Source organism: Athene noctua, chromosome 6 (genome assembly GCF_965140245.1).
Source record: "Athene noctua chromosome 6, bAthNoc1.hap1.1, whole genome shotgun sequence".
NCBI lineage: Eukaryota > Metazoa > Chordata > Aves > Strigiformes > Strigidae > Athene > Athene noctua.
The window spans coordinates 50,360,198-50,645,786 of record NC_134042.1 but is presented as its reverse complement, the minus strand read 5'-3'; the positions used below and the strand labels follow the sequence as shown (position 1 = coordinate 50,645,786).

The 285,589-nt window shown below is 45.6% G+C and overlaps 8 protein-coding genes and 1 long non-coding RNA gene across 14 annotated transcripts; 4 read left to right on the top strand and 5 right to left on the bottom strand.

The window, feature by feature from the left end:
- Positions 1-148,709: 148,709 nt before the first annotated feature.
- On the bottom strand, positions 148,710-149,291 carry RPS29 (ribosomal protein S29). The gene is made up of 3 exons (XM_074909382.1): positions 149,148-149,291; positions 148,915-149,014; positions 148,710-148,830 (listed from the first exon to the last, which is right to left on the bottom strand). Exons 1-3 carry the CDS (start codon positions 149,207-149,209, stop codon positions 148,822-148,824), a joined length of 171 nt encoding a protein of 56 aa, XP_074765483.1. The 5' UTR covers positions 149,210-149,291; the 3' UTR covers positions 148,710-148,821.
- A 4,285-nt stretch (positions 149,292-153,576) lies between these two features.
- LRR1 (leucine rich repeat protein 1) lies at positions 153,577-161,985 on the top strand. Of its 2 annotated transcripts, XM_074909380.1 has the most exons (4): positions 153,577-153,773; positions 153,888-153,986; positions 157,833-158,560; positions 160,983-161,985. In XM_074909380.1, the coding sequence occupies exons 1-4, from the start codon at positions 153,594-153,596 to the stop codon at positions 161,233-161,235; spliced, it is 1,260 nt and encodes a 419-aa protein (XP_074765481.1). In that variant the 5' UTR covers positions 153,577-153,593; the 3' UTR covers positions 161,236-161,985. The 2 variants fall into 2 exon arrangements, with proteins under 2 accessions (XP_074765481.1, XP_074765482.1); XM_074909381.1 differs by lacking the exon at positions 153,888-153,986.
- Positions 161,986-162,590: 605 nt separating this feature from the next.
- Positions 162,591-166,229, bottom strand: LOC141961752 (uncharacterized). Its single transcript, XR_012633831.1, has 3 exons — positions 164,764-166,229; positions 163,995-164,666; positions 162,591-163,877 (listed from the first exon to the last, which is right to left on the bottom strand). It is a non-coding gene; the product is annotated as an uncharacterized LOC141961752 (long non-coding RNA).
- Positions 166,230-166,377: 148 nt separating this feature from the next.
- Positions 166,378-168,208, top strand: MGAT2 (alpha-1,6-mannosyl-glycoprotein 2-beta-N-acetylglucosaminyltransferase). Its single transcript, XM_074909378.1, has one exon. It carries the CDS (start codon positions 166,436-166,438, stop codon positions 167,768-167,770), a length of 1,335 nt encoding a protein of 444 aa, XP_074765479.1. The 5' UTR covers positions 166,378-166,435; the 3' UTR covers positions 167,771-168,208.
- Positions 168,209-169,548: 1,340 nt separating this feature from the next.
- On the bottom strand, positions 169,549-185,408 carry DNAAF2 (dynein axonemal assembly factor 2). The gene is made up of 3 exons (XM_074909034.1): positions 183,319-185,408; positions 172,898-173,044; positions 169,549-170,945 (listed from the first exon to the last, which is right to left on the bottom strand). Exons 1-3 carry the CDS (start codon positions 185,062-185,064, stop codon positions 170,403-170,405), a joined length of 2,436 nt encoding a protein of 811 aa, XP_074765135.1. The 5' UTR covers positions 185,065-185,408; the 3' UTR covers positions 169,549-170,402.
- A 28-nt stretch (positions 185,409-185,436) lies between these two features.
- On the bottom strand, positions 185,437-211,591 carry POLE2 (DNA polymerase epsilon 2, accessory subunit). 2 transcript variants are annotated; one of them, XM_074909037.1, is made up of 20 exons: positions 211,212-211,591; positions 210,971-211,138; positions 205,106-205,206; positions 202,794-202,869; positions 201,304-201,381; positions 200,002-200,095; positions 197,541-197,615; positions 196,240-196,323; positions 195,630-195,685; positions 195,173-195,222; positions 194,116-194,188; positions 193,338-193,510; positions 191,219-191,308; positions 190,968-191,022; positions 189,751-189,810; positions 189,576-189,653; positions 189,061-189,169; positions 187,076-187,252; positions 186,886-186,953; positions 185,437-186,038 (listed from the first exon to the last, which is right to left on the bottom strand). In XM_074909037.1, the coding sequence occupies exons 4-20, from the start codon at positions 202,856-202,858 to the stop codon at positions 186,020-186,022; spliced, it is 1,404 nt and encodes a 467-aa protein (XP_074765138.1). In that variant the 5' UTR covers positions 202,859-202,869; positions 205,106-205,206; positions 210,971-211,138; positions 211,212-211,591; the 3' UTR covers positions 185,437-186,019. The 2 variants fall into 2 exon arrangements, with proteins under 2 accessions (XP_074765138.1, XP_074765136.1); XM_074909035.1 differs by lacking the exons at positions 210,971-211,138; positions 211,212-211,591 and adding an exon at positions 207,656-207,757 and having other exon boundaries at positions 195,173-195,221; positions 195,629-195,685.
- Positions 211,592-211,707: 116 nt separating this feature from the next.
- Positions 211,708-242,112, top strand: KLHDC1 (kelch domain containing 1). The gene is made up of 13 exons (XM_074909038.1): positions 211,708-211,935; positions 215,775-215,845; positions 218,271-218,388; positions 219,339-219,457; positions 221,238-221,316; positions 222,230-222,313; positions 224,265-224,348; positions 230,519-230,577; positions 235,306-235,418; positions 236,153-236,225; positions 240,343-240,427; positions 240,767-240,819; positions 241,132-242,112. The coding sequence occupies exons 1-13, from the start codon at positions 211,834-211,836 to the stop codon at positions 241,304-241,306; spliced, it is 1,215 nt and encodes a 404-aa protein (XP_074765139.1). The 5' UTR covers positions 211,708-211,833; the 3' UTR covers positions 241,307-242,112.
- Positions 242,113-242,372: 260 nt separating this feature from the next.
- Positions 242,373-255,835, top strand: KLHDC2 (kelch domain containing 2). 2 transcript variants are annotated; one of them, XM_074909032.1, is made up of 14 exons: positions 242,373-242,526; positions 243,631-243,798; positions 244,653-244,732; positions 245,736-245,853; positions 247,216-247,331; positions 249,566-249,647; positions 249,736-249,819; positions 251,574-251,654; positions 251,731-251,789; positions 252,111-252,220; positions 252,696-252,768; positions 253,765-253,852; positions 254,532-254,584; positions 254,909-255,835. In XM_074909032.1, exons 2-14 carry the CDS (start codon positions 243,643-243,645, stop codon positions 255,030-255,032), a joined length of 1,224 nt encoding a protein of 407 aa, XP_074765133.1. In that variant the 5' UTR covers positions 242,373-242,526; positions 243,631-243,642; the 3' UTR covers positions 255,033-255,835. The 2 variants fall into 2 exon arrangements, with proteins under 2 accessions (XP_074765133.1, XP_074765134.1); XM_074909033.1 differs by having other exon boundaries at positions 242,507-242,620.
- Positions 255,836-255,979: 144 nt separating this feature from the next.
- NEMF (nuclear export mediator factor) lies at positions 255,980-280,862 on the bottom strand. 3 transcript variants are annotated; one of them, XM_074909029.1, is made up of 33 exons: positions 280,751-280,862; positions 279,586-279,654; positions 278,832-278,934; positions 277,849-277,974; positions 277,614-277,762; positions 277,328-277,395; positions 273,059-273,145; positions 272,056-272,132; positions 271,464-271,534; positions 271,298-271,373; positions 270,198-270,260; positions 269,784-269,861; positions 269,176-269,384; positions 267,571-267,756; positions 267,032-267,095; positions 266,488-266,576; positions 265,772-265,875; positions 265,281-265,343; positions 264,497-264,609; positions 263,334-263,391; positions 262,931-262,989; positions 262,329-262,449; positions 261,963-262,236; positions 261,166-261,208; positions 261,032-261,081; positions 260,543-260,690; positions 259,640-259,717; positions 259,380-259,568; positions 258,718-258,750; positions 257,879-257,985; positions 257,716-257,759; positions 257,539-257,618; positions 255,980-256,537 (listed from the first exon to the last, which is right to left on the bottom strand). In XM_074909029.1, exons 1-33 carry the CDS (start codon positions 280,807-280,809, stop codon positions 256,460-256,462), a joined length of 3,216 nt encoding a protein of 1,071 aa, XP_074765130.1. In that variant the 5' UTR covers positions 280,810-280,862; the 3' UTR covers positions 255,980-256,459. The 3 variants fall into 3 exon arrangements, with proteins under 3 accessions (XP_074765130.1, XP_074765131.1, XP_074765132.1); XM_074909030.1 differs by having other exon boundaries at positions 258,724-258,750; XM_074909031.1 differs by lacking the exon at positions 265,281-265,343 and having other exon boundaries at positions 258,724-258,750.
- Positions 280,863-285,589: the final 4,727 nt, after the last annotated feature.

Sequence of the window (285,589 nt, the reverse complement as noted above, 5' to 3'; positions counted from 1 at the left end):
TTTACTAAATCCATTTCAGATGCCAAGTGTTATCCATTATCACAATAATTGTACCTCTGATTTATTCCTTTTTGGACATGCGGCATTGCCAAGAAGATAGCTTATGACTTAATGATGTGAAGGGGCCAGGGCTTTGCAACGCTTTCCTGCAATTCAAAAGCCATATTAAATAACAGTTTCCACAAGTGGTAACTATTCTTGGGCATTCTGATTTTTTTGTGAGGGTCTCCGCAGCTCGCCAGTTCTCACCCCTCCTTTCAGCAGCTCAAAAAAATCACAGGTTGTCAGCTCTCCTTCCTTTGGAGAAGACACAAAATCAATGTTCTCCCCTTGCTGACAACATTAACCCCTGCAAGCTGTGTAGCGGCACTCCCTTTGATATTAGCTGTGGGACTCCCCAAACCCCAAACCCTGCAACTGCATTGCTCAGATTCATTTACCCCTCAGGACTGAAATGAGGGAACAGGCGTGCAACCATTTCAGCATGGACTGCCAAAGCCAATGAAAAAATTATCAGGGTTTTGCACCAGCTGATGGCACAGGCATTTCTTCCTTCCCCTATTCCTTCACAGGGAACATTTGGAAAACAGAAAACAGGAGGGTAATTCAGCTTTAAACAAACAAAACAAAAAAAAAAAAAGCCAGATTTCTCTTCCAGCATGTGGCAAGCCTTCCAAAACCCTTGCTAATTTGCACTGAGACAGCGATCCTGTGTGAGCAAGTGCTGCTCAGTGTCATCATGGTTGTACCCCGGCTGCTGCCAACACGTCACTTGCAGAGACCGGACCTAACTTCACATTTGGCCCAAAACCCCTAGGAGAAACTGAGCTCCATGCTCACCACTCGTGGGACCTGCCCAAGCCAAGCAGAGCTAGCTCGTGAACATCTGCAGGAGCTTCAGGTCCAGCTTTGCCGTGGGCATAGGCAGCACACCAGGCTTTACGGATCATGGAGGGCAGCGTCTCCAGCGCCTGATATGCAAAACCCTGCTTAATGTTCACAAGCAGTGCACGGAAATTCAGGTTGGAGATGAGACCATCCCTGATGCAGCTCTTCTCCAACTTCTCCCCTCCGTGCATCCCAGATCACACATATCCAACATTTCCCACTGCCACCTGGAACCTCCACACAGCATCAGCCAATAGAGAAATCAAACGTCCACGGGTAATACACACCACAAACAGCCATGCCTTTCCCAATATAAAGCTGGTGCAGTTTACATAATTATTTCCAGTCCTTGACAAGAATTAGCTGCAGACGTAAGCAGTGTATGCCCACCGTCAGCCATTTTCTAGCTGCGCCACAGATGCTCAGACCATATTGTTGTCAGCACAGTTCCCCATCCTGATATTGTATCCTAATGAAGCATATAATGTGCCAATTTACAGTGTGGATGGGCTGACATCTTCATACGGAGCAACGCCACACACCACCGTGTCTGAAACACCAGCCTCTGTGCTGACTCGCTGCTCAAATTGGGGTTTCTTTTCCATTTTCTCACTCAAAGAGATGGAACAACCCCCAGGAAGCCCTTGGGACTGTGCGTGCCACATCCCCAGGGTGTTTGCCACACACCTTCCAGTCAACCCCAGCAGCACATGGCAGATTGTCTGCCACGTTTACTCTTCAAAGGTGTCTTTTAATGGCCATCTTCAACAAACCATCCCAGTTATGGACAGACTTTGCTGACGTTTCTATTTTCTTCAGCTGAAGGTCACTTGACTACATGTAGTCAGAAGAAATGGGGCTACAGGTTTAACATCAAGAACAGAGGTCAGGACTCCTGGATTTCTATTTCCAGCTCTTGCAGAAATTCAGGGTATGCCCTAAACAAGTCATTTGGACCTGAATGTCTGAGAACCCACGCAGGGCCCAAGAGGCTTGTTGTGACTCAGTGCTCCTGAAAATCATAACCTTGCTTTGTGCCTCTGTTTAACCGGGACAAACAAGGACGTTGAGCTGTATAAAGCTCCAAGATTATCTCTGAAAAAAACCCATGGCATAAAATTGCAAAGCACTGCTAAGAGCACAGTCACACTTGCACACTACGCAACCCCCGTGGGTAGCTTTTTCACACTCTTTCACCCTTGGTTTTGGTCTCTGACAACAACCACAAAGCCAAAACACAGTAGCCACAATCACAAAACACTAATGGCAACTTTTTTTTTTTTTCTTGCAAAGCTGGAAAAGTGCTTTTTAATTTGTGAACAAATATTCATGTCAAATATGGAGGAGTGTCTGGAATTTGTAGATATAATTTTTACCTAAGATGACAAAGACAACCCCGTGATGCTGATTCATTTTGACACAACTGTAAGTGCACTGCCGGCAGTGCCCAAGTTTGGCTTTTGCTAACATGGAAATGATTCATCTTTTTGACGTCACTATCAGATAGAGGGATATAAACTTATGCCGTAGGAGAATAAATACTCGTCCTTTATTCTTTTTTTACAGACATTTGTTCAGTGCTCTTAACCTAATTCACAGAATCATAGAACAGTTTGGGTTGAAAGGGACCCCAGAGATCATCTAGTTCCAATCTTTTCCAGTCAGGAGGAACTTGACCTGACTGCCACGACTCCTCAAATGTGATGAACAGTGGCTTAGCCACTTCATCTGACAGTTGCCTCAGGACCTGCAGATGCATCTCGCCAGGTCCCATGGACTTGTGCACCTTCAGCTTCCTTAGATGGTCTTGAACCTGATCTTCTCCTACAGTGAGTGGTTCTCCCAGTCCCCACCTTTGCCTTCTGCATCTTGAGTGATGCGGTTGGAGCACTTGCTGGTGAAGACTGAGGCAAAGGAGTCGCTGAGTACCTCAGCCTTCTCCAAATCCCACGTAACTGAGTCTCCTGTTCCCTTCCAGAGAGGGCCCACATTTTCCCTAGACTGCTTTTAATCACCAACATACTTATAGAAGCTTTTCTTGTTGCTCTTGATGTCCCTGGTCAGATTTGATTGTATCAGGGCTTTGGCCTTCCTAACCTGATCCCTGGCAGCTCAGACACTTTCTCTGTATTCCTCCCAGGCTACCTGTCCTTGCTGCCACCCTCTGTAGGCTTCCTTTTTGTGTTTGAACATGTCCAGCAGCTTGTTCATCCATACAGGCCTGTATTTATACGAATAATATTCAGAAGGACAGAATTATGTTCTCTGAAGACTCACACTCTGCCTGCAACTCCTCCCATGATGAACTGGAGAGAACACAAGCATGAAACCTCTGGGCAGGACAGCATCTTCTCCTCAGATTTTGTACTTTCATCAGTTTATGTACATCTAATGATTTCATATTGCTTAATACTCAAAATCAAAATATAATTAAGATACTCAAAATCTGTGACATTTATTCTATACGCCATCACACAACGTGAAAACCACTATATGGAAATATCCAACAAAGCTCTTTTGTGGCTGTTATAACTATATAAAGGCTCCTAAAAACTTAGGATTTTCCACAGTGGGAGTTTTTCAGATAATGACTCGATTAGGAGACTGTTGATGGGGAGGTATAGGTGTACAGCTGATGCACAGACCTGCCCTGCTCCACTTTATAGCAGTGTAGTTATGCTGTGCACTTCAGAATAAAGTCTCAGCTCAATGGCCACTGTAATGGACACCCTCAGAAACCCCCTTCTGTGCATGTCCTGATGCTCAGACACCTCTGCTTCAAAAAACAACCAAAAAGCCCCCCAAAAAAAACCACAGTAACCAATCCCTTGCAAATATGTGCAGAGGTGCTGGAAGCATAATCACGAGGAGTGAATCAAGGCAAATACAAACTAGCTAAATGACTCCTTTAGAAACTTTTTCTCCAGTCCTAAATTTTCACAACCCAGTGAACAGGAACTCATGCCAGCAGTTCCATTACAAGAGAAATCATAAACAAATTTTTGTTTGAGAAAGGTTTTCTTTTTTTTTTTTTCCCCCTTCTATTTCACTATGATCACTATTCATAGCCCACTTCCCACCTTCAAAGCACATTAATTCCCTGAATATTCTTGTGATGTAAGCGATTATTAGTGTCCTTTTATGGACGAAGAAAATGAGGCAGAGAGGTTAATTGACTTGCCCATAGGCCCAGCTCTATAGATACATAAAGAAAGATATAGGGAGATGTTTTACATTTATTAGTTTTAATACCCCCTCAGCCCTGCAGAGCTGGAGTTGTGGTAATTAAGGCAACTGGCTTTAACAGACAGTGATGTGTAAGGTAGAGAAACCAAGGCAGTTCTTTAAAGCCACTATAAAAGATTTCTAAAATAATGTTCTTGTGCTGTACAGACGTGCAGTGTGGGAAGCTTTTTATCCCCACTCATTTTGGATCGTGGATATGACCTGCCTAGTGCTTGGGTGCTCAGGACCAGCCTCTGAAAGGCTTTCCCCAGCGGGCATGGGACAGCACTGCTCCATCCTGGGAGCCCCACAGGGAGACATCTCCTGCACTTCTCAAATGCAAAGAAACAATCCCCAAAGCAACACTTTTCTGCAGCACTTAGAGATATCTCACCTTATAATTCAGTTAATTAATGTTGTCCCTTCCTGAACTGTATTGTGTCAGCTAAGCCTTGCGATATGAAAAAAAAAAAGAAAAAAAAAATCAGAATTTTCTGCATAATCTAGTGAGTGAGAGAGAGTATGTGTGTGTGCACATGTGTGAGCACCTACGAAAAGCACCTTGAGAGCTTCTTAACTTCAGATTCTTAAGAAACAATTTCTGGTTTAATGTAGAAATTCTCAGAAGGGCAATTGAACAGAGAGAACTTGTCAAAAAAATCAAAATAATAAGCTAAAATAAAGTTGTCTTTATGGCTAATTTTCTCCAACTACAACCACTGCATGAGAAATATCACAGAAAGGGACTTTGGTTGTTAAAACAACCCATAAACCTCTAACAGCGTCTTTCAGACCCTTGTAATCTTTGGTAAGTGTCTCAGTGAGTATCACTACAGCATGATGCTAGACCCGCATAAGAAACCAGGTAGGACACTCAGACCTCTGCAAATGGATCCGTGGGTTCTGCTTTACCTTCCTGGGAGACAATTTTTGGATTGTTTCGGAAGTGGCATCCCCTCCTGAGCAGGGGAGCTTTGTGCACAGCACTGTGTGAATCGTGCTGCACATATTCCCAGAGGCACCAGCTGTCCCTTGGTGAACCAAAACTACGTCAACCCTTCACTCCTTTCAGGCGAGATAAAAAGAAAAAAACCACCGCTAAAGAGATGACTTAGTTATTAAACACCAACACATAAACCTTGAGTTAGGAAATGCCTGAGAAAAAAATTCCTGGAGCCTGGGAATAGTATTTTGAGGACACATCTCTACCTGCTTGCCTTACTCTCTTGTTCCCTGGGCTCTGTTTTTGATCACTGCTGAAAACAAGACACATGGAAAGATCATGATTTTTCTAATCAGGTGTGGCTGATTTACTGCTTCTATGCTATATATTATAAAGTCAGTGTGCAAACACAGAATCCCAGAATCATCGAGGTTGGAAAAGCCCTTGCAGCTCCTCCAGCCCAGCCATGAGCCTCCCCCTGACCGTTCCCAACTCCCCCAGATCCCTCAGCGCTGGCTCAGCCCGACTCTTCAACCCCTCCAGGGATCCCGGGGACTCCCCCCTGCCCTGGGCAGCCCATTCCAACGCCCAACAGCCCCTTCTGCACAGAAATCCTTCCTCAGAGCCAGCCTGACCCTGCCCTGGGCAGCTTGAGGCCATTCCCTCGGGGCCTGGCGCTGGGGCCTTGGCTCCAGAGACTCATCCCCCCTCTCTGCCCCCTCCTGGCAGGGAGTTGCAGAGGGCCAGGAGGTCTCCCCTCAGCAACAGAAAGAGTAAGACACAGAAGTGGGCAGCCAATGCATTTGCTACCCATGCTGTATGGTCCAAGAAAGCTATTGCTAGCAAAACCTTTGTTTAGAAAGGAAGAGCCGAAAGTGGCATTCAAACAGAAAAAAATGTAAACTTCCTGAACAAAACGACCAAAAACCATAGGAACAACTGTTCTGGGATAGCACATAACCCATTTCACCTCGTCTTGTGAGCTGCCTGCAACTTGTCTTGCCTGAATAAGACAACGAGCCTAGAGAAACTTGTAGCCTGCCTCCTGTCTTTATATTCAGAAACAGAAGAAAAATACATGGTCCTTTGCCTCTTCTTAAGCATAGAAATGAAATACAGCCCTCACATACAGATAATAAGCTACTTGAACTCGGCAACAGCCTCCTGCTGCTCCCCAGACCTCTAAAGGCATTCACTCAGCAAAAGCCTGACTGTACGCTGGTGCTAAACAAGTATTTCTGTTAAATATCTCTATTCAAGCCCATCAAAGGCAAAGTGCCTCTAATTGGACTGCATGATGGAGTTTTAAACATACAGTCCCACTAAGATCTGAAGTTATCCAAGTAGGAGGAGAACATCTTCCTCAGGGAGGTTTTGTAGGGAAGGATCTTGCACCAGACTGGGTGGCTCAACACAACCAGAGACAGGATATCTCACAAGAGTGGCATTTTTTTGCAAATGGTCTTGTAAGCCAAACTTTTATAGTTATGGGTTTTCTAATATACTGCCATCTGATTTCTCAATGCAAGCTCTGGAATAAGTTAATTACACAGAGCCTGACCCACAGCCTCTGGTCTAATCACCCCAATGTCAGTGCTCCCTTGTATTTTGAAGATGTAGTTGCCGTTTGATAAGGATCCTGCTCCCCACTAATTGTCTCTTGTAACGAGCTTTCATGAAATTTAATTTCTTTAATGCATTTCTCTGATCTGACTGATTTGGACAGTCCAGCGCTTGGCTTTGTGTCAGCATTTACTAGAAGGCCTGCTCTGCTCAGTTGTTTCCCTTTTAAAAATAAAAGCAGTAGTAACACTCACACGTGTACACAATGTCAATGGAAACAGTCTGGAGCAAGTCTGTGAGAGACTGACAAATCGGAGTGGGATCGGTTTGGACAAAACAAAGCCCTTCACCACTGCAGAAGCACCTTTTACTGTACATTCCCACATCTTACCCCATCTAGCCCGACAGATTTAGTTGCTGTAGATGCAGCTATTGCATTCATTAGCAAATAAGTGTATTAATTAAGCAGGTTTCTCCATCTACCTGACCACACTGAACACCTCCACTGCATCTCCTGTGATGCCCTGACCCCTGCATCAGCCATTCCCTTCACGCCCTTCATCCCATCAGCAGCATTTCATTCACTAGACAAATTAAGGAGGTGAATGCGGAGTCCTAGCACTAGATTTGGGTTTACACGTTAACTGGAGCTCAAGGCATGGGGCTGCCAGGTTTCTTCTGAAGCACAAGGGCCCCATGGCTGCCGAGTGGGAGCAGCAGCCCGCCTGCCAGAATACATGACTTCGAAAGACTGTATGCACTTGAGTCTTAAACTATTAATCCATTCTCTTCAGGTTTGCTATCAAATCATCTCGACTGTTTTGCAGTTTATTAAAAATGTCCTGCACATCTGGTCTAATCAGCCAGAGAAGAATTGCCCAATTTGATTGTCAATAGCAATCCCAGGATATCAACCTGGTAATCACGGCATTTTCCAGCTCACCAGCTCCTGGGAAGGGTATTTTAATCACCACTGATGCAGAAAGGATTCTTAAGTGCTATAGGCACAGTCCAAGCCGTTGTACTGCTCTCCATAGCACCAAAGCCAGCCTTTTGGGGTGGAAAACATGACACAGCAGATAGAGTAGCCATCACAATCATCAGCAGTGCCCATATAAAAGTCCACGCACATCTGTCATCACAGACCGACCCTGGGTACTCTTATGAACCATGGGGCATCAGAAAATGCAGCTGTCCTACACACACCACAAAAACCCTCCAAGTCTGGCATTTCATGTGGTAACATCTGAGGTCAGACAATCCTGCACAGACAGCAACCCAGGACAGCACGTGCCAAGGATGTGCCATCCAAAGGACACTTCTCCTGCCCCTTTCCACACCTTAAATATGTGTTAGCACATGAGAAGTATGAAAAGGTTATAGCAACACAGAAAAGGTTTGACACCCTCTGTTCCCTCCATCTGACAGCCTGAGCTGACAGGAGAGATTTAATGTGCAGCAAAGAACCTGTTCTCTATGCACTGTCTCTGTAGTTATATATATATATATATATATGTTTACATGGGCACATTATCCTTGACACTGAGGAGTACATAAGAAGTTTGAGAATAATCACCCATACAATCTGCAGCTATTCACAGGAAAGAGGAAAAATAACAGGTTAAAGATATCAGCAGGAAGATTTACTTGTTGCCATTAAAAGTGCCTACCAGTAAAATGTATGGGTAAGGTCAGAGCCTCACCAACGACAGCAGAGAATTTATCAGCACATTCCTGAACCTGTCATTGCTCTGAGCACGAGTCATTCAGAGGATGGAGACACCCCGTCAATAAACATCCCCAAACAGGTCATAGCCTATATGTATCTCTTCTTGTCATCTGGGACAACCTGAACTTTTGTTACATCTTCTCAACCAGTTTCCATATTTAAGAAAAGCTTCCTTAATGCTTTGAAGACTTCATTTGTGTTAAATGCAGGTATAAGGAGTTTTCCCTAGGGAAAATATAGGGAAACATGATATTCCTGCTTGAGGCGGTGGTGTAGAAACCAAAACACATTACAGTACACAACCCACTTCCTCGGTGGAGCTACAAGGGCACTGCCTCTGCCACGCAGTATAGAAAAAGAACTTGTTAATGTTTTTCAGAGGCAATGAGTTATCTAAGGGATTTGAAGCCTTAATGCAGAAATTATAAAAGACATTTGCTTTCTAGTGAACGCACGTGGCCGACCATGAGCAAGCCATCTGCCCTTACTGCAGAGGGGAGCCGTACCCTCAGCTGCTCTAGACAAAGCGTTGCCAGCAGATCAAGGGGGTTGATCCTTCCCCTTTCTGCTCTGGTGAGGCCATAGCTGGAGTGTTTCTCCAGTTCTGGGCTCCTCGGTGCAAGAGAGACATGGACTTACTGGAGGGAGTCCAATGGAGGCCCACAGGGATGATTAAGGGTCTGGAACATCTCTCCTATGAGGAAAGGCTGAGAGAGCTGGGACTGTTTAGCCCAGAGAAGAGAAGGTTCAGGGAGGTCTTATCAATGTGTATAAATACCTCACTGGAGGGTGCAGAGGAGGGAGCCAGGCTCTTCTCAGCAGTGCCCAGTGGTGGGACCAGAGCCAACGGGCAAGAATTGAAACACGGGACGTTCCCTCTGAACATCAAGAACTTTTTTGCTGTGAGAGTGAGCGAGCAATGGAACAGGTTGCCCAGGGAGTCTGTGGAGTCTCCAACCTTGCAGATATTCAGAAACCATCTAGACAGTCCTGGGTAACTGGCTGTAGGTGGCTTTACTTGAGCAGAAGGGTTGGACCAGATGATCTCCAGAGGTCCCTTCCAGCCTCAGCCAGCCTGTGATTCCACATATGGTTTTGTTGTTTAACATATGCACAGCAGTTATTCTGCAATAGAGTTAACATCAGACAGCTGCACAGGACAGACAAATGAAGCATAGCCAGCACAAAACAAAAGCAGTGAGCTTAGAGAAAGCACAGGCAGGAGCTGCTCACACCCTGTGCTGATGAAGGGCTACCAGCATCACAAGCAGCCAATAAGTATGTACAAGTCAGAAACAGGTCATAATTTTCAATGAACAATTTAATTCACTAAACACAGCATTTCCCTTTCTGTCACTGAATGCTGTGCGATTGGAGGATGATGCTTTTAAGCACAAATGCCATTTACAATTGCTCAGAAAGCCTGTTGCTCCTGCACTCCACATTTGTCATTATTCTCCCCATGCGAGAGTCACTTACTGGGAAGGGTTATTTTTCCCAAGCTGCATGGTTTGATTTGTAAAGTGCCAAAGACTGTAAATTATCACAAAACAGTTTGGGTTGGAAGGGACCTTCAAGATCATCTAGTTCCAACCCCCTGCCCCGGGCAGGGCCACCTTCCACCAGCCCAGGTTGCCCAAAGCCCCGTCCAACCTGGCCTTGAACCCTCCCAGGGAGGGGGCAGCCACAGCTTCTCTGGGCAGCCTGTGCCAGGGCCTCACCCCCCTCGCAGGGAGGAATTTCTTCCTTAGATCTCGTCTAAATCCCCCCTCTGTCAGTTTAAACCCGTCACCCCTCATCCTATCTCTCCCCCTGATGACGAGTCCCTCCCCCCTTTCCCGCAGCCCCTTTCAGCCCTGGGGGCCACTCTAAGGTCTCCCCGGAGCCTTCTCTCCTCCAGCTGAACCCCCCAACTCTCCCAGCCTGTCCTCACAGGGGGGCTCCAGCCCCCCCAGCATCTTCGTGGCCTCCTCTGGCTCCGCTCGAGCAGGTCCATGTCCTTCTGCTGTTGGTGCCCCCAGAGCTGGACACAGTGGACACTCACAAGAGAGGGGGAGAATCCCCTTCCTTGACCTGCTGGCCACACTTCTTTTAATTATGAGCAATTGTAAGGATCTGCTCTAGATCTAAGGTATAATAAAAGCTGCAAAAATGGCCATAAAAACATAATCAAAGTGACATCTCTTGTGTTATTAAAAGGGCTTTTCTGCAGCAGAAAACCTCCCCAACCTGAGGTGCATTTTTTGAGGTCATTGTGCTCATAGCGCAGCACAGGGCGAGGCAGCCTAGAGACTAAGGATGGAGATGACAGAAAGGGCTTGAAGATGTGGCTGAAGAGCTGATGTAATGCTTAGTGAGCTTAAGCTGCGGATGGACATCCATGAGATGATACCCGAGAGAGAGGACTTGATGGGAACAGAGAGACAAGGCTCGACTACAGGGACAGATCAGTGAAACATCAGGATTAAGAGATCTAACGTGCACTGGAGAATCACAATTCATAAACTCACAACTGGAGATAAGCAACAGAACTCTCTGAAGATCCAGAAGGAGAAAGATGAGATGTTGTACATACTGAGGTATTTGTGAAGCAGAAAGGAAACTGGGAGAGAACAGTGTCTCAAAAGTAAGGAAAATATTTTAAGAATGACAGTGCCCATGCCCTGTGATCTATCAGGGTCTCAGTGCTGGGTACTGCAAGGGCTGTCAAACCTAAAAGCTCTTTCCTCAGAGTCCCAGATCCAGGTCTCACCTAATCCATAGAGGATTTCTGTTGAGCTGGGCCAACGGGCAAACTGAGCACTGCTGAAAGCACCCTGTAAAAGCAGTCCAAGATCACTCCAAAGAAAAAAAAGAAGGCTCTGACATTTATTGGGTGATTTTTATTTGTTTTTTAAATCTCACTGTTTTCAAAGCAAAGTAGGGACTCAAGCCTGAGTAGCTCTCAAATTAAAATTTCAGCAGGAATTGAATTTAAAAAAATCTAATTAATCAGTGGGGTCATTCTGTATTTCTTTAACTTCTTTGGCTTTGGCCTGAGGAGAACATACGCTTATACAAAGTACTCAAATTGAAGGTTGCAATTACAAAATACCTCTGTCCTCAGCGTGTCACCTGTGTCAGGGACAGACAGGCTGGTGACAGAGACCAGACCCTACCCACTCCAGTCCTTTTGAGGGATTACTCTTTGCAAATTATATCAGATATCCGAGGGGATTTTATGATGAGTAGCCTAAGTAGCCTACCTTAGCAGGGTACAGGGCTCTGCCTCAGGAGGTCATTTTCATGACTTTATCTTTTACATTAAGCCAATTAATCATCCATTAAGACCTGCCATTGCATGCGAGTTGAATGCACATAGCAAACACTATGGGTAATACGGTCTTTAAAAGAGCACAGGGAGAGCTGAGTTTTTCAGTGCTGCATGCAGGCCCTGAAGAGCAGTGTCTTTTTTTTTTTTTTTGATGAGTAGTGTCAAACACTGCACTTGCAGTTTGGGGGATTTGGGGTTGGGGAGCAACAGGACAGGATAATCCTGCCTGTGCTCTTTGCAGGGTAGAATCTAGTTCATCCCTCCATGCCCAGAGAAGCAAACAAGCTCAGACACATAAGCAAGAGATAATTATCACTTTAGAGACTTTGCAGATTCCAGTCCTTGGACAAGACCAAAAGGAAAAGTTTCCTAGCTCATTTTCAATTAAGGGTGAGGAGACAAGTTGCACGCTGGGAAGAGTCAAGCCCTACACTATATTTCTACATAATCATTTTTCATTACCATTTTGTATCAGTCACCTTGCAAAACAAAACCATTATCCCATCCAAGCACATAAATGTTCCAGTAACAAAGCTAAAACTGAGACCCTTAATCTGTTTCTTCCCCTTCTCACCACCGCCCATCCCATCCCAACCAGGGCTGAAAGTCTGCAGCAGCAGAGGCAGCGGCGTGTTTCGTGGCAGTCTGTCACTTCCCGCTAATCTTCCGACGCTGAAAATCATTTTAAATCCATTCCTGTCTTTTTGCATTTGCATAACTGTCTAGAAAGAAAACTCGAAAAAGGCAGAGCCTGATTTAGTGTGAATGAACATGTCATAAAGCATTTCCAACTCTGCAGCACCTGTGTAAATCTTTCATGATTTAAAAGTCGCCAAGTTACCAATACCGTGAGGATTATAAAGTACTGGGCTTCACGCTCAGTGTACACACAAAAGAACATTTCAAGTTAGGCTTCCCTTCTCAGGAGCTAAGTCTCCTTCTGAAAGCAAAGATGTTTTACACTGAAATGATTTCTCTTCAGTGCCAAAACAGACTTCGGGAAGGTCAAACATTTGCTGACAGTTTTGGCAAAGAGCAAGAATGTTCAAAGCATTCTTCTGTTTGGATAGGAATTAAGGTTAAAGAAAAAATCTGGGTTTTTTGGTGCATTTAGATCATCTTTAAAATATGTCTATGTTTTCCTCTCCTCAGCACCCACATGGGCCTTCTGGGCTGGTCTAACCCACATGGGCTGCCCAGCCTAAGGATGTGTTCACAGCCAGCTGCTGCCCGTCACGAGAAGGACCCAAAGCTCTACTCAACAATAGCTGTCAAAACCAAAATTCAACTACAAACTAACATGCATCACCCATGAACCCCAGCTTGGCTTCCCCTATTTACCAGGGTTAAGACCCTGACAACATGCTGCAAGCAAACTTTGACAAATTTATGTCACCAGAAGATCCCCTGCCTGCGTCTGCGGATCCTAAACCCTGAGCAACCCTCACCCGGCAGCAAACAGGACTGGTGCTAATTAATTGCCTAAATACTGGCACAGAAGGCTATAAATAGAGCCAAATGCAACTGAGGATCCATGAGGACCATTCCGGGGTGCTGCACGCATCGAGGAAGAGGATCTGCTTCACACCACCCCCAAAAGCAAACCCATCCCCACCCCTGAAAACTTGTAAAAGCACGTTGACAAAGGAGCTCCCTCCCCACCTGGAGGCCAAGAGTAGCCTATTGCCTGGCACAAGAGCCTTAATCTTTCTCCCCATAAACAGAGTCACTCAATAGTCTTTATTTCCTATCCCTCTCTGCACTACACAGCGCTGCTTTAATTTTTCCAAGTCTTTTTCCCCAGTGTTCCTCGGATTCAGATACCTGCTGCAGGATTTTTTTTTTCATCAGAACTATTCTTTTCCCTCAAACTGGCAGGACACCTCTGGCATAAAAGCTGAGAAATCTCAGAAACTGATTTTTCAATGAGATTTTCCAAAGCAAGAAACATCTCTGCTCCTGAATAAGAGATGATCACAGTCCCAAAGTTTCTCTCAGCACTTGCAGCGTGAGTGATAATAACATTTTTGCTTCATATGCCAGCACAGTAATATCAGGAAAATCACCGTAGTCCTCTCCAAGAGAAAAAATGTAAACTGCCAGCACTATTTGTTTCCATTAGCTTGTGAACGTTACCATCGTAGGTCCATCAAACCCCATCACCAGTTACTAAACGAAGCAGAGTTACAGTCTCAAGATCCGCGCTCCTCGCCCAACACACATTAAGGTGTGCAGAGTATCTGCTTTATACCTCTAAAGATTTATTGGACAGACAAGGTTTTCAGAAAGAAGCAGTATCTTGGATTTAATAACTGGATGCAGCTGAAAGTATAATGAACACACTCCTAGGCACAGGAGCTTCTTTTCAAGTGAGACACACAAGCTGAAAACCTCAAGCTAAGCACAGATTAAGAACAATTGCTCCAGGTTTAAGTTAATTATATTAACTAATTAGACAATCTGAGGGGAAATGCACCTGTAGAGCACAGAAATGATGATCAGCCTTTTTTTGGTACAGAAAGACCAGAAGTTTGCATAAGTGAGGGGTAGCAAAAAGCATGCAGTGGGGAAAAAAAGGACTATGTCTTGAAGCCAACATCTCACTTGAATTTAGGAATGTTCATATTCAGAGCTATAAATTTTTACATCTCTGGCTACCATTAGGAGGTTTTATAGGTCTTCTTTGAAGAATGAGTTGCAAGTCTTAGTGTTTGTCTTTCTATTATAGATATTCAGGCTAGACTGGGATCATCAGGGGATTTAGTTTAGGTTTTATCATACTGTATTCCAGTACTGTAACTGAGGGGAGTCTCTAAATGGTGATTCTCTAAGCCTGCTCTTAAGCAAGGTCCTTACGGGAGTGATGGGAACCCAGCTGACCGGGCCATGGCAGAGGAGGATGGACCAGAGGACTCCGTGCCCCTTCGAGCGCTTCCCGTTGGCGGGTTTAAGCACTCAGCTGGGAACAGCCATGCATTTGTTTACTACACAGGCCCCAAATCAGTGCGGTTTAAATATAACCTATAATGCTTTTTTTTCTTTCCCACCTGTTGCCAACCTAATAAAGTTCTGAGAAATTCTCCAGAGATTTCTCTTATTATAAGTTTATTGACTTTATGCCAGAAGCGTCAGTGAAAACAGAGAGCAGGGTCTGTTTAAGTGAGACAGATTTTGCAGCAGAGCTGCTAAAAATAAAACCCAGAATATGAAACCAAGGTGTTCTTAGCAGAAAGGAGTAGGCTTGTCGTAAGTATTTTTGAAGAAGGGTCCTCTTCACAGCCTGCACTTTTCCTGCTTCCCGGGAGAGCAAATGCAGCACGGACTGTGGTTCGGTCCTGCGAGGGACCTCTCCCCACGAGCACAGCACTCCATGAAACCTGGTTAGCAGCAGTGGCTGCTGCATTTACCCTGATGGTACCTACTCCCTGAACAGGCTATGGATACCCTAACCCCAGAGAGCAGGTCTCCTTCTAAGACATCTTTTGGTTTTAGACAGTAGGGCATTATTGACTTTTAAAAGACTCTAATGCAACAACATAGGCAAATACTTCAGCATGCATAGACAGGACTTCATTTCCCCCAGCACACCCATCGAGGGCTACATTAAATTGTGTCCTGCTGGTCAATAAAATTGGAGTTTAACAAATTGGGGATCTGCTAGGATGTTGCAAAGCCAGCCTCAGGCATGTGCCAGCTGTGTCCTCAGTATACGTGTATTTTTATGTGCAGACATGTCCTTTTAGCGCTCTCTGTGTGCTCTCCTGGTCCCATCACACAAAAATCGAGGCAGACTAAGCCCATCCTGGCTGCAGGCAGATGCAATGCTACAGACCATGCTGCTGCCCTGAGGAGGTGCCAGCAATCCTTCTCCATGGCCAGTTTCTTGTGATGGGTTGGAGAACGCTGGGGTTTCAACACTGGCCGCTCCATATTTCCCCCTCTCCTTTCCAACAAATTGGTGCACCACCTCTGATGCAATGCAAAAAAAAAAAAAAAAAAGATTCAATAGAACTAGGAAAGGACAGATTCTAACATACAACCCTGATTTTCTTTCTCAGTAGTGGCTTAAAGACAGCAGAGCATCACATTGAGTTGTATCCACAGCAGTCTTCCTCTCTCTGAGGGGCCCAGTGGCAAAGCTGAGCAGCTGCTGGTCCTTCAAACCTCCACAGGTACTTTTCCAGGTTTTCCATCCACTCTCATTTTCCCCAGACTCTGGCTGCTGCCCACATCTCTCCGTTCAGCCATTCCCTTGCTGCTGGCCCTTCCCTTTGCTCCCCCAGAAACACCTTGCAGTTACCCAGATAACCACAGACCCTTTCCAGTTCTTAAACCTCCCAAGGACCACCCTCATTTCCAGCTCATAAACTGTTCTGCCACCAACATAGATTTAATTCTGCTGCCCAAAAGTACTTAAGTGGGCAAAGTGGGATTTCCTGATGTTGAGAAGAAACCTCGAGGTGACTCAATGTACTACCTGATACTATCAGATTCCCAAGACCTGGGTTTTAGATACACTCACACAACACAAGTTAATACGGTACTATTACATGTTGCATTAACAATGATGTAGTTATAAACATAAAATTTAGCAAAGGTTTGTGTTAGCTTCCCTGATTAAGAACTGCAAAGAAAAAAAAAGAAAAACAAAAAGCAGCAATTTTTCCAGACAAATGGCAATAACCAGTGCCTGCACTTTCAGAATAAGCCTGTTTCTTTTTATATTACATTACTATAGCTGCATGCTGAGACATGTCACATTATATTAAAAACAACAAAACCTGCAATCTGTTTCCAGATCAGACATCAATAAAAACAACCATAACAATCAGCACTCCGGGCACCTGTGAGAAAATTGATAATTTAATACCTCCAAGAATTCTTTCCATTACACAGACACTGGTGAAAACAAAAACAAACAGCATCTCTGAACGTACGCACCTCTGAAAGCCTTTCACAGTAAACTGGGATGAGATCAACTGAATGGGACTGGAAAGGTGGGTGCCAGGCACTGTCCCCACAAAAACCATGACAACCGGTAAATAAGAAAGCTGGAAAGATGCTGGTACATTCTTCCAAGTCCTTTCTGAGGGTAGCAGCAGGGAGGCTTTCAGTGAGCCAGCCTACAAACCTGAGCACGGCTTCCAATCCCACCACCATCCAGAGCCTGTTGGCCTCACAAGTACAAAATGGGCTCATGGAAGATGTGCCCCATCGTGGCCAATACGGGGAACTAGAACAGGCCAGGTGAACTGGGTCTACAGCAATAAAGGCAACTAGATAGCCAGCTGAGATTCAGAATAATATTGTCCATGCCTAAAGGCAAGTGAAGATGGCCTCTACTCTTCCTCTTGGAAGATGGCCTCTATTCTTCCTATCTAAGAAGTATTTTCCTGATCAGACTCACTCTTTTTGGCCCTTCTGCTGCTTAGCTCACTGGAGAGATCTGTGGTGGGGCTACCTGGGATGCCAGTTCTCCTCTAGCGGAGCTGTAACAGATCAACACGGCCACACTGGCACAGACACAATATGGGTTTAGTGCTCTGGGAAAAAAAAAAAAAGTGACCTATTCCCAGCTGGCCTTCCCCTCCTAAAACCTAACCTTTCTTCTCTCAAATCCACGTGACTCAAAACACTGGGCTTTTCCACAGTGTTAGTATGCTCCAGGAGGTTCCTTCCCCAGTCTTTGATGTGTGGCAGTGATAAAAATCCAGCATCTAGTTGAAAAGTGTTTTGGCAGGGCAGCCTAACCATGCCACCATACTCTTATTCTCTTTGCCTTACATCCTGGTTGGAGAGCGGAAACCTGGACCACGGATAAGAAGTTATCCCAAATAAGAGTGGGATGTTTTACCCTCCAGGAACTCTGCAGGAAAACCATCTTTTCTTCTCCAAGCATATACTGTCCTCCAAACTTTTGGGCTAGAGGCTAATGAACTCAGACATTTGAAGGGCTAGCACATGAGCTACCCATAGTAAATACCAGGACAGGCAAAAACTGACTCACTTCAACCTGGAGCAGGTGCCTGTGGTCAGGAAGAGCTGCTTCACCACCACCCCTTTGGCTAACGGCTCACCGAGTCCTGTTTTAGCAGCTAATTCAAGGCCACATTTGTGCTAGCAGCCCTAACACCAGACACAGGTTTAATTTGTTTAACATTAAATTTAGGGCTTCAGGGGCCTCTATAATGAATTTCATTAAACAGAAAAATTCTATAATGTAGTATTTTATGATTAATTAACTGTGCATAAAAATGGTAATTATAATTATGCTCATAATTCCACTCTTGTGTCATTATCATAATAATTGATCAAAATGTTTTACCCCACAAGCATTTTAAAAACTGCAGTGCAAGAGAAAAAAAAAAAAAACACTCTTAAGCCCACACCAAACACAGCTTTTTCAGGCAGTCCCCAGATATCGTCTCTCCATCCCAGGATTTCTGATGCAGAAACCTTTTGAACAGCCAACGCAACTTTACCAAAAAAGCTGTTTGTTATGAGGGGTAGGAAAAAGGAAAAAAAAAAAAAGATAAAAGTCCATTTGTAGATGGGAAAAGCCTATTTCTGATCAGAACACAGCCAAGGAACAGACTGCAGCTTCGCTTTGAAAATGGCCAGCTGCCCTACTTTCCTGCTTTCTGCGCGTGGCTTCTGATCACAGGCTGCATCAAAAACACCCATCGCCTGTTTTTGAAGATAATGGAGATTAGACTAGTGAGATCAAACAGATTAGACAGGCAGCTGAATAATTATCCCCCTACCTTTATACCTGCATCATATCACAGCCAAGGATTGGAAAGTGCTTTGAAAAGGTGGCAGAGTATTACTGACCTAAACTGCCAGTAGCTCCAGCTCTGGAATAGAGGGATTAGGCAACTGCCTATGGCAGCCAAAACCTAAATCTCCTCATTTCAGCTCTCTGCTCCAAGCCGCAGAAGAGGTAACGCTCTTGAACAGCTCTGCTGCTTCTCTTTTGGGTCTGGCTGTCCTCAACAATATTCCTTGACAAGTTTTGATCACGTCATGCTTTCCTTGTGTCCCTCCGTACATCTGCTGGTACCTCTGCTGCCTCTCTGGATGATTTTACTTGGAAATCCATGATGCCCCCCAGCATCCTTCCCATGGCTGCAGTGGCACAGGGCAGCTGTCCCACAATTCCCACCAGAGCTCTGGTCACAGAGGTGAGGACACCATACTCACTGGCTTAAGTAATCCAAAACAGGCAGCAGCCCACTGGAAAATCCAAAAGATGGGCATTCACTTTGGATGACCACAAATATACCAGAAAATAGGCCATTTATTTGCCAGACAACCACAGCTTGTTAGGAGCACGTAGCATTTCAAATGCATTGTTTTGCAGTCAGTATGATCGCAGACTCCAGCAAACCCCACGCTACAGGGATGGGAAAGCAAGTTTTGCAAAGCCCACGAGCACCAGCAAAAGCTGAGAATCCTCCAAAACAGACATTAGTGACATAAGGTCACACTGTGGTAGTGAGCGGTGTCACAGGAGACCTGTGCCTGCCAAAGGCTTTGAGAGCAATCAGAGGAGGCAGGAGGAGCTGACCTAAGGAATCCACACTCTGAGTGTGTCTCAAAAGCTTTACAGCTTGGCCAGGCATGCCAGGAAGATGTTACTCATGAGCCACTGAAACTGGAGCAAACACCACACAGAGTGACACACAACAGGACTTCTTTTATCTTCCTTATTTTGCCCTTCTACTCTTCTCCCTTCAGGTTTTCCCTCTGACCAGGTCTTTGTATCTCCATCCATCCCAACAACCAGCTGTGTCAGCCTTGCATTTTCTCCCCCATTTGCTGGATCTTTCCTCCCTTGCTCCTAAGCACTCTTTTAGGATCACCCAAATGCATTTTCAGAGCACAGCATGAAAGGGCTGCACTCCAAGTTGGTCACCCTTCCAACTCCTCTCCAAATCATGTACACTGCTCCCTCTCCCACTGGCTTCCAGCGAGCTCTCAGATAACTCCACGATGTCGTGGCTCATCCCAAAGCTCTGCCGCCCATCCCGCACCAAGGAGCAACAAAATTGGGTGGGATGAACTTCCTTACTGTCTCCGACACATGGCATAGATTTGAGATGGGTTCAGTTGTCAGGATCCTCATTCTGAGCTCATTGGTAAAACCAAAATCTGCAGGCACAGCTCAGAAAAGGCTTTTTCACCTCCACCATTAGTCACGGTCGTCAACCTCTCTCATCCCCAGCTAATGCCAAGGCACAGGGTGCATTTATATCACTTCTCAGCACGGAGCACAGCTGCCTGCTCAGGAAGGGAGCAAGTCCGCTTCCCAGTGCTAACGTGATTGATGAAGCCTCTCTACAGGCTCCAGCTATGCGTGGATAGGACCAATTTATATTTTACCTTTGGTTCAGCTTGGGCAGGGAAATATTAACTGCATCAGTGGGACAGAGAGGCTCAGACACACACCGTTGCCCATGCTCAGCGTGACATGGTGCAACCAGTGCTTTTATGAAGTGCCGTTCAAGGAGTGAGTGAGTTCAGTCCTGGATATTAAACTAAAAGAAGGGCTTGAATTCCAGCAAAAGGACAGAATATCACAAGCCCCCACCAACTACTGATTTAACAGTTTTCTCGAATCAGCCTTCTCCTGTACTTCTGAATTTATCTCTCTCTTGATGCAGAGTCCACTCTTTCAAAAATCGCTCCTAGACACTTATGTCTAGTTACATCCCAGCTAATTTAAGTTCCACTATAGGATCATGTCTCCTTCCATCCACATGCTGAAGTTGATGCAATTGCTGAGCACTCTGGGGGGAAAAAAAAAAAAAAAATAAAAAAAAAAATCAACCTTCCCCAGCAAGGAGACCATTGGTGAACAGAGGGGAACAACTCAGTCTTCTACCAGCAATGTTCTCAATCATAATCTTCGAAGATCAAGCAATGGGATGTGCCTGGGGAATTGCAGGGCCCTGTAGGCACTACTGAGATCTGCAATTCCTAGCAGGGTCAGTTCAGTGCTAAGGGGGCCATTTCATCTGATAGAACTCCACTGGCCCAGCTGCCTCTTGAGGAACTCCAAGAGGAGGTAGATTAGCCAGCAAACCTCGCTGCCTCAAGCACACCGATTTTTCCCAGAATTAAAATATCTTCAAATGCACAGGGATTGCAGCAGAACATCAATGCACCTATCTAGCCCTTGACTTTCTTACCCTTACAAAGCAGTAATCTGCCTTGTACTGGCAGTTTTCTCAGAGATTGAAGTGGGGTAACTGGCCATAAAACAACAGCAAGTTTGACGATTCAGATCTCTGCTCACACTTTAGGTCCAACCCTTCTGGCATGTAAGGTTACAGTCCACATGGTTAAAGTACAAAATTCAGGCTTCGGTTTTCCCAGATCTCCCTTCCAGACACATTGTTCCCATCATCCCCAGTGGTTACACCATCACCTCAGTCTGGAGGAGCACCTGCACCAGGCTGGGTCAGGCTGCTCATGGGGAGCAGGCTGGGAGTTCCTTCCACACCACTGGGGCCCATTTGCACCAACATAGCACCTAATCCTTGGCATCACAGCTCACAAAATATCAGATCAAATTTTAAAAAGTCTCTACAGAGTTTCAAACTAATTGTCAGCACCTAGATGGAATCAGCAGCAAGAGTTCCTCCTGAGGCTATGCCTAGGGCAGCATCACTAGGTTATAGTCATCCACGCTCCAGCAGTCCAAGGCTCAGGAACGGCTTCAGAGGCAACAACTCCACATTCAGGCTTCCAGTTACTTTCAATTAAAAGTTTGGTGATGCAGGTGCACGGGAGATCAGAGGAATACCTGACTGCTGATAGCGGTCCACTGGTCCAGCACGTTTGGCGGCTACGACCATAAAGCCTTCAAATGTTTGGATGCGTTATGAAGCAGCTGGACAGCCAGAGCTGTCCCCTGAATTGCCAGGACAGTAACACTTTCCTCCTTCTCACAGCAGACCCAAACACTTCCCCACAGTGTTCTACTGCTACTTCGGACTCCCAGAACAATCCTTTTAAGATGTCCAAGATCTTGTTGTACCTATGAAACTGCCTCAAACACACACCTGTGGTCAGCTGCACGCAACAAAATATTAAACACTCAACAGGAATAACCAGAATATCTATCAAGCGGGTTGCAAAGGAGTACGACTTGCCGGGATGATCCATCAGTAACGAGCAGCTCCTGTAGCTGTGCTCTGCGAGTGCGTCCAGCTACTGCAACCCTCCAGGAGCTGTCAGGTTTTGAAAACTACACCGCAAACTGATCCCAGCCACCATTCAAGAATATTCAGCAATTTGTTAATATTTCACAGGGCAAAGCTCCCTGCTCTGCATGTTCACTGTGAGTTCTGAGGTGTGACATACTGTTTAAAAAAGACAGTTAATACAGAAATATAGAAAGCCGGGTGGGTTTAATAAGACTGAAGAACAAGCCAGTGCCATGCTGAAGGCAGCAGTTTTGCTCCAGTAAATGTGCTAGGAAAGCTCTCTGCTTGCATAACAGGAAAGAAGTCCAAAATGCAGATCTTCATAATCCTCATACAGCCACTACAAAACCAGAGAAGAGCAAAGACTTTCTATTAACACAAGTTTTCAACCATGAAGTCCTCTTGGTTCCTGAAGATTTGCTGTGGCCATGTCCATGACTACCATGACTTTGGCAATACTGAGCGGTTCAGCACATTCCTGAGCAATGCACAACTGGGGAGGAAGCTGCAGCATCTCCTCCCTCTCCTTCTAGACACGATTGCTGCTCTTGTTTAGCTCAGAGTCCGATCTCTCTCAGGGATCTTGTCAAAATGGGTTCATTTTCCAAGGAAACCACGATTTCCTCATCACTCCATACGCATCCTATGTGCAAGGTATTCCAGGACTTTTGGAGCTGCTGAACCCTTCCTGCTTTGCCTAATTAACCAGGAAGCCTTACACTGAGGGTCTGGCCCGGGGATTTAGGCAATGATTTGGGCAGGAGGAGACCCCCACTGTTGTTTCTATACCAGTTAACAACAAAGGAAATAACACTGGGGTAAGTTTAAGCAGCTCCTTGCACAGTGTGTATGTCAGTGCCTCATTCAAGGCACTGAATTCCTTGGGATGATGAGTCTGATAAAGAGGAGCATCTCCTGCCCCCCAGGTCCCTGCCTACAAAGGGCAAACCTGTCCTTTACCTGTGCAGCGTGCCCAGACGTTCATCAAGGATGGGAAGGCACTCGGACAACCCATAGGATCTCTGGCAGAAAAATGTTAATCCAAGTCAGAGTCCTGGCAAGGCTCAGCTTGCCTGCAGTTGACAGGTCTAATTTCTGTTAATGTCTCACAACTATAGCTCTGGAGGGTATTTAAATATCCACAGCCCTAAACTCGCCCCTCCTCCAACACAAAGCTAATTTTAGATGCAAGAAACCAGAGCAAGGTGCCCAGCACAGATGGAAGATGCCCCAAAAGCTCAGTGGGGCACCAGATGGGTGGGAGGAGACAGATGCTGAACATTGAGACTAATGCTCATGGTGTCTTCGGTGGGCTTTGATCAGGTGTTTGTAAGAGAGACAACACACTGCTCTTCTGTGTAGCATACTTATTCAACACCATCATGGGCACATCGAATCCCTCTGACAATAATCCAACACGACAACTGTGCTTAAAGCCAGAAAATCCTCATGCCCAGCAAAGCCACTGCCAGCACAAACGGGAAGTCAGACGGCAGGTGACAGCCACAAGTATGTCGGGAAGAAAACATGAGTTGCAACCTTGAAGTCTTGAGAAAAAAAAATGTTTGCCCTTCAAAATCAGAAAGCTGCTCACCTCTGAGACAGTCTGTTCCAAATAAGCAGCAACGTGCGTGCACGCTGTGGGGGAAAGTGTGGTGAAAGACGCAGAGAAAGGCTGCCCTGTCTGGGAAGCTTCACATCCAGCAAAGAGCTTGCAGCACTGACTGCACACGGCCTGAAGCAGACACTTTAGGAAAAGTGGGGTTTACATTGTTAGACATCTTCTAGGGCCTCCTCATTCCAATAAAATATTTGTCTTTTACCTTTTCTTTGTAAAGGTACCCTCAAAGGGTAAATTGACATTCATCCATTTACAGAACAAAACACAGGGGAGGGCACCTTCCAAAATACCTCCTCTGCCCTCCTCACCCCTATAGGCACATGACAAGGAGAAAAAAATATGCATATAGGTTGTTGAAGGGTTTTGTTGGCTAACCCAACCCAACTACAGAGAAGGGGCCATGGTGGAGTTGTACAATTGACTGCACGGTTTGACTCTGGGCTGTAGACACCCTTCTGCGTGGAAAGGTACAACCGTTTGCTATCAGGATACAGAGAAACCCTACAGACATCTGACCTCAGACTCACTCCTTCCATCTTTAACTTTATACCAGGCCTTTTTGGACATTTAGGATATGGTTATGTGACCTGAGGGGGAGGAAAAAAAAAAAGTCCCTCCTTGTTCACAAAAGTGCTACGACTATTTATTATAACCTCCTTGGAACGAGCATCCCCACTTGGACGACGTTGAGACTGGCCTGCCTTCCTGCTGAAGCTGCTGGTGGTAGACAAGGAAAGGTCTGAAGGTCTGTCCTATGCGGTGCCTTGATGTACCAGGGTAAAAGGGGAGCAAAAAAAGCCAGCATGCTTTGTAGTCTGCCCATGGAGATGTGAAACAGGTCATATTTTAGATCCTACAACTGAAGACACCATAAGCACCTCTAAGTGACCACAGAAAAATTACTGTTCCGAAACCATAAACTTTAGTACATGTGAGTAAATACACTATTTGACTTGTTCCACAGGCTACTTTCATGAGCAAAGTCAAGTCCAAAATTGAAATCTTGAAAGAGTAAAGATTTATACACTTTTTTTTTCCCCCCCTCTCCATTAGCCTTAGCAACTGTCAAAGCAAGTGACTATTTTAGTGTGGTGCAGTATTTGAAACCTGGATGAGCAATAAAAGCCACCAAAGCACTAACACAGCCATTGCGGTCTGAAAGCCACCCTGGACTACAGCTGCAGATTCTCTGGGACTTTTTATCCCTTGATGAGCTGAAATAAGAACAAAAGAAACCTCCTAAACTTGTCACTTTGGGTTACTCTAACAGCACCCATGCAGGAACGTCCTGCTTCAGGTCAGGTCCTATGTACCACGTCCCCGCTCATCACTGCTGCTGCATTCATTCAGCTGTCAGCTTTTCAAGCCACGAGGAAGCTGACAAGTCTCACAGTCCCATCTTGATCACATTAGAGGTTAATTGGTTCATTTTGGTTTACTTTTGGTTTGTAGACTGGGAGAGCTTCTCTATTTAGGGCAGGCGCCAACGCCAGATGCTGGAGCTCCCAGGGGACGCATGGGAGCGGACGCCTAGGTCTGTAATCACTGCAAGTCTGATGGTTTGAAAGGGATTTATATCCTATAGTCAATGTATTTCCCGAAACAGGCAGAGGCTTGGTAACTGGATAACAGCATTGTCTCTGCCAGCAACTCAGATCAAACACGAGACACTTTGTTTGAGAAGTGCTTGAATTTTTAAGAAACCTCCAGAAGGTTTTGGCAGCTTCATTAAGCAACAGGACATTGCCTCTGCTTCTGCCTCGTGTGCAGGAGGGAGCTGGCCAGGAGAGACCATTAGAGAGGGGCTCAGCAACTCAAGTGTACGTGTCTCAGATCAAAACAAGTGCTATGTTTTAGTTGAATATCTGATTCTGTGCCTAACGAGGTATTATTTATTGAGATGCCACAAAGCCTCATCTCCACCTCATTTTAACTATAAACCACCAACAACGTTTCTACTGCTTTTTGTTATAAAACAGACAGTCTCAACAACTTCAAGACATCACTAACGGGGAAAAAATGTATATTTAAAGTATAGAGCGATTCTGGCATAAAAACAAATGGTACAAATTTGACCGTGAATAGAGCTAGGGTGGAAATTTTAAAAGAGTTTCTAACCATTAAAGTAGCGAAAATCCGGAACAGCCTTTCTATGAAGAGTAGTAGAGTCTTAAACTACGGAGCTTGATATTTTTCTGAAAATGATTATGTGACGCAGTCTCCTTGGCAGAGATATTGGAGGCAGTGATCCAGAAGGGAATGATGTTCCCATGACTTCCCTCTGAGTCCCTCCACAAGCAAACGTCAGGTTCATGATAACCATAGGACAAGGAGCTGTGCTAAGGTTGCCCATCGCTCTACTCACTTATTATAATATTAATGTAATATTGTATTTGCACTGTATATCTAGCCAGAGACCTGATATTACTCTCCACATTTCCACTGTCTAAAGGGGGTTATGTCAGTAGCACCTACTTTTTCCTTCTACATACCAACGGGAACTCTGGATTTCCAGCACATACGTGCTCTCTAAACTATAATCCTCTACAGCCAAGGAGTCCTCTACTAGTACTGAAAAGCTTCAGGGGCATTTCTGTGCTTCCTGAGGGGTTTGCAAGACACAATCCTGCAAGTGCCCAATTCAATTAATCATTTCCATGGGAAGTGCAGAAAGCCTGGGGCAAGTATTATAACTTTGGATCCATGAGTAATTTAAGTGAATAGGGTTGTGCATTAATTTTTTTAAGTAGCTTACAAAGGGGAACCCTCCTTTCAAAATTCACTTAGTGTTATCGGTTCTTCCCTTCCAAGTGTCTTTAAGATGAGCTTAAGAAGTTACTTGAACACTCCCTAAAAATCACAAAGGCTGTACAGAAGGGCCCCAGCAGGCATCTATTTGAAATTAATTATGTTTCTACAATATTCTGATTTCTCACCAAGCTGTCAAAGGGAGCAAAAGCACAGACTACGAGACTCAAGTGCATGGAAAAGCATCACCCACAACTTCACTGATGTTTGGTCTGGCCACACATGGCCAATGACTCCATACTCCTTGAGGGTCCTTGAAGGAAAATGTACGTTAAACACAATCGAGCTGGTCAAGAGCTTCCATTTGACCTGGAATTACAAACTGGTTGGAAAAGCTTATTCCATTTCCTTGAGGACAGCCGTTATCATAGCTGGTGGTCATGCTATGGAAATACTGTTTTTCCAAAAAGGAAATGTATTTTAAAGAATGTATTATTTAAAACAGGCAACTAAAAGCTTCCTGGCTCCTTTCCTTTCTGCAAATGTTCCAGATATTCTCGCACATTAGGGTAAGGGAGCATGTATTTAATGAAGTGACAGATCTGGGAGGCAAAGACCCCTTGGTACACCCTTAAGGCTCTCTTACCTGCAATATGCAGGCTGGAGGAGCAGCAGACCACAGACCTTCCCCCCCGTATGGCAGTAAATGAACAGGACTTTCTCCACTTTCCCTCCCAAGAAAATAGAGGTCAGAGACACTTCCCCCCTTCAGAGCCTGCCTTAGCTGGCGATATTATGGCTTTGACATGTTATTATCCACTGTAGAGGCACAGCACGGTGAATATGCCTGAAAACCGAGCTGTCTAGACAGTCTAGTCTGAGCAACAATGATTCTAAAGGGAAAGGCCATAAACATTCTCATCCTAGAAGAAGCCATTACTGCAGAAATAAACCCATTCCATATAAATTGGGCCCAATTCTAAACCAGCTTGTGCTCCAAACTGCAGAACTCTTCAGCCCAAGCAATATCATCCCTGTTCAGGAAGCACTGAAACAAAGAACTCTAAACAAAACCACTTTGGTGGCTCTGCTGCGGAAAAGCTGTTTTCCGCTTATTCCCTGGTGGGACCCTCCTCTCTGCGGAGAGGCTTTGTACATTAAGCTGAGCTGCAGGAAGCACTCTCAGCACACAAACCCACAAGCAAAAGGCTGGAAGTGGCTTATTCCAGCTGCTAACAGCAAATCCGTTGTGCAAGAGCGATGCATTAAATCCCCCGGCTGCTGCAGATCAATGCTGTGCATCCAAGGCCATTTGCACCCAACCTGGCCCACTTCATCCATGCAAGGGTGTCCTCAGCATTAGCAAGAGCTGTCCCCATGTGTCCCCAAGTTTTTCCTCCAGAATCTGCAGTCAAAAAGCAGGAAAGCACTTATTCTATACTACTGAGTATTTACTGCTCGTAAATGATTGGGCAAATCTGACTGCATCCTACTTTTCAATGTGCAAATCTGGTGCATCGATAGACTCCATTTTACTAGCGTGCCGTCTGGATTTTAATGAGCCAAATCTCAGGCATTGGCTTTGGGAAATGTATATGATGTCATTATGTATATGGATTTTTATATGGAGGCATAGAAGCCATCCAGCCACAATAAAGCAAATTGCTGTCCACACAGTTTGACCTCCAGCAGAAGTAAGATGGACACGCGTGACCATTGGGAAGAGGGTCCTGTTCTTAGTCACTTGGGCTTCACAGGGCTGAGGCCACACCGCTTCAGGAGAGGGCCTCACACCCTTCAAGAGTTGGTCAGTGATCACGTTGGAGAAGCCTTCTCCTACACTGGAACTGTTCTGTGACCCGCCACCTAATACCACCAGGTTCAGTTTTCTCTACCGGTATTTCCTGTCTCTAGCTCTTATCTTCTGCTTAGTGAAAGTCCATGCTGGCTTCTTTTCCTTCCCTTAGTCTTCTCCTCCAGGGGGGAGAATGTTCTCTACTGGATAGAGAACTGAACGGCAAGCCACAAGTCTTGGATTTTACCCCCGACTAAGCTATTAACCTTGGACAAGTCTGACTCCTCCCAACCTTTTGTCTCTTTCTGTCCATGTGGACTATCCATTAACATATAAAAACTTTGGGTGGTCATCTTAAACCACTCCTTGAAACTCCTTTGGGGACAGAAAGATAATTCCATAAGATAACTCATGTACCTTTAAGATAAGAATTGCTCTCTGTATGTTCTTCTGTCTCTTGGTTATAAAAGGAAATTAATGTTTAGCTTGCATTAAAACCTAAACTAAAGGTGGGTGAGATGCGTAACATCATTCTTGGGCATTTCTATGGTACCTGCCCTAATGGGAGTTCTCATTTCAGTTGAAACTTCTGGCTGCTACAGGAGCACAATAATGAATGCAAAATTCTGGGTATTCAGCTCCACCTTCCTGCAACCTGTGGAAGCTGTTCTACACAGTAAGGCCTTCTCCCTGCCTCCAAATAATTTCTTCCGTGATTTCACTAAATATGCTACTGAGGTACACATGCACTAACGCTCTTTTGTATTAGAAGTACTTTAAAATGCATATTTCTGTTTCCTCTCTCCCAAGCCATGGGAAAGCCTCAGCATCCAAAGGTTCTGGAAACCAGTTCCCGACTCCAGAAAAAGTTAAAAAATTTGCTGATGCCAGCCCCAGAAGCATGGCTGAAAGTCACGAATCAGGAAATGTGGTGCTCATGGAGACCAGCTCACCAAGAGCAAAGGCTGGTTGCTCATGGAGATGGCTAGGCTGGCTGCTCTGCTGTTGCTGCTCAGCTGCTTCCCAGAGCCATCTCAGCCCTTCAGGTTTTTAATTTAAATCTCAGCTTTTTAAAGATGATGTTTGGGCACCTGCTACTCCATGTTGCACAGAGCCATTCACATTGGAAACAACATCCAAACCTGCCATGTGAAGGTGTATTTCACAGCCTTTATTACACTTTTCCTTTTCATCACCAAGATTCAGTTATCTGATGCCTTCTTATGGATACCAAAAGCGGAAGGGAGTTGAAAGAAGAGTTGAGAGACAAGCAACTACTGGATTAGCTGGGAAACAAGGACATTGCAGAAGAAAATATGAGGCCTGTGGCAGAAAGACAAATACGTGTGGGAAACCAGTGGAGAGAATAAGAGTATCTAGTGCATCAGCTTAAGACAGAGAAGGGAGAGGGGAGGAAGGCTTTGAAGTTACTTGAAAGTAAAGACAGGATGTTAAGAAGTGTGATAGAAGGGGGCAGCAGAAGACATTAATATTGTCACTGAGAAGCAACAAAGGCATCACAAGAAGTGGGTCAGGTAGGAGAGGAACACAGAGCAACCATGCCATGGAAATGTAGTGGGACTGCAGTGAAAAGGAGAGGAGGAACTGTGGTACACATGATGGGAGGAGACCAGAACTGGATCCTCCTGCAGTCAGCAGGGGAAAGCGAGAATGACATTTGATGTCAAAAAAAGAGGAAAATGTATAATCAGATATAATCAGGCAAGGAGTGTTTAGGAAGAAACATTTGGCCTAGCTCAGTACACCCTTTGGTGGCATTTCCAGACAAGTCTTGAGATTTGCTGTAGGAAAAGACAGTTCACTAAGGAAATGCAAGTAAACAAGTGTTTGTTTGGCACAAGAATTTAGCAACGTGAAAGGATAAGATGTTCCCCCCAGGACAGGGTTAGAAAGAAAACGTTGGGCAAAAAGCATTATATGCATATATATTATATTTATATACCTATAGATGTGTATGTGTATGAGAAACTTTAAATATGTAAAATCTGAATAATATATGGTATATAATAATTTTTAATATATTGGATATTTAAAATACTGAAGCCAGTAGATCTGGGAGGAATTTTATAATCAAGTCAGCAAGGTCAGGATTTTCCTCACCTGGATACCACACTGGATTGTTCCTTTCTCCAGGGCACCTCCAAGAGACCTAACCTACCTCAGAATGACCCGTGGGATAACATTTCTTTGAAAGTTAACAGCCGCTGAGATCTTTCACCATCACGTTTCAAGGGACAGCCCTCCAGTGAGCACACGCAGCCTTTCCGAGCAGCTTTCCTTTCCCCCTCTGCTCGCCCTTCAGCTCAGAGTCTTTGGTCCGTGGCAGATTTGCTGCATCACATGGACATATTGGTTCTGCCTACTCCACTCACCCCCAGGCCAGCAGGGTCACGACAGGCTGTGGTCACATCCCCTTCCCTTAGCCCTCCAAGGAACATACTCCTAAAGTACTGATGCCAGATAAACACCAAGTAGTCCATTTTCAAGTATCCATCACCCAAAAGATTGTGGCAGCTTGATTACTACTCTTACGCACTTTGTTTCATATCCTTTGACAGATCTGCACTTAAAGTAGCTCAACAGTCCCGTTTAGACCTCTGCTGTAAAATGCAGATTAATATAAAAAAATCTCTCAAATATTGCACAGTAATTCAGACCAAGTATGAAGACCAGGGCAACAAAGCAACCTGATCTTTCCTTACAGTCAGCATCCTCTGCCCAGCAGAGGAGGGCAAGAGAGGCCATCTCCACACATAGAGAGCCTTAGCAATGGGAATTCCTTCTCATTAGAAAGGAAGAGAGGTTTATCTTTTTTTTTTTTTTGAGAATCTACCTACGGAAATCACATTTTTTTTAGCATCTCCAGAGGGATAAGCTTACTATGCTGATAATGACTTCTGAGAATAGGTAGTGAATGCCTACCAACATTAAGGGATTAAAAAAAAAAATGTTGTTCTCAGGTTAAATTTGCATCCTTCACCGCCCTTTTGGTGTTAGTGTGAAAAGTTTCTGCTTTTCTTCTGTACAGGGATGAGGGGGCCAGGTGGGCACCACTCCAAGGTTTCTAGTGTAACATAACGCCATGCAGGCCTGCTTGGTGAACTGATATTCTTAAAAAGAAGTTTCATTTGTCATCGTTGAATAAAAATGAAATCTCCAGAGGCCACAGAACTTAATAGGCATTATTTAGAAATTGAGGTCGAAAATTAAGGCTGTCTCATGGAAATTATTTCCGTGTGGCTTTAACATATTTCTTCATGAAATTTAATGTCACCTATAAGGGCATTCACCGACTAGATTTTGTTATTATTTACAGCCCATCATCTAAAGTACAATACACATAATAGCTCCATACAGAATATGAGCATTTAACAGTAGTCGATGAATAAAACTGTCAGCTCACCGTACCTTCCTGGCATTGGTGTCTTTGCAAAATAATGGGACGTCACGGGGTACAAAAACATTGAGCTTCATTATCCGAGAGGAGAACGCTTTGAACTCTGCAAACCATAAAGCGAGAAGTATGATGGTATAAATAACCCTGCTTAATAGTACCATCATAAAACACCACCCTAATTAGCACCACTGCCAGCCCTGCCTGAGCTATGCTACATGCTGGGGGTGAGCTCCCAGGTTTGAGCAAGGCCAGTGGTGAGCAAGATTTGCTTCGTGTACAGTGCATTGGCTCTTGGTATCATTATGCTTTTAGCCATCACATCCTTTTGAACATTTATTACTTACCCTTGGTTGATACCACCTAGTTTCTTTGTCCCCTTCCCTTGTTGCATCCTGCAACCTGGTCCTTTTCTAACCTGTTATTACTGGTAGAGAGTCTCTACATTTCCCATTTCACAGATAGCTGTATATGCACACACAGGCTCCTCCACCTAACCTCTTTCACATCTTGCCCTCTGTGCAGATTATGTCTTCACCAGTCTTCCCTGTAAAGCTCTGGTGTCCAAAAAAACCAAGAACACAAAGCACAGAACAGGGAGGGTAACCCATGACAAACCTGAGCCTGAGCCCAACCAGCCCAAAGGGAAGCTTTCCAGCAGTAGCACAGAATAAGACTTTCTCCCTTCTCAGATGTTCTGGCTGTTCCATACTCAAACTCCTAGGATTGCCCTCTGCTTGCAAAACGATGGAAACTCCTCGGAAGAAAGCAGCACAGCTCCATGTCTGCACGTGGCTGAAGCTGAGCAGGATGCACAGCCCTGTCTACAAGAGGGAATTCACTTTCACTCCGTCTACATTTTTATCAAACTTACTAAAGCTCCTACAGACAGGCAGAAAGACATCTTGACAGAATAAAAGTGATGACAAATAGAAATTCACAGCACTAGCTCCACAGCTGAATTTGGACACTTCAAGAGCGAAAAAAAGTCACATACATAGGAAGGTGTCAACATGTCTTTCCTTCCATGTTTCCACCAAATAACATGAATATTTAAGTTTAGGTGGAAGCCAGCTTTTTTCCCCTACACACACAGAGCTGCAACTTCAATATCTAACTGTGTTTTCCATCACAGCTTTTTTTTTCCCCCCTCTCTCATGACATTTTCCAGGGGTTCCCTTGAAGGGTTCATGTAGGCTGCTGTTCTCAATGATCTCCATTTAAGTAAGAATGGAAGAAACCCTTCTTAAACATAATTTTTCATTCTTGTGTGGTGGTAGATATATTAAAATTGGCTACTGCATTGCCCTACAGTCTAAACTAAGAAGGGTTTGAGTACATTTGTCCTCTCCTGTCCTACCTAGGAAACAAAGTGAGCTGTTCTTGAATCTAGGATTTTCCTTAGAAATTACATCCCCCACCATTTTATTGAAAAATCCAAAATTCCTCAGTGAGACCCTGCTACCAACCATTATTCCATCCAATCACACTAATCCTGGCAAACAGGGAAACTGAGAGAATTTTTTTTTTTTTAGCTATTGTGGTCTAGTATATGTCTGTCTAAGAATATATAAATAAAAACATCCTCAAAAAAAGAAATCTGAACTTCTTTTTGAGCAGCCAACACTTCAACCCATGGAACCCCAAACACAAGACTCAAACGTGAATCCACTGTGCTTCCAAAATGCAGACGAGACAGACTGGGCTGCTTATGGGAAATCTTATGAAAATTTCATGCACTTGCACTTCTTTCCTCATCTTCTCAGGGGGCACAGATCAACATCTTCCTTCAGACAGGAAACCGAGGTGAAAAGCTCGACTGGTGCGCCTTCCCTCTTTTGTTTTAAATCATGTGATTTATTCATCAGGGAGCGAAAGGGCTTCAATCCATAGGTGTGTAATTATTTTGCTTGCACATACTCTTATTTTGCAATTTCTAGATCCATTCAAGCATTCCCACTCTGTCTTACCAAGGATTTGCATTCAATGCGAGAAAAAAAGTTCTCACAGCACTGAATAGCTTAGATTAATCAGATCATGATTTCTTTATGCTTACTGATTCTTTGAAATTAAATTACTTGCTCAGTCACTAACTAAAAGTAGGAAAATTGTTTCTGGAGAACAGAATATTTGCCAAAAGACGCAGTTGGAAATTATGAAAGAATTGAACTTGAATTTACTAAAGCACTTCAGTAAAAATTTACTAAACACTTTCAGACCAAAAAACAGGAAAAGAGGAAGAACTCAACTCCTACCGACATGAAGGTGATGACAACAGGCACCCTAAACTCTTAGATGCTCAAATTTGGTCATTGAACTACTTCCTCCAGATTAAGGAAACAAAGTCCGATTCCAGTCTGTTTGTGGCAATTTTTTTTTCCTGTTTTACATTTTCTCCTGTCCAGGGCACTTTCCTCCTCCCTTGGTTACAGGAGCTCAGGGTGTAGGTGCAGGTGTTGCCCATTTCCACCCTACCTGCAGGAAGCTTCCCCATCCCAGGATGCAGGGGCTCAGCTCGGCACAGGCAGCAGAGCTGCTTGAATGAGCATCTGCAACATCTGGCTGAATGGCTGCTCAAACACCATGGGTGAGGATTTATCCTTTGACCACTTGCTAACTTTAGCATTCTTGATCCTTTATTAATACTTTTAATCTGCCCAAAACAAAGCACTTTGTCTGCTGTATGGAAGCAGCATGTGAAATCAATGCTTTGGGGTTTTTTTCCTCCAAGTAATTTAAAGGAAAAAAAGATGATCTAAATTAGTTTGGTCCTAAAACTGATCTTGATGCATTCCATCTTTTTTGAGATTAAAAGCTACACATGAGCAGCAAACTCCGATCCCTGTGCTCACTGGTGTGTATTACAATCAACAGTGCTGCACATGTACACAAGACACTGCTCATAATCCCAGACCTTATTTCAAAAAAAAAAAAAAAAAAAAACCAGCCCTATCCAGGAAGTTATCAAGTGAATTCCATCCTATCACCCTTTACTGATTTTGTGCTTAAGGTCCTGATCTTGCCAAAAACCCAAACAACATACACGTATGCGCACGCACACCCCACTATTTTAAATGCAGATACTTGATACGAGCATCTGCATTAAGCAGCCCTAGATCCAAAGCCTAAACACAGGGAACAAAAACAGCAAACCCAGGGGGAGCAAAATAGAGCACAGAAGGTAAAAAAAATAAAAGATGCGAGTACCTGGTCCATGAAGATGCCCAATGAAGTGAAGAAGATGCTACAAATTAAAAGAAGTCTTAGGCAACTCTTAACACAAGACCAGATATTTCTGTCCTGCTAATTTGACAGACTCAGAGCCCCTGGGAAACTTCAGGCTGAACTCTGTATCAGCATTTTCTTGCTCTAACTTGTTTATAACCAAAAGCAATGCATGATTGGTGTGCGTAATTAGTCATGGCCACAGTAAAATAGTCCCATAGATACATTGAGATTGAGAACATGTGTGTGAATTGATTAAAAACAGCCACTGTAATACCTCCACCTTAGGCTGCATGTAACCAATTATCTTTTTTGTAAATATGACTGTTTTAAGCTGTATTTTGTTTCCCCTAATTGTTTTCACTTTGCTGTGTATTTGCCAAGCCATAAGTGATAAAAATGTAATGGTAACTGCTCATTAATCTTGAGGAATGGGACGTACATCATACAGTCTGGCATCACTTAAAGCACTAATTAAGTGAAAGACTGTTTTGAATATACCATGTGCTTTTCGTCTGGCACCTTCCCGAAAAATTATTCTGTTACATTCCCCCAACCTACCCAATGCTCATGTTGAACTTTTCATAGTCACTGAGCCAGACCCTCTGTCAACGCAAATTGATACAGCACCCACGAAGCTCTGCCAGCACACACCAACAGAGGATGTGGCCTTTTGCTTTTCCTCTGACTGTCATCCAGGAGTTGTCACTCATTTATTGGGGCCAGAGAGGATTTTTTTTTTTTTTTTTTTTTTTTTACAACTCCAGAGAAAGGAAATTTAATGATTCACCGGAATAACCATTCCAGCTGGTAAAAGTTCACATCGCATATTTATGCCTGGAAGGGTGACAGCAAAGAAAGCTTAATGCGTGCATTTCTTATCCTCATTACACCAGCCACAGTCAGGAATAAACAGTGGCATTTACAATTTAGGACTGTTACAAGAAATTACGGTGTCCGTTAATTAGGTTCACTTTTAGATTACTACAACTCCCATCCTGATTTTATCTATATACATGGAAAGAGAGCACTAAATGCTACCAGTCAGGTAGGTGGACTCAAACCTCTTCAAAGCTACTGGTAAAGCTGTTTTTTCCACTAGGATTTCTATTAATTTCTCAATTACAACCAGTTTCTACAGGACAACTGCCTGTATGTGTCCCAGTAAAAGTGTCACATGCACTCCAGGGTTTAAAACCACTTCCATTTTGTCTATGGCATTTGATATACAATTGTTGTTCATCATTCATATCAAATCTCTTGCAGGGAGACACAAAACAATGCCCTTCCAGATACAGCTGTGTTCACGCTGCCACTACTCACATTTGAAAACCTTGATCACATTACCCTGAATGTAGCTCTCCTCAATATTAGATCCCATAAATATTTTGTAGCCAAAATCTGAATGCAGCAAGAGCTCCTCATAGCAGAGAAGGCCCTAATAAACAACTCAGGCTCCGACTGGTTTTAAACAATTGCCACGTGGAGATCCTTAGGCTGTCTCATTACCAATTCACAGGTTATTATATTCCCAAATTACGGTGGCCTTAAGTTTGCACCAAAAGCTGAATCTTAGAGATGATGATTGTACCATAAAAAGTGATCAATGAAAATTAGTATTAGACCATAAGAATTGCATCTCACAACAGCTCAAATGTTTTAAATTCTGTTTGGTTAGCAGGCAATATCACATTGCTATAGATGTATAATAGAAATGCATTTTCAATTGGACCCTTATCACTGAGGCTTTAAATCTTTGTGACGTTTACTTGACATTGAGCCTGATAAGAAGTAGGAAGATCACTGAGGTGGGTTTGGTGCTCTGCTGCACTTCATTTGAAGTCACTACCAATGACACAAGGACACGTCCAGACCCACACAAGGACACGTCCAGACCCACACAAGGACACGTCCAGACCCACACAAGGACACGTCCAGACCCACACAAGGACACGTCCAGACCCACACAAGGACACGTCCAGACCCACACAAGGACACGTCCAGACCCACACAGCTTGCTCTTCCTTCCTTCTTGCACATTTGAGTTGAACTGTGGAACCCCAAAGTTTTTCCTCAATTCACAGCTCAAACGCAATTTTCTTATCCATCAAGTTCATAATGATTAGGGAATACTGTGTATGACAGCCATTGTTTTAACCTATACTTTATTTCAAGAACGTCACAAGTAAACACACGCTTGGAAAAAAATGCAAGCAAGTGGTTTTTTAATCTCTATTAATACATAGATGTTGTGAATTGCCCCTCAAATATTAAGAATTCTTTTTCCAGTCAGAAAGCTTCTTGGAGCGTGTTGTTCTAGAAGCTGTAAAACAACATATGCTCCTACAAGGAACATTTGAATTTTCATGTTGTCTTTACTAGGAAACCTGTGATTTAACATTTAAAGACCAGAATCACCATGATGTGAATCGCTAGCATAAAGTTACACACACGCATTTCATACTCAAGTCCTGGTTTGGGGATTTTAATTAAAGCACTGGATAAGTTTTACCATACAGCAAAAACATCTAAGCATAAAAGCTAAATTGTTCCCAAGCCCTATATTCACTCACAATATATTTTTCTCCTACCCCCTACCTTTCATCTGTTTGTGTTTCCTAATGAGCTCACTAAAATAGCAGTATCTGGTGCATGTATCATTCCCAGCATAATGGATCCCTATTTTGACAGGACCCGTGCAATCTAAGTAATGGATGCATTTCATAATCATCCTCGTCACAATTAGATAAAACTGTACTCCAGGAGGCTTTCACTTAGCAGGTGCAGTACACTCTGGGAAAGCATTTCAGAGGCAATCACAACAGCTCTTGTGGTACAGATCCATTTGTCAACTTGAATTCTTGAAATTAAAAGACATCACTTTCAGGACAAGATGCCAAATCTTAACTCCTGTGTTATCCTTTCCTGTCACAGCAGGATTCCTGCCATCAAAGCGTTCAAGCAAATCAACATGCTGATTGGTTTCAGTGACATAGGTCACAGACTTCAGGTTATGCATATTCCTAGGACCCTGACTGGCACAAATATCCAAGAAACATATATATATATATATCGATGAAAAACTGGAATAGATGCTGCACGCCAGTTTACCATAGATAATTGTTACTAATTTTAAAAAATATACCTAAAATTATTTTTATCTCTGATATCTGCTTGTCAAAAAAAACACTTTTCAGGACTGTGTCTCTATAAAAAAGCAACACTCTTTTTCGCCAAACACGCTAAACACCCCTCTTACATTCATGGAGTGTCCACTAACAATAAACCCCAAGCTAATGTACCTGGAGCAGTGATAGTGCCTGTAACCTCCACATGTCCAGAACGACACTGGCTAGTTTGCTGATATAGGTATATCTTGATTGATTCACCACGTTTTTCAATTTCACACAATATTGACGTATTCTGGGTCAGAAGGCCACTGGTGCAGTTCTTTGCTCTTCAGATTCGTTATGATAGGATCGTTCTGCTGAACTGTAGGCTACCGACACGTCGTGCCAACTACCGAAATTCCCTACAGACAGCCCAAAAATGCACACAGAAAGTCTGCTTTGAGAGAGAGAGCCAACTTCTCTCTTAATTTACAATGGCACCAGCAAATACTGAGGTACCAGAGGGAGTTCAGGGAAAGGGATAATTGAGCCCTTGAGTCTTTTTACCTTTGAATGCTCCAAGGTCATTGGCTCCATCCCTTTTCTCTGCCCCATCCATCATTGCTAGTTTATAATGATTATCAGCAATTAAACCTGTCATGACATTACATTGTAATATATGCTACCACATGCTGAATATTTTCAGCTCCAAGCCTTAATTTCCTACTTAAATCTTAAAAAAAAAAGGTTAAGTGTCTGTAATTTTGGGTTTGAAGCTTGTTCAGTTTAATTTTTTTTACCTTGGTCATCACAAGGAAGCACATCTCAAACTTTCATTTCAGTTTTTATCTTACCTGGTTTTTCAACTTTGTGCATGGGCTTTGGAGAATTCAGTTCACAAGGGAAATGCTTCAGAGTCTGTTAACTGGAAATAACAAGAAACAGAGCCCCCAGTAACTGACTTTGACAGAAGCATTGACCATGCTCATCCTTCCTAGGTCATATGTGACCTACCAGCCTCAGATATTCTCCTTTCCAAACAGCTAATCTTCCACTGCCTTAAATATCTCTGAACTTGTTTTGTTGGGTGTCACCTAATCCCTCCAGAAATTCTGGGGGTGCAGGTGCATGACAGAGGTGGCTTCTGGCCACATCTGAAGTGGATTTTCCAAGTGATCCTCAGCCCTTCAGCGGGGAGCATATCCAGAGTGCCAGATGTTAACCATGCAACAGAAATCAACCCAGCTCTGGAGGTTACGATGCAGAGGGGGTTTGTAGAAAAAAAAAAAATTTGCCAGGTTTTCACTTTTCTTTAAATAATTCTATAAACTTCTGTTGGTGCAAAATGCTACAACATCCGTGACATTTATGGAATTTACACAATAGGTATGATACTATCAGTCCGACAAAATTACATGAGATGTTATAAATCTGACTTGGCTGCTCTTCCTCACCCTTGGAGTTCAAAGATAGACACATGCAAATGGCGATTCATCCAACTTCACTTAGACATCTGCCAGAAGGGATGAATCACTCTTTGAAGGCAAATGTTTCACTCCATTGGCTATAAAAAAGCCCAAGGTGACTAGCCTGCACAGAGAGGCTAAAAACTTACCTCAGGCATGGTTGGTGAATCCCACTCCATCAAAGGATTTGGCCCTATTCACGGGGAAGTTGAGTCATGAAGCCCAGGGCTGAGGTGAGGATTCTCTTGCCAACAGTCAATGGAAAGCTAATTAAGAACATTTAAAATGCATCTATCCTGCTGAGGTACCGGGATACTCACAGCAAACGTGTACATCCACGTTAACAGCATTTCATCTTGCTCCTTCCCCTGCCACCAAAACCACACAGGAGAAAAACTACTGTGCCTGTTCCCCAGGTCTGATACCAGACGTGGTTCCATCATTTCAAACTACCTCTAGCAAGAAAAAGACCTGAAATACTTATCAAGTTTGACAGTCATTTACAAAAATGTTGTCAATTTGACCTACTCTCAAAATATTGGCAATTTATTTTCTTTTTTTCCCCCCCTCAAAAATGCTTTTAACAAAAAAGTGAATGTGATTCTGTCCGTATGAGTATGATCCCAAATTGTTGCAGGAGCCATTAGACCATCAACTCCGAAGGGACCATCACAATGATTTGCAGAGGGTATTTCTGCACAGCATGGGAAATCAGGCTTGTTCTAACATAGTCCTCCAACTTCTTCATTAACTGTTTGTGCTGCTGACTTGGCAGAACTCAGCTCTTCTTTAGTTTGTGTGTACAGCCCCCACTTTGCACTCAACCAAGCCCGGACCCAAGGGAGATGTATGCTAGCAAAGGGTAATAACATCTAAAGCCTCTCTAGAAAGAGCCGCCAGAGCACATGACATGACTGCTGCTAACTGGGGCCTCAGCAGAGCCCCTGCCATGATTACCCAGGCCAGAGCACCCCAGTAAGCAGGAATGGGTTGATGCTGAGGTGTGAGGGGCTCTGTACTTCCATCAGGCTCCAGAGCCAGAGGAAGGGCCACTTCTCGCTGCAGACTTGGGAAGCAAACAAGGCTGCTCTTGGGCATGCACTCCAAGGGCGGCTCGGTGAGCACCGTAGGTACCTCCTAAGAAAAATGATACATCCTTCGTATCTACTGAAGTGACTATAGATACCATAAAATCCAAGTTTTACTTGTTCTTTGCCAAAAACAATTCCATTTCACAGGACTGAACCACAATTGACCCGAGTTTAAGTTTCCACATAAGTACTGGGTGAGGGTGGTTTTCCTCATAGTGTTGACCAATGCCACAGGAAAAATAACAGTGTTGAGCTGAATCCTCCCTGGCAGAGAATTAAGTGGTATCGTTTCGATTTTGCTGCAAAGTAGACACGCACACAGGCTGCTACTGTACCTCAGCTGATGTTTGCTAGCAGGTTACACTATGCTAACAATACTCGCCTGAGCCTTCAGTGCATTATATCTTCTACAAAACTGGTAGGAGCTTCTTTCCTGTACAGATCATCACAAAAATCAGCAATACGTCTTGCTTCTGAGAAGCCACTGGCCTGCTGAAGAAGTCACTTCAGCCCTCCTCAGGGAAAAAAAAAAGATGTCCAGTCCTGTGATCCTCCACTAAAAGCTTGGCTTGTTATAAAGCAGAGACTGTGTCAGAACATCTACCCATAGATCAGCCATGGCCCTTTACTTCCTGCAGGTCACATGCAAAAATCTGCTCAGGTCCAGAGAGAAGACATCACTTGGGTGTCTACATTTTTAGCTATCTCCCAGGCTTGTGTTTTATTGCTTTAAAATAAAATATTTTAAATAAAAATATAATAATACTTTAAATAAGAATATTTTAATTTTTAAAAAATATTTTTCTTCTACCGATAATCATCATGTGTGTTTCAAGAAGTTCACATGGGGTCACTAAGGCTGGAAGGGAACATCTGGGGATCACCTTGTCCAACCTTCTGCTCAAGGAGGGGCGGGTAAAGCAGATTCCCGAGAGGCATCTGCATGACCTCTTCATTTTTGTGTCCTCATGTGTCCCATTCCACTCCCCTCAAGTTTTTTCCAGGTCCTGCTCAGAACAGAGCAGAGAGCTCAGTGTAAAGTCGTACACAGATTCCCACCCAGGGAGATGCGAAGGATGAGAGATGAGAAGTACCTTTGCTCTCAAACAAGGTTATTTACAGCACACAACAGGAGGTGGGGGCATGAACTCTCCAGAAATGTTGAAATATAGATCTGACTCTGGGCATTGTAGTGCCTCGCCAACAGTGCACTCAATCAAAATCAAATAAGAAAGATTTCACACCGCTGCTGCTGCTGTTGCTTCTATTTTACAGCAGCATTACTCCCTGGCCTACAGCCTACAAGAAAAATCTCTGCTGTGAACTCTCAGGTAGCAAAGAGTTAAGAAGATAATCTCCAAAAAACTAAAAAGCTTTCCTGAAATGGAAAACCAGTGGGGCTTGCAAGGCCAGTAGCCATACTTTTAAAGTGGAAAGTCTGATAGCAAAAGAGCTGAATCCAGGGCAAACACTCTGTATAGCCCCTGAAGGCATTCCCATCGCTTGGCTGCCTGCACTGATGTTGGATTGTCCCCAAGACCCCTCGCTGTCCAGATGTGACACTGCTCAGCACATGCTAAGTGATGCCCTGCTCCAGCTGCAGGGCAGCTGTGGGCAACAACTGTTGGATCGAGGAGTGACCCACAGCAGAGATAAGAGACAGAGCTGAATCCGAAGGAAGGTGAAAGCTTTAGGTGATAAAGTGAAGCATCTTCCACAAACTCAGTCCTGGTAGAGCACTGGCATTACGGATTTTGTCAAAAATTACCTCTTTGCACAAACTGGTGAGTCCCTGGCAGTAACTCCTGTGCCAGGAGAGTTTCCAATTCCTCTTGGGATTAACGTTACTCTTTCTAGTATATGTAGCAGCAAGACACGCAAACCCTCATCTCCAACCCTCTAGGTCTCAGGGAGGAATTACTTAAAAAAGAATAGTCCTCTTCTTGAACTTAACAGCAGAAAATTTGTCTTTCAGCAAACTGCACTTTTCATCCAAGATACTCTTCTAGAAAGGGTACAACAGCATGAGGACGAAGGTGCTAGGACTGTATGTGATGGTATGTCCTGTGAAGTGCAGAATACATGCAGGAAAAGGGAATGAACTTCCCCAAAACCTTTGCCAGCTGAAGGAAGAATTAGGCAAAATTCTTGGAAGCTCATGTCTGGTTTGGAACGCCTTGTCCCAAGAGAGGGCACAGTGTAAAATCAAGTGGGATGTCCCACTGCTGGGCAGCACCGACATCTCCTTTCTGAGTCAAGGAAGGGTGACAGGAGGTTTCTTTGACTGCATGGGGCTGTGTTAGCCAGGGAACCAGGCACACAGACACAGGTCTGTGGCTGGTAGCCAGGAGTTTGCTTACACACAGCCAGCTCAGACCAACAAGTTCGGGTCCCTCTGCCCCACACGTCGTCAGATGCCCCTTGCCCAGGCTGCCACAACCCGTGACAAGTGAGATAATGTAAGCCATGCACTCTGGAAGTATAGCCATCCCCTATGACGCCAGGATTCTGCCAAAAACAGAAAAATAAAAATCCAATAGACTCCTTTCTGTGGAGGAAGATCTCCTACTGGTCTCTTTCCCTGCTCACCACAGAATTTCCTATTCAGCCATAAAAACCTGTGAAATCCAAAGCATCGTTCTGCAGCGGTAACTAAACCAAAACTGCCCTGTAACCAAGACTTGTCATGAAGAACCTTTGTAATCCTCCTCCAAGCAAGATGAGCACCTGGTCATGCTCCAAGCTTCCGCATACTCAGAGTTAAAGATCAGGAGGTACATTCCCTGTCCTTCCTTCCCGACAGCAGGAAACACCACCAGAACAAGACAAAGTAATTTTGAATGAAGCACTTTGCAGTACTGAACGCCTTCTACACCATCTGGCTGAAAGACCACCGAGCACAGAAATGAAATATTAACAGAATTTCGGTTGTTGTTTTCCAGGCCACAAGAAAAAACAGGTTTTAAGCTAGATATTATCCCATGTCTTATACCCAGCTCAGGCCAACACAAGCAGCATTCAATGCCCTGCACTCCAGCTGGTACAAGTCCCTAAATCACCTTGTAAACAAGCAGACTTTGGAGTAACTTTACTCACATTCGTCCTCACTTCACCAGTAAGTACACAGGAGCCAAAAAAGCCATCTCCTGCCTCCAGCTCACATTAGGAAATCCAGCTTATTTGCTTTCCACAAGACAGTTTTTCCAAACAGGGCTGGTTATGCTGTTAGGCAATATATCAACAGAAGGATGGCCTTTTGATCAGAGTTCACACAAATACATCATTAAAGCTCTAGTGATCAGCAAGCTGCTTTGCTGATGATGTATTAGTGAAACACATCACCGGGACACGATTTGGGGATGATGAATGACTGGGATATGCCATCAGAGCTCCATTGTCATAGGGATGCATTATTCTCCAGCAGGCTCTGGCAAGTCCAGAACCATAAGGATTAATGTTTTAAAATATTTTCTTTAAAAATATAAATGAGATGTGTGCCAGTGAGAGCAAGTTGCACTTAGAGTCAATAATATGCCTGAGGATCCCACATGCTTTTTGTTCCGTATTAAGCACCAGCATCTCTCAGCTCCGTTCTAATATGAGGCTGAGAAGAGATTGCAATAATTTGATCTGCTTCTGTTAATACTCAGCCTGGCCTTGCTGATGGAGCTGCTGAGCATGGACTTGGTGGCAAACCTCAAAAGGCAGCTTTGCTTTCCAACCACCACCTCTTCATAGAGCTTAGCTAATAACGAATCTCAGGGATGGCTTAGCATTTTTGCGTTATTACTCCTTTTTATTTCACTGATTAAGCCCTGCTCTCTGTGCTATGTGGCAGCAGCCCTGGGCTGTTATCCTTTAATATACCAGCACTGGGAAAGAGGACAACACCATCCCACCACCTTCTCACAGCTGCACTGCCAGATGCTGACTGGGTCTGAGACAGGAAGTGTGGAACAACAGGTAGATGCCTGATGTTATGTTTTTGGCCCAGATCTGGCAGATATCAGGAAATTTGTTCCTCCTAGGACAATGCACACTAGACTGAGCACCCACTAATCACCCAAGCTGGGGGGAGTGATCCGACGGGGCTCAGCTCTCAACTGGGCTGTCCAGAGCCCCACTGGAGCAGTGAGAAGAGTCCACCAGAGGAGATGCTGGCAGCAGGACAGAGGGATTTTTTATTGTCACAGTTGTTACTCCAGTCAGTGCCACCAACTGCTTTTCTGCAGCCATGGTGGCATTCTCCTGCCTGAGACCGAGATCAGCCACAATATCAGGTAACAAGATGTGATCACTCCCCAGGAGGCAGAGTCATCCCCACGGGGCTGACATAGGCCACCAAGAGGCCAGGGAAGACCCCGTGATCCCAGGACTCCCACAAGATGGGGAAATCAAGCAGCCTGCTCTCACATAACTGGGACCCCATATGACATGATTAGCCACAACCATGTTGTGTCAGTACCCCAAATACTACCAAGATTTAGATAAAAATCAGGGAAAATGTGAAAAGGAAGTGCTCTGATAAAATTTAAAAATTTAAAAAAATAATTTCTCTGACGTAAAGGAAAGATACCAAAACTTTGTGACAGAGAAAGCTGAGCATCTTCCTCCCCTCCCCAGTCTTGTTCCAGCTCTCCCAGCACTGAAAATGTCACTATCTGCATCCCTGAGATGCATCATACACAGAAAAGAAACCCCTGCCCAGACATTTGGTGACCAATTCTCTATTTGATGCTGCCCATCAGAAAATAAGGGACCTACAGAGATTCTCCCCACCCTCCATTTCAGTTTGATGCCCGTGTCCCATCACACTTATGGATGTAACACAAGCTGTGGAGGCCCTCAGCGTTCCAGCTTAACGTACAACCTCTCCACCACTTCATTTAACTACTATTGAAGAGAAATTAGAGTTAAACAATTTTAAAATTAAAGACTCGGATTACTCACATAGCATTTCTGTCCTAAACCCATGCCAAACTCAGCCTCGTTAATTGCTTATTTGGTCATTATTATTAGAGCTGATAATCACAATTACATATTAAATGAGTTGACAAAGAGTGCGTATCATATTATAAGCCTGCCAAGACCGAGCTTGTTTTCTGAATTTTGAGCCATCCTTGCATGCGAAACTGGAGTTAATATCTAAGTTTTAATTTTCGTAATAGGTTAACATTTATGTTGCTCACTGACTTAATACACAGGCAGAGGAGAGGGAACGTTGCCTGTACCACAAAGCAGTTTTCCTAATGAATCTCTTATTGTCATGTAGGGCGTGCTGGCACTAGCGAGCACAAACATTCACAGCTCTGTAATTAAGTTCCTTCTCCAATGGAACAAAGCAAAACACCCATTTTTACAGCTGAGTATGGCAATAATTAGAGATCATCACTACGAGACTGCGTGCAAAATACTGTCTGATGCTCTAGCTGAAGCTATGGCAAGAAGAGGAGCTGTTCCACTATACATTGCAATTACGGTGACCATGCATTGTGTAGAATTAAGAAGCCAGGAGGAACCAAGTAGAGACAATAATCCCCCCCTTGCAGAGCAGCTCACCAGAGGTGGAAGGGGCATAAGGAGCCAATTAAATGAGCAGGAGACACTTATTCTTCTCATTCAGGTCAATATATCCTCATCTTTGTTAATGGAAAGTACTTTAGTTTGAAATCCAGGAACACAGCAGTCAGCACCACTGTCCTCTTATCAAGTCAGACTAAAATTAGCAGCTTAACAGTGCGCAGCCGCTAGCGGAAGCTGACTACTATAATTTATTGCCCGCTCTTGCTCTTAGTATGCTGCTCCAGTGACAGCAGTGAAGCTCAGGCCTCTTCTCTCTAGCCGGTACCAGTTCATTTCAGTATTGAAAGACCTGAAATTGTTGACGGTATCATATAGTCAATGCCATCGACAGGGAACAGATGCACTTGGGGAGTGCTACGCCTAATTAACTTACCCCCACATGATCTACTTTGTGTTTCTTTTCAAAGCTTGCAAACTAGACTTTGCTTCTCACAAGGCTAGAGCTACCTCTACCTCCGTTGGGGTTTTACCACACACTTTCCGAGCCAACTTTTTCTCAAAACAGGAATTGAAAGCCAGAGGCACATGAGAAACTTTTTCCCAAAGCTTTTTCTGGGAAAAATTGATCCAAGGACCTGGAGCAGCTCTGAGACCAGGGTGGCTGGGCCAGGGCAGAGCAAGAGCTGTTGTCACATACCCAGGACAAAGGCAGAGCTGTCCAGCCTGGGAACAGCACCAGCCTAAAGCACATCACAGTTTCAGTGGCTGGCAAAATCGCTGGGTGCTAACACTTCTGGCTTCGTTGACATGTCCAGCTGTGGTCCAGCCAGCTCTGCCATCAGCCTCCTCCCTCAGAGAGGAATCTGACCCTTTCTGCATTGCTGAGCAGAAAGAGTTCTGCTGGAGCCTTTTTCTAGCAGAAAACACTTTTTCTGCAAAGACAGAATCAGTCCAATATTAAATCACATTTCGCTCTACAAAGGAAAAACCCAAAATATCACCTTCAAAAGAATCAATGTCCCATCTTCTGATTTCTCATTTTTAAGTGGCATGTATAAACATTGCATAAGATGTTTGAAAAATGGATCGGTGATAAGAGACATACCATAAACCAAGCATTTTTCACTGATAAACTGTCATCATATTTTCACTGTTGCTCTTCCATTACTGTAAAGACTTTTAGTTTTCCATTTTCACTTTTCTTGACAAAGCAGCCAAATTTCAAAATCACCTCTCCCCTCCAAAACCTTTTCACAGAGCTGAACCTCTGCTCTCTGCACAGCTTCAGTCTGGGACTAATAATCAAAAACTATTAACCCTCATCAATCAGCCATGTAAAACTGGTGAAAGCCCTTAGAGCCACAGATACATCTTGGGCTTGGTATGAAACACCCAAACCTCAGCTGACTCCGGTACAATCCAGGTATTTGTTTAGTGATGACTCAGTAGGTTAGATTGGGATCTACAAAGGTGGGACAGGGTGGGAGAAAGCATCTGGAAGACAGCAGGATTATCTACAAACCCAAAGCAGCCACAAAACACCAAGTTATCCCATCCTTCCTCCAAAGCATATTCAGAGAAATAGTGCCAAGGTGCAAGCAAGCTGAAGCCACGTTGCTGAGCCCAAGAGCTACTCAGCTTATTAAATCTGCAACCAACAATAAAGAAATATAGCCCCCATACATTGAATCGTAGCCAGATACAGCACACAACTATTTCAAATGAGTATCTGATAGAAGAATAAAGGGTCTGCTTTAGAAAGTGAGGAGTACCCTTGTTTCATAGGTTTGAAGAGTACTTGTGAAGAGAGCATGCTGTGAGCATAGGAGGATGTTGTGTATAATAGAGCAGCCTGCTGCTGATGGTGATCTGCTGAATGATGAGACCTTTGATCTGGGAAGAAAACAAAGAAGAAAAAGCACTTCATGTCTCCCACGAAATACTGAAGCCTTCGTAAAGAAAGCATCCATTTTATCAGCTGTGCTTCTCAAACACTGGGGTTTTGTGCAACAAGGTTGGTATTGTACACGAAATAAAAACTCACACAAATACCCATCGTGGAGTGGGAGGAGTGGAGGGAAAGTAGTTACAGCTGATCTCGAAAGAGGATTTGAGTAAGCTGCTGACTCCGGCTAGGAAATATCTCCAAGGCCAAGTGATTATAAAATCTCACACTTATAGACTCAAATCTTATCCAGCCAAACAAGAACGTAATCTCAAGGATAGGGAAAGCCACGTGATAAGGGTATTTCTGGAGCCATACCTGTCTGAAACAGGAATTAGTACAAGAGACGACTGCCACAAATCTCAGACCATGAAAAGCTGTTTTCCATCCCCTCTCCCAGGCACGCTGACCCAGACTGACATCTGCAACCAAGTTGTGCAGAAAACACCTCAAAAATAGGTTGAAATAGTCCCACAGACAGCATTTGCCCCGTCACCTGCACTGGTTTAGGGTTGTGGTGTCCAAGCTGTGCTCAGCCCTTTGCTCTGTCACAGAAGTTTTACTTGCTCGTTTGCAAACAAATACCTTCCCTACAGACCTAACTGCAGAAAGACTCATTTTCTGTAGGTTCCTATAAACTTTCCTCCAACCTTTGCTATCACCATCTCTCTAACGTGCCTTCCCCTCTATATCCCATAATATATCCAGTATTATCCCAGCAAAACAATTCAGTTGCAGTAAATGCCTCTCCCTGAATCATCAGTCCATCTCCACAATTCAGCAGCACCCAGGACTGGTCACCATCCTTCCTGGATGGCCCAGTGTTTCCCACCTGAGGGGCACACATCTGCTCATAACCACAGCAGCTGGAGTCAGTCTGACAAACAGTACCCAAAAAAAAAATCTACTCTTCAAAAGCGCAATTTGGCAAGAAATGTTACCTATTGTCATCTTTCATTCTTGCTGCTCTGTAATACGCATTTTCCACTGAAAATGAGGGCTATTTTTGAGAATATTTTACATGGGATCACATTAGACCAGAAATCAAACCCCGGTATCTTTATTCCAGCACCAAGGAAATTTTGGGGGCTGCTAATGATGTTCAAACACTCTGCATAGGTCTTCTCAACTGCAAATAGGAAAACTGGTCACAGAATCAGCCCAGGATACGATTGGCTTTCTAGGGTGGAAGAACACATTGCCGGTTCATATCTAATTTTTCATCCATCAGTACCTCTAAGTCCTTCTCTACTGGGCTGCTCTCAATCCATTCATCCCCCAGTCTGTACTGATACTGGCGACTGCCCTGACTGATGTGCAGGACCTTGCACTTGGCCTTGGTGAACTTCATGAAGTTCACGAGGCCATTTCTCAAGCCTCTCAAGGTCCCTCTGGATGGCATCCCTTCCCTCTAGCACCGACTGCACCACTCAGCTTTGTGTCATCCACAGCCTTGCTTTGTTAATAATGATATTGAACAGTACCCGTCCCAGTATGGACCCCTGGGGAACACCACTTGATACTGATCTCCATCTGAACACCAAGACTTTAACTGCAACTCTTTGGATGAGGCTATGAAGCCAATTCCTTATCCATCAGTACTCCATCCATATCTTTTAGCAAGAGCAATGTTGTGTGGGGTCATCTCAAAGCCTTACAGAGGTCAAGGTAGATGACATCAGTGGCTCTTCCTTTAACCACCAACAGCTGATTGTAGAAGGCCACCAGATTTACCATGTTACCACATAAAACCATGCTGCCTGTCTCTAATCACCTCCCTGTCATCCATATGCCTTTCTTGATGTCCTTTAGCAAGTACTTTGGGACTGGCAAGATGAAAAGAAAAAGAGGGGGACTAGGCAGGAATCATCACCAGAAAAAACCCAAAACACACAACACGTTCAGAGCTAGTCAAGGCATGGGCTCTGGTAGCCAAAGAAATGCTGAAAACAAACAGCACTTCCCAGTAAAATGGGAGCTCCTACTATATGAGGGAGTTTTGATTGTGGGCAATTCCCAAGTTCTTAAGAGATATAGCTGAAGAGGTACAGAAAGTTCTCACAGGAATTGAAAATCTAATTTTATCTTCTCCTCAGATAAACAGCAATATTGAGAAAACGCTGAGATTTGTTTGGCCAGGAAATCTATGTTCTTATTCAAGTCTGTTGCTGCAGCCCTTCATTACAAGAGGATATAAGATACATACACTAGAAAAACAGATCCTCTTGAACATGCATATCAAATCTTTTTTCACAAGATACGGCATATTCAACACAGTATCACACTTGTCCATGTTTAACCTCTATATTGGTAGCTTGTACTTGAAGCAACACTTAAAAAGAAGCTTTCAGACAACCTGCAAAAACTTGAGTTTCAGCAATTCTCAATAAAGAAGCGATTACAATATATAACCACGAGACATCATGATCCCCAGGCTAATGGGTTTAAGGAAATACTGATCTGCATCCAAAGCTCTGAATTACACAACAGCTGCAGGAGAACATGGCTTGGGACCCACAATTAAAACCTGGTTACAGACAAGGCCTTTTGTCCTTTCTGCAAGGACAGAGCAACACCCAGAGGCTTGGGTGTGCGCCGGCCCACGCAACACAGAGGTCCCACCAAGTGATGGAGGGTTTAACCCCTGCATCCCACTTGTGTCTGGACACTATCAAACACCTCTGCACAGAGCCCGCAGGCACCTACAGCGGCACTTGAGGACCACCACAACCTTGAAACAGACACCCACAACACCTCTCAGTAAGGAATCCCAAAATTAAAAGTGAGATTATCAGAATATTATGGAGGGTAAGCAACATTAAGGCAAAGAAGTACTAAGAAATTGGATCAACAACAGAAATGAAAAGGGTTTATAAGTCCATTTTCCTACCATGGTCACTGCAGGAGAGATCCTTGCTTGTAGGTTTGGGTCCCAGCATCTCTGTAGCTTCCCAAAATGCAGCAAACCCTGTGCAGACGTAATGTCTCCAGAAAGATGCATAAACTCCTCCTCCTAGTAATCTCCAGGGGCAGGTAACCCACCCCAGTGAAGACGCACCCCCAGCACCAAGTCCTCAAAGCCTTCAATAACACAAGGGACAGCTGAGAAAACCCATTCCTACAGCCACACCAAGCTCCTACCAGACAAGGAAGGCCTGAAACCAATTAATACTTTCCCAGCAGGCTGATTCAGAGCCATCATGCACCTGTGCTTTAGGCACAAAAGCCCTTTAGGATGTTTTTCTTGGTAGCACCAAATACCTGTCCGTATGGGTATATTCAGGTGGGCTATTTTATACCCTTTCCTCACAATCATCTATAGATTTCAAGAAACTGGAGTAATAGCTCTTCTGTTTCTTTTTTGGTCTTTTATCACAAGAATATATATTTCCCCTGGGTGTCCTCTGTGTGGTATGCCAGGTAAAAGAATATGAATTAATAATAAAATAAAAAAAAAAGCATATCAGCTTCTAAAACTAGCAGCCCACACTTTGGGTCTGCTTAGGATGTGACACATAACTGGTGTTTTCCACAAGCTTATTCACCATCATTTTCTCCCCTTACAGGCTGCTCTTTTCTTACTGAAGTGCTAAACATTATTTTTTGCACTCTGATGATGCACTTTTCCCTGCTTTCACGTGCTTAATTCCCTGTTATACCCAAAGAGAGTCTCAGAGAAGAGAAAATGGTGAAGAAGTATAAGTAGTCCAACCCAAAAAACATTACTCCTGGATATATTGCTTCTCAAGCAAGAAAGCTAGTAATGATACTGAAAGCTCTCTGCACCTTAGAGCCCCTTCACTCTTACCAGCCCTGCTGTCATATGTTGTTTTTCTGGGTTTATATTACACATTTCAGCACACAAGCAACTCTGGTTTTGTAAATGCATCAAGCATCAAAATACAGAAATCATCATCAGTGGCAAATTGTATCAGTCTTTCCCCATTCTTGATTTTCTTCTCTAACATTTAATAATAATAAATGAAATACAGATATTGGCCCAATGGCAACTGGCAGTATCTGAGAAGTTGCTTCCTTTAAATTTGTTAAACTACAAACCTTTTGCAGATTACTGTTCCATTTTTATTATTTTGTCATGTATTTTTCTGTCCTTTCAGTGGCATGTTTAAGAATGAGCTTTGCTATTACAGAAAAAATAGAGTGTCAACAGAATCCTAGAATGGTTTGGGTTGGAAGGGACCTTTAAAGACCATCTAGTCCAACCCCCGTGCAATGAGCAGGGACATCTTCCACTAGATAAGGTTGCTCGGAGCCCTGTTCAACCTGACCTTGAATGTTTCCAGGGATGGGGCATCTACCACCGCTCTGGGCAGCCCATTCCAGTGTTTTACTACCCTCATTGTAAAAAATTTCTTCCTTATATCTAATCTACCCTCTTTCAGTTTACAGCCATCATCCCTTGCCCTATCGCAACAGACCCTACTATAAAGTTTGTCCCTTTCTTATAAGCCCCCTTTAAGTTTTGAAAAGTCTCCCCAGAACCTTCTATTCTCCAGGCTGAACCCCAACTCTCTCCACCTGTGCCCACAGGAGGACAGCCCCCCCAGTCATCTTTGTGGCCTCCTCTGGACCCACTCAAGCAGGTCCGTGCCTTTTCTGCGGTGAGTGTCCAGAGCTGGATGCAGTACTCCAGGTGGGGTCTCACAAGAGCAGAGCAGAAGGGCAGAATCCCCTCCCTCAACCTGCTGGCCACGCTTCTCTTGATGCAGCCCAGGGTACAGTGAAGACTGAGCCAATAATGAACTCTTAACACTTACCAACTGCTTGGTGCAGATATGTCAATGCTTACCTGTCTTGAGAAGAGGGTATCATTCCAGTATCTTACATTTATGAAGTACATGTCCAGCTTTACAGAAGAAAGACAGAGTCCTCTTGATGTTCCTGACAACTGCAGGAAGATGCACAGCTAACTTAGGTATAGAAACCTGGTAGTGGATCTAGTCAAAACAAAAAGGAAACTGCATTTTTTCATTACAATCTAGATTTTATTTTTTTTCCTAGCCTTGAGAAGAACACCAACTGCAACAATCCAGCATACTTCTACTTAAAACTAGACTGACACTCAAAAGGTGTTAAAAAAAAAAGGTGTGCAAATATCTAGGAAGACTGGATTAGGGTGAAATTCAAGTAGGCCGAGTACAATTTAAAGTCATTCTCTGTGCTTTGGATGCTTTAAAACACTCAGAAGCTCAGGCTGTGTTCAGCATTTCAGACCTTGGAAACTGACTTCACCATGTGATGAAAGAGTCGCCTGGAACTGCTGTTTCATCCATCATAACATGGTGATAAATGTAGCAGGAAAGAATCAAAAACTCTGAAATCTTTCCATTTCACAAACTTCGCAAATAGATTGATTTGTTTGGGGGGAAAAAGTGTCCCTTTTTTAAGGAAAAAAGCACACAAACAACGAATCTATCGGAGAAATACAAAAAGAACAATTTCTGATGGACATTTCGATAAAAATCTTGTGAACAATTCACAAAAAAAAAATATTCCATAAATAGCAGCTTGACTGTAGTTAGAAGAGTCTGGTATTTTTTTTCAAATTTCCTCCTCGAGAGACTGAGGTTAAAAGATTCTTCTGGTTGTTAGATGAGGGAAAATGGAATCTTAGACGCGGGCTTTGACTGTAGCCCTTGTGTCTATTCTTCCATGTTGTTGCTTCACCAATAAAACCCGATAAAGGATGAATGAAGGACAGGTGGTGTAGGACAATGGGGTCATGGTCACACCATGTCATGGTGGAGGGGGGTTCCTGGGGTCCTCCCTAATGTCTTCAGAGGTGACCACAGCACTGGGTGCACAAACCAGGGAAAATCTCCCTCCAAACAGGGCTCACAAAGAGCAGTGGAGCTGCAGGTGAGGGAAGAGGAGCTCCTTGGGTGCCTGTACGCAGAAACAGGCAAAGCTTGGGGCAGCAAAACACCCTTCACCTTGCTCTCCAGTTTGCACCCACACCCAGTTAGAGAGCAGGACTGGATTCACAGGGACAGATCACTGTTCTACCCTAGACTTCTCCGGTGGGTTATTTGTGCCCAGGACCCCTTAAGTCACTTTTGATCTCCTTCGTCCCTCCAAGGAAAAGGTTTATACCTACCTCTGCCCAGCCCCTACCTCTTCACTTCCTTCCTTAGCACACCTTGGGTGTGCAGCACAACACCCTTGCCCCAGAGCAGCCCTCCAGGCACGCCAGGGCTACCATCTGTTATCTCTGGAGGTAATGAGATTTCTTCCAGGAAGAGAAAATGACTTGTCAGCTCAGACCTGACAATATCTGTTTAGCTCCAGAGTGAATATAAGTCACTTCAGTGATATCAGCAAGAATGTCATTTTCTGACAATGCACACTAAGAACAATCATTTCAATTACAGAAGGAAAGGCTGCAGCCACCTAAAACCAGATGTCAATCTACCCAAGTACAAATTGGCTTTCTTTGACACAATAATTATGACTGGCTCAATAACACATCAACACAGACTAGCAAATGGCGCGTTGAGCACAGGTCAGCGCTGCCCTGCTCGGGATCATCTGGCTTAGAAAACCTCAAGTGATTTATGTTGTCATCGCACAAAGCACTTCACTAAGGGGCAGGTTTGTGTAGCAGCTTCGAAGGTTTGAACTGCCTGTGTGGGCAGAGGAGGCACCGTGGCAGGATGGTTTGGGTTGCCTTTGTTCTGGGACTGCCCCCCTGGATCCGGAGCTGCCTCGGGCAGGGTGCTGCCAGAGGATGTTCAGATGCCAATCTACTGCTGAAGCACTTGCAGTTTAAGGATGGGATTGGTTTTATGCTGCCTTAGCTGTTTAAAGGTAGACTTTTAAGCTAAACCAGTTGTCTCAGTTTCCTCCATAGGCAACAATGTGAGATAATAGCTCAAAAGACAACTGCATCTGTCTGAGATAGGTCTGAGATACACAAGAAAATATCGGTGTGGTTGGGCTTGAGTATAACTGAATTAACACCATTTTGTGCTAAAGACTCCATTTTGCATAAATGAGATCATCTCTCTCTTATGCTCCCTTTTAATCAGCAACACAAAGAAAGGCAGATTAAATCAACCCCTTGATTACTGTGGATGGGATGCTGTAAACAAACAGGCACAAAACAATGCCAAACGCCGATGTGATCGATACACTGCCAAACAAGAGGCAAGGAGCTCAGGGTGCAGAATGTCATCAGAGGAAAGGTTAAGCACGAGTAAATATAAACCAGCTTTACTTGGATCCCTACGCAACAAAACCATTTAAATGTGGTCGGTTAGACGTTGTTGATACGGCAGTTGGGAAGCAGAAACCCAACACAGTCAGAAGCTGAGCTCACACAAGACAAACCATCCTGTACATTGCAGGAACGCCCCTTGTTTTGAAACTGGAAGCCTGGACAGGAGCTTAGGGACAAGGAGCTGCTTATGCTGTACGTGAATTTGATTTAATCCAGCAGTAAACCCCATATAACCGAGATGATTGGGGTTCCTAGTAAAATCTTCTGTGTAAGCACCTCCAGCTGTTGGTACAACAGCAAGCTGGGAGGAACCACCTTTGTACGTGTCTTTTCACCACCTCTTGTTGAAGATCCCAGGGGAGTAACACAGACGATATCAAAATATCCTTCATCCAGGTGATGATACAAACCACCCTGATGTCAATGTTTTGTTTGGCATGAATTATATCATTGCCATGTCATTACCAGACCGGTACTGGTTAAGAGTCCCAGTGATCTCATCCAGCTTTGCCTTTATTTCCAACAGAGCTGTAAAAAGCATCTTGCAAAATTATAGTTGAGAAGTCCTCTCGCACTTACTGAGCCCATGAAGGACTGACTCTGGTGTGCACACTAAGCTGTTTGTACACATCTTTGTTTCAGACTCGAACAGATATTAGTCCCCAAAATATTACCCACAAAGATGATGAACAAACTGCAAACTATCCCATGCTACGTGTAAGGGATGCTCTCATGTCTAACAAATCTACCGGCACACTGATGAATCCTAGAAAAACTCTCTCTCAGCAGGGATAAAGCATTCGTAGAGACTGTAAATGTACATTAAATTAAATTTAGCCATTTAAAAATCCCCTCTGGGAGCTACTGCTTTTCCAGATACAGGCTGAAGTGGAAAACACCTTCGAGCTATCCCAAGGCTAACTCTCAAAAACCACCATCCCAGCTGTACCCGGCCACAGCTCATCCCATTTTCCCTGTTTTTTTTTTTTCTTGGGATGTCATTTGGTAAATGACTATTGGCTGCAGGAGTACCACATTACCCCTTCTCATGCTGATCACTACTCCCAGCTAACAGTCTGCAGAATCACACCCAGCTGCCCAGGGATACCCGGTGCTGTTTCTTGTACCGGAGCCTTGGAGCCTGGGCCTGCTGCATCTTCAGGAAGAGGTGGACATGTTTTATTTGTCTGCATGGGATGCATCATTTGAATCGCAATCCACCCCTAGGCAAGTTTTGTATTCAAAGATTTGCTCACAACTGGATTTTTTTTTAAAGATCTATTATTTGAATCAAGCCAGTCTGCACTTCTTTAATGTTCCTCCATCACGGTCTGCTGCTGTATCCATTAGTTACACCAAGACAAAAATATAAATGGATGCGGTAGCAGAAATCATTTTATACAGTCAAATCTTTTTACATAAATATGTTCCCCACACCCAGGTGGATTTGCTCTGAAGATATTAGCTGGCTCCTTTTGCAGATGTTTCTGGAAGCTGGGAATTACAGGTCTCTGCAATACCCTTTGAGGAGCAGGTTCATTATTTTTAAAAAAAAAAAAAAAAATAAGCCCTGTGTGTGTCTATACGTGTGTGTCTGTGTGAAGGAACAATTTATCTGGATGACTAAAATTCCAATATGAGTTGACAAAGGATTGACTGCTTGTGTATTTAAAACCGTGACAATCCTGATATTTTTATAAGTTTTTTGCTCCAGGCATAAGATAATTTACATTACAATTTTAATATTTTGAGAAACGAAGGCCTGAGAGGTTTTCCTGCTCCATTATTTTGTTCAAAGTATCTCAGAAAAACTTGATAGGCTGTGATCATATTTCTTCTACAAAGATCAAGCTCCTGTTTTGTAAAGACAATGCAACAAACTTTGTTCTTGGCTTGTGGTGCAATTCCCCACCCTCTTAATGACTGATGGGGCTGGAATGAATATTCGTACCTTGTCTGGCCTTACAGATGCTACCTTGCTGAGAAATTCAGCTGTTCTGATTAACTACATCTTTAATGTGCCTGGAGATGAGTTTCCAGCAGAGCTTGCAGGAGCTGTAAGCTCTTCAAGGCTCAGTTTTCTCACAGGTCTGTACAGCACCAGATGCAATGAGCCCTTCGTCCCGAGGGGTGTCTCTGGCACAACCTCACTCAGTGCACTAATAAACATACAGCTCAAAAAGGACTATTCCACAGAAGTCTTGCCATTGGCATTTTTTCCTCCTTCCTGCTGTAAAACTGCAGAGCTGCTGACCTGTACAAGCGCGCAGGTGTAAGGAGTTTGGAGTAAACAAATATTGTACAGAAGACAATAGCTCCTGAGGACTGGTTTTATATGGATTTTCTTCCTCTGGGCTCAGCCTTTCTCATGCAGCACAGACATGTCATCTCCTGCACCATGGCCCATTGCTGCAGGCAGCAGGTAGCCACAGGCTGGGCATGGGCTGTGCCTGCCCATCCTCCCAGCGCCTGGCAGAAATGGGGTGCTGGGATTTTTATCATTAGAGACATTTCTATACATTTTACACATTTCTGGGTGCTGAACTGGAGTGCTTAAAGTCAGCTGAGGTACCTCTACCATGCGCTGTAGCCAGGGGTGTAGACAGACACCCATGAGGCTGGGCGGGGCTGAGACCTCAGTAATAGCAGCAGGGCCACAGAGCAGGGTGTGGGAACCACGTTACACCCCGCAGCTTCAGTGCACGTCCAGCTTTGGATACTAGATGTTGCATTTTAATTTCTTCATTCCGTTTGCTTTCCGTAGTAAACAGCTTTCAAAAGGATGCACCTACAAGTTTGCTCCATCTGTTAGAAAACCTGTGACGGGCTGCCCTCGTTCTGGGTTTGTGTTGTACATTCGTTGATAAGGGCAGATGCGAACACAATCAATCAAAGAGGACGCACCAGGATTAAAAACATATTTAGAAAACAACACCGGCTTTGTGAAGGGATATAGGAAAAACAGACCCAACCTAACCTGCAGATGCATCTCGTCAGGTCCCATGGACTTGTGCACCTTCAGCTTCCTTAGATGGTCTTGAACCTGATCTTCTCCTACAGTGAGTGGTTCTCCCAGTCCCCACCTTTGCCTTCTGCATCTTGAGTGATGCAGTTGGAGCACTTGCTGGTGAAGACTGAGGCAAAGGAGTCGCTGAGTACCTCAGCCTTCTCCAAATCCCACGTAACTGAGTCTCCTGTTCCCTTCCAGAGAGGGCCCACATTTTCCCTAGACTGCTTTTAATCACCAACATACTTATAGAAGCTTTTCTTGTTGCTCTTGATGTCCCTGGTCAGATTTGATTGTATCAGGGCTTTGGCCTTCCTAACCTGATCCCTGGCAGCTCAGACACTTTCTCTGTATTCCTCCCAGGCTACCTGTCCTTGCTGCCACCCTCTGTAGGCTTCCTTTTTGTGTTTGAATTCAACCAACTAAAACAAGCACCACTGAAATGAACCAACATCTTAAAAAGTAATTTGAAATCCCTAGCAATATCTGCTTCAAGCAAATAAAAGCAGATGAAAGAAAATTAAATATTTCAGAAATGCCATGTCTAAACAACCTAGTCAATGAGCTCCGAAGACAATAGCTCAGTCAGAAAATTCATCACCATCATTTGGCTCTCCACTGGAGCGAGAGCAGAAGAACAAGTTCAACAGCAGCAGCATGAAATCGCCCACCGAGAGCTACACACCCTCTCTCCACAGCACCCTGGTCCCAGACCCAGGGAGCTGCACCAAAGCATCAGTGCCACCCAACTGCTATTGAGATAGGACCAGAGATCCTCAAAACCCTGGGCACAGTCTGGCTGGGAAGACAGAGCAAAAATCCTCTGTGGATATTGTGATTCTTAAAGTGCTTCCAGAAATATGATCCAAAACTGGAACATAGCCCAGACAATTACTGTGGCAGACACCTTGGCATGGTGATTCCTACATGACGGAGCCCAAGCACAAACAAGAAAGAACAAAAAGCGTGTGTGTGTGTGTTAAACAGTTACAACTGGAGAGAATTTCCTGGCGTAGGATGCTGAATATTAGAAATGACACCAAAAGAGGGTAACAAAGGCTGTAAATGGGAAGCAGCAAGAGGAAGGCTGGGCTTGTCCACACCATGGATGAATGCGGGGTGTGGCATCTCTAGGCTTGAGGTTGCCAAAGCTGCCCAAGTCTCTCACGCTGCTAATCCAATTTTCCCAGCTCTGGAAGAGAAGGTTTATGCAGAATACCGTAATAGCTGATTTACTGCCAATAGCCTGAAGACAGCATCCAAACTTTTTGCCAACAGTGTGACTTACAGCATCGATTGCACACACAATTTCTGGTGCAAAGTCTGTTGTGAATGTGACCTGGGCTGAATGTGACCGACCTTCTGTGCTCGGGGTCCTTTGGTGTCCTGTGCAAACACATAACAGTTTCAGCAAGGCAACGGGCACCTCCCTTTTTTACTGCAATTTGCATTATGGTAAAAATATTTCCTTTTAGTGTCTTTCTTCTACCTCTTGCTGTAGTGTTGGGAACATGCTGCTGTTCATAGGGAGCAGAAGCAGAGCCTAACTGTGCCTCTATTTCAATGAGACAAAGTATGTAAATGGAAATGTGCATATTCAACAAATGAACAAACTAAGGCAATGGCTTCTCTGCAGGAAAGCTCCCAAAATGTAAATGTTTGCTGTTCCCTGGGAACATTCCTTCAGAGCAGATGGGGATGATGGCACCGTCACACAGTGCAAAGGGAGAGACCCGTAGGAAAAGGCTTGTCCTGGCCGTGCACTATGAATAAGGAGTAAAAAAAACCACTGAAAAAAAGAAAAGAAGCAAAATAGCAGGAGTGAATAAAATGAATGAAACTGCAGCTCTGTGATTTTTCACACGGTGATTATTTCCATAGGATGCTGTGTTAGATCGAGTGCCATATTTCACGTCTACAAGGCACCTCAGCAGGACCAAAGCACTCCAGGCTCCTCGCACAGCCCCCAGAGCAGCCACATCCCACAGCTGCGGGCAAATTCTGCAGCATGGCAAGGTTTTGAAATTTAGCTCAACTCCTCCTCCATGGGAAAGCCAGGTTTCTGCAGGGAAGAACATCTGGCATAAGCAAATCACCTCAAATAAATGGAAAAGTCTCATTTTGGCAGAAATTGGAAAAAACTGTATCTCACTGCAGTTGTCTATTCTGCCAGCACTGCTTCTAAGGAAAGCACTGCAATGCTGTGCAAAATATGCAAGCTGGGCGTTTCGATGTTGGCCCTTCAGAGCTGTTAGTTTCCCCAGGTGAGATCCTTGGGAAACGGTCAGGTTCTTGCAACACATTTTGATATTTTTTTCCTCATCTGAATGTAGGAACGGATACGCACCTTCCAGAAATGATAATCCCATCTGAGAACAAATAACCACTGGGTGTTACAGTCTGTATAGTTATTTTTGGTTGACCAAGACAGAAAAAAAACCCTTTACTTTCCATGGCATCACACCATTTATGACAGTCTCAGACAAGCAGAGAGCTGTTAGGAGACCAGAGTCTCCTCACCTGGATTCTGGTGGGAATTCAGGGTTAAAAATAAAAATGAAAATATGGGAAAGAGCTGAGAAATTATCTTTGCAGTAACGTATCAGGCTGCTGATGTCACTGAACATCTTGTTGTTAACAGAGTTCCTCTGGGCTCTGTTCGAAGCCCTTTTTTATTTTCTATACAAACGAGCTAGACCTACACTTCCAGAGAGTTAATTTGCATTTTTATGGGGATGAAGCCATTTTGTATGCCAGTGGGCCTTCTCCGAATAGCGCTCTGGTTACTTTTTAAAAGGCATTTAACATAATGAAGGGTAGATTGCTGAATATTAAGCCACTGAGTTTAGTGAAGGAAATGTCAGAGAGTGCGTTTCATCTAGATGCATTAAAAATGGCAAATAGCGTACCATCCAGTTCCTTATCAAACAAAATACATGCAGCTTTCCTTTCAAATATGCAGAATACGCAGCCAGGTTTCTCAATTTCAGCATTTGCAGTGCCAGGGTGTATCAACGTCCTCCCTGAGCAAGAGCTCATCGGCTCCAGAGACCCTCTTTATAAACAAAACGAAGTGGTACTTGAAGAGGGACAAGAAGCAGCGAGCAGAAGGGCGAGGACTCAGCAGCCCACGGGACTGTGTGCATGGACTAACGCCTGGCAGTTTTGATTCACCCACAGCCCTTGTGTCCTCAGCAAAGGTTGCTCAGTGTTGTCCCAGACCACTGGAGAAAGCAATTCCAGGTCCTCCAAGGACATGTCTTTCAAGCACTTCCAGTGATCAACCTTGTATATATATATATATATATATATTGCACACAATAATGTGCTGCACTATTTCAGTAAGCTAATTGACTATAAAGCCAGAGACTAGTTCACAGTTTTTACATTTAAATTGCTATTGCTCTTCAAACTTTTGATCTTTTTAAATAAAAAGTCGTTACTAAAGCCTTTGAGAAAAAATAAACACCACTATCAAAAATAAACACCAAGACAAACTATAAAATGCCCTTGTATTTCTATAATGTGGGGGCGAAAAAAAAAGGATTAATAGTATTCTGGATAAAATGAGGAACTGACTAGGTGGGCTTACGTGTAACAACAGTTTCCCAGTGTTCAGCTCCAAATGAGCTGATACTCTGAAAAAAAAAAAAAAAAAAGAAATGAAAAGTCTGTTCTTAAGCAGAAACGTGTCAAGAAAGCACAACAGAATGCAAATATAGCGGATTCCCATGATCTCGATACTGAACAGCTCAGTCTGGCACCAGTAACAGGCTGCTGGGCTGTGGTGGCCCAAGAATGGAAAAGGGCCAGATCCCTTCCTCATCCTCCTCAGAAAGTTTAAAGAAAAGAACCTGCCCACAAATGTCAGCAGCGAGAAGCAATGTTGCGCGGAGACCCTGGGAGCAAAGTCCTGGAGTCCCAGGTCACCACATCTTTGATTTTTATTTTCCTATGTGGGAAGACACCGGGACACATCTTCTGCATCCACCAGCTCCTGTTTCAAGTAGGTGGGGTACAAACTGGATGCACACATCTTCCTCAGGGAATATATTCTCAAATATATTTCCATCAACTTCAGCAGAACCCGTTCAGATTTACTCCGGGGCAGAGGTGACAAAGAGCATCTCAACAGGCTTGTGTCTCTGCCGTGCAGTTCATCAGGATTTTAAACCTGGTGAGCAAAAGTGGGGATATTTTCCTCCTCTTCACTGTATCCTACTCCCATGCTGTCACCTAAGACACACAGTGCCTCAACTCTGCCATCAGCTCTGAGCAGGCTCACGTGGGTCCCAACACGGGCCCAGGGCCACAACATCGCTGCGTATAAGCCAGGTCATACCAGCCCCTGTATTCCCCAGGTTCAGCAGCACAAATAAGACCGCTGCACTTCACACCTAGAAACATTAACTTGGACGATGAGATTGCAAGTTTCCCGTGGGTGACAGGCGCTGGGAAGAATCGAGGTAGATCAGCAAAGGGCGGAATGAGCCAGAGCTCAGTGGTGTTTGCAGCTCTGGACGGGCACATAGCACAGTGGAGTGGCACAACCCACTGGCAGAAGCAGGTAACAGGTACATCGATTCGTTATCTACGGATTGCTAAAGGCACGGTGCAAACGGGGGGGCTGGGGGGGGGCCCTAGGAGTGCATCGCCCCTGAGGAGCAGGGTGCTGCCTGCCAGAGACACAGCAAGGTCTGAGTATTTATAGCTAAATATTGGCTGCAGAAACACCTTCTTATGGTGCAGACCAGGGCGATACGGGCAATGGGGAATAATCAGCGTGGATCAGCTCACCCATGCCTGAGCATGTGCCAAAATACTCCCAGGGAAACAGACTGTAATAACTAAATATCATAAGTCTTCATTCTTTTAAATTAGCATTGTAGATTATTCTGTGCAGAGTTAAGCTGGGCATCACCTGCTTCAAGTGCTAGAGGAGCGTGAGTGGGAGAAGCTCACTCCTTGCAGCGGGACAAATGAAGGCTGCATAACCTGGGGGGTTAACGGATACCGAGTGCCTTCTGCTGGTGCACAGGGACTGACATCCTCTTCTTGGCACGGAATTTAAAAAGTTTGAACTCATAAAATCACCGAGAAGTGCTTCCAGAGGTTTTCTTGCTGTCCTTGCTTTGGCTTGGTTTGGTGTTGCCTCCTTTTAATTAAAAGAAAATCAGAAGAAAAGTGGAGGGAAAGGCACTTGTATTTCCAGCCAAGTAGCAAATGTGTGGATGTGCAGCACCGAGGTGAAAACTGGTACTCGGTGTATGTCCTAGGGATGAAAAGCTTAGCAGCTGTGGTTTGCTATGCTTTGCACTTCCATCTTCACTTTTACAAAGCACGGGAACTTTATAATAAATCAAGTCCTCTCCGGGCTGCTGCAGACATCACCACCATGCCAGCGCAGAGGTGATGGCACTGCAGCTCTGCCCGGCAGCCCCTACCACAGCCTGCCTCACACCCAACTAACAGCGTAGACCAGCGAGATGTGAAGAGATCTCCTCTGAGCAGGAAGGCGGCACACACCAAAGCTCATTAAAGGAAAGCCTAATTGGCATAATCGGCTTTGCAGCAGGCTGTGACGTATTGCAGGAGCTCAGGGAGGCTGAAAAGCGGCGTCCCGTGGAAAGAAGGTGGGCACTCCCCAGTGAAGGATGTCTTCTCAATGCTGATCCTCTTCCTGGCACTGACAACAGCTTTCAGGGTGGACTAGCTGCGTTCCCATGCTCAGGGTAGTGCCTGGAAAGCAGCAAGAGGATTGATGCAAAATGTTTTTGACACCACCAAGAAGCGGGCAGGGGCCAGGGCAGGAGCAAAGGGGACCAAGAGTACATGGGAAGCGTGGAAAAGAGGAGCTGAGTGCTGGCATCCACCGCAACAACGGGCAGGGTCCCGTTTCAGGATCTTTCCTTTACGTGGACATCATAGCTGAGCAAGACAGAGAAAAAAATATCATCCTCTTTTCAGCCAGCATTTAATCAAGAGTTCACACTAGCTCTCCCCAAAGGATGGCCTCAGCCGTATCCCAGAAACGCACATATTGCATACCCCAAAAATATAAGTGCCATTAAAAATTGAGTAGGTTTGGCGAGCCAAGAGCCAGACACAGCCCCCTCTGTGCCCAGAGATGGGGAAACCACCACAGGGATTCGGAGAAGCAGAAACCTGGAGGCAGAGGAGAGAGTTCATTGAAGGATTTCAGAGAAGTGGCACCACATGCCGCTCCCCCAGCCGCTGGCAGCGACCCCGAGAGCGACAGGAGGACAGGGACCGTCCTGGAGAGAGACGCGGGGCTGGCCTGGGGGCTGCAGCTCGCTGAGAAGATGCCACCACCACCAAGCTGCAGCTTTGCGAAACCACTGCAGAGCGTCGCCTTCCCGTGCATTTCACCACACCGCTCATTAATTCCCCTTTCTAACGTAGATCAATGAGCACTGCTTTTGCTGCTCTGATGTGTTAATTTCTAGAAAATAGACAAAAGTCTATTTAATTTAAACTCCAGACTTGGTGGATAACTTCTGCGTGAGAACAGAGGAACGAACAAGTATACAACAGGAAGCTTCCAGGGGCCCAAAGGTTGTTTGTTTATCTTTGAACTTTGTGCCAAAACAATAAAACACAATTATCCTAATTTTTGCATGCAATTTCCAGCATTGTAAAATCCTTTATGTAAGAATACATCAAAATCCTTCTGCCTGCCAATCCCCTCTGTTGCTAAGGAACAGGCAGGCAGAAACCCTGAGCTGGGAGACTTGAAAGTCCTCATTAAAAGGCTTTGTGCATCACTATCAGTGAAATGTTAATTCAGTAAGGCTGATTGATACCCCTGTGTTATCAAGTTCCAGCAATGAGGAAGCTGCTCTGGCTCACCTTCAGTCACTGTTGTTAACAGAAAAAAAAAAAAAAAAAAAAAAAAGGTTTCTCACTTAAGCAACTGGAAACATTTTAATCCTAAAAAGCAAGCAAAGTTTTCATGTTCTGCATACCTCATTTCTGCCCAGTGCGCACAAAGCTTGGGAAATTATTTACATATATTTTAAATTCACTTAGCAACCCAGGTTGCACCACTTAATTAAAATGTTTCCAGTTGTATAATCATAGGACATCCTTTTGAGCATCCTACCAGGCTGATCAGCACTGACTCGAAAGGAAAGCTGCTGATCCGAACAGAAACTTTCCACCAAGCCCATGTCTCCTTCCTCCAGGACTCCCAGTCTCAACATCAATGTAAAATGAATATTGTTCAGCCATTATTAATTTTTTACTTCAATCTCACACCACTCTCATAGTTATCCTGGAACAGGGCTCTGTGTGCACAGATATTATTGACAGGTTCCAAGAAAAAAATAGTATTTTAGCCTCTTTGTTAAACCTCTTTCTCCTTTTTTAATCCTGGACCACAGACTTGAATTGCCATGCTTTTAAAGTAAAAATATCCCTGTATCAAGGAAACACTATTTAAAATCAATCACTTTGCAGAGCAGGTGAGGGAGGTGCAGGGTCATGCTCTCCATCCACATCTAAGGAAAAGACAATTTACCCCAAGTGCTCATATAAGGGACTTTATTTTTCCACCGTAAAAATGACCGCTTTTTTTTTAAGAAGGAGCTGCTGCAGTAAGTGGTTTCCAAGCCCAAATACTCCAGCAAGTCAGGATTTATCAGATTTCCCATCCTTTTCTACCTCCTTTTGAAACAGGGAGCGACTGCCACCTTACCCCCATCTCCAGGAGTGACAGCAGCAAATCATCACCAGACTGTGTGCAATTGGTCATCCCCTTATTAATTTGTAAAGCTAAATTAGGAAGAGAACACTTTGCAGTTTAATCAAAGCTACAACACTGCGATTAATGCACTGAAAGGTTGGAAAGGATTGACCCAGAAATGAATTCCCAACAGAGCAGCCACGGCTGCGCACCAAAATTAAATGGAGGGACGTGTCAGGGGGAGGAAACAAGCACATTGGAAAGAGCTCAGGGACATTTTTACACTGATGAGGTAAAGAATTTCACGGCATTGTAGCCAAACAACACATATCTCACTATCACGCCCTGAGCAGAGGAAGTCATTGTTTGATCTAGGTTTTAAATGAAGCCATTATTTGACCCAGCTCTCAGTGGAAGCGGAGCATGATAGAGCAATTTATCCAGGATTGTCTCGAGCTGTTCAGTTCATCCAACCAACCTCACAGCCATCCCTGCATCCCCTCCTCAGGTGGCACAATCTCGCTCCTGCCATGTAGAGATCAGTATCAGAAGCACCAGCTCTGGCAGGGACATCTCCCTTATTTAAGGAGCAGCAAAGCCATGACCAAGCCACCTCTCTTGCCTACCACGATATACAACAAGCTTTCCCTCTGGTTTCCACCGCAAAAACGCTGCCCAAATTGTCACCAAACCTATGACAAGAGACCATTGCCACCTGCAACACATGCTATATGAGGTTAAGTAAGGTTTTGATTTCTCTGTGAGGCTTCTACTTGGGGTTTTGGTGATGAGGAATTGAACTAGGAGTTGACCATGCTTAGATCAGCCCAGACCAACTTACCTCATCCTATTCTAAGGGGCATTTGAGATGGGATTGAGTTAGGAAGGGGGATTTGTCTACTGCAAACATCAGTCAAAGAATCGATGTGGTGCCACCATATCCCAAGGGATCGCTGAGGACCTGCTTGTCAAGAGGAGGAGGACAAGCGCCCCTGTGACAAAGCTGCTGGAAAACTCTTCTCCTGGCTCTCAGCATCACCCAAGGAGTCTTCTCCATCCTACTGTGAGCACTTTCCACCACTTTGCATCCAGCTAATGCAGCAAATTCACACTTCCCACTGGAGCCTGAGGAACCAGAGTTATGTCAGGCTGCGGGGATGTCCGGGTGATGCCCAAACCTCCTGCCCGCCCACAGCCTGCACCCATCCAAAATTCCACGGCAGCAGCACCCAGGAGATCTGCATCACCCCCGGCACAAACAGGAGGGGAAGGAGTCCTGTCACCGCGCTGCCTGCCGCCACGCTGCTTCAAACTGTTAAGGTTTATTAATATTGCTATTTACCCTGGGTTTTTCCATCATCAGTTCATGCAAAAAGATTAATATTTACCTTGGTGTAAAACCCAGAAAGCTGTTTACACAGCTCTTAATGCACAGCAATAGTTCAGCTGGGAACTCTGATCTCGGGCTCTGTGCATATATATCTGGGCTGTTCTCCATACACCCGGTGACAGTAGTTTGAGAGGAACAATAAAAAAAAAAAAAAACCAGAGGCAAATATTACCAGCCAACAGCTCGCCAGAGTTGTCTGCTGGAGCTGTAAGTGCCACAGAGCAAATTGCTCATTAGCAACACGCACAAAAGGAGGGTTTATTTGAGGCAATTAAATAACAACAGCAGTTGTGCGGCTCAGGGCCTTGAAATACGTTTAATTAAACGTTTTTATGTATAAGGAAAAATCAGGTCAAGCAAATACACGCACAATTCAGAAGCATTACCAAATTTTTGAAGTTTCTCAGTGACCCACTTTTTCACAGCTCAGACTTGCTGAAGAGTTTTTGGGGCATTTGGCTGTGGGGAGAGAACAAGAGAGAACTGGGGAGCTCTTTCATTTATTTTTTTTTCCCCTTAAACTAATATGTAATTTTGAAATCACTCTGTTTGCAACAGAATAGTTATAGAACAGCAGGAATTTGTCAGCTTTGTGAATTTTTATGGACTCCTAGGACACAGACACGGCAAGAAACCCATCCAGAGACCCTGCACAGGGCAGATGTCTCAGAGACATCACCCAGAGATCTTCCAGGTGTGGAAATTTCTCCCCTGAGGACACAAGTACTGCCCAATCCCTCCACCTGCAATTGGGCCAAACTGCATCATTCAGAGAGCCAGCCTACATCCCATTTTGATTTTAAGGCTCCAGGTAACAACGTGTTTACCGCTTCCCTTATAAAATGATCCATGTGATTAATTATTCCCACTTTTTAACCGTTGCCTCCTAACGCCAGGTTCAATTTATCTAACTTCAGCTTCCACCTCCTGGAACGCGCCATGTCCCTCCTGTCTAAATGAAGGAGTAGCATCATTAGACATGAAGTTACGTTAAAATGCCATCGAGTGAATAACCTCACTGATGAAGCTGTTGTATTTTGCCATGCTGTTTTCCTTCGCAGTGACACCGGGAAGCCCTTGCAAGCAGCAAAGATACTCAAATACATCTGGAGGTTGCAATAAGGTTCACACAGAGGCACCCCAAAAGGCTGCAGCCTCAGAAGCTGCACCGTGCTGCTCTGGTGCAAGGGGGAGTTAACGGGACCCAACCTTGCAGTGTGGTTTCAGGACCAGCTTCCTGCATGACACATCTCTGTATGTTCTCATTTTTTTTTCCTCTTGACTTGTTTCTCAGGATAAAACATCCAGGACTTGCTAATGCCTGGACTGTGGCATGGCCTTCGGTCTGGCCCTGCTGCTCTGATTACTGAAGACTTGCTCAGGCACATGGAAATAAATATATATATATATATATATATATAAATATATATGAGAAATACAGTACACGCCTTTCCCAAACTGGGACAATTTAATCTGACAGAAATATAGTGATTGCTCCAAACTTCCGCAGATAAAAAAAAAGTCACATTCACTAACCTATGACCATCAAGGGACTGCCTTACAAATGGTGAAGCCCAGCTAGCTTTGAGTCCCTGCAGCAGCCTACCCTCAGTGCCTCAGCTGAAAAAAAAATCATATAAGTGCACAATGTGAATGTTACGGGAAGATTAACGTATCTATTAACAAGTTCAAAATCCCAGGAAATAAATGTCTGCCTGTCTCCTAACTGCAGTGACCCTGAATCAAATCCAAAGACTAAAACTAGCTCATGCTTGGGGTTCCCAGGGGATCAGACCCTCTTCCATACCACAAACTGAGCAAGTTTTTCTCTCATCATTATCAGACATATTTCTTTCAGATATAGCCTAAGGGGGGAAAAAAAAAAAAGCACCTTGTAATCATAACCAGACTCAAATATCAGATCTGAATTCCCTTTGCATTTTCCTCCCTGTGTCATCTCACCATGAACCTAGGGATAAAGAAACCCATTTTGGAAAGAAATACAACAATACCCAAAAAAAGTTTAATAGTTTCATCAAAAGGGAATGGGCAAGGATTAAATATTCTGACCCTAACCCTGGCTTCATACCTCTTTTCTTCAGGAGCAAAGTTACGGGACTGATCCTGGCTTGTGCCAACAAGATGGACCTCTCCCAGCAACCCTCAAGATCCTCCCAAACTCCCCCATAAACACAGCTCATTGCAGCCCTCCCGATGTTTTTAGATTAGCCAGAGAAGTTTTCACAGATTAATGTCACAGGAGGACAATTCTGCGCCTTGTGTGAATATCTTGCTTCAAAACCAAACCATATATAATGTAGTCCCCAAAAATAGAAATGCTGATTTTAAATCCAGGTGCTGTAAAACAATGAGACACATGGGATTAAGTTATTTTACAACACTGGCTGAATAAAACTTTGAGAAAGGGCTCGGCATTTTCTCAAGGCTGTCTGATACTCTTCATGGAGGAGGAATAATGGCAATGACCACCAGAAGCTCTGCATGATGCGTTTGATATTGAGTTAAACAGCAAATTAATATTTTCATCCTTCTCAAAAAACATAGGTGGCCATAGTCCGTTGTCTTGCTTCAACTGTAAAGAAGGCTCAGGTGTTCATTTTCTTCCAACGCAATATACATTTCAGTTTTCCTACTTGAATAGTTAAGTATCTCAATAGTAAAAGTCAAGGAATTTATGCTTTATTTTAAAAGCCCATGTAGATTAAGGCAAGAGTGCAGAGCCACAGAGCTTTATTTAGCTGGCTATAGCTTTATTTCCTAGCTATTAAGAAGTCATTCATTATACTCAGCATTATTCCAACATATAGATTTTTCACTAACTTATTTGCAAAGTCACTCTGGAGCCCGAATTTCAAGATGAATTCAAGCAATGAGAAAAGGACGGTCCTGCAGCATTCAGGCAACGTACCTGAGCAACAGCTCGAGATCATGACCCATTTCCCAAGGAGCCTGTTTTCTCACCCAGCTGTGAGCAGCCATGATTTATCAAGCTGTTTAGCTTGATCCTCCATAGCAGAGAATTTTTCTAAAACCCCATTTCCCAGCTGGGGGATGCTGCACTTGTGGGGCAGCTTGCAGGAGGAGCACTTGCCCGGGTGTGCTGGGGGCTGTCGCTGTCTGCAGCGAGACCTCGGTGCTCGCTGCGTTGGTTTTATTCTTGGAAAAGCAATATAAAATGAAGTATAACCAGAGGTGGATGATAGTCTTCAGAGGTGCATTACAGCTTTCTAAAGTTTATAATTCCACCTTGGTGCAGCAGGTTCTGCGGAGGTTACAGCCAACGTGCAGAAAAGTGAGGTGACTTAGGAATTGCAAGTATTTTTCATCTTTAGCGCTATTTATCAGTGTCAACTTCTTAATCCTCTTGACAAAAATGTTCCCAGTTCATTAATGGGGAGCTGACACAGTGCAGTTGTGAATACGCTCTGCTGGAAGCAGAGAGTCTGTTAACACCGGCACCAACCCCCGGTTGCATCGGCTCTCAGGGAGACCAACGTTTCTTTTGCTTGTAAATTAGAAAACAGAGTCATCAAAGAACACAGAAATGGAAGAAATTGAGGGTGGGGCATCAGCCTTGTGTCTCAAGTTTCCATTTGCAGCATGAATATTTTCCTCAGTGTTTTGGTTAATTGAAAGTTTCATCCACTTTTCAACCAAAGTTTGCTTATGGGTTGGGTTTGGTTGTTGGTTTTTTTTTTCCAACCTGTTATGTCAGAAATCCTCCCAGATCTCACTAAAAAGCTTTTCTCCAGCTTTAACAGCGCCAAAAGCCGACGTCTATCGGCAATCAGGTCACACGGGCTGCTATTAGAGTGACGCCTATGAAAAACCCCAGCCTTTACTAATTTGCAAGCACCCCCAATCTTTTCTAAGCCCTCTCTCAGGTATACAGGTAAGATCGCAAAGCCAAAAGAGACATCATGGAGAGAGACCAGAGTCTCCCCGCCCTGCATGACACATGGGGGGGATGAGCAGTGGGGCTCCCCACTAACAACTAACAATAGAAAAACCACATCAGAATACAGCTATAGTAATATTACCAGCGCTATAAAGGGACACTGTGTGGAGCTTTAATTACTGCACCGAGTCAGACCACTGTCTTTAATCTGAGTTTAAGTGCCTATAAATTGATATATCTCTTAGTGAATATGCCAAGTGAGTGACTACCCAAATGCAGCCCTGAGCTTATGGTTGTCTTATGGTTAGGTTCAGCAGGAGCAGAGAAGAAAAGTAAGTCATATTATGCAAGGTGAGTATTCATCACGTTAAATTTCGTAATAAAGAAAGAACTCAATAATATTCTCACAGGCTGGCTTTCAAGTTGACTAGTTATTGTATTATTAGATATTTTTTATAGAGAGTGGAATATCTGCCAAAAGCATGTGGATTGTTAGAGCCATACAAGATGAATGGTTAGTGTCAGTTAAACCTTCAAATAAATTATGCAAACCTTTGGGTAATATGCAATTAGACATGTTAGCATAAAAAATACTGCTTCGTCTGCTAATAGCCGTAAATTCCCAATATTTAAAAGCACCTATCGCACGCTGGGCAATGACTTTTCCGTTTGCAGCTTCCCAACTGCACATTTCCATCTTAAAGATCCTGTGCTGAGCCCCAAAGACTGCAGATGCATGCCAAGAGCAAAGCCCTACCAGCCCAGCTGAACTAATGCATTTGTCTCCTGAAATTTGGCATGAAAATGGATCATTGAAGTAAGAGGGAGAGACAGGAAAATTACAGGTTTTCAATGACACTTTTCACAATGGCTTTCTAATCCACCGTGCAGTCTTTTCAGCCTGAACGCCATAAAGTCCATTTAGCTGGAATGGGAGCATTAAATCCTTAATTTTACAGGGAAGCTGCGATCGGATCAAAATATCATGTTTGAACAGAACTTTTAAATTATGTACTTGAACTGGTCGGTTTGTTTAATAAAGGTCGCTCAGCATCGAGAACGCAGTTTTGGAGATTTGATGAAGGTGAATTACTGTCAGCGGCATGGAGTGGGGCTGCCGAGCACCCCGCAAGCCACCAGCTGCAGGAAACTCACCCTTGTTAAAATGGCTGAAGTGACACGCTAATTACTTGGGCGAATTTGAACTTCAAGCAAACGTGCTGCGGCTGGCACTAGTCCCCACACCTCGCTTACGTGGTCAAACAGCACACAGCCCCAGCAGCGGGGTGCACCCCTGTTTTGCCAATTATCAGGGCTAGCATAAAGGACACAGCCAGCACAAAGATGAACCAATAACCAGATCGTATTTGACACAAAAGGGCCAGTACATGGGTGAGTGCTGGGGGTACAGACAAGTCAATCAGGTTATACATAATTGACATCCATCCCAACGACCCCAACAACAACACCGCACGACCAGCCATGGGGGCAATACATGGTGAAATGCAGTTTCCCATAGAAGGGACGGGAGACAACCGAGTCAACAAGCCCAACACATCAGACCAAGGAAGCCCCATCACGAATCTCTACAGAGCCCGTGTTTACAAAAGCCAGAGCTGCCTGGAGCCCAGTCCCAGGGAGGCGGGAGGTCCTTCCCCAGCAGGGAACTCTGCACGGGGCATCCCCCTCACACACAGACACTGCCCCTCCTGCCAGGGGTCCCGGCTGTTCTCCCTGCGTGGGACACCTGACCTTGGGTTACTCACTGCGGGACCCCTGGGGCTCCTTTACCCCATGGCTCTGTCTGCCAGGCCGCCCCACCCTGGGGGGAAGCCTAAAGGGAAACTCACCCCCCTTTGGGAAAGGCTGGGGGATCACCCAGATGTCAGCCTTAGTGTGGGGCTGGGGGTGAAACCCCGGCATTTCAACCCCCCAACCACAGACGAAATAGCTACGCACCATGCAAGACCACCTTCCCCAGCTCCAGCAGGCTCCAAGCCAAACACACAATGATTATTATCCCATTTCAAGCTGCTTTTATCCCATATTTTTGCATTAAGCTGTCCAGACCTACACAGTTCATGAGTGATGCACTTGCACTTGGTTTTCATGTGTCCCAAAGAGGAGTGAACTCTCTAGTCTCAATAACGCAGAATTTCACGGGAAAACTAGTCTTCCTTTGCTCTTCTCACTTTTAAGGAACTTTGCACCTCCTAACAGGACCATACGACCAGCGTGTTCAGAACCATACCTGAAAGACCAAATTACCAGCTACGCAAAAAGAGCAGCAGGCTACCAACCAGTAGGTAAAAAACTATTCATCAAAAATAGCTGCCAGTTGCTTTCAAATAACAAATGAGCACACGCAAATTATCAAACCTATGAGGCAGTTATTTCCAAAGAACAGAAAAACATGTAGAAGTTGGCTAATCAGAGAGGACGCTGGGAAACCATTGCAATGAGTCATTCAAATACATAAAAAGATTTCTCATCGCGCTATTAAACGTGCATATTACGGGTAGCATACGCAGCCAGTCAACAGAGGTGGAGTCCACATGTACTACAACGTTCCAACATCACCACCACACTGCAGGTAATTTTAAGACCTTGCCCAATTTCAAGCTTATTGTAGGGGTTCAGAGCCCTTGTGCTTTTGAGCTGGACTCGTTCAGTGCTGTGTGATTTACTGAGCTTAGCCACCAACAGACAAATTCAGGATCTCAGCCCTCAGAGGTCACCCGTGTTGCATCATGTTTTGTCTTCAGGAATGCAGGTGCGGAGCAAAGGAGGGTTGCAAAGCTCAGGTGTCTGCATATGGCTTTAGATAGGGTTTGCATTCAGCTATCTCAGTCTGAAGTCCTCAGGCGCCAAAGACATTGCTTAAAAATTACTTAGTACAAACACCCGAGGCAGAAAGAAAGAAAACCTTCTTGAGCGGACTTCTTTAAATATACACAAATAAATATACTGAAGATGAATCCAACCTTTTTTAAGAGAGAAGAGAAATGGATTCACTGGGCCTGAAGATGCAGCTTTGCTCCCAAACACCAAGCAAAGCTTTATTTAAGCAATAAGTCAACGAGAGAGCAGGGGAAACTCTTCCTTGGGAAGCCCAGCCCTGGACTTGCCCCAGAAAGCAGCACTGCATGAGAAACACCCCCCCCTTGGAAGGTTTCACCTCCAGGCAGTGGGAATGCGTCAGCCATTGAGAGTTAATGGAGAAGGTATTTAGGAAGTACAGATCAGTAATGTGCCCAAAAATGGTCTTTCTGTAGGACGTTCCTTTTGCTCTGATGTAAAACCTGAGCTGGCCTTCCCGCTGCAGCCACCAGCATGTGACGTGAGCTGCAGGACATGCCAATGAAGCTGGGTGATGGCAACGGGGTGACCACAAGCCACAGATCTACAGCAACGCACTCTGCATCCCTACCCTGCTCCTGGGGAGACCTGAATAAAGGTTTGAATCAAAGGCTTAAAGTCCAAAATCCAGCAGGGATCATTAAAAAAAAAAAAACAAACAAAAAAAAACCCAAAAATAACATGGATAACAAAGTAAAAAAATAAATTGCAAATTACTCCAGCACCTCTGGACTGTAACAGAGAGCTGCTGTCATGGTGTTTATTTGTTTGCATGCTTTTAGGGGAGAACAAGGTAGATTAGAGACATAAAGAGGAGGTGACTGAAGAGCCTGAACAGCAGGAGAACATTTCCCTTATCCTCCCAAGCCTTCCAAAACACAGCCCTCTCTTCAGCTGACATTCAGATGGATCTGATGGCTGTGAAGGTTTAATAAGCAGCATGCTCTGCATGCACAAATCCCAAGTGCCACGACACAGGGCAGCTATTCCTGCCCAGTGGCACCCGAGCAAGAGCAAAAACCCCAGCTGGACGGGATGGAGACCAGTATGGATGCCATACGTGCACTCCTGGACCAAGGTGTCTGGCCTCGAAAGGAAACGCTGAGTGAGGGACCAGCAGCTCTTCCTCCAGGTCAATGGTTCCTCTTCTATGGGCACAGCTCTCCTTGGGGGTAACCCTTCCCAGTTCACTTCTGTTCTGCATAGCTGGGGCTGCTGTGAGAAAGCACAGTAGTTGCCCCCACAGCTGGATTTTAAGGAGAACAAGGACCCCCAGTTCTTGGTGAGGATTCATGTCCAGGACTGGATCATAGGCTCTTGGGTCTGGAAGTCTCCTAATCAAGGGCAGTGATGGAGTCCCAAATCTCCCTCCTTACTTTCTGACCTTCCCACATTCAGGCCAAGACCAGCATGAAGCTTCCCTCTGCGTCCAAACCAATGTATTTCCAGCAACAGGGAAAAGGTGGGTGTCCTTCCTTCTAACAAGGAGAGAAAAATTACCCTGTTTCTGCTGCATTAGAGACCAGGACCTCTGCATTATCCTACAGCAGAGGAACAATTAGCTAAACCAATGTAGGCAGCAGGAGGCTTGTTACATCCCAAACATGACTCCAAAAGCTAATGAAATGATTGTAAAGGCAAAATTATTTCATTATTTCAAAACTACAGCTGCGTGACTCTATATATAAAGAACCCATATATAAAGAGCCTGAAGCAAATCAATAATGAAAGAATTTGCCTACTAAAAGAGCAAAGAAAACTAATATAAAAGCATCGAAGCATACACCCCGGGACCACTCTCAGAAGGCTGCTAAGTGGTGAAGAGCTCCTCCAGCCCTGTTTCTGATCTTCCTTCCCTGCCCATCAGCCAGAGGAAGGGGCGCAGACATCCAGGAAAACGAAGGGTCCGTGTTCAAACCACGGGCTTGTCTATACAAACAAGTCATCCCCGAAGCAGCAAGGAGATGAATCCAGGGCACAAAATTGTTGCAGCTGATTTTGCCAAGCAACAGGTTAATGTCTGACTGCCGGCCCCTTCATCGGGCTCGGCAAGCGGGTGTGTTATGTGTTACCTGGGATTAGTCATCTCAAGCAGAGTATGAGCTCTTAGTCTTAGAAGTGTGCTCAGATATAGTACATTAACCAAGACTGATTGAAGATAATTCCCTGTCCTGAATGTGTTGATGGTCTAATATGTCACACAAGCTCTCCTTTCAAGCAGCCTCATGGACTTACCCTTATCCAAGCTGACACAGCCATAATGGCACTGTTCTGCTAGAAAAGCCATCCGAGGAAGGAGATTTAGGCTGGGATGTTTTACAGCCGGCAGAACGTGAAGCTATTGCTCAGTCACGCCAGGCGTGATGAGCTATCGCCTCTCCCCGCCTCCTCTGCCCCTGTTCGTGCTAGCAAGATCAACAAAACTGAAGGGGATAAACGAGAAACAGCAAATGTTTGTGAAATCTGTTTGCAACCAGAAGCACAGCAGGGAAATGATGGTGTAGACACATTTATCCGCTACCTCCTGCGACGTAGTTAGGATTTGTGCATCGTTAATGACTTTCTGTAATCATGGCACGGGGAATCAGATACATATTTAATTCACTAACAATTGTAGTCATACTGTACTGGCTCATCCACTGGTCCAGCTACCTGCTGTTGCCAGCAATTACTGGAGCGCCTTTAGCAGAGGTCCGTGTTGCTGATTGATAACCAAGAAAGCCAAAAAAAAATTGAGTTTTCCTTTAGATATAAGTAGTGTTGAGGGGCTGCAAGACTGCTGTTAGGAAAGTGGGATCTCCACCACTGAAAGTTTTTTCTGAACGAGTCAGACATCTGTCAGGATCAGTCCGTGATCTTTTTTCTGGGACAGGGTGATGGGTCAGAGACCTCTCTTCTTTCTGCTGGAGACACAAGGGGTTTCACTGTGTTCTGCACCCTTTATTGTACTTTATACTTCTACAACAATGTTTCATCAATGCAGATCAGGAGGTTCCTCCCTCTACACTTATGGCAATTTAGCTATTGCAGGCATCCTTTTTCTCCAAATCCTTGAGTTTGGCAGTTTAAAAGAAGGAGTACTTGCTAAGGATTGTTTACTATTATTATTATTATTAAATAACTGCAAAGCTCTGGTCAGCGCAAGGCTGAGTAGACCCAGGGGAAGAGGTAGGAACTTCTAGCTGGGAGGCTGAAGTGCGTATACTCACCGATAACACATACAGACAGACAGACTGGTTTCCAGTCTGTATCCCAACAAGTCTGCAAGGAGAAAGCCTAAGGGAGAAGTCAAGGCTGAGGGCAAAAAGCAAGTTTGAGGAGATTATTTGATTCATCCATAAATTCTCATCCATCTCCAGAGAGAAAACACTGTGTTGCCAAATAAATATTATCTCTTTTGTGCAAAGACTTTTTTTTTTTTTTCCCCACTTTTTGGGATATAGCTGTTAAGCTGACAAAAACAATCCTTTAATTATGACATTGGGATACATTTCCAGAAATATTCCTCAGCAAAGAGAGCAGCAGCAGGAGAGAGCAGGACCCACAGGCAGCTACCACTAATACCCAGACCACTTTTTTTCCTTTTTGCCATCCCTGTACCCTCAAGTCTGGGCAGCAGAGAGGGGAATGAGGTTCAGCAATTTGCTCCTTGATGTTATTTTCCTCACTCCTTAAAAAACTCCCGCTATGGAGATTCCTCTCCTGGCTTGGGCAATCTGTCCTGCTGCTGAATCTCACTAAAGTAACTCCAAGTATCTCTAGAGTAACTCAAAACTGCACCCGTGTTTAAGCATACTAATTCTTGTCCCATCTGGAGTGGATGTGGAGGATGGACCATTACCTTCCCCTCTGCGGCTGCCTCACCTCCTGGGTATTTGATGGCACTTCAGTCTTTGCCTAAAGGATCATCCCTTAAGATGACCTGACCATTCCAGATCTTTCAGCACCTCTGTTTTCTACACATTGATCATATTAATCATCCCCTTCTGCATGGCATCTCTTTGTTCCATGACTGTCCTGAACCCAGTGCCCAAAACTGGATAAGAGACTTCAGCCAAAGCCCCAGAGCTGAGCAGCGTGGGAGGACTTGACCGTAGACCTTGCAGGGGACACTTCTGCTTACGCATCCAAGGACACAGTTTGCCCTCTTCATAGCCCTCTGACATTACTAATTCGTGTGACTTCCTCACACCCAGAGTCTTTTCTTCAAAACTGATCCAGCTCTTGCACAAGACCTGGCATTTCTCGTTACGACATAACCCTTTTCTCAAACCATTTCTCTGGGTTGTCCTATCCATACGGTCTATCCCTATTTAGCTTCTGGCAGCATAGTCTCAACTCCAAATATTATAACCCCTTCTACTCCACCATCCAGCTCATTCTTCAAGATCTCTGAATGCTACTGAAGCCAGGAGAGACCTCCTCAGACTTTCAGTTCCTACATTCACCCTGTTTGGCAGTGAAACATCACTAATAAATCCAAGGATGTACTTTGAGTCAAGCTTCACCCACCTCATAACTAGTTTCACCCCGTTGCCTACTCTGCCTCTGTATAAAAATGTCAGTCGAGACCTGATGGAAACTCTCACCATGATAAGTGTCCTCATTCGTGTAACATCTCAGTGCTTAAAGGACAAGTTTAAGACATTGCTGGGCTTCTCAAATGACCTCTGGGAGATAAGCAGAGATCCAGCTCAGCTTTAATGACTGCCAAGAAGCAGTAACACAGCAGCAGCCAGTTGGGTGAGGGTTAATTCACACCACAGAAAGGCGTGACACAGAGGTGACACCGAGCGACAGGGCCCAGGGGGACCACAGTAGTCCCAGCGCTGAGCACTGCTCCCACCCAGCCCCAGGCTGCTCAGGGTGTTCTACATCTCCTCTACAAACAACCTTTGATCCAGGGTTGTCTTACTGAATATCACACCACCTTTGTCGGAAATCTCCAGAACAAGATATAGAAGGAACAAGCTGCCCTGCTGCCCTCATCAATCTAGCTTTCTCTCAGCATAAATATGATCTGTTCTTATTTAAAATAACTTTGACCTAAAATGTTTTTGGTTTTTTTTCCTCTGAGCGTGCTGCAGCCAAAAGCCTTAAAAACACAATTTCCACTCTTATGACATTACCTGCCCTCATCACTCCCACAGAGATGGAAAATACCCTGGGTTAGCACTTTTCCAACTGTTTGTGTGTCTCTAGGAGGAGAAGGCTTGTATGAAGCCGTGAAAACTTCGTGGCAGCAGGATGGAGAGGTCACACTTGAGTGCACTTAAAACTGAGACAACAAAAGGAGGAAAACTGCAGAACTGAGGGATCATTCTTGGGAATTGCTTCCATCCATCCCTTAAGTACTCCAGCCCTGTGCAGGTGTCCTGGCTGATCCCAGCTGCGGAGATGAGAAATCGAGACAAAGATGCTCGGATGCTTCTGAAGCTGTCACAAAAAGCACTGTTTCCCCAGGAGCTGACCAAAAGCAGCATGTCCTACTGAGCGCAGAGGCCACTTCTCTCCTGGAAGGGCTGACGGTGCTCTCTGTGTGCCCCCAACCCGAACAGTCCCGAGCGCAGCCTCAGCCAGACGAGCTGGAGGGGCAATGCAGGAGAAGAGGAGGAGCCCAGCAGGTGATTTGTCCTCGCCTCACTTTCTCCCCTTCTCCGCGTTGACTTTACCCATCTGCTCTCTTTTGCCTGTGACATGGTGTTGCAGCACAGAGAAAAATTTAGTGCCAGAGTAGAAAATGCTATTTATTTTCCACCAGGCACTACATCTGTGCTTCTTGCTTGTTGAGTTACTTATTTTTAGTACACTCCTGTTTTTCTTACAGGGCAGGTAGATAATTGTCATCTGTCTCTCTGTAATTGCAGCAAATGCTCATTAATCAATACAACACTGGGCAGAAATTTCCTGATGAAATCCTGTTTTAGTTGACACCTGGGCTTCTGAATGACTACGAGACAAACCTAATTACCTCCTTGGCTAACAGAAACCACACACTTTGAAAATGAAAAGCTCCTTTTTAGTTGAGTCCATTTTAAGGATGGAGGTTGGCAAGCTGTGATGAAAGACCCAGACACAACACTTTAGACCACATCTTGATGTCTTTGTAGGAAGCAAAGCGTGGCTTAAGCATTTAGCATTTTTAAGCCAAAGAATTGCCTAGCACTGCTAGAAAATACAAGGTGAGGAAGGTTTGTACTTCAGAGCTGTTTGATGAAGTTGATAACACACACAGGAGTCTTATATTACTTTTATAAGCACAGGATGGCTGGAAGCATTGTGCATGTGTGTCAAGCTGGAGATTTTGAGGACACTGAAGTAAAAGAGCAGAGAAGCTGAAGTCCCTACAGCACTCCCAAGTTTGCTTTTATCACAGAATCACCTCGGTTGGAAAAGCCCTTGCAGCTCCTCCAGCCCAATCATGACCCTCACCCTGACCGTTCCCAACTCCCCCAGATCCCTCAGCGCTGGCTCAGCCCGACTCTTCAACCCCTCCAGGGATCCCGGGGACTCCCCCCTGCCCTGGGCAGCCCATTCCAACGCCCAACAGCCCCTTCTGCACAGAAATCCTTCCTCAGAGCCAGCCTGACCCTGCCCTGGGCAGCTTGAGGCCATTCCCTCGGGGCCTGGCGCTGGGGCCTTGGCTCCAGAGACTCATCCCCCCTCTCTGCCCCCTCCTGGCAGGGAGTTGCAGAGGGCCAGGAGGTCTCCCCTCAGCCTCCTCTTCTCCAGACTGAACCCCCCCAGTTCCCCCAGCCGCTCCCCAGCAGACCTGTGCTCCAGACCCTGCCCCAGCTCCGTTGCCCTTCTCTGGGCACATTCAAAATTTAATTTTCAGCCCAGTCTGTATTGTATATAGAGGCAGAAGTGCAAGAAAGCTTTTCTGCATCCATTTTTCAGACCAAAGGCAGCGCCCTCTGCCCACCTGTGCAAGCTCACAGAATAAGTCTGTGACAACCAGGAACTATACACCTAGCTCCTGCTTCTACCACGAGATGGTCCACCCTCTCCAGGGAAAAAATTGCAATAAGCACAGGTTTCTTCCAAAACTGAAGACCTTTTGCCTCAGTCATTTAACAAACTGGCAGCTAAATGCAGTCACACACATTGGGATATAAGAGGTTTGCTGTTGTTCTAGCTTTATTTTCAGCAAACAAATAAAGTGCACTTTATTACAGCTGAAAATTAAAATGTAGCTGGGTTAGAAAAGCAACCAAATGTTTGCTTGATTTTCGTTAAAGAACAGTCATCATGGCCAAGCAGTAATTTCTTAGCAGCTAATGATTCCTATTTTTGGCTGCAAGTTTGCCTGTCTCCCTTCTGATGGAGACAGGATTTAACTCGCAGTAGAGTGAAATACGATTGCCACTTTTAAAATTGCTATTAAAAAGGGATATATATTCCGGCACAGTGTCAGCCAGTTAGTTAAATTGTGCTGCATTTTGTATGAGCAGAAGACAGTTTCATAGTTCTTCTTATTCAAAAGTACTATAGGCAGAGTTCAGATATTTGGGCTCTACAGAGAGACTCAAGTTGCATCTTCTGATAAATCATTTGCAAACAAGGCAGAAAAGCTGTAAGTTTCAGGGACAAGAGTTAGGAATCGGTAACAGAAGCCAATAGGCTCATGGATTTGAGGAATTTTTTGAAGATCTGATTATTTTATGACAATAAGAGGGAGGGGGGGACACAGGGAGGAAAGGGGAGAATCGCAGGGAGAAAGTGCCCGTGCAGGACCCCAAGGCATCTCCTCCAGGACAGAGGTGGAACTCTCAGACAGCTTGTCCCCAGCTGGACACTTACAGAGCTGCCAGTTCACGAGGGTGAAGGCACGACCACAGATTTGGAGGACAGACAGCAACGAAGCTGCAAAGGGAGATGAGCTTGTGAATTCACCCGTGTAACACCAACGAGTCCGAGTTCAAGGCAGACACATCATTTCCCAGTAAGAGCAGTAGTAACTGGAGTTTTATGCAGTTTGCTCTTTTGACACAATCATATGATGATTCATTTAGTGTGCATTACCTAATACAGATTACTGTAAAGCCTTGATTCATTGATCTAGACAAAGAAATGAAAGACCTGGGACATGGGAAGAGATGCACAGTTATTCGTCCTCTGCAGAGCAGTGACATGTGAGAACCCATTAAATACGGATGTAGAAAATAGAAATGATGGAAAGAAGAGAGCAAAGAGAGAGCTCCAGGAAACATACTAATTGGAAGCTCTAGCAAAATATAGATTATTGTTAGTGCACATAAACTATCAGTCTGGGGAAGCAGGTATAAATCAATATTGTGCCATTGATTTCAAGAGACACAGCAGCCCCGGACAGCTGATAGCTGACTGAGGAGAGTACGGAGACCCTGCACCTTCAGAAGATCTTCTGTAGTTGACAAAATGGGAAAAGCAGAGAAGAAATTAAAGTGCTTTGCCCACATCCCAAACTCAGCTCCAAGCTTGAATCCCAGCAACAGCAAATCTGCAGTGAAGGAAGCCTGCAAGAGAAGACAGGGTGAGCCAGAGGAGCAGAGGTGCCTAAGGCTGGACCTCTGAAATGCCACCATCCAGACCTCAGGGAAGAAAAGCAGTGGAGCTAGGAAAGACATCGGAAAGCACATGATATTCCTTGTTTTGCAGGATAGGGACTCTCCCGACCTCGGCTCTGCAGGAGTGGTTTGGGAGTGGTATGTAGACTCCATCTTCATGCATTTATAAAAAAAAAAAAAAAAAAAAAAAAGGTGTTCTTGTGATGCAGACTTTACAGTTATAGACAGTGGAAATTTCACATAGACCATCCCAAGGGCTGCATAAACCTTAAGCCTTTAGCAAAGGCAGGAAAGAAGGATATCTGGTGCTGAAACCACCCAGACTCGTCTGTCAAAGGGCCTGGCAGTTTTCTCATGCTTTCCCTCAAGACACACATAGCTGTCAGTCAGGACCATGACCTCCTCAACAGATTAGCGTTTCCTAATGACTGCAGTGTGAGTGGCAAAGTTGAACATGTGATGGATAAGCCATGTCACAGATTTCAAAGCATCCTTCATATTTATTGAAGGACAGGGGTCAGATCAATATGCCTCTGTAGTACACTCCCTGACTGATTTCAAAGGGTTTCAAATGAAACTCACCACAGACAACTGTAAAAGAACAAGCTGAATGCACTTGGACTACCAGGTTACTTACGCATACACCCATGGAAGCCAAGTCCCAAAATAAGGTGTCACAGTGATGGAGCGTGTGCAAGACAGAGTTTCCATTCACCATGAAGAACGTCCTTCAGAATACCACTAATACTCTTATGATCACTAAAGTTAAGCACTTCTGTTCATCTTGGCCTTCCTTCTGTGTTAGGAAGTAACTATGAAAAACAACCTGAGCAAGCTGGCTAATAATTACACCATCACAGTGTATTGATTCTTCACATCCATAGGAGAAACCGCAGCAGGCTGCAGTAGCTCTCTGAATGAGGCACCACTTGGGTCTTGGGACAGGAGCCGGCTGGGGTTTCCACATCCTTCTCTATGCTCTCAGAAAATTATGCAGCAGAAGCTAGTAAAACACTGTTGTAAGGTAATAACAGGGTCTTCTCCCCACCCCAGAGCTGCCTCGTTCCACTCAATAAAGAGGAAAGCACAGAAAAAGATAAGGACAAAACAGCAGCTGTCAGATGTTCCTGAGGCACTGTAATTATGAAAATATTATTTCATGTTTTGCAATAGTATTTTCCACGAGAGAGACACTTGCTCAGAGCTTTAAAATCTCATCATATTACAAGAATTTGTGATCGTGATGCACTCCAGGAGATAGATGAATAAATAAGACTCTCCATAACTTTACATCTTAAATATCTTTCTCACTCCTCTCTTACATAGCTATGGAACATTAGAAGGGGAGCATCATTACACACAGAAAAGCACCTACACAACGCAGCCATTTGTGCTCTGCCTCTTCCTTATCATTTCTCTTTTGTGACACCTCGAATATCTATTAGGCACAGAAAACAGTATTCTCCATTACCTAACAAATGAAAATACCCATGACTTTTAAATTACAACCAGAGTGCAGTGAAGAGTCAGAAAGAGCTTATTTAGGCTACTTGACAGCCCATTTGTCCTTTTCCAAGCCTGCCACATTGCCTACGTGAAGCACAAGAAAGCTGATAGCAGACTAATGACACCTAACATGCACGTTTAGCTGTTGCACGCAACGGATTTGATGCTTCGATGAAGAGACCTAAAATACTCTGTGCATCAGCATCCTCAGCCTCCAACCCACCCAATGGCCAGGCAACACAGCCCGAGCACCGACACACGGCTTCCGAGCAGCCTGGGTGGGCAACAGGGAAGCCCCTTCCACATGGGGCACAAATAAACAAATCTTGGTCCAACCAGAGCAAGAAAGAGATTTCCAGGCTCTGGTGCTCAACAGGAAAAACAGCTGCAAAGAAGCCAGTTCTGGTTGGGAAGTCAACTGCAGGACTGAGGCCATGGCTGATCAAAACTCTTCCCAGCTACATCAGCAGCTTCACTTGGGGGCCTGTGAAGCTCTGACTTCCACCAAACCCTCCTAAGATGGCAGAAGAGCCCAGCTAGGCAGCAAGGGGAAGACCTTCAGCTTTTCTACAAAATGGGTAGGGCCAGAAAGGGAGACAGATGACAGAAGAAACAGAAAACAGAGATGCTCAGATAAGGGTGTGTCTACATAGCCAGGCACTGACAGTCCCCAAACAGCTGGAATGCAAACAGAATAATTTCTAAAGACCAGCCCCAGAGCACACCAAGATTAACAAGCCTGGGGGAGGACAGGGAGGTCAGCTTAGGCTCAGGCCCACCTTTCTAGCTGAGCACAGGCAACCCCACCTTAGGTCTCCCCAGTCCCTCCAAGAGCTGCGCCCCAGCAGAGAACCACCACACACAAGCATTAGAGACGCTTCCCAGCCCAGTGACGACCCCTCCAACCACAGGTTCAAAAATGATGTTCCCCAAGAAACAGCCCAGCAACAGTTTAGCGTACACGTCATATCTCAGACTTTGTTTTCTGCTGCCTGTGAGAGGCTCCCCAAATGACTACTTTACAAATTCAAGAGTGGATGGAGGAAATTATAAAGGTGCAAGTAAAAACGTCAACTGTGGTCTGCAAATACCTCCTAGAAGGAAATATCCTGGTCATCATGCATCACGCTCTTCCTGTTTTTTGACAGGGTAACCCAACTGCAGGGTCAGCCTTGGTAGCCAAGAACACAAGGAAGGAGCCCACATGAGACCTCTCCATATGGTCTTGCAGGGCAGAGATGCACCCTGGGGCCAGCTGCCTGTCTTGACTGCAGCTGCACCCAGGGATGGAGCCCAGGTGGAGCCTCTTCTCATCAGCCGTATCAGGCCTATTTGTGGCAAGAGGCAAATGGCAAGATAATGAGAGTGACACAATTAGAAATAATTAGCCAAGTGGGAAATCCATTCCCAGCCAATTAATGGTAAGAGGCAAGGACTGCACGATAACAAGTCGAGACCATATTTAGCTGTTTTCAGCTCATCCTGCTTTCAGTAACAAGGCAAAGGAACGAATTGTTTTTGCATTAAAAATAATTGGATAACAAGTATCATACCAGTTGTGGGAACCTGAGAGGGGAATTGGACTCACATTCCTCTGGACAGCACAAAAAAAAAAAATTGTCCTGAAGTGGCTTTTTCCACAGTACAGGGAGTTTGGAGCAGGGGGCTGCCTTCAGCTGCCTACCGAGGAAGGACACAGATCCCGCTGCAGCCCTAGTCAGGAATAAGATTTTGACCCTACTGACTCGTATTATAAAGCTATAAAAAGACGGTCAGTCTGGTGGCAAAATACTCACATCAATCACATCCCTAGCAACTGTGCAAGCATATGTTTGGTGAAAGATTCCTGAAAGAGAGACGGTTCTTCAGGCCTTTTTATGGGAGTTACATCCAACCATTCAGAGCCTAGCACAGCCTCATGAGCCTTTGGGCGTCTGATCACCACGAACAGACCTCTGGGATCATCAGCTAAAGCAAGAAGTGCTGCCTCAGAACTGCTTGACTTTGGTGTCTTCACGGCATTCATCATCGCAACTGAAGAAGCAAACCTCTTTGTCAAAATATCCAAGTATCTCGCCAGATAATTCACACATGGAAAGAGAGACTAAATTCATCAAATAAATTGTCTACAGGGGACAGTTTCCCCTGAGCATGGGTAGAAAAAGCTGCTGGAAACAGAGAACAAAGTGTCAGCATCTCACTTTGAGACGTGAAACCGGAGCTGACAACGCTGTGATTTATGGAGAACCGAGGCCTGTTTGGGGAGAGAGCAGTTTACAGGAGCTACGCCAGTAGAGGTGAAAACATGCAACTTGGCTCTGCTCATCAACCAATTGCAAGTGCTAATATTTTATAAGTGTAAGAGATAGGCAATGACCTTCCCCTTCAGAGTCTAAAATTGTTTCTGGGTTGAGCCTTTTAAAAACAAAAAAGATATATATTTGTCTAAGTACAATATGTCTAAGATCTTATCTACAGCCTAGTAATTCACTGGGAGAAGACTTGGGCAAAAAGATTTAAGAGCACTGTTCGCCTTGTATGAGCCTGCACTTACAAATGCTCATTTAGGAGCTAAGGGTTCACCTTGACCTAGAATATACAACCCTGATAACAGGAGATTAAATACAAGGCTGCTCCAACACACACACCATGCTTCCCCCTTGGATGAAGGGTGGTGAATAAAGATATGTCGAATCATCCTACCTGCATGACATACGCCTGAAAATTATAGCCGGCTCGGAATTCACTAACATCTCCTCCAAGCTACGGCTGTGCCATCAGCATGGCTCTGCTGAGGTCCGACTCGAGGGGTCAGCCTTTTCCGGGGTAGTCCTGGGGACAAGACTCTCATGGAGATGTTAGCATGGCAGTTGCCTCCTACTTTTTTGTGCCAACCTGTTGTATTAACCAGCCATTTCCTTCAACAGTGTGGTTTGTTCCCAGCCACGGCCAAAGTGTCTTGGCATCCCTGGAGCAAAACAAACCATATCGAGTGATTTTAGTCCATCTGTGCCAGGGGAGGACCTCAGGGTGAGGAAGTCACAAATCCCACCTGAGGCTTCTTCCAGCTACGGAGGTCCAGAGATTCATCTTGGCTGAGGTGGCTTGAGACATGAGGAATGCTTAGATGCCATGGACTTCACCAGAGGAAAGTTATGATCCTGAGCACCTACGTGGTTGGACTTCATATGCACAGGACCGTGGGTGCTGGACTAGCACAAAAATGCTGTAGTGCCTGGCTAAAGCACAATGCTGCAGCAGGTACAGGTGACTCTGGGCCAAATGTTGTCCTTGTAGGAAGGAAGAAAAGGGGTATCTAAGTAGCCTCCTCAGGGATGGGACTCAAAAATCTCATTGCTGGCTCTTTATGTTTGGCTACTGTTGGAGAATTCACTGAATGATTTTAAAACCTTAAGATATGCCCACGATGTGCTTGCTGCAGTGGTAGTTTCAGTCCCAACCTCCCTCCTGTCTTCCATGTCCTGCTCTCTGCATCTTCAGCTCCTGGGCAAAGCAAAGCTGCCTATGAAACATCGTGGTGGAAAAGGTGAAAATCTTGTTCTGGCTCTGCAGAGGGGAATTCTGTTTGACCAAGCTGGGCCACGTCAAGAGCTGTGCCAGGGTGGATAGAAAAATATCAACGCTGGCAGACTTTTTTGGTGGAAAAGAGACAGAGGAATTCACACGCCATCACACAACGCGATGAGTAAGGGCTGGGTGGTTCAGAATGAGTAGGGGGAAACTCAGATATTCACAGACCATGGAAAGTGTGTGGAGACCAAGCGATATCAGGGTGCTCCTGATAAAATGGTGAGGAGGCCAACACCTCAAAATGTGAGGGACAGAAAATGGATTTGGCCATAGCACGTTGTGCCACCAGGTAGGTCGGGGGCTGCACGGCCCGGATGCTCCCACGGTGGCAGTTATGGGACATGCTCCAGCAAGGTGGCAGAGGGTTATCTTTGCCCTGTCCGGACCCCAACACTCTTTCTTTTGACCTCACTCTGAGAGGAGAATGGAAGATCTGGACTCTTAGCTATTTACAAACCAGCTGGGAAACAGTACCACTGTTTCTGGTTCCTTAATCACTTAAGCAGTGACAAGAGTTAATGGTCCCTGAAGCTTTCCTAGCAAATGTTCCCTGACATGCCATTTTCTGCACATCTCAATGATAGATAGGGAGTGAGAAGTCACTTTATGACAAGCCTTCTCAATTATTTAATAAGGCAGATTCTAATAACCTGGGGAAGTCCCCTAGAGAAATATACGAATAAATACAGTTTCCCTTTTATTCTGTGAATAGCTGGAGAGGAAAATGAATTGTGCCCTCTCCCAGTGCCTGTCAGGTTTGTTTCTGGGACAGCGATTTTCTGTGTTTCTGTCTCCATATTTCTGGCTTTTTGAACTGCAAGTGAAAACAGTAAATGAAAATGAAGGTTTGGTTTTTTTCTATAAACATGGTCATGAAAAGTTGCTATTGTATTGAGAGCAGAAGAGGGCTGTGAATAAGGCAAAGTGCTGGACCGTGAGGGAGATGTGTTTAGCAAGTCTGATGGACACTTCCTTCTTTTTTTTTGGTGTCTCTCTCTTCAGATTATAACTTATTTTTGAATGAGGTCACTGCTGGGGGTCTGTATGGCTCTGAGCACAACAGGACTTGCCAGGTGGAAGCTCTTCTCTCTGCTGAATTATGCAGAAATGTGGAACTGGATTAGCACTAGAACATTCAACAGTCTTCTCATGTAAAACCACCGAGTCAAAGGATTATAAAAGGAACCCGGGGATTTGACTTTGTGCCACAGGCTTGCACCAGTGGGACAGCCTGTTTTCTCTCAGCCACTATGCTGCATCAAAAAACCCACGCTTGGATACGGTAGAGGAAGTACTCAGGCCCCTCTGGAAGTCATACAGGTCTTTATGCAGCAGATAACACAAGATCTGCTCGTTTGTGCTGGGAACAGGAGTCAGAGTTGGGCCAGAGCAATCCTGCTGCCACAAATGCATGTTTTGTTGTCCTTTATTTCTCTTCACATTCACTTTGGAGTGGGATCCAATTGACAGCAGTAGCATGTGCACAGCAGAGTCACCAGTTTCTGCATTGCAAACTTACATGCATATGCACAGCAGAGAAAGCAGACTGTGATATATGCTGGTCTCAGTCCAATATATCTGTAACATCCCTCTATATCTCTTGAAAGAAACACCAAGCTGGGCACGCCAAAAGCAGAGCACATAAATCTGTGTGTAACAGAAAGTCACTTGCATTAAGCCAAGGACACCTTCAGCCTGTTCCTGATGCCAGTCCAAAAGCCAGTTCCTGCCCAGCCTTTCCCTTCCTGTTTAGAAAAGAGGAACAGGAGCCGGGAGTGTTAAATGGTTAATCCAGACTGTTTGTGGAAGATATGTCTCCACAAATGTTATACCATCTGGCGCTCTGTGAAAGCTGGAGGAGTGGGTGCTGTATTTTCATAACAATACGCCCTTCTACTCTCATTGATTAATAACATGAAGCTATTTTGTCTTTGTTCTTTTGTATTTTAAAATATTTGTATGAAGGCTTTTCAATGTGAAATCCAGTAATTATCTTAAGAGCTGAGTCAATAGGTTCTTCAGGCAGAGAAATTACACATTAAACTGAACAGTAAAAAGCTCAGTGAAAAGCCTCTCTGCACCAGGCTCAAGATCACCAAAGTCCTTCTTTTGCCCCGCTACAGTTATCCCCACGAACCTTTTAGCAGATGCTGGTTGGAAGCAAGAAGGGCTGGATGCCATCACCGGGGAGCTGCTACGGAAAACTGGGTGCACAGTCAGCGCACGTCCACCCTAAATCATGGGAAGTTGGCTTACACCATCCCAATGCCCACACTGAGGCCAGGGCCACATCAAACCAAGGTGGGGACGTTGCCCTCAGCCAACACCTGGAAAACCTGCTCCAGGAGGGACAGAGGGGACACACTACTCTGCACTCCTCTGCCTCCTGCCAAAACACCCCCTTTCCCTCTCCACCAACGTCCCGCAAAAGCTGGAGGAGCTGCTGCAAAGCCTGGGACCGCGGGGCATGAAGGGAGGTGCAAACATCTCCCTTCAAGCCTCCTCCATGGGCTGATGGCTGCCCTCCCATGAATGTGATGTTTCGGAAATGCCAGGGAACGAAAAGCTGCAGAGGGAACAAGGCAGATAACCCCAAACCAGGAGATCTTGGTGCTCCACCTACTTCCAGTGATCCCCAGCCAACAAGGGAATGAAAATGCCTGAATTCAGTTCTAACGAAAAAAAAAAAAAAAAAGAGCAGAGGGGAAAACCGGTCATTGCTGATATTAACTGAACTGAGAGTCAATCTCTGTAATGCCATGTGTTTGCAAGCGTGTTAAAACCAGCCCCCCTTTAGCTATCAATAAATGTAATGTGAGAGAGAGATTTAAACCCAACCATAGACGCTTCGGTGTCAAAGGCAAAATCCCTCTTTAATTTAACATCTAGAAAACCCAGCTCATCGAGGCAGAGCCTTTTTAGTTCCAGCAGATGAACAGCTCATGAACAGGGAGCACAGCTAAAAATGTGCAACTGGAAGATGATTTAAATAGTGCAGTTTATAGCGGATACAATTAATAGGCAATTTCTCATAAAGTTCCCTGGAAAATGTAATTTATTTTTTTTTCTTGCAGGAAGCTTTATTTCACCAAGTGGTCCCAGTTTTATGATGGAAAACCAAATGAAATGCTTTCACCCTTCCAATCTTTTTTCAGCTGGTGTAAATGTAGAAGTTTTAGTTTCAATGGAAGCAGAGTTTCCCCGACAATTGCTCCGTGCACCAGCAGAGCCTGGAAGAAGAAGCATCAAATATTGGGAAACCTGTGAAAAAAATTAAGAGCCACTCGCCATCAGCGTAACTCAAAATACATTTTCACACCTTCGCGCATGATGCCGGTTGGATTTAAAGCAGAGGGAGGAGATTGTGACAGAGCAGCACATCCGGCATTAAATTTGATCGATCCCTTGGTTTCATATAAAATATACGTACACCTGCCCCTTCAGCAGCCGACCGTTTCCAGCCTCGGCAGAACTTCCTCTGTTCTTCAGAGTTTCGTCTCCCTCTTCTACCTGTTGTGTCATGACAAAGTTTCCAAGTACAAATGAAGTGACCCTCATCAAGCAACAGAGAAACAAATCCTCCAACAGCTATTTCCTATCTGACAGTTGGTATGCAAATGCTTCACTGGCTTTACTGTTTAGCCATGAAACCTTCATCATAAGTGTCATTTGGCTTTAACTTTGCAATAAGGTAATTATAGCACCGCGCTTATTAAAAACAGACTCCATCACAGCCGACGTTGACTGATGTAGGGTAGAGTTGGAACTTGACAGCCAAGTAGGATGAGCAAGTGCATCAGGGTGCTAACGACATTATATTGCAAATGCTGTTTATTTTCTGTCAGCTCTAAACTATGCAGTAAATAACGCATTATAAAAAAAGAAAAAAAAAAAAAAAAAAAGAGATCCAGAAATAACATTAGGTTAAAATGGAACCATCAATTATTCCCCCTTTCTTCAGCTTTTGGAAGATTTCTCTCTTTTTTTTTTTTAATTTTTTTTTTATCTTGAAGCATTTGTGCAGGTTTTTTTTTCTTTATTCATTAATTGCTTTCTCCTCACTCCTCTGTTCTGCTTCAGCGCCCATAAATCAATGTAAGAAAGATAAAATGCTACTGTTATGAAATGAGTGTAAAACCGTATTTAAATAAATTTCCTTTAGCACACGTTTCCTCCCATCTTGATTCCAAAAACACTCGCTCCCACTGAGATAGAGACCGGTTTTCCCCCCCCAAAATGGGCCTGGTCTGTCCCCTGGTTCGAAACCCTCCCAGAGACACACGCTGGAGGGCAAGCCCACAGTCCTGTAAATCATTTTTCCCCAGCAGCCACGAAGAAAATTCCAGCACCAACCTTCACCAGCATCCAATATTTGATGGATGGTGATGCCCACAGCATGACCTCTTGTACCTGCAGTCAGAGACAGCCCTAAATATTCCCTACAAGAAAAAAAAAAAAAAAAAAAAAAAGTTTCTTTCCAAAAAATCTTTTTTTTTTTCCACAGAAGGCCATTTTTTGTCAGAAGTTTCTGTGTGATTTTAAATTACAAGAGGTTTTTTTCCACTTTTTTCCACTTTTTAACATTTCCCCTGGGGCAGGAGCAGGGGGAACTGGAAAGGAAGCAATGAGGAAAGTGAAACACCTTCCCTTCTCCCCATACATACAAAAATAGAAAATATGAATTAATTTTAGCTTGAAAACCAAGAGGGAGAGGGTGGAAGTAGAATTTAGCATTTGTTTGTTCTGAGCTTCATAAGAAAAAAAATAAAAATAAAGACTTCGCAAATTAAATGGGAGGGGTGGGAGTCCCTCCTTTTTGGGCAGCAGGATAGAATTGCTTTTGGTGAAAATGAGCCAGAAGGTTTGACTTTTGCAGGATGAGGTGCTGGAAGCATGGAACTGCTTGGAGAAAGACAAATAAGCACAACAGATTTCCCATCTTTGAGAGACACCTGTGTTTCCTGGAGGAAGAAAAAGGGCATTTTCACAGGATTGTGCACAGCTACACGGTACCTGATGTTGCACAGCCTCCTGCTGAGCACACAGACGGAAAACTTGGGTTTGGTTAGAAAAACCACCTTAGAGCTTGCAACCCCAATATCAGATTTGGGGGAAAAAAAAAAAAAAGAGAGAGGTGTGAGTGTCAGGACATCAGGCTGTAAATTGAATTAAAGCTTTTGCATAATTTGTGAAAAGGCAAGAAGGATGGAAGTTGCTTTTGCATGGACACCTGCAGTTTGGGAGAACCTCTGAAGATCAACATCCACGTCACAGATGGGGAAATCAAATATCGGGGTCTATCTTAACACAAAACCAGAGTATTTTATACACTCCCCTCAACAGCAATTAGAGGATTGAGACACAAAGACAAATCAGGAGAAAGGCACTTGTCACTTGAATTAGCTCTGCCTGGGAATTTTTCAAAGCGCTGGTGTTGAACAGTGAACATTTTCATCCAAGTCTGACGTCTTCAAAACCCCACTAATGTCAGTAATACCTTATTTAGGCAAAAGCACTTCAATAACATTGATGTGCCCTATTCCACCACTTCCAAAATTATTTTTCTCCTATGAACACCTTTTTTTAAAAATTAAATGCATTTATTAGGGGGGGAGGAAAAATCCAATTTAAAATAAAGATGTTTGGTCCTCCTAAAGCAAACGGGTTCCTGGAATTTCTATTACAAAATGTCACTTTTACTCCCTTTCATAATGGAAATATTTGAAGCAGCAAAATTTCTCTGAAATTAGTTTTCTGATTGCATTCCAAGTGTAAATTAAACGCCAGCTGATCATGCTGTCATTAATAAACCTGATCTCTGCCCCATGAAGATCTCCTGTTCATAGTTCAATTAGGATTCCCTTCCTGGGTCAGGAGAGGTGAGGAAGGGAAGGGTTCCTGATCTCAAAAATGAAATAAAAATGCAGCTTTGATAATTGAAAGGTGAACACATTCTTCCCCTGCTAAGTGGCCTCCCAGGAATTTACCATTTTGGTAGCAAAGTGTCCTGAGGAGGTTCGCAGAAAATTTTGGAGGTTTGACCCAGGTCTAGCAGCTTCTTCATCCAGTTGTACCTGCCCAGGACAAGTCTGTCCTCCAAAAGCAATCAAAAAAACGGTGTTTAAAAAAAACCCAATATACCTCACTTTTTGTATAGGTGCCAGGAAGCATCAACCTTGTGTGTCCATTTATGATGAGAAGATGCCAACCTCAGCGGGCTGTCCCTCTGCAGAGACCCACAGGGCGCAACTCCCACTGCCAGCTTCTCTTCTCTCATGATCAAAAAGTCAAGGATGTTAAATATTCATCATAAATCAGGTTTGTCTGCACAGAAAATATAGCTGAATATGTTTTCAGCATTATCTGGCAGCTTCCTTCAGAATAAAATACCAGGGAGGATCTCTTTGTTGTTAACAATATGGGGCAGAAAGGTCAAAAAGAAATCCAGCTGCAAATTACCCAAGTGACCACAAAACAGAATTTCTTCAAGTCGCTGTTTCTACGAACAGCTCATCATCCTCCTCCTCCCTCTCTGTTATTTCAAATGAATCCAGGAGGAGTTAAGGTCAAGCTCTCTGACCTTGTAGGGCAGAAGACAGGGAATAGTTAGGCTGGTATTTGACAAACAGTCAGTATTAATCAGAATAAATTACTACTTCTCATCTGAAACATCTTTTCCACAGCTTCTAAGGGTCAGTTACTATTTTGATTTGGCTTATTCTGCCACAGACAGAATCTGATATATGTGCCAGTTCATCTCAAAACTCAGGGACTTCATGGGCCCAGCAGTGGTGCAACAGTCACAAGGCTCGGTCCCAGGAAGTGGAAAATAGTTTTAATTGAAAATCTCTTTTAGGAAAACAGTTCTTGTTTCTTGTGAAATTGTCAACTCTTATGAAAGAGCTTTTGAAGGTACATTTTCCTTCATTTTAGAAACATTTCCAAGTGTTAACTGATGGAGGAAATTATTTAGAAATTAATTTTCATCCCATAAAAGTAGATCAAGTTAAGGCTTGGCAACGAAACACAGCTCCTCCTAAACTGTCTCTGTATTGATTCCAACATGATATAAATTCAGCACAAAATACAGAAGATATTCTAGAAGATATGTTGCTTCAATACATCTCAGATCGGAGCCAGGATGTCTGGGTTGAGTTTTCTTCATTCTTGATCATCATCTCCTTTTCCTTTTTTTTTTTTTTCCTTTTCTTTTTTCTTTTTTTTTTTTCCTTCCAATCTCTGACAGCCAAAACCATAGGTAGATCTGGAAATCACCAGCCCAGCACCCAGAGGTGGGATCCATCACATCATCTCTTCATCCTCTTTATGCAAAGTTGCTTAGACATTTAGCTCTTTTTTTTTTTTTTTTTTTACATAGAGAAATGATGACATACCAAGAGATGAAAGCAGCATGTGTGATTGTGCAATCTATTTTTCATCTTCAGAGACATTTAACTTCTCTGAATTCTTAGCAAGAGCTATCTCTTCATTCATCGAATTCAGCAATCATTTCAGTTGATGCAAAATATCTTACACAAGTATATTTCCTTATTTTCTGTAGCTAAATTATTTTTTTTTTAATTCTTTGAGGTTTGTACTGATGTTTTTCTTTTAAGTAAGAAAATCCCAACACTTGTAAGAAATATCTCTCTTTCATTGAATTCCATGACATTGTGGACTATTTCTGGCCTTGCACTGATAAAGGGGAGACGATCTGTCCAGTCAGGAGTCAGAGATTCACGCAGATGATAGCAGAGAGTCATACTCAAAGACACACACATGTATCTACATCCTACTCATTTGGATTTCACCTATTAATTGTCTCCAGCCACCTGGGACACTCTTCCACAATCCTGTTACACACCCTTTCAAAGCTATTACTATAATTTCCCAGCCTGGGACAAAAGTCTGTGTGAGTTCTTACGCAAATGTTTTGTATCTCCTACAGACCATTAGTTTCTGTATATTTAACTTGAAAAGCATCCCTATCATTTGGATCTCATTCAGTTCATTAAAATCTCATTTCACCTTCAAAATTGCCAAAACTTCTCGCAGTGGAGACCTGGGAGTTCTCTTCCTTCATCCTTCCCATCACTGAGTAGAACTGCAGAAGTATTGCAAAACCTTATTCTATTAAGGTTGTAAAGGAGTAATTCAGTATTTTTGCCCGACTTGCATTTAAAAATATAGAGGCAATTGAGAACACTTTCAAATATTTAAGCAGGAGTTTGAAAACAATATTCATAGATCATCACTCTATTCTGCCATGCAACTACATTAGCACTGTCTGGGGAATATTTTTGGTCTATCACATTTTTGATCATGAGCTTTTCTATATAACTATGGCTGTTTGCATTTATTTATCAAAAGACTAGATAAAGAGTTCAGAAAATGTTTATATTTTCCCCTTGTTGACTCTGGCCTTAAAGAACGCATCTGAAATTCCTTTTCCTGCAGGCAACAATGCCACATATCTTCCACTGTCCCTATCACCTGTCTGCTCTGGGAGGTGATTAACTCTATGATCACTATAAAAATGTTTTATTTAGTGGATAATTGTAAGTACTGGTATCTACCGTTTCCAAATCTCTTGCTTTATTATCCTTGTTCAAGAAGGTCTTAATATTTAAGTGATTTACTGATCACTTAAAATGCCAGCCTAGCCATTAAGAGGCACATTTCACTATGCATTGCCTAATTTTATAGTACATTATTTCTTTATAAACAGACACATTACTCTGAAGCATTAATTAAACCTCTTTGCCCATTATGAACTCCATTTGGAAGACAACAACATAACCAACTGCTTGCCCTGATGGATGGGTCTGCAATTCCACGTTTTGGCTCACACCAAAGAGCTTCCCAAAGAGTGGTGCTACCGGGAGCGGGGAACATTATGCCATGGAGAGCAGTGATTTGTGGAAAGAAAGCATCTAATGAATAATACATGGCATTTGCACTTCAGCAACCCAGTTTGCTAAACTATTTTGCATCAATAACCTGGTACTAAAAAGCTCTGTTTATTATTGCAAGCCTCTGAGGCTTTTTGAAATAGAATTACATCAGCCACATTTATAATACTTAACGTTTGGAGCAAAATGCAGCTTGTTACATCACTGGAGAGAGTCCTCTCACAGCAAGTTCTCTTGAACACCTGTCTGGAGTCACTCTGGGGCTTCTCACATTTCCACCTCAAAGACGTGGCATTTAGAGCAAACAGAGCAATCCATCCACCACCCCCTTCCTTTTGCCAGTGCTCCTGAACTGGAAACCCTCAGTGAACAAGCACTCGAGATGCAGGCAGACTACCCCAAAAAGCCCTCGGTAAGCAGAGGTTTTCCTCTCATCAGCAGACATTCCACACAAGAGAGGTTAATTCAGCCTTCCCATCCCCTCCCAGCGCTATCACCCCCATCACTACCAGCACTCCCAGTCTCCCACACTTATGGACTCCCAAGGCTGGAGGAAGCCCCAGCCTCTGTGCTTGATGCCATGTTGCTCTGGAGCATACCCCCTACTTCTGATTTTTCACTCCGGGACAGTCAGATTTACAAGATGGCCTGCAAAGAAATAAAACCCCAGTTCTCATTACTGACTCTGAGTATTTTTCTCTTTACATATTCTGTTCTCAGGTGTGCGCAGCCTGAGTTACAGCCAGCTCCTTCCTGAATCGCTCCGGAGGCCATGACAGACACTCCACAATTCAAGCATTCAGGACAGCATCATGCCCTGCTGTGCCTTCACATCCCACTAAGAAGTCAACATTTACCAACAGTAACCCTGCAGATGTACGCACAGATGTTCCCGATATTTAGGACAGGAATTAACCATGGTTTCTCAGGTACCACCGTGTGGAGCTGACTGGGAAATGATTTAATGGTGCCTGTTCTAATTCAAAAAGCCAAAAAGCTATTAAAGGTTGTAGGAGAAGCGCTGTCACAGTTGGGAGACTCTTGGCTGAGCTGAACCAACGGCCACCTCATGGGCGTTGGATTTATGATAAGCACGGTGTCAGGAACAGCAGCACACATGCCGCCTGACAGACCGGTGCTACACATGGGAGGCGAAGCAAATCTTGACATCCACTGTTTGGAAACTCCACAGCCACACAGGGAACCCTCATCCCGTGCCCACAGAAAGCAGCCCAGATGGTTCCCAGGTACCAGAGCTGTGCCACGTCTCAGGGACACCCAGAGCTGCACACGGACCTGGAAGGACCGCAAATGCATCAAAACACAAAGGCAATGCAAGAAGGCTGGCAGCTGATGTTGCTTTCCAGCTATCTGCAGGCACCAGAAGAAAGGAGCTGACAGAGAAGGATGCACTGGGAGGGCTGGACGCAGACCTTAAAGGAGGAGGCTGAACTTTTTCCTCACACAGCAGACAGCAGGCACGGAAACGTCTGCATGGAGCACACAAAAGCCATCCCACCACCTTCCTGATCATCTTCATTTCCTTGGGTCTGGGTGCAAGATCACTGGCTGAAGTGTATTTGCAAATGAACCCTCTTAGCACGACGATCTCCCAGAGCTCATCCGGATTTAGCAGGAGAGCTACAAAAACTGCTGCAGGAAGTGATAGTTCAGGAGGGACTTGGAATAGAGATAACGCCGTGGCGACATTCATCTTCTGGGGATGGGAGGAAAACACAAAGGAGGAGAGCCAGACTGCTGCAGAGGCAGACGGAGTTGCTCTGCTGCTCCCAGTCCCTCCCACCCTCACCCCAACTGCTCAAAGCCACACCAACAACCGATAATCCCACCAGCATCCCAAATCTTCCTCCAACCCCCCCTACTACCTACAACATACCACATCAAAACAACCTAAGCGGAATAAACCGACATTCCCCATTTTGGGGGTTTTTTTGAGCTCCATGCTTATGATGCAAAAAGCCTTCAATAATATATTGCAGTCTTGTTTCATCGGTTACATAATTACTCTGCTACCACTAATTAGCTGCTGACTGTAAACACAACTTCTTTATCCCAGCAGACGTCCCCTGCTTGGAGCACAGCTGAAAATGCAAGTCAGGCACCACGCGGGCGCTCAGTCCAGCGTGCTTCGTAATCCTCAGGACTGGTCTTCCTGTACTCAGAAGCTGTTATAGTGGCAAGCCATTAAAAACCCAGAGTAACGTTCCATTTGAAATTAGGAGGAAAAGCAAATGCTTAGGGAAAATATGTTCAGCTGGACAAAAAAGCTTACCTGGGCCAAACAGTGACAAATTGCTCCCACTGCTGTCAGAGAGACCGTTTTAGTGGTGGTAGAGGAATGTGCTGAAGAAATGCCACATTATACTCAGCAGAAAGATCTGAGATTGATGCAATTAAATCCCTAAGGGTCTAAGGGTAACTGCAGTTGTGGTAATGAAAGCAAAGAGGGTGATCTGACTCCAGGTAATTAAACATCCATTTTGATGCCAATAGGGTCAGAGTTCAAAAGCAGAAACCTGGATCCCACTTGCAGCCAGCAAAGGGAAGGACAGTGAGGATTGCAGCAACAGTAGGGATGAGGCCAGCCTTCCCCAAAAACAGCCTCACCCACAAAGCATCCCCTTCCACGAGGCCCCACACCCAGTACAGGAGGAGGAGGTCTGCAGGGATCTCACACCACGAAAGAGCGATGTCTGAGCGGCAATGACAGAGACGCCACAAAAGCCCTGCAGCTTCACACCTCCAGCCGACACACCGAGAGGAGCGTAACTCTCCAGCACACCACGAGTAACTGCGGAGTAAACGGTCTACATGGAGGAGCTATTTCATCCTGAGAGGCAGATGTTAGAGTGCTCTCATCAAGCCAAGGCAGCGACCCCACAAGCAGGGCTCGCAGTAACGTATGCAAGATGGACTCCTTGTAAAGGCATTTTGCAGAGGTGAGAGACAAGACAATCCTTCTAATCCGATATTTCAATCACAGATGCATAACCCCAGAATTTCCTGTTGGGATATTCCCTGTGAAGTTCAATATAACAACAAGTGTATCATCTGCTACACAAAAATTAAAATTATGTGTTAGCTTAGCACTGCTCTCAAGGAAACAAAAAAAAAAAAAGAGTGTTGGTAGCAGAATGGGGGCATTGCCTGAATAACCTGAATCAACCATTTGCTTAGGCCTAATCAAGCAAATTACCCAAGCGTGAACCTATCTTTAAAAAACAGGAGCGTTACAGTGAAATTTCCCCAGTAACTTGCTGAACAGCAGCCGCTGTTCCAAAAAGTTTCAAAACGAGCTCCAAAGTATGGATACTCATCTTCATCTCCATCAAAAGCTGGGAGGCTTCTTCACTGTGCAAAAAAGGAGTCTATGAATAGAGCAAGTGTGATTTCATTTCACGAAAGAACAGGTTAACCAGCACTGCTGTATTTGGCACAAGTTTCCAGGAGCGGGTTGGGTTGGGGTTTTTTTGTCACTGCATGACGGGGCTTGGCCAGCCCTTACCCACAGCATCTGAGCCCAGAGCACGGCCGGGTACCCTTGATGGCATCTCATCCCCAGATGCAAAGATCAGCCAGTTTTCAAGAGCTGCAGTAACCTCAACACCTGCTTCTCCCAGAGAGTCCTTATCCTGGACTTGCACTCCAAAGTTGATTTCTAGGCTAAATTTCTGGAAGATTTAAAGTAATAAGAGTGAAAATTAAGATACTAATAAAAGAGGATTGTTTCCCCTGCAAAAAGGCATTTTCGTTGAACTAACGAAAACCAGAGGGAAAATCCTTTAACCAAGTCTTGAGTCAAACTTTAAGTGGACTATAAGGAAAGTCACTAAGGATTAGCCTTTAGTGACCACTTCAAGGAATGCAAGTCATACAAATCTCTCCACTTTTCCCCAAATAATGCACTCCCAGGCAAATGGGATCTTTCCTGCCCTCCTGATGGAAACACGAGGTCAATGAGCCAAATGCAGCAGCAACATTTCAGACAGGGAGACCCAAAACCCCCGGGGAGACCCTCATCAGCCCCAGGCCAGACCTGCCCCTTGCCAGACTCCCCCATGAGGGGCTGCGAACCCCTGCAGCGGGTTGAGCCTGGATCTGCAATTTATAACAGTTTTCTCCCAAAACACCCTCCGACACCCTTGAGTGCGGGGAGAGGATGGATCCCGCTTTACGATTCTCCACCGTTCCCTGAGCACGGGGCTCCCGAAGCCACAGCTCTGAGAAGGGCAGTCGCTGCTGTCGGAGAGTGGTTTGAATATCAAAGGTGCTCAGGAGACCGGCTGAGCGCAGACCGAAGAGGATGGACACCTCCAGACAGAGCACAGATCTTTTTTTTTTTTTTTTTTTTTTTTTTACACAAAGTGTCCTGGTGATGATTAATGAAACGACTTAACTGCCTGCTACAGCCTCCTCTCAGAAGGTACATGACCACAAGAGAGAGCTTTCCAAGTTAGTTCTGAGGTCAAAAATGAAACATCCTGAAATACCAGTAAAAAGTGGTTTTCTCTCCCCTTCAAGAATTCAACATCTAGAAACACTCACAGCAAAGGTTTGCCTGTAGCAAGACTCCCAGTCTATCCTTAGACTAATTATTTGCATCTTAACTTCTTTGCAAACCTACAGAGAGAACCAAGTTAACTATTTTCCCATCTGAGGCTTTAGTTTATTAATGAAAGCACTACCAGAAGAATGACATGTTTATTTTAATGACTCCGTTCCCCTAATTTATACAGTGCAGTCACTCAGGCACCGCGGAGATCTGCAGATCAGCAAATGAACCTTGTTAGTGTGTATAGGCAACTCATACATCCAGGCAAAAGCACTAACTAGCTTGATTTGCTGATCAGCAGATTTGTAAGTTATTTAAGTGACTGTACAGCTCTAATTCATTAAAAAAAAAAAAAAAAAAAAAAGTAATGATTTTCCCATCAGCGTTTTCATACAATCCCTCACTCCCCTATGAAAACAATGGCTGTAAGGGAGTGGTAACTCAATAGCATTAAAACTCCGCCAACAGGGAGCTGTGGGGTAAAGATTTCAAATTGCAGGAAAGATGTCATCCCTGGAGCACCTGTACCCAGCCAGAAGCACCACCAGGAGAATGTGGACCCTGCACGCAGCTCAGCTCCACCAGCATCTGCCAACTTCTGCAGGAAAGCCGAGTACCCGCTTTCGAAGATGCATCTCCCAGCTCATGTTCTTCTCTATTTATTTTTTGCTCTTTATATTCATCTCTATTCCTTGCATGCCCTGCTCAAACCTCTTTGCAAGCTTACTCCCCTCCATCAAACCTCTGAACTTGTATATTTTGAGAACGCAGCTCCCTTCAGATACACAACTTCAGGTGGTAATCTCAGCCCTCAACTGTTTACCACAGGTATATAACATATCTATCACTTACATCATGCGAGTAATGGGGAGGGGGGGGGACTCAGAGCCTCACAGAGTTCTGACGACCTCGCATCAAAAGGCAGAACGTGATGAAAAGGGTAAAAGCTCTGTAAAGGAAAGCTCTGGCTTCCCAGGCAGGCAGGCAACAAGTCTGCAACAAGAGAAGCAGTGCCACTCACAGCAGCAGTCAGGAAGGGTTTTTTTTTCTTCCCCAGAAAACAAACCAAAAAAATAAATTGAAAAAAAAAAAAACCCACCCAAAAAAAACCCAAAAAAACCCACAGACACTGAAGATAATGATAACAAATGGGAAGACATTTTCCATAAATCGTGATTACATTTTCTTCTGCTGTGATTCTTGTCACTCACTTCTCCAGATTCATTTGCAGCCCCGCCAAAAAAAAAAAAAAAGTAAAAAGTTTTTAACAAGGAAAAAAATATTTATCACATCTGAAGCTTTCCTCAGAAAATTTGCTTTTCAGCCAATGTGAACTAAAAATAGCAAAGTGGTCTTGTTTTCTTATGCATCTTCACTTGAGTTCTGCCTGCGGCTGCTCAGCACGGCAGCACCTTCCAAGAGCTCCCCCCAGTAGAGCTTTCCTTAGTAAATTCACAGTGTTTCAGGCCAGACTGGGGCAGTTTCACCCATTTCACAACCATGAGATCACCCAGACCTCTCCAGGCCACCTTGGCACAATGGATATTCCTGCAGGAACCTTCACCTACTGCCAGCAGTCACCGTTACCCCGGGCACAGCTCAGCTTCTGCCCCAACACAGCAACACTCTTCCCTGTTAAAAGCTGAGAGCTGCCACCAGTGCAATTCCCACCGGATCCCACCAGCAGTTATCACCCTGAACGCGGTGGTTCGCAAGAGGACCATGCACTTGTTGAGCACAGGTACATCTCACCCCTCCCCACCGTCCCACAGCTTGCTCACAAGCTCACCTGCCCCATCCAGGCTGCCTCTACCCCTCGATGCTTGGTCTCCCCGGGATCATCGTGTCCTCCCCAGATGGCTCATATCTGGGGTAGCGTTGGACATTTCCTCAGGCTGCTCTGGAGTCTTTGGAGAAACCAAAGCCAATGCCTACCCCTCTCCCCAACCACTTCCAGCCCACGCCCCCAGGCTGCCCGGCCACTACCTCCCACCAAAGTCACCCCAAGCTGGGCAGTGGGTGCTCAGCCCCCTCCCTTTCTCCAGATGAAGCCCACAGTTTCATCCTCCCCTCACACTCAGATGATCTCCCCAGGGAAGGACACGTCCACACATGACTTTCGTTTGCCTCAACCCAGATAGGATTTGCAGTAGGGTGTGCCTGGCCTGTACCCACCACGTGGGCTTCAGTGTCACCTTCAGACCATCACTCACAGACAAAGGTCATGGTTGGGTCTCCTACTGTAGGACTCCTCTCCCATGTTCTTCAACCAGCTCCTACCTTCAGCCTTGCTCTGAATTATGGGATCAGGTTATTTTTCCCAGACACTCCCCAGACTGAAACATCTCCCACTAGGTTTTTCCTTAATCGTTCCAGAAGCAGCTTCACCTGCCACTGCACAAGAAATGGAGCAAAGAGCCCACATACACCAAGAGAAGGTGCATTTTGGCCATCCCCAGGAATAACAAACCTGACCTGTGGTCACCAGGGAGGGAGGTGCTTGCCCAGCACTGATGCATCTGGGACCTGGGCACATGGGAGATGCTGAAGCAGGAGGTGAGGATGAGCCTCCAGAGGCTGGCTGGGGTGAGCTCATGGGACTGAGAGGTCCCAGAGAGGCAGGATGGGATAGAAAAGGGGAAGGTGGTTGTGGGATGGACTCCTCAGTGCCAAGCTGGAATTGCCATATAAGAAAAGCACCACGCAGAGGCAGAAAACCACCCATCCCTGAGGGACTGCAGCCACAGCCCACGTACCCATGAGGACCCACCATAAGGAGGGCAGGGTATCGTGGGCTGGAGGAGTGTGAGGATGCAGCGAGCTCCCTGCTGGGACAGGGGAGAGGGCCTGGTCAGCCCAGGGGGAATGAGCAAGGATGAAGAAAACACTTCCATTGTTTTAAAACCAGTTCCATTTTTAAAGTAAGGGAAGAAAATGCAGTGCTCTAGCCCATCATGTTAGAGCAGCCTACAAGGGTTTCTCTCTGATGGATTCTATGACCGTTCCCTTGGAAAGGCCGGCAACAAGTTAAGCTTCACACAGGAACAACAGCTCTGTGCACAGTAGCTCTCAGCATCTCCTCTGCAACGAGCAGTGAACCAGTGAAGGGGAGACATTTGGCCAAGGTTTGATTTCCAGTGTCTCCATTTGGCAGATATCCGGACAAACCAGATGGATAAATACCAGTAAAGGACACTTAAATCAGCCTTTGTCTAAGCAGCTATACCTTGCATGCAGGTGAGTTGACATTCTCACATACTCCAGCACACAGTGGGTCTGCGTTGAGCAGGCAGGGTCCTGGGGACCCACCAAACCCATGAGTTAAACCTGAGCACCAGGTTCACACACACCTTGGCACAAACATACTATAACAAGATGTTGGCCAGCTACTTCAGTGCCTTCAGAGGTGCTGAATGCCCATCCGTGCTCTGCCTCCTTCCCTGCCTCGCCCCTCTTACCTGCAGCTATAAGGCTGTAGAGTCTCTCTCTTCCCTTAAATTTAACTTAATCAGTTTAGTTTATTGGATGACATCAGCTACCCTCACAGACATCCCCTCTGCAAACCTTACCCAAATGTCAGCAAAGTCAGGATGGGAAAGAGTTTTGCAACTCCCAAGAAGGAAAATAATTTTTCCCAGTCCCCAGCCAGATCAGGGAGAATATTCATGCACTAAAAACGTGCAGAGTGCTCTGATAATTACTGAAGGATTCATCAGCACAGACGGTGGTATGGGCATTGCTCAGAGACCCATTTCACAGTTCCCTGTGCGCTCTTTGATTTGCTAAAAAAAGAGACCAGACCCCTTGCAAAAATTAATGTATACAGAGTATTAAAAAAAAAAAAAAAAAAAAAAAGGAAAAATCTTCACTAGAAGGTAACAGAGCAACAAACCCTGCCTGTCCAAACGTGGACACTGCAGCAAGAAGGTGTGAGACAGAGAAGCCCCACACGTTTTGCTCCGGGTTGAGCCCCAGCAAGGGCAGCTCGGGAAGAGTGTTACCACACGAAGAGCATCCCCAGGCTTTAAGTCCAGCCCAAACCACCAACGCTTCTTTTGCGCTCGTTTTAAAACAAGCCTTCGAGTGAACAGAAGCGATAGAGCTGGTCGCGCGTTGCTGCTGTGAAATGCATGAAGCCGTTTGATTTAATAAATGATGCAATTACGATTATACATATTAAACATGACTGCCCGGTGTACAACAAACTACCAAACAGCGTGTTTCAGAAAAGCTGCTCTGTCAGCTTACACCAGGCTAGATGAATTAGCCAGACACACCGAGCATTTCTAAGGGGAAATCGCAGATGGGGTACGTTCAAGTGTCCATCTCTATTAATTCAGCCTGTGCTTTGATTTCCACCTTCACGCCAGGAAATGGGATTCCTGCGAGGGAAGGCACGGAGCACATTGGCAGACACGAATCTCCTGGCACAGACACATCCCTCGTACAAGATACGCTGCTAATGATGAGTGTGGAAAGTCTCATGGCATCCCTCCACCGTCACTTCACTCCACCCTTTTTAGGAACTGGCATGCAAGAGATATCACTTGGATATGGATAAATGGAAAAAAAAAAAATAAAAAATAAAAGTGACTGAAGACGCATTCTCCTTCTTTTGCCCCAAATATCATATCAGATATGAGCAAGAGCAGCTTTTTCAAATGTCTTCAACTTTGCAGGGAGGAATATAGATAGATATACAGTACAAACTCCCACAAACTAATGCACCAGCTTCCTGCAGAATGAAGAGACAGAAAAAAACCTTGTGCTATACATTTACACCAGACTTTTGCTACGTGCTTGCTGTCGTTGGGTGAGGGAATGTTGTGCCAGCCGTCAGATCATGTCAAAACACAAAATTTTGGGATGCTCTTCAGCCCCATGACAGTTGATCCCCACAATGATAAAATAAATGTACATGCAACTGCTGCCCGACGCTTCTCAGAGGAGCACTCTCCGAATTAGTCAGGAGCTGTGCTCAGAGCACATCCATCCACCCCTCCTTGCGAGGACGGGAACAGGCACGGCTGCAAGTGCCAAGATCCTCTTAAATTTGCTTTGAAAAGCACTTGACGTTCCATAGTCGGCTAAATCAACAAATCGGATTTTAGAAGAGAAACACGGAGTGATGAAGGCTGCCTGATTCAGGCATTTTCCTCCTCGGGATACGATCAGGTTTTCTAAGCAATTTTGTTTGCTTCAGCCTCTCCCACAGCCCCCTTCCCCTATCACGTAGTCATAGTCCCAGTCAGGGCTATCCCAGGACCTGGGACCATGGGGATTCTTCAAATTCCCCCTTCAACATAAAAATACATTTCCCAAAGAGCGGAGCTGTCTCCAAACAAACCCCTGACACCATGAGCACGGCAAAAGCAAGAGCCGCTGCAGGGCCCATTAATCAGGGGCTCCAGCACTGCAAGGGCTGTAATCAGAGCAGAAAAAACACCAGATGAGAGTTTGTCATTGTTTATGATAGCAGAAAATGGTCAAAAACCTGAATGGACTCCCTCAGTTTCAGCTGCTGTACTGAATTATTTGTTCTTCTCTTCTACCAGCGATTTCTTCCTCCAGTGGGACTGTTCCTCTTGCTTGATTCAATAATTTCAACATTTCTGAGGCAGAAGACTAATAAACAAGGAAAACCCCAAGTTTGGCTCTTCCTATAGTGCACGATAACTGTACCGCAGCCTCCCCTGCATCAGTGCATGTGAAGACCCCTCCCAAAACCAAGGCCAACAAACTCTTCAGGAGATCATCTGCAAAGTGCAAATGAAACGGGGCAGCTGCTTTGTACCATTTCTGCCACAAAAAGGCCACGGAGCATTTGCTTCAACCAGGTGGCTGGGGCAGAGTCAGCACAAAGCACTGGGCTTCCCACAAAACATCTCCCCTCCTGTTTCTGCAACACAGGGATCTAAACCCAGAAACTCTCCAGAAATCCCTCCTCGGACACCGTGATCCCACGTGCGCTTCCATGAGTTCTGGTTAAAACCAACCACATCATCTTCTGAGTCGCCGTAAGCCTCCAACGGCACATTTCTGCGCAGCATTAGAAATAAATAGCAACAGAACGCCAGCAGCTTTTGTTGTCCTGTTTGTTTAGGGTTTGATTTTACTTTATGCTCCATCTGTGTCGCTTTCCTATTGCTCCGCTCCCAAGCGGCAGCGTGTCAGCGTGTTGTATGTAGGGGCGGGGGAGAAACGAGCAGCCTCTCCGGAATTCTTTCATTTGCTATTTTATTATCATTGAGAGCACCTACTTCCAGATGGAAATGCAGATTGGCATGAACTGCGAGCCTTCGCCGCTACCTTCTGTTCACTCCCGCTTTGCCAGGAAAGATTATGTCCTCGGACAAGCTGGAACTTCACACCGATGACAGATAGTCCCATTGAATTAGTCGTTCCCAGGTTCATTTTAGCAATTTGCATTAAGTTTTGCCATTTGTTTACAGAGCCCATGGTCTGGGTCTGTCAGATCTATACATACCCTTCCTATGTTAGGATGTTGTAAGGGGTTTTTATTTCTTTTTTAATGGAGAAATAGGATATTAAGATTCATTTTAAACAAGTGCCTTGACAAAAAACATCATCACACTTCTTTTCTGCAAGGGACTTCATGCGTCATCCCCTTGTGGCAGCACCGGAATGAGAGAGCTTTGCAAAGCAAAGTTTAGTTGAACTCAACTAAACCTGCCTTGATTTCAGCCTGGCATTCCAAATGCCAGTAATTACCACCATGTATTTCACTGTTCTCTGGTGCATTGCACAAATTGAAAAATATATTTCCATCTCCCAGCTCAAAGTATCCTCACTAATAGCCAACGCTGAAAATAATCATCAGAGCACGACAGCAAAACCAATGCACGGGCAGCACTTGAGCGTTGTGTGGAGACAAGTGAAGAATCCAACTCCAATCTTAAAGTGACTGGACTGAGAAACTCAAATCTAAAAAAAAAAAAAAAAGGTAAAATAGAGAAGTATAGCCAGTTGCCGTGGCGACAGCAAGATATGAAAGCAAGAACGGATGGAACCTTTACAGTTATTTAAATACTTATTATAACATTATGCAAAACGGCAGAGTAAAGATGGCAGAGAGGTTAACGTATTTATAAGAAAAACAGTCATTGCAGGATGAGCAAGGTAACAATTTATAAGTCAGAAATAAGGCCTTGTTTAAATTGAGCCATTTGAAATAATGACATAATTATGCCCTCTTAAATTAATGAAGGAAATTTGTTTTGAAGAGCGGAGGAAGGAGGGAACTCTCATTGGGCCACAGTGTTGGGTGTGAAAGCATTTCTCACTGAGAGCTGCACAAGTCCTCCTCCAGAATCTCATCTCCATACCCCTCCGCCCCAGCCACCCCCAGGCTCCAGGGAAATGGCTCAGGAGTGAGACCTGAGCTGTGCCCGAGTCCCACCGTGGTCCCTTGGCTTTGCAGCATCTCCCCATTTGGATCCCCCCTTTTTCTTCCAGTAGCTGCTCTGCTCCAAGCAGTGGGATGACATGAAATGAGCATGGTCATACCTAAAGGTGAAGCAGAGATTTGGAGCCAGGACTGCCTCTGAAACTCATGGTTGGTGCAGAAACTAGACATTATCACCCTCGGACGAAAGCAAATCAAGGCACATCAGAGAGCAAGTTCGGCATCCGCAAAGACCTACCATGTCCCTCTGTCCCAAAACGTTCACCCTCCCCCTTCACAAGCTACATGGTGCTCTGTCTCTACCTCTCTCATAGGGCCAGAAGGATTTATTATCCTTCTTCCTGTGAAAAAAGGAAAAAAATTGACACTAACTCTTCTTGCCCGGTAATTCACCCCAAGCCTGGAGCAGGGCTGCCTGGTGTGGACTTTTCTCCAGAGAGGCTGACAGGAGTTGAGCAGAGTAAATCCCATTACAGTCGCGCTCAGGCCTTTGGGCTCAGCTCCTTCCTATAGTCATTTGTCAAGTGCTTTTCATCTGAAACATGATTCTGGGATTCAATTACTTTATAAAGTCAATATTTTAGGTCACAGCTTATGCATCAACAAAGACATCTCCAGGGATTAGAGTTTAGTGTGGTGGAGCTCTAAGTAATGTTCCCTGCACTGCTCCAGCTAAAAAAGTCAATAAGGTAGGTTTGTTTCCCCCACATTTCATTCTCAGAGACTGCAAAATTATTGTTCACTTTTGTAAATTTAAACCATCGAGAAGGAGCAAATGTTCCTGGCTTCATTATTTCCAGAGAGATAAAACAGGATTGCTCCACCACCTCCTCTCCACGTTCTTGGCAATATTCTCCTCCTGCTGAGCTAATAAACAACCGCGGGTCAAGCAATTCGCTCAGGGTGGGTTTTGCCCATGCAAAGGGCCAACACGAGGTCTGGAGCGTCACTTAACCCCCTGTGCAAAGGTGGATTTCTGGTATTAAAGATGGATTTTTGGTATTGGAGAGTCCTCCAGTCTGTTTCAATTTTCTAAGCCTCCCAACAAGGCGATGCTCAAGCTGTGCTTCTAGCATGGGCAGTGTATTTCTAAACCCAGCAAGAATGAGTCCTGAGCCCAGTGTCTAAACCCTCTGCAGTAGGGTACATATGCACCTAATAAAACAGAAGGCAGTACATTTTGGAGTAGATTCTGCAGTTCTCCGAGGTCTGCCAGGTACCTGCTAGAGGGGCCAGAGATAACCCAAGGTCAAAGACTAAGAAAACCTGAAGCATTTGAGCACAGAGGGGGAAGAAAAGAGTCATGCTGAAGACCAAACCTTACACAAGAAACCAGAATACAGGCGTAAGGTAGCCCAGGTGAAAGGTAAATGTTTTCATGGGCTGGACTGGGAGAGAGATTTCCAACAGCCCTGGCGGAACAGGGCATCATACAAAGTGCTGGTGAGGTCTGACCTAGGATGCTGTGCAATCCAGACCACGCAGCCAAAACGAGATGCACTTGCCCTGGAGTATGAGGGAAGGTTAGGAGGAAGGCTGGGACCCGATGGGGAGCCTCAAAGTTTGGTTCCTCAACCTTTGCAAAAGGCATCCAGCAAAGGAAGAGGGGGGAAAAAAACCAACTACTTAGGCTGAAAGATGATGTTAGCAAGGGGAAAATATCAGGATAAGCTGGTCACAAACACATTCGGTCTGGAAATGGAGAGTTTCTAATAATCAAAAGGAGAAAGTCTAGAAGAGCCTTGTAGAGAGGAGTAGGGGAGAGAAAGGACAATCTGCCTGGTTTTGGGGTGGCTCTCGCTGGGTTAAGGAAAGGCGGTGGATGCCGTCGTGCTGCAATAGCAGAGAACTGAAGCTGGAAGCCTCCCACCCCCTGCTCCAATATTTCAGGCTCTTTTTACTAAGCGGTACAAATATAATTCTTCAGGGTTTAATTAAAGACTTCAAGGCAATCAAAGGGAAAAAAAAAAGTTTCACATTTCATTCAAGATTGGGGCTTTCTCCCTCCTTATTATGAAACTTAGCTCACTACTAAATAAAATGTTTTAAATTCTTTTTTCCCCTTGAAATCATCCAAACAGTAAATTTTGAGGTTTTGTTTAACAGGCTATCTATTGATCTTCGCCAAGGCCACAGCACTTCATAAATCCCCACTGAAGCCAGAAAAGCATCAAAAAAAAAAAAAAAGAAAAAAAAGGATTAAAAGTTAATACAACTCAGATCACTTTCCAAGAAAAACTTCCAAGCCCAGAAGAGTGTTTTCAGCAAACAGAGCCTGCAGAATTTGTCCCTCTCGGCACTCGCCAGAGCACAGAAAGGCCATGGTGCTCAAGGTGGTCCAGGGGCAGTTTTCTTGGTGCACGAACACATGCATTGCAAACGCAGCTGCAGTGCCAGGACTCTCCCACGGCATTATCGGGGCACTACAAGCACTGTGTTACCTTTCACAGCAAAGCCAGCAGCCCAGACTTCCTCAACACTCATCACAAAGGGCCTCTACAAGTGATCAGAGCCTCAGGACTTGTTTCTGCACCATCGGGACACAAGCAAAACTTAATCCCAGAGTGCTGAGCCACAACTCACCCCAGGCAGCCAGGAGGTGCTTTAATCCCAGGCCTAAAGGGCAGTGCGTTGCTGGATTTTGGCTAGCACCAACAGCCCCTCCTCTCCTGCCTTGTGAGGAGGAAGAGGAGAGATGAAGGTGCCTTTATACCTTCAGCAAAAGGAGGAGAAGTTACACCAAGAGAACCCAGCAGGTATATTTAATTTAGGCTCGTTAGAAATGGAAGTCAAGTCTGGCCTGTTAGCTGGGCAACTAACCGGGATAACAGACTGTGGGCATCTTAATGGGATTGCTTCAGCTGTGGTTAGGGCTAAGTCACCTCCTGGAGCTGGGCACAGCGCCGCAGGCAGCACTGAGGGCAGGTAGTCCCTTACCCAGAGCAGCCACCCCAAATTACCCCAGCCTAAAACCAGCCCGGGGTGAGAAGAGATGGAAATCCTCAGTCCCTGCAGTGGGTCTCTGTGTCTGTTTTCAGGAGTGCTTTAGCAGCTTGTTATCACCAAACACTCAGGGAAGACTGTTCAATTAACAGAAGTTAGTAAAATTAGAAGATTTAACAGCAGCAGCAGCAGCAATGCTTAACACCAGATAGCAGAAACACCCTCCTTTGACACTCTTTACCCATTGATAAGGTTTGATAAAGCTGTAAGCTTCACAGGCATTTTCTGGCAAATGAGCCATAAAATAGAATAGTTTAAGTATTATCCCTAAATGGTAAACCTTCCAATTACGCTTGAAGAAAAATTACTATATCCTGCTAATTATAGCATCCATGGCTTGGATTTGTTTGAAGAGAAGCTCACTTCATTTAAAATAAATACCAACTTTGAAGGCAAGACAGGGAGGGGGGATGGAGGAAAAAAAGAAAAAAAAAAAAGGAAAATGAGAAATGAAAGAGCTGGCGCATACGGAGCACCCGTGTGCGATGGGGACGCACTGCAGCTGGGGCACACCACCGCATCCATGTAGTTGTGGCAGCCCCCCAAACCCAGCAGCCTCCTCCAGTCAGGACCAGTCTGGTCCAGAGCCAGCAGCGCGGTCCTGCCTGCCTCTGAATGACCCACATCACACCCCAGCTCCATCTGCATCCCGAAGCGGGAGCCCTTCCTTGGGCTCGCTGCCGGGGTTGCATCTCCAAGATGAGATTCGCAGCCGCCACGGAGGCAGCTGCAGCCCTGGGATGCCCTGCACGTGGCAGGATCTGTCCCAGTCTAGGTGACTCCTCTCCTCCTGCCCTGTGGCCCCTGGCATCGTGGGTAAAATGAGAAGCCCAGGTGGAAAGCAGGAGGAGCTGTGAGTCTACAGATAGCAAGTGGCTCTTGGCAGCACTGCAGACCTGGCTTGGGGGTTTCCCAGGACAAGGGTGGGCTCTCCTACGTGAGATGATAAAGGCAGCAGGATTAAATAATAGGGTTTATTCTGGTTGAAAGAAGAAAATATTTAGTAATAAAACTGGTTTTCAGAAAATGCCGAAGTCTGGTTTCAGTAGTTGCTCAAGAGGGAAACCCAGGCAGTACACTCGGTGCGGTACAGGTGACCAGGACCCAGAACAGAGCCAGGCTCAAAATACCTGCATAAATACACAGACTCTATTTTTAAGGCAATTTCCTCCCAGACAGATCAGGGGGAGATCGGTGAGCCGCTATCAGCTCTATTTACAGCAAACTGGAATTAACCTCAGGACCTTCTCTGCTCTCCAGAAGGCATCACCATGTCCAAGCAATGGATCAAAATAAGACCAGCACCAAAATGTTCTCTGCAGTAGCTGAATTACGGGGAGAGCCAGGGCTACCACAAGCCACCCAGACACAGGCATAAATAGGTCAAAATCAAAACAGTGATTGCCTTGATTCATTAAATCTGAGCGGACAACAGCCAGCATTAAACAGGGGACAAAGGGCTTTTGGGGCACTTCGGCTGTGCTGCTCTGGGGTTTGCTGGTTGTCACCTGCAAAATCTGTTGTACCATGTCACATTTAATTTTCCAGCAGGATTTGGTGTCCTTAAGAAAAAGCAACCAGAGAAGTAAAGAGTAGTAGGTGCAGGTGAGAAACCTATCACCGCCAAAAAAAGAATTAAAGATGCGACCATGGCTGCACGAATCAAGAGTGGTTTTGATTTCTCTCATTAAAACATCACCTCTGTGTCCCGCACCCACTTCAGTCGGGGCTGCAGGCAAGCAAAGAACATAAATTCATTTACTGGACAGGCAAATCTAGACTCCACTTTCTTTTCCAGAAAGAGCAACACCAAGGTGTTCAACCCTTTGTTGCTTCTTTCTCACAATTTTATGGACCAGATAGTGAGGCTGAAAGTGTCAGGTACAGCTGCAGGTTTGACACAGGAAAAGTGAGCAAAGCATGGTAAAAAAAGGTCAGTTTTCATCAAACATATGAGAACATCATTTGGGGCTCCATATACTGACCTTAAAAATGGTTAACACTTTGTCAGGGAGGTCACAGGAGAAACGATAAAGGTTTTACCCCATGTTTCCTTTTGCTCCTTCATGGGGCACAGGCAAACTGGGAAGAGAAAGGGGAACTGATGCAGAAAAAAAATCAATAAACTGAGAAGAAACAAACAAAAACAAACAAACAAAAAAACCACAAGCACGCCAGACTTTTTCCCCTTTCAGATTACTTTTGAATAAAAAACTTGAAAATAAACTTTTAACCTTATTCATCACTTCAGTGAAATGTAACTACAGAACTGATTTCTCTGTTTATAAGCACTAATATTGTAGTAATTGTGAAGGAGAGCAAAGCTGCCGGACTTGCCAGGAGCACAGATATTCCCACCCACCCATCCCATACCCATCTCCAGTGGTGGCTCTCAGAGCAAATTTCTGGGCTGTAAAAACAATTTTTAAAATTGCTTTCTGCAAGAATTCTGCAAAAGGCTGTTTTGACTGACAATCCTGTCCACAAACTCACTTGCCCAAAACCAAAACAAGGGAGGTGTGCAAATGGAGCCAACGAGAAATTGTTCCAACATGGCAAGGGATGAATATTCATGGCAATATTTTGGTTGCGTCTAATCTGTCTTTATAACAGACATTTCACTCCAGCACGCCAAGGCTGGAGCTCTAAACAGCGACAGCAAGAAACATAATTAGCATAAGGGCTAGTAATTAAGGATGCAAATATGGTAGCTGTCGCTCGGTAATTTCGTCAGGAGGGCGGGAGAGCGCCGGGGCTCCCCGGGAAGTGGGCAGCGTGCTCCCCTCGCCTGCCCAACGCCACATTGCACAGTCACACATACTACACGGACGGACAAAGTGTTTTGCTCTGCTGTCACAAATAGAAACACAGCCCAGCAAAACAGAACACGCTGGGAGATTCCATCACACGGGGAAGAGGGGAATTTTGTGTTCCCAAAGCAGGTTTCCTCCAAATCGCCAAGAGGTGACAGGGATGGCTTCATGCTGCACCGAGACGGCTCAAACGAAGCCCTGCAATGGTACATGAGACTTCCCCCGGCTCATCTGTTCTGGAGAACCAGGTGCCTGGCTCAAGCGAAATGCAACGTGCATCCTCACGGTGCTCTAATCCTGACACGGGTGCCTTTTGCTGGCAGCCAGCCTGTGCCATTAAATCATCAGATTATGTGGCATCACACGTTGAAAGCGTCCCATCCCTTCAGTGATGTTCAGAAGCGACTACCTAAACGGCACGTACAAATCCCTCATTTGGATGCTTAATTAACTGGTGGGCACATAAATGCCTTGTTTATGTGCTTGCATGGGGAGCGGAGTGTGTAACCCTTCGGCTGGGCTGTTAAGGCAGCCGGGCCCAGAAATGGGGCTCGTTACGGGAGGAAACAAGCAGGGAATGAACGGCACGTGCCAACAGAGATTTTTTTTAAAAAACAAAACCACAAAAAAACCACAACCCGCCCTAAAATTCAAGGTGGCTCAGCGCATTGCAAAACCAGGTGGTTCGTGGGAATGGGTTGTTTTTATTGACTCTTGCAGCAAATCAGTGCAAAGGGTGAAACCAGGAGGGAGTCATCTCTTGCAAAGATTTATTCTGCAGTGCAAAACAGCAATATCCAGAGCTAGCAGAGATCCCCTCCACACCTGGACCTAAACACTGCCAGTGCCCCTGAACTCTTGAATCTCCCCAATGGGCAAAATATTGACTGAACGGGAAGCTAAATTCTGCTTAAAAAAGGGCTCTATGTATTTCAATATCCACCCAACCCTTGAGTCAAGTGACAGCCCTCCCTTATAAATGCATTGCCCTCATCATAAAGATGCTCTTACTTTCTTCTAGGATTTCCAGAACCCTTTGCGCCACATATATATCACACAAAGACTGGCTATTTTGAAAGCCCTGAAAGTGCAGACTGCTGATTTTTAATATGTATTGCATTTTATGGCTCAGCTACCAGGTTAATGTGCAGTGTCAAGGATTTCAACGGGACTATATTTATAAGCATCATTAATTCATATGAGTTCATAATAATCCCATAATATGGAATTAGCAGCATTCTGCTTTATCCAAGGTGCTGTTAAGATACGTATCATGCAAAGAGTAAGGCTATTCCACAAAGCAAAAATACAAAGGCAAAACAACTTCAATAGTGTGTTATTATTAGATACTGAACAGTCAGAGAAGAAGAAAAGCTTGTTGAACAGAGGTGGAAGCTGCATTTTATGTGCTTTCTGGTATCACCGCTGCTGCTGCACAAGGAGGAATAGAAACCTGGCCTGTAAAAGCCAAGGGCACAGGAGGAAGATCGAGTCTCCACAGGGTGCTGGACGGGAGCCCTGTGATGGGAATGCTCTGGTGAGGGAGGCAGGGCACCTCCAGCCCCTCTGCTATCCCCACCGAGCCCAGGCAGCCCTCACCCATCCCCACGTCAGCCAGCTGCATCCCCAACCAGCACGTGTCAAGCAACGGGACAGTTCAGCACCTTCCCAAAAAGTTTGTCCATCTCTGAACAATAGGCTCCAGCTCTTCTCGGGATCACATTAATTATGCAACGTTATTCAGCTGGGAGCAAAAAACCCTCCAGTGTGCGTTATTTCTTAACTGCCATTACGTACTCTGAGAGAGAAGCGTTCAGGAGGAATTAGGAAAAATGCAGATAAATGAGCAGGGAATTTAGAACTGAGCTCCTGGGACTGGAATTCAAAAACCCCCGCAGCATTCACCATAAAACCTGCCTTTCAGGCTAAGGATGACAGCGATCTGCTTGGCTTTTCCAGCTCCACAAGAGGGACTTCCTTGGACCCTTTCACGTTTATTCGGTTTGGGAAAAACTGAAGAAAGGACACGCAGCACTGCTGCAGTTCCTACTGACGATGCTGAGCATCATCAAGCAAGAAAATTCCTGCAAGCACCACCACTCACAAATAACTGCTATGCTAAACATTGCTAAACAAAAAAAAAAAAAAAAAAAAAAAAAAAAGGAAAGTGAAATATTTCACCTACAAAATCTCAACTAAAGCTCCGTATGGAGGAACTTGCATCCATATGTCTGAGATCTCCCAAATGGGGTGTCTGCAGAAAACATTTTAGCAACGAACCAAAAGAGGCATCAGAGTCGCAGCACCCGGGGCTGTTCCCTGGGTCTGGCTAATTCACTAAATCAGACTCAAGCGCCGAGTTGGAGAGCAAATTCACCTCCAGCTTTGCAACAAATTAGCAATACACGGATCTAAACCGTGCTCTTGCTCTTCAGCTTTCAGGAAATGGATGGAAAAGTCATTTTCTTTGATGGGCCTAGGGATCAGTGAGCTCAGGCATGGCTTTTCCCCACGCCACACCACTCGCCATCCCAGGCAATTCACCACCACCCCCATGCCAAGACCCCTGGGCCACTCAAGCATAACTCTTCCCTCCTAAAAACTACCTCTCTAAAGCTACCTAAAAACTACCTTGGCTTTTGGATTTTATTTTTTTTTTACCTCCAAATGTGTTGCTACAGCAACCCCAGCATTTTATCGGCGCTCAGGGGAATATTCATCTCCAATTCAGCTGCTCCATGGAAACACATCTCAGCAGCGCCTCTCTCCATCCTTGCTTGGAGGGGGGGAAAGTGACCCCACCGCTCCGTGCCCAGTGGAGCACGAGGTCCACACCAGCTGGGCAAAGACAGGGGGGGTGGGAGGTGCTGTGGAAGGACCCCCTCAGCTTGGAGGAGCACCCAAGAAACCCTTGTGATGGCCAGCTCTGCGCTCACAGCCTCTGCAGCGCAGCTGCGATGCCCACGGGGCAAAAACACCGAGTGTGCAGGAGTGGGGAGCCCACGCTGGCACCACATGGCCCTTACAGGATGGATCCTGTTAGAAATCATTCCCTGGTTTGCTGAAAATTTAATACTTGGTCCATAACCTGCTGAACACCTCAGGACACTTATGGCTGGTTTATGGCAAGCCCGTCTCTTTGAGCCCTTCCCAAGACTTTGCCCTCAACATGTGCTACACATCTGCCACGTAAAGCAATCTCTTTGGGGAGCAGCCTGTCCACAGCTCGCTACCACAACCACCTGTAGGACAGCCAGTGTGACACAGGCAAAATGGCAAAAATTCCCATTTCCGAGAAAATCAATTCGGTCCCTTCATGTGTATTCTGCAGCACCCACATCTCTCCCCTGCACCACAGTCACAACACTTCCCAGCCAGAGAAAACCCTGTGGCTCTAAAGGGCTCTCCAACACTTTGGCTGGAAAAGACAAACCCATAATAATCCAAACATGCCTCTCAACTGGGAAAGCTCCTTTGCCTTAAGGTGTTATTGCCCCTTCTGGCTGCAGAGCAGGTATGCGACTGGGTGTCCCACACACACACCAGCGAGCCCTTTGCCTCTGACCCACCATGGAGCTTAGCTAACCCATTATATTAGATTATAACATCAAGTAGATATGCAAGTAATTACTTAATACTAAATTATTAAAACAAAGCATGTTTGTTCAGACCCTAGAGGCAACTTTATAGCATCACCCAAAGCTCTCTCTGTGGCAGCGTTACCCTTCATTGCCAGCACAGCACCAGCAGTCTCAGGGTCACCCTTAGGTTCTGTGGTTACCGTGCCTTTTTTTGTATATTTAAATTCAAGAAACTATTAAGGTTTCCTTGACCAGGGCCAAAGATCATTAATATTCCAAGCAAAATACTCAAGCACTTAAAAATAAGCAGAAATGAAGTGCTGTGCTGGCCTGCAGATAATAAAATAATACATCTGATCATGCAAAAAGTAAAAGCAGAGTTCTTCCTCTTGATTTGCTTAAATTTCTTTCTTTATATGATCTAAATTTTCCCTCTCTAATTTCCCAACCTTCTGCTTTTTTCAGAGAAGAAATGAATTCTCCCTACAAGACCTCAATGAAGGCAGGAAGACAGGAGGTGCACCTCCTTCCAACTCACCAGAATAGGTTTTCCTCCGTTGTTTCCCAACTCTTTTATTAATATTTCACCATATTTCTTCTCTATGATACTAATAAGAGGATTTTCATCCTGTTGGAATTTAAGATAAAATTAATATATTGGCAGATAGCCACAGCAGCCTCTAAGGTGTTCATATTGAAAATCATTATTTTCAACAGTTCATGGCTCATTTCTTGAAAATTAAAATTAGTGTTGTGGCAGCCGGGAATAATTTCCCAGATGTCTGCACAGAGGAGAGCACAGACCTGGAGGACGTGAGGAACGAGGCTCTGCTGCCACCAGACGTGTCCAACCTTGGGGCATCCCGTGTCTGTACCACTGAAGATGACATTGAACGGGGCCCCCCCAACCCAGAGGCCAGATAAAACAGAGGTGGGGATGCTCTTCTTCGCTTTCCCTGGTTGTCCCTGTTTGTCTGACATTGGAGCGAGATGCTGGGCGAAATGCATGAGCTGAAATGACACCTTCACATCTTCACACTGTACCCTTGAAGTCAAGCAGATTTCTCTCTTAACCACTTAAATCTCACCATCCCATTGAACTTCAGACAAGGATTTGACCTAAGAGCTGCACTGGAAAAGAGAGATCTGGCAGAAAATGCTATAAAAAGACAGCACGTGTGTGGATCATCGCCCAGTTACCCATGCCAGAGAGTATTTAAGGGAAGTACATGGGTGCATGGAGCTTCGGACAAGTGTTTGGATTTGGGGTGGCAATCCTGCTAGGAGACCTGGCAGCAGGGAGGAGGACAGCTTCCATCTCCGCTAGTCACTGGGGGAAAAAACAAGTATTACAGTGGCCCCAGCCCTCTGAGGGGTGAGAGGGAGGCAGCATTTTGCTTTAATTCACTCCATCTTCATCCCACCACACTGCCCAGTCACCTCCTGCCACGGCGTGGGGACCCACACCTTCAGTGGGATGAAGCACCGGGCACCGCACGGAGCTGTTTGGTTTTAGCCATGCTCCCGGAGGAGGGTTAATGCCCCGGCTGCCCCTACTGTGCCTCTCGGAGACACCCAACTGCTGCGTCCATCTCAGGTGTCCCCCACAGGGGAGGTCCTGCTCTTGGCCGCCTGCCCGAGCCTCCAAAGCAGAGGCAAATAATCTGCTTTCCTGAGAAGCTCAGTCTTTGCCCCATGTGGCACGGTGAAACAGGGATGGGACAGGGACCCTTCCCAAAGGCCAGAAGCGCCTGCAGCCTCCCCGCAGCACTGAAGCATCCTTCTGCACTGTAAATCACAGGGAAACATTAATAAACAGCTCCATCTACTGATATCCTCACCTTCGGATTCCAGACCCCCACGGCAGCCCAGATGCATCATCCAGAGGCACCCGTGGCGTCAGCTGTATCCTGCCCGGCCCAAGCAGGCACCAGCTTTCATCCCAGGCACAGCCCCGGTACAACCCATCACCGCCCTGCGGGTCACTTGCAGAAAAGAAAATCTCCCAGATTAGCTCAGTGCCTCCACCTGACCCACCTCTATTAGAACTCCCTTTCAATTTCAATTAATTGCCATTAATTAAATCTATTTTCATACCGTGGAGTGACTTGTAATACCTCTTTAATATTGTATTTCAGCCGAGGAGATGAATATACATGCGATTTTAAAAAGCTAACAAGCAAAGGATTTGAAAAGCAGCATCTGAGAACGAGCAGCCTCCCTGTGTAGCACTGGGACATAAAAAGACGTGGCCAAGCCTTCACTGCCTACAAGTCACCCTTTCCTTCAAACACTGAGCACTGTGGTCCCTACGCAGCCCCCACTGGAGGACCAGAAATGGCACAACAACCCTCCCTCTCACTCAGCATCTTCCTCCAGAGGCTTTCACACCTCTGAGAAATGAGGCCAAAATCACAAAACTGAAGCCAGTGACACCCATAGACGTCGCTTCCTCCCCAAAGCTCCTCCAGTGACACAGCACAGGGGCAGCTCTCCCTCACCTCTGAAGGAACTGGCCCTTTGCCCCCATTGTTCCCCTTGCCTTAAGGTTGGAAAAAAAAAAAAAAAAGAAGAAAAAAAATCACATAATGCAACGCAGACAAAGAGGACAGACTGATTTGCGTTCAGACCAGTTGACAAAATTGCAACAGTGCGTTCGGACTGTTTATTGCAGGTCCTTGGGTTACCCTGAAAGCACCCCCAAGCCCCTTCCCTGCCCCAGGGAGACACACAGAGGCAGGACACCTGTATTTCCATAGTTTCCCCCATCTTCAAAGGACAAACCCTGCTCTCTCCTCTAGCACAGGGCAGGATTTAGCTGTGTCCGATGCCCTGGAGCATCACAGCAATCACTTCACACAGGAATACTGTGATTCTGTGTCCGCTTTGCCGCCGTGTCCATCCTTTGCAGCCTTTTATTTTTCATTGATCAGGCCCAGCTCCATCTCTCAGATCCCACATTAGCGACCAGGCTCAATGCAGTGAGTTTGGTCACTAAATCCTCCATGCAGCATCTCCAGGGACACGCCTACATCTCCCAAAGCCCTGGGCACCCCAGGCTCTCTGCTCTCCATCAGCCAAAATTAAAACCACGTCTTCTTTCTTCCACGTCGCCACTACCAAGCAGACGCTGCAAAGCACCCGTGGGAGTAACGAGCTGTGCACCGCTCTGCCAGGGGGAGAGCGTTATTTACAGCCAATAACAGGATTAAAGCTTCAAACTTCTTTTAAATTTGGAAGAAGGGGCTTGTGCTTGGGGATCTCAGGTGTGGAGAAGTCACTCACACGGAGGAGGAAGGTGACCCCCAGCCGCTCAGGTTGAGCACTGGGGCAGATGCAGCTGCACCATCCCTGGGGCTGACCTGGAGATGTGAAACACAGGAGTGGGAAGTTAAGATTGAAGAGGAGAACATCAACAGGACCACAGGCCACTTACAAAAAAAACCAAAAAAACTGTAAGTTAAGGTTGGAATAAATGTGTCCAAGTGTCCGTCCTTCCTCGTGCAACTGCAAGGATGTGGCAGCCATTCAGGGACTCGCATTTTTCTCTTCCAAAGGGGTGTGTTTAAAAATCCCAGCCTGCCATGTAGTTTGATGCAGTTGAATGTACCCTTATAGCTAGTCCTGATTTATTTATTAAAGCATTTGTGGCTTTTCTGAGCAGCTCAGGGAGCCAAACCCCATCCTCCCACAGGCGCAGATTGGGTGATGGCTGCTGTGGAGTGGAAACAGCAACTGCACAGCCACACACACTCTTTCCAGAAAGTAATTTGCCCAAAATCTTCAGCCAAAACAAGAATTTCCTACGGAGCAGATGGTGAGCACTGTCTGCGGGATTTCCAGACTGTCTTTCCCCACTGTGCTCAGCAGCATAAGCTCTCCAATTGGTCTGCTGAAATCCACCACGTCTCCTGCCTCCTCCAGGAACCCCGTTCCTACGTGAATGTGGGATTAAACTGATTCAAAACCCTTTTAAAAAGGCCTAAAACCTTTAGAAAGACCATAAGCTGCCATCTGAGGAGGTGCTCAACACTCCCTGGCTGCAGGAGACACCTTGTGTAGTGTAGGCACAGTGGGCTCATCGCCCTTGTCACCAACCAGCCCAAACACGTTTCCCATTTTGGTTATTTATGGCAGGAGAGAGAGAGAAATGTGTCAGAGCTGTTAAAACCCTGGCAGAAACATTTTGAGCTAATTATCACCTTCTAATGCTCACCAAAAGACCTGTGGGGACCCGACATGGGTGAGATACTAAAAGCAGAGTGTCTTGGTGTCCCCTACCCCCTGGGGAGCCAGGGTCCCCCCTGCTCCTGCCACACGGGTGGCTCACACATGCGCCTCCGCTTCACAAAGCTTCACCAAAGTATTTAGACCCAGGGAGATAATTATATTGGGGACTGGCATCCCCAAGAGAGAGAAAACTGCTGGAAGAAAGGGAAAGAAGAAAGGTGGAGCCCCAAATCCTCCCAGCAGCGCTGTGGTGAAAACATGCTTTGAGTGTATTTTCTTTGATGAGGTGTCAGGGTCAACACTGAAGCAAAAAAAAAAAAAAAAAAAAACCTGAAACTGTGCAATTTTCCAAAAGAAGCTTCAACCCATACCACCTTGGCTTGGAGCAGTATGGTAGGCAGGCAGTGGATGGAGGATGCTCTTTCTCAGATCAAAACTCCCACTAAACTGAGATGCCAGGGCTGTATCAAAGCTGTCCAGGGTCCTATCCAGGGTTTAAGTGTTTAAACCAAGGTTCCGCCACACCCCAGCAATGTGCAGCAGGAGCTGGGGGGCTGTGTACCAACACAGGGCTGGCACATGCCCAGGGACCACTAAGATACCCCCACCCTGGATGAATTTTCAGCTGAGCAGAGATCACAGCAAACACAGAGCATGAAAATATTCCTTATGCAATTTTAACTCAATTTCCTAAACTTAGTTTCGTTTACTTGTTAAAGTTTAATACATCCCTGGGAGATGGAGGGAGGGAGATGTCGGTGCTGCTTTAACTCTCCCCATGGCTCAGATGGCATTTTTTATTTGTGTTTCCACTCTCAACAGATAAATCTGCTTTTATCTCCATCCTAGTTATCCAACAACCTAAAAAAATGCGGAGGTAGGAGGAGGGGACAGGCATCATGTAGGGAAGTCAATGATGGCAAATTTACTGCAAGGAAACAGAAAATATCAGGAGGTGATTCTGCATCTTTGCTGAGCATGACTTGTGCATCGCAGGTCGTTAGAAATATTAATAAAAGTGAACTGGAAGTTAGTATTAAGAAATCCTCAAGGGATTTGACCCCCTGTAACCACCAAACGTAAGTTTAGGCTACAAAAAGCAATAGAGGCCCCCAGTTCCTGGGGTCACCACAGAGGAGTCAGGATCTAACAGCACAGCCGATGAGCTAAAATGCAGAAAAATAGGGAAAAGATGTGCAGCGAAGTGGTAATGGATCTTTGCAGTAAGGGCTGTCATGGACCACCTGAAATTCCCTTTGCCATTTCTCTCTATAAATGTCATCCTCAGGCGGATGCTCTGCTATAAAGGGATGACTTTTTTTTTTTTTCTCACCTCTGCATAGAGTAGCTGTTTGTTTGAATGTTATAAATAGTCACAGCCTCTGTCGGGGCTCCCGAGACGGCTCGGCTGCCAACTTCTCCTCCCTTGTGAGTGGCGTGCCCCGATTTTCTCTGCAACTCACCCCTTCCCATCCTCCATCCCCTTTCTCCTGCCAAAGCGCAATGAGTTTCACTGAAAAAGTTTCACTTTGACCTATACCTGTATCAGGAGTTACTGCTTTTTGGATCTAAAGGGACTTTTTAGGGCACTAATCATCCTTCTGGGCAAGGGGGTACTTGGCGTGGAGGTCCTAAAGCTAAAGGCTCATCAGGATTCGCCGCACAGTGCTGGGGCTTTTCGGCGGGGAGGGTTTAGGAAGGCAAGGAGAGAGCAAGGCAATAAACATCTCTCTAATGGGCACGTCTGCGACGGCAGCCGAGACAAACGCACTGGAGGCATTTTCGTTTCCCCGAGACGGCAGCCGGAGTTTACCCTCTACAACGAGCCCCTGCAGCCGTTAATGACTGAAAGAGCCACTTCCTATAATTAGATTTTCATAGGTGAAATGAATTTAGGCAGGCTGCGGTGAGTGATTACGAGACTTAATGATGGTCTCTTTCCGTGCCCGCGAGGATGCTCGGGGAAAGCTGCATCCCGGTTATCTTCACCAGAGGCAGGCGCGGCGTAATTCGATATATTTTACGCAGCGAGGAGAATGGACTCCTGGTAGGCTTAACGTCTCTACAGCCCCTTCCAGGCACGAGCAGGGAGAGACAACTGCGATGGGGGAGTAAGATACAACACAGGGAAATCTCTGTCATCCTGGTGCATACACACACATCCCCCTCTGCCACCCCCCGGGCAGGCAATAACATAATTTACCCTCATTAACATCAGCTTGCTTAGCACCAGCCTTATCCCTTGTCCACCTGGGATGCAGGATGCTGTTTCTGTATCCCCCATCAACACTCCTGCTCTAAAACTACCCTTTATCAGAGCAGATTTGCTGTCTTTTCCGCAAATCACATTTTTGACAGGGCTGTCGGAGCTCCCTGGGAAGCTGCTCTAGAACCTGGCTGGGTTTGCTCCCCAAAAAAGTACAAGCTGGGTCATGGCAGTTTTCAGCCTGTCCATGGGAAGACAGAGGTGATGGAGCATCATTTTTTTTAGTCTCCCTCCACGAGCGGCTCTCGGGAAAAAATAAAGCAGAATCACAATTGCTCCCAGTCTGAGTCTTTCAGCAGCTGCAGGCCCGGTGGTGTATGGATGTCACAGCTTTAATAGTCCTTTCAAAACAGGCTGTGGACATGTCGTGGTTTAACTCGGCAGAAAGCTAAACACCACACAGCCGCTCGCTCACTCCCCACCCCCCCCGCCCCAGGGGGAGAGAATTGGGAAAAAAAAAAAAAAGGAAAATTTGTGGGGTTTTGTGGGTTGAGATAAAGACAGTTTAATAGGACAGAAAAGGAAGGGAAAATAATAATAATAGTAGTGATTAAAATAATATAATAAATTAGACTATACAAAACAAATGATGCACAATGCAATTGCTCACCACCCACTGACTGATGTCCAGCCAGTTCCTGAGCAGCAGCCCCCGGCCAGCTTTCCCCCCAGTTTATATACTGGGCATGATGTCATATGGTCTGGGATATCCCTTCGGTCTGTTGAGGTCAGCTGTCCTGGTTGTGTCCCCTCGCAACACCTTGTGCACCGCAGCCTCCTCGCTGTTGGGGTGAGGTGAAAAACTGAGAAGTCTGTGACTTAGTGTAAACTCTGCTCAGCAAGAAATAAAACATCAGTGTGTTATCAACATTATTCCTATCCTAAATCCAAAACAGAATCACAGAATCAACTAGATTAGAAAGGACCTTGAAGATGATAAAATCCAACCGTTAACCCAGAACTGACAGTTCCCAACTCCCCCAGATCCCTCAGCGCTGGCTCAGCCCGACTCTTCAACCCCTCCAGGGATCCCGGGGACTCCCCCCTGCCCTGGGCAGCCCATTCCAACGCCCAACAGCCCCTTCTGCACAGAAATCCTTCCTCAGAGCCAGCCTGACCCTGCCCTGGGCAGCTTGAGGCCATTCCCTCGGGGCCTGGCGCTGGCTCCTTGGCTCCAGAGACTCATCCCCCCTCTCTGCCCCCTCCTGGCAGGGAGTTGCAGAGGGCCAGGAGGTCTCCCCTCAGCCTCCTCTTCTCCAGACTGAACCCCCCCAGTTCCCCCAGCCGCTCCCCAGCAGACCTGTGCTCCAGACCCTGCCCCAGCTCCGTTGCCCTTCTCTGGCCACGCTCGAGTCATTCAATGGCCTTTTTGGGGTGAGGGGCCCAAAACTGAACCCAGTCATTGAGGTGCAGCACAAAACACAAAACACAGCACTATACCAGCTACTAGGAAATAAATTAACTCTATCCCAGCCGGAACCCAGGACAGGACATAAAAGGTTGGTTTGTCAATCCGTCAGTCACCCAGGGCTAAGCCACTAATTCTGCTGCATTGCTGCAGTTTGCATTGAACAATCTGGCTTTCCAAGATCAAAAAATCTTCAACTTCAGTGAAGGGTTGCAGCTGCAGCCCTCCCCGATGACGGCACTCTGGAACAAGAAGGTGATAAACTCAAGGGTTTATCATCCTTAAATACCCTAATTTCCTTATTTCTTCTGGAGCTCATAGTCCTCTTTGCTGGCATGATGTCACCCAGCGACTGGCTACGATAGCGCTATCCGACATGCCAAAACTCTTTCTGCCAAAATCCATCCTCCGGGTCTGATTCACCCGGTGTGGAACAGGAGAACAGCTCTGCGATGTGGATTTGGAACTGGGGGGGTTGGCATCACTCACTGCCCCCCCTGAACCCCCCAGGTCCAGCCCAGGGAGCTGTGCCCAGGCTGGCACCACACTGCTCCCATTTGCTGGTGGGACCCTCTCCTGGGGACCCCGTAACGTGCCAGTTGATGCCAGGTTTCCCCTGGATTTAGTAGCCTGGAGCTGTTAAACCACCCCCCCGGCTCCCAGCACAGTGCTGCTCTGGGCTGGTTTTGTGCTCTCTGGTACCAGCTTCAAGCACAGCTCGGGCAATTTCCAAACTGTCAAGCAGAAAATGAGAAATAATCAACTCTCAGACCTAGTAACATACAAAATTTACCATTTTTCTTTCAGATGCCATTCTGGCTCCTTCAGTGCCAAGGCCATCTCCAGCAGGATGCTCCCGAGGTGCTCTCCCACGCCTCAAATTTCCTATGAGTTTCTATCCCAAAGTAACATTTTCAGGAGGTTATAAAAAGCAGTTTTACATTAGCGAACTTAAATAGCGGCCCAGAGTCCATCTTCCAGCGAATACAGCACAATAGGACTCCTGCTGGAAATATAATCAGCACTTGTGGGGAAGTTCATAACTGGGGGAGAAGAGAGTTTTAAAAGAAAGAGAAAGAAAGAAAGAAAGAAACTCTCTTTCTGCAGTGGTAGTTGAATTAGACCCCTTCGAACGCCAGCATCGAAGCGTGGAAACTGGCACTGAATAACTGCAACAATCATCTGCACCTGTCTGTTGACCACTAAATTTTAAGAGAGCGCTATTTAAAAGCAAATTGTTGGATATTCCTTCATCTGCAGCAGCTAGCCGACATTTAGATGAAATGGCTGCCCTCCAAGAAAATAGCAAAATAATGACAGAAAAGCAGCCGGCTCTAAATACAACAAAGCACGAGAGGACAAAGTCAAGATTAAAACTGCTCTCACGCTGGGGACATGGGCTAGGTTCATTGAAGTGATGTATTGCTGTTCCCACTCTTGCCCGGAGCAGCTGCTGAAGCTATAACAGGCCACGTACAAATCTTGCAAGCCATGCCCTAGCAGGACACCTGTAATAACTGGGCTTTTAGATATAGGAGATGCACGAAATGGAGCGTCCCAGGCTCTGAGGAGAGCAAAGGGCTCCGTTAATCAACACCGATGCACAAAACACAGAGGAGACCCTACCAGGCTGTTTATCCCCAAAAATTCATGAAGGCAAACTATCAGGTTTCCACTAATCCCAGGGGTGATTCCTGCAGGCATGAGTGTGGGAGAACACCGGAGCCCTGCCAGAGGTGTCCATCCCCAAAAAGCCTTGAGGAGAATTTTCCCCATTTGACTGCTGCCATTTTTTTGCCAGCGTTGGCTGAGCTCATCCCTCGCACAGCTTTGAGTTGCAAAACATTCCAAAGCATTACATTCTTTTCCTCTGTTCATGGTGGCCCTTGCTCTTCTGTGCAGTTTCTCTGTCTAATAATGGCTTTGCACACACTTCATCCTTTGCCACAGAGGAGTGTTATTAAAAGGTCTCTCTCCTCTGCTCAGCCAGCTGTCCTCATAAAATGTGGAAATTTAATACCTCTGATGAGCTCCACTCTTCTGTCAAATAGGGTAGGAATCAGCCAGCAAGTTAGAGAATTAAATAAAAACTCAGAAATTGAATTTGTTTCATTTTCTTAGGAATCCAAGCTAGAAAACATGGTCCAACCTACTAGAGAGAGAGCAAATGTCTGTCCTCACAGTCAGCTCCCAGACCTGGGAGGACAGAGAGACACCCCAAAGTGCCGTCCCATGCACACACACACACTATCCTCTACAGACATTTCCCAGGTGACCCTGTCAGATGAGGCTGAAACACCCAACAGCATCATCAGCCTGTGTGCGTGTGTTTGCAGTCAGCTTGTGGCTCTGAGCTTGCGAATTGGAACGTGAACATTTTCATTCTGCATGGAAATCGCTCGTCTTGCAGAACCAGCATAGACCCCACGTGGCTTTAATCCACCAGCCGAAGCTCTGCTCTGACATTCACACTTTTTTTACACCATTTTCGCTAGAAAATAAAATTATTCCTGTCCTAAGCCAGTTGAAGAGAAAGGCATGATCACTGGCAAAGCCCCTCCTGGTCTCTGATGGTCAACAGCAGCAACGTTAAACCAGCCAGTAGCATATCCACATGAAATACATCACCCACTTCCTAATTTTGAGCGTTCAGATCCCAAGCCAACCCCAAACCATGGCAAGTTTAAGGCCAGCTCACAGCCACATGTGGAAGCAGCCCCAATACATCAGCTGTGAAGGAAATGTGTGATTTTCCCTCTGCCAAAGAACTTTGAACAAAAATAGAAAGAGTCCTTGGTGAGCACTGAAAACAGATTTGGTTCCAGAAGCATCCAGCTCACAGATGGACCACCTTAAAAAAAAAAAAAGAGCATTACCACCAAGGTATAATGAAAAACAGTACCATTTTATTTGGTATATCGTGAGCTGCATCTCCCTGCCGTACCCGCTGTAACTGGAGTGCCGGCTGTAGCAGGTACAGCCATATCTGTAAAAATCTTCAAATGTTGCCTCCAGGCAAGCAGTTAATCTTCTTTCCCTTTGTTGATAATATTTTTTCTGTAGGTTGTATCTGTTAAAATGCAATTTGCACTCCCCAAATCGGAGGACAGGCTTCACGACAAGGAGAAGCCTCACGCCGAGACGCTGATGTGCTTTTTCCACCTCCCAGCCCAGCAACGGCTGCCACCGGTACCACGTATTCCATCTCTAAACACAATAAAGTTTCATTGTTCATTAGGATGGCTGCAACCAGGCTTTGGCGGAGCGATCAGATAATTGTTTCTAAAAGCACAACATCTTTACGATGCCTTAACGTGATGCTTTAAAGTATTGTTGGGAAATTAATCGTGTGCAGGAGGTAGGGGATTTCAGCCTTGCGAACAGTGTTATGCTATAAATGTTGAAAAAAAAAAGAGAGATCCATAGAGATCCGTAGGGCTGAAGGCAATCAAGAAGTTACTGAGCTCATCCACTTCCTCAGCCACAATCAACTTCATCAAGCCATTCCCACGAGATCTTCATCTGACCTGTCTTAAAAACCTTCTATGACGAAGAGGTCAGTCTCCCTGGTCATCTACCCCAGGCTCGCTCTTTCATTAGTACAAACGCATAAATAAAACCAGCACTGCTGAGCAAACGACCCAATTCCTGTTTGTACACCCTGTGCAGCGTGTGGGTCTTACACAGGAGCCGGGCCCAGGTGACCCACACCCGTGTGGGGTCTCACCCTCAGTCCTTTCCCCAGCACCGCTCTCTGGTCCTTCCCCATCCTGCATTTCTGCTGCTGATTGCTTCTGCTGGACAGTAAAACCTTCACTGAGAGCCATTCTGGTTTTCTCAGACCATTTTTTTTAGATAGTTTAGTTCCACATCAGTTTTCCAATCTGGTTTCCCTGCACCTCCCAGGCTGATGCCAGCATGGTGGGACCATCTTCAGCCAACGTGCACCTGGTGATCACTTCCCCTAGTGTCCCTTGGTTTTTGTTTTAGCTTTTCAAATTTTCTCACCATTTGTTTTCATCATTCTTTTCTGCTGATTTTTAGTAATCAGGCTTCATATATGCCTCTTTTTTGACTAAGACTGACAAAGATTACTTTGAGGAGTTGCCCCAACATCTTAGCATCTTCCCCAGAAGATCCCGCCTGCCATTCCACATGGTGCTTTGTCTCCTGAAAATACACTGGGTTTTGTTTGGGCTTTTTTCATGCCATAGTGACTTCCAGCCAATTGGTTTTTCATCTTCATTAAGCCAACTCACCCTCCCCCTTCAGCTAGGCCAAGTCTAGAAGCTCCACTTTTCCAATCACTTATTTCACCTTATTTTATACCTGTGAAAATAAAAAAAAAAAAAAATCAGCTTCTAGTCACTTGCAGTTCTTGTATTTCTTAGCTGACATCCTGCCAGATGGGGAGTTTGCACCCACTGGACTTGAGATGGTCTGTTAATTGTGTTTCTCCAGCACACTAAGAGCAACTCCTGAACCAGCACACGTCCATCAGCGATACGGGTGATGTATACCATGATAAGAAGAGAGCTGAAGCTACTGCTTGTTCAGAAAGTAGAAAAAACCTTAATGGCACGGGATTTGTCATAGGTGACCAGCAATGCAAGTTCATGGCCTCCGCTCTAGCACAATGTTAGTTACCTTGCCCAAAAGATCACAGCACTGGGACCACCTCGGTCTGGTTTAGGAGGCACCACTGCCTGCTGAAGGACTCTGAGCAGTAAACCCTCTCAGACATATTTGTCCTGGCAGCAGCTGAGAGGACAGGTGGATCCCAAAGCCTGTCATTCACTACCAAGAGCAGCTTTCAGCGCCACCTTCATGGAAGAGCTCAATTTTAAAACCAACAGCCAGGCTTCAAATCCCAGGCCTGTTGTTTAGGATTGTTATCATGCTTCAAACACCGCCAGAGAACATGTGTGTCACACATACCCAACTTCAACATTTAGTTTGGAAGATGGCTTCTGCTCAGCTTGGGTTACTCTGGACACTGTGCTTTGGCCAATGAGCTACATTGTGTTCTCTTTGTTCGCAGCAGGATGCGATAGTCCAAACCAACACAGACACACACCAGCACCACACACGAGCAAGCCTTGACATCTCCCTGGAAGGGACAGTGCATCCTATTGACAGCAGCTCTTGTTTTGGTCTTCACAGGAGCCAGTTGTCCATCTCAGGTCTGTCTGTGCTCCTCACAACAGGAGATATGAAGACTTAACTTCTCTTTTCCAAGAGAAGACTTAACATCTCTTTTCCGAGAGCCTGCTCACCTGAGAGCATGGGAAAAGGAAAAAGCAGCCAGCTCAAGGTCCAACAAAATAACGAGCTAGAGAGACAACCAAGTGGACAACTTTAAGATGTATAAATTATCATCGCTTGCCCCAGTATAGTTAAAAAAAAAAAATCAATCTTTATAGTTGGAAAATGACAGCAGCTTATTTAATTTATGACAAAACCAAAGACAAGAGGAGAATAGCATTGAAGATTACACTCGCCGAGTGCAATGCTCTCCTGTAATGTAATGAAATGAGTTAAGAGCAAAGTGAATTAGTGCTACAGGCTGACCTCATCCCACTAATCCCGGAGAGCAATAAGAAATGGAAGGTTGCATTCGCCAGCTTGGTTTTCAAGGTCAGTGAGGACCAAAGTGGCCAGTCTCCTCTCCCTGTGATTTTAGTATTAAGTGAGCAGCTGGCTGTGATCCTCATAATTTATTCTAACAAGGAGAATTACTCCCAGTGCCTTTGACAGGTGGGTAACTCCTTCAGGAGCAAGGAGAGCATGAGAATGAGGGGCTGCAGGTATCAAACCAGCTCCCACGCCCAGGTACTCGGTCATCTCTTGGTATTTGGTAATTTGCACCAAGCAGATCGATAGCAAGTGGTGGTTCACCCCGGCACATCCTGGATGCATCACTCTTGGATTGATCCTGAGGTGGTCACCGTCCATCCTACTCTCGGCTCCTAAATTATTCCCATCTCCCTCTTGTGCCTTTGCTCAGAAAAAGTTATGGATGTTTTAAAACGAGTTTTGTTTCAAAACTGTATTTGTCATGCCCTGATGAGAACTTACCCCTGAGCAAACCGCCTATAAAGTTTTGATGGTGGTAATTAGCCGCCTGCTGAGCTGGGTGTTTCTGCAGGTAAGATTGTCCTCTGCAGGGAAAGATGACTCGAGACCCTGGTACAAGACCCTGGTCAATGAAGTGGTTTGCAGATTTATGTACTCCGGCTGCAGCTCCAGCTCCGGCTCGGGGCTGAGTTTCAGAGTGTGTGGAGGGCTGTACACCACCGATTCACCATCCCGCCTGGGGACGGGCAGGAGCTGGTTACACCCGGAGAGCTGCTCCCGCAGTCAGGAGCTGAAGGCAGACAGGGTGGGGGTCTGGCAGGAGGGTTTGTTCAGGGGAGGGTGATGCTGGAGCAGACCTGACCTTCTGCGTTATCCAACAGAGAGGAGAGAGGTGCATGAGGATGGGCACTGCAGCTTGTTCAGGGACCGATAGACTTACCAGATCAGACTGCCATCAGCTTTGATGGAGCCAGTGTCAGAGCAGCTTTCTTGCAGAGAAAGGCTGGAGTACGCAGCATCATCTCTTTTGGGAGATGGACACCTGGGCTGGAAGCTGAGCTGCAGGAAATAGAGCAAAGGCAGCATTTCTCTCTGTGATGCGCACAGAGGGATCCATCCTTCTCTCATTTTCATGACCGTCACTATTGATCTCATTGAGTTATGCCTGAGCTGTGATTGAAGAGGAAGGGAAAAGGGGGGAGATCATTTCAAAGTCAGTGAGAACGCTGCTTTTGAGAGGCAAAAATCACCAGACCCATCAAAGAGAACTGTGTCTCTGTATGCAATAGGCTAAGGTCCAAAACAGGAAAAGTCAGGATAAATCACCAATAGATATTGTCCTGTCTACAGCTGTGAGGGATCAGGCACAGATGACTCCACGAGGTGCTGTATGAGGAATAAAACCATCGTAAACAACCGGGGAAGCTGCAAATATACCTGCAGGAGCTTAGCACCTGCAAAGTAGCAAATTTCATCAAGCTGGTGTTTAAGTACCCAGGTTTTCACTTGCGCTTATGGTTCTTTAGCTTGAACATCCAAAAGCAGTGATGACCTACCTCAAGGAGCACCTATATTGCCTTGCACATGTGACAGTGTCAGAAATGGCAGAACGCAAGCATTTCCAGCTGTCCTTCAGCTCCTGTTTCTGAGCTCTCTCCATTCATCCAGAAATGTCCATCATTCAGCTGATACCACTGCAAAAAAAATGGGACCAGAGCCTAGGGCAAGTGTTCTTGCAAGACAGGAGCATTTTGCTCTCAGATCCTACATTGGAGAGACTTTTACAGGGCACAGGGTCAGATCTGAGCAGGAGCCCTGCTACAGCTGCCAGCACACCACCCCAAAGAAAGGCCAAACTCCTTAGATCTAGCGTCAGGCGACGGGGTTGGGGGCCATTGAGGAATGTGGCTTCAGTATAGCTAAAATTTAATTTAACTGCAAAACTCATTATGTGCGGGAGCCTGAAGTCCTGGGTAACCATCATACCACATATGAAGTGCAAATAAATTTTACTAGCAGAGGTTTTGCTTGGTTTGGGTGAGCACTCAGGCCTATAGACCTTTTGGAAACTTCTTAAATCCCCAGCTCTCCACAGCTAATCCTGTGAGATCACCAATGTGACTGTTTCAAGCCTGAGGCAATGGAAATTGTTGATACCTGAGCATGCCTGAAGAAATTTAAAGGCTTCACTAGGAAGCCTCACATGGAGCTCAACTAATCTGTACCCCTCTCCTTTCAGCGGAACCCAAGATGTGGAGAGTTGCCATAAGACTTCCCGGCATATCTGCACAATGTCAAGAGTTCAGACCATGGGAGAAGGTTAATTGAGCATCGCTGCTTTGTGTGTGTACCACCCAGACCACGGGGAAACATCCGGAGATGTCTTGTGTCATGAAGACCAAAGGCAATGTAATGTCAAACCACGCTGGAAAAAACACGGCCTGTATCCCAGCCAGAGGCAAGGCAGAGAAGAGTAGATGTAATTTTCATCGAATCATGGCATGGTTTGGGATGGAAGGGACCTTAAAGATCACCCAGTGCCACCCCCTGCCCCGGGCAGGGCCACCTTCCACCAGCCCAGGTTGCCCAAAGCCCCGTCCAACCTGGCCTTGAACCCTTCCAGGGAGGGGGCAGCCACAGCTTCTCTGGGCAGCCTGTGCCAGGGCCTCACCCCCCTCACAGGGAGGAATTTCTGCCTTACATCTCGTCTAAATCTCTGCTCTGTCAGTTTAAACCCGTCACCCCTCATCCTATCCCTCCCTCCTTTCCCGCAGCCCCTTTCAGCCCTGGGGGGCCGCTCTAAGGTCTCCCCGGAGCCTTCTCTCCTCCAGCTGAACCCCCAACTCTCCCAACCTGTCCTCACAGGGGGGGCTCCAGCCCCCCCAGCATCTCCGTGGCCTCCTCTGGCCCCGCTCGAGCAGGTCTGTGCCCACAACACACAGCTTTCCCCTAAAAGAATAGTTTTGAGCCTGATCTTCACCCTCCAACACAACTGCCTTGTGCAGAATGTGGGGTTTGGAAAACTCATCAACCAGGTGGGATGCAGCCCCATCAACACCACACAGCCATTTTAAGGCATTTTCCATCAGAATGACAATTAATGCAGGAGTAAGGTGAGGAAGCAGCAGCCTGGTGGGACAGCACCACTGCCAGCATGGCTTTTAACACAGGCAGCCCTGGCTGGGCTGGCCCCGGAGGCACACGGCCAGGCTTTTGCCCCAAACCCTCTGCCTTTCCGTGGCCGACGTTCACTATCAGCGGAGGCAGCTCCAACCCTTGGCAGTGTGTGCTTTCAGACTGCAGCTCTAAAAATGTCACCGCTGCTTCTCATTTACATGTTTCTATTAATCATTTTCTCCCTTCACACACAGCCTAATCAAGGGGGACAAGCACACATTCCCTCTAACCGATTCCTATTTTTCCTCATTACATCCTTTGTTCCAAACCTCTGCTTTCCCATCTGGCATTAAACCCTGAGACCCCCCATCCAAGCTGTCCTTTGACTGTCTCTGTAGGGACAACTATGCTTTAGTTGTGTAATCAATTAGCCAGGAACCGGACCACTGGCTCGGATACCTTCTTAGAGCAGCCTTAATTTTGATTAATATCTCTTCATGACTTTAAAACCATATAGGCATGGTTCCCTGCCCAGCCATGCTTGCTAAAATCATAAATCAATCTATTCCATTCCCTCCAGACACACCAAGACCTTTCTAGTTGCAGCCATCCAGCTACTGCCACCACAGAGCATTATTTACTGGGTTTACTTCATCCCTCCGCAGAGAAGAAATCCACTCACCGAAGCCAAAAGAGCCAGAAACGTGTGTTTATTTTAAAGTAATTAAAAGTTACCTCCTGTGGACAATATGCTTTTGAACAGCTCTATCCACACCGAAAAGGCTGGGAGCAAACGCTTTGCTGCTCGCCTAAAGGGTCACCCCAGCCACTCTCACACGGAGATTTTGCCCATCATCACGTCCTCAGCACCGGCCTAGAGGGGAGCTGGAGGAAAAATACACACACATGCATGTGCTCACATACCTATATATAAAAAAAGTTCTCAGCTTTGGACACCAGTCAGTTTAGGTCCTCAGAAGCCATGTGACACAGCTCAAGGTCCCATTTCAGAGCCCCAGACAAGCCCACTTTATGCCTTCTTGCTGCTCAAAGCCCTTCCCATCCCATTATAGCCCAGCCACTCAGCCCTCTGGGAGAAAAACACCAAAGAAATAATGCTTTCTTTTACATTTTCTGTCTTTTTCCCTTTCTGTCACCCTAGCCCAAGGCACAGGTTTTGGGGTCTGATCCTCAGAGTGGAATCCAGGGCACTGTCACTGGTAAAGCAGGAAAGTAAATGGGGAGCCCCAAGTGTGGCCATGCTACAGAAGTGCTCTGAGAGGCTTTCGGACCTACAGTCCCCCAGAAGGAGAGGGGACACCCTTTAAGCAGGGAAACTGCAAATAGGAGAGACACATCATCTGTTTAATAAATATTTTGAAATACGACACTGGCAGGGATAAGATAAAACGATGCTACTCTGTAATAAGAGATTCAAGGGTTATTTGTCAGTCCACAGGTCCTTACCGCAGAAACTGAGTTTTCAGCCAACGCTCTCATCAGCTCTCAAGCTAGAAATGATCGGGTTTTTGTGTTGCAGCAGGATGGACACCCACAACCTAGGCCAGCCCTCTGGGGAAGGAAGCATTGCTCCATCCCACTCCCCTGGTACTTCTGGGATAGCCTCTCTGCAAACAAAACCACTCAAAGTATCTTTTCCCCTTGGTTGCAAAGATATAACTATCAAAGGTATAAATATCAAACTGCAAAGCCACATCAGGGCTGGTGTGGTGCAGCAGGGACCATGGCCAAGTTCCGGAGCAGGCATGGATGGATGAAGGACCTCAGCTGAAGACTGGGGTTGGCCCCAAAATATCCCAAGGGGGCTGGAGGACAGAACAAGGTGATAATTTCAGTTTGTAAGTCCATATGCATCCAGCAATATGGTTTATAGCCCAGCTGCAGCAGCTGTACCAGGGGCCAGTGAAATGCAGCATGCCCCAGAGGGACCCAAAGGCAAACTGAGACAGGAGGTTTTCCTGAAGCACCTGGACCACAATGCTGGAGCAGATGTCTGCCGGTGTAAAAAGATCTGAAGCACCAAAGCCACTGCATCTTCCAGTTGTCCTTCAAGGAGGGGCAAGTATCTCCGGCACAGGGACAGAAAAAGGCACAGCCAGAGGGAAAGTCTGCTGAGGCTCCTCCAGGGAGGGCTACGTCTGGGTAGCTGAAAGAAAAAAACATTGCAAAGGCACCTGACAGCCACATTTCAGTCTGGCTTTGGAGAAATACAAGGGATTTAACCATCACCTGAGAACAAAGTCTGAGCATTTCGCCAGGGACAAGCGACCCAGCAGAAAATGCCTTAAGGTGCATATGAGTAACGGTCCGTTTTTCCACCTTCCCCACGAGGATCCCACAGCCCAAGTCTGCTTAAAACCAATCCCTGTGTTTTTTCCCATGGCAGAAGGGACACACGGGACCAGCCACCCGGCAGTGCTGATGGGATTTTGTAAGCCACATAACCCAGTGCCGATAAGATTCCTCTGCAGTCATTTGTTCTAAATGCCAGAATATGCTTCGGGAGCTCTGACATTTGGGGAATAAAAGTAAGCGATGACCAACTCCCCTCTCTTCATTAGCTCCTGTAATTGGTGTTACCTGCAGAAGGAAGCACAGCCATCGTGCAGAAACCAGAACCTGCAAGTGTTGGGTGACAAAAGGTCCATTCGGGATCGGTTCAGTCACTGATGGGTGCAGCAGCTCACCCCCCTCTCCATCCCCAACAGCAACACCAACCCCTTGTTTCTCCTGCCTGTGGCATGCTAAAGTATTTATTAAAAAACTCCCCATTCAGCTCTCAGATAATAATAATGTGCTTTACTGCATTTATCACTGCTACTGAACACAGCTTTATGCCTACTAATCATTTAATGTGCCTGCACCTCACTGCAGAGGGGTAACTGATCATTGCAAGTGGAAGCCAAATCTTCAACCAAGGTGGACTTCAAACCCAACCACCAGTTAAAAGGGGAGGGACACATTTCTGGATATGTTTGATCCTAAATTACCATCTCTCTTCCTGCTACTAAATCTGCTGGTATCAGAGGAAACACTGAGTAAGCCATAACTTCATGTTTCACCTCGCATAGGGGGAATGTCAGCATCATAATCATTCAAGACCAAACCCAAACGCTCCCAAAAAAATGTGGAAATGTCCCACAGCCCCACAAAATTCATCATGAGCTCTACAAGTGACTCACAGTTGGATCTGAAAATGTTTGCTTGAGAATATCTAGACTTGGGGGACCTGTTTGACCCCTGTAAAGTCTTTAGAAGGGTTGACCCAGTGGAGCCAAATCTTGTGAGGCCAGCACAGCCCCGAGCTCCCCAGGCCACAGCCCAACCATATGCAGGGACAAACACAGGAGAACCGAGCTGGGCATCGATCTTGTGCCACCAGCTGCTGTGACATCTCACATCAAACACTGGCAAAGAGCAGGAGAAACATAACAGAGTTTTACAGCTCGTGTGAGCACACCTGTGTTGCAGACAAGATGCCATAAACCCAGGGCATAACTCCAGAGGATTTTCTGCTCTTCTGAGTCACAGACCATTTATTTGCCAGGGTTTGTATAGTGCTTACCCAGAGTATACGCAATCAAAGTGGTGATAAACAATGCCTGCTCACACACACACACAAAAAAGTGTATATCTGTGTTCTTAGATATTCCAAAAAATCAGCTAAACAAAAGGTGGTCCTGAGCAAAGCTGAGCCCTCAGGGAGGAGCTGGCTGCTGGGCTGCACCTGCTGTTCAGAGCAAGGTGATGTTTTTCCCATCACTGCAAGGGAGTTAACAGAGAAGCAAAAAGTAATTAAGCCATCAGAAGGCACAGCAGACATGTCAGGATCCCAGGTTACGAGGGGATTTCTACAGCATACATGAAATCCTAGTTAAAATTCTCACATTTTCCACATGAAATCCCAATTCCGCAGAGTTTCTGCAAGCAGAGGAGGAGGATGGAGAAGAGCAAGGCAGAGCATGCCAAGGAGAGTGTGCTGAATAAGCAAAGCCCCTACTGCAAACCATGAAGCTTTAACTGGAGGCAGGACTTCAGCTACACTCCATGGGATCACCTCCAAGAAATCCCTGAATTTGGCACCGGTTTCCCTTTGCAGAGCTCACCTACGAGCCCCTCCTGGCAGAGGGCTGGGGGAAGCATCACACTGGTGATTTTAGAATTGGTTTTATTCGCCAACGCAAACACGAGCTGTCAGTGCAACAAAAAGGGCCCCTCACTCCCACATGTCTTTACTCTGATGAAATATTAACTTTAAGCCACCATCACTGGCTCGATAAGCCTCCTTCTACCTGGTGGCAGAAGAAAATTATAAAAATCCACAAGGCTGTCGAAGGCAGCAACTCGACACGGCTGCAGGATAAAGCCAGACAGCTGAAGCTACACAGAGGGAGAGGAGGGGCAGCTTCACTCTCTCAGGGGATGCAAGATAAGGAATAACTCATTTTGTGTCCTACAAGTTATTTTTCCCCATGACAGAGCACAGGTGGTCACCTCTGCACCCCTCTGTATTTCAGCTGCCCTTTCTTCCCCCCTTCAAGCTCTTTTTTGGTTTTAATCTTGGGGTTTTCTTTCCCCCAAAATAAGACCTGAGCTGGATGCAACTCTTCTGCAAATGCAGCAGACCTGATTTCTGTCCCTACCACCACCACCATCCCCTGCTGCTCAAAATAAGCAAGGAGAAACACAGTGCATATCCCAAAACATCCCCAGCAAGTCCCAACAAGGGCTTCACAGCCCGACAAGAGCTCACCTGGAAAATCATGGGTGGGGGCACACAGGTACACAAACAAATGTGGGGTGATGCTCTTCCTCTGGGTGATTTTCAGCCCCCGTGGGATTTTCTGGGGGATTTTCAGCCCACGGCTCACCTACCGACCCCGGTGCCACCTGTCCCATGGGAAGCACGCACAGAAAACCTGGGGGATTTTATTCACCTTGAAGGAAACCATCTGCTTCACAAGCTGCAAATACAACATGCTCCCTTGGAGCATAAATGTATTTTCCAAAATCTCACACTTCTGGACTTCTCCTAATTAGAAGAGTCTCCTGAACTCCTATCAACAAGGCAGCAACCCGGAGTTTACTCAGCACAATATTATTTAAGATTTAACTGCAATTAAAGTGCAATTCTAATTGATCTGGCCTCACAAGATTAAGATATTTGAGAACGGCAGCAGCTCTGTTGCAACTCTAGCCAGCACTCTGAACATAGAATCATCACAGACTGGTTTGGGTTGGAAGGGACCTCAAAGCCCATCCAGTGCCACCCCCTGCCCCAGGCAGGGCCACCTTCCACTAGCCCAGGTTGCCCAAAGTCCCGTCCAACCTGGCCTTGAACCCTTCCAGGGAGGGGGCAGCCACAGCTTCTCTGGGCAATCAGTGCTGTTAGTCTCTGTGTATTTACACTCTCTATTTGAGTTGAAATTATAATAAAATATTATACATTGCTCAGCAAGCTGATGTCTCGGCTACACTGGAAATCCTGCTAATGGGGAAGACAGCAGTTTGATTTTTAAGTTTGTTTAAAGCAGTTTTAACACTAAACAAGTAAACATTTATAACTGAATAAATAGTTTTCAGTTTAGTCAAGGAGCATTCAGTGGATGTTGGCATAAATATTCAGTTATGGAAATTATTTGATTGAAATAGATTTTTACATGCCATAAATAAACATTGTCTGCGATGAACACACTCCCAACAAGCGGCACGAATTAGAGAGCCACTGATGCCTAATGCCAGCCTTTGAAAATGTTTTATTTAGAAGCACTTCTACTCACCACACAGCGAGCCAAATCCCATCTGCCTGGGGTTTCCTAGATGTTCATCCCACCACGTTATTAAACACTCAGAGAAGAAGTGTGGCTGCACGGGCAGTGTGGTGGGTGCAGGCACCGGGACGGGGCAGGTTTAGCACAGGACTGTGCCAAAGAAGCAAATAAAATTGTAAATCCGGAGCCTGCGACATGGGAACATCACTGCAGAGCCAGCCTGTTTGGTGTTGGCCACCTGCAGAAACCAGAAATCTGTGTGTTTTACCAAAATGTGCTGTGGGTTTGTTGGGAACAGAGCTATGGCTGGGTGCGAGCGCAGGAGCGATGCTCTCCCCTGAGCAGAGAGAATCGTCCCAGCACTCAGCACAGCTTTTAGCCACGTGAAGCGACACATAGATGCAAGTAAGACTTTACTAAAATATATTTATTCATAAATGCCCTCAAGTTCAGGAGTATTTGTGGTGCCAGCCCGAGTGGGGATAGCTCTGCACAATCTTGTAAAGAAGCAGATGAACTCAGCATTAAGTTGGAGAAAGTCAGGGATGACCTGACCAGGGATAAACAGCACTTTCCTGGTTTGGATGTGGTTTTAAGCTTTCTGTCCAAAATGACAGCGTGTGCAGGAGCAGAGCACAAGGCCAGCCGTGAAACTGAGCCCAAAGCACAGAAACACAAAAGCAGAAAGGCAAGAGCTGGAATTTCGGTTTGGGTGTCACACCTGTGCCACCACCACAGTCACACAGGGCCCGAGCAGCAGCGAGGAAAGGGCTGTGTCCCAATCCTGCCGTCCAGCAAGGATCCAAAACACAGAGATTTTTCAAAAGCAAGTGAGCACAGGGCACCCGCAGGACAAACTCTCTGCACACTACGTTTTACTGAGACACCCCAGGTATTTCTGGGCACGACCGCTCAGGCACATCACGCTGCAGGACTGCAGCTCGCCCCAGCCTTCGCCGAGACGATGAAACTGCGGGCAGACTGTGCCACCTAGCTTCTTCAGACACAGACTGCTGGTTCTCTTGCACACACCACTCAGCCCTACGCACTGAATGTGTCTGTGTTTCCAGGGATGGTAGAAACCCCCATATCTTTGGGGGTGGAAATCTATACTCTGCCGTGAGCCTCTCCCCGGCACAGATGGGGCGGTGGGTGCAGGGATGGAGACTCTGGGTAAGACCCCGCCTAGGGTTTATCTTGGAGAAAGCTTGCCTGGCTTTACACCCGAGTAACACCAAGTGCCATCAGTGGTGATCTGCAGAGTGGGGTGACCCACTGTTACCTCAAATAAACAACCAACTGCCAAAAATTAAAAATTTATTAACACAATTAACTGGCTCTCTGCAAATTACAGGTCCAAATGTCTGCGAGAGAAGAATAGAACAACTTCCTAGGGTTTAACCACAACCCAAAACGCTCCATCACTCACATCACAAGTGACAGCTCTCAATCGTGAGGACCTGCTCAGGGCAGCATCCTGACCCAAGGCACCTCGAGGAGTTTACCTGGGCAGGGGCAGGGTGCCGCTCCAAGGGACCAAATCAAAATGACTCCCCCAGGGGACTCCACTTCTACCCAGAGTAAATCTGACCTGTAGTCAATAGTGGCTCCCATTGGCCAAAGGCCCCAACTACCCTGAGAACAAAAGCAATGAGTAGCTGCTACACTTCAGCAGCCAAGCAGCCCTGTTTTCATTGAGTGGGTGCACCTGCCACACCCACTGGTGTATCACAAACACGTCCACGGCTGCACGTGGGCAGTAACTGGACCTCATCCCACACCCGACACCCTCTGCCTCTCCTCCTGGTTGACCCTCGTGCCACCTGACCAACATCTGGCAGACCCGAGAGCCTGGGGCACTCCAAAACCTGCATTTGGAGCCGCACCCAAAGCAACCACGGCCAAACAATCTGGAGTTTTATTTCAAAACTTCCAGCTCCCTTTCCCTCATCTTGGGGCTGGAGTGATGAACAGCTTTAAACTCAGGGTACTCTGCTCCGAGCATCTGATATGTTGGAGCTTGCTCCTTGTAGGAATTCAGAAATGTCAATATTGGGAACATCCACATCCCTGTGTTACTGATTTGTTATTAATTTGAGTTTATGATCTTTGGTGATTTTGAATCAATTAAGTGGAACCTCACAGAAATACCATTTTTTATAAAAGACGGTGTCATGAGTAGTCATAGAGATGTTGTATTTAGTTTAAAGTAACCATACAACCAGTTACGCTGCTAGACAAGGTACCATCGTTAGACTGTTCTGTAAGGGCAATTTATTGCCCTGTAGACCGAGTGTTGCAATAGTTGTATCACAAAAGGGCCTCGAAGCATGTTAAAATTGCAATGTGAGCCAAAGTCCTTGAGTCAAGGATATTGGAGGGTCTTTTTTTGAGTCAGTAGGCTGTGGTGGTCACAAAAGCAGCCCCCTGACTCATTTCAGGACTCAAGGGCACATGACCAGAAAGAGGTGGGAATAAGGAAGTGAGTTATGGGAATTAGCATGTTTGAGAACTTAATTAATATGTGTGAGAGCTTGATTAATATGTACAACTAGCCTATATCATCAGCATGTTACACGAGTTAGGTGTGTGTTGTTGGTGAGACAACTCCCCCGCACACCCGGCCGTTAATAAAGGAGTGTCTGCTTACCTACATCAAACTGGTGTCAATAAGTTTTTATCTGGTTTTGGTGACACCTGGACAAGCATCTGTGCCTGCTTCAGCACATCTCAGAGCAGAAACTGTTATCCTGGTTTCTCAGCTGGGGAACTGGACCCCGTGGCAGAGGAGCAGCTTGCAGGCAGACAAGGAACCAGATCCTGATCCGGGTGATGGATTGCAGGGCCTGGCACTCACCCCGAGATGCTGAAAGTAGGAAAAGAGCCTGAAGATCACCCCCAGCCTGGTCCCCCAAGTCACCCGCTGCAATAAGCTAGAGCCCAGCGAGTCAAAGACCACCTCTGCACGCAGGAGGGTCGTCACCAGGCACAGGCTTTCACAGCACCCATGCTGCCACAGCTTACCCGAAGGAATTACACATTTTTCCCCTCCTATCTGAGCATGTCAGCTTCCCTTTTCTAGCCTAAGGATGAGTTTAAAAGCCAGTGTTTTACCCAAAGCTGTGCAAATACCTCCTGGAGCTTCTGACAACAGTAGATTTTATCTGGTGCATAATCCAATGCAATTTAGTGTTTTTCCAGCAGTCCAAATCCCCTATAAACTCTATTTCAGCAATTAGAGGTTCATCTCTTTGAAAGCTAAGGCATCACTATATTTTACTTGGCTCCAAGTAGGCAACGTTATTTCCCTACAGGAAAACACATATTAGTTGTTCACTCTTAATGCAAAGTCCTTGAAGAGTATTTTGATTTTACCTGTTCTTTAGGGGAATCAGCAGCTCTTTATAAATCATTTCACCTCCAAATAAGTTTGGATTTCACATCTGTGCACCTTCAGAGTCCATAACCATCAGCTTTAGGAAGAAACAAAACGCAATTTTCACAACGAGCTCAGGAAATGCAAGGTTTTGGCACCTAGTCTTCATTGTATATTGGGCAATAAATACCTAGTTAAGGCAGCAATAAGATTAAAAGGCATTACCGTTTGTACTACACCACCTTCCCACTAGACTCAAAAGGAGGGAGTAATAGAATAGGAAAAAGGCAAGAACATTTAAAGCATTTACAAAATTACAAGGTGACAATTCGGGTATTTTAATGTGTACAAAGTAATTCAAAAACATCTTTTAGCTTTGTTTTCAAATAGGAAACTGCTTTTCTATTGCTCTCCCTAGCTATCTGGTACAGAGGGGGGTTTTATTGTTATTGTTTTCCATCACGTAGATACCAGATGCTCTGGGACCAGATCCTCAGCTGCTTTAGAGCAGAACAGTTCACCACCCTGCAGCAGCACCCACACAGGGCAGAGAAAGAAGGTGCCCCAAAATCATTTTACCATCAGAAAGGAGCTTTGCTTGGGGAAGAGGGACAGATATCCATAACTCCCCACCAGACTCAAACATTTCTTGCAGCTCTGATGAGTCCAAATAATTCTGGTACCGCTGCCGTTTGCAAAGCTCTCAGGTACCCAGCATGGGGGCATCCTCCTGATAGAAGTTATCACCTACCTTGTAACTTATTTACTTATAGCAACTTAAAATGATTTCTGAATATTGCTTAATAATCCTGCTTGCCCTGACTGCTCTGTGGAAGCTTCCTAAGGACTACTGCGTTCATCAAAACAAAGCAGTTTTCTGTGGAAACTTACCCAGAATTACTACATTTGGCAGAAATAAGAGACATGTCCTGGGAAAGCAGATGGGTTCTAGCAAGTTTAGGCTTTGCAGTGGATAGATAGCCAGGTACGGGCAGTAGAAATTAATATACTGGTGCTTTTAGGTAAGATAGAGGTGGTAAACCAGCAGGAACCACTCTTGTTATTCAAGAAATTGGCTGAGAGAACCTGCACATGTGCCAAGGAAAAGTACAAGGTGAGAAAGACTAGGAGCCTTCCTCCAACAGACCCCTGAAGGCAACACATAGGTGTAAAGAGAACAAACTGCTGACACCAGCCTTTTGAACTAACCCAGCCTTGCTTACGCATATGGATATTTGTATTCTGTAATCCAATGAATATGAATATCCACACTCTGAGTTTTTGGTAGAATGTGCTGTTGGGGTGCAAGATTTGTGGAGAAATCTCCTTGCACCCCAGCTGGAGTAAACATACCTGCTGTATAACTCTGAGTTGTAGAGTCTTTCTGTGAATCACTCCTGCCACCAACACGTTGGTGGGGACAGAACACGCAGTCATTTCCCACTGGGAAGCACCACGAGCACGGCTGTGTGCCTCTAAGAAAGAGCAGGAGGGAAAGAGAACGCAGCTCTGTGCAGACTGCAGCAGTGGCAGCTGCAAAGACCCTCCTCTCCCTTCCTGCATCTTTACTGATTTTTGTATTTTACTGAAATTTTAGATTACATCAGTTATTAAGAGCTCTATGAACCGTGTGGAGGGAAAACAAGAAGCATGTTTCATAGCAAGAGGCAGGACTGGTTATCTGGTTCAGGTGTTAGCAGGCACAGGGACCCACCATCTTTAACAGAAACCCTTGGTGCAAGTCATCCAACTTCTCCTTGATGTCAAGATTCAGCCCCAGACAGCATGGCTCAGCACACGGAGGGAATTTTCTTCTCTGGACACAGTGAGGTTATTAACACACTCACAACTCCTCCCCGTGCAGGCAGAGGCCCTGCACAACCCCCGTGTGTGGATCACACCCTCCTCACCAGAGGGTAAGCTCAAAGCTCTCCATCACAAAGCTGGGGTCACACCCACTCCTTGCATTTCATGCTTCTGCCCAACTATCCTTGTCCGTAGAGCCCAAGCAACAGCTTAACCAACTCTACCAGCTCCTCGGCCTGTGGCTCCCCAGCAGCACTCGTGGCAAGTCACATCAGCTGCACAACAGCCCCCCCCTCTCTGCTCGGAATCGGGAGCAGTCAAAGCTGATCAGTTCACTCATTTCCTTGACAAAGAACAAATCTGATGGTTAACATGTGTTGAAATAATGCTTAAGAACAAAAAACTTACTCTTGCCCAGCAAGAATCCCCCTAACATAAGAAATTCAGTAATTGAGTAGAAAAGTGATTAGCGTTTTCTGATTTTTCAGAATCACACTGAAACCAAGCAAATGCACCGCACAGGATTCAAGTCTGCGTATCAGCAAAAGTTTGGAAAAAACCACCAATCACCAGAGGAATTTTTTTTGTCCCAGTTTTTCATTTATTTAGCATGGAAGCTCACCTTTACACTGAAGTTTCCAGCTAGGAACCAGGGATTTAACCATTTCTCATTCAAAGAGTCTGACAGGACCCACAGCATCCTCCAGCTCCATCAAGGCTGACCTTTCCCCATCAGCACCAGGCCAGAGCTCCCCAAGTGACCCCAAATCTGCATCCCTGCGTGCCACACAGGGCTGCCTTCGGTCATGGGAGCAGCCAGAAGGAATTGCTGGCTCCCCCGCACCCTCCCAGGCAACAGCAGGCACCCCACGGCCTGCGTGGCATTTTGAGAACTGGTGCATTGTTAGAAACCCTTGCAGAAATCTGCTCAAATGTCACTGCCTCAAGGCAAAAGGAAGACAGAAATCCTCCCAACAAGACAGCCCCATACAGTTATCATTTAATTTTTGTTATCAGGCTTTAACAATGAATTGATCTTCAGTGTCCCAGGATTTGCTGTTCCTTCCCTGCAGTTGGCTGTGGGTTTAGTCCCCTTGCAAAGAAGCCACAGCAGCAGCTCTTAGGATGACAACACCACATTTTCCCCCAGATCACAGCATAGTTTGGGTTTAAAGAGACATTTAGAGGTCATTTAGTCCCACTCCCCTGCCCCGGGCAGGGCCACCTTCCACCAGCCCAGGTTGCCCAAAGCCCCGTCCAACCTGGCCTTGAACCCTTCCAGGGAGGGGGCAGCCACAGCTTCTCTGGGCAGCCTGTGCCAGGGCTTCACCACCCTCAGCATTAAAAAAAAATCTCTTCCATCTAATCTAAATCTCCTTAAAAAGACCTTCATTTTCTGGCTGATACAGCTGTATAAACCCTACTGATTACTCTTTGGATCCCTCACCAAGCTCAGCTCCAGCCACACCTTGGCCTTCCCAACCCCATCCCTACACAACAGGGCAGCGTCCCTGTCCCCTTCCCAGGATACCTGTCCCCACTGCCTGGGCAGAGGACATAGGCACTAACCTAGCTGGCAGCTTTAACTCACATTTTCACATTTATTTTGTGTTAATTTCCCAAATATTTTTCCCAGTTCCATTCAATTCATCTCAGATCATTCTCACCTGCTGTCACCGACTGACCCCAGCAGCACACAGCTCAGTTTATCCGGCCAGCTGGAGAAAAAACAGCTTGCTGGGCTCCGTGCTGCAGTGTTACCTCCACCGCCCTTCTGCTTTTGCTGTAAACACCCCTCAAACCCCTGCTCTGCACCTGCACGTCCCCATGACAAGTTTTGACATTACTGAAAGCCCAAAGCTGGCAGGTCAGGCACAACTGCCTGATGCTGGCAGCTTGGTGCTGAGCTCATGCCCGCAGGACCCGTGACAGCTCTGCTTCCATCACCGCAGAAACCACAACAGGCTCCATGACAGGCAGGGACAGCCATGCCTTGGCTCAGCAAGGTACTCACCAAGGAACAAGGATGAGGGGACAGAGCCCTTCGCCACCACACCAGAGAAACACTCTGCTCCCTCCTCACCACCCTGTCTAGTTCAGGCACATTTAATCACCAGCAGAACAAAAAAAAGCAGGCAGTGGGGATTCCCAAAGTAGGTGCCGAGCAGTCAGCCAGAAGGAATCAGCCATTCCAGGCACAATCAAAACATTCAGCTGGTCAGTGATCTCACAGCACAGTGTAGCTTCAGCAGAGATGCTCCAAAAGCAGCCTGGACAGCAGGACAGCACCCCGATACCTTCAACCCCCTCAGAGAGAATCAGAAAACCTAACTCCAGGCCTTTAGCACCCTTGACAAGTGTTTCTTTACCCACCTCTGCATTTCTATCACACCACAACCTTCAAGTGGCTGGAGACTACAGAAATCAAAACTGCATCAGTTCACTCACAGGAAGCTTGCGCTGCCCAGCACATCACACAGGCCAACGCCTGCCCTGCCCAAAGGCTGCCACTGGCTCAGGATGCCTTTACCCTGCCTTGTTTTGGTATCAGCCGCAACTTCCCACACCCTGAAGATCTCACAGAACCATCTTGGTTGGAAAAGCCCTTGCAGCTCCTCCAGCCCAACCAAAAACCTCCCCCTGACCGTTCCCAACTCCCCCAGATCCCTCAGCGCTGGCTCAGCCCGACTCTTCAACCCCTCCAGGGATCCCGGGGACTCCCCCCTGCCCTGGGCAGCCCATTCCAACGCCCAACAGCCCCTTCTGCACAGAAATCCTTCCTCAGAGCCAGCCTGACCCTGCCCTGGGCAGCTTGAGGCCATTCCCTCGGGGCCTGGCGCTGGCTAAGTACAAGCCAGGGAAGGTTCAGCACAATATTTGAGGTACAGCTCTGCACCACAAACAGACTGCAGTATCACCTTTTTATTTATGTTAGCAAGAGCAGCTTGCCAGTACCCAACGCAAGCCACTGTGGCAGCTGCACCCCAGCAGACTGCCTGGCTGTTCACCTACCAGCCATTTTAGAGAGACCATTTTACTGCTGTTTGCACACCTAAGGTCTCAGAGGCATCACACAAGCATCAGCACTCTTAAGAGCACCTGGTTTCATGTGGGGAAGCTGAAGACAGCAGGTCAGGCCCATTGGAGCCTGTCACTAGTGCAGCACCCACTCCTCTAGGAAAAACATGAAGGCAGTGAAAGCCCCGCAGCCATTAGAACCTTTACAAAAGGCAAATGCACGGACATCAGTAGGGCAGTGAAACCATTTATTGGTTAGAGCCGCGCCGAGATACTGCAGATGTGTCATGAAGGCCCAGGGAAGTCCCGAGAGCTTCTGGCGACAGCCTCATCCTCCAGACGCTCAGTCCAGCTGCAAGAGAGCGAAAAAGGCGGGAGTTGTCAGCGGGAAACGACACACCCGCCCCTCCCGCGCAGCCCCGGCACCGCGGTTTACCTTAATAAAGCCGATGTCCTTGGCGTACTGGCGGAAGCACTGCCGGCACATATTCAGACCGTACTTGCGAATGAGGCCGTGGCGGTTGGAGCACACGCGGCTGTGAGGGAAGAAGAAAGCAAGGCCGGTGAGGCCGGGTAATGGCGGCGTGGGGTAGGGGGAAAAGGGAAGACGGAACGAGGCGGCTGCCGCAGCCCAAGGGATCCGACACCCCCCCCGTGCCGCACACTGACCAGGAGCGGGAGCCCTGCCCGAACTTCCTCGGGTGGCTCCAGTAGAGCTGCTGGTGCCCCATGCTGCCGGCCGCGCGTCCGAGCCGCGAGAGGAAGATGGCGGCCCGCGCAGGCGCTAATCAACGCCGCGCCGCATCCCGGCATGCACCGCGGCCCCCCAACAGGCCGCATGCGCAGAGCCACCCCCCCGCTCCCCCTCCCGCGGCGTGACGTCAGGCGGGAAGGGGGTGTAGGGGCGGCGGCGCGCGCTGCCCAGCGCCGGGCCCGGTGGCGCGTGCCTGTAGTCCCAGCTACTCGGGAGGCTGAGCCCGCCGGATCGCTTGAGCCCAGGAGTTCTGGGCTGCAGTGCGCTATGCCGAGCGGGCGTCCGCGCTAAGGCCGGCATCAATATGGTGACTCCCGGGGAGCCGGGGGACACCAGGTTGTCTAAGGAGGGGTGAACCGGCCCAGGTCGGAGACGGAGCAGGTCAAAGCTCCCGTGCCGGTCAGTAGCGGGATCGCGCCTGTGAATAGCCACTGCAGCGTAGCCTGGGCAACACAGAGAGACGCGGGCTCCTTTTGCCGCCCCGCGAACCACTTTTCGACCCCCGACACCCCCCCGACACCCCGGCCTGACCTACACACCCCTCCCGGCCCGCACCGCCCCCTGCTGGCGGCCGCCCGCACCTCCGCGCACTGCGCATGCGCCCCCCCGGCCCCAAACCCCGCTGGTTTTACAGAAAAAACCGCACAGCCGGCGTTTCCTTAAAAAAAGAAACATAGAAAACCAATCCTGTGATACAGAGAAACGATTACTTCTTTTGAGACATTACAGCAAACTGCTTAGCAACTTATTTACTTACTCGCAGCAACTTAGAGTATTTTTGAATATTGCTGAGAATCCTGCTTGCCCTGACTGTTCTGGGGAATTTTACCCAGGACTACCGTGTTCATCAAAACAAAGCAGTTCACTGGGAAAATCTACCAAGAACTGCAGTTTTCAGCAAAATATTGTGGTTTTATCTCTTGGGGAACAGGTGTGCTCTAACCAGTTGGGTCTTGGCAATGAGTAAAGGTAGCCACGCACGGATGGTAGGAGTTCTGTTGGTTCTTTTAGATAAGATAGAATGAGTAAACCTGCTGAAAATCACTTGTTAGTCAAGAAATTGGCCAAGAGAATCCGCACATGCTCCAGGGAAAAAAAAACAAGGTGAGAAATACTAGGAGCCTTCCTCCCAAAGCCCCCCAGAGACACCCCCCAGGGGCAATGGGCAGGTGCAAAGAGAACATCAACTGCTGACCCCAGCCTTACTCATGCATATGTATGTTTATGTTATGTAACCCAATGAATATGGATATCCACACTCTATAAGTTTTTGGTAAAATGTGCGGTGGGTGTGCAAGCTTTGTGGAGAAATCCCCTTGCACCCCGGCCGGAGTAAAACATACCTGCTGCATAACTCTATTTGAGTTGTAGAGTCTTTTTTCTGAAAGGGTTTGGTGTGGGTTTTTTTTTATTTTGTCTCCTCATCTAATAACGTAGTGAAAACTGACCAGGCAAGGACACCCATGTCTTCACCCGCCACATCCCCTCAGCGCACAGAGGGGCCCATTTCCACCCAGCTCATGCCTTTGAGCCACAATTTCTTGAATTCAGTATTATTCCCACTTCCGCCACACTCAGACATAAAGTACCCCTTCCCGGGTGCTGAAATTCCACTGGAGATTCCCAACTTGCCCTATCTCTACCAATCCACTTTTACATTGTGAACGCTTTAATTTTTAAAATCTTTCACTTTATTGAATTTCCCTGTTGGTTTGGTAACGAGTTTTTCAGAAGGCGGCACGTTTTTCTGTTGTTTAGACAGTCTGAGCTGTTATCAGAGTGGCTGGAGGACAAAGGGTGGCACTGGCATCTAAATCAACCAAACGGCCACCGCGCGTCGCAGCGGACAAACGTGGCTTTTTACCCAAATTTGGTTTCTGAGCTCCCACAATTGTTGTTTCTGGGGGGTTACCTGGGCCTCTCCTAGCAGCAAAACCACCCTTCGGCCGACCCAGCCACACCACGCTGGGGACAGGGACCACCACGGAGGTCACGTTCTGTCATTGCCCTGGGCAGAGCTTCAGCGAGAGCGCAGGGAGCGCTGGTACCTTTGCAAATGAACACGCAGAAATGCTTCTTCTAAAACTTGTATTCTGCTGTTACCTATCACAATTGTAGAAATTGTCCAAAAGATTTGCCTGTGAAGGAAACAGCCCCTGTGAGCAGCCATGTCCTGCGCCTGCCCCGTGCCGTGTTCCTCACACCCACTGGCCCCTGTTTTGCTGATTAAGGATATCAATTAAACTCAGACACCAGAGTGAAAAGAGTAGGTGTATTTTACTGGGGATAACTAAATAACGTAACAGAGTAATACAGAAACATGCAGTAAGACAGAATGATGCACTTAAAGCAAACAAATAGGAAAATACAGGGCAATGCATCAAATCATTATACATGAGAGAGAGAGAATAGTGATTAAGAAAGATCCATCCCCACTTGCACCCGTCACCACCCCCCAGCCCCGCAGGCGCTGGGCAGCCCCGGGTGCAGCGAGGGTTTGTTGAGCCTTTCCCAGCGAGCGGGAAGTCCCACGCGGTGTGTCCACCCGTAGCCGAGGCATCCAGAGTCGCTGCAAGATGGTCCGGCCTTATAGACCAAGAATCAGCAAGGCAGAGTAACTGGCACCTTTGTTTTGAGCGGAAACATCTGGTTTCACTCTCCAGTTAGATTCCCCCAGAGCCTGGCCAGGGCTCAAGGAGGAACCCAAGGGACTCTCCCTGCTTATCTAATTTATTTATGAGCAAGGTCACACATCGGGTCACAAGGCCAGACAGCTGGCTCCATGGCCTTGTTAACTTGCCCCCACACAAAGAAGGATAAAGATACATTCAGGAAAGACATTTTTTTATGATATCTAAGCTACATCTTTCATTAATGAGCATATATATTTCACTAATGACTACATACTAAGTTAGCAGCTTCAGCTCGGGGCCTGTTGTTCAGGCTTCAGTACTTCAACGCTTTAACACTTTGTACATCAGCACAGGTGGTTTGTTATAACCTGGCACAATACCTACTAGCACAGTGGTTATCAGGTATAAAACACACAGGATCCATCTATAGGTCAACTCTGGCTTGAGCCTGTTGTCCAAGCCTTAGCACTTCAGCCCCTCAGCTCCTCCCTGTCCCCTCACACCCGGCATCCCCTCAGTTCCCTCCCTGCCACAGAATCATCTCTGTTGGAAAAGCCCTTGAAGATCCTCTCCAGCGCTGCAGGGAGATATCGGACCTGCACAAGTCTATGAGAGTTATAACAAGCAAAGCCGTCTATTTTTTCAAATAGTACATACATATGCTCTCACCAAAGCTCTTACTTCATAATTAGCAAATCAGTACTTAGACAGTTATCAACCTTTTCTCCTATCAGCATAAGACCACTCTAACACGCGCAGTGCAGACCAATCAACTTCTTGTTCAGGCGCTGTTCACGCAGCGGTAACTTCTCACAGTTCAGGACTTTTCCACAATTTCGTGTTGCAGCTGTCCGTTGTTTTTCCCTGCCACCTTAGCACACCTCAGCAGTTTCTTATCTTTCTCCCAAGGCCTGTTTCTCATCAAAGCCTAGCTGTTTTTCAGAGGCTGTGTAGGACCGACAGGCCGATGTCTCCCATACTCCAGCCCAACCATCTCACCCTGGCCATTCCCAACTCCCCCAGATCCCTCAGCGCTGGCTCAGCCCGACTCTTCAACCCCTCCAGGGATCCCGGGGACTCCCCCCTGCCCTGGGCAGCCCATTCCAACGCCCAACAGCCCCTTCTGCACAGAAATCCTTCCTCAGAGCCAGCCTGACCCTGCCCTGGGCAGCTTGAGGCCATTCCCTCGGGGCCTGGCGCTGGCTCCTTGGCTCCAGAGACTCATCCCCCCTCTCTGCCCCCTCCTGGCAGGGAGTTGCAGAGGGCCAGGAGGTCTCCCCTCAGCCTCCTCTTCTCCAGACTGAACCCCGCAGTTGTCCCCTCACGCCCGCCAGCCCCTCCGCTCCCTCCGCGTCCCCCCACCGCCGCCGCCCTCGGCCCTTCCCGCCGGGCCGAGCCGGCCGCCTCCTGCAGGGGGCGCTGGCGCCCAGCCCCGCGCTGAGGGCCCCTCGATCGCGCTGCCCGCGGCTGCCGGTGCCGCCGTCCCCGCCACGTCCCGCCCTGCCAGCCCCTCCGCCGGGCAGCCCCGCACCCTCTGTCCGTCGGAGGCGGGTCGGCAGCCGGGCTCACGATATCCAGACATCGCGACGTGTCGGCGACCGCGCTGCGGGAAAACAGGCATCGCGGCGGACGCCTTGCGCGCGGAGAGAGCGGGAGGCCCCGGGCGGCGCCGCGCCTCCCGCCCGCCTCTGAGGGCCCCGTTGGGCGGCGGCGGCGGGGCGGGCGGCGATGCGGCTGCAGTGCGAGGTGGAGGTGGTCAGCCGGCTCCTGCCCACCTGCGGGCTGCGGGGCCGCGGCCGCGGCACCCGGGCGCTCCTCTCGCTCGGCCGCCCGCCCGGACGGGCGCGGGGCGGCGGCGTTTACCTCATGGTGTGCACGGCGCGGGACCGGGTCGGGGTTCGCTACAAGGTGGGGACGGAGGCGCCGGGAGAGGGAGGGGGAATGGAGTGCGATGGGACGGGACGGACCGGGCCGGGTCCCCTCGTTCCACCGCGGCTGCTGAGCGCCCGCTGTGCCTCGTAGGTGCAGGAGAACATCGAGCGGTTCTTCACCCGGTTCGTGGAGGAGGGCAAGGCCACCGTCCGCCTCCGGGAGCCCGCCGTGGACGTCTGCCTCAGCAAGGTGGGTGCGGGGGCCGCGGCTGGCGGCCCGGGGCACCCATGAGGAATCGGTGCTGTGCCCGTGCTCCGAATCGAGCGGCGTGTGGAGGCGGCAGGGCGGCTCACCGGGGTCTGTGCCGGACAGGCCTCGGTGGGTCCCCAGGCTCTCTGCTTGGGGTCCGTCCCACAATGGCCGCACAGCCACTAAGGATCGGCTTAACAGTCCTGTTTGACCTGCCAGAGCTTCGGCACGGGAGGTGTGACCGAGGCGGCGTGAAGGCCCTTGGCTCTGTATGTCCTCAACAGGCTGCAGCAAAAAGGGAAACACATTTTGTGGTAGGAAGGCTGGGCCCAGCTTCTTTGCTGGGCTGTGCTCTGATTCTCTCTCTTCTGCTACCTCTGGAGAAACAGCAAGAGCAGAAAGGTCCATTTTTCATGTTGTTCTTTCTCACTTGTTCAGAGAGAAACAACTCTTTTTGTCTCTCTGATACAACATCTTGCTCTTCGGCCATAAATTCTATGAAACAGTTAACGATTACGATCTTTCTAGTGGGGAAAAAAAAAGGGAGAATACTCTTGTCTTAGTGGACAAGCAGTGTGCCCGCTGTGTGTTTCAAAGCTGGAGACACATGGCATGGAGCAGCAGTACAGTCACTATCTCACCATAATGCTTAGCTGATGGTAGGACTCACCAATCTGTTTATTTACAGTTCACAGGATATGTGTTTTTAATAATGGTAAACTCACCCCTCAAAAAATCACATATTAATGTTCAATTTTTGCGTTGTTAAGGGTTTTTTCCATGCCTGTTGCAGTTATCTGTTGTAGCCTTGTAGAAGAGGAGAGCAGGACAGCTTTTCTTAAACCTTAGGGTTAGAATGTATAAATAAAAACAACTGACTTACTGAAAAGAAAACAAACATGACCCAGCAAGAAGGAAAAAGCACTGTTTATTATTGGGAATAAGACCAATAACTGAATGTAAGCACGAATGTAGTTGTGGTAGCCCAACATTTTGCAGAATGTGGCATGGTGCTATTGTGATCTGGAAAAACTTTGTCTGTGCAAGAGTGAAGGCTGTAGTGGTAAGAAAAGCAGCCTTAACTGATAGAGCAGTTTGCCTTACAGGGCTGAATAGAAAAGCAACAGCATGTGTCCAAATCTAATTAAATTAAGTTTTTCTTGTGAGAAACAAATGTGTTACGTATCTTGCAAAAAAGAAAACTCACGCATGTTGCGTTAGATCCAGAATATCTTCTTGTTCTACGTCCTTTACTCTGAACACTTCTGCTGAAGTGTGAGGAGTCAGAAAGTTTTATCTTGGAACAAAGGTACAAAAGCAGGCCTGTTGTAGGAGGATCTACTAGCAGTATAAAATTAGAGAGCGAAGGTCTGTGTCTTAGTGGCACAAGATCTGATTTAGACCATTTATAGGGCCTGTACGGAAACTCTGTGCAGTAATTTAGTGAAGAATTGCATCTGTTTTCGGTATGAGAAGATAGTCCACGATGTTGTTAGACTGAAAAGAAAGTCTCAGCTGAATCCATTGAAACGGGACTTGGAATAATGACCAGAGTTGCTCCATGGAGGCCACATCCTCACTGTTTTTAGCATCAGGCTCTCCCTCATACTGTCAAGCTCCAGGAACACTAAATTCTTCCAAAGCCAGTGATACTGTAGATTCCTCTTAAATCCTCCAAATCCAGAAACCCAGTTTAAGACAGTAATTTTTCTGTAGATAATTGATATCTTGACTGATAATTTTTCTGTAGTGTTTCTGCTAGTCTTTCATAATTTCATGACAGAAAGGCTTCTTAACTTTCAAAGATGGACAAAAGCTTTGTGGAAAAGAGATTCCCAGGTACGACCATACCCGTTGCACCCAAGTACCATGCAAAACCCCACTCTTTGTGCTTGCCAGGCAGTGTGGAGCATTCAACCCTGGAGCAAAAATAATAAACTCACTGGTTTGGGATGAGGTTTTTTTTCAGCAAGCCTGTGCCTGCTGCAGTGCATGCAAGATCTGAAATCCATGTGATCTCCAATTGCCTTGTCACCATTCATTTAGCTCTGACACGAGTTTTGTAAGGCATCCGGGCAGATTAACCTCTTTCCTCAACATCTTTTCCGTGGTTGAGACTTCACACTCAGGGCAGAAAATTGTGTCCTGAGCCCTTCCGACTAATTCTTTCCTCTTTTTCTTAGATGTGTCTTAGTATTTTTCTCAGCATACTCGAGGTTTCTCAACAACAAGGTTTACACATGCTACATTGCCTTTACAAAGGTATTGTGGAGGAAATTTGTCTCAAGGATCCAGAATGCAAACTACTATTATTTTGAAATCACGTGAATAGCCCATAAACTTGTTCTTAACAACGTAGAGCTTTTGGCTACAAGAAACAGCATGTGCCTCGTGCTTTGAGATCAAAGAAATATTGCTTGTAATTTAATTCTAATGTATAGTTAGGGATTTTACTTGGTCTTTACAGATCTGGAGGACTCTCCTTACTTCCAGTTTTGGTCAGCTATTATCCTTGGAAGCATGACAAATCTGTCTGTAGGCTGGGGGAGTTCTGTAGATAAATGATTTAGTTAGATTGGTTGAGATAATGAATGGTGGTGGTCTTGGATAGGAAGGTTTTTGATGTTCAACTTCCCAATCTCTGGAGGGTATCGCATCGGGAGTTAAGAGAGTAGATGTGCTTAAGGAAAATAATCATTTCAGGTTAGTGATGCAGCCAAAGAGGTTTAACCTTTATTGTCTTTATTTATATCCCATTAGCATCCAGACGTCTCCGAGATCATTGCTCTGTTGTGCTAGGTGCTTACAGCACATTATGTAATGTAGTTCTGGACCCTCTAGAATTTGGTTTAAACAAATACATTTAGAAGCAAAATCACTTTTTCAGGTGTGGAAATGGGTGTCAGTAGGCTCGGGAAAGTTACAGCTGGGAACAGTGCAAACCTCTCAGCTCTGAGCCGTGCCAAAATTCCAATTTTGTTCTTTTCCTGCAATGAGAGATGATTTGTATGGATGCATCGTGCTTTTTAATTTAGAATTCACTTTAGAGCTTAGTGTCTGTCAGCTTGAGTAGAGACTTGCTGGAAAATTTGGAAGAGAAACATTTGGTCGCCCTGTTGTTCATAAAAATTATATCAGTACAACAAATCTATCACAGCTTTCTCGATCTTTATTTAAAATACAGGTCATCCGATCATTAATCTGATTCCTTATTGCTTATATAATAATAATAATCCTTTATTATATTATATCCCACTTCAAGCAAAATTAGTTGTTTGCAAAAGGACTGCAAATAATTATCCTCTAGTTTGCTGCTGGCACAGCTGAAGAGAGCTGTGTGTGACCAGAAGCACGCACTTAACCTGCCTCGAAACTTCCCACCTTTCTTTATGTTAAATTTAACCTCAGCTTCCATCCTTTTCCCTCCTCGCAACTTTAAGAAATGATTGCCTCAAGTTTTAGATCTGATTTTCCCCCCTGTGTGTTTTTATAAACAGTCCCTTTACCGTGTTGCAGGTTGGGAAGATCACTGTGCATCAGGCCTTTTCTCTGTACGTTATTTTCAGCTGTGAATTCAGTGCTTTGTTCCTTTTCTGAGCAATGCAACGCAGTTTGTTTGATCTAGATTATTCGGAGAGGTTGTAACTTCTCATTCAAATTGCATTCAAATTACAACACTGTAAACAGCATGTCAGTCTAACAAGCCCGAGTTGTTTCCCTTTCCCATTCCATTGCCTTGCTGAGTTAGTAGCTCCTGATACATGTACAAAATAGTTCAGAAAGTGTTAGTACGAACAAGTGCAAGAATAATGAACTTTTAAATCCTGCGTTTGTGTTTTCCTGTAGGCAAATGCCAGCAATTTAAAGAATTTCCTTTCAGCTGTGAGACTGGCTCACCAAGGGACCGACATAGGAGCTCTCCCTCTCTCAACTTTGGTACCAGCAAAGAACTCGGAAGTTGAAAAACCCAAGACAAAAATGATCATAACTTCAAGAAGGGACTATCCTCTCACCAAAAACTTCCCTTACTCCCTCGAGCATCTCCAAACCTCGTACTGTAAACTTGCTCGGATCGACATGCGCGTGCTTTGTTTGAAGAAACTCCGAAAACTGGACCTAAGTCATAATCATATTAAGCAGCTGCCAGCTACCATCGGTGACCTGACCTGTCTTCAGGAGCTGAATTTGCACGACAATCACCTGGAGTCGTTCAGCGGGGCTCTGTGCAACTCCACCCTTCAGAAATCTCTTCAGTTCTTGGACCTCAGCCAAAACAAAATCAAAGCACTTCCAATTCAGTTTTGCCAGCTGCGAGAACTCATTAATTTAAAGCTCGATGACAATGAGTTGATTAGGTTGCCATTCAAGATTGGCCAGTTAGATCATCTACGCTTTCTGTCGGCAGCTCGAAACAAACTTCCTTTCTTGCCCAGTGATTTTAGGAAACTCTGTCTTGAGAACTTGGATCTCTTTGGAAATCCTTTCGAACAGCCTAATCCGCTTGTTCCCAACATACAACTGAAAATACCATTGACTTTATTAGAGTGTGCTGCAAGAGCAACTGTAAATTACAGGTAAGAGGTGGCACGATGGGCGCACATTACACCTACTCCATTTCAAACCTGTCAGGGCTAAACTGTCCTGATTTTTTGTTTTTTTCCTGTTTCTTCAGCTATTAAAAATGGTAAGGTTGAAGTTGCTTTGAATTCCACTTGAAAATCTTCCCTTTGGTATAGAGGATAACGTAGTAAATTGGCGACTTGGAAGCGTTTAGAGAAAGCTGTAGGTTGAAATGGTTTTACCCACAAAATGGGGGCACTGTAACAGAATATTCGTGCTCAGCCACAGAAAAAGAGAATCAGTTCTACAGTCCTGAGCCGCTTCTGTATTGGGGAGCTTACACTGCAGTGGATTTTGTGGCACGGATCATATTTTGTGTTAGGCTCTAGCTTGGAAATTGCTTCCCAAGTGGTTGCCCTTCATCTTTAGAAAGGTACTCGGGGGGCGAGTGTCACGCTGGAGTTGGCTTTACCTGCTGCCAGCTTCTCCCTACCTTAGGATCTCCTCAGGTGTTGGAGTGAGGGTGTTCTGGCTTATGCAGAGAAGCCCAGTTCTGAGGTAATTTTAAAATTATTATTGCGCCAAGTAAATATTATTTTTGCCAGGTTGCAAGTTTTCTCCCCTTCCCCCCACACCGCCGCTGCCTGTGATCCTGCCGGTACCAGCTGCTGCTCCTCCCACCCTGTTCTGGGCGGAAAGGGAGTGAGAAGATGGAAAGGAGTCACAGAAAGGGGGTGAGAGACAGGCTTGAGGCGTTCCTAAGCTACATCCTGTGCCCATTCCTGCCTTGGGGGTGGGGAGCGCCCAGTAACCTGGGTTAATGGCTCGGAAGTCTGTGCTGAAGGTGTCCACAGGCATGCAGGACACGCCCTGGAAATGAGCTGAGCAACCAAACCTGCTTCAAATCTTACCCACTTCTGACCCTGCTGATTTTATGAGCGCAATTAAACTCCACGTGTCTCCCAACTTTATAGATATTGCAGTGGGTTTGATATAAACATTAAGGCATGGGTTGATGTTGTTTTTTTTTTTTTCGTAGAGAATATAATCCCTCAACAGCGGTCAGATTTTAGTGCTCAGTTCTATTACCTGAGGATACCTAGTTGTTAACCCAGCCCCTGTGCAGCAGGCTTTAAGAAAATGGCAGCACACAGAACAGAAACAGCTTTCTGCTCTGGGAGTCTCAGCGAGACAAGGGGCAAAGGAAACAGTCCCCTCGCCCCCCGGTGCTGTGATTGTTTATAATAGTATTTATGTGATATTTATAATATTAGGAGACAGCATTGGTCAGAGTGATCTTGATTATCTTAAACGGAAGAGAGGAAAAAGGAAAAAAAAAAGTCTTAACAAGTGGGCAACAGACATTCTGTCTGACATTCACTGGAGGTGAGAATGAAGAAAGAGAAGTGACGATGGGCTGTAAAAACCTGGAGAAAGGAAGAAAACAGAAAGAGGGAAGACACAAAAGTAAATGTTTGGAAATCAGTCTTCATAATGGCATTCTGGGCAAGCACCGGAGCTGTGATTATGCTTTTCCTGACCAGGAAAAAAAAAAAAAAAAAAAAAAGTATGTCCTAAATTGAGGTGGTGGGGAAAAAAAAAAAAACCCTCTCAGGAGTCTTCGCTATGTGAATGATGGTATGTAGAAAGAATTGGGAACGTGTAGGCGTAGTTGGGATGAGTCAGTGAGACCTATCCTGTGCGTCTGGAGCGACAGCTGGGCACTGGCAATACCCACACTTGGAAGTTTAACTCGCCAGAATACTTCAGGGCAATTATTTTGTACCCGAAACACGATGCCACTCTGCTACAAATTTCAAAAGAAGCAATTCTTGTTCCTGTCTCTGGATGTCATTATTGACATGGTGGACGGAAGGAGCTGTGCATCAAGAGAGCATTTAATTTATCATCTGTAGTGTAGCGCCGCTGTGAAAAAGGCTCTTTGGGTTTGTTTTTTTTTCTCCTGTTTCCTCTGGATACATTTTTACACCACTACCACTTCCTCATGGTAGAGAGTGAGGAGTAAATTGTGGGCGTTTCGTCAGGCCAGGATGAAATGCAGTGATCTTCCTGGCTACTGTGAGGGAGGAGCAGATACGCCCAGTTATCTCATTATTCCTAATCTTTATAATTCTCTATTGCAGCGATACAGGCTGTTAGGATTTGTGTGACCTCCCTGGTTCTTGTTGTTTTCTGGAGTTCAGGTCATTGGTACTTAGGGGTCAGTAACAAGGTTACATGTTTTTAGGGAGTCTCTTGGAAAGTGGCATTTAATTCCTAACCAGCTCAATATCACAAGGGGCAGAATTTCACATTTGCCTTGTTTGTGAGCTCAGAAAGGCATTTCTTCCCGCGGGTGCACACGGCGTGTCACTGCTTTTGAGTGACTTTGGTTAATTTTGTAGTGAATTCGTGCTTACTCCTCTTGTTCAACAGAATCCCTTATGGTTGTCACCTCCTTCCTTCTCACCTTTGTGAAGATCTAGAAGTGGCCAAAACATGCCAGTGCGGGAGTGCCTGTCTGAGCAGCTTCATTCAGATCACGGTGACCATGAATCTCCACCACGTCGCTCACACCGTGGTCCTCGTGGATAACATGGGAGGTACGGAAGCACCCATCATCTCCTACTTCTGTTCTCTAGACTGCTACTCCCAGTTCCTGGATAGGTACCTGCAGAGTAATGGGTGACCATTATCAGGTGCAAAAGCTCTGCTGAAGTCCTGTCCACTGACGAGGGAGCCCGAAATTGTTTTCTGCTCGTTACCCACGCGTGCTGTCGTAGGGCGTTTGCTGCAGAGAGCAAATGTTAGTCTTGCAGTGTCAGCCCAATCCGGTGGCCTGACTGTTCCTCCACCACTAGAATCTCTCTCTGGTTGGAATAAAAAGCAATGCTTAGCTTGAATGAATCCTCCTTAGAATGTATTTTGCTTTCTTTTCCCTATTACTGTGACTTTGTTCAGAATACCGTGACAGTTGTCTTTGTTTTGTGGGGTAAGTGCTTTCTTCTGGCTAGGGGAAGGAAGGTTTGCTCCTATCAAACTTTGCTTGTTTACACTTGAGGTTCTGAACTCTGCCCGCAGAAGGTGACTGTGTTGGCTTTATTACTGGACTGGGCTCTTCCCAACTTGTTTACTGTAGAGCAACTTGACAGGCTGCTCTGAGGAGAAATTACAGTTCAAAACTGGTCATGTCATTCCAGGTGCTTCTTTTTTAAACAGTTCTGTTACAGCATTCTCCCTTCAAGCAGGGACCAGCATTGCTGGTTTTTTACCAGAGCAAATGTTTTTGGTTTTATCTCTTTGTGATACAAGAAATGTCTTTTTTTTTTTTTTTTCTAAATATGTGACCTAAACGTTGTTTCATAACTCTCACATTTTAAAGGTTCTCAAATTGTTCACCGTGTCGATTTATTAAATTTTGAAACCCTTCTACCTACAACGTGAATTGTGTTTTCTCTAATGAGTTTTATCATCCAGTGTATTCTAGGGATTAGCTCCTGGCCTTTTTCCTGGTGAAGATGCCAAAATACTTGAGAGTATCCAACGCACCCTTAGTTCATGTCTTGTCAGCTGGTCGGTGGCTGGGGTGTTGGAACAGCGTGGAACAAAGGGCCTGGTGACATGTGATGGCTTGGAGGCAGCACGTGATGCTGCTGGTTTTGAAGCAGTATTAACTGCCCAGGAGTGAATTGCGCATTTTGCATCTCTTTGGGTCACAGATAAATACACCACTGTGGCAATTACATGTAGTTTGAATGGGAAAACAAGACACCTTTAGGTATGGAGAGCAGAACTGAGCTAGACTGGGCTTTGGGGGACAGTGTGGGGAGCAGCCCGAGAGGCAGCAGCAGGCCTGGGGAGACTCTGCTGGCTTGCACGTATCACTTAACATCTCCTGCGTGAGCACAACCTGCACCAGCGTTTTCAAAATCATCCCTTTCAAACTCTTTACTAATCCAAGGCATTCACAGCAGAAATAAATATTGAAGCACGCCTACTGAGGGGCTTCACTCCGACAAGGCCAAGAGACACATTTTCCTGAGGAAGAGGAACCTTTATTTTAGAAATACTGAGCGTCATTAACATCTCCTGCGAATGTCAAAATAACTCGACTGTGTTCTTTTCACACGGCATCTGTAAAACCGTAACTTTTAAGCAACTACAGGAAGATTTGGATGAATCATTCCTTATACGTTGCTCTTCATCTACGGAGAATTTGTGAAGGAGGAAGCAAGTGTGCCTGTTTACCTCCACACCGATCGTCGGCGAGCGCTGCAGAGCGAACCACGGAGGTTTTAAAGAGTCATATGGTAATGCTGGTGTAAAGGGAGGGAGATCTCCTGATTGCAGCAGCCTGAAGATTACTCATTTGGAAAAATACCTCTTAGGTGGAGTGTGTGATTAAGAGGAGGGGAGTAGAGGCAGAAATTTGGCCTCCTGTGGGACTTCTTGGGAATTTTAGATGCAGATGTGTGGCCAAAGCCTTCAGGGCAGCCAGCTGTGCTGGGAGAAGGGATCAGCTGGGGGTTTAAAGGCCGACGTGAAGAGAAGCACAACCTCTCAGCACGAGAAGGGAGCTGTCTGCTGTGGGAAAGGGTTTTTTCTGTGGGAATAGTTTGCTGACGGCTCTGCATGTCTTGCTGAGGTGTTTGGTTTTTTTTTTTAAACCCCACACGCGCACTGGGCTGGCGTTATCTCTGAAGCGAATGTCATCCCCAAAACGGACTTGGCTTCCCTTCCTCCTCTGAGGCTGCAGCAGCTCGTGGAGGGCAGGAGGGTGCCGGAGTCTGCAGAGGTTCTTCCCCAGCTGGCGTGGCCTTGTGTTGCTACCGGCGCAGCTTCTAGCAAAGTCCTGCCACCTCCACGGAGGTCAGACACGGGGAGGAGCTTTCCAGACGCCGTTTTCAACAAAAGATGAAGAAAAGGGAAGTCTTGTGCAGCCAAGCAGAGGGGTCGGAGGGGTGTAAAATACCCACAAGTTGCCTTGAGAACCACTTCCAGGCGACTTCCTCTTCTCAGTGTCTTGCAATCCCCGCAAACAAGCTCTCCCCGTGCCGCAAACGTTTGTCTCAGTAGGGTGAAGTCCTCCGATGGCAGCGAGGTGCTGGGTGAGGGAGTTGGGTTCGGGGCTCGCTGGCTGCAGAGGGACGAGCAGCCGGGGCAGCCGCTGCGCTCCGTGCCTGCGCTCGGCCGAAGCAGCCAGAAGGTGGCGGAGGAGCCAAAGCCCTTCAGAGTTCGGGAAAGCCACAGCACAAATCTCCAGCGGTTTTCCTCGCCCGCGGTGTTTCTTAGATTCTCCTTTCTCACTTCTTAACAGCGCGTTGAGCTCGTCTGGGGGGGGAAAAAAGGCCGATTAGCAGGTGTAGGCGCTGTCGCAGATGGCAAAAGACAAGCACGGTTCTAATGGGACTGGGCAAAAATTATTCTTTTAAAAAAACACTATCTGACCTCATTTATCATACTTGTGGGGAACTGTAGGGCCGTTTGTGTGGTTTCTATCTTCACTGCAGAGAGCAGCCTCTCTTTTAAGGAGTGCTCTTCTTTAAGGCCAGGCTTGAAAACCACCAGTTTTACCCAGGTGATTAGGAGAAACCTGCAGAGTTACGCAAAGCTTAGCTGTGGCCAGCAAAGGTCAAGCCGTAAAACTGTCATTAAAAAAATGTGTCCTCAACACAGAAGCATCGCTCCGGTCCCTGCTGTTCGAGCTGTTTGACCTTCGCCTCCGACGTTGCAGAGTCGAGTACTGCAGGGCTCAGTCTCCTCGAAGTTTGAGGACGCTTTTAATTGCAATTCAAACCTGTCCTCACCAATCTCGTTTTGGGGGGAAAAAGCCTCGATGGTGGGGTCTCAGTTTGGTACTCCTGAATGCTGCATTCTTTAATCCCTTAAAGAATGATGGGATCATTCTTTAATTGGTCTGATTTTGCTGTGCTGATGCCACTTTGCATTATGTGAGTGCTTTGTGACCTTTAATATATTATTTATATTATTATATATTTATATTTTTTTATTCACGCTGCCCATGTGACGGGCAGCATTACCCCAGCTGGACGGTGTTTCAGTTGCCAGAGTTTTACCCACAGCTGTAGAAGATGTTAAAGCTGGCTCTGTGGAAGCCACCTACATGGGGGAAGAAATAGTTAAAATGAGAGAAATGAGGATTGATCTTAACCCAGACTAAAAAATAAACCACCCCCAAACCTGCAGGTATCTGTACCGCCCTGCGCTGGGGCTGCTGCTGGCCGCCGCTGTCCCCAGACTCGTCTCGGGGCTGGCTGTCAGGTTTGTGAAGCTTCTGGAAGGAAAATCGGCGCAATTTCTGCCAGCGCAAGGCGGAGCCGTGGCGGGGGAGCTCTCCTCCTCCTGCAGGTCCCCAGCACCCGCCTGGGTGGCTGCGTTTTCCCCTCAGGAGCTCGCCCCGCCGGGGCATGTGGCATGAAATTGTCCCCAAATTTCACAGCTGGCCCCGAGGAGAGGGGCTGGGACACAAAGTGTGGCAGGACGAGCAATTCTTGCAATTAATTGGAGAATCATTATATTCCTGTAAGTTTAAATTACTATCTTATATTGTTCTATGAATGTTTTCCTATATTCTTGTAATTGTAGTATTATGTATTATTATTGCAATTCTAGAATTTTCTTATTGCGATTCTAGAACTATTTAACCTCTTTTTTTCCATTTTAGAACTATTATCTTACCTCCTTCTAGAATTACTTTCTTGCCACCTTCTTGCTGTTCTAGAATGAGTTTATTCTTGCAGCTCTAGAATTTTTTCTTACAGTTCCATAGTTTTCTCACCTTATTCTTGCAGTTCTAGAACTATTTCACCTTATTGTTGCAATTCTAGAATTGTTTTCCTTTATCCTCTTTCAAATGTAGAATAAGTTTGTTCATGCAATTCTAGAATTTTCTTGTCCTTGCAATACTAGGATTTTTCTTATTGCAATTCCAGAACTAACAAAACCTTGGTTTTGCAATTCTAGAACTCTTACCTTCTTACAAGTCTAAATTACCTTATTCTTGTCGTTCTAGAACTATTTTACTTTATTGTTGCAGCTCTAGAGTATTTTCTTACAATTCCATAACTATTTTCTTACCTTATTCTTGCCGTTTTAGAACTGTTTCACCTTATTCTCGCAATTCTAGAATTGTTTTATCTTCTTTCAAATACAGGATTAAATTTATCCTTGAAATTCTAGTATTATCTTGTTCTTGCAATCCTAGACTTGGCTTCTTGCCCCTCCAGACTGAATTTCTTTTTCTTGCCCTTCTCGAGTGACTTTATGATCTTACTCTTTCAAATCTAGACTCGTTTTCTTCCAATCCTAAAATTATTTCTTTCTCGCAATAACGGAATGATTTTCTCAAGTACAGCTCCTGCCACTCTAGAACTATTTTATCTCCTCTTACATTATTCTGGCAAATCCAGGATCCTTTTCTTACATTTCTCCTGAAATTCTACAATTATTTTCCCTTAACTCTTCCCCCTCCAGAAGAATTTTCTCCGGGCCCCTGTGCGCACACCCCCGCCGCAGCCCCTCCAGCCCCACCACGTTAATTTTGCCTAATTAACACCCCCCCAATTACCGCCGGCCAATCCCGGCGCGGCCGGGCCGAGCTCCCTCGGGGCCCAGCGCCCGCGAGGCGCTGACGGGCACCGGCCGCGCCGCCCCCCACCGCCATTTCCCCTCACGGCCGGAAGTCGGCGGCGAGTGACGGCGCCGGCGACCAATAGCAAAGCGGCGGCGGCGCCCGCGGCGGCCTATGGCGGGCGGCGACGTGGGCGCGTGGGGCGGCGGCAGCGCGCGCGCGCTGCCTGCGGGAGCGGCGGCGGCGGCGGCGGCGGCGGGAGGGCGGCGGGGAGCGGCGGCCGCCGCCGCCGGGAAGGATGCGGCTGCGGATCTACAAGCGGAAGGTGTTGCTGCTGGCGCTGGCGCTGGCGCTCTGCGCGCTGGCGCTGTGGGGAACCGGCGGCGGCGGCGGGCGGAGGCGGCAGCAGCAGCAGCAGCGGGGCGGTACCGGTACCACCGGGGAGCCGCCGCGGGTCAGCGAGCCGCCTCCTCCTCCTCCTCGCCGCTCCGCCGCTAACGCCTCGGCTGTATCTCCAGCCCCGCCGCTGCTCCCCGAGAACGGGACGCTGAGTTACCGCTCGCTCGTTTACCGACTGAACTTCGACCAACCGGTGCGGAACGCCGGGCGCTTCCCGGCGCGGGCCGCCGCCGCCGACGTGGTGCTGGTGGTGCAGGTGCACGATCGAGCCGAGCACCTGCGGTTGCTGCTGGAGTCGCTGCGGCGGGCGGCGGGAGTGGAGAACGTGCTGCTGGTGCTGAGCCACGACCTGTGGGCCGAGGAGCTCAACCGGCTGGCGGCACGCGTGGACTTTTGCCCCGTCCTGCAGGTTTTTTTCCCCTTCAGCATCCAGCTCTACCCCCGCGAGTTCCCCGGGCACGACCCCCGCGACTGTCCCCGCGACGTGGGCAAGGCGGCGGCCCTGCGCCTGGGCTGCATCAACGCCGAGTACCCCGATTCCTTCGGGCACTACCGCGAAGCTCGCTTCTCCCAGACCAAGCACCACTGGTGGTGGAAGCTGCATTTCGTCTGGGAGCGGGTGCGGGCGCTGCGGGAGCACGCCGGGCCCGTCCTCTTCTTGGAAGAGGATCATTACTTGGCGCCCGATTTCTACCACGTCCTCAAAAAGCTTTGGGCCCTGCGTGAGCGGGAGTGTCCCGAGTGCCAAATCGTTTCCCTGGGCACCTACAGCCCCGTCCGCGGCGGCTTCGCCGGCCACGCCGACAAGGTGGAGATGAAGACGTGGAAGTCCACGGAGCACAACATGGGCATGGCCTTCGGCAGAGACACCTACCAGAAGCTCATCGAGTGCACGGATGCCTTCTGCACCTACGATGACTACAACTGGGACTGGACTCTGCAGCACTTGACTGTCTCTTGTCTTCCAAAGTTCTGGAAAGTGCTGGTCCCTGAAATCCCCAGGATTTTTCACACGGGGGACTGTGGCATGCACCACAAGAAATCCTGCAGACCGTCCACCCAGAGTGCCAAAATCGACTCTCTCTTGAACAGCAACCAACAGTATCTGTTTCCCGAAACGATGAGTGTCAGTAAAAGGTACTCCATGGCACCCCTTTCCCCTCATGTGAAAAACGGAGGGTGGGGAGACATTAGGGACCATGAACTCTGTAAAAGTTACCGCAGACTTCAGTGAGGATCCTTCTCGCAGCCTTTTTTTTTCTTTTTGAGTTGTTCCATACTGTCTTTTACAGGGCCACACGTGTATAAAAAGCATTTATGAGTTGGTTTCTGCTTTAATATGAATAAACATTCTTGTTAAAGGTGTCCCAAAATAGTAATCTTTCGTGTTCGGCAACCACGTTTTGGAAACGGGTTACTTGCTGCTCAGAGCGGCATCGCGGTCCCTGCGCGGGAAGTGGCCGCTGCTTCGTTTACTGGGAGGAGGAGGAAGAAATTTGTATTTAAATGCATCTTTTCTGGTGCTTGCTGTGCTCTGGTGGGGGGTTTTTCCCCCGTCTGGGGCAGGGGGGAGGTAAGGCCTTCGCACGCTGCCTCGCCAGAGGTACCAGCACCTCCTGCCCGGGGTCACCTCATGCCTGATACCCGCGTCTGGTTGTGATGTGTTGATGAATATATGAAGGAAAATTTAAGGAAAAAAAAAACAATATTGTTTTTACTACAATGTAGATAAATATACGATTTTTTTAGTTCTGCCGAAATAAAATTCAGTTGTTTTGTAATACCAGAGAAGTTCTTGATTCTCACAAAAAGATGATGTCATCTTGTGTTGCTAGAAAGAAAGTCAGGGCTGTGGGGGGGTGTTTTGTCTTTCATCCAGAGGGCTGAACACAAGCCATCACCCCTTCTAGTAGTGTGCATTTAACTTCATTAAATTTTTAACGATACTCGCTAATTGAGGCAGAATAGAGTAACAAATGCGGGGCACACCACCTCTTTTGTTTGGATCCAAAAAAAAAGTTCGCTTTCAAATTAGTCAGCTGTGTAAAGCGACCAGTAAAAAATACTGCTGTGTAATGGAAACAGGCTGAACTGGAGCTGAAAGCCGTGAGCGGGAGGGAGCAGAGCCCTTCGTTAGCATCCAACACTTCCTCGCCCGTTTTAAGTCCTAACGGTGCGACGGCTTTAATGGCACTTTGCTTTGAAGCACAACGGGTAGCAGCAGCACATAAGCAGCTTTTTGTAGAACGGAGAAGTATGTTAGAGGAAGAAAACGCTACGGTGAGGTGACAGACATGAAATAGTTAGAGATAGATTTTATACCAAGAGATTCGGAGGGGAAAAAAAAAAAACCAAACCCTTCATTTTTTTAATTTGAGAAAATGGGGTTGGTGCTCTTCAGACTCTGGCTACACCAGCTCCTTAGAATGGAAGCAAGGCTTTCTTTTTCCACAATTTGTCACCTACTTAATGGGTTGTGAACACATTGGTCAAATGTTAATTTGAGAGGGAGCTAAGTTTTGTGAAATACTCTTAAATAACATGCAGGTGGTTATTTTGACAGCCATAAGATGCTCTTTTTTTTTCCAGGGGTCATTTAACTGTCATGATTCTGTACCAGCTCTGGTACTTGCTCCATTTTTCTAGTTTCAGAACGTCGGGGCTGGTGCTGAAAAAGCTGTGCCAGTGCCTCAGCCCGTCAGCCTCTCCCCCAAGGAGCTGTGTGACGGAGCTGAGCGGGGTGAGGCTGAACCCAGCAAACCACTTGCCCTCCTTCAGCTGGGTCGGTGCCGCGCTGGCATCGAGGGCAGGGCAGATGCTTTTGGCAGCTGTGGCTTCTGCTGAACTTATAAAAGTAAAACTCACACCACATCCCCTCGCTGCAAGCTGTGAAACAAGTCAAATTTTAACTTTCTTCTAAAGCCCGTTGCGTCTTGTACAACTCAAAAAAAAAACCCCAAAAAACAAAAAACCCCACACCCACCAAACCAGAAGTTATTTCAGAAGCGGTGAGAAAGGGAACTGAAAGTTTATTGTTAGATATATTCTTTTGGTTATCGCACTTCAGAGGGACAAACCAGCAAAGAGCCTGCTGAAGCTCGTGGGGAACTGTTTTTGAAAAGTAAATCTGGGTAAAATGAATCCGTTTTACAAATTGTAAATACTTAGTAGCAGATGCGCAACAAGAGAGGATGTTTTTATTGTGCAATTGAATTTGTTCGGTTGACAGACTGGGCTATGTCTGGATGCTGCGGATCTGAAGTAATGCGCTAGGATGGAATACATGGTATAAATGTTGATTATCTCTAGGAGACTAATTAGAACTTCTCAGTGTAATTAGAAATTTCATTTAATTACTAAAATCAGTAAAAAAATCACCGCAAGTCTAATCCTGCGGTTATCACAAAACGAAAGGTTTGAAGAATGGTGAAAACTGCTCATTTCTAGGTGGGCTGAAAGCCGTTCCCCGGGGAGCCAGCAGAAGCAGGATGTACACAAATACTCCCTGTAATGTAGCAAGAGCCTAAGAAAGTTGTGTAAACAATAAAGATGCATTTTCTTCTGCGAGCTCACATTCACCTTCAGCTGCACGGTAGAAGTAAAACTATTTCAGCCCATACATGTGATTAGAAAACTCAGACCTATTAACTTCAAAAATTAACAACAGCGTAAGTTTTCTATGTTGACGTGTAAACAGAACATGGTGTAAATAGAACATGGTGTAAACAGAACAGTTTCAGAACATAGTGTAAACAGAACGGTTTCAGTAGGAACCTGCCTTCTGCTCTTAGCCCTGAAGTCACAAACCAGCACGTGGAAGTCGCAGTAAGAATCAAACAACAGAAGGAAATCCTAAAATAATTAAACTAGTCCAATTCATACAGCAAAGAACTCTGAAAGACGAGCGGGCAGCGCGTTACGTGATCCCTAACGACCTGCAGGCTCCCATCCCGCGCGTTCACCTCTCGCAGGAGCGGGGAGGCTGCTCTGCTGCCCGAGCCCTGCTGGTTCCCCTGTGCCGACCCCCCCGCTCTCGCCTGCCCCCCCAGCAGCAGGCCTGTGTGGTCCTCAGAGCCCGCGGCCGTTTCGACCGCTCCGACAGCACTTTCTAAATCTGGTTCCCTTCCCCTAGATTCGCCAGGAATCGGTGAACTGGTGTCAGAAGGTTCACGCTGCAAACAATGGTGTGAACTGCAACCTACTTTTCCCATTGTTTCAGCTGTTGCAAAAGACGTGGAAGTTTTGCTGGTTTCTGTAGCACGTTCGCCTTCGACTGGGTCAGCTGCGGTACAGTTTGTTTCTGCCTTTGTTTGGGGGTAGCTGCCGTTTGTCTTTTCAGCAAGATCTCCTCCTGAGCTGCTAAGCGTTTCTCCTTTTCCATCGCATTCAGAAGGGGCTGCTTCCTGCGGCTGTCGAGAAAATAAATGAATTGTTTTACAGCTGAAACGGACTGGGCACACAAAACTGCTGTGAAAACAGGCCAAGACACTTGTTTCTCCGATGTCTCCTTCCAGAAAGCCAAGTCAGCGCGGTGCTGAGGTTTTCCTGGTCTTGTACCGCGCGTGGGAACGAGGGGCAGGGAGGTCGTTTGCCTCCCGAGGGTTTCCTCTGCGCTAGGAAACGCCGCTGGGCAGCAGCCAAGGGGCCACAGCCTCCAGCAGCGTCACCCCCGGGGGACACCGGCCAGGCACCACACCCAGGCCGTTCTCTACAACTCAGGGGCCACAAAATCAGTCAAAGGATCTAAACTGTCATCGTAAAAAGCACGTTTTAACCTTGCAATTAGGGAAATCGCCGTCCTGCCGGATGGGGAAGGTAACTGGTGAATGAACTGACTTTCTCAACCAGCCTGAGTGAGTTAATCCAGGAATTGCTGCGGTTTGCCTCGGAGAGCGTGAGCTGAGACCCGCTGCTGTCTAAGCAGCACTTACCCAATTTCACCAGTAGCTCTCGACTGCTTTAGCAAAACACGTGCCTGTCAGCGGGCAGTCGGGATCAGGCAGAGCCCTGTCCAGGAGCAGCTGGATTCGTGGATTCGAAGGCTGAGTCCCTCCGCATGTGCCCAGCCCTCTCTGACCCCAGAGCTGCTGCTTGCTCCAGCAAGAAACAGAAGAAATGCTACTCAGTCCTGCTCAGCACTGGATGATTCTCTCACATGAAAGTGTGATGATTTCAGATGTCTCAGCTTCCCTTTCTTAGGTACCAAAAGATACACATCTGCTCGCCAACAATTTGAATTTTAAATTTTTACGTATGATCCACACTAGCTACAAAAGTTAAGCCTGTCAAGTAATGCTACAGCCACTATTTTCAGGGTAAACTCCTCGGTCCTCTAGCTCAGTTCCAGAGGTCATGTGCTTCGTCCGAACTTGCTTTCCAAGAAGTCATCTGCACATTAACTATATCTGCAGTCCCTGGTTTATGGCCACAGAAGTAACCTGATTGCCCCTGTGTATCATCTTTCCTGTAAGAAAAGTTTTGAAAGAATTTCTGATACAGTGTCTACCAAGAAATCCCAGTTGATTTGGGGGTTTTACATCACATTTTCCGCTTTACAAAACTAACATTTTGTTTTCTCCGTCTGTCCATTTCCTATTTGGCAAAGAGAGGTCATTTTAAACCCGTGGCAGACTTCAGAAACAGACTTTGCATCCTTTATATAGACAAAGCGACTGAGGAAGGAGGGTAGCCTGAATGAGGCCTTAAACATTGCAAGTAACGCATTTGGGACCAGCATTTAAGATGAAAAATCCTATATTTAATTATCTAAACAACAGGAAACCAAGGTGTCTGTGCAGAAGAAACATGCTCTAACCGTGGGCTCCAGTACGTGAGCCCAGACTTGTGGGTATTTGAAGGACATGGATTATTCACTTATTTCCACTTTAAAAACATTTTGAGTTTTATTCTGATGACATCTGCCAGGATTTGTTTGCAGCATGTTGTCATCAGCTCTGACCTGGAAGCACTTGGGGTCCCTTGGAATGAGGGATACTAGGTGGTTAGTTATTTTTTAGTTAGTTAGTTAATTTTTAGTTTCCATACCAGTGAGAGATGTAGTGTGTGCGTGCCACACTGTATTCCTGCAAGGATAAAGCACTGTCTTTAATGATTATATCGCCGTTCTCCACCTTACCAATGAAATATAGGAGGGTTCAATCCCTTGATCAGATTAAATGGCACAAACATGAACCTACGTTTCTAAAAACTGACATTTATACTCACAAATAGACCCCACTCCATGTTTTTCCCTGCTATATCAAGACAAAACAGGGACAAAGGTGTTTTGGTCAGATTCGCTAGGATGTTGCTGAAGTAGATAAAGCAGGCAGCAATGTTCTCCTGCCAGAGAGATCCTTACCTTCAACCTGATTTGAATTCTGTCCTCAGTAACATCAAGCACTTCAATTAATGGCTGACTTTCCACTGCTGATTGGGAGCAAAAGGAAGGGCATAAAACAGTGCCTAGAAATCCATCAACGTTTTCTTCACTGACAAACAATCTTTCCTAAAGAAAAGAAAAGAAAAGACAGGTTATGTTTTTTCATACTATACTTCAGTGGCATTGGAGCAAGAAGCTGACTCCAAAGCAAGCCAGGACACTGATTCACAACACGAGTTTCACAGCACGCTCACGTCTCGACACAGAATTCTAGGTCAGACACTCAGAAGTAACGAGGTGAAATGAATTGAAGGCCCGGGCTTAGCTCATTTCAATTTGAAGTACGGATCTGCATCATACACAGAGATAAAAGAAACATATGTTTTCTCTCTTTCGATACGTGACTAATATATAGATTTAGACTCCCTCTGAGGAACGATTTGCACCGACGTTGTCCCACTGTCCTCACCTATCCTAACACCAGGAAGGCGTTATGCTTTTATGGATTTGTTTCAGTGTCTTACTTTAGGAAGATGCAAACACCTCCTTGGCCTGTCCCTGCAGGATCTTTGAACCCTCCGCCTTCAAGATCAGACTTTCTAGAGCAACAGCTATAAAACATGCATGGCTGTATCCGTTTCACGTCCATCCGTGGAGGCTTCTCAGATCTCCACTTAGGCAAGTATAAACAGTGGTTGGAAGGAACGGAGAGGTATCCACAGTTAAAGATGACAGGCTGGGACATGTTTTGGGGCTGCTAATATGCAGTTCACAAACAATGTGAAACATGTTGCTACAGGTTTAAAGATTTAAATCAGTTACAGGTACTTAAAGGTCCTAAAATATATCCTGGAGGGGCTGTTTCATAGGAACTGCAGAGCTTTCCCTGTCCTCATATTCTTCCTAAATCATCTGCTGTAGGCCGCGGGTAAGGACAGATGTTGGCACAATAAAAATGGTCTACCCTAGAGGACTGTTCTTACGTTCAGCAAATTACCTTTCCTGTTTAACTGTTTAATTGGAAATAGCAGGGAAAAGTTGCAAACCTTCTCCTTTAAGTCACACTTCGATTTCTCAATCCAGTTCTAGTCTCTTGTCAAGCCAATGAAAGTTAAATTCAATTATTACTGACATCTTGCAGGCTGAGAAGCAAAAGGGCAATTCTGCACATTTTTGGCCCCCTGTGGATGTAGCCTTATGCACAGCCAGATGCTGCGCTGTGTCTAAGGTACAAAATTTAACTGTCATCCTGAAAAAATAATTCTGTATGCAAAAAACCAGCATCCTGTTTTTTTCACTATTTAAATTAGAAATTATGATAGGGAAAGTCATAACATATCTATTGCTGGTTTTCAAAACCAGAGGATTGAATTCATTTTTGCTCCAGAAAGATTATAGTCCAGGCAAACATCCAACATGAGATGCTGAGACAGTTTGTGAAAAGATTAAACTACAGCAGGGTTGCCCTGACAGAAAACCCTCCAGTAACACATATACTTCTTACATTTTTGTATACAAAGCCTAAAGTACTTATTCTCTCATGTTGCTTCCTTTCTTGCCTGCCAGAGAGGGACCCTGCCAGTGCTTCAGGCTTGTGGAAATATTCTGCAGAGTTCGAGAGAAGGTGTCAGAGTAAAGAAACAAGGCAGGGAGTACAGACACAAAATCCGTGCGGCACCGAACCTCCCACGAGCTCATGAACAAAATCACCAGCAAGGCTTTGGGCAGCACAGAAGATCCATTCCCACCTCCGCCACCATCACACATCACAGAGAGAAGAGGTCAGCTCCCCTCCCGCGGGGCTCTCGGCACGCTGCCGAGCGCAGCCCCCCCGGGATCCTGCCTCCGCTTGGGGGGAAGCGCAGCAAAGCACCTTCTGCTCCACCACCACGACTCTCCTTACCCAGCTGAGAAATTTATGTCACCTGCCAGTAATTCACCTTTAGCTGACACCTCCGCTCCTCTGCGCTCCACATTTTCATTTCAAGAGCAAGAACGTCTTCCTAAAAGCTGGAGGCTAGCGATTTGAGCGAGGATAAAAAAGAAGAGACCAGCGCGTTACCATTTTTCCTCCAAAATAACTGCTACAGGTTCTCCACATCTCAACATCCCTTTGGGAAAAGAACCACCGTGGGGTTTGGGTCTCAGCAATCTTGCTTCGATTCTCTGCCTTCTGGACTGCTATGACTGCGAGTCTCCATTTTTCTTATATAAAATGGGGAAAACAATCTTTTTTTCCCCCTCTGACCCTGCATGTGTTTTATCTAGTGAGAGCATAAGCCTTTTGTGAAAGGACTCTTACCGTGCATTTGTGCTCTTAACAGAGTTGGTGCCTGACCCTGCTTATATCCATAAACAGCGTAATAATAAGAAGAAATCAGAGGTACAGGAGTCGGGAGGGGAGATGCTTGAAAAGCCAACAAGTAATGGGAAAGTTTTCTGTTCTGTCAAAATATAGCAAATCACATCCTTAGATCGCTTTCTCTGAAGGGACTTTAACCAGGGGGCCACTCGCAGATTCTGCAGAGCCAAAGTCGGCGCTGTGGAGCCAAGGGAGCGCCCTGCTGCGGGGCGCAGCGCCCGGCGTCCCGCGAAACGCGGGAACGGCTTCACGGAAACGTTTCTGAGTGAAACAGCAGGAGACCGTTAACACGCACTGAAACAGAGCTACGATGAGGAGAACCCTTAGGAGTGAACGTGAGGGTGAGAGGGCGGCGTATAGAAACCGTCCCCCCGCCAAGGTCAGGGGCGCGAGTGCCAGCGCCGAGCGTCAACCACGGCTCCGAGAGCGACAGCCGTTCCGTCTCAACACAAATACCGCTTCACACTTCGGCAACAAACCCCATCAATCTTCCTGAAGGCTTTTCTCCCTGATTAAAAGCAAAAGAATTTGTTTTCTTCCCAGAAAATACCGTTAAAAACCTGTTTGGAAGGGCTATGGATCAGTACTTTACACGAGGGTAACAAGTAACTGCTCGTGGTGATGTTCCCATCATTTTAACTAATTACTGTAAAACAATTTTACCAGGTTTCGTAGCAGCTCAACACCATATTCCCAGAGCACTAAGCCTACATTTCAAGTAAGTATTTAAAATTTTATTGCAGCACTACCCAGTGGCCTGCCATAAATCACAGTGCCTCGTGCTGTACGCGCAAGCAATAGCGTTTGTTATCAATATAATGATTATCATTAGCCTGTTCAGACAGCCAGCGACTGTAATTCAGACTCTGCATTCACGGTGAGTATATGCCGAGGCATTTATATTACTGCAGATGTTATCAAAGCACAGACCTTGGGAAAAAAAAAAAGATTCGGGAATTTATTTTAAAGCCTGTTTGCTCTGGCTTGGAAGAGCAGCAGAGGACAACTATCTGCAGATGATTTCAGTGACCCTGTAAAATAATTCTTCAGCTTAAACAGTTTATTTTCTGATATTTATGACACTCTCTTAGCAACTCAAAATTCAATTTGTTTTTCCCCGCACATACTGTCATCTGCTGTTTGGTACACATTGGTTTTTCCCTGTGACTAAACTGAGACCAAATTAACATAAACGTTCGCAGGAATGACTTTGGTTTCTCAAACACATCGTTCGAAACCGTCCTCCTGTGGCCGAGCACTGACAGCGCAGGGCGGCCGCAGCGCCGGCAGATGCAGCACAAAACCAGGCCCCCGCGGCTGCCCTCGGCACCCCAAGTGTTTGTTCCGCACAGCTTTATCCAAACTCGTAACCGGTTACCATCCAGTTAACTCCCACACAGGCTGCCAGAGTTTTAAAAGCGGGACAGATTTCAGACTTAAATTAGTTGCCTGTCTCGTGTAACGAGAAGCTCGTGCCAACGTGAAAAGGACCTCGGAGCTGGGGATCTCCTGGCCTCTTGGTCTGTAGGGTCCCACTGCAAACCAGCACGCCATGAGAATTTGAAGCTCAAAGTTTGGGTCAATCTGTATTGGGAGTGAAAAGTTTTATAAGATGTTCACGACTGCAAAGATTAAACGGCTCAGAAGAAGCTTTCGTGAGCTTAATCAGTAGGTTAATAATGTTTGCTGACATAACTGTTTTGTGTAAGTACGTTATTCCCATAATGCATCAACCAATTAAAGGCTATTCAGAAATTAGTTTGTTTTATAGCAGAAGCAAACCAATTATGTTTCTTAATGTAGTTTGGGAAAGAGATTACTTTGAGAAAAAAAAAAAAATCAAACAATAAGTTTGTTCTGCTCTCCTCTTCTGTCCTCCTCTGACCTTCAGAAAAACTTGCCAAGAGCCCTGAAACACTGAGCACAGAATTAACTGAACCTAAAATAAACTGTAGTAGGATTAAGCACAACAATCCTTGTTTCTAGCATCATCTTCTAAGAATTGACCCCTAACTGTTATATTAACTCTTTATAGTAGCTTGGAAGTTGAAAATTATAACCCTGACTTTCAAAGAAAGCATGTAACGCAACTCAAAATAGCTTGGAAGAGGAAAACCTAGACACAGGAGTACAGCCAGCCAGACTGCCCCAGCTGCCTGAGATCCAGCACCTCCAGACTTGTGAGCATCCCGCAGCACCCATTCAGCTCTCCGCTATGGATTTCCCTCCGAAAGGCAGCACAGGCTTAAAACATCAACGTAGCTTATACTTGCCAACACGGCTCTCTAGGCTTCACGTTTGGTTAACTCTCAAACCAAGAAATACATTTATCCCAAAGAGCCGTAATTCTGAGATCACCAAGCATGAGCACAGCCCCAGCAGGGCCCTGGGCAGCGTGCCCCCAGGAGCACACGTACCCACGGCCTTTCCCCACGCTCTCAGTGCCAGGAGCGTCATAGCTCCACCGCCTGCAGCCACACACAGATTCCTGGGTTCAGTTTTGGGCCCCTCACCCCAAAAAGGCCATTGAATGACTCGAGCGTGGCCAGAGAAGGGCAACGGAGCTGGGGCAGGGTCTGGAGCACAGGTCTGCTGGGGAGCGGCTGGGGGAACTGGGGGGGTTCAGTCTGGAGAAGAGGAGGCTGAGGGGAGACCTCCTGGCCCTCTGCAACTCCCTGCCAGGAGGGGGCAGAGAGGGGGGATGAGTCTCTGGAGCCAAGGCCCCAGCGCCAGGCCCCGAGGGAATGGCCTCAAGCTGCCCAGGGCAGGGTCAGGCTGGCTCTGAGGAAGGATTTCTGTGCAGAAGGGGCTGTTGGGCGTTGGAATGGGCTGCCCAGGGCAGGGGGGAGTCCCCGGGATCCCTGGAGGGGTTGAAGAGTCGGGCTGAGCCAGCGCTGAGGGATCTGGGGGAGTTGGGAACGGTCAGGGGGAGGGTCATGGTTGGGCTGGAGGAGCTGCAAGGGCTTTTCCAACCGAGGTGATTCTGTGATTCTGTGACTTCTTTTCCAAGGAATACATGGCTCTTGGCAGCCCCACATCAGGCATGTGTCCAGCGCAGCTGGAAAGCACAGGATCAGCCTGGGCATCACAGACCTGACAGCACATACAAGACAAATACCATGTTCCCAGAGATAACGAGAGGATTAATTACAAAGACCGACAGTCTCTCTGGTGTTAAGACACCTACAAATAATATTGTTCCCACGGGGTTTTTTGTGTAAACAGGTCATGGCGGGTGTTTGTCCTGGAGGAGCTGCCCTGCAGCATACCTGTTGCCAAAGCAGAAGTCCAGGGGTTAGAAAACAACACGTGACAGTAGGTGTGTGCAGCGAGCAGAGGTCACAGGGCTTCAGTTTTTATTTACCGGTTGCTTTCAGAAGGAAAAAAAGCAACGAGAGCTTCAAAAGCATCTCCTTCACAAGGCACTGGTGGCTGTGCCAAGCAGAAGAATCACACCTCTTTTTTTATGCTCAGTAACGCACCCGTCTAAAACATTCTCCATGAAGGCATCAACGCTCACACAGAAGTTAGACAAAGCTTTCGTGTTGCTGTGCAATTCCCTTTTAGATACCTATGTTAAGTAATCCTCACAAACAATATAACTCATGCTCAGTTCAAACCATGAACTAACCAGGAATGTTTAGTATAATATTTTCATGCTGTAAATGTTAAAAAAACATCATCTCAATGCATAGTAAAGTAGAGGAAACATTGCTCCCTGCTGTTCTCTAGAGTCCCGTGGGGGGTTTACATGAGTTAAATCTTAATATTCTCCATGAGTTAAATCTTAATATTCTCCATAACAAAACATAAGCTTTTATTACAGAAGGGATGGGCTGACTGCAGCGATTCCCTCCCCAGCGAGGGAAGCGCCGACCAGGAGAGTGAGCGTGCATCCTCCGAACAAACTCATTTCAGTCCACTGAGAAGGGCAGGAAGGGTGTGGATCAGCATGAAAGGGAATTATTACTTAAACCAATTTTTTTCTAATCACATGAAAATGAGCACACATGACCCAAAAACTGCAGGCAAAATTAATTATCTACTAAACGTGTTTCACATGCTAGTGTAACTGAGCCTCCAAGTCTCCATAGTTCAGATACACCCACCAGAAAATCGGTTTTATTTGTTAAGAATTGAGTGTTTAACCCCAGGAAACCAAACATTAAAAGACGGTGTTTTACAAAGGCATAATTTCAGTAATTTCCCAACTCCAGCTCTGCCATAAACCAGGACATTCTGGGTCATGTGGTTCTTGGAAACCTTGCCTGGCAGGCTTACAAATTTTATTAATGGTTATTTAACTCGCAACTGTTCTTTTTTCATCATTTACTCCCCAGGCTCTGTTGTCTTAAAATGAAGGGGAACTCTCTGATGTAGGAGTTTCCTAGGCCTGAGCTCCCAGGATTTAATCAAATGGAAGCAAGGGATGTAGGAGGTACTAGTGGATGGATATACTGTGATAAAGAGCAGTGGAGGGGGCACAGCCCACAGCTGGTCCTTCGAGGCAAAGACCAGACAGTGATTCTGGCAGTGGGGAAGCCAGGCAGTATTCTCAGGCCATGAGTCTCAATTTCCCTGGAAAAACAGGGCCTGGAGCAAGCCCTGCAGAAAGATCAATGCTGTGTGGTGTCTGGTAGCGATGAGACAAAGCCAGTGACAAAAAATAACTTTTAAACCCCTGATATATGTGACCCTGGTCCACAGAGCCCAACGTTATGGAATCTTTATTTTTATAGGGTTTCTGCTCACCGTGACAAGCGGGTGGACACTGTGGTTTAACCAAGGAGCGAAGCTACTCAGAGAAAGAGAAGCAAATAGCTGCAACCGCTGATAAGAAGTTAGAGCTCAGAATCAGCAGAGAGCTGACTTTCTGTTGTATGGGAAAGCGGTAAAACCAAAGCAACATCAAGAGCTATCAAATGAAGGAACACTTGCAATGACACAGTTAGAGTCCAGGGAGGACTGTTGCCTTGTAAAGACTTGCTGAAAATAAGCACTTGCTGGGGTGGGAATTCAGACTGCTCAGCATCTATGGAAACTGAGCTCTAAATATATCATCTTTCAGCACAGGGATTCAAACGTATCTGACTACAAAAGGAAAGCCAGTTCTTGAAATTCTGTTTCAAGACTGGTGTGCTAAGGACACGCTCAACTCATTCTTTTATCAATACCTGTATCAGAGCAATTTCCAACAAGAAAAGAGGCCACTGTGCTAAGAGGAACACCTCAAGCACACAGGGCAGGGCTGCACAATTACTGGCCCTGTTATCACGCGGGTGGAGCTGGGCAGGGGCGCACGGACAATCAGCATCGAGGGGCATGTGCTGAGCTCCACCACGGCCCGGGAAAGAGGCTGCTGATGAGATGCATTCTGCTCACACGGTGGACAATTATCGTAATGTATTTTCCTGGCTGTTTGGGAATTTAATGGGAGAAAGCTACGCAGGCAGCCTAACAGGGTCCCGTAACAGCCACCGTGCCATGAGCCAGCGCTGAGTTGATCTGAAGTAACAGCGAGGAATCTGTTCCCTGAAACAACACAGAAACTCTTGGTTTCCAGCAAGAAGCAACTTCCCAAAAGACAGCGGAGTAAGAATTTCTTATCTGTAAAAAACACTGCCCTCTTCTTTCGCCGCACACTATCCTCTGGCAACACTACTGTGGGACGAGGTTACAAACCAGCAGACAGCAGAGTGTGGTTCAGAGGTGCTGGGTAGAATTCCTGCTCGCCCAGGCCACCAAAAGCTCCCTGAAGTGATTAAATAGAGCACTGCGTGCGTTCCTAAAACACTCTTGGATGACTGATGCAACTCCTGGCAGATCTCAATGCAAGAACCGTAGCTCTGATTTATAGCAAGAGGTTCAAAGCAGAAAAACACCAAAGATGCCAGCAGACAAATTGAAGAAATCAACATAAGTAGAAGAGAAGCTACCACAGGCAAATAGTTAATGGACAGAAGATGACATATAATAGTAGCTCTAATTAAATATTAATTTTTCTCACTTCACTCCGAGTGAATGCAGCTATCAGCGCTGGCACAGGCACTTTTGGGAAACAGCAAACAGAACAAATGATTTCAGATCATTTCAGCTGCTTCAGTTTGCAGGGCCGGTGTCCAAAAGGACTGCATCCCAGAAGAAATTAATCTTTTTTAGTCTGCTACATGAATGAATAGCTGGGAGGCCTGTGACTAATGCCCTGTCTCCTCCGTCCCCTACTCCACCCAAAACATTTTGCAATATATAATCAACTCAGCACATTCTAAGATTTTTTAACTCGCAAAACTACAATATTGACCAAAATCTCATTAGTAGATGGCCTTTCAACAACTTACAATCAAAAGATGTTCCCCCAATCATGATAACAGACGCACATACCAAACACTTTCAATCATTAGACTGAGATCAGAGCGTGCAGAAACGTCCATCAATCACAGTACTGAAGAGATACTGCAGCAGAATTTCCTGCTCCCAGACTGAATTCTGAGCCATAACCTCACACAGTCGCACAAAGCGGTTTCTCTTCAAACCTGTATTTAGGCCTGCACGCCATAGAACAAAAAGGCAGCGCACGGACACGCACCACGGCACGTGATGAAAGATATTCATGAAAAAGAGGATAAAATGCCTGTAGTTCCTACTCTATCCCTTCCGTATCTCTAAAGAAAACAAACAGTAGTCTGCACAATGGCTTATTTGACATTGCATCGCACCTTGATCACACCAGTTAACAGCAGAGCCGAACATTTTGTGGCCCCACTTGCACAGACTTGCAGGCTCCCGCTCTGCTAAAAGCGAAAGAAACGCACCGCAACCAGTTCAGCGTAGGTGGTTCTCAATAAATTCATCATCCTTGGTACTTACCCAAAATGATCAGCTCCTCCTTCAAAGGAGTTGCTGTTACAGAAAAGGTATGCAGCCTGCTAACTGGGAAATGAAATGGGGAGATTCAGCTGCGCATGTGCTAATTGGATGAATATCTTTCCGTATTTTCTCATTTGTAGGGATGGAGCAATTAAGATACTCCAAGCTGCCATCCCAGTGGCTCTAGTTTAAGCCTGGCAGTTTTCTGGACTTGCACTTCCACAGTATGTGGCCCAAAGTGCAAAGGATTTTATTCTAAACTGAAGACAAACTCCGAATCACACGGCTGAAAGGTTACACAAGAACTGTGCGGTCTTAATCCCTGCTCGTGATAAATTGCTCGAAAGGCTGAGTTTATGGAATAATGTAGTTCTCTACAAAACTCATGTTTCTGAGAGCAAGAGGGCCACGAGGTGAACCTCCCTTTGCGGGGACACTGCCTGTTCTCAGCAGGCACCGTCGGCCAGACACAGCAGATGTGCCAAGCTCCTCCCGCCACAGGCAGCATCGCTGCCGAGCGACCCATAAAATAATAAACCATCTCAACTAGAATCATATTCAGATTGGAAAGAAGATGAACTAGCCCAGCAAAACAGCAATCGACAGCAGTTCACAGCTGCTGTTTGCTGTACCGCTCTGGTTGAACTAATGGGTGTTCCTGCGGCTGTAAACAGGAGTTTTGTCCTCAAACGCAGACGCAGGTACACACCATTCACACGTCTGCATTTCGTGACACCGTATCCACGTGTGGATACGTCTGGTGTGTTATAGACGTCTCCCTTCTTGGGGTGAAGAGGCTGCATGAACAATTTACACAGCCTAATGCTAAGGACACAGGGCAGCTCTGTTTTCACGCCTCAGAATTTCCCTTAGAAAAAAGCATCGGCACGGGAGGCAAAAGTCATTTCAATTCCAAGGACGCGGACAGCAGGGACCTTCGTGCTGCTCACACAAGCCTAGCTCTGATTAGGTCGATGCCCTTACATCTGGTGACAGCTGAGGGAAGCAGTTTGCATCACTCCCAAGTTCTCCTGAACTCAGCCCGCCACCCTAACAGCTCCCCGAGACGCCACTCCTAAACGAATGCGAGCAGAGGTCACACGCCGCCGAGGAGCAGCGCTGGCCCCCGAGGGGACGTGACGCCCCAACCCTGCCAGTGCGAAGCCGTTACCTGCGGAGCCGAGGCGTCAAGGCCGAAGCAGAACTTCTCCCAAAGCCCGGTGCTGCCGGGGGCCTTGGCCAGCCCGATGGCAGCACTGTGGGCCGCCACGCTAACGCTGCTCTCGGGGGACGCCAGCCTGTTTGCGGGAGGAAACCGTAAGAAGAGGGCAAAGGTGCCAGAGGGACTGGAGAAGCGGAGGCTGTAGTGGTTCGTGCCCACGTCCCCGCTGAGGCTCTGGGGCTGGATGCCGGGCACACGCAGGAGCAGGGTGAGGGAGGCCTCATCCTGCCGGCAATGGAAGGGAGGGCACAGGGCGGCCTCGGGGCTGCCGGAGCCCCGGGGCTGAGGCATCTCGCCGGGGCTGCCCTCAGCGGCCGGCGGGGCCGGGCTCCCGGGAGGGCACGGGGGGGTGTCCCCGCCGAGCGCCGCCGGCTCGGGGCTGCCGCTCGGAGCGGGGGAAACGGCGGCGGAGCGGGGCGGTGACGGGTCGCGGCCCGCCGGTGGCTCGGCGGGCTCCCCGCCGCCGGGACCCGGGGGAGGAGCCGTCCCGCCGCCCGCCTCAGCCGCCGGCGGCTCGTCCAGCCCCTCCGCGCCGGGCTCGGCCTCCTCCAGCCGCTCGGAGCCGGGCCGCGGCAACACGGGCAGCGTGACCAGGAGCTGCCGCTGGGCCTTGTCGAAGGCGGCCCGCCCGCCGGCCTCGTCCACGTCGTAGGGGAGGCGCAGGCGCAGGCGGTAGGCGGGACGCTGCGAGTCCAGGCGCAGCTCCCGGCCGCGGATCTCCAGCGCGGCCTGCGCGGCCGAGCGCAGTAACGGCAGCTCCACCGTCACCACCAGCTCCCGCGGCACCGGGCTGGGCGCCGAATCGCGGCAACACCGGTAGTCCTGAAGGTCCACGTAGGAGCGGTGGCGGATGCTCCAGCGCGGCGTGGTGGGGCCGGAGGGCCGGGCCGCCGCGGGGGCTGGCGGCGGGGCGGCGGCGGCGGCGGGCGGGAAGGGGAAAGGCGGCAGCGGGGAGCAGTCGGCGGGCGGCGGCGGGGCGCCGCCGGGCAGCGGGGTGCGGATGACGGGAGCTTGCGGGACGCCCTTGTACTTGGTGCCGCGGAGGACGGTGGCGTTGGCGCGGTCGAGCTGGACGGCGCCGTGGCGCTCCACGGCCTCCAGCGCCGTGTCGCTGAGCAGGCGGCGGAAGCGGGCGCTGCGGGCGGCCAGGCGGAGCGCTGCCGGGTGGAAAACCACGTCGTAGACCAAGCGGCGGTGGCCGCCGCGGCCCAGCTCTTCGCGGCCCGGCGCTAGGCTGTAAGGCAAGGCCCAGCGGTGGCCGCCGGGCTCCGGGCGGGCCTGCGGCAGGCCGATGTGCGGGTTGCTGCAGATGTTGAGGTAGCAGCGGCGGGAGCCGGCCTGGCTGGTGCGCAGCACGTAGCCCGCCGTGGGGTGGACGAAGCGCACCTCCACGCCGCGTTCCCGCTCCAGGGCGGCCACCTCCTCCTCGTACAACCGCCGCTGCTCCGGGTCGGCCAGCTCCGCCGCGTACTCGGCGAACAGCGCTCGGAACTGCTCGTCGCGGAAAGCCCGTTGGAGCCGCTCCGCCTCCTCGGCGCTGAGCTCCAGCTCCTCCAGCCGCCCCGCGCCCGCCATGGCCCCGGCCCGGCCCGGCCGCTCGCGTTGCTGTGGAGACGCCAAACAAGATGGCGGCTGCGGCCTGTGCTCGTTGCTCTGGTGATAACAAACAAGATGGCGCCGCCGGCCAGTTGCCATGGAGATGCCAAACAAGATGGCGCCACCTCCCCCCTCCCCACACCAGTGGGCTACCTCAGGGTGGATTCCTCGCCACTTGCGAGCCCTTCGGCTGAGCCTTTCCCCTCAGTGGCTCTGTGCTGGCTCTGGGCCCTCGCCCCTCCTGCTCCCCCGCAGCCGGAAGGGTCTGTGAAACAAAACACCTGGCGCTGAGGCTCCACTCTGTTCTACAGAGGCTCTGGGGGAGCTGGTGCTCCCCTGGTCTCCCTGCCCACGAGCAGCTGGAGCAGCTTTTTGCTTAGTTTCATCAAAAAGGGGCCGTTTTCATGTGCCCACGGGCCGCTCTCTGCTGTAAGCCAAACCAGGTGCTGACGCAGAAGTCGGCACTTCCAGGCCCTGACTCTTTCCCACCTTCCTGATTTTTCCTTCAGTGAGATTTCCTCCTCCCGGCCTTCCAGAGAAGTGTCAAAGCACCATGTCCTCGTCCCTCTTACCTCTCCTCGCCCTGCTGGCATAACACTACCCACAAACAGATTATAGACTGTTAGGAAATAACACCTCATGATCTTTTCTAGACCCTTCTATCCAAATAAAAACCTTAGTTCACATTTCTATTATCTCCTGTAGATAACTAGCTCTCAGTTCAACTCAGCGTGGTGAAACACAAAGTTCTCCCTATTTTTAACTTCTCTTTTTTAAAAGAGATATTTCCTGTTTGATACACATGCGTTTGGTTCCCCCAGTTGCCTTCTTTTATCGTGCTTTGACAATTAATCTTCACCGGGACTCTACATTTTATCAAAACTAACGCCAGTATCTTTTCCTGTAAAAGTTTATTTGTGTACAAAATAGACCTTTTTGGCTTTGACATTTATTATAAACAGTCTGTAATGCATCATAAAAATCAATCCATCTCCAGTGAGTGCTACAGGTGGCTTTATGCAGGCTTGCTGCCTTTTTGGAGTCTCACAGAAATTCAGAGACCCTGAAGCTTGCTGAAAGTACCAAAGAAAAACAATATTTAGGTTTTTTTTTTTTTAAAAAAACACACTTCACAATTCTATTTCTTAATCTAGGAAAGTCTTGATAATGTTTTAAACTATTTAAAGACCTAAAGCATCTCATGGTATGATATTTTCTATCCTCAAGTAAAGGTTACATGGGTCAATCTATCATCAGTTCCCGTGGGAGGGTGGGGGGGTGTTACACATTCCCCTTTGAGAAAAACACAGCTTCTGCAACAAGGCATGAAACTGGATCAGACGAGATAAATTCGCACTTTTCCCATGGGGTTCTACTATCATTTCAAACAGGCAATTTTCATCACAGTTGTAAACCCTTTCATACTTCGTGATATTTTTTGGTGTTGCAGCTGGCCTTTTTTCCAATCATTGGAAGAGCACAGTTGGAATGAATAAGTACAGATTTAAAATATGTGAAATCAAAGCACACAAGTGGCTTCTGGGTTTGATGATGATCACAGAACGAACCAAGAATTGACCAAAAGTGTAATTAACCTTATGTAACAAGCATCATCTCCAGAAATGAATTTGTTTCCTAACTGTGTTTCAATTATTGAGAATCATATAGCACGGTCTATCTTTCCTTTTGCTTTTGGATCATGCCTCTCATCATTGTTGTTTGACCTTAATTTCTAAATTTATTATTTTAGTTCTAGGCATTTGGATTTCTTACACTGCCTAAGTATGAATTTTAAGTCTACATTAAACTGTTAGAAACTTCACTCTGTTTATAGAATTGATTTTCTGTGTTCCTCCTGATATTAGAAAGACAGCAAATTGGAAGATATTTCCCTTTAAATGAGAAACTGTATATATTTACCTGTCTTCAACTGTCTTGTTGGAGGGGTAGAATACCTTGAACGAAAATCCACTTCTTGGAAATGAACCCTGCAAAGAAAAATGTATACACCACACTTGTGTCAGTAAAATCCTGTACAAATAGTAAGACACACGCTTGACTGTGAGACTGCACCCCCTTCTTATTTTGGTAAAGCATAAGGGAATCTTACAGGATTTATGCAAAGACAGTCAGTGTTGGTGACAGTGAATGGGTCGTATTTATCTGCAATGACGAGCATATCAGGCACAGGGTAGACCCTCAGGGCGTAGTCGTAGGCCCAGTACACGGGGCTAACGTACAGCGGAAGGGGCGTCAGATGTCCTTGGGATAATATAGTCTTTACAAACTGCAAGATAAACATAAATAGTTAGTCTGAACCATTTTCTACAAGTCTAATCCCTGTAGATGCTAATGCCTTGTTAATAAAGAAGCTTTGAACCTGAAAATGGGTTTTGTGTATCTCATTCCCTCTGATTATCACTGATTTCTAGAGTAAAGCAGCTACTCCCCTACAACAGTCAGCTGCTTTTTTTTTTTTTTTTTTTTTGGTGTTGTGGGTTTTTTTAACGTTTTTCTGAAATTTATCAGCCAATATTTCAATATTTGAAGATCTCAAAACTATTTCATCAATCAGACTCTCCAACAGAGAGAATCTGCTTACCTGTTCCTCCAACCCAGGAAGTACAAACAATGTCATAACTTTCATTTTCTGGGTTTTTTTTCCCCTCATGCTTTCCTCACAGTACCAGTTAACCACAAGAACCACATTTAAACAGTGTCTTTTCCCTGAACTAAGGAAATCATTTGATTCCCAAATGATTTTGATTCCTTTGGCTGTTCTGGGAGTTGCCCTGCTCCAGACACCAGCTGCCCCCTTTCATTTGCTTTTTCACCTGGCAGATTCCAGACGGGGAATTTTGGCTTCTGCAACTCTCTCCTCAAGCCCCCTCAAAGCTTTTACGATTTCTAATCAATCACGTAGCTGCCATTAGGCTCCATTTTTCCCAAAGGGCTGAAATAGCTACAGCAACCTGGTGGAAGGGTCTGCTGTTGAAAGAAAACGATGCGCCAAGCATAGGCCCAGTTATTCCGTTAATACTGTACGAGGCCTAAAGACACTATTAATTCAATCTAATATTAGTAACAAAATTTCCCTTTCTCATTTATCTTTTTTACACTGATGGCTGAATTAAAAAACTAATGACAGGCAGAAAAGGCAGAGAAAAACTGAAGTATGCAAAATCAAGCCAGTATTGTTATTGGCAGAAAGTGTTGCCATACGTAATTCTATGATTTCCTTCATGATTCTTTCCCTTCCAAGCATGGGAAAGCCCTGTAGGAGTACAGGGAAGTGATGGCTTGCAGCATACACATACATGCGTGCAAACATGCACACCAAAACCAAGGTGCATCAGTGTGTGCAATGGGTTCCCTGTGTTCACAAAGAAACTGAGCACTGTGGTGATGGAGGGAAGGAAGAAAGAGCTACAAGAAGTTTCTGAGTCAAACAAATAAACAAAAAAACCCCTATAAAATAAACAGAAACAGACTCCATCCATCACTGCAACCAGCCAGTCCTGCCTGGATCATTCTCATTCAATTATATCAGTGAGTCCCATCAACTCCTGCCGTGCATTCATTAACTACAAACATAACTCAGAGCACTGTGGCGATGTATCAGAAGCAGGATTAAGACTTCAAGCAAGAAGGCAGAAGATACAGATGACCTTTTGGAAAAGTGACACGCTGCTTTACTGCAAATGTCACCGGTTCATTGATCAAACCTTGAAAAAACGGTATTTTGTATAAAACTTTGCCTTTAGGAATCAATGTTTCATGGTACAACATTCATTGCCGGTGCACAGACACCGAAAGTCAGCTGCTATGAAGTTGTGTGTTCAAGGGCACCTGCAGTGGGACAGTCAGAATGACTCAATGCCATCAGTCAGCACCATGGTTTCAGTCATTTTACTGTCAAGATGGAAATGAAATTAATAATACTACATGTATAGATCCTTCTTACAATCCCTCTTGGCTACTCTTGCAATACGTCGTGAGAACGCAGATCAGAGCACCCTAAAGGCAGATTAAGAAACTGATTAAAAAAGAAGTCAAGGAGATCTTAGCAAGAAGAGTTGAAGGCAGCTCACTCACATGGTTGGGAATGTCCATGTTGCTGGCGGGGAAGCGGACACAGTTTCTGCACATTTTGTTCACCAAATCTTCACGAAAGATAATTATTTCTTGGGTGCAATATTGAATCCTAACCGGAAAACATTAATGAAATTAAATAAATCAAGATGAAGCTCAAAGATAGGAAGCTGCATTATAAAGTTGATTTCCCTCTAATACAGCAAAATGAAAAAGCACATTTCAATTAAAATAATAGTTTCTCATCTTCCCTTCATTCTCTCCAGATTCAAAAAACACTCGATGCTTTTGATACGCACTATCAAACTTTTAGCGCTACTTCCTTTCATCACGAATTTATTAATGTATTTAAAACTAGTTATAATAAATGCAAGTGAGGAAATCTAATAATTTGAAAAATTTAAGACAAATCTTTCCAAAATTTGTAATTTTTGAAAATTACATCTGCACATAAACTTGTCATTCAGTAAAAAAAACAAAAAAACCACATGAAAAACAGCAGTAAGTTACACTGTTACCTGCAAGGATTTGTGGTGAAAACTGAAAATGGCACCAGCTGCCTGAACTCCTGAGTAATATTTTCAGCCAGAGGAGGTCTAAAATAAATAGCAACAGATGTAGCAACAAAGACTCTTCCCTTTTTTAACCATTTAACTGAAAATTCCAGAATTTGAGAAAGTGAAGCAAACTGACCTTGGTAAAATAGAACCAGGACCAGGGTCTTCGGGGCCAGGAACAAACACAAATCGACTGCTGTAAAAAGTGCAACGTATCACTTTTACACAAAATGATCCTAGAAGTATCTAAACATTGGCTACATACAGCCATTACTCCACAGATGCATGCAAATAACCTATTCTGGGGCTGAGATGACAGCTCTTCCTGACCTTAAGAACTACATAAATCACAGCTAAGGCATAAAATACACATCCCTTCCTCACTGAAGTGGAGAAAAAGTTTTAAACTATTCACCGTGCAAGGGGGACTGACTGTGGGAAGGGAGACAGACCAGGTGTGCAGCCTGGCTCAGGACTCGGTGGCAGTGGGCTCCAGGATCCCATACAGGGACCCCAGATAATCCAGCAGCATAGGTATGCCTGCTTCCATCCCACACAGTGCTCAAGAGCTACAGGCTGTGCCTTTCCTGGTTTGGGGCCCGTTCTAGGAACTAGCTCTACTTAGGGGCTACTGTTACAAATTCAAAGATCAGAAGTCAGAAAGGATAAACCCGGCTGCCTCTCTATTTTACTCTCCTTTGTGTATTCAGATTTCTGTAGAAGGGATTTAGTTCTCCAGGCCTGAAATGGGGTTCCCACAGAGCAGGGACAGACGAAGGAATAAATAAAAGATTCCTTTGGAGGACTGCATCGCTTTGGTTAGTTCTCAAACCAGAGGCTGTGGAGAACTGTGTGTGCAAGGATGGAAGGGAGAGAAATGAGATGCCTCCATGTGGGCAGCAGTCGGTGTTTCAGACGACATTTTCTGGGGCTGGTACAGAAGGCCTGTAGGTGCTTGTAACAGCATCAAGACTTCAACATCAGTTTATAAAGCAGCACTGCTCCAGCAGAACCCTGCTGATTTCAAGGGAATTCCCGGGGAAAAGGGCTCACCCGAATAGCGCTTCTGGGGAATCATGAGCTGTGTTTAATCCATGTGGAAAATGTTGCAGGGAGAGGCAGTTTCACCTTTGCTCACTCAACAGCAGCTTCCATGACCAAGCTATTATAGATAAAATCAAAACCTTACACTGTTCCCAAAACAAACTCGCAGGCCTTTTACAAGACCAGCTTTCTATCTGGTCATAGCTGGCTCAGAATAATGAGAAAACATGGTATCTGTTAGTTTCTTAAAGCAATTAAAGGTTTCACAAAATAAACAAATTTCCTTTTTCATAGCACTTTACTGTGTACCTTTTATGAATGCTGGGATATTCACATATAATATCTGCAAGAGCCTTCAGAGAACCTGGAGTCAGGAAAAAAAGAATCTATGATACAACACCTGGTTAGACAATGAACATGTATTACATGAATCACCCCTACAGCACATGAAAGAATGTGTCACTTAGAAAACAAGGGTTTCTTTTCTGCTCTCCTAATTTGTTTTGCCATCATTCTTTTAATTTAATTTCACGTCTGACTGTATAGAAAGATTTCCCTACCTTTCAGTGACTGAATCTGATTTTTTCCATATGGCGCAGATAAAAAATTTCCACAAAAGAAAAAGCAGGTTGGAGGTGCAGAGGAATAACCTGGGAAAAGAGAGTATGTGTCAGTATATTAATTCCCTTCAGTATCTTTCAGCATTCAGCCTCCAGGCTATTCCATGAAAGGCAGAAACTGAAACAGCACTTTAAGCTCTGCTGTTATTAATATACCTGAACTATTTGCTTTTGTTAGCTTAAAAAGGATAATGGCAATGTACAAATGTCACTTCAAGGAAGCCCTCTGTTATTTACAGGCTCAGTTCCAACAACATTGTTTGTGTGTATCCAACTAACTACTGACCCAGTCATATAATTACACAAAGTACAATTATAATAAAAAATACCATTTAAAAATGCACGCTTTCCTTAAAGAGAAAAATAGCGAGTAGGTAGCAATGGATTACTATTAACCTCCATGCATCACTCCAATTCAAGGGCTCTATCAACATTTAATTCGCTCTTTGTCATTATAAAGCAACAGTAACTGGAATTGCCTGAGCATTTTAAGAACTGATGAATCCTCACAATACCACTAATCACCCAGAAACACATGTTTTATAGCAAAGAGTGAAAAAAGAAACCTGATTCCCAGCCCTGAAATAAAAATTAAAAAATCTACTCAGGCATTCATCTCACATTCCAGGTTACTCTCCATTTTCCTAACATGCAGTACCAGACTTGGATTTACTTCACTATTTTTCAGTCTAGTTGGTAAATAGGACAGAATTGTTTATACCAGAGAAATGGCTCATCAATGTTTTTCCTTGCTATTCCACTCGGCTATTATTTTTAGTTTGTAATTATGAAGCTTATTACTTGCCTATTAAAAAAAAATGATAAATGCAATCTATGCATCTCTGCCAGCTGAGTTCAGTACATTAACCTCACTGACCAAAGTCCCTTCATTACTTCAGCATACACAATCTTAGGTCAAGTTCAGTTTGCCTCAAGGATCTTGCCAACTTTGATCAAGACAGTGAACTGGTTTTGTAACTTCTGGGTGAGAGGGGCAATTTGTGTCCAATTTTCTTTAGGCGAGTAGCAGTTTCCCACCCTGAATCTTATGTGGCTTATTTTTAAATTAGCCACCCTCTCACACTTCCATTCTACCCTTATAAGACAGACAGGACAAGCTGTTCCAAAACTGCTCTGGAATACAAAGAAGCAATTCACAGATCTCACAGATACTTGCTATCCAAACGTTGTCAACATTACTAATGTAATGATGCGTGGAAGAAACAGTTCATATTTTAAGAGTAACTGACATTTTTTCATTGGTAGAACCAGAAAGCATTTGAGGGACTGCTGATCTCTGATGAAGTAATAAGTTTTCTTTAAACTAAGCCTAGGAATAACTTCCACGAGCAAGGGAAATGTTCTTGTCACAGCACATAAAATGGCTACCATCCAAAACAATATTAGTACTAGGTGTCAGCTTGCAAAAATATAATACAATCCAATTTTAAAAACTGTTAAAGATCCAAAAGAAATATAATAGCAACCATGAAATCCAAATAGCTGTCACTAAAATTAGAATGAGACTTCACTGGCTTTGGGCTTGGGTTCAGTGGGATCCTACAAAAAATGCAACAGTTGGGCTTATTCTAACTGTCTTAAAATGCAATTTCATAAAAAATGAACAATATAGTAATAACAGGACTCTTGCAAACTGTTGTCTTACCTTTTCATTTAAAAGTATACTTTGGAAAAAAGGCACAGAGACCACTGTCTTGATGTCAGTTGTACACCATCCAGCTCGCCCTGCCCGACAGGGATGCTCCCGGGAGCGACCACATGATGAAGTGTTCACAAAGCTAAACCAGCATAAAACTAATTCTCCAACAAAGGCAATTAGTTTTCTGCTGAGATAATCCCTAAATGAGCTCACCGTGGGGTCAGACTTCCCAGCCCATGCCAAGGAGGGGACAGAGCCACAGCTGGGGACCGAGGACCAGCCAAGCATCAGACTGCCCTGCTGCACTCGTCAGCTCCACCCATCAAGGCTGCTAAGGGCTTAGGAAAATGGTAAAAATTCTCTAAAACAAGGCTCAGAGCCAAAACAGTCCTCACCTACCGGAAAACATTGTGTGAAGCTTTTCCAGTACTTCTGCTTGGTCCAGCCATACATCAGAAAGAAATACAAACATTGCATCTTCATTTTCATCCTCCAGCTGCTTCAGTTTTGCAGAAGCCTTCACTGAAGCCGAAGAAGGCCCTCCAAAGAAGTTTACATTCCCATAGAAGGCTCTACATCATTAAAATATTCAAGTTAGTCCTGTTTTCTTCCCAAATCGTTAATAGTTTTGATTATGACTCACTTAAACCTTTATTATTATTATTATTATTATTATTATTGTTGTTGTTGTTGTTACTATTATGATAGGCAGCTCAGATGGTATCAATAATCATTTACTACTTCATGGAGAAACCCAAGGAGAGAAATGCAGTCACCTAGACATAAAGCAGAGGTGCTGCCCCACCATAACTTAACTATCTCAGGGTAGTATTTATCCTGGGTTCTTTCCCACATCCATTCTTTGAGTAACAAGGAATTTTACTCCCATGTAATAGTTACCTGGTTTTGCAACTGAGAAGGGCTTTCACCCCAATTAACATGCAAAACCTAACGGCCTTTGGAAGGGTTTTTCTGCCAACACTTCAGGCTTTAGTACTGGTCCAAGCAGACCAGCAAGTCCCAGAATTGCTTCCTTAAAACTGTTTTTATTTTGAAGCATTGGGGGAGGAGAAAGAATAGCACACTTTAATGTCACAGAAATTATAAAATAATAATGTGCTTACTTAGAAAACCATAACAAAATACGGAGTGAGGCTGCTGAAAGTCAGTTTTATACCTAGTGGTAGCAGAAGGCTCAGTAGGCGGAAATCCAAAAGCGTTCACATGAAAAACTTCATCTTCATACCAACCTAAGAGATTTTTGAACAACAAAATAACCTTTAGTTTTTCTAACAACATCATGTCCTAGACATTAGTCAGACAGTTGGCAGCTGTACTGCATAGCTAGTCTCAGCCTCCATCAATCCTTCTCTTGCGATAGCACCAGCCCCTGTGCTGTTTAGTGGTGAACCAGACCAGGGAACTATCTGGCTGAAAAACAGGCTGAGCAAGAAACCAACTATTTTTTTTAACCCAGACACTTCTTTGAATGGATTTGATGCACAGTCACATAAACAACCTTCTCAACCCAACCCAGTAAGAATGTAAGGGAACAGGATTCATGTTTGCTGGCCCTGTCATAGAAAAGTCTCCATCAAACTGCACCCTTTCTCAAGAACTGTCCCACCTGTTAGAGGAACAGAACTAATAGGGTGATACTTGTCCCCACTATCATTTGTGCTCCTAACTTCTATTTATTTTATAATTTTTAAACAGAAAATACATTATTAGAAAATAGACTGGGATTATGCATATTGCACAGAGTAATATTCCACAAACAGCCCATTATTTTGCTAAAACAAGGCTCCAAAACTGCAAGCCCTTACATCATCTTAATGAGAAGACTCATTAAAGCCTCTGAAGGACCAAAGCTTTGCCAACAAAAAGCAGCATTTTCAGATTGTTAAATCATAGTTTGGTTATTCTAGTCGTGACTTCTCCAAGCATGTTGGAGCCAGACTAAAAAAGGCCAACCCTCAAAGCTGCTACAGATGCTCACATCCCACCGACGTCACTGAAAACCACAAATTTTGCACAGCTCCGTTCTCTGCCTCCAGAGCCCAAGAGGTAAAGGAAAGACTTATAGCCAAAAATTTTAGTCACAAACTCAGCTTATGGTCAAGCCTCATCAACATGAGGCTTGTCTGTCCAGCCACATCTGGCAGACATGTAACTGCAGCAACAGCCATTAACAGAATAACTTATTACAAGCAAAGAAAAATAGTCAGCATTACCTTCTGCCAAAACAAAGCATGATTCAGTATATAAACCACTGTGGAACTGGTGCAGAAAGGTTAAGAAATATATTTTTCTTAGATCAGGACTCTTAAACTTGTTCTTTAGCCAACATTTGCTTTCCAGCTGCTGTAATACATTTGGACACCACTGAAAGTTCACAGGCTGCCTTAAGAGCCCGGTAATTATGTGGTAGCTGAGCAGGTAAGTTCATCAACAGCCCACAAAGAGGAACATGCTCTGCTTCCACTAGGAGGAATACTAACCTTGCCCTCACAGTCTCTGTGAAAGGGCACTGAGCTGCAGCAACCAAGTAATTTGAAAAGAAGCAAAAAGACAGAGCTACAATTCTCAATATGTCATTTTTAATAGTCAGTATTGATTTAGTATTCAATTTAAAATTCTCCAGGTCTATAGAAAATGTCTTCAATTCTTACATCACAGTAAAAGGATATGGCTTTGCTAAGGTCTAGCTGGACCACTCCTGTAGGGTCTTCTAGGAAAAATTTCCCCTAAAAAACAGGATTAATTAATAACGCAAAATATACCCAAACGCATAAATGCTTCAATCAGAAGCATCTCTCAGTCAGCACTTAGAAATCATTTAGTGGGTTTTAATATTAGAACACACTGGCAGACCTGATAATGATGCAGTTAATAGTAAATGTATCTTAGCACCTTCCCTTTGAGTGGCTGCAGCCTGGATTGTTGGCGCACCCCTCCCCTACAACCACAGTCCAATGCAGCAGCAAGTCCAAACAGAGTCACAGGAAGCTCCAGTGTTTCGAGAAGGGGCATGCCTAAAAATGTAACTGGTTCTGGCTGCTGATAAAGCCTGACAAAATGCTGTAGTGAGAAGATAAAGACATTTTCCCTCCAAGACCAACTGCTTGTGGAAAAGTCTCTTCTTAGGGAATGGATCTCGCACCACTGACATTGATGGGAGCTCTGCCACTGACTTACACGACAGGATGAAATGGTGAGATACTTAAGTTTTCTCATTTTCTAATATATTATAACACTGAATGAATGGTGACCTAGATATCCACAATAAAAAGCAACCTACCTCCTTAAGCTGAGTTATCATCCCAAGCACAATCACTTCTCTCACTTTAGCTGTATTGCCCAACAGAGTTTCTATTGTTTTAAGCTGGAACCAAAGGCAAAGCATCAAACAACAGTTAAATCAAACTCACCATGTATCTATTCTTAAACAAGCAAGACAAAGCACCACACAGCACACGTTTTTACCTAAATACACAAATGAGCTATGAGAGAATACAGGCTCATTAGAAAAATCAGGGATGCGTGGCTGAGTGTCAAATGGAGCACCACTTAGGAAAAGATTTCCAGTGAAGGCTGCTAGCACAAAGAACTGCTTAGCAAGTAAATATTTATCGTGATTATTTTGCTTGCAACTGGATTAAAACTGAAAATAACAAGTGGCGATTTCTGCTCTTGCCTAAGAATGTCAATTATAGTCACTGGATCCTCAGCAGGATCCAACCTGAACCACAGGGCCAGCCCACACCCATGCAGTCACACTAATTCCTTTTCTCGAGGAACCTTAGGTGGATGACAGAGAACACTCCAGAGTAACACAGGTGACATCACACAATACGCTGCCTGCGGCTTCTGGACAAACTGATTTGGGTCTGTCAGGCTGCAGTTAAGAGAGCCAGTCCTCCTACAGCACCAGCATAAGCAATGCATTTGCCACTGCTGACAGGGAGGAGCAGTCAAGGGAGAAAGATAAAGCCTGTAAAGCCTGGATGGAGATAAAGGCTCGACTCAGCTAAGCTCAGTTCCCTTTTTCTACACGATGGCATGCTCTTGAACAGGGAGAAGCAGGGAAGCTGAGCAAAGCAAAAGCTGTTATTTGGTACCCAGTGACACATACACACACACACACTCATCTTTTTTTAACAGTATGAAATAACTATACAATATAGTGAGAGCATTTAATATAAGAAAACTGAGATGGGAGCAGAACAGACTAAAGTTATGACCTTATTCAATTGTAGGTTTGTAAATTTAGTGCTTATGAAAAATGAAGAAGGGAAAATATCCCCAAGGAGAGGGAAGCAATGTGCAGTAAGCTAAACAGCTAATGCCCTTCCACCTCAGGAAGCCACGTTTCTCTTGCGCTTCAGAGCTGCTTTTCAGTGGTTTCACCATCATGCAGATCTGAGCCATATAACTGCATTTTTGACACACAGGCTAAAAATTATCAAAAATAACTCATTTGCATTGATTACTCATATTGGATGTAAAACTAAGATGTCACTGAAGAAACATTACTGCATTAAGGCGTAAAACAAGTACAGTTCCCTTGGCAAGAAAAAAACAAACAAACAGATTTTTTACCTGGAATTTGCTCTTACTGTCATCAGGATGAGCAACAACTGCTGAAGGAGTAAACAATTCATGTCTGTGAGTCCTCTGCAGAAAACAAAATTGAAGTAATCCAGTTTTAAAATAAACGAGCACTGTCAAAAAGCCAGTTTGCTACAACCACTATACAAAATACTTTTTAAAGTTCTCTTACTCCGTTTTATCCAGCAACTTCTAATCTGTTGAGCATAATCAGTTCTTTTAACAAGAATTTGCTTCTAAGAAATAGAAGTTCAATAATACTGGACAATAAAACTAAGCCAAAAAAAGTAACACCAAAGCATCTATAATCCTTCCAAAAGAAGTTATTTCTGACTACCTGGAAGGAAGGACTGAGAGAGCAAGGGGAAGTAAACTGTATTAAATGCTAACTATGTGGAAAAGAGCAGGTTTCTCTTCAGGGCAGGGCCTATTAAAAGTAAGCAATATTTTATTTTATTTTTAATAACAGGAGAAAGCTACACTAACAGATAAACTGCCAAAAGCATGAAGAAAATGCACTGTAGAAATTTTCACTTCTTTCACTCTTTTTCATGCAGTCTGAAAGCCTCCCCTTGGAACAAACCCATCGCTACCAGCCCGTGTAACACACGCAGTAATTGCTCTCAGTGGCCCTCATGCACGTAGTGACCTGAACCTTCACTTTTCTGGAGAGTGGAAAGGAGTATGTAAGATAACCAAACACAAAACCTGTACAACAGAGAGTCTATGTGAAACCATCAGGCAAAGGTGCAACAGCACAACACAGTCTAAGAAAAGGAGCCTTCAGGATATACACCCTATGGACACCTGCAGCTGCTGTTCACAGAAACCAACTTGTTCTGTGCAAGTGGGTCAATTCCAGCAGGTTTCACTAATCTTCATCACTGTTTGTATGAACTAAAGCTTCTTCTAGGCTAACTGGTCTTCCAGAGCAGGGGATCCCAAATTGCTGTACACGTACTCCTACTGGTAGCTGGTAGACAGAGAGTTGTTGCTTCTCTGGGGTATCTGACCCTGTGCCTCAGACAACTCCCCCAGATCCCCTCAGCGCTGGCTCAGCCCGACTCTTCAACCCCTCCAGGGATCCCGGGGACTCCCCCCTGCCCTGGGCAGCCCATTCCAACGCCCAACAGCCCCTTCTGCACAGAAATCCTTCCTCAGAGCCAGCCTGACCCTGCCCTGGGCAGCTTGAGGCCATTCCCTCGGGGCCTGGCGCTGGGGCCTTGGCTCCAGAGACTCATCCCCCCTCTCTGCCCCCTCCTGGCAGGGAGTTGCAGAGGGCCAGGAGGTCTCCCCTCAGCCTCCTCTTCTCCAGACTGAACCCCCCCAGTTCCCCCAGCCGCTCCCCAGCAGACCTGTGCTCCAGACCCTGCCCCAGCTCCGTTGCCCTTCTCTGGCCACGCTCGAGTCATTCAATGGCCTTTTTGGGGTGAGGGGCCCAAAACTGAACCCAGGAATCGAGTTGAGTTCGTGCAGTTCAGCTCAGTGCCTCCCCACTGCCTACAGGCCAGCACAGACAAAAGCTGTGCTCACTCTCATAGAAGTACAGAACCATAGAACAGTTTGGGTTGGAAGGCACCTTAAAGATCATCTAGACCCACCCCCTTGCCATGGGCAGGGCCACCTTCCACTAGCCCAGGTTGCCCAAAGCCCCGTCCAACCTGGCCTTGAACCCTTCCAGGGAGGGGGCAGCCACAGCTTCTCTGGGCAGCCTGTGCCAGGGCCTCACCCCCCTCACAGGGAGGAATTTCTATTTATTATAAGAAGGTCCGTGTCCTTCTGCTGTTGGTGCCCCAGAGCTGGACCCAGCCCTGCAGGGGGGTCTCCCAGAGCGGAGCAGAGGGGAGAATCCCCCCTGGCCCTGTGCCCACCCTGCTCTGGGTGCAGCCCAGCACACCGTTGCCTTTCTGGGCTGCCAGCGCACGGTGCTGGCTCATGTTGGGGAATCCCGTTCTGAATTTGCTCACAACACAAACCGAAGACACACATGCCACCAGGAGATGACAAGGGGTGGTTGGCTCTCATTGGGCATTTTGAATACTGGAAAATGAATAAATGAGTAAATGAACTAAACCAGAATCAAACTTCAGTGCTTCAAGGAGAGCCTGAATGAGAGATTTGTATTATCTCAACAAGCACTACATACAATGACATGCTAAACAAACATAGCAAAGACAGACTACAGGAGGGAAAAGAGCAAGACACACGTAAAAATACATAATCCTCTCTTAAGACATGATGCTAAAATGCAGAAACACATGAATCCATCATGCTGTATGGTGACAGTTGAGAAGACTGATAAACCTTAGCACAGAGCCTTTTCTTATTCAGATTTTATTTAAACTGTAGCTCATAAAAGCACCTCAACACAAAGCACTGTTGTACATGTAAGAATATAAAAACCAGCATTTTGTTTGTGCATTTTGTTAAACAAAGCAAAACTTCTTCTGACCTGTTGTAAGATGGAGTAGCGTTCACGAAACAACTCAGCTTTATCTCTGGCAGTTCCAAATAAATTTGGTACAGGGAAGTTGGTCATTGACAGACTGCAAGAAGTTTAACACAATCAAGATTAAAAAAAGGTACATTTCACACTCAAAAAATACTTATTGATCTAAAAGTTCTAGGAGGCTGCAAAAGCTATAACACTACTGCGTAGTTTATTTACTCAATGAGGAAGATTTCTGCTAGGGAACCTGTGTTTCTGCATTTTGAAGGCTACATCCATTTAATTTCCCTCTAACTCACAGTCCTCAAGATTTATCTGTCCACCTGAATGGGACTCTGCAGAAATCAGTTTCTAAAAGAGCAGTTAGGTCTTATGTGGCCACGAATAAGTGTATTTTCTTCCTCTGGGATAGCAGAATGTCTTCGTGGGCTTCTCTGCTTCTGATAGCCTGGAAAGCTGGAATAAAACTCCTACTGCAAACTCACAGATTGCTTTTGCTGGACTGGCAGAATCACAGACCAAAGCTAGAAAAGGAATTGCACATTACATGAAGGTGGCTGCAACCCCTCACAGTGGACACTACTATCCATCCAACACTACTACTTCCAGCTTTTTAAAAGCACAGCCTCTTTCTGGGTCAGCAGTCTGGGCCTCTTGCTGCTAAAGGTAAATTCTGTAGCTAGCAAAACATTTACAACCAATTTCCCCAACTACTTCTCCCTTACTCCAACCTGGGGGATCACCAGTTGCTCCTAATTTTAATTTTTTAGCTTTTGTAGCTCTCCTTAGAAAAATCCCTGGGCTTCAAGGAGTTGCAAGCTACAGTCTAAGAAACTGTAACACACAGACCAAATTTATTTTTTAAAAAACCAAACAGCCAAATGTGAGGGAAAAAAAAAAAGCCAAACTACGTTTAGCGATGTATATCCTTACCCTTACTGTCTATTTTATTCATTAGATGGCATAAACACGGTTAGACATTTTACTATCTGATAAACGCTGGAGATTCAGAGCCAGTAACATCAGAGGCAGCACAGAATACACTGCCACAGGAGATACAGGTCCCCGTTTCAATTTCATCCTACTGAACTACGAAAAATCCAATGGCACATTTATTTATGAGCCAGCATTTATCATAGAGCCTGACTAGATCTTTACAGACTAAGAAACAAAATGATCTCACCTTCTCACTCAGCCTTAAGATAAGCAGACCCAAAAGGAAAAGATTAGAAACCAGACTTTTAACCATATAGACTTTTTTCTTAAAACAAGAAGTGATTGAAACTTAAAATAGGCAGGACTTACGGCAGAAACTTCTTTCTTTCTGAATTATAAATGTAACGTGGAATATCGAAGGCTCCAATGATGTTGAAAACATTTTCTCTGAAATAAGTATAAATTTACAACATTATCTGAAGTGGATGAAACAAACAGTAACGAAACAGGTTGAATAAAATGATATTCACTTTGTTCACTACCACCCTGTGCTACCACCATTTCTCCTGCATCACTCTAACTATTGGATACCACTGCATCTTGTAATTCAAAAAAAGGAAACTCTTCAAAAGTTCATTTAGAAATGAGAGGGGGACACATCTCCTTCCTGTACCATCCTCTGCTATCTTTTTTGACAACAGAACAGCCTTGGCATGGTTAATGTGAAGGTTTAAATAATGGACATGCAAAATTCTTCAGACCATTAATTGAGTTGATACATCCCATTATATTTACTGCTTCAGCTCTCTCCCCTGATGCCTCTCATTTATTTCTCACTGTGAGTGGATTGATTTCATCAGAGTAGATAAAATTATCCCATGAACCTTCACACAGGACAACCATCACTGCCTATCAGACACTTCTGTCTCAGGCTTCAGAGTGCATTTCCTACAAAACTTTGCCTTCAGGCTTTCTGCAGCATAATTCAGGAGTTGTACAGGCTGGCTCTGTGATCTGTAGAACTCCCTTCAGGACTCTGCTGAGAATCTGTGCACACAGATTTCATTTCTGGAGTAAAAAATAATGTATATAAAACAACACAAAGAAAAGTCACACTCAAACCATCTGCATCACAAAGGTTCCAGTGACAAGGAGAAAAGTAAAAAAGAAATTTGTTTGATATTGAGAAACTGTGGGATCACAGTATCTAATTGACATGCCTAGCAAACCATTTATTTTCATGCTTCGCATTATAATGTCAATATACAACATGAACGCTAAAGGAAACACATTTATCATGATCACAAATAAAGTTCTCAGAAACTCAAGTAATTGCTCTCCACTTTGTTATCAGAGAGTGAAAATCAATCACGGTTTTCAAAAAAACAGCCCTGCTATATGAAAAAGCAGAAACAAGTACCATGGAGGAAAACTTTTCCAAGTGCTTTCAGAAAAGAAGTACCTTATGAAAAGCACAAAAATAACCTTAGGTAATTTTGATCTAGAGAAAAGGAAATAAAGACATGAACAGAAGTAACAAGTTCTCTCTGTATTGTAACTTTTGGTTTATTTTATTGGTTAATATTCAACCTGTATCCCATGTAACACATAACCATAGCATTTTAATTCCAGAATGTCAGCATTATATTTAGAATCCCCTAGAGGCTTATCCATGAGAACAATTTTTCTAAGAAGGAACATTACTAACCTTCTAAGACAGTACCAGGAAGACAAAAGCACAAAGCAATTACTGCATGTGTAGCACTGCAGAAAATGCCTGACATTTATTTTCCAAGAAGAAATAAAGGAAGGCATACCAACCCTCATAAACCTCAAATAAAAAAATTATGTCACCGTACATAGTTTCATCGGATGCCTGGCTACATTCTTGGACAGCTGCTTCCACTGTGGATTGTTCAATCATATTAGATGACACTGAAAAGAAAATTTCAAAGGATTAAAACTGCAGCCTGTGGAAAGTTGTCAGAAAGTAAGTACGTCCCAAATATTTTACAACAAATGGTTCAGTCTTCTCAGAGGAATACATTATACAAGTAACCATATTTTCAGTAAGTTACTGACACACACTGTTTTCTCTTTACAAATGGATCACTTAGTATTCTTACCAGAAGGATACATCTCTAGTGAAAAAATAACCCACACACATACTGTGCCCACCATTAACTCACTAAACATGGAGAACAAGACAATTATAGTTTATGCAAAGCTGCCAAATATACTACAAATGTGTTAGATCTGAGCTTTCACATTCTGGAGGTTAATTTTGTTCCAGAACGTTATCACACAGATTGCTGTCATAAATAAGTATTCAAACAGTTTAACAGAATTTTGGAGATAGGCACATTGTTGTCTTCACGGATTTAGACTGATAACTGAAATTTAAAAATATTTCTAAATGCTAATGTTTTGATGAATTTGAAGGGAAGACCAATCAATGCAGATTCACAAAAGGACTTGGTCAGCGTTGCCAAGCCTATGTGCTGGGCTCCCAAAACAGAAATCAGTACGTGAAAACCTGCCCTTGAGTTCCCTGTTCAGGGCATGGGATTTTGAAATCACAATTTCTGTAAGACAGTGATAAATAGCAGAGAAAAAGGGGCACTAAGGGAGTTAGCAGGAGTCACAGGAGAGACCAGCATGGATGAAGTGCCCCTCTACCCCTAACCTCAAGCAACTCACGGATGTTAGCTGGACAATGTGGGAATTTATAGCACAAAATTCCACCCTGGACAAAGACCAGTGTTGGTGAGTGCACTGACTGCATGTACGACATTGGCCCTAGAGCTTCCTGTACAGACCCAAATTTTGTTCAAAAATGACTATGTGTTAATTTGTACCACCAGGCTTCACGCTAGATCAGGACCAGTTCTTCAAATTGCTTTTACTCCCTGTTTGATCAGCTACAATCTGTTATCCCATGGCTAGAGTAGAAATATAAAGACATCACTTCTATAGTCTGTGTTCTAGTAAAACTATAAAGCAATCATCTGCCCACCCTCGATTTAATTCAGTTTAAATAGCATAGGCTGGGACAGTTTCCTGAGTTCATCTAAAGCCTAGTATTTATTTTAGATCACATTTATATGGATTTGAATCTTCTCGGCCAAAACCTGGCAGTGAGCCCAAGTTTCCTAGTTCTCATGAGCTCTGATCAGTAAACACACACGTATGTCAGGCATCAGTGTCACCTCTGTCAGCCACATTCTTTAACTAAAGGTGCTACAACTCGGGTTTTGTGCTGTCAGACTGTGCCAGGTATATTTTGAGCTCTACCCCATGCCTTTCATGACACTTAAGAGGAGCAGGGACACTGGATCTGTGTACCTCAGGACATACTGTCCCAATTAAGCAGGAGGTAGTCCCCAGATAAAATACTCCTGCCAAGACAATGGAGTTTTCTGGATTGTACTTTTGGACTTAATAATTTATAGAATTTGATGTACTTTCACAGGCCAAGCTGGTTCAGCTTCTCCAGCGCTAGAGCGCTCCAACTGTTATCAACACCTTCTGCCCAGTGTTACTACCACGAGATCAGGCTGGCAGAACAGAACACCTGCCCTGCTGCTTCACAGAACATCCAGGTGATGATTAAACTCCATCGTTGGTTTAAATTAATATGCTGGACCATTATACTGGTGCACTTGCATCTCCCACTTCACTTGGATGCGAGGGCAGTGATCTCTGAACAAAGGAATCCAACTGTTCCCTTCCTGCAGTCACAGCTAGGCTCCCCAGATTATAGCTGTCAACAACCCTAAACTTTTTTTGGACCTGGTCTACTGAATAACAAGTGAATTTCTCATTATTTCTTTGGTTTATTTTAATAGTTTAAGTGATACTTTCAGATGCAAGGATGTCCATCCAAACTCAGCTAGGTGCTTTTAGTAACTGGCACTGAAAAATTTCACTCCTCTTTTTAAAAGTCAGGAGGTACCAGGCTGCCAACTGTTTAAATGGCAAAATTGTACTATCTTTTGCTGACATTACAAACATCAGTATTTAAGAAAACATCAACAAATACATTTATCTTGATCAACCCAACAAACTAAAATGATACCTTAGTGCATATGCTGCCAGTAACTCTGTCTAAATAACATTATAAGCACAAGATAAACTTAGCAAGCTTAAGAAAAATAATTTGTTTACTTACAAGGCTGTTTTTCAACGGCATCAATGACATTTTCAATTACATCGTCAAGTTCTACTTCATTGACAGACTGAAGAGCTTCGGTAAGATACCTTAGAGCATCCCTAATTCCAATGAAGAAAATCAGCTCAAAAAGCCATTAATATTCAATACAGTTTATACAAACTACGCCAAATTTGGCAGATGTGAATATAATCACTAAATGGCTTGTGATTTAAAAAGTAGAAATAATTAGTACTGCATAATACTGCAGTTTAAATCAAACAAACAAAAAAACACCCCATCAAGATTGAAAACATTGAGGATAAGAAGCAGAGAACCTCATATTCATATAATCATAAAAAGACTCATGTCAGAAGGGAGCCCTAAGGTCCAGCTTTCTGCTCTGACAGCACAGGCAGCTCACATCACTATCCAAATTCTAAACATCTCCAGGGATGGAGTTCTCACAGCCTCTCTTGGCCCTGTCCTGGTACTTATCTACTCGTGAATAACTTTTTCATAAGATTGTAGAAAAGTCCACATTGGAAATGACCTCTGGAGACCATCTGATCCAACTTTCTACTGAAAGCAGGGCCTTGGATTGTGCCATCCAAGGCCCCATTCAGCAAAGTCTTCAGTATTTCCAGAGAGGCAGATTTCACCAGTTCTCTACTCAACATACTTTAAAGTTTCATTGTTCTTAGAGTGAAGATTTTAAGCTTGTGCCCATTGCCTCTGGCACTGTCACTGTGCATCCCTGAGAATAAAGTACCTCTGTCTTCTCTATAACCTCCTTTTAGGAAGACTGGGATTAGATCCTCCTGAGCCTTCCCTTCTTGAGGTTCAGTAAACCCAAACCCTTCACAATTTTTCCACGTGAAGTACTTCAACCCTCGAATCATAGAATGGCAGAATCACAGAATGGTTTGGGTTGGAAAAGACCTTTAATGGCCATCTAGTCCAACCCCCGTGCAATGAGCAGGGACATCTTCCACTAGATCAGGTTGCTCAAAGCCCTGTCCGACCTGACCTTGAATGTCTCCAGGGATGGGGCATCTACCACCGCTCTGGGCAACTTGCTCCAGTGTTTCACCAGCCTCACCATAAAAAATTTCTTCCTTGTATCTAGTTTAAATGTACCCTCTTTTAGTTAAAACCATTACCCCATGTCCTATCACAACAGGTCCTACTAAAAAGTTTATCTCCTTTAAGTACTGAAAGGTACTAAGGTTTCCCCGGAGCCCTCTCTCCTCCAGCTGAACCCCCCAACTCTCCCAGCCTGTCTTCACAGGGGGGGCTCCAGCCCCCCCAGCATCTCCATGGCCTCCTCTGGCCCCACTCGAGCAGGTCTGTGTCTGTACTGAGGACCCCAGAGCTGCATCATCTTGGTGGTCCTCTGCTAGACCCTCTCCATTTTTTTAATGTCTCTCTTGAACCAATGGCACTAGAACTGGACACGTGGGATTTCTTCTGTTGCAGCCTGTGCTTGCTGCCTCTTCCCGGTGCACCAGCTCCTTCCCGCCACATCCCTGTTTGGCAGTTGGATCATCTTCACCCTCTTTCCAGCAGACTGAGCAAACCCAGCTCTTCCTGCTTCCCTTACACACCATGAGCTCCAGCCCACGACCACCCTAACAGCCCACTGAAGGACCCACTCCACTTTACCAGTATCCCAGAGATTGGTATTATTTTCATTCTAAATAACACAAGAATTAAAAATGCGCTTCTTCCCTCATCCTTACAGTCTCGCAGTTTAAGATAACAATTTTCTTATTAATGTCATCTGTCGGCCAGTCCAAACTGGCATTTTGGTTAACAGCCTGACCTTCAAAATGTCTCTGTTCATTTAACTGTGGGAGCCAGGAGCTCTGAACTTGGACTCCTCACTAATGAAAGTGCCAGGACACTGTCCAAAATAATCACATCCCATCCACGCCAGAAACAAAATGGAACTTAACGCACTATCTTGAAAGGAAAAACACCAACAGCGGAGCCCCGGGCACTCTGATAAACCATGACACTTTCCACTGCGGGCAGAAACCACTTTTCTTTGACCTTGCAATCTCTAACTAATGGACATTATTATGTACCTTTGGAGATACGGTTTTTCTGCTGATAGTAAGAGATGCTGAACACAGAGCTGGAAAGTGCAACTCAGGAGAGAGATCCCAGAGGTGTCAGGGGAAAAAAAAAAAAAAAAAAAAAAAAAAACACACACAAAAAACCCAGCAAACAACAAACCATCCAGCACCGCCATCAGGGAGAGAACCGAGGGGCAGCTTTTGGTGGTACCTAAACCCACGGCGTGGGCCGGGCCGTGGGTGGAGATGGATGGAAGAGGCCCAGAGCAGCAGGACAGGCAGAACCGCGGGGAGGAGAGGCGGCCTCGGTGAGGGGCGAGGAAGAGGAGGGAAAGGCATCGCCACATTCCCGTGAGGGGGGGGGGGACACCTGTCCCTGAGCAAAGCCCACAACGCCAGACCCTGGGGCGCGCCCCGAAAGCAGGAGGAGGCCCTGGGGGAGGGATGAGAAGACGCACACCCCCCCCGCCACTCTCCCGGCCCTACTCACGCCCTCAGCAGGAGCCCGCGCAGGCGGAACGCGGAGCCCAGGCGGCCCCGCAGCCGCTCCGGCTCCATGGCGGGCGGTTGGCGCCAAACGGCGTCGCGCCGCCCTGGCCCTGCCCCGGGGCGGGCGGAGGCTCCGGGACGGCCCCGCGGTCTCCGTCACGGGAACCCGGGGCTCAGGCAGCCACGTCGGGAGCCCGGCCCGGCTCGCTGTGTGCCCGCGGGAGGCGGAGGGGACCCCCGGGAAGCCGGGCTGCCCGCCAGAGTAAGGGCACAGTCGTTCTTGAGCGGCTTTCACAACCCCAAAGCAAGGTAGCACCGAGGACACCAAACACACTTGTTGCAGCTGACACGAGTTACCCAGGAAAATTACCCCCGGTATTATTTTGTTGCCTTACAGGCGATGCAGCTCACAACACTTCTGCCCCGTTTTCCTGTAGGCCCTGGCGCAGGTTGCACAGCATCTCCAGTACTCCGGACTTTCCTCCAGCTTCAGTTTTACCTGCCACAAAACATCCATATAATATGGCCAGCTGTGAATCAGTCTTGCTTCTACTCCTGAGACTCAGACTTCTTTTCACCCGTGGACGCCTTCAGTCTGTTAGACGGCTTGGGATGCTTCTCGCCCATTCTTGGTTTCTTCTCACTCATTGATCAGTCACTCCTAAGGATGTCCAGCCCTAGGCTGGGGCTGTTAGCAGCCTGCTGTAGTTCTGCAGTTGGTTCCTTTCTTGTATCGTATCTGTCATAACTGCCTTGTGGAGAAGGACTTGGAGCTATTAGCAAATGGAAAAATATGAGCCAGCAACATGCACTGGCAGCCCAGAAAGGCCCCATGTGCTGGGCTGCACCCAGAGCAGGGTGGGCACAGGGCCAGGGGGGATTCTCCCCTCTGCTCCGCTCGCGTGAGACCCCCCTGCAGGGCTGGGTCCAGCTCTGGGGCACCAACAGCAGAAGGACACGGACCTGCTCCAGCGGGGCCAGAGGAGGCCACGGAGATGCTGGGGGGGCTGGAGTCCCCCTGTGAGGACAGGCTGGCGAGTTGGGGGGTTCAGCTGGAGGAGAGAAGGCTCCGGGGAGACCTTAGAGCGGCCCCCCAGGGCTGAAAGGGGCTGCGGGAAAGGGGGGGGGGGATAGGATGAGGGGTGACGGGTTTAAACTGACAGAGGGGAGGTTTAGATGAGATGTAAGGCAGAAATTCCTCCCTGTGAGGGGGTGAGGCCCTGGCACAGGCTGCCCAGAGAAGCTGTGGCTGCCCCCTCCCTGGAAGGGTTCAAGGCCAGGTTGGACGGGGCTGTGAGCAACCTGGGCTGGTGGAAGGTGGCCCTGCCCAGGGCAGGGGGTGGCACTGGATGGGCTTTGAGGTCCCTTCCAACCCAAACCATGCCATGATTCAATGATTTGTAGGTCTCTTTTCTCGCTACAAGGGTGCAGTGGAACCCTGGCCCTTTCCCTTATGCTCTGACACACTGACAGTAACTGTCCTACCCAGATGCCAAGTTTCCTAGGACAGCTCTCTGTTGCCTGAGGGTTTAGTATATGGTAAACTCTTAGTTCTTCAGTTCATCACTACTCATGTGCCAGCACTGTCAAAGATCCCTTCCAGCGGGTTCTGTCTTGGCCAACAAGCTCATGACAGTCTCCATGACTGTTTTTACACATAACCAGGAAACCACTGTTACAGACAATTTTTCCTTTGGCCCTAAGCAGTTGAAGTCTGTTGTAACATACTGAATCCCAGTATAGAGTACAATCAATAAATACACTGTGCCTCATGCAGTTCCAGTCTTGTGGGGCAGCTGCACTCTCTCCAGATGAAAAATGCATGGTATTTCATTCAAGCACTCTGAACCCTGTCTCTCAAAGTACAGCTTTATTCCACAGAAGGCTCACAAAGCAACTCTGAAAGAAAATTCCTTGATCAAAAGACTTCAGGGATATAAAGACAGATAAAAAATGTCATCTTATTTTCTATAGTCCATTCTCAGCTGCATAATTTATAATCACTCCTCCTCATCTGGGAACAAGTTCATGGGTGAAGCTGCATCTACTCTCTTTAGAAAAAAAGCTACCATCTCAGCTATTTTGTCAGGAAATAGGACCAATTTTTTTTTTTTTTGTCTCAGGCATGCAGCTAGGTGCAAATTATGAACCCAATCCTTATGCAAGTTCTTCTATTTGCTGATTACTACTTATTCTCCTTTAAAGAAAATCTGATTTTTACATTCACCTGAAGAAGGGAGGTGCACCCAGAGAAGGAATGTACCCCTCATCTAAAAAGAAACATGTTTTCTTTTAAGATATGACCAAACCAGGAATATAAAGCATACTCCTACAGCATCCTGCTGTATTTGGGGTTCTGTTAGGTTGCCTGCAGCCTCCCACTAGAGATATAAAAGTATTCCAGCATGAGCTGTAGACTTCTGTTCCACTGAGCCATCTGTCTTGAGCTCTGGAAGCCATGCCCAGCTCTTCGTCTCTGCCGCCTGCCGTGGCTTTGTTGGACATCACATCACTTTGTTGGACAGTCTCAGCACACGTGGCTCGAGAGCAGAGAGCCAGCTGAGACAGCCTAATGGTCCACAAGCAGACAGCACATCTACCTCATGCCAAAGGTGAATCGATGGAATTGTTTCGTTACACTGAGCATGACAAATAACTCATTTTCATGCCTGTCACTGCTCTACTAGCAAAACCATGGGCTGCTGACTTTGCGCCGTTCCTAAGCTTCCTTCTGAGACATCATATTGCAGCTCTACCTGACCTATAGACTGAGTTTGCCTGCTACTCATGTTTTTCTTTACTCTTCCAAACGATTATTGTTTTAACCATCATCCCAACGCATCATTACATTTCTTCATTTTAATATTAGCAGTTATTGACAGGAATAGTTAATGTCTTCCCTCCTAGATCTGCCAGAGAAAATATATGTCCCGCTTTCACACGAAAATCTTTACCATTACTTTTCAGTATCCTTTTACAAGGTGCTAAAGTGCTTGTTTCTCACAAGCTCTACTCTACTACTCTTTCTGAAGAGCTGTACCTATTTTATTTTGAATTCCATTCATTCCAGCCAGATCCACAGTTCAGCTGGAGCTCACCGGGTTGTTGATCTAACAGCGTAAAAGCCGGAACCTCAGTCTAAGAGGCTACTGCTTTTCCCGGTCTGCAGTTTAAGGGCAGGCCAACATATAGGAAAGACTATATAATGGTGGGGATAACAGGGATCAGAAATCCCTCAAATAGTAAGTGTGTAGTTTGGGACACGATGGCAGATGGCTCATCGAGGTCCCAACAGCAACTTTTTTCTGTCATTTACCTCTAGCTCAGCACCGGCCCCCATACACAGGTCCTGTGCAGCACCTCTGGCATTCCAAGTACTCTCCCACAGCGCTCTATGTAGCTTCTTGCTTCATCTGCTCCCAGGCTGCAGGTTAGAAGACAACATTCACAGGACGCTTCTCTCTGGAGTCAACAGTCTGAACGCCTATAAAATTGTTTTAATTAATATCAGCTATTATTTCATAGCTGCTTTGTGGCTGGAACATGACTCTTCTCACCTTCAGACAGCAAGTTCTGCTGCAGTTGCCTTAAACCACCTCCCCTGTTGAGCTCTGCCTACAGACCCGGCTCTTGCACTCTTGCACCGAGTTGTGTTTAGCGATTCTATTCTCGGCGCTTTTTTCCTCCTCTCACGCTCTTTCTTCACAAGCTTCTGCATGGTTTATTAGGCCTTAAATCTCACACCGTAACACTCCGCACGCCCCGCTGGGCAGACGCTGGGCTCCGGCCCATGGCAGGAGCTTCTGTTCGCCCCGCCGGTCCCCGTCAGGAGCCGCCCAAGGGCAAAACCCGCAAACCGCGTCCGCACGACCCCCGTGAGCCCCTCACAGACCGGGGCCGGGGGCCGCGGGCAGCGCCGGACGGCACCGCGCCCGCCTCCGACCCCCGCCCGGCGGCTCCGGCCGCAAAGCGACCCCTCACAGCCCCGCAGGCGGCTGCGGGGAGGCCGCCATGGCCCCTGCGCTGAGGGGAGGGTGACGCCCCACACTTTGGACCCTCCTCGCTTCCCGTCCGCCTGAGGGGAGCGACCGGCGGCGAGCCGCAGCCTCTCCCGGAGGAGGCGGTGGCGGGACGCGAACCCCGAGGCAGGCGAGCCGCTTCCTCCTCCTCTATCCTAAGATGGCGGCAGACTCCGCGGAGCAGTTCTGCGTGGCCGAGGAGCGGAGCGGCCACTGCGCCGTGGTGGACGGGAACTTTCTCTATGTGTGGGGGGGATACGTGGTAAGGCGGGAGGAAGGCGGCTGGAGGGCGCCGGGGGCGAGGACGAGCGCGGGGCGGGGGGGGGGGGGGGGGGGGGAGAGGGAAACCGAGGGGAGGGGGCGAGGAGCCGAGCGGCGGGGCGGTGGGCCCGGGGGGAGCCGGGCTGAGGAGCCCCGGGGGAGCGAAGCGGAGCGGGGGGAGGAAGGGGTCGGGGAACGGGACCCCCCCGCGTCGCCCCCGGCCGCCCCCTCAGCCGGGCAGCCCGGCGGCGGGGCGCTGTTTACCTCAGCGCGGGCGCTGATTGGCTGCCGCGGCAGCGCGCCCCGCAGGGGCGGGCGTTTTAAATGGCGGCGGCTGCGCTGAGGGGAAGGGAGGAGGGGAGCGAGGGGGCTTCCCCCCCTCCCCTCCCCTCGCTTTGCTTTCCCCTTCTCTAAGCGTAGGTGCCCCCGACCGGCACCCATGGCTGCCGCCTCCTCCTCTGTTTTTAGGTGTCTCCATCGCGGAGCGCGTGCTGGGGAAGGACTGGTAGAGCCGGTTTGCTTCTCTTTTTCCGACCAACCTGTGGTTCCTCAGAGAGGGCTTCTCATCCCCCTTCCTCTGTGGGGTGACGGCTATAATTTGTAGCTGTGTTTTTCGAGTGTGTAATTCGCGTTCTTGTTCCCGAGTCCCTGCATTTTTTACTTCTTAGTAGTTGTATGCTATGCTCAGTGTGTTTTCCTCACTCAGAATGCTGTTCTGTCACTTCAAAGACAAGCTGGTGGCAGACTAAAACCACATCTGCTTTTTTTTCCCCGTAGAAAGATCAGTAGTAGTTCTGGCATGACTAAATTCTTGTGACTTTTAGCTCTGGGTTAATTCTGTCCAAAAAAAGAACTATGAGTGATATTACATTATATACAGCCAGTTTATATTATGCACAGTGTCTGTGCATGTTAGCCCTAAAATGTGAAAGTAGCCATGCTTAGTATTCCGGCCCTGTTCAGGTCAAAACCACGTTATTATTTTCAGTATTCTGTCTATATTTGTTACAGGCTAAGGTAAACTCTGAAATGTGCGAAGCTCCTCTGAACTCAAGCAAAGAATTCTGGCTGGGGGCTCCCGGATTGAAGTTTTAAAATACAGTGTAACTTCTGAGTGTGTGTAGTAACAAAGGGAAGGACATTTCTAGGGCACTCGGGTACTAGCAGCTAGTCGACTCTTGTTTCTTCCTGAAACACATTATAGTTTCATTTCTAGAAGTTAGAATGTTTTGTTTTTTGTTTTTTTTTTTTTTTTTTAAATAAAAACATTGGACTTAAGGATAGGATAGAGCTGGGTGGCTTGTGGAGTTTGAAGAGCTGCTCTGCACCTAAGCTGGATTTATTTGACTTGAAGTGGGTTGTGCTGCCGGTGACTACTGAAATACCGAAAAGACAAACAGATACCGTGTACTGAAATACAAACCCTCAGCTGTGGTAGGTGGCAGGGTTTGGCTGGCTGGGTTGCCCTGGCACACCTTCTCTAGCCTGTCGGTGTGGCCAGGCTTGCCTGATATCAAACTAATGAAATGAAGGAGCCCTCAGGAGCCTGTAAACTGTCCCCACATCTTCCCTTTTGGGGTCTTTGTTAGTTTGTGTTTCTTGTGACTGCAAGTCATGTAAGGATTTGAATACATTGTAGTGTCGAGAAGTTAGCCACCTTTAGAATATCTTTAAATAGTGTGAGTTATCTGTGGCGTACAGGAAAATTTAGTGTCCTTTTCTGGCCTTGAACTCCATAATACTCTGTATAACTATACAACACCTAAATTACTGGTAATACATGGTAGTTCTCTATGCTTTGGTCTTTAGAAACTGAAGTTGGACTGGCTAGGGCAGTGTTTTCAACGTTTTTCTAATAAAGGATCCTGGGTTCATGGCACAGGCAAAAACCAGACAATGTGAGTTAAGCTTAGAAGATAAACTTTGCAAACATTTTGAGTAGTTTTACTTATGTATTTGTGGAGAGTATTATGAAAATCATAGTTGCTCTTTAAGCAGCACTTCACACAGGTAAATAGTTTTTACATTTTTACATTTTACATGTTGATGGTGGACTGCTGCCCAGCCAATTTATTTTTGTCATCCCTGTGTTTGCTCAGAGCTGGTTCTGTAGCAAATGCTCGGCCTCTGACCGCTGACGTATCTAGATTAAATTGGGTAGACTTCTGCACTTTGTGAAAGCTGCAGGCTGTGTTGTAACAGCAGAGCTTGTCTCATGAATTGTGCCAAACATAGTGTCTGGCTGGTACCTTTCAGATTAAAATGTAACAGTAAAGTATCATTAAAAGGCAAGTAATCAATATCAGCAATTACATTGTTAATAATTAAATTTTGGGTTTGTATTTAACTTACTCTTTTCCTCACATTCATTTAATTTTAATTTATTTATTTTTTTTTTTTTTTTTTAACTGACGCTGGCTGCTTATTCCCTCACAGTTTCATTTCTTTCTAATGCTAGGACAGTTATTAATGGTGGTGGTGTTACTCAGCCTGAGTGCTGCAGTTGCATTCTTTTGGGCTTCCTTCTCCTGTTTGTTATTCTTCTTCATCATTATTTCCCAAATTATTTTCCTCTCTTACATGGCCTCTTTTGGGAGTCTTCATAGATCTGTCTTCCACAGAGGAATTAATTTTCTCCTTCATGTTAGGGCATAGGTTAAGCTCTTTTATATTTAACATTTTGTTCCTTCAGTCACTGCAAATGACTGTTCTTTTTGTGCTTTTCAGTTACAATTTTCTCTATATTTTTCCATTACACCAAGAATTGCCTCCTAATTAAAAGTATCTCCCAAAATAAAAGATAATGAGTTTTAATTCAGGAGCTTCAAATCTGGTCTGGTTTATGTTGTTACACATCTTTCTTGGCAAAATGTTAAGCTGGTAAATCTGTGCCGTTAATGAGTGGGCCTGAGGAAGTAAGTTCCTCATTTTTAAAACGAGTGGTTTTTTCTAACTTTCTGTGTAGTTGTTGAGTTCGTTATCCATCTACACAGCGTGGCAAAGTCTCCGTTTCTGGAAAAGATAAAAAGGGCTTGTGGAATGAGGGGAAAAAAATCCTTCAGGGGAAGGAGAACTCTTTTTTTTTTTTTTCCCCTTGAAGGTGCAAAAAGCCCCAAAGAACAGCGTTAATACTTTGATGCTCGTCTTTGATGTTCTGTATTTGGAGGTGTGAAGGCTAAAGGTACAGCAGAATTTTTTCAGAGTGATCACATCAGTGACTGAATAAATGCTTCCTTTAATAGCAGCATTTTAACAGAGGAGGGAAGCGTCTCTGACAGGCTCTCTTAAGATTTTTGTATTTTTTTCAATCCACAATCATGTTACGGTACTGTTGTGCTACTTGTTAGTAGCAGTTGTCTCTGTTTCCTCATGACTTAACTGTTCACCTGGGCTATTTTCTTACCTTCACAAATTGGCTACTGTATTATATTTGTACTGTTTTTTTAATACTGGAACGCTTCTCCTCCTGCCTCTGATACACCAAACTTATGTTTTTATAAACCACACCTTAATATGAGTGATTAAAGATGCTATTAACAATCAGCAAAGCTCAGTGACATCAGGAAAGGCCTAGCACAGTATTTTTAATAGCTTCAAAAAATGAAAAACATCTTTTTTGAACTTCTAGTACAAATTGTAAAATATTAGCATTATTGAGCTGCCTTTTTAAGTCTGTAATGATCAGAGCAATAATGATGGGGAATGACTTATGCTCTGGAAGATTATCTCCTTAAGATTATTCCATGTTGCTAAGTAACACGATTTGGTATTTCATTTTAAAACGTATGGTGTATAATGCATAATTGATTTAACATTTGCAAATTTTTTTTTCGGTTTTAGTCAATTGAAGAAAATGAAGTTTATCTGCCTAATGATGAGCTCTGGATCTACGAAATGGATAGTGGGTTATGGTAAGTTGCATAATTTATGTTTAATTAATATATAAGTTGATCTTTGCATAGAGCTGCGGTGAAAAGACTTCGGCTACATAAGTTATTGGTCGTGTTCCCTGGAGTTTAAATAGCAGATGATTAATGTGAAGACTGAAGAACAGACACATACACTTGCAAATTAACTCCAGGAAACACATTAGTTACTCAAGTATAATTGTTTTTTTCAAGAGAATGTTTGAAATGATCAGCTTCAGGCTCTGTTGTTAAAACAGGTGCATTTTTTGGAGGCATTTATTTTGGCTTAGTTTTCCATACATTAACTTTTGTGTTAAAAGGAGTGTTTAAACACTGGATATTTGGGGTCTTGATCTATTTACAATTATGTATTTTTTGTTATTACTTAATTGTGTTCTGAGTGTATTTGCGTAAAGAACTCATAAGTAACCAGACCTTGCACATCACTAGCAGTATAATCTTGACATTTTATATTCATTGGGTTTACATCTCATATGTGGGGAGAGATAACGACGCCTCTTTTTAAATTTTCCAATGGTTTCTATTACAATAATTGCATTCAGTCTGGTAAAGTAGTATCCATTTGGGATTATATGTGTTTTTTGCCAGCTGTCTTTCTAGTCTCCCACCTGTTTGTATGTTTGGTGCATACCTGTATTCAAAGTAACAGTTTGGAGGTAGAAGGGAGAAGGGGAGGAGGGCTGGGTCAGGAAGGTGTCTCACAGTATGTACAAACTTCTACATCTGTGTGGTCAAGTCACTGACTTTGAAAACAACACTTTGTGTATGGTTAGCTGCGAAGTTCTACCAAGTATTTTTTTCCTTTTTTTTTTTTTTTTTTTTTAAGATTGCACACTCACTGAGACTGTGGTTTGCTGCTTCTTTTGGTGAAAGGGTTGGCTAAAGCAACCTCACACTCTCTTGGTTTTCACTCCGACATCTCCGTATTGGTTGTACTGGTACAGCTGTTTATATGGTCACACGAGAAATTGGATCAGGAAAGTGATCTGAGTTAAATATAACTTTTCTTTTTTCAGTGTTATTTTTAACCTGGATACGTTCTTGATTTCATTCAGTTTACAGCACAAAGAGTTGTACATGTACAGCCGAGTGTGCCGCACGGCACGGGAGCGGGCAGGAGTGGGAGAGCAAGAGCAGAGAAGGGGAAGGTGGGCTGGCCTCTGGCAGAAAAGGTATTTGGGAGCAGTGCCAGTTTTAGCGAGGCACCGTTTTCAGTAGGGACAGGTTACCCCTGCATCATTCACCTCTTGTCATTTAGTGCATAAAAAACTTTTCAATGGCTGCCTCCAGGGCTTTTAGGTTGGGGTATCAACCTAGCATCAGAACTCAAAGCTGTAAGAATCCTTTTCTTTATAGCCCTCAGTGGTAGAAAAATCTCGATGTGGAGGCACTGAAGAAGGGGATGGAGGTAATTGACTGGATCAGCAAGTGTGGTGGTGTTAGGCCTAGCAGAGAGAAGAAAAAGTGGAATCAAGCTTTGGACTGAGGAGGGAGACGGGGCAAAGGACCCTGTTGAAAGGCACAGAGACAAATCAAGTGTCGAGCTGAGAAAAATGAACGGGAACAGCAGGGGAAGAACGCTTCAGCCAGACACTGTGGGGTGAAAGCAGTTGAGGCGTCGACAGCAAAGCTGGGGCAAGGAGTTGAGCGCCAGCACAGAGAGGCTGGGATTTGGCTGCTAAATCTCCAGAGATTGGAGGTGTGGTGATGAGGTGGAAATCCTAAACAAATCACACATCCTCTGTATGTGTGAGGGGGAAATGCAGGTCCTGATCTGTACAAATTTGAGATCCTAGGAAAGCTGTTTTCAACGTGGAGTGATGAGCCTAAGCACAGTCTTGGCCTGATGCTCAGCCTTGTGAGTTCGGCAGAAATTGAGTTTTGTCAGATAGTTGTGTAGTGCTTGAGGTTGTGTGATGTTACATCAAGTGAGGGCAGCAAGGAAAAGGCTAGGGTCTGCTGCTGAGCAGAGAACTCGCTGCTAAAATCATCATTATTGAAGATTTTTTATTACGCTAAACAGCGCAAAATTTTAGGAGTGGCATATTGGGCACCCAAATTAGTGAGTGCTTCTGACCTGATTTCTACTTCTGCCTCAGTTTTCCATTTGTAAAATAACAGCAATATCATGTTTTCGCCTCAGGAGTTTCTGGAGTTAATAGTCTTTCCAAGTTTTGAATAATTAAAGTTTCTGCTGTACTAATGCTCTTTTAGGCTTCACCTTCAGAAAAAGAATGAGATGCTTCGTAAACACAATATTTGTGTGAAAGTCCTCTTAGACTGCAGGAGCCGAAACAGCATTTGTAGCTTTAAATCTAAAAATTATTAATACATCTGGTTTGCGTTTGTTAATTTTAGCAGATTTGAGAGCAACATTCTAAGACTTAATGTATGTGCTAAATTGCAGGACAATGCACCTAATGGAAGGAGAGTTACCTACCTCCATGTCAGGAAGCTGTGGGGCAAGCATTAATGGGAAGCTGTATATTTTTGGTGGATTTGATGATAAAGGATACAGTAATCGGGTATTGTATTCTTTTTTTTTTTTCCCATAACATACTGTATTTGAATTAATAATAATGCTGACCTTACTGTTTTGTTTGGTGTACTTTGCATTAAGGAGAAATTTAAGGAAGAGCTTTGTTTTTGTAGAAAAAGTATACTTTTAAACTGACAAAAAAACCCCTTTAGTTTCTGTTTTAATGTTCAACTTTTTTTTCCTGGAATTTTTCACTGAATCATAGCCTCAGAGTAAGACCTATTACATGAAACTTCCTCTATTTATTTCTGAAAACTGCCAATGCATTCCCAATTGCCTTTTTTTTTAAAAAAAAAATAAAAATGTTGGCAGCCATAACTGAAATTGATCTTAGAATATCACTTTTATTTTTGCTCTTTGATAGTGATTACCTTTCTTATATAACTAGCTACCAGTCTTCCTTGTAACTGAAGACTGGAGTGGCAAAGTAGACGAAGTGAGCTGTTTTATCATCTAGTGTAAATGAAGTCAGAGTTCAGTCCTGACTAGAAAATAACTGAACTGGAGCCTGTAAATCAGATCTCAGTTTAGTAATGCGTTCACAAGCTTTGTTGATTTTGGGCAGTTACCTAGTTAGGTTAGACAGAACTACTGACAGTTCTGCCAGTAGAATTGAACTGGGAGCTGCTGTTCGTCTTGCAGAAGTTTTTTGCAAGGCTTCAATTGACTCTGGAAGGAGTAAGATATTACTGTTCTGTTCTGTTCTGGCTGCATGAAGGCGAGGAAATTGCTGCTAATTCTCACACTTTGACTGTGTTCTTGTGGTGTATTGGACTCTTCCTGTATGTTGCTACACTGTCAGTTTTTTTGTTGGTTTATTTTTTGAAAGTAAGTACTCTGTTCTGGGGGTGGTGGGTTGTTCTTTTTTGTTGGTGATTTGTGCTGGATTCTTCGACATCATTTATACTGAAAATATTGTAATTTTTTTCTTTTAAGCTGTATTATGTTAATTTGCGAACAAAAAATGGAACCTATAGGTGGAAAAAAATTACAAATTTTAAAGGTCAACCTCCCACACCACGTGACAAGCTTTCCTGCTGGGTGTATAAGGACAGGTAACACATTAAGAATATTTAATATGTGTTAATTGCAGAGAGGAAGTACTATAAAGTGAAGAGCACACAGGTTTGGGATTCATGAAACTCTTAATTCTTAGCTTGACTTGCTATGGGATTTTGTGTAACTCTCCTAACAACTTTCTGCCAGACTTTTCTCACATGAAACGTGAGCTGAATTAATGGTAAGTATAAATCCACTTAAGGAGAGGGTTGGGAGATTAGTGAAAGTTTGTGGAATGCTTTGAGTCTTTAGATAAAAATCATTATGCATCTGTTACTTACGGTTTTAATTTTAGCACATTAAAAAATTAGTATAAAAATTACAGTGTTTTTTGTTGCATTATGTGAGCATTAAATTATTAACGGCAATAAAGTACATTTAGTATATTTTAAAGGATTTTAATAGCGTATAAATGCTGATAATTGCAAAGGCATTTCAGTGATTATCTTTCTTTCCTAAGAGCCAAGTCAGCCTATATATGCGTGTTGTAAAAGTTACTGAGTGTATTTAGAAAAAATACTTAGCTAAAAATAAATATTTTACTTCAGATTTTGTGTTTTCTTATGGAAAGTGTCCGGATACTGTGGCATATCTGGTCACAAGGAAGTGACATGTTATAAAAGTTACTGTAAACAAGAATATGATATACAGCGAACACCATAAAATGTAAATGATTAAGCTGTTTCTAGATTCCACATCTAAAGAGGTTTTGCATAAGCTGTATAATGCCTCTCAGTACTATATCTTGGTTTTGTAAATGTAATTTAACTGCAAGATACATGAAATTACATATATTTGAACGACTTCTCCTTAGCTGTTGATACAAGATTATTTAAAACTAATTTAATCTATTCGGAGTATCATGTAACCCGCATACTGAGAAAATGACCTATTTTAGGTGTCAGAGTATAACCTTTTCATTTAACAGAAGTATTTGGGGACAAGCTATGCACCTTTTCAGAAGTATACATTAAAATTTCACAAGATGTGAATTTGCAGATCAGGATGTCGTGGTGTATTGCACAATGCTGTCAGTAACTCTGTTTCCCTAGGAATGTCAGTCTGGAATGACCTTCACCATCCCATCATTTCCTAAATTGCCTTCTCCCAAGATCACTAACAACTATACCAAATATCCTCAAATGTTGAAGTTAAACAAAACTTTAGGAACCATTACTTATGGATGGCCATTTCATGGGTGGAATATTAGGCTGGGAGGTGTGTAACAATACTTGCAATGCAATATGTTGAGTAGTGCTTAGTTGAAAAGAATCTTTTTATCAGCTAGAGAAAGGCTTTGTGGGTCACAGGCAGTCTGTGGGCTGAACCTCGGGAACATTTATTGTGAAAAGATGTATACAGAAAGCTAACAAATACAGCAGGAACATAGGAATTTCAGTAGAAAAGGGTAGGAATTCTAGCAGAAACACAGGCATTTCACTGTTGTGTGTTATGTGTCATTTTGAGGCTCGTGTCTGAAAATGTGATGGTGATAGTTAAGCTTGTGGATGGAGGAATAGAGAATAGGGACTGTGAGGTATCTTGAACCTTCCTTGCTTATGTGCATTTCTGTTAGGCTTGAGCAGTGTAACTACAACCTTCGTCTCGGTAAGGTTTGCTGCGTAATTAGGTGCAATACAAAGTATTTCAAGTTCTTAATGTTATTAGCAGTACAGCAGGTAAACCAAAATTTGAAATAAATTATTACAGCTTATCCACTTGAACGTTATTTACAAAACAGCTAACTGAACTTGTGTTTTGTTGTGGTTCTTTTAGGCTAATATATTTTGGTGGCTACGGCTGTAGGAAGCATAATGAACTGAGTGATTGTTTTGATGTCCATGATGCATTTTGGGTAAGAGATTTGTCACAATTCAGAGTGATTTATCCTTTCTGATTGTCAAAACGTGATCTTTTGTACTATACTCAGTAAGTATGAAAATCTGCCTGATTTTTTTTCTTTATTTGTAGCATCAGCAGAAATGGAAATTAGAATCTTTTGACTCAGATTTGAAATTTCAGATAGTGTGTGTTGGGAGCAGTGGGTGTTCAGCATATTCTGAGTACCCAGTGCTAGGCTTTGAGTGCAGTGAAACAAAATGCTGTCAAAGCAGGAACAAAGGCAGTATTTTAAATCTGAAGACATATTTTAAATACAAAACTCCCAGAAAATGTTAGAATTTATTTCCTTGAAGTAACAATAGGGAATTTATAGCTTTACAAGCCTGACAAATACTTTAGGTTGATTTTTTAAAAATTTGTTATCAAGAGTAAATGCCATTGCTTTAAATGCCTGGATTAGATAGTTTCCTATAGTGATTTCTTACAGTTAATAAAAGAAGACTCATTATTTAGTGACAGGAATTAATAAGAAATAGATATGCATTCAAAGGAGTATAGATCCTTACATATGATGTTAAATATCGACTTACAGAAATTTATTTCTTTGTACAATCTATTTATTTCTCAGTATGTTATGCTAAAAATGAGAAGGTAGAATTTGTCTACTGCAGTGACTGATGTCAGAGCTCAAAGCCCATTTTCAAAAGTGTCATCAGCCCTAACGTTCCCCAGTGCTGTTGACCTTCAACTAGACCTGAGCTGCTGCATCATTATTAAAAATATCAACACATGTTTCTTCTAATAAAATTATCTATTTTAGTTCATTTTCTGTTTTGACAGATCACTTGTGAGCTTGCCTCCTTTAATAAGCACAAAGATTTTAAAATAAAATATACTTACTTTTAATTTTTTCACTTCTTTTTTAGGAAGGACAGATATTCTGGGGATGGCATAATGATGTTCATGTTTTTGACACAACCACACAAACTTGGTCTCAACCAGCAATTAGAGTGAGTGTTTTTCAGTCTTGTCTTTTGACACAGTTGTGATTTTACTGCATTTCGAATAGGTATTGTGCTCTAGAAGTTGATGGTGGGAAAAGTCATTTGAATATCCTTTGTATTGCTCAGGCTTATTACATTAAACAGGATGCCTCTGAAATGTGGAAAATTCAGAACTGATATGATTTTTTTTTTTTCCCCATGGGGTGTTATTAAACTGGTGTTTTTCTTCTAATGTGGTTCTGATGCAAAAAATATCGTAAACTTCAGAGAGGTGTTAGAAATCTGGACACACCAGAAAATGATACAGTATTGTATCTAGGGGATACTTTTGAGGTAAAGCTTTGTATTGAAGCTTTAAGACAACTGTTGGGAATATAAAATTACTGTCAGCGCTCCGTTGCTGGAAAAGGCAAGGCACTGCAGTACTCCAGACAACAATTTAAGTAGGAATACCAGAGTGGGGCTGAGGAACGGGGTGTGGAGGTGTTTCAGTGGCTCCTCACAGAGGGTCCTGCAGAAACGGATTATGGTGATTCTGTCGACTTTGGGTGTCCTTGCCAGGGCTGTGGATATGGAGGAGGTTGAGGGCTGGAGCGCAGCCGTTAGCCCAGGGCAGCTCTGTGTTCACCCTGTGTCACACCTAGCGAAGGAACGAAGCTGAAGGTCTTTGGGGAGAGCGTGGTACAAACACACAAACGGTTTCAATGGTGCCAAGCTGAGGTTAACAAACCCCTGTATCTCAGCTGTTTTCATATGAAGCTGTTTGGGTGACTCTGTGTATAATTAAGATGCAGCATGGATAACCCATCACTGAGAACATGAGAGATTAAGGTCTGCCTGGGGATTTCACCCTTTCCCCTGCCTCCCCCTTTTCATAAAGCTGAGAGGGCAGTGGGAAAGGTGAAAGAGCAACAGTGGTTGAAATCTAGTCTCTCTTGGTTCACTGTTCAGCTTTCACAGACATAAAGAAGCCAAGGGGAGAGTTAATTTGCTGTATTGTTAGTTCAGACCTTTGGTTTTCCTTTGTGAAGTAAAGATACATGTTTGGTATGCGAGGGTTATAGAGTTGTTAATTTGAGCATTGAGTATATGGAGTTGCTGTGTTCCTTTCAAGAGTTAATGCTGAAAAATCCTTTGAACGAATATCTCCCAGTCATGCTATGCTGTTAGAATAAACAGATCAGATAGTCTTCAGCAAATACATTATTTTAATAGTCTTCCAAAGGAGCGTTTATACTCAGTTTCCCACTAAAATAGTAATGCACACATTTCTATTTATTAATATTAATATGATAGTATGCTGTAAAGGTTCATAAAATCCTGGTGAGTTTACATAAGAACTCACTAGAAGAAGTATACTGTAATGTCTCCGACACTATTTTATGGTCTTTATAGGATGTTTTAAAATCCCTGTAAAACTAAATGCAAAAAGTGAAATTACACTGAAAAGTAAAAGCCAATTTTGCTGTCTTTATTTCTGATTTACACAGGGAAGATTTTTTGGCATGTGGCTATTGGATGTAACATCAGATTTTAAGATCTGATTTGCAGAGATTTTAGTACCAGTTCCTGATGGTTTGCACTTTGGAAAAATAAAGCTGCACAGGAGATATCAATTATAACTGATGTGTTGCTGTAATTTTATGCTTAGGAATTAAAGATAAATTAATTGAATTTCACTTAAGTAAAGCAATGATAAATCAGACCAAGAAGGAATATATTAAACATTAGCAACTGAGGCAACTCAATTAAAGTCATCCTTGGCAATTATATGTTATCTTCTAATGTCTGTGGTGTCTCGGACGTGACTACAAATGATTTCATTCTAAAGTTGCAGTTCTGTCAGCATACTGATGCATGCTGGCCTTATTTTTGCAGTCTCTGTGTTACTGACTTGCCACTAGCCTTGGCTGGCGCTTCGATGATGTTCTGAAGGATCTTATTTTGATTCTTTCAGGGTGGAGATCCACCTCAGCCTCGAGCAGCTCATACGTGTGCTGTGCTGGGAAATAAAGGTTACATCTTTGGAGGACGAGTGCTGGTTAGTGTGTAATTACAACATTTTATTGGCAGTAATATTATTTTCTTGACAGTTATATTTTTAATAGCAATTACTTTGTAGCAGAAAAAAAAATTCCCAAATGTCTTTGGCCTAAGCTGTACATTAGGGGCATTGAATCCAGGGTGCTGCTGTTCATCCCCCTCTACCTTACAAAAAGAAGAGTCTGTCTTTCTGTCTGTAGTATTAATGATGAAGCATACATAGTCCCAGAAAGGGAAAAAACAGGTGACTGTATGGTAAATGCAAATGTTTATCAATCAGCAAAAATGGCTGATGTGTGCTTAACCTCTCTACGAGATGGTTCTTTGAAAGTGGAGCAAAAGCAAGTCTGCTGATAGACCAGGTTTAATAAATGATGAGATGCTAGCATTCTGTGCTTGCTACAGCTTAGCAGATCTATACATCAAACCTGCAGGCTTTTTTTTCCCCCTCTTCACGTAATGAAATGGTAGCAAGTAGTAAATAGAACTGGGATTTTAGCTTGTGTTCCCCCTGCTGCCCCGCTGAAGAAAGAGGAAATGTGTAAGAACAGTCAGTTGCTCACATACACATCTCTCATCCCCTGGTGTTTACCTTCGGGGGAAGTGAAGTTCAGAATAGCTGGTGGGATACAGTATTTTATATTTACAATTGCCACACGTGGTTCTGAAAGGTATGAAGTAACAAATTTCAGCTGGCTTTACAATTTAAACCTTTGTCATTTTTTGCACCTAAGTGACTGAAATCCAGCTGTCTGGAGGAACAGCACGTGATTACAATGGCTGGATACAGAGCTGTTTGGCTCAGTACTCTCAGGCTGGTACAGGATGCTGCAGCATGTTATCTGATAGCACAGGCTACTGCAGACACAGGTCGTTCCAGTCCTATTAAGCCTCTCCTCTGCTCTCTGAATGTCAATTTTGCAGTCTCAGTCTTTACCTCCAGCATGCTCTGTGCCCTTGATACAGAATATCTGCAGCACGCGGTAAAGATTGCTGTTAACAGCTTTATTCTGAGAGATTGATGTTAACAGCTTTATTCTGGGGAACCAACATAAGCTCTTTACCACAAGAGCAAGGCTTGTATTTGCTTTCTTGATTCAAGATTGTGCCATTTAATACACTGTGGGAGGATCTTAAATCTGTTGTCCCTGAGGTAGTAGTAGTCAAAGGCAGTGTAAGAGCTGTCTAAGATGCAATCAGTGCGTATTTAAATCAAGACTAGAGTCTTTAAATCTTAACTATACCTAGCTCTTTTTAACTTTAAAAAAGGTCATAGGCATCACCCACCCTGGTTGTCTGTACCTAACAAACTTGAGGCCACCACCGGTAAGCAAGGAGATAGTAAAACCTTTCAGCAGCACAATTTTTCTAGTACTAGTCAGAGGAGATTTTCTCTTCAGTTCTCTGCTGAAGCATTCATGTAAGAACTCAAGCCTGAGGAAGCAATCCAATACAGAAGACTTATTCCTCTCTTATGTCTGAAAATAAAGATGGTAGTAGTAGTCTTAACTAATGCAGGCTCCCCTATCGTTTGTAAATTTTTTGAAAGGACAGTTTCTGTATGAGCTGGAAAGCATACCAACTCTTTTTAGAACTGTTGCAAAAGCACAGGGAAGATAATATTTTTAAAGGTCTCTGTATGAGCTGGAGTTTATGAGGAATGTGAGAAATACATTTTGTAAGGCAAGTAAAAAAACCTCCCTATTTAAGTTACTGTGTACTCTTCCATATTTTTTTTTTAATTTAAATTTTTAGCTCTTTTTGCCTACAGCTAATTTAGAGCCTTTAATCACAGGCAGCTAGAGGATGAGACTCGATGCTTTCTATCTCTACTACTATGAAAAGTAACAGTGAAGAAGCTTTTGAAAGCTCCTGGTGCTGTGTTTCTATAGTTTTGTTATACAAAAGAGAAGGAATTAACTGTTGGTTGGAAATGCCCTACAGTGAACACATGCCAACTTCATCTTGGAAAGCTGCCATGACCTAAACCCTATATTCTCAAGGACTTGCATAAAAAACAGTGTAAAATTGCACTTTGTTCCCTGTCCCCTGTTTTTCATGCTGTAAAAGCTGTGTTCTAATGCAGTGTTCTTCTCGGGGAAAGTCTACAGTTCTGTTACAAAATGGCTTACTCCTGCTTGCTCAGACAGAAACCAGACCTACAGATCAAGGCAGGTTCAGAATGGCCACGCAATGTCCAGCCAGTTTTTCAGTTTGAATTGCTTCCCACAGCTGCAGGAAAAGTTTTAATCTAAGTAACATTTCAGAGCAATCAGAAAAGAAAATAACCAGAATTGATCCTGTTGGTTCTTACCATTCTGTGTTATCTGTTATGTGGCCTTTCATACAGGCTCACGATCTCTGGAATTGTTGCTAAAGCCCCACCTCTGAATGAGAGAACTGCACGCAGTAGCTTCCAGAGCTGTAGGTTTGGACAAACTTGATTTGCAATTAACTAAGGAAATGAAGGGATATTAGAAGAGATTGAAAAAGTATCTAGTCTTACTTGAATCTTGTGTGTCAGAGTTAACGGTGCAGGGCTAAGTGATGCCTCTGCTCTGGACTTGCTCTTTCATGTCAGCTGTATAAATGAACGCTTGCCAACCACAGCTGAACTGAATCCTGCTCCTCATTTAGCAAACCTGCAGACGTGAGAGGGAGAGAAACCTAGGTGTGAAGAAGTAAACACGCAGCTCAGGACTTTCTGGCCTACCATTTATTTCTGAACACTTCCTCAACTTCAAAGCCTTGCTCCCTCTGGCTTTTTATTGGCAAGGGCTATCTCTGCATGGTGCAGAGGTCTTCACCCCAGAAACAGAATAGCACTGAGTGTGGTGTCCAAGCTAGTTAGGGGTGCTGCACTGTGCCTCTTGCAACTGAACTGCTTTGTAACTTGAGCTAGGATTCTCGCGCAGCCTCTGCAAGAGGAATTATTAGTAAACTGGAGCTCACCTGTTAGTTCTCCACTGTGCTGTTGCATGACTCGATATGCCCTAAGAGGACGTGTCCTCTGGCTTCCATTTAACTCTGTTTGACTACAGGATTCAGAAATACAAAAAGGCTCTGAACTGAAAAGGTTTTTCTCTTCCTCAGGTAGCGTCAGCTTCCTTAATAACCATTTGCTAAATTTCAGTGAAACCGCTTGGGAACAATGTCAGAGAAGAGTGAAATTTTGGAAAGCTGTATTTAATTTTGTAGGAGAGCGGCAAGCGTAATTTTCACCTTAGAGATTATTATTGATTCACTTTCTATCCTAGAAATAAATGGAAGGAAACTTAAGAAAGGTTAGGGAACATTCAGTGGGGGCTTGAGGAATTAATGTAAGTCATGAAACAGGAAAGAAAAGCTAAAGACATCAGAAAACCACAACATTTCCTGACAACAGGAGTAACTCCTCCCCAAAGGATGAAGTCTTGCTTTTCTCCATAAATTAAGGAGCAAATACGGGGTTGCTCTGCTCCTCCTTCTCCTTCTAGTTCACCATAATACAAATCTTCCCAGGGAAAAGGCTCTACAAGGAACCAGAAAGGGCCAGGAAGTGTCATGAGGCTTCTCCTATTCATCTTTCTGGGAGGAAAGGGCACCTTTTTCCAAACTTGGAGCTAGAACTGGTAAAAGAAGATGGTGATGATCAAAATCAATTGTACCAGGAATCATTTGAAAACAGGCTCAGAAGTATTATGTGGACTCTGTTCCTCCAGGTAAGCCCCTGAAAAAACAGAAATGGGAGAAAGTGGGAAGGAAGGAGAGTTAGTCCAAAAGTTGATGCAAGTCTCATGTTTGATTTAAGTGGAAAATTTTCATGTAGTGAATGATGAAGTAATAAAGTCTTTCCAGCAGCTCTTCACACATCTGATGCCTTAATGTATGCATGCTTATATTTCCTGTTATCCTTTCTGTCACTGAAGATCAGAAGATACATTGAACTGCAGTCCTCTTAGAAAGATTTGAGCTGTAATAGCTGTTTGATTGTAAATCTCAGAATGGAGAGCTGCACAGAGTTTACTGTAACAGCAGCGAGCTGTAAATATGTCACCCTTCATGCCTTTCATCGTGCTAGAAAGCTAATCCTGAGACAAAGCAGATCCTGGTTAATGTTTGCTGGGCTGCAAATAAATGAACATGTGGTAGATAAGTAGAGTCCTTGCAGCTCAAAGGAAAATGCAAACCCTCTTACGAGGCTTGATGCTTTTAAACCAATTAAGAGTCATTTTAGGATTATCAGCTAAAAAGATTAAATATAGTAGATAGCATTTAGAAATACACGAGAAACTGCAAGAAAACTTTGCATATGGCAAGTGAGGATACTACAGCCTGACTGTGTGCTTTACAGTTGCCCAAATAAGGGTCGGGTAGAAAGGCATTTTCATTTGTTAAAGCTATGTTAAAGGACTGAATCTTAGATGTAAATGTCCAACTGATGCTGTGTTTTGAATTCAAAATGAGGTTGATGTAATTATGCATCTGTCAATCTGTTGAATCATGAGAATGTAAAGATTATAATACATTGATTTCCCAGGGACCAAGAAACTGAAAACTACTCCATCTTCTGCCTAATGCCTAGGAAAGGAAAGTCAGCGAGGAGGTCTTGAACAGGATCTTCTTGAAACCTTAATTTCCAACACAACAGCAACTTTCTTTCTTCCCTTTCTTTAATAGATGTCCTCCATATTGAACTGTGTTATTCCAAGATGATTAAATACTTTCAGTTCTAGAGGCCAGGATGTTGCTTTTTCCCCACGCTACCCCCAAGTGTCTAGCTGTCTACAGGTACAGCAGAAGATACTCAGTAATTGAATTTTTCTTTCTGCTTGTATAATTTGTTCCTCACCTCCTTCAAAGCCACTTGAAGGAGCAGGAAACTGAACAGACTTGTCATGGAAGACAGCTCTGCTCCACGAGCTGTCAGCTGGACCACACTGTATTGTTAAATTCACCCTCTTGTGGGGATAAAGTTTCTCAGGCAATGCACAAAAGCCCTCACGTTCTGCTTTTCTTTAGCCTACTGGCCTCGCTGAAGGCATTCCAAAATGCTAGTTAACATTCTCTTCCCTAGGACAGAAAAGGGCTAGCATGTACTTGATCAGAGGAGCCCATAGCTATCCTGAAAACCTTGCTGTTTCCTGAAATACCCCGAGAGACTTTCCATAGCTCTGATGGACAGCTTTGGAAGTCTCTCAAACTCACTAACTGGCTGAGTTCTCAGGGGTAAAACTACTCCTATTCTAACTTAAATGACAAGTCTAGTTTCTGCCTCAAAGGATCTGCAAGCTGGAGAAAGGCTTATTCTAATAGATCTATGGACTACCCTAGGAGAAAAGAAATTGTAAGGTAAGGCAAGATACATTTCCCTTCTTCTCAGATACTGTTTTGTAGTACCTAGGGGAATCACGAGTATCAGTCAAGTGTATTGCGAGCCATTGAAAATATTGCTACAGTCTAAAGCAAAGAAATTCTTTCTTACATTCTCCCCCCACTTTATGTTTCTAAAGCAATTACTTTCTTTGTCTCAAAACACAGGCAGATATGCAGGTGTATTGATTTTTCCATTGTTGTTGATACATTTTATTATTTTTATGGCAAATGCTAAACAGTCATAAAACCTTGTTGCTGCTAGTAGTAACTTTGTGAAAGGGCTTGTCTTCTGGAAAAGAGAGAACGCAGATGTGCTGAATTTACTGCGGAATGTCATGCACTGAGTACAGTACCTGTTAGAATATTTCAAGGAATAAGTGACCAGGCAGGAGGATGCAGAGTTCCGATCAGATTGCAAAGAAAAATAACGAGAGGAAACTATATGTAGAGTATTATACCTTCTGCAATTACCTACCATGAATTCTATGGATTAAAACTGAATACATTTGCAGGAACAGAATATCACTTAGTTCTTCACTATTAGACTATTATTAAAAGCTAAAATTGGCCCCAAACTGCCGTTGCATTACTGTAAATATTCCTGACAGGTAGTTTTTTGAGGGTTGTATGGGGTTTTTGAGAAGAAATGCTTTTCATCTGCCACATAACACGGAGTTGTTTTAAGGCACATGGGTACAGTTTTCTTCAAAATATTGTTACTTGGAATATTCTGTCCTGGGAAGGCCTCGTTGAAATACTTTGCTGATTGTTTGCTTAATATAACACACCTGGGATTTTATTTATTTGTTTTAGCAAACTAGAATGAATGATTTGCACTGCCTGAATTTAGACACTTGGACTTGGTCTGGAAGGTAGGTTTCTCTCTATAACACTTAAAGTTGAATGTAGCAGATTGAAACATACTGTTAAATAGTTCCAGTGCTAATTTTGTAGCTTTTCCAAGAGGAGAATGGGAGTTTGGGGACTATTTTAACAGCTGTTATGTTGTGATTTCAATTTAATTTAATTTGGTGGTGGTTACTAAGCTTTTTCTGTTCTGCACCAAAGCGTTGATGATGCTATTTTAAGCACAGCATGTAGTGATTTAACATCCTCGTTTTCAAGACGGGTACATTTATCCATATGGAATTTTAGTTTTGATGTCTTTTTGAATACTGATTTTACTATCTATATTTGGCTCATTATGGTTGCAGATTGGGGACGGATCTTTCCCCCCTTCCAAGATAAGCATCTTAACCATATTTTTTAAAATTAAGTAAAAGCGTGACCTAAATATTTCAGTTTTAAACTAAATCAGGTATTAGTATGCTCCCTAATATTTCTTTGCATATAGGATTTATGATGGTGCCTACTACATGTGTAGAATTAGTGGCTATATCATTAGTTGATAGACGAACCAGGAGATAAACAGGAACTGATGGGTGATAACCACTGTTCTGTTCCTATTCCCAAGGTAACCTAATAGTAATTTCATAAAAGACCATGAAATACACCTCTCTGGAGTATGTTTCAGTACCGATCCTGCTCCAGGGCCTTACGTGCCCGTGATGGCATCTTTACTCACTCCTGCCTGCTGATCTGATCCTGCCCCAAGTGTGTTCCTCTGCCCTCTGAGCCGAGAGCGAAGCAAGGCAGTGGACTCAATCCTCCATCCATTCCTTCTTGCTGTTGATGGCAGCAGGACAAAGAAGTCACCCAGTGTCCTTTCAAAAAAACTTGTCTTTGAAGATTTCTTTAATTAGCGCTTATGACTAACTAATCAGTTTCATTCCCCCTTTTCTTTGCTAGTTCTTTAAAAATTAACAATGTTCTACCTAAATGACAGCATTGTCACTCTGAGACTTTACCTCTGAGTGGATTGATTATTCAGATTATTGCTCTAGCTGCTTCCTTTCTGTTGTTGTTGTTGTTGCATGAGCAGTTGCTGTTTGGCTTGCTTTTTGTTGCTTTAAAAAAGGAAACCTGTGACAGTTGAGTGGCAAGTCAATGCGAGGAATTTCAAGCCCTGAAGGAGGGATGTCAGTGTCAAAGTTCTGTCTTAAGTCCTCGTCAGCCAGTGTTCCCTTTCGTTTGGAATTTGAAAGCTGATATTGAAGGTTTTTAACACTGTTTTCTGTTCTTGACCCAAATACAACAGACTGATTTTTACATACATACACTTAGGCTAAGGATGGGAATACTAAATGCAGCCATTCCTAAAAACTGCAGATTGTTCCAGTACTCTATTATTTCTATATTGTGATCCACAAATAGCTCACAAGACTTACCCATAATTCAGTACAGACCTGATCATTATAAATTTAGGAGCCTACTATCCAGCCATTCTCTAGCACCTCTGCACAGAGTCTTTGAGAGACTAAAAAAAGATTTAAGAGAGACTAAAAAAAGATTTAAGAGATTAGGGAAAAAAGAGGGTCTTTGCTGCTGTGGTGGCACCTCACAGGAGGTAAAGTGTTCTTATTTGTTCATATCTAGAGGGGTGACTAATCAAAGGCTGGTCTTTTAGGAAGCTTCACAGGCCTGAGTGCTGTTCTTCCCTTACTAAAGTGACTGATCTTAGGGAAACCTGAGAAATATAATTCAGACTATCACAGATGGCAAAATTTAGATTAGCCATTGCCAGCTGGAAATCATGGGGGGTGGTAAAAGGGTACTCTCACGGGACTAGATGATGTTTTTGACAAATAATTTGTCTGTGGCTATTAAATATCCACCATAGTAAAATCATCTTGTATTACCAGACCACCTGTCAGCATGCACAAGCATACAATACCTCTGTGTGATTTCATCTCCTAATTACAAAAGGAGCAAAACTCAGTGTATCTTTCGGGACAATAACAAACTAGCATTTCTATTTTGAGTCCAATTTATAGTCCCTCTTTGCACAAATTGTTTGGAAAATTATTTCTGGCTTCATGCTTCCTTTCATAAAAATCAATATCTGTGGCTGTATTAGAAACTGGGCTTTTGTAGGGATCATCTCCAATATAAAGAACTTGGTCCCAAAGTCCCATGATTCCACACACAAACATTGTAAAGTAAGACAGATAAACAGGCCGGGTTTTATTTCTCTCCTTTTTTTATGTCTGAAATTTATATAGCAAGGAAATGCTTGCTGAGACCAGCGAAGTTACACATTAAGAGCACGAAGTAAAGAAAAACCACTCTCTATCCTTCTGAGTACCAGCAATAGTTTTGAATAGTTTTAATCAGACAATCCATTTCCAGCGGAAAAGTGCCTGTAAAGAGCCCTAGTGTAACCCATTCCAGTGTTTTACAGGTGGGGAAATTCCTTCAAACTTGTTTGCTGCCAGGATGACTGTTCTCTCCTCTAGGGGTTTCTTGCAAGGAACCTTTTCTTTCTTATGCTATAGCTTCAAATTCCTTTCTACTGAGATTTCTGATCCAAAGATGAACTAAAAATTGGGCAGGATACAGCCTTTCAGATGCAGATAACAGAATTCTCAGCCGTTGTGCAGCTGCAGAGAGATTGTCTTTGATTGCCATGTGAGTTATCACCAAACGAGGATTTAACACAGATTAAAATGCTCACTGTCTGAACGCTGCTGACCGAGGCAAGTTGACTGCAGGTGTTTGAAGTTCTTCTGTAAAGTACAGATCTCCCAGCGAGGAGGACTTGGTTTGTACAGTCCTGCATTCAAATTCATTTATTGGCCATCCTCTCCTAAAAGAAACATTCCAAACGCAACGATGACTTTATTTAAAGCCCCATGATTTCTTATTAACCGGTCTTGTCAAGTATTTTTTCTTACTCAACTCTATGCAGGTTTCTTAAGGAATTGTGTAATACTAACCTATTAATCCAGGAATATCTTCCAGCATGAGATTGCAATATGCATTTTAGTTGCCACTACCCAGAAGTTACCTCACCTTCCCAGAGCTCCACTGACCTGTTATTCGAAATGTTCATATTACATTATTTCTGTTACTGCGATAATTTTTTTGCATCAGTAGAGTGAAAGATTGAAACGTTATCACCCATCAGTATCTGGTATATATTTTTCTAAACATCAAAGCCTGTTGTATCTCAGCACAGTCTGCCCCTTTGCCAATTTTAGAAGCATCTTATACAAGAGCTGTGCAAAGCAGGCACTCCAACATTGTGACTTGGCTTCAACTTCAGTGCCAAATTTAGTAGGACAGTTTTGCAGTCGCTGTTTAATTAGCTATGATTCTTCAGGCTTTGCTTCCAGATGGAGAACTGCTTAGCAGTCACCAGTAGTGAAATTCCTCTAACTGAACTGCAGATGCCTCTATTACTCACCCGAGGCTTCCTCTGTGCTCAGTTAAGAGAAACAGGCACTTTTTGGGCACGAGCCAACTGCTGCTAAGGTAGACATCTAAAATAAATCACAAGTTGTGCTTTTCAGGGACCTGTTTCTCTTCATCGATTACAAAGGAAATAGAGATGACTGTCTGCACTGTTCCTACTGTAGATGAGCACACATCTGTGTATATTGCACTCACTTTAGCAAAGCGGAAAAAAAAGGAACTTTTTTTGAGATATAGTCTACCTGGACTGAACATTCCTTTCTGCTCTGAACAGTCTCTGATTAAGATTCTGACCCCGCAAGAGAGCTTACAGGGGTTTGCACCTGCTTTTTCCATTCTCTTTCCAAAATAAGGACATACTGCAGATGCGGTGGCCTAAATTCTTTGTGTCTAACTTTAGGTGTTTCACAACAGGAGTTGCCTCTTTGCTTAGTATCAAGATAGCAGGTGGGCTGATGCCCTCTGGAGGCCTTTAACTCCTCCCTGCTGACTCTGTTGGGATTCTCCTAAGATGACTACACCTAAGATGTGGTGAATTCAGGCCACCCACTATAGGGGATCCCTTATGTTCAGGTTCTTTTCTGTTTCAAGTCTCATCTCAAGCATAATGAATGAACTGTGCAGCTAAAATGAAATCGGTACCAAATCTGTGTTTTTGTAACATGAACAGATTTTTTTTGAATAATAAACCTCCCTCTGTTTTGTACTTAGGAATTCCACTTTTTACTAAAATTTATAAAGTTTGGGTGACCCACCATTGTGTTAAACGGCACAGCGGTTGAAGAGGTAGTAGCTTTTGGGTAAAAGCTAAAGCCACAGTCCTTGTATCGTTTATGATCGTTAATTCTTAGGAGTGGAGAGACTGTAGGCCCTCAGGATTCATTAAATTTTATCACAGATTAACTGAGTGTGTTTGCCTACGTGTCCTGTGCAGTTTATTGGAATATATAGCCCTTTCTTTGCTGTCCTAAGGGCCTTTAGTTGTACGTGAAGTAGTGGCTTCAGTGATCTTAAGAAAACAAGCAAAATAACAGTCAGTGCTTTTGTCCTTATGTTTGATATTTACATAACTGGTTGTTCAGAGAACATTTACTACACAAAATTATTTCATTTAGATTTGCACACCACTCTCCTCGAGAGTAAATTCAGATTGCATAAGTGGAGCTTTTTCATGGGGAAAATATCCAGGCTTGTTCTAGGACAAACTAAATTAACTATTACATTTTCTGGCAGGTTAATTTTCAACATTCTTTGAAAATTTGTTTTTGTTTATTTGTTTCACCAAGAATTAATATCAGTGGAGAGAAACCAAAAGATCGATCCTGGCACACGTTGACTCCGATAGGAGATGACAGACTTTTTCTTTTTGGTGGACTAAGTTCTGATAATGTTCCTTTAAGTAAGTAATTTAGAGATTGTAATTCTGTTGTATACTTCAGTACTCACCTCGTGTAGTGTGCACATCTGTTGTTTTTCTCAGACAAGTTAGACCTAAATCTTGTTACAGAATTTTCATGGTGCTTGAGTATTTCTCTAGCTATCTCATCATTTTTATAGAAATATAGGAGCACATTGTGTAGTACAGTGAGAACATACAATAATAAATCTTTCATCAAGTGATCATCTAAGAGAATAAAGGCAAAAGTCTGATGTATTTTGATATGAACAGGAGGTAACTTGGTATCAGTAGCAATTGCAGGAAAAAGATACAAACAATGTCAACATAATATAGATTTTGAGATGAATAACAAATCACAGCTACAAAACATTAAGTAGGAAGTAGGACAGTCATATACTGAGTTCCTTTTCCAGAAAAGGCAACTTCTTTTCATGAAAAAATGTGAAATTAGTGAAAATAGTTTTGAGTGTCACAAGGTATTCCACTGGGAGGGGACAATTTTCTCAACATATCCAACAGAAAAATGGGAAGTGTGTTTTAATTCCAGATTTCAACACAGTGAGCTTTTTGTGATTGAACCGTTAAGTTAGCTTGCATCTTTTCAGTCTTTGTAATTTAATGTACTGTTCTCTTAATATAATCTGCTCTTAGAACACAGAGCTTTTTGTATATAAGAAAAAAAAGGTAATACTTTGTCCAGAGAAAAAGTACTAATGTATGTTCTTATATCGTAGGTGATGGCTGGATTCACAGCATTACAACAAATGGATGGAAACAACTTACCCATTTGCCTAAGAGTAGGCCTAGGTATACAAAAATAGATGATGTTTGCTGAAATTTAGGCATTTTAAGAAATGAAGTAAATTTAAATTATTAAACCATGTTTTTAAACTACATTGTAAAGAGTATTTTTGAAAAAATAATGCAGTATGATTGAATAGTTTGCTTTACTAACTTCTGTTCCTTCATACCTGATAACAGCATTATTACTTTCTATATTTGTTATACTTGATTACTTGTATTTAAAGATTTTTTTGTGATGAAGGATCTGGATGTCCAGCTAACCTTGATGTTCTGTAGCCAAAGTATTTTTATGTAAGAAAATGTGTATCACATAACTTTTGAAGAATTAATAACCTATGAAAGTAATAAAAGTTGATGAACATTGATACATTATTAGAAATATGGGGGAGACAACCATGAAAATGTTGATGTACCTTTTGGGGTTCAAAAATATTACAGAATACCTTGTTTGTTTGTTTGTTTTTTCCCTGAGCAGAAGCAGTTAATTTTGATTACGGTTTTGGAAAACTGAATTAGCACTAAACAGCACAGTAGATGACTGTGGAGTTTTGTTATTTCTAGGACTGCCAACCGAAAAGAACCTAGTTCTAGAATGGGTATTGCTCATACTGGCAACAATGCTGTCTCTTCCAAACTCTCTTCCCCTTCCCTCTCTAGTTTAAGACTGCAGAAAAAGATTCTTTCTGATAAAGCAAATTTCATGTTCTGAACCAGCAGCTGCCCCTGAAAACAGGTGCTTGCTGTATCAGAGCACAGACTTTTTTTTTTTAACACAGTAATTGAAGTATGCTCTGTATTTATAATGTAAATACTATGGAACTGTTTTGCTGTAGAATTCATTCTACACATTCACCCAGGTACTCTCAGCAGAATTTTGTATCATTCTTTTAGCACAGTGTATAATTCTGGTCTGGCATTTGCATGCTTCCTGCCTGATGTTCTGTTTTCTGTTGCTGAAATATCTTTACCTCAATTAATTTTCTTCCTGTTTTATCCCATTCTACGGTGTCTTTTAAACATAACAGCACTGTTAGACCAAATTTTCTGCTTTCTTGTATTTCAAACTCTTTCAAGCCCAAATAAACTTACACGTTAGCTTCATAGAATATTTTCTGTCTTTTTACCACCAGTGAACTGGTACAGGAAGGGACTGGCAACTGCCTTAAGTAACAAAGCACGTCATTAGCAGTCAAGGATCATGCCTGTCTTTGTGTTCAGTTCTTTACATGGATGGTCTCATAAAGGTTAACTGCTGAAGTGGACTGCTTCACCTTCTGTAATTATTTTTACTGGTGCATCATGAAAAAGGATCAGGAAGGGACAGAATGTGCTTTTTCTACAGGCAGCAGCCTCAGGAGCTGCAGCTCAGCCTTTACTCTGCAGTTAAGCTGGACTAACATCTGTGCCTCAGGTGGTGGTAGGGCTGGATGTCAGGAGCCTGTGACTCTTGAGCCCAGGTGGGTTTCAGGCAGTTCAAGGGCAGGTCCCATCCTGGGGGGATCCCAGACTACAAAGTGCAGCTGTCACTGGGCTGCACTGGCAGAGAGGCTGTTGAACCACCTTCTGCGCAGCAGCAGAAACACCAGAGAGGGTTGAAGCTGCTAAATTTGCTGGGCTCTCTCTCCTGAGAGAACAGAGCCTCTGGGTCACGTGCTGGCAAGAGGCTCCGAGCTCCCTCCAGTCCAAACGTGTCCTACGGTTCTCCACCATGTGAAGATTTCAGTATGCAGTCTGTAGGCTGAGGGCAGTGGCCTTTCACTGACATAATTCTTCATTGAAATAAAGGACCTTGCCCCCCCCCCCCCCTTTTTTTTTTTTTTTTTAAAAAAAAGATACTTCAGTAGTTTTTTTCCGTAACTAAGGAGCCATACCAAAAACCTGTCTATATATTGAACTAGTCTGAATGTACTTGTACCATAATTGTACCCCTGTTCTTACACAGGATTACTGCAGAATCTCTGCAGCTGAAAAAGGTTTAAGTCAGTCCTGTCACTCCTTTGACTTTACAGCAGGAATGCACTGGCAATAATCTATGTATACTTCTTTTATGTATTTCTGTCATTTTCTAATAATCCACGGTATATCACATGCATTTGTGTATTTTCCTGATGCTTCTGCCAGACTGATTCCCTCCTTAAATTCTGTGAAGAATAATTTCCTTCAGCCTTCATTTTTTCATAATTTCTAAAAAATTGTCTTCCAGGTTACAGAGCTGTGATTCTGTATGGGTAGAAAATATTTTTCTTCTTTCTGTCCATCAGTTGTACTTCAGCTAACGTTTTGCATGCCAGGTTAAAATACAGACCGAATTGTCTATTTAATGTATAGATGCCCAGTGTTTTCATTGCAATGTAATTCTGTTATTCTAGTTAGAATAATTTAAATAACATGCTTTATTAGAATGTTTAGGTGATAAGTTAGAGCAGCTGTGAGAGGACATAAACTCTGTCAGTCTGTAGAAAAAGCATCAGGTTGCAAGCTAGGATGCCAACAAAGTCAAGGCAGGAAAGGCTTCCCAGTGTTCTTCGATGATGAAGTCCAGGCCCGAGTTTTCCTAATGCAGATTAAGGCAGAGACAGATCTATCCACAGGTATGAGGAAGGGAAAAGGTGGGATACAGTTTAGCCTAAGGAGAATGGTGAATAATTACTGATATGAATGGAGTAAGAAAGTGAGAACATTGACTTCTGCATGAAAGTTCTAGTGGTACATGTTAATTTTTTAAGTAGACAAAGGGCCAGAGCTCTGTGGTGATAATCATCTTGTGATACTTACTTCAGTGGTGACACACCAGTAGAAAAATTAGATTTTGATAAAAAGTAAATCTAGCAACATGCAGCTGCTGGAGTAGCAGAATCTTTGTTCAAGCAAGATTTTACAAGTCAGGTTTTGTTTTGGTTTTTTGGGGGTTTTTACCATGTGCTTTTATATGCACAACACAAAATTTACTTGTGGGTGTGATATAATTGACACATAGAAAATGATCCCCAGGAATCTTTAGGGGAAGTGTAAAATGGAAACAGGGTAACTTGTGTTCTGAAGTTCTCATCCTAGTGTTCATGGATAAGAGTCAGTACTGAAAACCCCACAGCCTTAAAGCCATTAGCATTGATTAATTAAAGAAATAGTGGAAAATTTAAGAAGGAAAAAAAAAAAAAAAAGAGCTGTTCTTGGCAAAAGCTTGTTTTGTATAGTTATTTTGTTTTCTAAAAATTTTCCAGTATAACATTTTGTTGAAGTAGTGATAAATAAGACAAAGTATATAGAACTATACTTACATAACTGGAGTACAGAAGAGTCAAATAATGACAAAAATACGTTGTTCTGTATGAAATGTAATCATCCGGCAAAATGATCTATCATAAGATGGATAGTCACACTGCTCTCTCCTTTTATATTGTTAAAGAAATGAGTAATATCGTATTTTAAGGGATTATTTTTTACCTCAGAAGACTTCTGAAATAATGTCTTGGTTTCCTAAGAAGTGAGGGTTACATCACAGGGCTCTGTGCACGTTTGGCTGCCTCTCCTGCCCGTGTACATTTTGAATCAATTTGCCCATTTCTGTGGTATTTGATGAAGAAGTAGGAAGCTCAAGAGATACAAAGTCCCAACATACTCTGGTGCAAAAAAGTGGCCAAACAGAAAAGAGAGACTCTCATCATGGGTTGGCTCCAGTGAGTGCTCGGCACTTATTCTCTGTTCTTCCCTAAGAACAGAAGCTCTGCCTCGAGGTGCAGGTTGATAAAGGATTTATAGCTTCTGCAGCTCGCAGAGCGACTTGTAAAATAAAATAAAATATTCTTCTCGGTAAGTAGGGAGGCCAGTAAGGCTTCAGTGCTCTGCGTGCATATGTAGTGGAATCACAGGATGGGAAAAGTGCTCTTTCCATTTTGGTTAAAAGGAACTTCTATCCTTATAGCAAGAGTCTTTTGGAAAAAAAAAAAAACAAACCAAACTTGAATGTGAAGAATGGAGGAGAGTCTCTGAGAAGTTGTTAAGATAGAAGTAAACTTACTGCTTCTCTGAAACCCTTAAAACACTTTGGGTTTAGATTTGTTTTGCTGATGACTGTTGCTTGTTACTTGGTCACTAATTCTATTTCTAATTTTGTTTCTAGATTGTGGCATACAGCCTGCCTTGGAAAAGAAGGAGAAGTGATGGTGTTTGGTGGAAGCAAAGATGACTTGCATTTCATGGACACAGTCAGTAAACTGAATAATGAAACCCTATCACTATGATAATTCAAAAATAATGTAAAATAAAATTAATACAGTTGCTGATATTATGGGGTTGATTCATATCATATGGTGGGTCGAGATGTGACCTTAGGTGTTCTTGGAAAGTAATTTAGGAGGGGTTTTTCCTGCCCTTGTTAGGCTTATTAGAAGGAATTTGTTATTCGGAATCTTTATAAATAATTATTTTAGGTATTTCAGTTTTAAATTATGCATGTGGTAATAAATGTTAATCTAGAAAACAGCAATATTTCTGAGATAGGCTGTTTGTCATTTTAATTTGATTTTTTTTTCTCTGTCACTCAGGGTCACTGCAGTGACTTGTTGATATTTCAGACTCAACCTTACTCACTCCTCAGGTGAGTTGGGGTTATTGGCACAGTCTAGTGTAAATCGTTATGGCACTCTGCTTTTACACACGGGCTTTAACCACGGACGCCTACATAGGCTGGTAAAATATAAAATTACCTCCTCAGTAAATATTTGAACCATGCAACATATGGCAATCCACAGCAGTTAAACACTGGTGGTGTTTAATGCTCTCTCCTGCACATGCAAGCACAACATATGTAATGACCATCGTGAGCTTTTATTAGATGTCACTTTTTTAGTTATAGACCATTTACTTAAATCTTTTTTTTTTTTTTTTTTCTTCTTTTTTCCTTTTTCAGGTTGTGTCTTGACTGCATTGGTAAAAACGCAACTCTCTTAAAGAATCAAATACCATGCTTGCCATCCAAACTTTTGCAGCAAGTGCTGAAAAAGATAACCTTCTGGGCTGCAGTTAGCCACCGGCAGGAGAAAAAAGCTGAGACTGAAAGACAAAGTCAACTAAATACCACATGAACAATGGCAACAAAACTGTTGAACACTTTGGTTTATTTAGGGTGTACAGCAAAGTCTTTTGTTAGTGAACTTTACTAATGCTACAGAACAACTGTATGTTAAGCTGAGTTTCTAAGTGAAGTTTGAGAACAAAGAAATCCTTTTTATGGAAGTCTCTTTTGTTTGCTGCGTTATAGGAAACTGGTAAAACTTCATTTGTATATATTGTTAACTTCTGCTGTTGTAGTCTTAATGAATTAAGACAGTCCATACCACTTGTTTTTTTGAAGGTGACAGATGTTAGAAAATGTTCCCAGTTGGACAAAATACGGCTTAAGTCTAAAATCTTACTCCAGCCTTACTACATCAGCCTTTCTGAAAAGATAAAATGAGTTCAACACAGAATCTTTGGAAGATTCACACTTGTTCAGTCTTAAAAAGGTAACTAATCGTCTAACACCACTGAATCTTATTGTTTGAATCCCCCATCTAGTCAAATGATGGAGCCAGCGCTCTTACCCCAGTAGCAAAATGAGTAAAAATCAGTCAACCTGCCCCTGGAACTTGAACAACAAAGCTGCCACGAGCAGCTTCTATAGGAAAGCTTACGTGCAGTTCATAATATAGTTTTACTATGTTTCTGTAATCAATGAGTCCTTTTTGAAATAGGTTGTATATTGTATTTTGGATGTGTAAAGTTTGTATTTAATTCTTGTTTAAAAAAAAAATGCTTATTTATTGTTTAAAAAGAGCCTATGTAGTACTCGCTATTTTTCTGTTTCCAATATTTAGTTAACAGGAGCACAGTCATTAAAATTTTATAGAGAGTTGAACCGAGACCCCTTTTGGTTCATTTTTGGACATTTTTACAACGGGAGTTTTTCGGGGCAAAGTTGTAACATAAAGGCAAACTTTGTGACGCGGGTATCGTAGCGCAGCCGTAATTTTAGGTCTGTTAGGTATTTAGTATTAATATATATTAATGGATTTTAATTTTTTTTTTAACGGATACCACCAAGAACACACACTCCCCGCCGCAGATCCAGGCCGGGTTTTCCTCCGTGGGGCGGCACTGCGCATGCGCGGCGCGGCCGGAAGCGGCGGCCCGCGGCGGATGTTGACGCTGCGCGGCCGCGGAGGGGAGAGAGGAGGAGGAGGAGGAGGGAGGAAGGGGCGGCAGCGCCGTCCTCCCCGCAGCCACCTCCCCGCAGCCACCTCCCCGCAGCCACCTCCCCGCCGCGGTAGGCCCCGGGGGTGCGGGGGGGGGCTCTGAGGCGGGGGCTGCGCGGTGGATGGGTCCGGCCGTGGCGCATCGCTCCGCATTGCGCTCTCGGGGTATGTCCCCACGGGTCACATTGATCCGGAGTGCCTCGGCCGGGGAGGGGCGGACGGGACAGGCCAGACGGGGTGTCGTGAGGGGGGTGTGGAGGGCTTGGGAATTGCAGGGGGCTTGTGAGAAGTGTTTCAGCACGGGAGCTGGAGAACTGCTGAAGGGGGACAGAAGTTCTCCAGGGTGTCTTAGGTTGTTTTTTTAAAAAAAAAAATTGAAGTTGTCCGGGGTCTTAAGTTGTCAAAAATAAAGTTGTCCAGGCTGTTAGGTTGTTAATTAAAGTTGCCCGGGTTGTTCAAAAGACTGCTGATCGCGGGGGAGAGGTCAGCAAAAACCCGGTTAACTTGAAGCAGATTTTGTTGAGCTGTGGGTAAGGCTTTTTAATTTGAAGCGTCGTTAAAGCTCAAAAATAAACCACCGAAGGGGGTGTAGTGAGCGCTTCCATCACTGAAGCGGTTCAAATTAAACGAAAAATCTGTGGGGAGCGGTGTAGGAGTGGAGGGGTTTGTGGGCGCGCAGGGTCGGCGGCGCTCGCTCAGGCCCTTCTGCCTGCTCCGCCGTTGCCAGGCTGCGCGCAGCCGTCCCTGGCACTGCCCGGCTCCCCCGACCTTTTGATCTGGGTCTGAAAATCTTTGTGTGGGGACGGGTTCAACTCCTGAGCTGGAGGAAAACTTGAGAGCGGACGGAGCAGGCGGACGGGGAGACTTTGGCTTTTCGGGGGTCCCCCCTTGCTCTGTTAGCAGAGTGTGCAGGCAGCTTCCAGGATGACCTGGCAGGGCTGATTCCAGCGTCTCCTCCTGCCTTAATTCCTTAATTCCTCCCACAGTTGGGGCTTTGAATTCCCAGTGTCAGCATGTAGCAAAGCCCTGGCAGAGCGGCTGCTCCTGCCCCTGAGCTGCGCCGTGCTCAGGAGCCGTAGGCTGAGCCAGCGTAGCTGTGTAGTTTCTTCTATTTTTTTTTTTTTTTTTAACTGGTGGTTTGCAAAGCTCCACAGTGTGTTATTCTGTACACGTAGCTCCGTATCGAGATGGCTGATGATAACGAAGACCTGCAGGCAGATGAAGAGCTCCCGGCTCCAGCTGAGGACAGCTTTGAGCAGCTGGAGAACGACAGCCCAGCGGAGCGCAGCGGGCACGTGGCCGTCACCGACGGGCGCTGCATGTACGTCTGGGGAGGCTACAAGGTAAGCTGCTCTCCTCCTTAGGTAACCCCTCTGCCACCCGTGGTACTGGGAATTACGTCCCATTAGTTTGGGAGTGACTCTAAAATTATCCCTCCCCCAGAAAAGAAAAGCTCCAGTTAACAGCTTAGAATGTGACATTCAAGAGTTTCGAAATATTGAAATAAACCCTGTTCAATGCAGATCTTGGCAAACAGATAACTTTTGTGGGATGCGGGGTGGCGTTTGCCTCTGTCAGCTCCCGTGTCTGTTGGAGGAGAAGAAGAAACTGATTTGACGTGCACACCATGCGAAACAGGGCTTTTATTTCCAGAGTTATCAGCGCGACTGCACGTTGCATGTTAATTAACGATCACGAGTTGGTTATTTATCACCCTGGGGTGTGTGTGTACTGCCAGCAGAACCAAGTCATTTTACAATTTTGACAGTTTTGATGACGTTTATGAAGATGAATTCTCAACGAACTCGGTAAATAAATCGGTAGCTCAAGACAAAGCTTTGGTGTATGGCTCTGGTGGTGTCACGTAGGGAGCAGGGGAACTATAAAGGAAATTTTGGCTCATTTGTGCACACTAGTTATCCTGATTGGGCTATGAAAAGGAGGTTTAACTTCCACTTACCCCAGTCTGGCTCTGCTGAGAGCTTGTGTGGCCCCCAGCGGAAGCTAAAAAAGGCAAATAGCTGCTCTCTGAGGGCTGCTATGCAGGTGAGAGGTAAAGGAGTGTGGCAGGCACCACTCCTGCTGCTTTCTGTTGTGATTACATCTCCAAGGGGGTGTAAACATTCACAGGAGTCTGTAATTCAACACGTCAAACATTCTTCTAATGTTGCTTTTTCTTTTCTGACCTGTTCTGCAGAATGCCCAGGTTAGGGGATTTTATGACTTCTACCTGCCTAGAGATGAAATATGGATCTACAACATGGAAACTGGAAGATGGTACAGTAAATAATTAATTGTGGGTTGGGTTGGGGTGGGGTGGGGGGAAGATAAAATGAGTATAGAAAGTGTGATGAGGGTCTCTGAACAGAGAGAGAATTCCCTGATCTCTTTGTTCCCACCTATCAGACTGCTGCATAAATGTGTAAAATTTTTCCAGATTTTTTTTTTTTTCTGTGAAAACAACAAACACGTTTTCACAGGGTGAAGTAGGAGAGGCAGCTCGGACAGATCAGCTTATACAGGAGTGTGTGATCAACAATGTGAAGTGTTTTGGGGTGCCTGGGATAGGATATAGCACCTGAATATTGTATTTGTGCCATTTTTGATTGCGGTGCTACGCTGGTGAGGGAGCCCGTATTGAGTTTATTGTCCTTTTTAAAGAGTTGGTTTTAAATTTTGATGCGGTCAGAGAAACAACTGTGTCATTTTAGATCACAGGGAGCCTGGAAGCTGGGTGAAACCTGCCTGATAGTGGGAGAAAAGGGAATCCAGCACTGTGGCTCTGTCACCAGCGAGGGCCTGGGGCTGCAAAGCCGGGTCCCCTCGGTGCTCTGCAGAAAGTGCTGCTTCAGCACCAGTTCCCTGCAGCTCGGGAGAGCCTTGGCCGTGGGCTGGAAGCTCAACTTTGTGGTTATAATGTTTACAAACATTAAAAAATCCAGTAGCAAAATAGAAACCTTCAGTTTAGACAGGTGCATCCTCTTTGCCTGGGGATCTTTCTGGGGATTTTGAATGTGAAAGGCAGAGCAAACTCCTGAACTGGGCAGACGGGATTCCTCCCCCTCAAAACATGTATTAATTAAATAGCTTTTTCCCCGCCCCTCTCCGTCATACCAGGTTTAGTGTTTTAAATTGTTAAACCTGCAAGAACTCATAACTGAATGGTCCACAGTGACCGACTGCGATTAAAAACGTACCGGTGGTGGTATAAAATTCCACCCCAGGGAAAATCGTTCTTGTTCATTTTTATCAGATAAAATATTTTAATCTGTGCTTCTAGGAAGAAGAGTAAAACAGAGGGAGATGTTCCACCTTCCATGTCAGGAAGTTGTGCCGTGTGTGTAGACAGAGTGGTGTACCTCTTCGGAGGACATCACGCACGTGGCAATACCAACAAGGTTAGTAAGTCAAAGATAAACCCTTCCTCATAAATAAGTTTCTCCTCATTTGCTTTTGTTCCCACTTTTTATAAATGAGAGGTGGCCTTTTCAGTTCATTAAAATCCATCCAAAGCAAGAAACGTCTAACAGCGAATCATGGGAAGGTTTTCTTGTGAATGACTGGACAGGTTGGATCTCGTTTCAGAGCTTAAATGTTAATAATGGGGGATGCTGAGCAGTCACTGCGTCCTCCGTGGCTTCTGCAGGGTAATATTTTCATCTGCTGGCTGTGTCTCTAGTTTGTGGAAGCAGATAACGAGCTTTCTCATCCTGTCAGCAGCTTCCCCAGATGTGAACTAATTCTTTTTGTGCTTGCCTAAGAGGTTTTGACTAACAAAATACAGTGCTTACTGCTTGGATTATTTTTTTTTTCCATGCAGGTGATTAGCTGGCTGACTTTTACCAGTTCAGTTCAGTGTATTAATTCCTCTGCAACGGGTCAGATAACGTGATGTTTGTAAAACAGGTCAACCTTCAGCTCTGCATCATTTCACATGGTGATTGTACCCCGGTAGCTTTACAGCTCTGAAGAAACACCACAACCTGTTATTTGCTTTAGTTGCAGTTGCTCTTGTGCAATTCACCCTATAAATTGTATCACCTTGGTGCTTTTGAGTTGGCTTCTTTTCCAAGATGGGAATTCCCAGAGTTCTCTCAGATAATATCAGGAGGTGATTCGTAACTGCTCTGTCGTTGTTTGAAACGTTATTCTTCTCCAGAGTCTCTGGTAATACCTCCTGATGTTCTGGAAGTGTGGTTTAAATTAAATAGTTTTGGCCTCTCTCTTAAATATAAACTCAAAGTAGCTTGATGTAATGCTTGTAAATAGTCAGAAACAAACTACATGTATAAAATGTGACTTGCTTCCTTCCTGCTGTGGTATTCTTTCAGTTAGTTTATATATGTGTATCAGCTATTTCTCTCCATGTAAAATGATGTAACACGCAGAGACAGGATGATACCGTAAAAAAAACACCTTTTTTTTTTTTAACCCAAAATTTTTTTTATTGTAAGAAAATTGCTACTTTGTACTCCCCTTCATTGTATCCCGTGGCAGCTTTTGGATGGTAAAACTCAATGTCCATTGTCCTGTTACTTTTTTTATATAAAGTGTTTGAGGCTCGAGTCTGCAAAAAGATAAGGATCTTTGGATCCGTATTTTGTTCCAAACATTGTCAGTGCTCTGTGCAGCTCGGAAAAGAACTTTTAAATTTATTTCTATACCGATACATGCTAATTAAAAGTTAATATTTGAACATCAGTCAGATTTAAGCTTTAAGCTAACTGTGTGGGTAAAAAAAATCGTTTTATTTTCTACAGTTCTACATGTTGAATTCCAGATCCACGGACAAAGTGCTGCAGTGGGTCAGAGTAGAGTGTCAGGGGGTACCCCCTTCATCAAAGGACAAACTTGGCGTTTGGGTTTACAAAAACAAGTAAGGCTCCAGCAACGAAGTCAGCACAGCCAACCTTGCGCGTGTGTTTGCTTTTAATCACTCTTAGTCTTGTCACTGTTTTGTCTTTTTGTTTCAACGAGAGCTGCAGGAGGACTTCTTACCTGCTGCACACCTGTGCTTCGGGAAGATCCTGGATTTCTTCCCCAGCCAGGCTTTTAGATCTGTTCTGTCCTTTAACGGTTGCTAAATGAAAAACCTCACTCCCTGTTTGGGGATGTGTGACTCTGTGTGAGTCACAATCCAAAATGTAACCTCGTCACAGGCAAATCTCCCCAAGCCACTGCATGGTGGTTACTTGTGTCAGCCTCATTCCTCCCCGCAGCCGCATCGGGAATTATTCGGGAATTGTGAAGCGTTCACAAAAAGCAATCTTCTGGTCACGTCTTGTGGGACACTTTGCCTTTCTGTGAGAGTGATGAAGAGCAGGAAGACATTTTAATCTTTTTTGTTTAATTTGGGGTGTTTTGTGCTGGTTGCACAAAATGAGGAACGTGCTAGAGGAACTGCTGCTGATTTAATGTGTTGGGGTAGTGTCCCAGAGATGCCAGAAGGCCTTTAGGCACTGCCAGCCTTGGAGAAGAGAAAGAGGATGAGGAGAAGGTGTTGAAGCTGGATGAGCTGATGTGCAGCACGTTGCTGTTGCCTTGTACCCTCCTCCCCGATTCGGTGGTGTGAGTCCCCTCGGCAGGGAGCTGTGTGCTGAGATCCTCCTGGCGCGGGGGGACCGACCGAGGGGAGAGCCTCTTGTGGGCAGGGGGTTTCCTGCTTCCTCCAGCTCGCTGTATCCCAGCTGCATCCCAGCTGCTCGGGAGGCTGGGGATGGGGGTGAATTACCTCAGGGGAGGCTTTCAGCCCTCGTCTCAGAGCATCTACCCAGGGCTGGTTCCTCGGAGGGTTCCTGGAGGACTCCAGAGTGCTCTGGCACAGGTCAGGGCTGACGTGGCCAGAGTTGTCCCCTCACAGGGGAAGCTGGAAAGGCTGATCCCCACCGAGCAGGGCGCTCTCAGGACTGCGTGGGGCTGGGGAGGGCTGAGGGGAAGATGAAGGGACGGTCAGGGGCCTCGAGCCCTCCTTTGGTCACAGCTGGCAGAGTTACGGGTTCTGTGGTGTCACGGCAGGGTGGGCGTTTCAGCTGTTCCTACAGAGCCGTTCCTGGACAGCACGGCCTTCCTCTGTCCTGCCTGTGTCACCTCTGGCTCTGCTGAGGTAGAGGAGAGCAGGGATGCTGTAAGCCCTTGTGTTTGAGGCGTGTACAGTGGTTTGGGGGTAAAACAGTGCTGCTTTGTGCATTACGTAGAGAGAAAGCTCACTGTGAAGAGGATTTGCCGTGTGATTTGCTGCAGAGACTCGTGAAAGGCAGGAAAATTGCCCATGGTGCTAGTTTTCAGAGTCTTGATGTGGAGAGAAAGCCGATACTTGATGGGAACAGTTGAGATGTAAATCTGTGCAAGGCTGGAGTTGTGGGTGTTTGGTTAGGGGGTGTAGGTTGTTTTCTGTTACTTCATAACCCAATAGGAATTTGTGGCAAAGTGATGCCGTTAATTTCTAATACATGCTGAAACCCAAACATAAAGATAAATCACATTTTAAAAACCAGAAGAACGGCAAAACCAGACTGCTCAAAGGTAACTTCTGCAGGCTTTGAAACAAAATGCAACAAAGGAAAATGCCTTCCTGTCCCAAAACAAAAAAACTTCCCAAGCAGCCTCACTGCAGGCAGCGCGTTTGGGTCTGCTCCTGCCCCGCCGAGCTCGCGGCCCCGCAGCACCCAAGTGGTAACACTTTGCCTCCCACGGGAGTGTCTGTGAACGTGTCGGGCTTAGGAAAAATGGGCAGAGGGCTTGGAAAGGGCAGAGTTGGGAAACGGTGGGAATAAAACCCCCGTAGCTGCAGTGTGGGAGCCCCGGCAGCAACGGCTGCAGCACAGCAAGGCCTGGCAGCTTCACGTGTTTGGAAGCGGAGCAAAGCTTGAAAGCCTGAGGCCTGGGAAACAGCCACAGAGGGATTTCGTGGGGGTGGTGGGGGCGACTGGGCAAGAAACGGGGCCCCACACCTGGAAAACCTGCAGCGTAGACGTATGGGAAGTAACGAAGCCAAGGGAGCTGCCCTGGTTTTCCTGTCTTCTGTTTGAGCGCAGCCGTTGCAGAACTTTTGATTTGTAGCAACATTTGTGATTGCATTTCTAATTGATCTCGATGCAAATTTTGTTTCAGGCTAATATTTTTTGGAGGTTATGGTTATTTTCCTGAAGGGAAACAACGGGGAACTTTTGAATTTGATGAAACCTCTTTCTGGGTAAGTAAAGCCAGAAATAATTTCTATTTAAACTTTCATATTTAATTAGTGTTTATTCAGCCTCATTGCTTATTTAATATTTTTAAAGAATTCAGGTCTTCCGAGAGGATGGAACGACCACGTGCATGTTCTGGACACTGAAACTTTCACTTGGAGCCAGCCCATAACTACGGTAATGATTGGCCTTACGTCAGTTATTTGAAGTTACAGCTCTTAAGATCTGGGCGCGTTGTGTGCCACATCTCTTCTAGCGTCCTATGAAAATAAGCATGACTCTGCTAAGCCTGGCTTTGCTGCTTTGTGTTGAGTTAGAAGAGGGTGCTGAGAAAGTGGCCTCCCCGGGTAGCTGTGCGGGGTAGGTAGTGGCCTGTCCCCGCAGCGGTGGCTTTGGGCCGTTCATTTGCAGCGTGGAGCTGTCCTGACCTGTTATATCTCCCGTCCCAACCCGTTTGATCTAGTCTGGATCTCCCTGGCGTTATTTTAGAAGATGTGGTTTACTGTTTACAAGCCAGAAGGACAGAAATTCACCCCAAATGAGTCACCAGTCTTTAACCGCCATGTCAGGTGCTCTGTGATCCTGCCTTCCTCGGGATGTAAGCCAGTCCTAAATACCAGGAGTTTGAAAAGACAGAAGAGCTCTCGGAAATCCCTAGTGCTGGCTGGCCAGAGGATGTGGGGAATGAGACGGGGGACTCCCCAAACAGCCCGTGTGGGGCTGATTGTGTGTCAGTGGTTCTTGCTACGTTTTCTCCGTGGGGGCAGATCTCAGGCCGCTGCTCTGGCTTCCCTCCTGGGACAGGCACTCTGATCCGACCCGGGGAGGGGACCTGGCCAGGAGCTGAAGCTTAGGGCTGTGTGACCAGGGTTCTCTTCCCTTCCAGCGTCCTTCCCTGCGCCTTGCTCTCTGGCCAGCGAGGTGGGACTGTTAATTGTGTTAATTGTGGGACTGTTAGTTGTGTGCGGGCTCCGTGAGGCGTCCAGAGCTTGTGTTTGCACTCCTGCCTCCAACTTAAAGAGAGGGATTTGGGAAACTGTTGGTAGAACAGGCCTTGGAAACATCCCCTCAAAATAAACATCTCCTGAGGCCATTTAAACTGAATTTAAACCATTCGTTTCCCTGCGGCCTTTCTCCAAAAATGGGAAACTTGCCTTTTATTCTGATCTGTCCTCCTCCATCTTTTTTCATGTGGACTTTCTCTCATGCCTCGGTGGCGTTGTGCTCGTGGGGAGCTCAGGAAAACAAAATGTGTGATTTCCTGTCATCCTGGCTGTAATGTAACCGTTCAGTACTGAATTGTGGCCAAAACAAAACAAAACACTCTGTAACTGCAAATACACAGCGGGTGAAGTGGCCCACAAGTAGTTCAGGAACAGGCAAATGGAGTGATAGTGCCACGGAATTGGAGGAAATGAAATTTGAGAGAAGTAACTCGTTATTCAGATTACCAAAGAATTGCTTTGTCGTACTACGTACAGGTCTCAAATATTTCAGAAGTAACTCAGGAAAAATAGTGTTTAATGATTTATTTTGTCATTGTCTCATTTACCAGCTGAGGTTTTCAAGGTTTAGAAGGGACTGAACTCCCTTCTAAAGCAAAATTTATACCTTGACACTTAAAGAGGGAAGGGGGGGGGGGGGAGGAAATCCCATTTTTAATGAGGTTTTTATCATCCATCAAAAAAAGTGAGTTTCTGCACACGGAGTGACTTACTGGATGTTTTTTCACTCTCTGTTCCTTGTTGGCCTTAAATCTGACTTTAACTCAGCCTTTCATCTCCTCGGGTGACTGATTTGTGGAAGTGTGAGCCCTTGCTTGCCTTGAGCCAGGGGAGCTCTCCTGGGTGAGGGGCCCGACCAGGTTTCTGGTCGAACGACATTTTCTTTCTTTTGTTAATGGACTCCCCTTCTTATTTCACATTTTCTAGGGTAAAACTCCGTCGCCACGAGCCGCTCACGCCTGTGCTACTGTTGGGAACAGAGGCTACGTGTTTGGTGGCAGATACAGAGTAAGCCCAGCCCAGTTTAACGCTGTGTTCCTGAAACCCGATCGGAGTATTTGAACCCTGCTCTGCTTTATTGTAGGAGTCCAGAATGAACGATCTTTACTATCTGAATCTGGATACGTGGGAGTGGAGTGAAATGTAGGTACTAAAACTTGAGTTCTTTTGTTTCTAGAGCAACGTGAAGATGCCAGTTTTAGTCTCTTTTAAGCATTCTCGGGTAGATAAACTCAGGTAGAACTGATCCTCCAGATCAGCTGCTGACTCTTGCTGTCAGGGTTTTTTTAAGTATCGATACGATTAAAATTCTTTTACTGTGTCTAAAAAAATTAAACTTGCTGTTGGGTCACGAGCTCTGCGCAGAATGAAGTTGCAGCCTTCAAATACCTAAAAAAATAATCAGAGCAGAAAAGAACAGCAGTATTTTTTTGTATAATTTATGGTGCTTTTATTGAAATACAGAATCACGCAAGGGATTTGCCCCGTCGGCCGATCGTGGCATTCCTTAACACCGATTTCCTCGGATCACCTCTTTCTCTTCGGAGGATTCACCACTGACAAGCAGCCATTGAGTAAGTCACTCCAAATGGATTTCCTGTTGCTTTTGTGTTCTTGACCAGTTGTGCACAGAAACTTCAATTATTGCCTCGTCACCTTAAATTCTTGCTAAATTCCTTCCATGCACTCGTGAGCCAACTCCTTATGGTCAACAGCTAATTCCACAGAGCAGGAGTCACGGAGTGCGTTGAGACACTATTATTTATAGAAATTAAACTGCTTTTAAAATGCATCACCTAATGTAAATTGCTGTTAGTAAGAGCTTTACAGCTCCCCATCTTGCCCTTTTGACTTCGCTCCTGTAAACCACTATTAAACACCTGTTTTCAAACAGGTAGCCCAACGTTTCATGAGGTTTTTCCTAAAATGCTTGATTTATTTAAGATTGAAAAAGGACTGTGTTATGCCGGAGCGTGTATTTATTACAGCAAATGTGAAAGAACTCACAGAATACTGTTTGTATTTGGGGGTTTTTTTGCCTGTTTTCAGGCGACGCTTGGATTTATTGCATCAGCAAGAACGAGTGGATACAGTTTGAGCATAACTACTCCGAAAAACCAAGGTATGGTAGACTCCTTCCTGGAAAATTACTTTAAAAAAAAAAAAAGTGAGGAAGCATTTACTGGTAAAAGAGAGGACACACATTCCTTTTTACAGCACTCCTTTTTTTTTCACGTCACACTCCTGTGCTAGTCCCTACCCCGAAGGGCTGGGGCATCAAATGCACTCACAAAACAGGATGAGATGGACGCGGTGCTGGGCTTGGGAAAGGGCAGGAAACGGGGATTTGGGGTTTGAATTGGCTGTGGAAGGCCCCGAGCTGGGACTGTGGGCACAAGAGTGAACTGGAACCTGTGGGTTCTGGCTCTGGCAGCAGCCAGGACGCGGGTGGGTGTTGCCTTTCTGAGCATCCTCGCCAGGGGCTAATCCTGTGTGCATCCAGGATTATTTTTGTCTTCCTGCTGAGTAAATTAGAGACGATGACCTGCACTTTGAAAGCATCAAAACTGCCGTGATGCACCTACGTGGTGTTGAAAACACTCGTGTCACGTGAGTTACTGGGAGCTGTCGTACAGCTCCCAGCTGTACTGGGAGTGCGTCGTTCTGGGCACGGTGGAGTGAGGTACAGCAGCTTCCTTTGGCCCAGGGGACGAGGAGGGGTGTTTTTTCCTGGCGCAGTAACAAGGCCGAGCTGCTGCCCTTTCCTCTTCAGAGCAGCAGGACAAAGCCCTGGCTGTGCTGAACGCATGTGTGAGGCAGTTGTTTGCCCAAGTCCTGGGAGAAAACATAAAAAATCTGACTCCATTCAGTCTTTCAACTCGAGAGGGATGTGAAAATTAAATCTGTGTGAGCAGCTCAGGCTTCACTGACCCGTTTTCTTTCTCTGAACTCTGGTTGAATTAGTCACACCTGCAGCGTACTGGTGGCTGCGTGAACCCCCCTGTGTTTAACTTTATAAACACAAATCCTAAACCTGCATTCTTGGGCAGGATGGTTTTGGCGCTTCTGTGATTTTGTGATCCTGGGGGTTTAATGCAGTGCTGACTTCTGTTTCTAGGTTGTGGCACACAGCTTGTGCAAGCGAAGAGGGAGAGGTGATCGTCTTTGGGGGCTGCGCCAACAACCTACTTGCTCATTCTAAAGCTGTGAGTTTATTTTGAGCTTTCCCTTCCTGCCTGGCCCTTCCCGGGGGAGCCGGGGTGTTTCACCTCCCCAGCCAGCGTGAAATGCCCACAGTCAGCACGGGGCCTGACAGAGGTGCATAAAGAAAGCCTGAAGAGGAAATGTTTTGCTGCTTTTGTGGAAACCAGGTCATTAATCATTATTTAAACAAACTGTGAATTAGTTAATTACTTAGAGACACACACGTGTTTCTCTTGGAGCCTGTTCTTATCTCCCACCTACTTTTACAGCTTTGCCCAGTGCTCCTCCTGGGGGTGTTTTCAGGGAGCCCCTCCCAAAGTAATTTCATCACTGGGAGGCCTGGGGAGCAGAGCCTGAGCAGAGAGGGGCTCTTCAGCCAGGCCCGGTCTGTAAAAACAACCACATGGCTGGGGAGGGAGACTGGGAACGAGGGTGCCAGGAGCAAACAGGAGTGGTGCAGCAGTTCTGTAATGCACCAGTGGCTGGGAGCTTTGTGTGCGTTTAAGGAGCAGGCATAACCATTTTACCAAAAAAAAAAAAAAAGCCCAGAACAACCCTGACTGTCCCTGTGTCCAAAGTCCCTCCGTGCAGATCCCCAGAGACTTGGGCACTCTGCCTGGCCGGGCGGCTGCCGTGACAAGGTGAATCCATGTAACCAAAGCGCTTCTCTCTCCCTCCCAGGCTCACAGCAATGAAATACTTGTGTTTTCTCTACAACCGAGGTCTCTCGTAAGGTAAGAAAGCGAGACACCATTAAACTGTCACGTCTCCATCTGAGACAAGTCGTGCAGGGTTAGCGCCAGACTCGGTTTATGTCCCTGAAATATCTGAAAACATTTCAGCGCAGGGTTAGCACCAGACCCGTTTATGTTCCTGAAATCTTTGAAAAACATTTCTCCCTCTTAATGCTGAAAAGAGCAGCAGCCAGTCCTGAGGGGCTAGAGCAAGATTCCTTTTGTTCCACGAGGACAAGGGACAAACCCTCACTAAACAGCCGTAAAGTCTGAGCTTACCTTGCGGCCCTGGGTGCTAACGGCGGCCGTTTCCCTCTCCCCAAGGCTCTGCCTGGAAGCAGTCATCTGCTTTAAGGAAATGCTGGCCAGTTCCTGGAATTGCCTGCCCAAGCACTTGCTGCACAGCGTCAATCAGCGCTTCGGAAGCAACAACACCTCGGGCTCCTGAGCCCACGGATGGGCAGTTCTAAGATGTAATAATTTTACCAAGCGTGGCAAACTTAAAACTTGTCTAAATTTATCTGTAGCGTGGTAGGTAGTTGCTTCTTGCCTTTAAGTTGCATGTGAATGGCCTAGAGAGAACCTATTTTTGTGTAAAGATGTTTGCAATAAATGTATTTAATGCAAGTGGAGCTGGATGCTGTGCTTAAGCTAAAACTAGTTCTGGGTTTGTCCACCTTGAAGCAGGCGTGAGGGCAAACGCCCAGCGAGGAGAGAGGGTGTGGAAATGGGTGGTGGGGGCCCTCCTCGAGGAGTTTAGGGGTTGTGCAGGAACTACCAAGGCAGGCTGTGCCTAGGGGGAGTGTTGCTTTAGTCTAGGCTGACGATTGCCGTGTGGACTGAGGAGTCCTGGTTTAGTCAGGTTCCTGGTTAGGAAACTGCTTAAAAGTTTTGCCACAAATGCTTAAGGGCAGAGAAACGGGATTTGGAAATTGTACATTGTCATAAACCTTCAGGTGTTAAAGCACCACTGCTCTCTGCTTGGTTGTAGTCTGAGTTTGGTTTTTTGGGTTGGGGTTTTTTTGTTGGGGTTTTTTTTTTTTTTTTGAACTCTTTTACCTTGTGGAGCTTCAATTGTGACCCTTTAGGGAGCAGATATTCTGCCCCGAGAGCGGAACTGAAAGTGTTTGGAGCTGGTTGTTGGCTGTGACAGCCCCCAGGGGAAGGGGGAAATGATGTTTAAGGTGTCCTCAAAGAAAAAAAAGAAAAAAAAATGTTGAATTCTAGAATAAAATAACTCCTGTATTGTAATTCCTGCGCCGGTTTCTTTTGTAAGCTTTAGGGATGGCTTGAGCCGAGCTGGGGGCTCGTGGCTCTCTCGGGGGGGTTTATTGTGACCCTCAAGCCCCAGCTCTCCCTCCCAGCCTCTTCCTCCCCTCCCCAGGGGTAACGGGGATGCGGAGGGAGCCGGGGCTCCGCGGCGTGAGACCTGCGGCACAATAAAACCCCACCTTCTCTCAAACTAAGCATTTTGCCCTGAAACTGTCCTAGTAGCAACTCCTGTCCCCTTCAGAGAAAAGCGGCAGCTCTCAGGAAAAAAAAAAAACCTGAACATCAGAGTTTTGCTGCAGCAAATTCAGAGGAAGGAGGGGGCAGCTCTGCTGTGGGAAGCATTTAGAGAACGGAACAGCGTGAGATCCCGGCACGGACCGACCGCCAGCGCTTTACTCGCATGTTTTTACGCGATTTGCATCGAGTTGTTCGAGTCCATCTAAAACCACGGGGCAGGAGCTGCTCCTCGGGCACCCGCTGCCACGGCAGCTCCCTTCAGTCCAGCGCAGGGCAGGGCTGTCTGGCCGTGTGTCTGTCTGTCCCCCCTGCGGGTGCTGGCTCCTGCCTGTGCGGCTCAGCGCTGAGAAACTCGCCCCTACAGAATCATTTCTTTTTCCTGTTCAGGAGATGAGGTGCAGACACTTTCACTTTACCAGGGATATTTCTTGACAAATCTGTATCCTACAAAAACATTAAAGATGAGACATTAAAACAGGGCGGAAGAGCCTTCACAACTTCCTCACCCTCGTTAGTGCCTCCAAGCCAGTGTTCCCCCTGAGAAAATAAGGCTGATAGCAGGCTTCTGCTCCAGCCCCGTGTTTAATTAATGACAAGACTTAATGGTTTTCTGCACAGCTTCCACCCATCAGCTCCGCTGGGTCAGCAGTTCCCTGGGCACTACCCGTTCGCTTCAAGGCTGTTAACTGTGAATTGTGTTCTTCTAGCAGAGTGCCACAAAAAAAAAAAAAAAAAAAAAAAAAAAAAAAATCAACAACAAGTCTGCTGCTGTTCGATGGGTTTGATCAGTGAACTGTTACAGACCAACAAGCAGCTGTGACAGAGATAAATGGGGGTCAGGGGAAGGAGAAATAAACCCCCCGAGGGGCCGGCAGTGCCCAGGGCTGAGCGAGCCACCGGAGAAGCACAGCAAGGACCCAGCACTCTGGCAGGCAGGGACACGCCGCAGGCTGAGGGGCCAAATTGAGCAGGAAAGGGAGGGAAAGGCAAGAGTAGAAGAAAAACCCCATGTGGTGGGCTGGGACCCGAGCAGAGAAACGACACCTTTACCCAGGCCGTGGCAGGCGAAAGAGGGTGGTGAGCGGCGCAGCAGGACGCTGCCTCCAGCCCGAGCCCCTGCCCATTGCACACGCAGGGAGTGGGAATTTTCCTTCCCAAAACTAAAGGATTTCTTGGAAGATTTCTTATTTTAAATCAAAAGCAACACAATAGAGAAACTAAAGCCCAGGGATACTGGTGGGGCTCAACTTCTGATTCTTTCCAGCCTAAGCAGTACAGCTCCCCCAGCAGCACTGAGAAACGCCACACTGCTAAAAAAAAAAAAAATGTTTTAAATCTGTAAACCACTCCCTTTTGGAAATATTTACCCCCCCAAAAATGGCACTAGTGGACATTTTGCTGCCAATACATTTGCACAAGAGAAGCCACGTAGAAAAACTAGTCACCTTCACGCTGCGGAAGAGGTCTTTTTCCCTTGCACTGGCTTCTTTGGATTGCATAAAATTATGCAAGGCGATCTTTGCAGCTGTAAAAACACAGGAGAGATTGAAACAGTATGTGAAAATGTGCTGCCTTCAGTAGGTAACGCACTGAAAAGGATTGCTGAGCTTTAATACAAGTACCTTTTCCCTTCTTCTGGGTGCCTGGGGTGAGCTTGACTTTGTACCTTTCAAAAAAATAAAGATTAAAAAAAAAAAAAAAAGAGAGTTTTCTGTAAGTAGTCACAGGCCCTCCTGGGCCAGAACAAGCTCCCCCCCCCTTCCTGCAGAAAATGCTGCGACTTACTTATAGTTGGTCATGGCAGTGTAGGGAGCACAGATGGGAACAGCGAAGAGCAGGATGTCCTCGGGGTGGGGCTGGCCCGTCAGGGAGTCCAGCAGCGCTTCGCCTTCCTGCGCGGGCACCAAAAATTAGAAAAAAAAAAAAAAAAAAGAGATTTTCCGTGAAACCCACCAGCACCTCTCCAACCCCTGCATCCTGGTTTTGCCAGAACTCCCTGTTGCCACTGCGGGTCAGATCTCTACCAAAATGGAGTGAATTCAGCTTTGCCAGCACTAAATGACCAAGCCACCCCTCGTTACAGACCATCTTTACACAAAATCACGTGTTTGAAACAGAAAGGGGTTAGTTTTGAAGGACCCGAACGAGACACCCCCCCCCAAATGTTACATCTTCACAGGGTCACCAAAAGCCTCCCCCCCTCCAGGCAACTGTTATCTTCTGTTGTTAAAGAATTTAAGGAAATCGACTTATTTCCAGCTTTGGGCAACACCCACAGCCTGTAATTATAGAAAACTTGGAAGCAATTATATGTAAATAAACTCGTACACTAAAGAGCAGCATGCTGGGGGGTGCAAACACCTCCGGAGGCAAAGGCAAGGGAAAAATTTCTCTATCTGGCCCCAAGTTTCTAGAGGGGATGTACGTGATAAAAACAGGGTAGGAAGATTAAAAAAGGGGTTACAGTTTTTTTTAAAAAATACAAGTGAGCTGAGTTCAAAGTCACAGACAAGAAGGGGACTTCTGCCAGCAAGGCCTCTGCTCCTGGGGGCTGTGTCCCACCAGCTTCGAGTGGAAATAAAACCTCCTCAGCACTTAGGGGAGCTTCAGAGACGAGCATTTACCTCAACTCCCGGCTGATCCTGGTCTTGCTCCTCCTGCACACACACACAATGAGACATCAGAGCTGACCTGAGCATACAACTGCTTTTTTTTTTTTCTCCCCCCCCCCCCCCGCCCAGTCCCTGAGGAAAATACATTCTTTTCTCAGCAGTACAAAAAGTCATGCTCCCGCTGCCAAGAGAATTCAACTTATTTTAAAGCAAAGGTAAGAAGACGGTTTTATGTGGGTGAGGGGAGGAATAATTCTTTGAAAACTTGATTTGCTCGGCCCAGGCCAAGGCGGGAGCAGAGCTGGGTTGTGATTCCCAGGCACTGACTCACAACAGCGGCTCTGGAGCACGCTCGGTTCCAAGTTCAGCTGCACCGAGGGGGAGGCTCTGACCTGGGGGACCCTCGGCAGCCCCCCGGCGAGGCTCCGTGCCCCTCCGAGCCCCCGCTCTGGCAGAGCTGGGCACGCAGCCTGCACACAGACTGCTGCAGGGCCGGGCGGGGGGGTTGGCTGCTTTTTGAAAAAAATGGGCTGCTGGAGTCTGCAGCGCCCCAAAACCCAGGGCTGCTCACCCACCCCGGGAGGGGAGAGCCCCCCAGTGCTGGGAGAGGCACAGCAGAGGGTGAGGAGGGACAGAGGAAGGCACGGGAGGGGTGAGGCAGGTTCACTGCTCACCTTCTCCTCCTGCTGCTCCTCCAGGGCTGGGTCCTGCGCCTCGTGCAGCAGGATTCCTCCTGCGGGCGTCTCCTTGCCCCCGCCACGACGCACGGCCTTGGGTTTCTGCTGTTGCTTCTTTGCTGGCTCTTCTTTCGTCTTCCCCTTTTTTCCTTTTTTCCCTTTCTCCTCCTTGTTCGACCCTGCAGACTGTGGTGACGCAGAGGCGGTCAGAGCCCGTGACTGCGCCTCAGGGGAAGGCAGGAACTGCCCTCACTCACCCCCAGCAGCTTCATGATGAGCTCCCGGTCCTCCTCGTCCTGGTCCTTGTACTTCTCCTTCATCTTCTTCATTTTACTCTGCAGAAGAAAACACCTCAACAGCTTTACGAACAATGACTTTTATGAAGTTTTACACCCTCAGACAAACACCTAAATGCTGACCCCACATGCTCTTTCCTTCCAGATCTCCTGAACCTCCTTCAGAGCAGGTCACTAGTGACCAAGAGACGGTGGTTTCCATGAGGAAAGCACAGTGTGTTCAATGCAGCAACCCAGCACCATCACCCTGAAACCACTAAGAGCACCACCAAGAGCCAAAAATTACCAGGACACAGAATCATCTCAGTTGGAAAAGCCCTTGCAGCTCCTCCAGTCCAACCATGACCCTCCCCCTGACCGTTCCCAACTCCCCCAGATCCCTCAGCGCTGGCTCAGCCCGACTCTTCAACCCCTCCAGGGATCCCGGGGACTCCCCCCTGCCCTGGGCAGCCCATTCCAACGCCCAACAGCCCCTTCTGCACAGAAATCCTTCCTCAGAGCCAGCCTGACCCTGCCCTGGGCAGCTTGAGGCCATTCCCTCGGGGCCTGGCGCTGGCTCCTTGGCTCCAGAGACTCATCCCCCCTCTCTGCCCCCTCCTGGCAGGGAGTTGCAGAGGGCCAGGAGGTCTCCCCTCAGCCTCCTCTTCTCCAGACTGAACCCCCCCAGTTCCCCCAGCCGCTCCCCAGCAGACCTGTGCTCCAGACCCTGCCCCAGCTCCGCTGCCCTTCTCTGGCCACACTCGAGTCATTCAATGGCCTTTTTGGGGTGAGGGGCCCCAAACTGAGACACCTGACAGAAACTGGGAATTTCTGTCCACACTTTACCCATGGGTTGAGCTGTTGGCAGGTGAAGCTGGTCTCTACCTTTTGGCCCCGCTTGATGGGCTGCGGGGCTGGCGCACCCTTAGCAGTGTTGGCAGCAGGGGGAGGTTGTGTTTCTGTCTCTTTCTGCTTCTCTTCGGGCGGCTCCAAGTTCTCAGAGTCGTTCTGCTGTTTCTTTTTTTTCATTTCTCTAAGGAAAACAGTCTCTTGACACACACCACCCCTTGTTGTGCTCTCCTGGCAGTGTTACCACCCCACTTCCCTGACAGGGGGGAACCCAAGGCACATACACTGGAAATAACCCTCCTCAGTAAAACCTCTCAAGTACACAAAAACCTGTTTGTTTCCAGCACTCCCAGATGACAGGAGCAGCTGTTGTCCCACAAGCAGGACCCACACTGGAAATGCAGGACAAACAAACTGACATGGACCAGCCTGGACTGGGAGGTACACGACACACCCAGCGCCCAGGTCCTGGTGAGGGGATGGGGAGGAGACGTTCACCAGCTGCAAACACACAGAGGTTCTCACCTCCTCTCCTTGGCAGACAGATGCCTTCGCCCCTGGGACTTGCTGTCACTCTAAGAAGTGAAACGCAGTTAGAGCACACCCGTGTCCAGCAGCAGTTCACACTGCTCTGTCAAACATCGGAGCTGGGGCCTTACCAAGTTGGGTTCTTCCTCTCTGGGGATGATTTTCTGCAGGGATCTGTGGGGAGATCAAAATGGAGCCCATCAGCAGATGTAGAGCAGCTCAACCGCAGTCCAGACACTGGCTAACTTAGTCACACCGCTTTCAGCGTTTTATTTCACAAAAATCCCAGTTGTGGTGAATGGAAAAGGGCAGCAATTTACAAAACAAGTCTTGAGGTCTCTGCCAGCTTGTCTCACACGCACACACAAGCAACCCAGCCAGCCTGGGTACGGCAGGTGCTAAAGGAACCACTGATGCTCAGCGTCCTGTGCGCGCAGCCCCGCTCAGCCGCCCGGTTCCACCCGCTCCGTCCCGTCTCCTCACACCCTCCCGAGTGCCACAGCCAGGGAGCTGAGCTCAGCTCCCAGCCCACGTGTGGAGCAGAAACTCTGCACCCGCTGGGCAGAGTGGCAGCAACTCACAACTCAGTTTCTCAGAAACAGCTCTGAAAAGAAAAGGGGAGCGGCCACCTCCTGAGGAGCAAAAGCAGCTCAAGGGATGCTTAGTCCAAAACAGGGAAGAGCAGCAATGAAAGAGCCAGATACCCCTGTGTGCACTTTGGGAAGGGGCTCTGAAACAAGCAGCCCAGGAGGAAGAGCCGTGCAGGGAAAGGGCAGGGAAGTGCAGCACAGGCTTGCGGCCTTGCACACCTGAGCATGGAAGGAGTGACGGCAACTCCTCACTGCTCCTGTCTGGGCAGCATGTGAACAGTCTGGAGATCCTCAGAAGCGCTCACAGAGCTGGTAAGCACAGCTGCTTCTTCACTTACCTTTGAGTCTGAAGATGCGACAGGTCGATTGTTGTATCTGGGTAATTTACCTCTTCCTCCTTCACTTCACTCTTTGACTCCAGATGTTCCACTTCATCTTCAGACTCTCCATCATCCTCTTCGGAGTCACCCTCTGGTGCCGGAGGTGTGTTTACTCTGCCCTGGTCAAGATCAGCGATGCCCTCGTCACGATTACTCTCAGATGTGGCTTCCACATCCTCTGGTGCTTCCTGACACTCTGCTTTTTCCTCTTCATTGCTGCTATCTCCTCCTTCTGGAGCGTGGTGAGGAAAACGGGTGAGGAAAACCGCAGTTCACGTGAGAAACACCAAACCCCGAGCAGTCCCGTCTGTACACCCACTGTACCTAACAGCTCCACTTCTTCGGACACCAGTTCACTGGCGCTGCTGGAAACCGTTTCCAGATCCTCATCCTGCACTTTGATCTTCCTTTCTTCTCGGTGTCTCCAAACACAGCTTTCGTCCACCTAACAACAGAGGCGCCTTGACGTTAGGCCAGTGTCAGCCCCGGCGATGTTCACTAGCCCAGACAGAGAACACCTGACTCAGCTTTATTCTTTGAACACTTTTTGCCATTCAAAAAAATCAAGGAAACTAACCCAGCACATTTAAACCCCAGTCTGACAACTTGAAAGCGCAGCTAGTGAGGAGATACACGTAGCTGCAAAACCAGAAGACTCCCTAAATGTGCTTCAAACAGAGCTGGTATAAAAATCTAGCAGAGGTAGTAACGTTCACAGTGTCTGTTTTAAAAGACGACAGCGCAAACTGGGGGAGAACAGCAGTGAAAAGCAGAGTCATTTTCAGTGAGTAGCATTTTATGGGATTTGCCCCAGTGGGAAAAGACATAATTGGGAATATACTGATAAGCAAGAATCAGAAAATAAGCCTCCTACAGCTCAAACCAAATTACAAAAGCCAGCAGGAGAAGCACAGAGAAAGCAATACCTTGAACAAGAAGCTAAAGCCCATCATCAGATATGAAGGTGGAAGAAAATTCTTTTTCCCTGGAAAACAAAGGCAGATTCTCATGAGGAGGCTTAGCAGTTATGTTACATGATGTATTTTCAAAATTCATTTTTGTTAGCGGCTTTAAGCTACCAAAAAATTACACTTAGGGCTTGTTCTATCTCTTGGATGACAACAGAACAGGAAAAACTCAAAAGCAGTTTAGCTAATGATCTTCTGTCCCAGGCTCAGCCAGAAATGCTGCAGCTGCTGCCTGATATTCAGTCTAAACCACTCAGATTTTCAGAAGAAAAGCAGGGTCTGCCAGGCTGGCATGCAGAAGGGGACAGCTGCAGCATCTTCAGACAAAACACCTAATTCACATTGTTCCTTTGTGGCTCACCTCGGATCATGAAGCTTCCAGTAGTGAGGTATTCTCCTGTAGGGGCCGTTTTAGAAACCTAAAAAACCACGATAAACTGTAAAGAGTCTCTTGTCACAGAAAGCCAGTACTGTGTAGCACCAGCAACATTCAAGCAAGCTGCGTTTTTAACTCGTGGGAACAGCTTTGCAGGACTCTGTGTCCATGGGGTTCTTCCTGTCCTGTGTAAGGTATTTTCCCAAGATATGTTTCAATCACACACTACTGGCACTATGTTTTAGAAGCCCTGGGTGAGTAACTGGGTTATTCAGGAAATAAGAACACTAAAGGCACTGCAACTTTCAGTTTAATGTAATCTCTCCACCCTTACACTCAAGTCGATTGGAAGCACAGCACGCCTGCAGTTAATACACAGGCTAGAAGCCTGACTGAAAAAAAAAAAAAAATGAAAACTTCATTTTCAATAAAAGTCACAGAATCCTAGAATCACCTAGGTTGGAAAAGCCCTTGCAGCTCCTCCAGCCCAACCATGAACCTCACACTGACCGTTCCCAACTCCCCCAGATCCCTCAGCACTATGACAAGTCCTTCCCCTCTGTTAGTAAGAAGCCAAACCTGCAAGATTTCCTCTGCCATGTGCACGTTGTATCGGAGTTTACCCCTCCAGCCCTGCCCCTAAGCACCACAGAGCCAAGGAGAATCATAGAAACACAGAATCATTCAGGTTGGAAGAAGCCCCTCGGGATCATTGAGTCCAACCCTCAGCCTGACTCTACAAAGTTCTTCCCTACCCCACATCCCCCACAGCTCATCCAAATGACCCTTAAACACACCCAGGGATGGGGACTCCCCCCTTCCCCGGGCAGCCTATTCCACTCTCTGACCACTCTTGCTGGGAAAAGTTTTTTCCTAATGTCCAGTCTGAACCTCCCCTGTTGGAGTTTAAAGCCGTTCCCTCTTCTGTCACTAATCCTCTGTGAGGAGAGACCAGCACCAACCTCTTTACAATGTCCTTTCAGGGAGCTGCCGAGAGTGATGAACCCACAAGGAACAGTTATCAGAGACCAAAACTTCACCCACATCCCTCAGTTCCCACACAGAGATGCTTTGTCTGCAGCCAAGCTCCCCTCACGGGCCTCCCCTCCGAGCTTCTGTCTGCAAAGCTCATGCACGAGTGTCCTTACCTGGTTGTGGGAGACCCACCAAGCACTGGTGACGACACGGGCATCCCAGGCAGCGCTGTAACACAAGGCCATGGTGCCAGCCTCCGTCAGGGTTCGCGGAGGGATCGCTTCACCTACAAAGGCACACCCAGCACACCCCTGAACGCCATCCAGGCACAGCAGGTGAAATTCTCCACACGCGCCCTAAGCCAGCGTGTGGGCTTTCCCCGGGCCTGCCGAAGCTTGAAGGTGGTAGAGACAGAGCAGAGGCAGCGTCAGCAGCTGCTTCTTCACAGCTCCCCACCAGAGGCTGCAGCCCCGCAAGCGAGGGGTAACCGTGCTCCTCGCAACACAAGGCCTCCCAGGAAAGGGGTGCAGGCAGGCCGAGCTCCCACAGGATCCATCCCACCACACCACCACTTCCCCAGCTGGGAGCAGCCCCCTCTGTCAGCCCCCAAACTGCTGATGGCACCCACGAAAGCTGCAGCAGGGATCTGCGATCCTCCCCTCGCCCCACCGCGAGTGACTTAGCCCTTGTCTGTGAGCACATCTCCATTCCTTCCTGCCCCCCGGGGGCACAGCAGAGCAATTGCAAGCTGTTGGGCCCATCGGGGAAGCGGCAGCACTCGGTCACAACCTGATCTTGGAAGGGCTGAGGCCTCCTCTCGCATCACCGAGAGCGAGTACCGCCGCGGGGTGGGGAAGGCAGCTCACGGGGCTGGGCTGGGACGCGTAACGCGGAGACCAACAGCTCACAGTGTCCCCAGGCTTCTACGAGTCCCTGCGCCAGCCCTGCAGCAGGTACCTGATGGGTTCTTGATCACACAGCTCGTGGCTCCGTGGAGATCCGCGTGCACGTATACGTCCCCTGGAAAAGCAGCGACTCAAATCAGCCACACACGTGGGAATCACACAGATCCCTCGAGCTAAGGTGAAGGTTTCTAACGTTTGTTGGAAACAACTATTTTGGCTGCAAGGAGCAGGATGGGAAAAGGATACAGCAGCCTTTTTCCCATCCCAGTTGTCCCAGGGAGAACCAGCAGCTTTGCTGCTGACGGGCATCTGTCCAACCTACTCTTACCCACAGGGCTGGAGGGCCCAGCCTCCCTCAGCAGACCCCCAGCACTCCACAGACAACACACACTGAGTCTCCAGGACTCACCTGCCCCAAAATCCCCTTTTACCCAAGACCCAACTTCAGAACAAAGCCAACAGACCTTCCTGTGTTACTCTTGTACGTTTACAAAACTGGAAAAAGAAGAGATAAACCAACAGACACCACTTAATCAGGCTCACCTGGTTTAAGGTATCGCTTTACGATCAGTTCATTCTGCTGTTGATCTCTTCCAGCAATAATAAGGTAATTCTCAGAACTAATGAACCACAGGAACTTTTCAAACCTGCCAAATTACATCAATCCATTGTGTGAAAAACACCCAGAACTGACAGAACATCACAGAGGTATATTTTTATACCAAACTCTTGAAAATATCCATCCTAGCATCTAGCACTGCAAATAGTTTCACATCTATCCATGTGTCTGAGGCATAGAAACAAGGCACAGTACAAATACAATATCACTGCCAACAGTATTTTGAGATGAAACAAAAAGTACCATCGCTACAAAGTCCTGTTTATTTTTGTTTTAATAATTCAGTTATTAGACTATGAAAAGTTTTGCTTTTTTTTTCTTTTGGTGGTATTTGTTTTTTAAATCTACTGTTACTATTTCAGATATTGAGCTGCCAGTTTCCTGTTTTCACTAAGCCCATATTCCTGGCTGTGCTAAAAGCAAAAAAGTCAGCTTAACTACAAGTCCATGTCCACTGAAAGGAACTTTCCCAGGCAAAGGCACTAGGAGGATCAGCTGTAAGGAGACTCAATACAAAGCATAGTGCTTAGAAATCATCATTAACTCCACTTCTAAGCTAGTGGAAACTCAGCCTGATGCAGCCGTTCCAAATCTGGTGCGTTCACAGGACGTTGGGTAAGGACAATGAAAGTGTACTTGCCAATAGACCTTCCTCGCTTTCTGAATGGTGGTCACTGTCTGAACTTCCCTCAAGGTCTGCTTCGTCTTCTTCTCGGCCGATTTAAATGCCTGTTCAGACAGAAAGAGTGATCACAACCTGCCAGCACAGAATTCCTAACGGAACGGTAGGTTGGTTGCTTGAAAAAGCTCAGAGACGTTGCTCCGCGTGCTGCTGCTCACAGGCCTGCACCCCCCTCAGGCACACCTAAGGGAGTTGCCCTAAAATCTCCATAAACCTCCACCCTGAGATTATCAGCTCTCTGACCGTAAGGACTTCCACCCATTTCCACTGGTCTGTCACCACCCAGCTGAAGTGTTCACAGTGCTATGGTGGAAAGCAGACGGTAGAGCAGGGACCTGCAATCAGGGTCACCCTGAAAGCTTGAGAATGAAACAACCCTGCTTGGATGTTTTTACCTTCCATGTCTCATTAGGGCTACTTAGACCAGAGTCAGGATTTTCCACTTATCAAAAATAGGGACTTTGCTTTTAAGTATCTCCTAAAAACCAAGAAAAAAAAATACCTTTTCTGCAGCTTCTACTGTCTTCTGTGTTTTCTTAGCTGCGTGTCTTTTGTGATCATAGTACCTGCGAAACACAGATTTACTGGCAGGTGAAATCCCAGCAGATTCACTCACTTTTACAAGTACTTATCATGGCCCTCTACATTTACCCTTAAGTATTCAGTTTTGAGATTTATTTTTTTTTAAGCCCAGATCTTTGGCTTAGTCTTCACCCGAGAAAAGCAGCCAGATGAAGTAAGTCCCCTCCTTAGGCAGAGAGAGCAGAGCATTTGGGTTACTGTCCCTTGTGTCACTGTGCAGGATTGTACTCAAAATTAAATTAATGTGATAGCTAGAGACTAGCTGCTATGCAACAGCGAGACACTGGTTTTGGACGAAGGAAATGCATGTCCTAGAGCTCAGGGCAAGCTACTCATTTCAACCTCTAACTTTTATTTTTAAAAAGATACACGCAGAGCCCTTCCTATGATGTTATCACTAATAACTGCAAACATACAGAAACTTCTAGCACCAAAACACACGTTCACTGTAAACCTTACTTTTTGGCATTGGCATACGCAGACAGACTGAGATCAACATCAACTAACGACGGTTTGTTTTTCTGAGGTTTCTTCAACTGTTTGTTTTTATTCTTTTTCTTTTTTCCCTTTGGTTCTTCTGTTTCTTCCTTCTCTACATCAGCATCCTCCTCCTCCTCTTCCTCTTCAGATAACACATATGGGTTTCTAAAAACACATGACATCACATGATTAAGATACGTTATTTTTCACCCTTAGTGCAACACACTCTTATTTCTATTCTCTCATAAAGACTGGAAACCCTTAAACCATTTTCACTCTGCAGCTGCAGGAAGGCCCCAGGATGTCTTACATGCAAGTTTATGTCTTGGAGTCAGCCAAAAAAGAAAACAAAGGTAGAAGATAGAGTCCAAATTTTCCAATCCAAGAAAGTGACATTTTCCAGGGCAATTTCTTCTATCAAAAGGCACACATCCATGCTCTCAACCTAGAGAAAAATCTACTCAAAATGAAGAACCGTTCTGAAGATTTCATAAAGTAAAAGAAACACAAGACATTCTGCGTGTGAACGCTGCATGGAAAGAGAACAGTTACATCAACATACTGACTCACTGAACAGGACAGCAATGCGCTGGTTTAAAACCTCAAAAAGGATCTGCCCTGCTGTTTTCAAAGCATGCTGAGCACACACTAGCTCGATTTGTATCTGCTTCTCACCAGGACATGAAATCCTGCTCGATACAGCTGTAATAAGGCTGTGTAGCAGAAGGAGACAGAGCATAAAATCATGTTTTTCATAAAGGGAACTAGATGTCTGTAGTCCTCTGTACTAAGGACGCATGATTCAGCGCTTAGTGGACTAAGGGGTTGGATCAGCAAACTGATCATCACTCGCTGCTAAAACAGACAGAGAAGTGTCTGATGACAGTTGCCAACACAGAACTCACTCCTGGCAGCACGTTTATTCTATACCCTAACATTTCTGAAAGCGGGGTAGCTAAAAATTCATTAATTAACTTTGCCATATTACGGCTTTCATACCAGAAGTTCTAACTATAAAAAAAGAAATTCTTGCTTTTTTATCTCTAACATCCTGATAAGGTATCAGATCAGGTTTTTAAAGACACTCCAAGTCCTGCCTCACTGCCAGCACTCTCATCAGGACTTCTGCAAGAACCAGCATCCACACTCACAGCTCCCAACAGCCATGGTCTTGAACCATCGGCCGCTCACCGGACTGCCGGGAGCAGCCGGCAGCACCAAAAGGGTCGGGACCACACGGGGATTTTAGATCAAAGAAGAGTAAATCTGAGAGAGTTAACTGATGACTGACAGACTGGAGCATTGGACCTACACTGCCTTAGGACACCTTCCAATGTTTTAGACTATAGTCAGACAGACTCTAAAAATACCAATAGAAAAGTTATTACAGTAACCAAATTACCATTATTTTTCAAAGCAAAAAAGAAGGCATCCCTCTGCTCACAGAACTATGTTCTCTTCGTGCTGCTGTAAGAAAAACTGAACAATCTAAATACCAACGCACAAGCTAAAAAGATACCCGTCTCCTACACAGCCCCCTCGGTCCCACTTGCCTTTGGTACAGGTGACCTGCAACGTACTTACCTCAGCAGCATTGTGATATGATTTGTCTGAAGCTTTAACTCTTTGATTGCACTTGCAACGGGGTCTCCCTGTGCCTGAGCTTCTTTAACGATGGCTCCAATCTCCGTCCAGTCTATCTGGTTGGCTAACGCGCTACGGACCACCTGGATGGCTCGGTCAACGATCTCCAAGTTCATTTCTATAAGTTCTCCTTTCATCTTATCAGCTTCCTTAAGGAAAGAAAAAAGTTTATACCCATTGAAGCTCAACACACACTCAACAATAGTTTTAAAAAAAAAAAAAAAAAAAAAAAAAAGGAGTAATTAATATTGAAATGAAATCCAAGGATGCTGTTGAAGTGATTGTAGAAGACAATGGTCAAACTGACTCCTGGGAGCAGAGCAGCACAAAAAAATTTTGGCAAGAGTGGTGCAAAGCACTCGTAAGAGAGCAGAGCCCCACTGGGCTGGCCCAGGCTCCCTCAGGGGCTACAGCGTGCTCACCGACAACCAGGCTTTGCTCTGGGGTCTAACGCTGACCCGAGCAATGCAGACCAGCAGGTACAGCTCTTCAAGAAACATTATACATCTTCTTGGTTAAAAATAAAATTAAGAAAATCTCAGTTTTACCTGAGCTTGCTGAAGAGCTTCCAGTCTGTGCTCATGGTCCCTACGGACATTTTCAAGTTTCTTCAATGCTTGTTTTTCCTTTTAAAAATAAACAAGATGGAAAAAATATAACTACAAATGGCACCTTATCACCCAATCACTACAAGACACTCGATGCAGCATTCCAGCACAGAAAGACACAGAGATGCAGTCTCCAAAATAGTGTTGTTAATACTAAAACTTGTATTCCAAGCAGAACCAACTGCGACGTTATACATCTTGAAATCCACTCCCTAACCACCCCTAACTCAGCATTTCAAAAAAAAAATAAAAATAAGGAAAGACCCTTCCCTCACCCCAGGCTACAGGAACCAAACAAAGCATTTGAAGCTCTGAGAGCCACCTCAGCTGCCCCACTCTTAGATGAGAGCATACCTGCTGCAACGCTTTCAGATCAATTTTCTGTCCCTCCAGCTTGGAGTAGAACTCGTCTGCTGCCTGCAAGACAGAATCAGATTTAAGAATCTCGAAGTGGTACTAACTCCTACCAGCAACAAGCAGGCAGAGGAGGTTCCGCTCAAGGGAGGTGGCTGCAAAGCACCAAAAGGAGAGGAGACAGATGCTAAAACAGGGTTCAGTAACTTCCTCCATTTCACCTTTGCATGAGAGGAATCTGAGGATATGTCTCACCACAAACTAGGGGTTATGCACAAGACAGTAAGTGCCCAAACTATGGCCCACATTTTTTGCTAAGAAATGATGAAAAGGAAGCTGTTTGACACAGTGTGCTCCTCAGATTAAATGACTGCAATGATAGACCTGTCTGCCCTGAATTCCTGCTGCTTCAATAGATCAGTTTAAAAAAAAAAAAACAAAAAAACCACAACTAAAAAGTATGCCTAAGAATTGCTCGTGGTATGCCAGTTGCCAGACACTGTGCTTGGAAGAAAAGAGGAGGAAGGTTTTAGGCTGCTTGTATCATCACTGCTGTGAAGGAGAAATTCAGCCAAGAAGCAGGACAGGAAAGTGAAGTGGGAATTCTGGAGATCAAGGTCAGGAACAACACACAGTTCATGATTTCAGATGTTAATGAGTCAAGGACTAGGAAGGGCAACACTCAAGGAAATCGTAAATCAAGTGCCCGAAGCTTTTAAAGTAGCAACTGGGAAAATATAAACGTGATGACTGTTTGCCTCCAGCAATGGCTCAGCGTCTGAACTCTCCACTAACAAAATGTCTGACCAGGACTGGTAACAGCCACCTTCCTGAGAGGCTCAACACCCTCCCCTGCTCAGTGCCACGGGCTGTATTTCAGCTACAGGATCTAATTGAGTTAATAAAGACAACCCTACTCAGCAGGAGCCTAAAGACCCTATGTTAGTTGGCCTTTTCTGCATTAAACATTTATCCATAAAATGAATCATCTCTTCCAAGGTCTATGTTTTCATTAACAACTTCTGCACTCTATTTTAATTACTCTTTTTAGCATCAGTCAATTAAAGCACTTAAGTACAGTATCAGCAAAAGCACTGTACCTTATTGAATGAGTCAAATTCCAAGTACGGACATTTTGAATGTTGAGAAAACAAGAAAGGATGAAATTCCTCATATCTGTAAAATACACATTTGATATTATCACCTGAAAACTAATTTATGTTATGCAGACTAGTAGAAAAAGAAATAAATACTTCAAATATTTACGTGTAGATATCTTCTGCTGGTTTATCTGGTTCCAGACTTGGCTTTTTCTCTCTTTTCTGAATAATATAACCCTAAAAGAATACATATATACATCATCAGCATCTTGTCTTTGAAAGGGATCCCCGTTATCTTGGCAAGGCAGCAAGTTTTAGGTGCTAACCTACTGATCAGCATGAGAATGTAAATCATTCTAGCAGGGAGAGCTTGTGGCAGGAGCAATGTGACTCAGTAAAGCCCTGAATGTCTGCTTGACTCCAATGTCTTCCAGAAAAAAAGGTGAACTCTCACAAGCCTCACGACTATCCTGCAGCTTATCACACTAATGCAGTTTACGTGCAGAACAGCTTTACCTGCTGTTCAAGCACAAGTGCAATTCTCACAGGACCTACATAATCTGTTTTGTGAATTATTTAATTGCTGCACAACCAGTGCAAGGAAGCAAGTTTTATTCCCCGTCACTACCTGGAGCCCAAGCTCACAGACTAAAATCTGATGACACCAGGAACAATCATGTGCTGAGCAACACCTGCCTACCAGTTTAGTTCTGCAATTCCTGCACAACTGATACCCGAGCTGCCCACCTGAGACCCACCTTTCCACTGAAGTTGTCAGTTAGTGTCATATATTCTTCTGCTTTCTCTAAAGCAGTAAGCACTTTTTCAATATTTTCTAAAGAGAGAGGGGGGAGGAGAGGAATATTTTTAAACACCTAGAACAGAAAGATATTTTGATATAAACGAAGCATAACAGCAAATCAACAAAAGGCCCAGGCAACTGCTCTTCCAATTAAGTGCCTGAAGCAACCTGTCCAACCTAAACACGTTAAATAGGATTCTAGCAGGTCTCAAAAATAAAATAGCAGCTATCCTTTACCCCTGGTGCTTCACTGCAGCAATTACTGTTCATTTTAAACAGGAGCATCAGCATGCATTTTACATCTGAGGAATTTTTAATTTTAAAAAGTCTATATAGGTACTTTAAGACATAATTATTAAAGTTTACAAAAAAAAAACCACACCACATAAGTGCTAACACTTTATATAAAAATAAAACTGCAGAGGCAAAGCATAAACCAGTAGCTGTGAGAAGTTATTTGTTTGTTACAATGCTGATTTATTACAGCACCATAATGTAGTAGAAAGTAAAAAAAACCTTTGGATTTATGGCAAATATAAAGCACACAAGAAAAATAAGACTAGAGAAAAATCTATTCTGACTTTATTACCCAAATCCATAATTTCCCAATAAACATAAAGCTGCTACTTTATCAAATCCCCACTGTGTGTGCTATATCTAAAAGACGACTTTGATGCTAACTCTTCCATACAGGATTCTTGCAGAACATCCCTTTCGTTCACCTGACACGTTATAAAACAATTTAGACTATAGGAGCAGTCTGATGTTTTTTCTCCAATATATGCACAATTCAAGAGTGTTAACGTGAACAAGGTTGATCCCCAACTTAAACACATTAAAACCATATGGTCAGAACTACAGGTTTAAGGGTTACTCATTTCTTTGGAAAAAGAATACTACATAGACATAAAAACTATCATATTTGTAGTAGAACCTTTAAAATGCTATTTCCCACATACCTTTACTTTCCATATGCTGATCTATTTTGACATAACCAGAAAATCCAGCTTCTATAAGGCAATGCTCAATGAGAGTGGCTCCATAAGCTGTTAAAAAAAAAAAAAAAAAAAAAGACTCATCTGTAGAAAACATTCACAATTAAATCTGTAGTCACACAGAAATGACGAGAAGTGTTCCAGCAAGTTAGGGCCATGAAACTACAGCAAATCCCTAGTGAGGCTGGGGAGAGCGAGGGAGTTGTGGTCCCAAATTCCTGAGGCAGAGGGAGATGATCAGGAGCCCCAGGGTGGCCCTTGTAGAACTGCTGGGCTGGGCAGAGCAGCTGGGTCTCAGCTCACAGCTGATCAGTTCTTAGAAACTTAAGGGTGCTCAGGCTCATCTGGAACTGGGAAAGGTCTAGAACAGAGTGAGGATATACAGGAAGGATGGGCTTCACGTGGGCCCAAATGGAATGAAACGTTTACATTTAAAAGGGGGTAGGAAAGATTCTGAACTGAAGAGTGTAGGAAGCCCAACCCCGGGGTGGCAACTGCCTGGCTTATGGTAGGGTACTAGAAAACGTGAAGCTGTACAAACTCTGCAGCTTCAAATAAAGAATTAGGAAAAAGCTGGTAAAGACAAACATGATATGAGTGACAACAGAAACAGATGCAGCCCCGTATGAACAGGGTGCAGACAAGCAGCAAAGGCAAACAGATATAAGCTCCTCCAAAGATCCTTAAAGGCTAAGAAACAAGATGGGCCATGGAAAACCAAGTTTAGTTAAGAACACTGAGAAAAAGCAAAGCAGAACCAGGAAAGAAGGAAGACAACCCCAGGGACAGTGCTGCACCAAGCTTACAATGACACAGCTGGGCTTAGAGTAGGTGAACAGGATCTTAAAGAGTCCAAACAAATTAACAGGATCACCACTTGAAAATAAACCAGCACAGTGCTGCGGGAATGAAAAGCCAGGCCTACATCTGGGAGATGCAGTATTAAGGCTGCAGTGTTAACTGCTGGTCACCCTAATGTGCAGAGGGACAGCCAAGAGGCTGTGAAAGCCAGACACAGACCAGCTAAACCAGGTTTCAATCAGCCCAGCCTGGCTGGATAGATGCCATGTCATGGTACAAGGCTGAGACTAAAATTTACCTGGATCCAAGCTAGCACAACAAAAGCCTGAGCAATCTCTTACAGGCGTCCTCAGCACAAAAGGGAAGGTCACATAAAGCAAGGAAACTTCTTAGAAGGAAAGAAATTAAAACAATTAATAAAAGGCAACTTCTGCAAACAACCTGCAGGCTATTTAAAGATGTCATTTTGGAGGTTCAGAACAAACGTATACCACTTATTAAACAGCGTTTCAGAAAAAATCCAAGGACGGCTGGTATGACTAAACATCGAGTTAAGAGAAACTGTTAAAAGCAAAAAGTCATCTGAAGTTGCGTCCCTTGCAGGAAATGGGAGACCAAACTGTCAGGTGAATGTAAAATGCAGCAACACTGACCAAAATTAATCATGAGAAAAATCTGAAAAAAACCCGTCGAGATTAATAATGAAGCCTTTTCCAGATATATCATAATCAGCAGGTTCAAGTGATCAAGGTGCAAAAGGAATACTCAGATATGACAAGAGCAGGAAAATTAAATTAATGTCTTGAGTTTCTTTCACAGTGTAAAGGCAGAGGGAAGCTCTGGCTGGAACGTTTTTCCGCAGGCAGTATGTCAGAAAATCTGCCTCAAATCCAGCTGTCAGGAGAAGCGAAGGATCCAACAGGCAAAACAAGCAGCAGCAAATCCTCCGGATCATGCAGCACTCAGCCAGACGTTTAAGAGACCTCAAGGACAGAGATGCCAAACTGAACTACAGCTTGCAATGTCTCTCTTGCCTTAGCAGCAGAAGCACATGGATTTTTGCACTGGCAATTTTAAAAAGGGACTAGAAAACTATCAACCATTTTTAGCCTAAAGACTAGAACTAGCAGAGAGCTTTGCACTAGATAGAGAAGAGACAGCATAGTTTTGTATTTACAGCATAACACTACAAGACAGTTAAAAAGCACAAAGGTGAGGGAGGTCAAACAGACCAATCTACTTGGATTTCCAGAAAGCATTTGGCAAAGCTCACCCCAAAGCTCTCAGAGAAAACAAGCTGGCACTGGGTAACAGGATAGCCCCTGCCTGGATAAAAATGGGGCTGAAAAACAGGAAACAGGGAGGAGGTATAAACTGTCAGGGAGGAAAGCTGAGCTCTACAGGGACCTACTCCAGGGCCTGCACTGATCAACATGCACCAAACTGCCCCAGAAAGGGGGAACAAAGGGCAAGGGACAAAACCTTCTGGTGAAACACAACTCATCTAAGCCACAAAGACAACAGGCAGCTGTGAAGAAGTGGAGGAGATGGAGCAATAGTGAGTGATTAAATAAAGAACTGACACATAAACTCACTGGAAAACAATATAAAATTATGTATGTGAGGAAAAACTATCCTACTTATGCATATGCCCCGCTGATGATTTCTTCTGGGAGCAAGACCTAACAACAGATGGTCCTGTGGAGACATAAGCTCAATTGTCAGTGAAAACAAAAGAATCAAGCTGTGTGGGGGAATTATTGGGAAAGAAACAGTGAACAAAACAAGGCGAATCATGCCACAGTATAAATCCATGGTGCACTTCCACTGTGAATGTTATGTACACTTTTACTTCCCCCGTTTCGAAACAAGTAGAGCTAGAAAAGGCACAGAGAAGAGCAACAAGGATAATCACAGGCTTGGAACAAGGCAAGACTGTGTAGGCTGTGCTGTAGGCTGCTCAGCCCAGGAATTACTAAGACTAATAAAATGAGAGGTGCAGAGTTGGTAAATAGGCAGCAACTGTTCACATTCTCTTCAAATCCAGTACTAGGGCACCAAGTAACACTGGTGAGATGAGTTGCAGAGCAAAGAAAGGATGTGATTTTTCACGTGGCACGCAAGTGGCACTCCTCACCACAAAAACACTGCGGGTGCCAGAAGTTCAGACAGGTTCAAAAAGAGATTTGGTAGATACACACAGAAGGAAAATCCAAGCCAAGCTACGGAATACATAGACACCTGCTGACTGGTCATGTGAAGGCTCTGAAACATAAAACTGCTGGGATTGAGACTCTTCTGGGAAAATATTGGTGTGTCTGGTAGGGCTGCAGGCTAGTGGCAGGGCTGGTGACCAGACACTGGCCCAAGGTTAAGCTGACCACACGGGACGTGAGAAACTACAGGACACAACAGGAGAAACTGCTGGACATGCTGCCAGCAGCATGAGAAGCAGCAAAAATGAGAGAAGCAGCAGGAGGAATGGCCAGGTTTCACAGGTGGTTAAGGAGGAGTGGGGTGAGAAACAGCTGAGCTCACACAGTAAGTGAAAGAATTGTGGACCTCAAAGAGAGTGGAGCCTTGCCAGGGCAGCTGTGTCTGTGAAACCAGAACAGTAACACTCTACAAGGCCAAGGTTAGCTAGATAACAGTATCAGAAATACCAAATTCGGGTATGGATACAGCAAAACTGGGACCAGTGGGGGAAAGTAATTAGAAGTGGGGTGTTTATGTTGGAGGAGACCGGGATGGAAAAAGAGAGGGACAAGAGTGGTGAAAAAGAGATTCAAGAAATGGGGAAAGTAATACTTAAGTCTGCAAATCATGTGATGTGAGCTGTTCAGGGGTACCTGCCAGGCAATCCTGTGCTGGATCAACACTGCCAAATCAGGGGATAAACCAAACCAAACTCCTTCTGACCACGTCACACAGATCAAATTTGTTTCTATGGTGAGGAAAACTGAGGTGCAGGGTGCTTTGCCCAGCTACCAGAGAACACCCAGACAGACATCTCAAGCATCCTGGTATTACCACATCAGTACTTGTTCCAGGAGTGGCAGCACTGGCATCCTCCACCCACTTCCTAACAACATCCTTGCCCTGACTGTACGTGTAAATCTCCTGTTTGGTACCACTAAAGACAAGACACTGGGCAAAATGCATCGAGTCAGCACTTCAACAGGGTCCTCATCACCGCAGGATCATAGCAAGGCTTATCTCTTTGTGCAGCTGGCTTAGAATAAAAAAAAAAATATCTACTCTGTTTTCAAAGGCTTAGGATTTTTGTTGTTTTACAAACATACATAAAAGCAAATTGTCACAAACAACAACAACAACAAAAAAGACTGCTTGAAGTTGTTCAAATTTTCAGCATCATCTAAACATAACACATATTGACCCCATTTAATTTTCTAATAAAAAACAATTACTTACGGAGATGAGGGTTAAGAACCCTCTTCAGTTGTTCCCCTTTGGGTGCATTTGATACTATTTCAGTTAACCTGCAAAGGATAACGGAGAGTTGCAAGAGCACTGGGTTTTAAGACTATGTTGTACCACTTAGAAACTACAAAACGTTTTAAAAAAATTTTTTTAATTAAAAAAAAAAAAAGTAAAATGGCCTGTAATATGTGAAAAGACTACCCAAACACATGCTGCCTTTCACAGTTTCGAGTAATTTGGGTTTATTCCAACACTGACCCCATCTAAAAGCAATTACCTTTCCAAGGTTGGCAGAGGTGCAGGTGCTTTTGCACTGTCGATCGGATATCGTTCCTGAACCGCAAACCTGACGTCATCTGCTTCATCCGTGCGAAACCTCAGAATGTTTAAAATGACATATTCGTGGTCTGTCAGGACAACGTTACCCTGCGAGCACAGCACAGGGGGACCGTCAGCAAAGGCCACGCTCAGGTGCTGGCTTACAGAGGGCACGGGTGGAGCTTCGCACTCACCCTGTCGTACAGCTCGACGATCAGGTGATAAGCAGCTTCATCGCTTCCAAACTGGAAGTCCACAATTCTGTCTATGCCCAGCTGGTTTACACTGACAAGTCTTCTAGTCTTTAAATGCTTACGGCACTGTCAATAATGGGAGAAAATGTCCGTAAGATGATGCAAACAGAGCTGCTTGGGACGTTTTATAGTGAAACAGATTCTGAGCTATAAATGCCTCGTGTGACACTGACCACTTCTTACTGAATACAAATACCGTAAGGGTAAAAATGCTGACCTTGGCAACTCAGAGATGAGCCAGCTCTTTAGCTAAATAATACCTTGATATTTATAGGCAATATAATTGTTCCAGATTCTTAACGTCAAGCCATTTTTGCCACTAAAACCCCCTATTTGTTTAGCTCAAGAACTGAGCAGTTAAAATTGAAAGGGTTTCTTTTACAAAGAGAACTGGGATTATCCCCACACCCACACATGACGTGGAATGTCACCCTGGAGAACCTTTGCTGAGTCATTTCAATGAGGCCGCAGCCAGAGGCGGGGGGCTGAGCAGACTCAGGTTGCATCCCTGCAGATCTACCTGCAGGAACAGGGCCTAATAGCCTGTGGCAAGATCTGAACCCTCCACATCCAGCAGATGGAACAGCAGGAGTGTATTTGGGACGTTCGTCCTAAAAAATTAAGACAATCCAATGGGAATAACAAGGACTTTGCCGGAGTAAAATTCCAAAAGGTCTGGGTGGCTCAGAAAATGTCCAGCAGATTAGTCTTCATAAATTTAAATTTGCACTGTTTCAGGCCCTGAATATCTACAACGTGACCCTAAGACCTCATTTGCTCTTCCCTCGTCTTCAGCCATCCTCGTGATCAGGATCCACCAGGCAAATCTTTCCACTATTTTCTTCTGTCTCCAAGGACAGAACATGAACGTTGCTTTCTGATACCCAGCCACTTGATTCAAAAGAAATTGTAGGTTAGTTTACCTTCATTGCAAAGCCAGATGGCATCATGTTTTTTGGCCACTCGAACTCAGTTGTGTGAATGCGTATGCCAGATTCAAGCAGCAGCGTGGCCTTGCAGTCTGGTCTGTTAAAAAAAAAAGTAAAGACTCACCACTTGGCACACGAGCAGTCACCCCGTACCGCGCGCCTGTCTGCACCAGAATGAGACCAAAGCACCCCCAAACCAGCAGCACTCTGTCTACAGAAAACACTTTTGTGGAAACCAACAAAGCCCCCAGTGCTGCAGCCAGGCTGACAGCAAAAGGACATCCACGTTTTAAGCTTATGGACAACGTGGCCAAGCAAAACTCTTGGCAAGCAACGGAATTCAAAATTCTCCGACACAAGTGGAGGCAAGCAGGTGAGCAAGGATCCACCTCAGACATGGGTTAGTGAGGTAACAGGAGCCTGGGCACCAGTATTGCTTCCTAACTGTTGCTTTTTATTCCTCCAACTCCTCTCTTCCCCCCCCAAAAAAAGAAACAATGACAACTGTGTGTTATTACACTAACACTTATGGCCTTTTGTGTATTTTCTGCAGTATTTCACACTTCATATGCTATCTCCCAACACCTTCCTGGGCAAAAATTACTGCATTTTATCAAACAACAATAGAATTCCACTGAAAACTAGCCAGAAAAGTCATACACCTGTCAACACAAATTACACACATACAAAAAAAAATCTAGTTCTCATAGGTATAGTAACAGCATAAAGAAATTGAAAAAGTTCTTACTTTTGAAGGCGAATAAGATATGTCTTATTATCCACATCATAAACATTGTTTACTCTCATTCCCAATAAGCTGTCAAAAAGAAAACATATGCTTTGGAGAATACGATACATGAACCACACAAGGGGCTGAAAAAACCCCAGTGATAATCAAAATATACAGAAGTGCAAGATATGATAAATTGCCAAGTGGTAACTGAAGAGGCAGCAAAGGAAGATTGAGTTGGAAGCCAAACAACCAGAAGAGGGAGAAATTGCTATTAATGGATAAAGTGCAAAAAGCTAAACAAACTGATGCAAGGACAGCCACTGTGGACACCCCCACTGCAACCTGACAGCTTCTGGATCTCCAGTGCAGGATGACAGCCAGGCTGCTGGCTCCTGCAAAATTTACAGGTTATACTGGAGCGGTCTGCTCCTCTGGGATAACTTCATCAGATGGGGAGCCCTTTGTCAGCATGGGGCACCAGTATTCCCAGTACAAGCACAGAAACGGCCTGGGGGCTCCATCTCGTCCTCCTTTTGTTCAGAGTGCCCTGGACGCCAGAAGGGTGTCAGAGCCCCATGGGGCACGGACCTGAGGAGCTTCTCAGCTCAGTGGGAGAGTAGGTGACAGATCACAGCACCTTCCCCGCGCAAACAGGGAAGGAAAAGCACCCAACTGTACCCCAGGGAGAGGCTGGGAGAAGGAGCAGGACAATGAGGGGGGGGAACAAGAGCGCCAGGCCTTCCCTGATGGTGTGAGAGGGGAGGCAGAGAGGACTCGGCGCTCTGTGGCAGGAGGGGTGCTGGGGGCCACCCGGGCAGCGTCAGACAGGCCTGTGCTGCCCCGTGGTGCTGTGCAGAGGGGCAGGGCAGAGCGGGGCTGAGGCAGTGAGGTGAGGTGAAGCGGGGCAGGACACGGCGGAGGGGCAGAGCGGGGGTGGGCGCGGAGCCCTCCCTGCTCAGCGCCGTGCGGAGCCTGGGCTGCCGGCGGGAAGCAGAGCGGCCCCGCAAAGCCCCGGTGGGGACGGACGGGACCGCCGGGCCAGGGCCAAGAACCGCCGGGCTGAGGCGGGGGGGGGGAAGAGAGGCGCTACCGACCGGGCTGCGCCCCGCTCCTCGGGGCCGCAGCGGGCGGGAAGCGGACCCCGCGCTAGGAGGACGACCCGGGGCGGGGGGAGCGGTACCTCTGCCGGAGCTCAGCGAGCACAGCGCGGATGTCGACGGTGCTGAAGCGGGACTTCATGGCGGCAGCGGCGGCGGGGGCGCCCGCCCGCTCCCTCCCTCGGCGGCCCCGGCCGCGCGCCTGCGCTCGCGCCCGCTACGGGTCGCGCCCCGCGCCAAACCTCAGCGCTCCGCGGCCGCCGCCTCCCGCGCATGCGCAGAGCCGCGCCGCGGCGGGTGTGTGCGTCGGGACGGGGTGTCGGGGGTCGAAAAGTGGTTCGCGGGGCGGCAAAAGGAGCCCGCGTCTCTCTGTGTTGCCCAGGCTACGCTGCAGTGGCTATTCACAGGCGCGATCCCGCTACTGACCGGCACGGGAGCTTTGACCTGCTCCGTCTCCGACCTGGGCCGGTTCACCCCTCCTTAGACAACCTGGTGTCCCCCGGCTCCCCGGGAGTCACCATATTGATGCCGGCCTTAGCGCGGACGCCCGCTCGGCATAGCGCACTGCAGCCCAGAACTCCTGGGCTCAAGCGATCCGGCGGGCTCAGCCTCCCGAGTAGCTGGGACTACAGGCACGCGCCACCGGGCCCGGCGCTAGGCAGCGCGCGCCGCCGCCCCTACACCCCCTTCCCGCCGCGCCCTCACGGCCCTGCCCCGTCCCCTGCTTCTCGCCCTTCTCGGTGCCCCCCTTCCTGCTCCCCCTCAGCACATAGTCCTGTAGTGGCCGCTGAGGAGGCAGCCGGGCTGGCCGAGGAAAGGGAGCCCCTGACAGAGCGGCCGCAGCCCCTCGGCACAAACCCCGACTCGCCCCTGGCACCATTGTTAGGAGGGGGCTCACGGGGCAGCGGAGGATGGCAGGCATCTCTTTTAATGAAGGAATGTCTTTCAAAGAGTATTCCCAGGCCCCCTCCCTCCCCATATACAAACACCTTTTTTCCCCTCCGTTCCTCTCTCCCCTCTGCTCTCTCCCCCGCTGTGAGGTGCAGCCCTTGCTCGTCCGTCCCGGCTGGGGTTCCCCGGTGTGTCGGTGCTGCTCACGCCTCAGCGTTAAGGGACCCTGGTACCTCGTTGATGCAAAAGGAAACTGGGTCCCGCTCTCTCGCCCGGGCTGTGCCACAGGGACTGTTCACAGGCGCCATCCCGCTACTGATCAGCACAGGAGCTTTGACCTGCTCCGTCTCCGACCTGGGCCGGTTCACCCCTCCTTAGGCGACCTGGTGGCCCCCGGCTCCCCCAGGACCACCATATCGATGCTGAACTTAGCGCGGACGCCCGCTCGGCACAGCTCGCTGCAGCCCAGAACCCCCAGGCTCAAGCCGTCCGCCAGCCTCAGCCTCCCCGACGCTTGGATTACAGGCACAAGCCACCGTGCCCGGCTATTTTTCAGGCTTTTGCAGATTCCTCGACATCCATCTTGTGCAGGCTCTGCCTGGCCACACTGTGGCAGTGGGGAACTGAGAGAATGTCCTTGGGCGGCTTGTATTTTACGTTTAAAAATGGGTGGATGGATAGACAGGAAAGATTTCTGAGCGCAAGCAGATTTAAGCAGCTGAGAAACCCCAGACTTCTCATTTTGTGCCAGAAGAGGCACATCACGATGCTCTGTTTTCATTTTAAGCCAAGTGAGGCGCATCAGGCAGCTCTGTCTCCAGGACAGCTCTGTATGCTTCATTTACAAGAGATGTTCCACTCCCTGCTTTGAAATACTCCTCATAGAGAAAGGCTTCTTGATTCGGCAGTGTTTTCCTAAGAGTGTAAAGCTCAGAGCCGAGGATACAAATGAGCTGTGACAGTAAATACCCGATGGAACAGACTAATGAGACACTCCTGGGAGCTGGAGCCCCGTCTTGGTCTGGAGCTGCCTAAGCCGGCCGTGTTTGAGGGATGCTTACTGACTCGCAGGTGTGCAGGGTCTCTGAGCCAGAAACACGATGGGAAATTCTGTTGCCTGTCATTTCCCATTTTAGTAGTTACATCTAAATGGATCCCAAAGGTCTGGCTGGATCCTGCACTGTTGGCATTTTACTGCTGCAAGAAATCAGAACACACACCACCAAAATGTGAGCACACCTGAGTGAGCAAGGCTGGGGCAGCATCCTGCTGAGGGATCTGGGGGAGTTTGGAACGGTCAGGGTGAGGTTCATGGTTGGGCTGGAGGAGCTGCAAGGGCTTTCCCAACCGAGATGATTCTGGGATTCTGTGATATAGGTCGAACATCTGCAGGAGAAGCTTCTGCCTCTCTGCAGTATTACCTGACCCTTTTATGCTTGCTCCCCCACACAGACAGCTGACCAGCGGAGGGTCATGCAGGGAAAAGGTGCCAAAAGAGGCTGGGTCCCGCTCTCTCGCCCGGGCTGTGCCACAGGGACTGTTCACAGGCGCCATCCCACTACTGACCGGCACGGGAGCTTTGACCTGCTCCGTCTCCGACCTGGGCCGGTTCACCCCTCCTTAGGCGACCTGGTGGCCCCCAGCTCCCCCAGGACCACCATATCGATGCCGGCCTTAGCGCGGACGCCCGCTCGGCACAGCTCGCTGCAGCCCAGAACCCCCGGGCTCAAGCTGTCCGCCAGCCTCAGCCTCCCCGGCGCTTGGATTACAGGCACAAGCCACCGTGCCCGGCTGGCTGCAGCTCTCCAGCACTCGGGGACCAGCTCCTCCAGCCTTGCCGTGGCAGCCAGGAACTCAGGCAAGCTGGATTCATTAATGCTTCAGCAGCACAGTGGGAACACAAGGGAGAAGGAGCATCGAGTAGAGGAAGCAAAATTTAGCTTTTCGAGTGAAGATTCAACACAATACTTTGCTTTAGAAAGGTCAAGTTAAGCTGTTGTAGGCCAAAAAATTCACCATCCTGCTCTAGGATGTGTCCAGCGAGAGCTCAGAAGGATTTGCTGAGGAGAGGGTAAGAGGGAACCTGCTCAATGCAGTGAATACTTCCTGATGTAATGAAGTGTTCTGATTCTCAGAGAAGGATATAAAACGTAATTTGAGGGATAAATGCAGGAGCTTCTTGCCTTTTTCCATTATATATAGACATCTGTCTAGAAGTTCTTCCACAGAGTATTTGAGACCTTCACTGCGTTTTGCCTCTCTCGGAGGCCTGTCCAAGTGACCTCCCCAGACACCCCATGAGAGTAACCGTGCAGCTGGACGTGGCTGGGGATGCTGCAGGTCGCTCACCTCTGGCTCCACGGAGACCTGTGGCTGCAAGGAAAGCTTAGAGCCAGCGTGTCCAGGCAGCCCAGGCAGCCTGTGGTCTAACCCAGACACGGAGACTGCACTGCTCCTTCCCTAGCAGAGCAAGCCAGAGCTGATCCCGAACTGTGGGAATACAGCGGAAGATTGGTGAGGAGGATTGTAAACACGCTCAAGTGACTTGCAGCTGGAGTGTCAAAAAACACATATATCACACTAATTGTTATTTAGCTCTGCGTGCTTGACTGCGTTTAGATAACACAGGCCTGTGAGAGACTCAGAGGCACCTTATCAAACATCCTTCAGATTCCTGCCCTGCTGTGGGAAAGATCACAGCACAGCAGAAAACTACCCCTGCGAAAATCCCTGATATACACAGGCAAAAGCAGCAGGTTCAAGATCTTTTCTTTCTTCTCCTCTTTCCAGCTAGCAAGGACCGAGCTTGGCGGTACTCATGTCCCCGCTTGCGTGGCTCTGCCTGGGTTCTGCTGTGGACATCAGAGAATCACAGAAAAAACCTTTTAGATCATCTAGTCCAACCATGAACCTCACACTGGTATCCCGGGTCACGAGGTAACGAGAATAAATTTACTCTTTGCATTTTGTCTGTGGGTTTGTGGTTGTTCCTGCGTCCTGCCTGTGCTGGCTCACACCAAACCATGCCCTGCCATTGCCAAAATGGCCTTTTTTTTTTTTTTTTTTTTCCCTCTCCAGATACATATTGTTTCTTTAGACTTGCTGAGCACTAGCCTGGGGGATCTGTGGTGGTTGTGAACATGCACAAATGCACAGTAGAGCAGGGGTCCCCAGACTGCTGTGTCCATCCTTGAAAGCTGTGCAGACCTCCTCGGAGAGCAGCAACCGTCCCTGCCTCCGTGCCAGCTGGGAAGAGAGCAGAACCAGTTGCTGAGACCACGATCACTGCCAGAGAGCAGCACCAGCCCAGCCAGAGCCTCCTGCTGCTGCCTCGACCTCACAGGCCCCCTCCGGGCTCTCCCCACCAAGACTGTTGCTGATGCTGTGCACAGAGCCAGCCTGCAGCCAGCTGAGCCCTGATCAACCAGCTAAAGACACAAAGGATGGGGTCTCTGCGTTGCATTTCTTTGCGTGCAGAGGTCAAGGCATGGCTGTATCTCCTGCCCAAACTCCATCCCAGACACAGACATAAGTCCTCCTCAAGACACAGGCACACCTCCTGCCCAAGGCCAGAGCCACCAGCAGCCCCTCAGGAGGTATCTAAGCATTTCTTCCAGACTGCCAGACCCAAGTTAGTGGAGCAAAGTCCAGAACTAAAGTACACACATGCCAATCCCATCTCAGAAAGACAAACAAGATCTTCCCCCAGTGCTGCACTAGCCTGAAGTCCTTAAGGACATCAGGGCTGCATGGGAGAGAGAGACATCTTGTTCTGGGCTCCTATTACCTACTTAAGGAAGAGCTGTCAATGCCAGCTGGAGTTTTGGTTAAAGCCATTAGGATAATGACTCAGGGGTCATGGGCATGAGGAGATGTAGGCTTGACATCCACAAACAAGGAGGAAGGCAAGCTGTCTACACAGAAATAACACAGGGCCAGGCATTCCCCTCCTATCGTCTCCTCCTACCAGTGACACAGGGACTTTTTTTTTTTCCTCCTGCCACAAATACACAGATTTTTCATCACACGAA

Coding starts and splice junctions, on each gene's coding strand:
- KLHDC1 (XM_074909038.1), top strand. CDS start 211,834: ATGGCGGCAGACTCCGCGGAGCAGTTCTGCGTGGCCGAGGAGCGGAGC. Junction 230,578..235,305: donor ACTTGGACTTGGTCTGGAAG/GTAGGTTTCTCT, acceptor TGTTTCACCAAG/AATTAATATCAGTGGAGAGA. Junction 235,419..236,152: donor TTCTGATAATGTTCCTTTAA/GTAAGTAATTTA, acceptor CTTATATCGTAG/GTGATGGCTGGATTCACAGC.
- KLHDC2 (XM_074909032.1), top strand. CDS start 243,643: ATGGCTGATGATAACGAAGACCTGCAGGCAGATGAAGAGCTCCCGGCT. Junction 245,854..247,215: donor CACGTGGCAATACCAACAAG/GTTAGTAAGTCA, acceptor TATTTTCTACAG/TTCTACATGTTGAATTCCAG. Junction 251,790..252,110: donor ACGTGGGAGTGGAGTGAAAT/GTAGGTACTAAA, acceptor ATTGAAATACAG/AATCACGCAAGGGATTTGCC.
- MGAT2 (XM_074909378.1), top strand. CDS start 166,436: ATGCGGCTGCGGATCTACAAGCGGAAGGTGTTGCTGCTGGCGCTGGCG.
- NEMF (XM_074909029.1), bottom strand. CDS start 280,809: ATGAAGTCCCGCTTCAGCACCGTCGACATCCGCGCTGTGCTCGCTGAG. Junction 277,763..277,848: donor TCGTCGAGCTGTACGACAGG/GTGAGTGCGAAG, acceptor CTGTGCTCGCAG/GGTAACGTTGTCCTGACAGA. Junction 262,990..263,333: donor TGGAAGCTTCATGATCCGAG/GTGAGCCACAAA, acceptor TTTGTTTTCCAG/GGAAAAAGAATTTTCTTCCA.
- LRR1 (XM_074909380.1), top strand. CDS start 153,594: ATGCGGCTGCAGTGCGAGGTGGAGGTGGTCAGCCGGCTCCTGCCCACC. Junction 153,774..153,887: donor GGGTCGGGGTTCGCTACAAG/GTGGGGACGGAG, acceptor TGTGCCTCGTAG/GTGCAGGAGAACATCGAGCG. Junction 153,987..157,832: donor TGGACGTCTGCCTCAGCAAG/GTGGGTGCGGGG, acceptor GTTTTCCTGTAG/GCAAATGCCAGCAATTTAAA.
- DNAAF2 (XM_074909034.1), bottom strand. CDS start 185,064: ATGGCAACTGGCCGGCGGCGCCATCTTGTTTGTTATCACCAGAGCAAC. Junction 173,045..183,318: donor TTGACGCCTCGGCTCCGCAG/GTAACGGCTTCG, acceptor TCTTTTCTTTAG/GAAAGATTGTTTGTCAGTGA. Junction 170,946..172,897: donor GAATTCAAATCAGGTTGAAG/GTAAGGATCTCT, acceptor TTTTCTCGACAG/CCGCAGGAAGCAGCCCCTTC.
- RPS29 (XM_074909382.1), bottom strand. CDS start 149,209: ATGGGGCACCAGCAGCTCTACTGGAGCCACCCGAGGAAGTTCGGGCAG. Junction 149,015..149,147: donor GGGCAGGGCTCCCGCTCCTG/GTCAGTGTGCGG, acceptor CTTCCCTCACAG/CCGCGTGTGCTCCAACCGCC.
- POLE2 (XM_074909035.1), bottom strand. CDS start 207,723: ATGGAGCCGGAGCGGCTGCGGGGCCGCCTGGGCTCCGCGTTCCGCCTG. Junction 195,222..195,628: donor AGCTAGACCTTAGCAAAGCC/ATATCCTTTTAC, acceptor ACCTTTCTGCAC/CAGTTCCACAGTGGTTTATA. Junction 186,954..187,075: donor ACTGTCTTTGCATAAATCCT/GTAAGATTCCCT, acceptor TTTTCTTTGCAG/GGTTCATTTCCAAGAAGTGG.